The sequence below is a fragment of the Capricornis sumatraensis genome, chromosome 5 (genome assembly GCF_032405125.1).
Source record: "Capricornis sumatraensis isolate serow.1 chromosome 5, serow.2, whole genome shotgun sequence".
Classification (NCBI taxonomy): domain Eukaryota; kingdom Metazoa; phylum Chordata; class Mammalia; order Artiodactyla; family Bovidae; genus Capricornis; species Capricornis sumatraensis.
Genome location: NC_091073.1, coordinates 108,202,501 through 108,438,821, shown reverse-complemented (window position 1 = coordinate 108,438,821; position 236,321 = coordinate 108,202,501). Strand labels below are relative to the sequence as shown.

The following is a 236,321-nucleotide window of genomic DNA, read 5'->3' as shown; positions in this document are numbered from 1 at the left end:
TTTGCTGGTGATGGTAGAACCTGTATAAACCTTGTAAATAAATTATATGTGAATGTATATATAAATATATGCAACCCTTTACCCACAGGGCACATAATCAAAACATTTGAGGGGAAAAAACAAAACAAAAAAAAACAACACAAAATACTTGGGGGGATTCCCTGATGGTTTAGTGGTTAGGACTCGGTGCTGAGGGCATGGGTTCAATCCCTGGTCAGGAAACTTAAGATCTCGCATGGTATGTGCCACGCCGCCCCAAAATTTGGAAACCATGGGTCTACAGGGTTCTGTAACATTTTCTAACCTAAATATCAGAGTCTGAGCCACCAGGGAAGCTCAGGTTGGTCTCACCAGGAAGACCAACCTGATCCAGGAGTACAGAGGTTAAGAAGAGAAGAGAAAAACCCAGAAAACAAAATAACTAAGTTTATTCGTCCTTCTCCAGAGAATGTTTTCCCTGTAAGTTTCTCTGACCCCGCTTCCATGCCTGAGCTGTCAGGACCCTTCCTCCTTTCATTTCCCCAGCAATCCCAGACCTTTGGAAACAGATGCTTGAAACCAAACCAGGGTGAAACACAGTGGCAGGCCCTCCACAATCCCAGTTCTAGGACGTCCAAGCTGCCACAGGAGAGGCTGTTGGGAGCGGCCTCTTGTTCCGAGAGGAAGCCCCCACTGCTGCTGTCAGCGGGAGGTCGCTAGTCCTTTTAGAAGGAAGGGCTTCGCTGCCTCCAGGATGTCCAGTTTAGGGTCCAGTGAGCGGCCAAGCCCCTCCAGCACCATGATGGCAAACACGATTGAGGCAAAGTTGCTCTCAAGCTTTACCTGAAACAGAGAAACGGGTATTTCTGAAGCCCACGGATAGACGGAGAGTATCCTGCATTAACAGAGCAACATCCACTCCGGACATCGTGCGCCTGCCCAGATGATTTTTCTCATCTATGTGACATTCTTACAGATAAAGGACAGATATGGTATGGACCTAACAGAAACAGAAGATATTAACAAGTGGCAAGAATACACTTCAGGACCCAGAAATGTGTATTTTCTAAGAATACACTGTATGACCCAGATCTTCATGACCCAGAAAACCACAATGGTGTGATCACTCACCTACAGCCAGACATCCTGGAATGTGAAGCCAAGTGGACCTTAGGAAGCATCACTACAAACAAAGCTAGTGGAGGTGATGGAATTCCAGTTGAGCTATTTCAAATCCTAAAAGATAATGCTCTGAAAGTGCTGCACTCAATATGCCAGCAAATTTGGAAAACTCAGCAGTGGCCACAGGACTGGAAAAGGTCAGGTTTCATTCCAATCCCAAAGAAAGACAATGCCAAAGAATGTTCCCACTACCACACAACTGCACTTATCTCACATGCTAGCAAGGTCATGCTCAAAATTCTCCAAGCCAGGCTTCAACAGTACATGAACTGTGAATGTCCAGACATTCAAGCTGGATTTAGAAAAGGCAGAGGAACCAGAGATCAAATTGCCAACATCCGCTGGATCATCGAAAAAGTAAGAGTTCCAGAAAAACATCTACTTCTGCTTTATTGACTACGCCAGTCTTTGACTGTGTGGATCACAACAAACTGGAAAATTCTTCAAGAGACGGAAATACCAGACCACCTGACCTGCCTCCTGGGAAATCTGTATGCAGGTCAAGAAGCAATAGTTAGAACTGGACATGGAACAACAGACTGGTTCCAAATTGGGAAAGGAGTACATCGAGGCTAATTAACCTTGTACACCCTGCTTAATTAGCTGAATGAAGCACAAGCTCGAATCAAGATTGCCAGGAGAAATATCAATAATCTCAGATACACAGATGACACCACCCTTATGGCAGAAAGTGAAGAAGAACTAAAGAGCCTCTTGATGAAAGTGAAGAAGAGTGAAAAAGTTGGCTTAAAACTCAACATTTATAAAACTAGGATCACAGCATCCAGTCCCATCACTCCATGGCAAATAGATGGGGAAACAATGGAAACAGTGAAAGACTTTATTTTTCTGGGCTCCAAAATCACTGCAGATGGTGATTGCAGCCATGAAATTAAAAGACACTCGCTCCTTGGAAGAAAAGTTATGACCAACCCAGACGGCATATTCAAAAGTAGAGACATTACTTTGCCAACAAAGGTCTGTCTGGTCAAAGCTATAGTTTTTCCAGTGGTCATGTATGGATGTGGGAGTTGGACTATAAAGAAAGCTGAGCACTGAAGAATTGATGCTTTTGAACTGTGGTGTTGGAGAAGACTCTTGAGAGTTCCTTGAGAGTCCAACCAGTCCATCCTAAGGAAATCAGTCCTGAGTATTCATTGCAAGGACTGATGCTGAAGCTGAAACTTCAATACTTTGGCCACCTGATATGAAGAACTGACTCATTGGTAAAGACCCTGATGCTGGGAAAGATTAAAGGCAGGAGGAGAATGGGAGGACAGAGGATGAGATGGTTGAATGGCATCACTGACTCAATGGACATGAGTCTGAGTAAGCTCCAGGAATTGGTGTTGGACAGAGAAGCCTAGTGTGCTATAGTCCATGGGGTAGCAAAGAGTCAGATATGACTGAGTGACTGAACTGAACTGAACGTTCTTTTCCCTATCCAGTCATTTTCCCCACCATCTCATCTATTCACCCAACCCCCCACCCACTAGAAATAGTAAGAAAACATCTGGGGATGCAGTGTGTACAGCTCTTCTTTAAGGGAGGTGTGTGAGTGTGGATGACTTAAAAAATACTAAAGTGAAAAGTTCACAGGTACACTAGAAACTAGGCTTCCCTGGTGGCTCAGCAGTAAAGAACCTGCCTGCCAATACAGGAGACTTGGGTTTAATCCTTGAGTTGGGAAGATCCCCTGGAGAAGGGAATGGCTACACTCCAGTATTCTTGCCTAGAGAATTCCATGGACAGAGGAGCCTGGTGGGCTACAGTCTATGGGTCACACAGAGTCAGACACAACTTATCGACTAAACAACAAACACCACCAGAAACTATAAATCTAAATATGGGTCATTCTTTGAAATCCACAGTAGTCTTTTTGAGACCAAGCACATCTGGCTTTGCTCAAATACTGCAGGGTTTCTTCCCCTTTGGAGCCAGGTTAACAGTAATAATAGTTTACATGGATTACCCAGTTAATCCTCAAAAGTACTTCATTATGCCCATTCAGTGGATAAGGAAGCTAAGGCTCAGGGCGGCTGAGTGATTTGCTCAAGTCCTCTGGGTGAAGAGGAGTCTGTTGTTTGTTTTAGTCACTAAGTCATGTTCGACTCTTTTGGGATCCCATGGACTGTAGCCCGCCAGGCTCCTCTGTCCACGGGATTTCCCACGCAAGAATACTGGAGGAGGTAGCCATTCCCTTCTCCAGGGGATCTTCCCAAACTAGGGGTTGAACTTTTGTCTCCTGCATTGACAAGAGGCGTCTTAACCACTGAGCCACCAGGGAAGCCCGCATGAGGAAGAGTTGAGCCAGGATTTAAACCTAGAACAGGAATCTGCTTTCAGGTGGACAGGTCAGGAAACGGAAGGATAGCTCATGGGGAAATAACCTTTGATGAAAGTTAAAGGGTCTTTGTCTCAGTTAAGGCCCAAAAAGTTGTCTGAGGGGTCAGATGGGCAAATCAGAAGAAAGCAGCATGTTACATGTGCACACTCATGGGGGTGTAAAATTGTGTAGACTTTGGCATCCGGTCCCATCACTTCATGGGAAATAGATGGGGAAACAGTGTCAGACTTTATTTTGGGGGGCTCCAAAATCACTGCAGATGGTGATTGCAGCCGTGAAATTAAAAGACGCTTACTCCTTGGAAGAAAAGTTATGACCAACCGAGATAGTATATTGAAAAGCAGAGATATTACTTTGCCGACTAAGGTCCATCTAGTCAAGGCTATGGTTTTTCCCGTGGTCATGTATGGATGTGAGAGTTGGACTGTGAAGAAAGCTGAGCACCGAAGAATTGATGCTTTTGAACTGTGGTGTTGGAGAAGACTCTTGAGAGTCCCTTGGACTGCAAGGAGATCCAGCCAATCCATTCTGAAGGAGATCAGCCCTGGCATTTCTTTGGAAGGAATGATGCTAAAGCTGAAACTCCAGTACTTTGGCCACCTCATGCGAAGAGTTGACTCACTGGAAAGACTCTGATGCTGGGAGGGATTGGGGGCAGGAGAAGGGGATGACAGAGGATGAGATGGCTGGATGGCATCACTGACTCAATGGACGTGAATCTGAGTGAACTCCGGGAGTTGGTGATGGACAGGAAAGCCTGGCGTGCTGCGATTCATGGGGTCACAGAGTCGGACACGACTGAGCAACTGAACTGAACTGAACTGGAAAACAGTATGGCGCTTCCTTAAAAGCTAAAAATATATATATAATAATAATATGTATAAATCTATAAGAAAGTGAAGCCACTCAGACGTGTCCAACCCTTTGTGACCCTGTGGACTGTAGCCTACCAGGCTCCTCCATCCATGGGATTCTCCAAGCAAGAATACTGGACTGGACTGCCATTCCTTCTCCAGGGGATCTTCCCAACCCAGGGATGGAACCCAGGTCTCCCACATTGCAGACAGACACTTTACCCTCTGAGCCACCAGGGAAGCCCTGTATAAATCTATACTTCAATAAAAAAATTTTAAAAACTATATCATCTAGCAATCCCAATTCTGTATAAATGTCCAAAAGAATTTGAAACCAGGATCTCGAAGAAATATTTGCATACTGGTGTTCACTGCAGCATTGTTCTTAGTAGCCAAGAAGTACAAGTGGCCCAAATGTCCATCAGAGGATGAACAAATAAAGAAAATATGGTTAAGTACATACAATGGAATATTATTTAGTCTTTAAAAAGAAAATCCTGTCATCTGCTACAACATGCATGAACCTCAAGAACACTCCATTGAGTGAAATAAGCCAGTCACGGAAGGACAAACACCATATGATCCTTTTATAGGAAAAATCAAGAGTCATCAAAACTATGGACCTGGTGCTTGCCAGGGGCTCAGGGAAGAGAGACATGGAGTTTTTGTTCAGTAGGAATAGGATTTTATTAGAGATCTAGAGATCTATTATACAACTGTGTAGATGTGGTTGACACTTGGAGGCAGGCAGGGGTAAACTGTATATTAGTTTTTAACCATAATTTAAAATTTTTTAATTATTTTAAAATTAAGTACCTGGTGAAATATTTGAAGAGAATGGCTGTACTTGGCCCTCTCTCTGCTCTCTCATCCTGGGAATCACAATGACAACAGCAAACATCTAAAGCACTGGCAACCGTGTGTCCCACACAGTGTGTGAGGAAGGCTGTGTACCCATGGGAGCCCCAGGGCTAAAGAACAAAGTCACTGGAAGTGGGGCTCCCTGGTCAGGTGGCCTCGGGAGCCAGAGCGAGTTGCTTGGTGCCAGCCTCAAGGAATGCTGGGATTAAATCAGATACTAATAGATGTTATACAACTGAATTAGGAGGCTAAAGGGAGGTCAAAGCGCACTGATCACCATGTCATGGCCTCACCTGGCCCTCCTGGCAGCCTCTGGGGACTTGGAGAGGCTGCCCAGGTCAGAGGTGGTGGGCACCAAGCTGGCTATGAGCCTCAACCTCCCTGTCCTGAGCAAATGAACTCCCAGGAGTGTGTTTTCATTCCCAGTTCTCTCCAAGCCAGCCCCCAGCAATGATGAAAGCTTTCCCTAATCCTAACATGAGATTTAATTCATTTTAAAAATAGAACTTGTCAAAACTCTTAGAAAGCATAAAGTTTTTCCCCCAAAACCCCACCAATGTAGGGTTACAATGGGATCAAAGGAAAACCTTGCTGGACATCAGGGAGTAGAAACAGCCCTCTCAGCAGAGGGATCGGTGTGCAGAACATTTCTAAAAGTGATCTCCCATAAGAGAAAAACCTGCCACAACCCTGAGGCCACTTGCCTTCCCCACAGACCTCCCTCCTGCCTGACCAGAGCGCAAGCTCCCTGCCCAGGCCTCACCTTGTGAGTCATCAGCAACTTAAAGACATTCGAGAGAAGGCTGGAAACTTGAAGCTGGAAAACAGAACAAAGAGCCTGAGAGCTACTGGGAACCACTTCTCTCCCTTACCTGCCCCTCACCCACACCCACACCCACACCCACACCCACACCCACACACACACACACACACACACCCCAGTGATCGGAAATGGACTGCCTGACAAATCCCCAAAAGGACTACATTCACACAAGCCCAACTTCCATCTCATGACTGAGTTCAAAGACCACCGCCCCGCCAGGAGAACCAGCCTGGAGGCCTCTTCCCCAGCATGCCCGGCACATATAGAAATCACATTGGAATAAATAAGACAGGCAGCTGCCACTCCTCACTGCCCGGGGGCCACCTCTTTTTCTGACTCGATCCAGCTAGAGTAGACTTGGGAATGAACTTGGGAAGAAAAATCAGCTTTGTTAGAACTGTGTCCAGAATTCAAAGTGGGCTCCACTTCAGGTAAGGGCTACCCTGGTAGCTCAGATGGAAGATGTGGGCAGAGGAAAAGGTTTGTTCTTTATCTGCCTTAAAACTCAAGCCATGGGGTAGGAGGTGGGAGCGAGGTTCAAGAAGGAGGGGACATATGTATACCTATGGACAATTCATGTTATGTACGGCAAAAACCAACACAATATTGGATAAGCAATTATCCTTCAATTAAAAATAAATAAATTTAAAAAAGAAAAACTCAAGTCCCCTCAAGACCTCTCCCCATGACCTCTCCCTTAGACCTGCAGTTTGTGCTGTCCAAGGGCAAGTTTGGTAAACACCCCAGGACCCCCAGCCCTCCAGTGGCCTGCTCACCTTTTCCAGGGTGATGGTGTTCTTCCTGGCCTGGGTCACCAGCCGGGCCATCTCAGCCTTAAATCCCTCCACGTCCTCGCACTCGCTGGCCCGGGCGTGGTGCAGGATGAGCTCAGCCACCCTTTGGCCCTGGAAGATGGAAAAAACATGCTAGAATCAAGAGGGCCGAACCCTGGATTCTCTGCCCAAACGTCTTCAGATCCTAGTTCTTTCCACCCGTTTCTCTACCCTTCTGCTTTTGTGCCCCACCTCCCCATCCATTTTAAACTTTACCTCGCTCCCTTCCAATAATACCTGGTCATCAATCAAAGCCTTTTGCTGCTTCTCTCGGTCGGCGAGGCCCCACCTGTGCTCAGCACAATCAGAGGCCGGAGCTGCGTGGTCTCCTTTGTCTCTGAGGCCACACAGGCCCAGTGGCCGAGCCTGGGCCCTGCTGCTCACGCTCCTCACAGCACTGCTTGCCAACTAACCGGCCTGGCCTAGAGGCCTGCCTCCAGGACGGACTCCTCGAGGGTGGTCTTCCTGCCGCAGCAGAATTCCCCACGCACAGCCTGCTGGCTCCTCCTCCACCCAGGATGCTCCAAGGTCTTCCTAACACCCACCAAGCTCTTCCTCCTTGACTGTGACCTTCTTCCTTTGCCCAAACCTGTGCAGAGGAGCACCTCCCAGCCCCCACCCACCACTGCGCCTCGGTCTTTAACCTTGGCCCAGGGGACACTTTCAAACTGGCTCAGACTCAAGCCTCTGGTCTACCCACCACCACACCCCCTCCACCCCAGAAGCCTCCTAAGCAGGGGCGTCTCTCAATTTTGCCCTTTTTTCCCAGGTTTTGTTTTATTTTCCCGCATCAGGTCTTAGTTGCGGCACGTGGGACCTTTGGTTACAGCATGCAGACTCTTAGTCCCGGCATGTGGGACCTTTGGTTACAGCATGCAGACTCTTAGTCCCGGCATGTGGAATCTATTTCCCTGACCAGGAACTGAAGCCAGGCCCCCTGCACTGGGAGTGCGGACCACCAGGGAAGTCCATCCAGCTCCGTCTTTCCCGGGTCTTTCCTGCTGGAGAATTCACTGTCCCCCTTGATGTGGCACTTTAGGCTGACTCTCATAGAGGTTTTGCTGGGTCCCTTTTCCTAAATAATAATTCTCAACCACAGGAGCCCCTCAGAGGAGTGGGATGAGAAGTGAAAACCAGTCATCTCCTCCTGCCCTAGGTGTCTTCCCACACCTGGAGAGTAGGTTCCCTGAGCCGCTGCTTCTTTCCAGCCCCACCTTCTCAGAGCAGATAGCACACACTTGGGGCCGCTGTTAGTCAAGAAGCTAGCATTTCCAAAGCCCAAATGTATAGTGACTGAGGAAGGAACAGAAACCACCAGAACATCACTTGAGAAGGAGGCATTTCTTCCCATCATCCTAAACCATGAGCTGCCAGGAACAAGCCTGTTCTGTCTGCGGACCCTCAGTGGCTTCATCTGGGCTCCTCTTCCTCCTCCCTCTTTCCTCTCTCGGGAGCACCCTTGGCAAATGCCAGCATTAACAAGAATGACAAACCCTGAGGAGGCCGGTGGTTAAAAAAAAACTCGGCTCCAACCCCGCCCCTCCCCTCCCCTCCAGGGCCTGGCGGGCCTCACCTGGCCCATGGCCACGGCCATGAAGACAGCCCGGAAGTTCCTCAGGTCGGCGGCCTGCAGCTCGGCCACGATGCCGGCGTCCAGCAGCACCAGGCGCAGCGGGCAGCGGGCCGGCGACACAGCCACTGCCAGAGCCTCGCAGACGTCCAGCCGCTGCAGCCGCGCCTCTGGGCCCTGGGCGAGACCGTCGGCGCCCTGGACGAGGATGTTCCCGGGGTGAAGGTCCGCGTGGACGAAGTTGTCCACAAATATCTGTGGAGAGACCAGAGCTACTCCAGGCTGAGTCAGCCTCACCATCCCACCTCCACCAGGCCACACACAGAAAAGCTTCCAGGATGACAGCGAGTTCCCGGAGATCCAGGACAAGGCAGTGAGGCTCCCCACCGTGAGCTCACCATCTTCAGGAGCATGTTGATCCCCAGCTGCGCAATCTTCCTCTTCACGTCCAAGGGAATCCCTGCGTGCTGGTAGCTGGACACGGGCACACTCTCCTGTGAGGAAGACGGGGTGAGAACCGCTTCAGCCACACAGCCCGCGACTGCGCGGCTCCTCATCCTCCAGGGGACACACAGGTGCTGCCTTCCCTCTGACTGGGGAGCGACCCGAAGCATTTTTCCTTTCCTAGAACACCTGTGAATCCGTCACCCACAAGTGAGTTGTAATCGACATTTACGCTTCCCTTCTGTCTCAACAAGTCCCATAGTTTCCCCAGGGAGGAAACCCACTGACTGCCGCCCACAGGTAAGAGAGGCTGTGAGGTCAGGGTGAGCTTGTTTCTAGTCAAGAATCAGCCAACAGGGACACGAAGGAGCTCTGTGACCTCACTGGAAGAAAAAGAAAAGGAAGAGAGAAGAAAGGGGAGCTGCTCCATAGGCACTTGATACAGGTCGGTTATTTAATTGTCAAAGCAGCCTGTTGAGATAGATCCTGTAATCCTTAATTAACAAATTAAAGAACTAAAGCCCAGAGAGTTTAAGTAACTTGCTCAAAGTCACACAGCTAGTAACAGTGGGTCATTCAGGCCACTCCCCTGGGTCTCATTACCATCTTTACAAAGGAAGCTGGACCAGAAGACAGCTGAGGCCATGAGGCCCTTCCTCTGTGTGGAGGGCATTTTGCATTCAATGTATCATTGACTCCTACGAGGCAGGAGGGGTATCCTGCTGTTCTACAGGAGGTAACTGAAGCCACACAGCAAATACTGGGTTGGCCAAAAAAGTCATTCGGGTTTTTTGTAACAGCGTAGGGAAAAACCCGAATCAGATACAATTGGCAGAGCAGACTTCCAGCAAGTCTGAGGGCAGGGCCAGGCTCTTCCCGCCTTGCTGCCCTACCTCCCACCCTCAGGCGGCTCCAAACCCCTCTCAGACTCAAGCGTTCCTGTGCAGCAGAGACAACCTGGCTGTGAGTAAAGGGCAAACGGCTAGGGAAGCTCTCATTCTTACTTCGTATGTCTCCACCAGGACATCCTTGGTGACGAAGGGACGCAGAGGCGTGGGGAATTTGACGGAGTTCACATTCAGGAAGTTGCACTGGAAGAGTTCGAGATTCCGAGCCTCGTACCGCAGGTCGATCTACAGACAAGTGGAGAGAAGAGGTGAGGGAGGGGGTAGTCTGGGCCAGGGACAGCAACGCTGAACCCCCCAAGAGCTGGCAGAGCCGGAGACTCACCTGCCTGCCCCAGCTAACCTCCTGCAGAACTCCCAGGACACTTGAGGGTGAGGGCTGCCCCGGAAGTCCCGACCCCCTATCCCTCCCCACCACATGACTCCAAGCTGCAGACAGCAGAGACACTGGAGAACTTTCCAGAGTTCACATTCACCCCGCCCCCAGGAGTCCCTGCAGAGGATTCCTTCTCTCTCACCCTTCACACCCATGGGAGACCCTCTGCCATCAGCTCTGCGGCCCTCATGCTCAGAGCTGTTTTCCACCCCACTGTTCCTCCCAAGGTGACTCGAAACCAGTCACCTGAACCCCAACAGAGGTGTCTTAGTTGGGTTCCCTGTCCCCCACCTCCCTTCTCTATAATTCATCTGCTGGTGCCCCCTACCACCTGCAGGATGGAGCCTGCATTGGTTAGGATGACGTCCAAGGTGGGACATGGTCTGGGCCCAGCTTCTCCCTCCAGGTTCATCTCTTGTGATACAGCCTCCTTCTTTCACAGCCCCAAACTCCGGCTGCACCCAATCTGTAGACCAGGAATGTCCCAGCCCGCCTAACACTTCCCGTCTGAGTGCCTTCTGTACTCCACCTGACTCGAGTGTTCTTCCCCCATTGGGTCTAACTGCAGACACTCCTTTCAAGACTCCGCTCAAGTCTGGGGAGCCTGGACCCGCAGGGTGGAATAACCACTTCCTCTGCTGGGCCTCGGCTAAGCCCAGCTGAACCCATAAGAACTCCTATTTTAACTAGCACTTGTGCTACAAATATTTCACATCAGCCCTCCTCCTCCCAATATATACTTCTTGAGACCAATCAGGAGGGCACATTTGCCCAGCCAGGACTGGGTCCCACCATCACAGGAGATTCAGGGAACCCCACGTGTTTTCTTAGTTCACCAGATCTTAACAGAGTTTTTAATACTTGTTGTATGAATTTATAAATGAACATACATCCCCCTACATACACCCAGACTCTAAGCTTTCAAGCCAGGCAGCATTATGAGACCACCGAGAGCTACAGCTGGTAGGAAGAGTTGATTTTTGAGGCAAAATGGGGTGAGTTGTAGAGCTATAGAGGTCTGAACTTGAAGTGATGGGATCTCACAATGCATATCAGACTTCTTGAAGCAGAACTGAAGCTCAAGTGGTTGGTGGAACTGAAAGTATTAACACCAAGATGGTGGTGGAACAGCAGCTATTTTCCTGTTTTAATTTTCTTTTATTATCAAAAGAGACACCTCCATATCATAAAGCCAAGCTTTCTAAACATGAAAATACATCACTGGGGCTTAAAACCCTAAGTCAGATGACATAAATGAAGACTGGGCACATGGCCTCTGAAAGCCTGTCAATTTCTGTGCCAACCACCAGGAAACCAGCACAGATGGCTCCTTGGAGCCCTGAGTGACTCCACTGGGTCTACTGAGTCTGTTTCCTTAAACAGGTGTCCCAACGGCCCTGCACAGGGCCCTTGTCTACTCATTAAACCCCAGAAACAAAGGAAAACCAAGGCACAGTATGTGACTTCCCCCATTCTTCTCCTCCTGGAGTGCGGCCATTGACTGCAGCACAGACAATGCTATCTGTTCCACCAGACTCTTCATTTGCAGCCCAGGCTCTATGCAAGACCGCCTTCCCCAAGTTCCCTTGTAGTTACACTGGGCCTGACATGTAGCCTGGGAAGAAGTGAGGTTCATCATTTCCAGGCCTGGCCACAGAATCCTTTATGTGACCCTTCATGGTCTCTCTCCCCACTCCACACTGACCCTAGATGACTAATTTTGGAGGAAACTGGGTCCCTGAATGGAGTGGAACTCCCACCTGCTCCCTCAGTTTACCTGAATGGAACTTCCACAGAATAGCAAGAAATAACCTTGCTGCCTTAACTCACTGAGGTTTGGATATTCTTTGTTATATCAGCTAGCATCACCTATCCTGACTAATATTCTACATTAGCCATAGTGCCCTGGGAAAATGCTCATCCATTCAGCATTTACTAAGCAGCTACTAACAGCAAAAACTGTCATGTGCTATTTACGATTGAGAGAAGGCGAATTCACCTGTTGCACCATGAGCTTCTCAAATTCCTCCACGATCTCAGGCAAGCTGAGCCACTTGATTCCTGGCAAAAGTGCGAGGACCCGGCTGCCCATCTTCATCAGCAGCAGGTCCATCTGCACCTGAGCGAGCAGGCCAGGGTGCAACACCTGCCAAGAGAGGAACAGTGAGACAGAGGAGGGATCAATCAGGAGGGCACATTTGCCTAGCCAGGGCTGGGTCCCACCATCAAAAGAGGTCTAGGGGACTTTCCTGGCAATTCAGCAGTTAAGACTCCGTGCTTCCAATGCAAGGGGTGCAGGTTCAACCCCTGGTTGAGAAACGAAGGTCACATGTGCCTTGTGGTGCAGCCAACGTCCCCCCCACCACCACCCCCAGCAAAAAAAAAAAGGACAATCAGCTGGCTGAGGGGAAGCAGGTCCAACACCCATTCCTTTGTGCCTTCCTGAGGGGACAGGAGGGCTGCTCCCCTGAGCAGCACTCAGCTTTGCTGGGAAGAATAGGTTGGCCTCCCTTCCAGATACACTGAGCTTAGATCAGCAGCTCCCAAACATCAGCGAGCATAAAAGCCAACATAGGCTGCTTGGTAAAAGTGTGGAGCCCCAGGCTCCTCCAAGACCTACTGAATCAGACTGGCTGGGAGGCGGGGTGGAAATCTGCATTTTACTGAGTGTCCAGGTAACTGGGTCAGGTAGTCCCAAGCCTGCAAAATACTGCTCTAGAGTTACAGGACTCCAGAGGTGAGATGGAAAGAGCTCTGGGTTTCAAACACTCCAGTTCTGCAACTCATCTCCTGTATGAAACTGGACTGGCCACTCAACCTCTTCTCAGCCTCCTGTTCCATCATTTAAAACACGCAGATAACAGCCTCTACCTCCACCACAAATCCTTTTCAGAATAAAGTGGAATGTAAATAAACATGTAAGAAAAACTGGTACAGGGACTTCCTTGGTGATCCGGTGGCTAAGTCTCTGGGCTCCCAATGCAGGGGGCCCAGGTTCAACCCTTGGTGGGGGAAGGAGATCCCGCGTGCCACAGCTAAGAACCAGCACAGCCAAATAAATAAGCAAAATTTTTTTGAACCTGTTTAAAAAAAAGAATGCCCATCTCAGGTACCTCATACATATGAAATAAAGCATCTGACTTGATGGGCACATCTACTCCTTTAGTCTCCCACAGAGCAAAGGGAAACTTCAAGATACTTTGGACAAGTGTTTCCTAAACATGCCTGATATTGCGACTCATTTGCAGCAATTATAAAAGGCCAGGTCAGGCTCTCCCCTTGGAAATTATGATTCAGCCTGTTTCAGTGAGGCACCCGTGGGAGGGGTTTTCTGTGAGGGTGAGAGCACCAGGGTATTGGCTACTAGGATCCGCTAGTTCTCCTGGGGGTGTTCGGATCAGGGATGGAAAGGTGTGGAGAGGAGAGATGATGGAGCCGGGCAGGGGTAACTGGAAATGAACCGAGAAGGAAGCTGATGTTGTAAAAATGAATGCTGCCCTCTTGGACTTGCCACAGTAACACCTAACCTAGTCTGTCTCCCATTTATCCTGACCCCAGAGCCAAGCGGTCAGCTGGATGGATGATGGGTCCTCCCCCCGCAGAGACAGCCAACCCCACAGCCTCTTCATCTTCCTTTATAAGGCCATTCGCATCACTCTCCTTCAAGCCAATAAATCAAATAGCGTGTGTGTCACAGGTACTCAGATAATGGTCAAGCTGAAAGAAATCAACGGAAGGCACCGTGGGGTAATTTGCAAAGGGTTGTATCCTGACCTGGGTAGTTGGTGAGGTTTTAGAGATGGGAGGGCCTGGCTGCAAACATCAGAACACTTACTTTCACCGCCACGGGGACGAGGTGATCTGGCTCCTGTTCATGGGCGGTCCCTGAAGCCTGAGACAAGGATGCATTGGATCCAACCAGGTCCGCTTTAGGGAAGAGCAGCCTTTCTACAAACGACTGGTCGGCAAGACTCTCTTGAGGCCTCCCCGCCTTCTCCAGGCGTCCAGAGAGCTCACCCAGCCCCCCAGCTGCCCCAGTTTCCGAGGAGAGCTGCAGTCTGGAGGCCGTAGCCAGTCTCTGGATGCTGTCGTTCTCCAGGAAGGCAGGATTGGCTCGCGCTTTGTACACTTGGGCCACGCAGCCGGAACCCACTGGCTCCTGCTTCTCAAAGAAGAGGACCCTTTCCCAGTCCTCCCCAAAGGCCTGGCGCAGGAAGTGTTCGGTGTGAGTCCAAGGATGGGGCGACACCTGGACGTGCAGCCTGGAGAACTGGGCGCAGAACGCCTCTGAGAAGAGATCCCGCCGGGTGCTGGCCCATTGGCCCAGCTTGATGTAGGTGGGGCCCGAGGTCTCGGTGGCTTTCAGAAGCAGGTGGAGCCAGAGACTGGAGACACTGGGAGCCAGATAGGTGAGGGGATAGAGTAGGAGGAGGGGGAAGAATTTCACCAAGAGAGCCCCTGCTCTGAGCCAGATGCGCACGTGCAGGAGGAGCCAGCCCAGCCGCCCCTCCGTAGGGACTCTTTCTAGCGGCCCATTTTCAGCCAGGTCACTCCAACTGGTGGTCTGTAGACGTACGCTCTCCGGAGCCCCCTTGCCAATGTCCTCCTCACAGGTGGAGACGAGTTTGGGCAAAGTGCCAAGCAGAAGCCAACAGAGTCTAGCCTTGCGACTGCCCCCAGAGGGTCTCAGAAGGCCGAGTTCCTTTCTGAGAGCCAAACCTCTCAAGTGCGCCAAGCAGACCCTGAGAGAGAAGCGCCAGGGGGTCACCATCCTCTCCCAGAGGTCACGGCCTCGGCTGCCTGCCTCCACTTAAGGAGGGCCCATCTATGTTCCTTCTTTCCGCAAGGACGACATGAGTCCGGGCCTCCGCTGAGTATTCCGTTTAAGAGCCGGGCAGCAGCGAGATGAAGGGGGCGCGCAGACCTGGCCGCCCGTGTGCAGTCCCCAGGACAGGGACGTGACCTGCGCGAGGTGGCCGCGCGGGCGGAGACGGAGCCGGGCGACCGCAGGGTCACCGCGCACGCCCGCCGGCGCCAGAGTGCACCCGCCGAGGGCCAGGACGCAGCAGGGCTGCGCGGAGAGGGGCGCGAGGGGCACCGATCGGAGGGCCGCGGTGCGGAGAGCCTGATGGGGGTGAGGAAGAACCAGATAAGGCGAGGGGTGGAGAGCTGGGGCCGGGGGCGGGGGCAGCGCGAACGGTCGAGGACCAGGGCGGCGAGCGCGCGGTGGGGAGGAGTCGGGTGGGGGCTCCAGAGAGCCGAGGCCCCAAGGGCACTGGAGGTCTGGGCGCCAGGGGCGGGGAAGGGGAGCGGAGGGTCGCGGAGCGGAGTACCGGAGATCGGGACCCAGAGGGGCCGGGGGTCCGAGGACCGGGGATCCGGACCCGGGGGGGCCGGGGAGCAGGGATCCCGACGCCCAGGCCGCGCGACGCGCGTCTTCCGGGACCGCCCGCCCGCCGGCTCGGGAACCGCCCCTTTAAAGCGAACGCGACCCAGACTCCGGCAGAGATTCACCCGGCCCTCGGGTCCTGGGGTCCCACAAATAGAATTAACGCCAAAGGCGCCCTGCACACCCGGTCTCTCCACTGTGCCTCTGTCTCTCCAGTGACATTGTAGCTTTCCTTACAAAGAGCGTGGAAACGCGCGAATGCCGGGGATATTGATAGCCGGTTCCTGAACAAGGTCTGGTTTTCAACTGAGCGGGACCGGGAGGGTGGTGGGAGGAGCTGGGTGGGGGGTGTTGTCCTTGGACGGCGGGATTCCCAGGCTGCCCTGATTTGGGGAACGTGTTTGAACCCGGGGCTGTGGCTCCGGAAAGAGTGATCATTCATTCAACCAAGTCTATATTTCTTAAACTCCATCTAATATTTATCGAGGCTCAATAATATCTACCGTGCGAGGTCCTGGGAACATGGAAACACACATCCTGACCTTGCAGGCTCATCACTTTTGAGGAAGATCTCACCATGAAAGAAGGGAACAATGGGGACGATGCCCTGTGGGGCTCCTGGACACGAAGGTCTCTTTGTCCCCCATTTCTTGTAGGCAAGACTCCAGCCTCCATGACCTTCTCTGAGTCCCAAAGGGCAGAACAGTTGCTAATCAAGGGAGGAGCAGCCAGGAAACCACCTGAGGCACGATTAAAGGGTATTCAAGAATTAGGAGACCTAACCATCCAAGCCGCTGCACACCCTAACCTTGTCAGCAACCTCACCCTTTTGAAACTTTGCAGAAGAAGAATGCAAGACTGTTACCGTCTTGATCCTTCTCAGGTACCTTGCCAGACTATATAACCCCTCCCTCTTTACCAGGGAGGGGGGCACAGTTCTTGAGGCGCTAGCCTACTGTGTTCCCCCTTTGTCTGGCAAATGAATAAAACCGCTCTTTCCTTCTCCTCCATAACTCTGTCTCCATATTTCTGTTTGGCACTGGTGCACAGAGCCAAGCTTTGGGCAACAAGGAGAACCCCGCCAGGATGGCAGCTACTTGGGAGAAGAGGGGAGGGTGGTACGGGTGGGAGGGTGTTCAGCCGCAAAAAGAATTAAGCCCCCAAATAGGAAGGTGTTTGCTGTGAGGTTCTGAGGGAGTTTTGTTTAACTGTGAAGAACCAGAGAAGGCCAGATAGCTCTAGAAAGCAAAGAGGAGCAGAGCAGAGCTTGGAAATCAGTCAGGACAGCCAGGGAAGGCCAGTGGGCATCTGCTCTGCTGTTTGGGGCTTGGAGGCTGACTGCGCTAGGGTACCACAGTCACCTCTACATTCACGACCCTTTATCTCTACGTGGGTGACAGCCTTCCAGAGAAGTCTGCCAGGGACTCACAAGTGGAAAGACCCTGGAGACGTGGCCCATGCCTGCTGCTGGAAGTGTGACTGCCACTCACAGCCTAAGGATTGCGGGAAAACTTGGTGACTCCTGCACTGCAGGCTAACAATCCAACTCCCATTTCCCAAGATGTGCAGACCCTTTTGAAGTTCCCAAGACAGAAGTCATACCTAACTCCGCTGGTTTTAAGTATTGCCAGCCATTAACTATACCCTCCAAGCTTCAGAGTACAAAATGAAATGGGGCAAAGGCTAATAAGAGTTTCGCCAAGAGAATCCACTGGTCATAGCAAACACCTTCCAACAACACAAGAGACGACACTACACATGGACGTCGCCAGATGGTCAATACTGAAATCAGATTGATTATATTCTTTGCAGCTGAAGATGGAGAAGCTCTATACAGTCAGCAAAAACAAGACCAGGAGTTGACTGTGGCTCAGATCATGAACTCCTTATTGCAAAATTCAGACTTAAATTGAAGAAAGTAGGGAAAACCACTAGACCATTCAGGTATGACCTAAATCAAATCCCTTAGGATTACACACTGGAAGTGACAAATAGATTCAAGGGATTAGATCTGATAGACAGTGCCTGAGAAACTATGGATGGAAGTTCATAACATTATACAGGAGGTGGTGATCAAAACCATCCCCAAGAAAAAGAAATACAGAAAGGCAAAATGATTATCTGAGAAGGTCTTACAAATAGTTGAGAAAAGAAGAGAAGCAAAAGGCAAAGGGGAAAAGGAAAGATATATCCATCTGAATGCAGAGTTCCAAAGAATAGCAAGGAGAGGTAAAAAAGCCTTCTTTAGTGATCAATACAAAGAAATAGAGGAAAACAATAGAATGGGAAAGACTAGAGATCTCTTCAAGAAAACTAGAGGTACCAAAGGAACATTTCATGCAAAGATAGGCACAATAAAGGACAGAAACAGTATGGACCTAACAGAAGCAGTGGCTATTAAAAAGAGGTGGCAAGAATACACAGAAGAACTATACAAAAGATTTTAATGACCCAGATGACCATGATGGTGTGATCACTCACTTAGAGCCAAACATCCTGGAGTGAGAAGTCAAATGGGCCTTAGGAAGCATCACTACAAATAAAGTTAATGGAGATGATGGAATCGTAGCTGAACTACTGCAAATCCTAAAAGATGATGCTGTAAAAGTACTGTACTCAATATGCCAGAAAATTTGGAAAACTCAGCAGTGGCCACAGGACTGGAAAAGGTCAGGCTTCATTCCAATCCCAAAGAAAGGCAATGCCAAAGAATGTTCAAAGGACCCCACAATTACGTTCATTTCACATGCTAGCAAGGTCATGCTCAAAATCCTCCAAGCTAAGTAGGCTTCAACAATATGTGAATTGAGAACTTCCAGATGTTCAAGCTGGATTTAGAAAAGGCAGAGGAACCAGAGATCAAATTTCCTGCATCCATAGGATCATAGAAAAAGCAAGAGAATTCCAGAAAAACATCTACTTCTGCTTCATTGACTACGCTAGAGCTTTTGACTGTGTGGGTCACAACAAACTGTGGAAAATTTTGAAAGAGATGGGAATACCAGCCCACCTTACCTGCCTCCTGAGAAACTTGGATGCAGGTAAGGAAGCAACAGTTAGAACCAGATATGGAGGAGTGCATCAAGGCTGTATATTGTCACTCTGCTTATTTAATTTATATGCAGAGTACAGCATATGAAATGCCAGGGTGGATAAAGCATAAGCTGGAATCAAGATTGCTGGGAGAAATATCAATAACCTCAGATATGCAGATGACACAAGCTTAAGGCAGAAAGCGAAGAGGAACTAAAGAGCCTCGATGAAAGTGAAAGAGGAGAGTGGAAAAGTTGGCTTAAAACTCAACATTCAGAAAACTAAGATCATGGCATCTGGTCCCATTACTCCTTGGCAAATAGGTGGGGAAACAATGGAAACAGTGAGAGACTTTATTTTGAGGGGCTCCAAAATCACTGCAGATGGTGACTGCAGCCATGAAATTAAAAGATGCTTGCTCTTTGGAAGAAAAGCTATGACCAACCTAGACAACATATTAAAAACAGAGACATTATTTTGCCAGCAAAGGTCCGTCTAGTCAGAACTATGGTTTTCCTATTAGTCAAGTATGGATGTGAGAGTTGGACCAGAAGGAAGGCTGAGCACCAAAGAATTGATGCTTTTGAGCTGGAGAAGACTCTTGAGAGTCCCTTGGACTGCAAGGAGATCCAACCAGTCTATCCTAAAGGAAATCAGTCCTGAATAATTTGTTGGAATAACTGATGCTGAAGCTGAAACTCCAGCACTTTGGCCATCTGATACAAAGAACTGACTCATTGGAAAAGACCCTGATGCTGGGAAAGATAGAAGGCGGGAGGAGAAGGGGATAACAGACGACGAGATGGTTGGATGGCATCACCGACTCAATGGACATGAGTTTGAGCAAGCTCTGGGAGATGGTGATGGACAGGGAAGCTGGTGTGCTGTAGTCATGGGGTCACAAAGAATTGGACACAACTAAGTGACTGAACTGAATTGATCTGGGAGCTATGATCCCCAAAACAACTCATTATTGAAGATTCCTGTTATGGCAACCATACTGTCCTTGGGACTGTCTACCAGCAGAGGGCGTGGCACCGCAGAGCCTTCCTGGAGACGCTTCCCTGAGGCGGGTCCAGTCCTGCTCATCCCCATGGGCCCAGGTTCTCAGTTGAGTGTCTCAGTGTCACCATGGCCTAGCCAAGGCCACAGCCCTTTCTTCAGTTGACTCATTGCTTTTTACATTAAAAAATAACTTCAGATGGAAATTAGTTTGGCAGAAGGATAAATTAAAAAATTTTTATCTTCCCCCCAAAATAAAAGAGGTGACCTCAGATGGTCTGTCTGGGCCTCTGTTTGACTTCAGGCAAATTGGGCCGGGGACTCTGACTAAAACTATACAAATTCTTTAGACTTCCATCCATGTGGCAGTTAGCATCTTTTTTGTTTGATTATTTCTTTCTTTCTTGGCCTCTCCATGTAGCACATGGGACCTTAGTTCCCAGACCAGAGATAGAACACTGGAAGCATGGAGTCTTAATCAGTGGACCGCCAGGGAAGTCCGGCAATTGTTATCTTTACCAGTGGTTAAGAGCAAAATTCTGGAGCCACATAAGCCTGGTTTCAGTTCTGTGTAACCTGTATAACGTTAGGGACAAGTCACCTCGCCTTTTGGAGCCTCTATTCCTCGCTTGTCAGATGGAGGTATAAACAGATCCTGCCTCTCAGATTTTTGAAAGCCAAAGCTGTATGTGACGTGCGTAACACCAGGTGTCACTAAATGTTAGCAAGTATTGTTGTTTATATTATCTAGATAAACAGAAGTTGTTCTGTTTCACAGATATGGAGGCAACATCATGGAAGATCTGACTTGAGCCCCTTGTGGCATCCTAGAAATTCCCCTGAAGCGGAGGTTGCCTAACTTTAGCATCCCTCAGAACCCCCTGAGGGCCGGCCCCGTCCCCAGTGTCTGATCCTGTAGGTTGGCGTGGAGCCTGAGAATCTGCAGTTCTGAGTTCTGGTCTGCTGCCGCCTCTGGACCTGGGAACACAGTTGGAGAACCATCAGTCTTGTGGTGATGGAGCTGAGGTGGTAGTAGCTGGAGGCGGCAGCGGTGGTGATGGAAATACAGGTGCCGCATTTCAAGGAATTACAGTCACCCACACAGGCGCAGTTGAGGGGTCCCTGAGGCCCATGTGGATTTCAGCTGGGAGAGCAATGTTGTACACAGTAAGACATCATAGACCACAAAATCAAACAGTTACATCAGATATGAACCCTAAATCAAAAATTGAATGGGGAGGCTTTGAAAATCACAGATGTTGATTTGCAGTCAAACCGCTTCTCAATGGATAACTCTACGTAATGTTTCGTGATTAGTAACAGCAGGACTACTGTATTTAGAATGGCTAATGAATTAAGAGGCTGGATATACAAACAGACACTGGCTGGACCACATATGACAACAGAACACTGGTCTACAGCCTCTACAGCAATGGGCCCAGAATACTCAGAACTTAGTCAATGACGACTGCTGCTGCTGCTGAGTCGCTTCAGTCGTGTCCAACTCTGTGCGACCCCATAGATGGCAGCCCACCAGGCTCCCCCATCCCTGGGATTCTCCAGGCAAGAACACTGGAGGGGGTTGCCATTTCCTTCTCCAGTGCATGAAAGTGAAAAGTGAAAGTGAAGTCGCTCAATCGTGTCCGACTCTTTGAGACTCCATGGACTACAGCCTACCAGGCTCCTCTGTGCATGGGATTTTCCAGGCAAGAGTACTGGAGTGGGGTGACATTGCCTTCTCCAAGTTAATGACGGCAGTTTCTCTAATTTTTGCCCCCACTGCCAACTCAGAACCAATCATAGAAAGCCAAATAACCTCTCCAAACCCAGGCACACAAGATGCCCCGGCCTCCAGCCTCCCAAAACCGACAACCCTCAACTCAGGGCACCTGATGCCTTTTCTTTTCTCTCTCTAAACCTTTTCCACTAGCATTTGATTCTCCACTTGTACTGGAGTCTCTGCCAAATACAGTTGATTGTAATTGACTCTCTTGCTGTTTGAAAGTTCTGAATAAATAGCCTCTACTTGTTCTCATCTGGGTGGTCTTCATTTATTTCCATAGAAGCTTCACAGCGGTAAGCAGTAAACCCCTTAATAACCAACAGTTTCCAGCTCTTGGAAATAGTCCTGCTGGTATTAACTCTAGTATCACTAGGTGGCACCAATCGCTCGTGAAGTGCATCCAAAGCGTCTGCTGGCTTGCGGCACAGGCTGGAAAAGAATGGGAGGGGGACAGAGATGCACCTGGCTGTGGTGGTGATTTTCACTTGAGCCAACTGACTGATTGTAGCATCTCCCACGTCATGTTGTTCCTTAGCAGATGTGATGCAGTGCGAGTTTTTATTCAGGATCCTGGAGAGGGGTTGGGGATGGTGACCTGAGTGGCTCTAGGGTTTTTAACCTCTCCTCTTTGGGGCAGGATAATTCTTTGTTGTGCGTTAGCGGAGGGGCAGGAGAAGCTGTCCCAGGATGTTCAACAGCACCTCTGGCCTTGACCCACTCAATACCAGAAACTCTCTCCTTTCCCAACTGTGACAATAAAATGTCTTCGAAATTTGCCAGATGTCCCCTGGGGGAGTGAAGTTGTCCTAGGCAAGGACCACTGGGCTTAGTTTCTTGAGGACAGTTCTCTGCTGAGACCCTGTCAGCATCCTGCTCGCCCCACCACCACCACCCCCTCGCTGTCCCATCACACATGCTCACTTTCTTCAGAACAAATACGGGGGACGGACACCCCCTGTGCCTGCTGCAGCCCAGACTTCATCCCCACCTTGAGCAGGTCCTCACCAGTATGTCTGCAGTGGGGACGGGAGCCACCTCCACCAAAAACCCCTGGGGTGCCTGTAAAACTGCAGATGCCAGGGCCCCTTCCCAGTCTCCCTGCATGAGGATGCCTTTGGGAAAGAGTAGAATCTGCTTTTTTTCCCCTCCACAAGCATAAGGGGAGTATCAGGGAAAGAAAAAGTTTGAGACGCCACCGACTCCACCCTACCCATGGGTCCCGCTTGGTGCCCCCAGCCTGCAATGAGCTCCTAGGAGAGTTGGACTCTGGCATGAAAAAACTGGCTCTGGGCCACCCACATCCATCTACTCCCTAAGCCAGTAGAGGAGAAATATCAGAAATCATGCTACCACGCATAGCAGTGCGACCTTGAGCAAGGTGACTTCTGTTTGTGGGTCTCAGGTTCCTGGGGAGATGGGGGACTGGGGAGAAAAGGACACTCAGGGTGGAGGCCCCTCCATGTGCTGGTTTTCCATCACTTCCTCCCTCACGTCAGCCCCTCTGCCCCCTTCCCCATCTCTTGTCTTCTCTTTAGCTGAATTGGCTCCATTATTCTCAGGAGATTTCTCCTCCCCTGGTTCCCAACTTCTGGTTTCCTGGATGGTTCTGCAGTCCTCCTCTGATGCAAGTGCTGTCTCTTGGCTGATGCTGAGTGGTCCAGTGGTCTGGGCAGTTCCCCTCCCTCCACCTGAGGGGCTGTGAGACCCCTTCCAGCTCTGCCCGCATGCCCCGCCACGCTGCCTGCAGCTCTGCTCCTGGAACCTCATCCTCCTGGAGCCTCATCCTCCTGGAACCTCATCCTCCTGGAACCTCATCCTCCTGGAACCTCATCCTCCTGGAACCTCATCCTCCTGGAGCCTCATCCTCCTGGAACCTCATCCTCCTGGAACCTGTAACCTCATCATTTGCATGCTGGGCAGATGAGAACAGCAGCTCCTGACAGCAGAGGCAGGCAGGGGTTGTCTGGGGTCACACTGCTGGGCTCTGGCGCTCATTCATGGAAGCCCTGGGCAAGGTACCTGGCTCTTCTCGGCAGCGGCTTCATTGGTAAATGAGGCTGCTGTTAGAACCCACCTCCTAGGTGATCTGCGGGAAGACTCGGCGCTCCCTGGCACCCACCCAGTCACCCAGGACAGAGCCAGATGAGGATGAAAACAGGCAGCTGCTTTGTGCTCTTCCTGCCCACCTGAGAGGGTGGGGGCTGGGAGAGACCTGAGGGCCATCTGGCCCCATCTCCCCAGGAAACTGAGACCCACAAACAGAAGTCACCTTGCTCAAAGTCGCACTGCTATCTGTGGTAGTCAGAAGTCACCGGGCTTGGGGACTTGCCTGGCAGTCCAGTAGTTAACACTTCAACTTCCAATGCATGAAGTGTGGGTTAAATCCCTGGTCAGGGACCTAGGATCCAACATGCCTCATGTCAAAAAAAGAAAAAAGAAACAAAGAACAGAAGTAATATTGTAACAAATTCAATAAAGGCTTTAAAAGATGGTCCATATAAAAAAATTTTTTAAGTCTCCTGACTTGCCTTTTATTTTTTAAATTGAAGTATACTTGATTTACAACGTTGTGTCTCTGGCTTTGCTAGTGGTAAAGAATCCACCACCAATGCAGGAGACTTAAGAGGCTTGGGTTTGATCCCTGGGTGGGGAAGAGCCCCTGGAGTAGAAAATGGCAAACCACTGCAGCATTCTTGCCTGGAGAATCCCATGGACAGAGGAGCCTGGTGGGCTACAGTCCATGGGGGTCACAAAGAGCTGGACACAGCTGAAGCAACTTGGCACACAGGCAAAGAGTTGATTCACAATTTTGTATCTCTGGCTAGTATTTTGATTTTAATCTTATTTGACCTGAGACATACAGGGAGTGGATCAGATTTTAGGGCCTTCCAGAAATGTGTGCCCCCAAAGTGTGGCCTCCAAGAGGCAGCACAGTGACTTATCACCGTTTGGAGGTCTGAAGGCTGAGATCAGCGCCTGGGTGGGTGTTAGCAGGGAAGATGAGCTGGCAGGCTTTAACCCCAGGGGTATGCACCCAGATCCTAATGTCTTGTGACAAAAGTGTTTGAGGGGCATTCTCGACTCTCCCTCATGTCAGAGGAGATCATCTAGTTGGCCAGGAAATAGATGCGAAGCCTTGTGTCTTAAGTACGATCCAGAGTTGGTCCGACTACCCTACTGTGTTCTGGAATCACAGTGCCCAGGAAGACCAGGACCTGCTTAAACACAGAAATCTGCGCCTCTTTTTCAAAGAGTATCTCAATCGCCGCCATCCTCTTGTTCCTTTCCCGGAAGTCTCCTGGGTCTTCCAAAAGGAACAGAGAAGGGCAGAAGCACAGAGGGTACTGGGCATCACAAGTATGATCCTGGAGACTGCCTAATGGTGAGAGATGCAGGCCCTCTGTGGCTTGGTTCTCTGCTTTTTGTCAAAGACACATTCATCCTTGTAAAGTTAGGAACGCTTTAATTCTTTGTGGAAAAAAAAAATATGACCCTTCAAAGTAAGCTAGCGGCATAGGAATAAAACAGATGGTGCTTATGCAGAAATAACAGAGTATCATGATATTTGCCAATTTGGTGATTCTTTGAGGTTTCCAGGGGTATCCTGACAAATGTCCGCAGTTCCTCTGTGTGTGTGTGTGTGTGTGTATGTGTGTGTGTGTGTTAGCTGCTTCTGTCATGTTTGACTCTGTGCAACCCCATAGACTGTAGCTTGCCAGGCTCCTTTGTCCATGGTATTCTCCAAGCAAGAATACTGGAGCGGGTAGCCATTCCCTTATCCAGGGGATCTTCCTGACCCAGGGATGGAACCCAGGTCTCCTGCGTTGCAGGCAGATTACTGTCTGAGCCACCAGGGAGTGATAAACAAATGCCACTTACTCCACAGCGCCCCCTACAGGGTCCCCACAGCTTCCAATCTCCCAGCCCTAGTACAAGAAATAGAGAACAGGAGAGCATGAACCCCAGGGGCGGGGGCCCGGGGGCCGCCAAAGAGACAGGTCCCTCGAAGCCAGGGGGTGATATAGGAGGCCCAGGGTCCTCGGTCCAGGCTCCTCTCACCCCTTGCCCTGGGTGGCCTCCACTTCCCCAGCCCCATACTTCCCCTCCCATCCCATACCTCCTGGACGACGTGATTCCAGACTGGGAACAAACCAAGCCTGGTTCTGAGGTTTGGGTGGGATGCTTGACTTGGTTTTATTTCCTCAGAGGGAGGCAGCCAGGGGTTGTGGTGGGCAGGGCAGGAGCTCGCATCCAGCTGTCTCCAGGCTGGGCAGAAAGGGTCATGAATGCGATGAGAGCCCAGAACAGCAGGCGAGAGACAGCTTCCTGGGGAGGCAAGGAGTAGGATGCCTGCAGAAGAGGAAGCCCGGCTGCCACCCCAGATGGCTCTGCAGGCTCAGGCCGAGGGATAAGGAGAATCCTCACCAAGGGTGTGTCAAGGTGAGGCTGTGCACTTTGTCTGCCCCGAAGACAGCCTCCTTCCTTGCTAGACCTCACCCAAATGTCACAACGGCCCGGAACACAGATAAACGATTCCCCTCTCCATGCCAGCTCTCTAGATAAAATAAAAGAAAATTTAAAAAAACAACCAAACTTCTCATTTATCATCTACACTGTGCATGACTTTCAAGTACGCCACTGGCAGGCCACTGGGACTGAGAGAGAAGTTCATGTCTGGCAAGAAGTTGGGAAGGAATGGGTCACAGTGACCCACCAGACTTCTCTGGTGGTTCAGATGGTAAAGAGACCCAGGTTTGATCTCTGGGTCAGGAAGATCTCCTGCAGAAGGGAATGGCTACCCATTTCAATAGTCTTGCCTGGAGAATCCCATGGACAGAGAAGCCTGGTGGGCTACAGTCCATGGTGTCACAAAGAGTCGGACATGACTCAGTGACTTAAAAAACAACAAACCCAAGCAGGGTTATCTCTAGGGAGGGGTTTCAGAGATGCCTGTGGCTTCCAGAGTGGGACGAGGGTAAAATGCTTATCCAGACTCCCCCCTCCAGAGTGACTGACACTTGGGGATAGCCCCTGCTCTCAGGCAACCTGGTTTGACAAAAAGGCTGGGACCCGTGTGACCTCGAATAAGTCACATCACCTCTAAGAACTTGGTTTTCCACCCAGAAAATGGTAGGGATGATCTCTAATTACCCAGGAGTGTGGAATGGATCAGGTGCCCTGACAGGTGAAGTGCCTGGGACTGAAGAGATGTTGCTCAGGAAGTGTTTAGCATCTCAGAGGAAGTTAAGTGGATATTCAGCAATTTGGGGGAGAGCAGAGGTTCAAAGGCTGCTTCTCAGGTTCTCACCCAGTCTTATTCAGACTAGCCTCCCTCCCCAGGTCCCACAGTTCTCCTTCACTTGGCTTATACTGAGGGGATGTCGGCTTTGGGCTGATGGCCATGCCCGGGCTGAAGGCCCTGGACCTATAAGGGGTAGGGGGAGGCAGAAACTCAACTCAGGGGGGAAGAAACACGGCCTGCCGCCCTCCCTCCCTCCTTGACTCCTGAGTGCCACTATGCTCCTGAAAAGAAATGAGAGATTAGGAAAAGAATAACAAACAGGCATCCGGTCCCATCACTTCATGACAAACAGAAGGGGAAAAAGAGGAAGCAGTAGCAGATTTTATTTTCTTGGGCTCCAAAATCACTGCGGATGGTGACCGAAGCCATGAAATCAAAAATGCTCCTTGGAAGGAGATCTATGACAAACCTAGACAGCACATTAAAAAGCAGAGACATCACTTTGCTAACAAAGGCCCGAATAGTCAAAACTATAGTTTTACAGATGTGAGAGTTGGACCATAAAGAAAGCTGAGCACTAAAGAATTGAACTGTGGTGTTGGAGACAACTCTTGAGAGTCCCTGGGCCTGCAAGGAGATCCAGCCAGTCAATCATAAAGGAAATCAACCCTGAATATTCATTGGAAGGACTGATGTTGAAGCTCCAATACACTGGCCACTTGATGCGAAGAGCCGACTCACTGGCAAAGACCCTGCTGCTGGGAAAGATTGAGGAGAGCGGGAGGCAACACAGGATGAGATGGTTGGATGGCATCACCGACTCAATGGACGTGAGTTTGAGCAAAGTCCAGGAGACAATGTAGGACAGAGAAGCCTGGCGTGCTGCAGTCCATGAGGTCGCAAAAAATCGGACACCACTTAGCCGCAGAACCACCACCAAAAACAAACAGGAGCTGAGGGAGAGTGCCCCCCCATGGGCCAGGCCTGGTACTACAACCTTTACTTGAAGATCTGCTTTAATTCCCACAATACCCTGCGGTGGGTACACCTGCTATTTCCAGCGCGCAGTTGAAGAGGCTGCCAGTTAGAGAGGCCAAGCAGCCTGCTCCAGAGCCAAATTTGGCCGTCTGTCCCAGAGTCCGTACTCTTCAACAGGATGTTGAAGGAAGAGGAAGGCAGGGATAAGAGATGGTCTGTTGTAACTTGTGGCTGCTCTAGGTGGAGAAAGCAGGATTCAAGTTCAAGAAAAATGAACTCCATTCCCCCTCCTCCCATCAGTACCTTTCCAGACTGAAGCCAGGCACTACCTCCAGCTCCAAGCCTATTCTCCAATGTGGGGAAAATTTGAGGACAGTCAGGGCGACCAGGGAGAAGAGAGGACTGCTGAGAGGGTCTTCCAAGTTCTAAGGCACACCTCCCTGCCAATCCCTTGGAGGGCTACCCTGCCCCCTGGAGCTGGAGAGCCAGGACTGGAGAGGGACCAGGGGGAACATCAAACTGGGGAAAGCTCCAGGGAGCCAGCTGGGACGGGAGCACATAGGAAAGGAGGGCTATGGTGTCAGGGTCAACCATGGGATGGCCCAGGGATGCGAGCAGCCAGCCCTAAGGAGCCGCGGGGTTAGGGGCTGTGACAGGCAGGCAGGAAAGAAACTTGCAACACATAGGCCCCAACATGACTCATCAGAGTCTGACCTGATGAGCTAAGGCAGGGAAATTTTTCTAAAACAAGTTAGTGTCCAGAACTCAATGATGAAGGAGCAGACCAAGGAGTGGTGGCCTGCCATCAGGGGACACCATAAGGGGCTCCCTGGCCTCCTCTCTGATTGCCCCCCTTGAAATGTGACTGGCGGTTTGAAAGCCATAACCCTGAAGGTGACTGACCTGTTCTGTGCAGTGGTTTGGGGGAGCCCCCTGGGGGACCTCTCAGGTCAATTATTCTCCATTTGCTCTTTTCTCCACTTTGCCAGTTTGCCTCATGATATCCCAGGACTGCGGAGTCAAGAAGCCAAGTCTCTGATCTTTTTTTGTGAAGTGAAAACTTACTGAATGATGCTTTAGCAAACAAAACAATAAATGCTTACACTTAAAAAAAATACTGCTTACACTTTGCAAATTTGTATTGGGAAAGTTAACCGTGTTTAGGACTTCCTGGTAGTCCAGTGGTTAAGACTCCACATCTTCCACTGCAAGGGGCCTGGGTTCAATCCCTGGTCAAGGAAGTTCGGCATCAAGGAAGTTCCACATTCCATACAGGCGTGTTTAACGTGTTTAGTTGAAATGGGTATGGTATGGTGGAGTTTGGGGAGATTTAAGGAAGTCTACAAAAGCTTCAAAGATCTTGTAGAATGAGCAAACCTCTCAGCAAAGGAGGAGACAGCTTTTCCATCTTTGTAACTGTGATATCTGAATAAGCCCCTCAGACCTCAGGTCCTCTGTCTATAGGAACTGCCTGGGCGGTATGTAATGTTCCCCACTTTCTACAATCCTTTATTTTCTCTTTCCCCTCTCTCTTGCACACCTCTTTTCTGAATTCATAGGCTAAGCCTCTCTTTCCCTTCTCTTGCCTTGCTTAAGCTTTAGTCCCGCCTTTTAGGAACCCGTGGACTGAAGACAAGAATGACTTTCCTGGGAGATAGAGATGGGCGTGGAGCCTTCCCCCACACCCACAAGTCACACTGCCAGCTCCATCTCCCTTTCAGCAGGGAACTCCTGCTCATCAACTTTCCGCGGTCCTGGCACGGCCCGCAGCATCAACTGCCCACAGCATTTTCACGTGGACTTCTTTGGCAGTTCTAAATCAAAATCAAAAGATCAAGTTTTGTCCCCTGATCTTTTGTCCTCTGCGAGCGGTGGCAGCAGGCGCCATAAAGTCGCTTTTCCTCTAGGAAGCTTTTCCTGACACCCACCCCACCCCCACCCGCTACGCGCGCCGGGTTCGGAGTCTCGTGCCCCGCGCTCAGGGGCCCTGGGCTTTCTCGGTCAGCGTCTCGGTACAGACGGACTTGGAGCTGCAGAGCCAAGGGTGGCGGCTGACTCTGCCTCGGACGTCCCACCCCTAGTCCTGCGCCCGAACCCCAGTCGGCGCTCCCACCAACGCGTTACAACGACTGGAGTGAACTGAGAGCAGGGAGTGTCGCGGCCACTCCGCAGCATCTCCGTCTCAAGGGCTCAGCGCCCGGCTGAGTGCTGAGCGCGAATAAACCCCCGGCCGGGTGGAGACGCAGCCGGCCACTCGGTGGTCTCCAGCAAAGAAAGGGTTAAGCCGCCATCTCCTCCCCCCACCTCCCCACCCCCAAAAAAAAGGGCGAGGGGAAGAGTCCAGCAGAAGGTCCTGTTTACGGGAGCCGCTCTAGGGTCCGCGCTGCCCTGGGAGAGGCGTTGCCGTGGCAACGGGCCGGGCGCCCGCCAGCTGCGGGTGAGCTCACCGAGCGCCGGCGGGCGGGGGGCGGCCCGGCGCAGAGCCGCCGCCGCCAGAGGAAGGGGCCGCCCTCCACTCGCCCACGGCGGCCAGGCGGCGGGCACGCGAGCGCGAGGCGCGGGGAGAGGCCCGGCCGACAAGAGCGCGGGGGACTGCGGGCCATGGCGCCCCGGGCCCCCGCCGCGCGCCGCCCCCGCCCGCCCGAGCGCCCCCGAGCTGCGCCTCGGAGCCCGCGGAGCCGCGGCCAGCCAGGAGGTAGGGCCGGGCCGGGGGACGCTGGAGGGGACGCGTGGGGAAGGGGCGATCGAGGAGCGGACGCGCGGTGCAAGGGGTTTTGGCGGGGGGGCGGGAGAAAGACTACGGCCGGAGCTGCCTCGACCCGGAGCGGTGAAGTGGCTCTCTGCAGACCAAAGACGGGGTTTCCCGCGTGCGGACGTGGGGACAGAGGCGCTGCAGCCGGATCTGCGGGACTAGAGCAAAGTGTTGTCCGGACGTCCTTCCGGGAGCTCCCGAGGCCGTGGTCCCGCGCCCGGGGAACCAGCCGAAACCGGGCAGAGCCCCCGCCCTCCGCCGAGCTGAATCCCAGGGGCGTGAGTGTGTGTGTGTGTGTGTGTGTTTAGCAAGAACCGGGAAAAGCTGAGCAGCCAGACCTCTCGCCGCTCTCCACTGTGGTCAGACTTTTTGCAGTGTTGAGAAAGCAGAAAGGTGAAGATGATTGCATGATCTTATTTCTCCCGCTTTCCCCCTCAGGATGGGGTTGGCAGCAGATGGAATCCAGGGGGAGTCTCTTAACACAGGATAGAAGGATATTTAGAAGGATCATAGGGAACTGGATTCAAACCATAGCAGAGAGCCAGACCTCAGCGGAGGAATCCTGTCCTGGAGGGCATTGGGTGGGGAAACTGGACGTTGCCCTCCAGGGCCAGAGATTGGGGCAGGGGTAGGGCACTGTCTTTGTTTTTAACCAGCTGCTTCCCAATGGCTCAGTGGTAAGGAATCCGCCTGCCAATTCAGGAGACTCGGGTTCGATCCCTGGGTGGGGAAGATCCCCTGGAGAAGGAAATGGGAAACTATTGCAGTATTCTCGCCGTGGGCATCCCATGGACAGAGGAGCCTGGCGGGCCACGGTCCATGGGGTCACAGAGTCAGACAGGCCCCAGCAACTAAAACAGCAAGTTGGGGAAGGAGCCGGGGGACTTTTAGCTGGTGCTGAGATACACTTTAGGACTATGACTTCTCTAAGGTTCTAGATGTCCCAGTGCAATAATGGCCCCAGAGTTGTAATAGGCACTACAGTAATTCTGTTATTAAACTTACACCTGCGGTGGTTACTACATAAGAGAAAAGAACAATATCCTTTCTGCTTGCCAGTCATCAAGTATCAAACACACCAGAGGAGTGAAGCAGAAGCGTCTTTGGGGTGGGCTGCCTACAATGAGCAGAATTCTACAAGAAGTCAAGGGCAGAGAGTAACTTTTCTTAGGAAAGGCAGTGAAAAGGCTGGCCTTCTTTCAGTCCTTTCATTCTGGAAGATTAGAACTCTGCTTCCCTGGTGGCTCAGATGGTAAAGAATCTACCTGCAATATGGGTGACCCGGATTTATTCCCTGGGTCAGGAAGATCCCCGAGAAAAGGGAATGGCTACCCATTCCAGTATCCTTGCCTGGGGAATCCCATGGACAGAGAAGCCTGGTGGGCTACAGTCCATGGGGTCACAAAGAGTCGGACACGACTGAGCGACTAACACTTTCCCTTCTTTTCCCTTTCCCTGTGTTGTGTATTCATTCACTTAGCAACTCTAAGCGCTCGGCTAAGGGCATAAGGTATCTGCCTTCCTTCCAGGCGCTTACCATCCTAGCTGGGTAGTCAGACAAAAGACTAAATCCAGTTGGCATCTGGCCTCGCCGTGAGTGCTGTGTCCTCGGGGAACCCAGAGCAGGGACACCCACAGAGTAGGTAAGGCCAGGCTGAGCCCTGAAAACCTCTTCACCAACAAAGCAAAAGCAGAGAGGGTTGTTTCAGGCTGAGGGAACAGCCTGTGCAGTGTCACCAAGGGGGAGGGCGAGGAAGAGGCAAATGTGGGGAGAATTCATGGTTGTAATTCCCAGAGGGAAGAAGGATCTCCCTGAAGCAGGAGCCAGATCACTCTGTATTCTAGAAAGTTCACTCTGCTTACTGGCTGGAGGCTCAGAGAGGAGGAGACAGAGGCCTTGCAGCACCCAGGCTGCAGTTACTGACCCGCAGGGTGACGGCAGTGGTGACGTGGATGGAAAGAGCCAAGAGATAAAGAGGTGGGACCTGGTGGCAGACGTGGGGACATGGTCAGATGACTTAGACGAGAACTAAATGCAGAGACGCTCAGGAGAAAACAGAGCAAAGCAAAAGGAATGGAGATTTTGAATGGCCTGTATTTAGCAGATTACAACACTTGGACAATGAATTTGGCTCGGAATTCTCTGGCAGCTTAGAGACAAACAAAAATACTCTGGATTGCACAGTTTGGGATTTTGGACAAGAGAAAGCATACAAATTCATTTTCAGGACAAATTTTTTCCTGGAATTGAACTCAACTGGGAATTTGTCATGTGAAAGTTTGTGTAAAGACTAAAGAGTAACAGAGGAAAAGAAAAAACAACCTTCACTGTCAGTGTTACAAAAGATGGGAAGATAAATCTCCACATAACCATTTTCCTATACCATCTTCCTGTTATGACTTGAGGACATACTGCATTGTGGGCAGTGGCGACGTAGGGCAGTGCGGGCCCAGGGAATCCTATGGAGGAGCCGTGGGCTCTCCAGTGGAGGAAGAGATGATACTTACTCTGATGAATGTAGCGAGTACAGCATCCCAGTGCCCAGCTATGAAGGGGGAAGCAGGAAAATCCCGGTATAGCCCATAGGCAGGTGGGCTAAGATTGGTCTGGAGAAGGAACCTGGTAAGGCAGAGTGTTGGGAAGATTGGCATCGGAAATCCTGACCAAAGAGAAACAGTGAAAGGAGCATTTGAGGATCCCGTTCAGCTGGGTAAGTCCAGTTCCCCTAGTTGTCCAGGGCTTTGTGCCCTCCGACCTAATGTTAAGGCTGCTCCTAGGGGTGGGGGAAAGGGTGGGGCTCAAGACACCGGAGATCCACTCTGCTGAGGTCAGGGAGGGCAGGAAAACTGTTCACTGCAACATAAGGAATGTTGCAGAGGAACGGGGGTGTGAGCTGAGTAGTTCTGCACTCAGCCGCTCATCTGGCCAGGCCCTTCCTATTGGTTTCTGCAGAAGGGTGAATCTGCAGAATCTATGTCAATGCATTCTTAACGTGCCCGCCAAAGTTTAAAGCACTGCTTGCCCACTGTAGAAGTCTTAAATTGAGTAGATAATTTAACGACAGGGTAATGATAATCTACCCCATCTGCCCTCCCATCACAATTCTTAGCATTTTAAACTCAGGGTACACATTAGAATACACGTTTAAATGCTGAGGGGAGACATTTTTTAAACAACTGATGCCTAGGCCCCGCTCCAGACCAAGTCAATAAAAATTTCTAAGAACAGACCCTGGGTATCAGTATTTTTAAAAGGTCCCAGGTGATTTTAAGGTCCTTCCATGGTTGAGTGAGGTTGCTTTTAGCCATCACCTAGAGGGCTCATCACCAGAGGGGACTGAAATCACAGATTCTGAAAGCAAAGACCTTGTAGAATTTAAAATTTGGAAGCCTGTTGCTTACAATGAAATCAGCTGGCTAGTCAGCCTTCACCATCAAGATCTAAAGCCACCTTGAACAGATACAGGTAAGAAGGCTAGTATGTATATGTGTATAAAGTACTTTTTAACAAAAAGTCTAAAAGCATAATCACAGGCCTTCTACAGTTAGGTCTGCTTGGTCTAATACTATTGGATGCAGTGCCTCACCTTAGCCAAAACCGAAAAACCTTGGTACCTTTCTCTCTCTGCCTGGGACCCATATAGGTCTGTCTGTCTTGATTTCTGAGCCTCTAAGCTGTGGATTCTTTATACTTCCCTCCTGATATTCAAGTATATGTGTTCTCCGACCTCTGTCTTCTAGATTGGAGAGAAGCTGGGAGAAGTAGCTTGCCATTTAACATGCATAAAGTCTCAGTCAAAAGGAAAGAATCTCTAAGAGCTGAATTTCAGTAACTATCATAGGATAATAGGAGTAGTATTTTGAGGCTCAATGGCTTTCCCCAAAACCCTGAAGTATAGCTTGCAAGCAGTTGCTTCTTTGGCTGAGGGCAAAGTTGACTCAGCCTCCCCCACACTCTCTGGAACCTGCCCCCTTTATTTTGCTTCCTGGAGGTCCATGGACGGTCTGACAGTTACTCAAGAGTGACAGAGACCCCTGCTTGGGCCTGTGTCATGCCCAGTATCCTGGTCCTAGGCGTGGTCCCTTCTTCCTCCACCGGAACCAGACAGCTGCCACAGGCACCTGGGCTCTCTGAAACCCCTGCACTGGTCTCCCAGCTGAGGGACTCAGACACAGCGGCCCCTTTAATGATGGGAGGCGAGTCAGTGCTGGAACTGGAGTGAGTGAGTGACTCCGTTCTTTGACTCAGTTCTCTACATTTGGCCCCAAAAGCAGGGAAGCCAGAGTCAGTGCATCCTTGACCCTTGTGTTAAAATCATTGTCCGATTTGGGCAAAAATTAATCCCAGCTCAGTTTGCCTAGAAGTTAAGCCCTTTGCCAACGGGAGCCCAGAATTGGCTTCCCTTTGACACATTCATCCTTGGCCTGTGGTCAGCTGAAAGAGGGATGAGTCTGAGACCCCATTTTCCAACTGGCTGTACTACTAACAGTCAAGTTATGGTTCCTTCCCAACGCTCCCCACTCCCCGAGCCTTAGAGAAGGAAAGGGTGAGTCACCCTTGCAGGAAGCTTAGGGAAGAGGACCTGCATTGTATTGGGGAACCTGAGGATCCATGCTTTGCTTCAGCAGGACAGGAGGGCAGGACTATGGTAAGAGCTTGCATACCTTATCAGGAGGGCTGTCAGACCAGTTCAAGCAGAGTAGCAAACACATTTCCTTTTTTATTTTCTTTAAAAGTGTACTTTAAAACTTTCAGATTGAGGATTTCCCTGGGGGTCCAGTGGTTGTGACTCTGTGCTTCCAATGCAGGGACACGGGTTGGATCCCTGGTCAGGGAACTGAGATCCCACCTGCCGCATGGTGTGGCCAAAATTTTTTTTTTTTTTTAGAAGTAAAACTTTAAGATTACTTTTATATACACATGTATGTATTTATATGTAAACTATAAAAACTATCCTTATTATAAAATATTTAAGTGCTGGTCTCTCAGTCGTGTCCGACTCTTTGGGACACCATGGACTAAAGCCTGCGAGGGTCTTCTGTCCGTGGGATTTCCCAGGCAAGAATATTGAAGTGGGTTGCCATTTCCTTCTCCAGGGGATCTTCCCCACCCAGGGATTGAACGCAGGTCTCCTGCATTGCAGGTGGATCGTTTACCAGCTGAGCCATCAGGGAAGCCCCCAAGCAATACATAAAAAGGACAGCTGCTGTCCATGGGGTTGCAAAGAGCTGGACATGACTTAGCAACTGAACAACAACAAAAAGAACACAGTGAAAATTTTCCCCATCCTACTCCTTTCTCAGAGGTGATCACTATTTGGTATGTATATTAAATCCCCCTAGACTTCTTTTCTTTACATGTAATGTATTATGTTTGTTTGTTAGAAAAGTGGAATAACTAAACAGTATTATGTGAGAACAATTCCATGTGGGACATAACATAGTCCTTTCCTTCCTAAGAGCTACCTAGTCTTCTTTTGTATGAGTTGACTTTATTTCTTTAACACATTGTCTATTGATGAGTAATTAGTTGCTTCTGATTTTAGCTGCTGTAAATACTCTCCAGCACCTGTTCCAACATTTCTGTATATAAATTCCCAGAGGTGGAATTGCTAAATTAAAAGATTTCAAAGCCAAACGTATATTGAATATATCCATGCCCAGTGATGGATATTTTAATGAAATGAGATTCTTTTTTTTTTAATTTATTTATTTTTTAAGTGAAAGTTGTTTGGTTGTGTCCGACTCTTTGCGACCCCATGGACTATTCAGTCCATGGAATTCTCCAGGCCAGAATACAGGAGTGGATAGCCTTTCCTTTCTCCAGAGGATCTTCCCAACCCAGGGATCGAACCCAGGTCTCCTGCATTGCAGGTGGATTCTTTACCAGCTGAGCCACCAGGGAAGCCTAATTTATTTTTTAATTGAAGGATAATTGCTTTACAGAATTTTGTTTTCTATCAAACATCCACATGAATCAGCCATAGGTATACATGTATCCCCTCCCTCTTGAACCTCCCTCCCATCTCACCCCTCTAGGTTGATACAGAGCCCCTGTTTGAGTTTCCTGAGACATACAGCAAATTCCCATTGGCTATTTTACGTATGATAATGTAAGTTTCCATGTTACTCTCTCCATACATCTCACCCTCTTCTCCCGTCTCCCTATGTCCATAGGTCTGTTCTCTATGTCTGTTTCTCCATTGCTGCCCTGCAGATAAATTCTTTGGTACCATCTTTCTAGAGTCCATATATATATGTTAGTATATGATATTTATTTTTCTCTTTATGACTTACTTCACTCTATATAATAGGCTCTAGGTTCATCCGCCTCATTAAAAATGTCTCAAATGCATTCCTTTTTATGGCTGAGTAATATTCCATTGTATATATGTATAAAATGAGATTTTGATACTCAGTTTTTGAAAAAATTGTAAAATAGTATTACCTCTCTCACCCTTATTCCTCACTGAATTTACTATGAATTTCTATTTAAGTTAGATATTGTGTGGTACATTCATAGAGGCAATCCATTATTTTGAGTTTTGTCAAAATTTTCAAGGCAACATATTGAAACTAGAGTTTCTAAGAGTTTTTCCATGGCTTATAGCTCGTCATCCAACAAATTGTCCAATATTGTCTCTTGCTGTTGGTTTGTGTTCCGAAAATCTTGATCTCATATAACCGCGAGTTCACATAATTGTGTAGGCTGAAACCTAGAATGGGCAGAGTGGGTTACACATAAGAGCCAGCCCAGGGAAATAATTCTCTATCATGTTGTCGTCGTTCAGTCACTAAGTCATGTCGGATTCTTTGTGACCCCATGGACTGCAGCACACCAGGCTCCCTTGTCCTTCACTGTCTCCTGGAATTTGCTCAAATTCATGTCCACTGAGTCAGTGATGCCATCCAACCACCTCATCCTCTGCCACCTCCTTCTCCTCCTGTCCTCAATCTTTCCCAGCATCAGGGTCTTTACCAGTGGGTTGGCTCTTCACATCAGGTGGCCAAAGTATTGGAGCTTCAGGATCAGTCCTTCCAATGAATATTCAGGGTTGGTTTCCTTTAGGATTGACTGGTTTGATCTCCTGTAGTCCAGGGGACTCTCAAGAGTCTTCTCCAGCACCACAGTTTGAAAGCATCAGTTCTTTGGTGCTCAGCCTTCTTTATGGCCCAACTTTCGCATCCACACATGACTACTGGAAAAAACCATAGCTTTGACTATATGGACCTTTGTTGGCAAAGTGATGTCTCTGCTTTTTAATCCTGTTTGTCTATGTCATAAGGGTTGGACTTGATTTAGCCCTAAGTTCTTTGCAAATCCACTTTGTACAACAGATAGGGTAACTATATATACAAAGTGGGACACTTGGAAAGTAAAAAAGGAGCACTAAAGATAAATTGTTTGTTTGTTTTATTTAAACACACTTCATTTTTCCTTAAAGTACTTGTGAAAGTATTTACTTGAAAGGGAAAAGGACAGTATCAAATTTTAAATATAAAAATAATTCTTATAGTAGAATTGGTAATATCTAAGGATATGATCTACCACGTTGGCTGGATTGGTATATATTGTTTTCTACTTGTTTCTTGCTATTTTGCCATTAACAAACAAAAAAATAAATTGTTAATTGCTATACAGCCAGCCAGTCTGTCCTGGGAGCGTCCCTGCCAACTGCCAGCTGGCAAAGGGCTGGACATGCCAATCCATTCTTCCTGCAGGCCTAAGTGTACCGACCCAGGGACATGATTTTGTGTCATCCCTCTGCCCCCCAGCTTTTCTTAACTGCCCCCTAGAGTAGATACCTGAGTGCAGGGAAGGAGGAGGGGTCCGGTGGCTCACCCAGTGCTGCGTGTCAACTGCTTCCCACTATCCGAGTCAGAGAGGATGGGTACCACTGTCCCTACTTCCCACAGCTCACTGTGGAAGAAAATACAGTTGCCTTTTCCCAGCAGATTGGGACCATTAAAGCAAAACATTCTATAATTTTATGTGCGCTTCTCACGTCCCGGGGAAATACAGACTCAACCTCCCAGATGACCGAGCAGAGGTATTTGTGGGAAATTGTGCCACAAATCAGGATTAAAACTGGCCTTGCATGGTCAGGAGAGAAGTTCTGGGGGAGAAACCACAGAGCACTGATTTGGTTACTGGGCGGGAGCGCTGGGGCAGCCTGAGACGTAGAACCTGCTTCCCTGCAGATGGAGTGGGACCATCTCTCAGGCACAGACTTGGTCAGGGCGGCAGCTGGGAAGACACGGACCGCCAAAGCAGCCTGCCCGGGGCACTGGGCTTCTCCCAGCACAGTGTCTCTAGCTCGCTGCAGGTCCAGAGGGATTTCTCCACTCGCTGCTCTGAGCTGGAGGTGGGAGTCATTCAGATGTGAAATGAAGTGTGTGGTCAGCCAGCCCCACATACAAATCCCTGGCCGCCTGACATCCCTTTCCATCTGGTCCGTTTCATCGTCTGTGTCTGTGACAATCAATAAACACACACAGCTCCCAGGACATCAAACAGGGACCAGTGCTCTGTTTACCCACCAGTTGAACTGATGCATCTAACAGGATAGAAAAACATCAGAGAGGAGGGGCTCCTTGATGCTTCCCCAAGTGATGAGACTTGGCGATTCCGGCACTGCAGAGACAGAGTCAAGAGAGGTTCCTGTTCCAGGCTCTCCTTTCACCTGCACTCAGGGAATCCAAGATCCTTGACCTGGGACAGAGGGAAGAGTTACAGGGAAAAGAGTCAGAGTGCTTCTAGACACATACACAGCCTGGGTTCAGGCTGCCTGCTGACTGGAGAACAAGAGAGGAAGAAGGCTGCTTTCAGGATGAGGAGACACAGCACCTGCCTGAGCCCCCAGGGCAGGACCGCAAGCTCCTCCTCACGTCCCTGAGATCTGGCCTCCATCCCCGACTGTCTGCGGAGACTTCATCCCGTTACTGATTGTGAGGCCACTGTACAGCTAGTTCACTGTTCTCGGTTTCTGAGCTTCCTAACATGACTTCCTAACGTGACTTGCCTGACCCAGGTCATGGTCGATATAACATTGCTCTGGTGACATGTCTGCACCACTTGTCAAAAGGCTGAAATGCTTCTCTGAATAGTCACTTCTGGTGTCCCACCATTTTGGGACCCCCACGACCAGATCCAGCCATGAAAGGGTCAACATAAAGCCCTGGTGATTGGCTGGGGCCCAAGCCCCTTTTGTGAAGCATTTTGAATAATGCCTCCTCCCCTGAGACACCACACCATCTGGGTTATGCTAATTGTCTCTGGAGATGATCCGATCTCCTTTGCTGATTCCTTTTCTTCTCATTCAACAAACATTCATGCCGCACCCACAGAACACCAAGATCTGGTCCAAATAGACATTGTGGAGGAATAAAAAGAAGCCCAAGGCAGGTGTTGCGCCATCAGACCTCTCTGTCCAGTTGGAAGACCCAGATGAAGAAACATGGTAAAGAGCTCAGTCAAGAGAGAGTCCCCCCCACACCTCCGTTCCTCACTCTCTTCTTTGGCCTCACATCCCCCCGGGGAGAGCTTGTCCACGCTCACGGGTTCTTCGGCTGCATCCCCAGTTCTTCTCCACCCCCCGGCCCCCAGGCTTGTTCTCTCACCAGGCTCTAAGATCTCTACCTCTGGCTGCTTGATCTGTTTGTTCCTCTTGAGTATATCCATTCATATCTCCCATCATGTGCATGCTTGCTCACTCAGTTGTGTCTGACTCCGTGTGACCCTGTGGACTGCAGTCTTCTAGGCTGCCCTGTCCATGGGATTCTCCAGGCAAGAATACTGGAGTAGGTTGCCATTTCCTACTCTAGGGGATCTTCCCCACCCAGGGATTGAACCCGCATCTCCTGCATTGGCAGGCAGACTCTTGACCACTGAGCCACCTGGGAAGCCCCGTCTATCATGTATCCTGTTTATATCCTGTGGAAAGCAAACCATACCTCTGCTTTCTGATTCCAGAACGTCTCCAAGTCTATCTGCCAGTCCTTCCATCCTCCTCTCCGTGTTTCTGCATGTCCCAGAGCAGCCGTCCCACCATCAGTCTCATGTCCAGGGCGGGACATACTGTCCCCTTTCTTCATGCTCTTGCCTCACCTGAAAGACTCTCCCAACTAGGCCAAAGGGCCACCAGGTTCTACGTCTTCTCTGAAGCAGTCCGTGACCCCTCTGACTCTCATTGCCTGCCCACTTCTAAATTCCTCCAGTTATATTTCTTTCATAACATTTACCATGGTGGTTTGAATTTAGTCCCTAAACCCCTCTCACATTGTGGCTTTTGTTAAACATGTTGTCAGGCATCCCCTAGACATTTAAACTAATCTTTTGGTGTTGAAAGGTTGTAATCTTTCATTGCCATTGGTTAATTGGGTTTGCATCTTTTATCCCTAGCTCTAGGGCAGGGACCATTCCTACAGGTGTGTATTTCCCAGCAGCACCTCATGTGCTCAGCTCCTTGATTGATCTTGTGGATTAATTTCAAACCCATCCATGCTGGCTCAGATTAGTTAAATAAAAATTGCCCATATCTCAAAACTTAGCTAAATAAAACAGAGCACATTCCCCGGCATGACACAACTTCTGAGTACAAAACACCACACATAGATAGTAAACAAACAAAACTGGAGCCTCAGGTTACAGGGAGCCAGAAAACGAGGGACCGGAGCGGAGTCCAGGCGAGCAGGCCATGCTGATGGGGTGGGTTCCTCCTAACTTTCACTTCTGGCTTCGAGGCTGAGCCCTGGCTTTAATGAATAGGGAAGGGGGTCAGCTCCTTTTCCAATTTCAAAACCAGTTTTTGCAGATTACACTGTGACAGTAAAGGTATGTTTGAGAGGTTTTACAGGTTTACCACATTTGCAAACAATTGAGGCTGGTCTGCAGGCAACTCAGATGGTACAGAAACTGCCTGCAATGCAGGAGACCCGGGTTCAATTCCTAGGTTGTGGAAGATCCCTTGGAGAAGGGAATAGCTCCCCACTCCAGTATTCTTGCCTGGAGAATTCCATGGACAGAGGAGCCTGGTGAACTACAGTCCATGGGGTCTCGGAGAGTCAGACACAACTGAGTGACTAACACTTTCTGCAGCCCTGCAGATAAGTTTAGGAGGTTGTATTAGTATTGTCATTATTAATATCAATATCATAACAAAGTCCTATATTTTTACGTGTATTATTTGGCAGGATTAAGTTCCGTTCATAACAACAGAAGCTGTGTTGAGCTTCTCACAGGACACGCGCTGTGCCCACTGTTTTCCAGGTGCCATCTTGGGTAAGCCTTTCAAAGCAGGAGCTGTTCCTGTCACTTTATAGCAGAGAGAACCAAGGCTGAGCAAAATAACTGGCCCGAATCCCATGACTCTCAAGCAGCAGAGCTGGAGTTTGAATCTGGGGCTGTGTGCTTCCAAACCCTTCGCTTTTAACCCCCACAATACACCATCTTTCAAGCTCCTTCCCAAAACTGGGAGTGGGATGGGAGCGGTCCCAGCCCCCAGCTCCCTGGGCTCGAGGAGCCATGGTGCCGGCCCCAGCAAAGGGGATGGGAGATGACGTCTCCCTCCAAGATTGCTGCCTTTTGTCCAAATGTGCTGGCCAGGAGCCAGGCTGGAAACTCTCTGCTCATGGAAAGAAAGAGAACAGAAGCCAGCAAAAAGAGGGTGGGAAAGGGTCTGAGGGGGGAGGAAGGGAAGAGGAGGGCCGGAAGGCGCGAGGGAGAGGAGGTGGGGAGTGAGGCGTTTGGGGCAGCACAGCTGCAGCCGGGGAGGGCTGCCGGAAGGAGATAGAGCATGGCCTTCTGTGCATCCCCTCCAAGTGGCTACTTCTGGTGTGGTGTGAGCGGCCAGGTACCCAGGGGCCACGACGCAGGACAGATCCCACCAAGGGCCCTCCTCCCCACCTCAGTACCACTATTGATCAATGCATGAGTGATAGTTGCTCAGTCATGTCCAACTCTTTGCGGCCCCATGGACTGCATCCTGCCAGCCTCCTCTGTCCATGGAATTCTCCAGGCAAGAATACTGGAGTGGGTTGCCACGCCCTCCAGGAGATCTTCCCCACCCAGGGATCAAACCCAGGTCTCCCACATTGCAGGTGATTTCTGTACTGTCTGAGCCACCAGGGAAGCCCCAGTATCAGTGAGGCCAGATTAAAATAAACATGAAGAAACCCTTCAGAGGGAAAAATAAATCCCAAAATGGCAGCCCAAGGGCTCCCTCTGGAAATGGACAGGATGGCCAGGCAGTGCCCTGGGGCCAGGGTGTGCTGGGAGAGGAGGAGGGGTTGAATAAAACCCAATCAAAACAATTCCCTGAGTAGCTAGTCTGTATCCAGGAAGGGAAGGCCTGTAACCTGCCCCCAAAGCTCTTGACTTGGTATTAGGCACCTGGACTTGAATCTGACAACCTGGATTCATTTGGCATCCATGTGGCCTTGGGGAAAGTTCATCTCTCCAGGCCTTGCTTACCACATCTGTGAAGGCGAGGCAACTGTAGGGTAGGTGTGAGTAGTCGGTGAAACAATCTGTGTGGAATCTTGCCCAGAAAATAGTCAGTGTTCAATAAGTGTTGTAGTTCAGTCATTGTTGCAGTTTAATCTGAGGTGTCAAACATAACTACCTGAAATCCTAAATCAAACATATAAATAACAATTGGAGCCAACCATGAAAGAGATACCACATGGTTATGCACATTTATTAGGGTTACCAAGTGTAGATAAGTTAAAAAAAATCCAGAGAAATTCAGAGGACAGGGGGAAGAACTTCAGTTTGGGGTTTGGCCAGGGCTAACCCCCGAAAGAAGAAAAGAACGGTATGTAATTTGTAGACCCTGATTCCTCTGGAATAACTTCTCTATAGAAATGTGTGTGAGCTAAAGTCGCTTAGTCATGTCCGACTCTTTGTGACCTCATGGACTGTAGTCCACCAGGCTCTTCAACCATGGGATTCTTCAGGCAAGAATACTAGAATGGGTTGCCATGCCCTCCTCCAGGGGATCTTCCTGACCCAGGGACTGAACCCATGTCTCTTAAGTCTCCTGCATTGGCAGGCTGGTTCTTTACCAGTAGCACCACCTGGGATTTGGGGCTTCCCTTATAGCTCAGTCGGTAAAGAATCTGCCTGCAGTGCAGGATTCGGTTCCTGGGTTAGGAATATCCCCTGGAGAAGGAAATGGCACCCCACTCCAGGTTCGATTCCTGGGTTGGGAAGATCCCCTAGAGAAGGAACCCACTGTAGTATATTTGCCTGGAGAATCCCATGGATAGGAGCCTGGCAGGCTACAGTCCATGGAGTCACAAGAGTCGGATACAACTTAGCGACTAAACCACCACCACTACCTGGGAAGCCCCCTTATAGAAACATGAGTCTATACATTTCTCTGGGGAAGAGAAAGGAGCATGGAGGAGGTGAATGAGTCCCACATGGGAAGATAGGAGCCTTGAGTCCTGTTCTTGCCTCTGCCATCCCCCAGACAGGTGACTGAGGCTAGATGAGCCACAAAATCCTGGCCCACGTTGTGGTCATTTCCAGCCCTTCTTACCTGCTACCATCCTCTGTTCACATTAAGGAGCTTCTGCATCCAGGGGCTTTTCTAGCTGCATTATGTATCTTTATCCCCCCTTTCCTCTTTGAATTTCCACACTAGACTGAGGACTGTAAGAAGCACTGTCATTTGCAGGCTGGGTTCCCAGTGACTGATGGGGGTCACGAGGGGAGAGCTGCTGAGGCCAGGAGGAGGATGTGGAAGGCTGGGTCAACCAGTGCAGGCGTCATTCCCAACAGGGTCCTGGGAGAGGGGCTCAGCATTTCCTGAAGGGAAATGACTCCCATAAATAGACAGAGGGATGGGAAAAGGACTCGTCCGTCCCTTTCCTACTGTCAACTCAGCTCTTCTTCTGGTGTGCAGACAATGCAACCTCTCTAAATGTTTTTCATTCAGATGTGTCCCTGCCAGTGTGTGGGAGCGATGTGAGCTCTGCTTTCTTGTGTACTGTAGATCCAAAAGAACTGAAGAAGGCACACATTCCTTTATTTGTTCATTTACCCACAGTGACCTCTCATTGGTCCATTCCAATGTAAGGCCAGAGTTTTTTCAGTGAGGTTTTATTAGGAAGAAGGAAACTGTAGGCCTTCTGATACCATGTCCTATTTAAAACTTCATCCTAGAGTCCAGCAGATCCTCTTGTATCAATGCTTATAATATGTTGTTCAGGTCCTTAGAAAGATTAGTTCTCATGACATGGCCTTACTAAGGCTTTTATTCCATTATATTAATTATATTGTTATTGTTTTTAATTTGTTTAAAAGTTATTTTACCCATCTGATTTTAAAAAGATGAACTAAGGCTTCAGATGTTCCCAGTACCTTCAGTGATGCATGCCTCCAGGAAGAGGAAGGAACTTCTTGACTCTCCATAGTGTAACAGGAATGATAAGATCACAGCCAACTTCTGTGCCAGGCTGGAGGCAAACCTAATGGGGGTTTTGTTTCCTTGGTAGCTGCAGTTGGCTCAGCTTCAGCCATATGGGTGCATATTCATGTTTAAAACTCACATGCACACTAGCTTTCTTTTTTCGTTTTGGGAAAGTACTTGAACATAGTTTGAACATGACACTGTGTTGGGGGGATTCTTTTGGTTTCTTGAGCAAACAAGGGTATAAAGATATCTTGTGGAACCTGTGGGCAGGAATGCAGCTTGGCCCCAAGAGCGGATTGGACTGAGGGAACGCAGAGCCCTCTTTCTGCGGGTATCATGCTTCTCCTCAACAGCCCAGCTCCCTCTGCTCCTTGGTCTGCAGGGTGAAAATGGCTGCCTCACAGCGCCATGTTTCCGTCTTCTGGCCCCACATATTGACGTAACTCCCTGGCAGCGGAATCTGATTGGCCCGACTTTCAGTTAGGCCTCCTCTAGAGCCAATCAACTGTGGCTGGGGGTGGGATCATCATTCAAACATGGCTGCCCGGGTCCCTGCGGCCTCCGTGGAGGAGGGAAGGGGCGGTTTGCAGGAAAGGGGCTGCTTTGTGAGGTAGGCAAGCACCAGTGAGTGCTTGTGAGATCTACTACCCAGTTATATTTCTGTAACCCTAATGTGTTCATTTGTCTTAACCATTGTACTCATAAGAATCCTGGTTCCTCAGATTCACATGCTACTTTGCTGGAACTAGGGCTTGTGAAGGAGGTAATGGTGTACTAGAGTGAGGGTTTGGGGGCTACACACCTCTCTTAAAAATCCCAGGGATACTATTGCAGCTTCCTAATATGTACCTGGTACATGTTTGCCAGATGCTTAGTGTCTCTCTCCACCCTACCCACTCTTCCTCCCTTCCCCACTCCTCTTCCCTCCCTCCCTCCCTTCCTTCCTCCTGTCTCTCTTTTTAAAATAACAGTCTTATTGAAGAATAATTCACATACCATAAAATTAATCCATTTATAGTATATAATTTAATGATTTTTAGTATATTCACAGGTTGTGCAGCCATCGCCAATCAGTCTTAGAACATTTTTGTCACTTGGACAAAGAAACCCAATACCCCTTAGCCACCACTCCCCACCCTAGCTCCATCTGCCTCAGCCCTAAGCAACCACTGATTTGCTTTCTGTTTCTGTAGATACCTCTGTTCTGCTGCTGCTAAGTCACTTCAGTCGTGTGCGACTCTGTGCGACCCCATAGACGGCAGCCCACCAGGCTCCCCGATCCCTGGGATTCTCCAGGCAAGAACACTGGAGTGGGTTGCCATTGCCTTCTCTGACCTCTGTTCTAGATATCTTATATAAATGGACTTATACAATATGTGGCCTTTTGTGATTGGCTTCTATTCCTTTAGCTTAGTGTCTCCTTATCCATGTTGTTGTATATGTCAGTACTTCATTCCTTTGACGGATGGATATTATTTCATTGTGTGGGTGTACCACATTTTGTTTATTCATCCGTTGATAGCGCTTGGACTGTATCCAAGTGCATAGACTTCATGGCTATCAAAAATAATGTGCCCCGAATATTAATATACAAGGACATATGTGGATGTGTTTTTTCATTTATGTGTGTGTGTGAACCCCGGGAGTTGGTGATGAACAGGGAGGCGTGGCGTGCTGCGATTCATGGGGTCGCAAAGAGTCGGACACTACTGAGCGACTGAACTGAGTGCTACCTGGGAAGCCCTCATTTCTCTTGGGAGATGCGTTATTTCTGTGATTATGTTGGTTAAGTACTTAATGCAATGCCTGACAGATCACAGGACAAAACAGCATTCATTTCCTGACCCTGACCTTCCCAAAGGTTATGAATGAAAGCTATTTCCTGCTTGCCGCCCTTGAAAGAAGAGGGGTCAGGCCTTCAGGTTACTGTCCCCAAGGGTACTGGCACCACTGAGTAGCAGATTCTTGGATCAGACTTGTGAGAGATGTTGATGGGTGGTTCCGGTTGAAGGTACTAAGAGAGCAGATAACAAGGTTTGCAGGAGAAATATAAAATTTGGAGTAGAAAGATACAAATCATAAGATTCTCTGTTCTGCTACTTAAACACTGTGATCCTAGGCCAGTCACTGAAGCTTAATCTTCTCTTCAGAATAAGCCTAACAAGAATTACACCTGAAAATTGGGAGGAGGGCAGGGGCTTATATATGTTATAATGTGCATATGATGTGAAAATCAAGTGCTGTATGAATGTATGATAAACTCTAGGGGGGGGAAAGTCAGAATTTTGAAACTGCATTCAAATCATAGCGGGTTCAGAGGGCATTTGGAGATTTTGAGGGGTTAAGGCAGGCAGTGGTCAGATCCTTCAGGGGCTGCTGTCTACCCCTCAGGGCTGCAGCCCCTCTGTGGAACTAGCTCTTGCCTGCAGCTGGATTTCTGGCTCTGAGAAAGACCCGGGTCATCCTCAGTTTACCAGGACCGCAGGCACATCAGATCTGCATTGTGATCTTCCTTGAACACTTTGGGCTGGTCAGTTATTCCCTCATTTATGAGAAAGTCCATCTTTGCTCTAGTGATTTAAGATACCCCCTTGATCATATATTAAGTACCATGAGTACTTGGAGGACTTCCCTGTAGCTCAAATGGTAAAGAATCTGCTTGCGTTGCAGGAGACCAGGGTACTGTCCCTCAGTTGGGAAGATCCTCTGGAGGAGAGAATGGCAATCCACTCCAGTATTCTTGCCTGGAGAATTCCATGGACAGAGAAGCCTGGCGGGCTATGGTTCATGGGGTCGCGAAGAGTCGGACACGACTGAGTGACTAACACACACGCACGAGTACTTAGGTCTATGACTAGACTGTCTGTTCTATCAGTCTGTTTATTCTTCTGGCAGTACCATCCTGTTTTAATTGTAGAGGCTTTATAGTATGTGTGAATATCTGATAGGGCCAGTCACCTCTGCTCCTCAGTTTTTTTATTTTCCTATGTTTTCTTAGCTCTTCTTGCATATTTGGTAATCTGGTTTTAAAGAGTTCAGTGTCCTCCTGAAAGGTCCTGTTGGAAGGTCAGGAGTGAGTTGTGGTTGAGCTGTCTTTTGGACCTGGGTGTGTAAAACCAGTAAACTGGTTTTGTAAGATTCTGTTTTCTTTTAGATTCATAAGTATTGAAGGCTTCTGGTGGCTGGATAGCACTCATATTCCCTGAAGCTCCAAAAGAGCAATTCAGAACACTTCAATTGAAGGAGAATATTAAAACGGTGAATTTAGATAAAAGAGTATGTGAGTTTTCTGTACTGTTCTTGCAGCTGTTCTGTAAACTTGAAATGCTTTTGAAAAAAAAAAAATTAATGTCGTCCTGCTTCTGGTAACATTTGGTAAGCATTTTCAGAAACCTGTACAAGTTGTGTTCAGATTCTGCCTTAGTTCCTATCTCGATTGACTCCTGCGAGGAAATCTAGCAAATGAGTTAGGTGTCATTCCTTAAAGAATCAGTGCTGCTTTTCATTTAGTGGCTTGTCCTTCCTTAAACATTTAGCCATTTGAAGATTATGCAAACATCTGTGCTTTTCATCCATACACCCCAAAGGAAATTCAGCCCACCCTCTAAGCCCAGATACGCAAAGGAACCTGCTGTCACCTGTTTTGTTTATCATATCATGTTTTGTATTAGAGACATTTGTTTTTATCTTTTTTCTATCAGCTTTTTTTGAGATTTAATTGACATTTAACATTGTGTACTAGGGGCTTCCCTAGTAGCTCAGATGGTAAAGCATCCGCCTTCAATGCAGGAGACCTGGGTTCGATCCCTGGGTCAGGAAAATCCCCTGGAAAAGGAAATGGCAACCCTCTCCAGTATGCTTGCCTGGAGAATTCCATGGATAGAAGAGCCTGGTGGGCTGCAGTCCATGAGGTTGCAAAGAGTTGGACACAACTGAGCAACTAACACACACATTGTTTAAAGTATATGCTCGATGATTTGATATATGTGTATGTTGTGAATGATTGCCATATTCGATTAGTTAACACATCCATGACCTCACACGGGTAACTTTTTTTGTTTGTGTTGTGAAAACATTTAAGATCTACTCCTCTCTTAGTATCTTCCAAGTATGTAAAACAGTATTGTCATGTGAATGATATGACATTCACAGGATGAGGAGGGCACATTCTCAGAGGGCAAGAAAAATGATTTATTTCACATTTCCCCTAGTTTCACTTAGTTCCCTGTGGGAAGTAAACACTAATAATTGGAAGAATGAATTACATGAGTAATTTCTCTAGTAGCCATAGGTTCCCATATAATCTCTTTGAACCCACTGAAAGAATGGGAATAACTTGGAATAACTAGGAAGCGGTTATTGGAGACCAGGATCCAAGTCTTGGTGGTCACTAAGGGAAAGGAGGTAATGAGAATAAAGTACCACTTATCCTTCTGTTCAGGAGATACTGTGGCAAAGCCAAACAAGTAATGAAGTGATGGGCTCAGCTGAGACCCATGCCCTGCAGTTGTGGTTGTGGCTGAAAAGCAACTGTGTGGCCTGTTGGGAGCACCAGGGCAGACCAGACACCCGCAGATAACAGCAGAGTTTACATTTTTCCCCTGTTATTTACAGTAGTGATAATGTTGTTTAGTCACTAATGCAAGTCTGATTTTTGCGATCCCATTGACTGTAGCCCACCAGGCTCCTCTGTCCATGGGATTTCCCAGGCAAGAATACTGGCGTGGGTTGCCATTGACTTCTCCAGGACATCTTCCTAACCCAGGGATTGAACCCACATCTCCTGCATTGGCAGGCAGTTTCTTTACCACTGAGCTACCAGGGAAGCCAATAGTGACAATAATGCGTGTATGAGCTCAGCTACTCTGTCTTGTCTAGCTCTTTGCGACCCCATGGACTGTAGTCTGCCAGGCTCCTCTATCCGTTGAATTTTCCAGGCAAGAATGCTGGAGTGGGTTGCCATTTCTTCCTCCAGGGGATCTTCCTGACCCAGGGATCAAACCTGCAGCTCCTGAGATTCCTGCATTGCAGGTGGATTCATTACTTCTTGAGCCATCTGGGAACCCCCATGATAATGTATGTTTATTACCAAAACATTGGAAATATATATATATTTTTTAAATATAGATAAGCGAACAGAAAAAAAATTAATATTTAAAGTTTCTTCACTGATGACAGCTACTGTTAATCCTTTGTTATATTTCCTTCCAGTCATATTCTTACATGTGAGATTTTAAATAGGAATTGATTTCTTTTCCCCCCACCACCCCCTTTGAAAACATGTTTTATTCATATTGTATGCGAACTTTTGGATCTTGTTCCTTTTGGCTAACATCACAACATGAACATTTTTTCCATTTAGTAATAGTCTTTTTTTTCTTTAGCTTCTTAATTTTCTTTTTACAAATAACAGCTTTATTGAGATATAATTCACATATAGTTCAATTTACCCATTTAAACTGTACACTTTAATGGTTTTTAGTGTGTTCACAGAGTTATGCAACCATTATCACAATCAATTTTAGAATATTTTCATCACTCCAGAAAGAAACTCCAAAGTCATTAGCAGTCACTCCCCTTTTTTCTCACCCACCCACTTTGGGCCTAGGCAACCACTAATCTACTTTCTATTTCTATAGAATTATTGTAGTCTTAAGCACAATTTAATTTGCTTCATAATATTTTTCATTGCATATATTATAGTTTATCATTACATTGCTTGACACTTGAGTTATTTGTAGTTTTCAGTATTTTAAATAAAACAGTCATGAACATTTCTGTGTACATTTTTCCATATACAGGATTATTCTTTAGGTAGACTCCCAAAGTACAGAAATGTAGAATCACAGAACCATGAAAAGAGAAGCCCTCAAAAAACCCTTCAGTCTCCCTCCCAGCTCACTCAGAAAGTATTTACTAAATTCAGCATGGTGTAAAACGATAAAGCAATTGCTAATCTCAGAGAGCTTAACAGCACCCAGAATAATGAGCTAGAGTCTAACTCACATCTGGTTTAGATAATGTAATATGAGGCCATGGAGATACTGTCTAAGGAGCACCAGACTTGGGCTCAAAACATAGACTCATTCCTGGTTCTGTCACTTAAGAGCTGTTGTATGAACTTAAACAAATGACAGCTTCCCTCAGCTTGATTTCCTCCTCAGAAAAATGGTAGGAGCATTGACCTTGATTTCTGTAGAGGTTAGAAATAAGAGGTGGCTTCTGACCTAGCCAAACACAGAAGGAAAAACAAGTTTAATTGTTTGGGAGCTGAAAGAAGTTAGAACCTGACTGTTCCCAGTTTGGTGACCTGTAATACCTAAAAGCAAAAAGAAGTGTACTTTTTTGTTTTAAAAAAAACTACATACCTGAATCCATATTTTAAACCATATTTTGGCAGTATTAACATATTTTATAACCCTCATAATTCCTACTGTTATGATTTATGGCAAACTCACACTAACTTTTTCTAGACAGGTGACATGAGTAGTAATGAAGCCTTGATTCGGGAGGGCTGACGCTACTAAAATCTTATACGCACAGTAGTTTAGTGTTCATAGGCAAAATGGCCACATAATTGTACTTTTTTGCTTTTTATCCCCCACAAAATGGTGAAGCCAAAGACAACATATGGAAGTATTTCCACATTGCGAGTGAGTGAGGGGAAATGCATGATTTGCAAATATTGTCAAGTGAAAAATGTGTTTCCATCCTACTAAGGTGGCCAAATACATCTCTCTATGTAAGAATGTTCTGCAGATGTGAAAAACTCCTTCCCGGGTTTACTAAAAATGAGAACAGTAAACATCTTTTGCTATCTCTGGTCTCAAGAGCATCACAAAGTGTGGTCTGGTCTACAGGCTCAAGCCCATAAATTCCCATTGGTTTCATTTGTCACAAAACAGACAGGTGTGGGTCAAGAAAATACTGATCAAGTTGTTCAAAATAAACATTATTGTCAGTAACTGGGTATTCATACCCATAGAAAGTCTTAAATTATTCAGATCTTGCTCTTGATCTTGAGGCCACCCCTTAGAGTGAAAACAAGCTTTGTTGTTGACGCCTGCCTGTATAGGGAGGATCTATGAAAGAGCATCTTAGAGCATTTACACCTGGGCTCGAGGGACAGGAGCAACTTGCTGTATGCTGATAATGCCTCCATCAGATTTCAGAGATGCTCTGAAAAACAAGGGCAAACAGACACAGTGGAGTAAAAGGCTGCCTTACAAAGGAGAGGGCAAAGGAGAGTAGATCTGTTGCTGACTGACAGTGCCAGTGACTGGAAAATAAACTCCAAGGTTCAACTCTAAGCCTGTGAATTCCCCGGGAAACTTACAAATGCAGATTCCTAGGCCCTGTTCTAGCAGTCTGATTCACTCAGTCTGGGTGGGACCAGGACTCCTCACTTTTAGCAGCTGTCTCTGCTGATTAAGAAAATAATAGCCTCATGGAGATATAATTCACATACCATAAAATTCACCCCTTTAAAATACACAGTTGTGTTTTTAGCATATTAACTATTGCAACCATCACTATCTAATTTTAGAACATTTTCATCACTCTCCTCCCCCTGAAAATCCATACCTATTAGCAGTCATTACCCACTCCCCCCTCATACAGCCCCCGGCAGTACTAATCTACTTTCCATCTCGATGGATTTATCTGTTCTGCACACTTCACGTAGATGCAGTCATACAACATTTCTTTTGTGGCTGGCTTTTTCCCACTTAGTATGCTTTTAAGGTTCATCCATGTTGTAGCATGTAATAGTCCTTCATTTTTTTAATGGCTGAGTAATACTCCATTGGAGGAGGAAATGGCAACCCACTTCAGTATTTTTGCCTGGAAAATCCCATGGAGCCTAGTGGGCTATGGTCCATAGCGTCACAAAGGGTCAGACAGGACTGAAGCAACTGAGCAATACTCCATTGTATGGCTCAACCACATTTTGTTTATCCAGTCATCTGTTAAGTATAAGAAGATATGGTATATGTGTTCACTCATTCAACAAACATTCCTTGAATACCCTTACTTGATTTGGGGGAATCTTTGGGGCTCAAAGCAGAACTCCTAGAAACAGGAAGCCTTTGGTTCATAGGAAAGCCATTACTTGGCTTTACCTGGTGTGTGTGCTGAGGACCTGGTGTCTGGTCATGGTGTGAGGCACGGTTTAAGCATTTGGTCCAAGAATGCAGACTGTGATTTTCCCAAATAATGGTCCCTGGGTGTGGTTTTGAGGCAGCATGTAGGCTTTGGTTTCGGTTATTCCTCATCTATTTTAGAATCAATCCCCCATCTTCTTCCAAATGTGAAAAAAAAAATTGCTTTTTTTTTGTGAAAATACTCCCCCCAAAAGCTGTCATGTAAAGAACCAGAGCAGCCTGTTTTAATTTTAAAAATTATTTTTGTTTGTTTGAAGATAATGAAAATGCAGCATCAAGAGGCTCAGGAATGAGCTTCACTAAGCAGTTAGATGCAGCAAGAGTTGTATTATGTGATTGTGTGTGTGTGTTTTCCCTTCTCAACATATTTTCTGAAAGCAGACACCTTCTGGGTATGTTGGCTAATAAGAAAAATGCTCAGGGAGTTCCCTGGTGGCCCAGTGGTTAGGATTCTGGGCTTTCTCCTGTGGCCTGGGATCAATCTCTGGTCAGGGAATTGAGATCCCACAAACTGCTTGGTTAAAAAAAACAAAACAAAACACTCAGTTGAGAAAATAACTATTTTTGTTCTGCTGTAATTGTTATAGTTTCTTCTCAGTTCTCTTGCCTGCTCTTTATAAGCTGATAAAACTAAGTTATTAGGATCATTAAAGCCGAAGAGCTTGTTTTATTTGCGACAGAAATAAAAACCACTGAAAATTTAGTTTTATTAGCATGATAGCATTTATGATATAAACTGTATTTTTCACTCAGTATCTCAAGTCCATTTTATGACTCAAGTTATATATATATGTTTACCTATACTTTGGAACCGACATGCTAGCCTTACAACACTGAAGGCCTGGGAACATTGCAGTTATATGTATTTTATTCCTCACTTCACCTCCTCCACTACCCACATTTATTTTTTTCCTTTGAATATCCCTATACTGAATTTTCAGTTGAGATATAATTCACATGAAGTTCACCATTTAAAAGTACACAATTTAGGGACTTCTCTGGCGGTGCAGTGATTAGGACTCCGCACTTCCACTAGTGTGGGGGAAGGTTTGATCCCTGATTAGGGAACTAAGGTCTTACATGCTGCCTGGCGTAGCCAAAAAATTTAGAAGGTAAAAGTGCACAGTTTACTGATTTGTGATGTATTCATAGTGTTCTGCAGCTATCATTACTATCTCTTTGCAGATCCCTTCCATCAGCCCCAGAAGAAACCTTTACCTGTTAGCAATCATCCCAGTTCCCCCTTCCCTGCATGGATTTACCTATTCTGGTCTTTTCATATAAATAAAGTCATGCAATATTCCTTTTTTATCTGGCTTTTTTCACTTAGTGTGTTTTCAGGGTTCAGCCATGCTGTAGCATGTAGCATGTAATGACCCTTTATTCCTTTTAACACTGAATTGAATAACATACTGTGTGGCTAGACCACATTCTGTTTGTTTATCCATTCATCGGTTGATTGACATTTCCAGATTTCAATTTTTATTTAAATCACTGTTTTTATAAGATTTGGGGAGGGGACTTCCCTGGTGGTCCAGGGGCTAAGAGTCTGAGCTCCCACTTCAAGGGGTCTGGATTTGATCCCTGGTCAGGGAACTAGATCTCTCATGCCACAGCTAAAGACCAAAGATCCCACACAACTAAGACCCGGTGCAGCCAAAGAAATTAAATCTTTCCTCCCTTCGCCCCCACCCCATCTCCCTGTGACTTAAACATGTCCAGATTTTTTTTTATAGCAGTCACTGAACCAGTACTATCCAAACTTCTTTTCTTAAGTAACTTTGATAGCAAAATTTCTATTGGCCATATATTACTATCATCTCCCTGTTCCCAACATCAAAACCCCACCAGAGCTAAAAGGAAGAAGGTTATTACTGTTGGGTGATATCAACAATCAGTAGCAACCTATTTAATTTTAAAATATCACAAATGGATAATTAATTAATGCCCAGAACAAAATACGAGCAGTGCTTCATTGGAAGAGGCCAGGCCTCGGACCACGAGCAGCGGTCTTCCTGGGCTCCTGGTACTGAAGACGGTGCTGGCTCCAGCAGGTGGATTTCCCACCTGCCTTTGCTGCTCCTTCAGTGGCAGTGAACCAGGGAGAGCGGCAGGTGCAGGCCGGGCTCTAAAGGAGTTACCATCTGCCAGCTGGGGACTCCTCACTTCTTTTCACACAGGGCTGCTCCTCTCCCTACTCAGGCACCCTCGGGTTCTCCTGTAAGAACTGTTCTCAGGGAAAAGATGTGATAAGTCAACTGCCTCCTTCCTGTTTGTGGAAAAACACTTTATATCTCTTTGAAAATCTTGATCCTTTTGGGGGGAAATACTTGTTTTTAAATTAACTATCTCACAGTTAGTACTCCAAACCCCCTTCAAAAAAGTGTTTTCAGAGATCAGGCTGAAATTTTAAGCCTTAGTGGGTAAACTTAAAGGGGTTACAAAATAATATCTACTTTTTGATCTACTAACGTCAGTCTGGAGCAGTTAAAATTTTCTGTGGTCTTTTGAGAAATGGCAACCCACTCCAGTACTCTTGCCTGGAAAATCCCATGGACGGAGGAGCCTGGTAGGCTACAGTCCATAGAGTTGCAAAAGAGTCGGACATGACTGAGCGACTTCACATCACAGAAACATCTCACTATAATCTCTCTTTTTCTCTTGAAAAAGTAAAGGTAATTCAGAGAAGTAATTAGGAGTAACAGGCTGAGACATTTGAAGGGAGTCCCTAACAGATTAAAAGCTTAGCAGACTCTCCTACCACCTTTTAACTTCACCTGAGCCCGCCAATCAACTTGACATTGAGCCCAAAGAGAAACAGGAGTCAAGAACAGATTTAACAGTATTCCCTTTAACAAGGAGAGAAACAGGATTCAGTTATGGACTAGATTGATAAATATAATTAGCTGTAGATGTTGGCATTTTAAAAAATATCTTCTTCAATTTGTAAAACAATTTTAAAACTTCTGGAAATGTTCGTATGTACAAAACACATGAACCTTCATGTGCCCATCACCTAGCTTTAAAATTTTGTGTGACACTTTATTCTAATTAAGTTTATTGGTACTAATTAAGCTCATCTAGTGAATGGGAAGTTCTATATTTTTGTGGCGGTTGAATGAGAAAATGTATTACTAGTCATGCATTCATAATAGCTCCTGCAAACCAGCCTGTTTAGATCACAAGGCCGAATTACCTAGCAAGAAATAAAAGAAACTTTGGATTGTGTAAAAATCACCCGAGGCCTTTGATTTGCCATATTTATGGGTTTGTTGTTTGTTTGTTTTGGCTGTGCTGGGAGGCTTGTGGGATCTTACTAATAGTTCCTCCAACCGGGGATCAAACTCGGGCCTCAGCAATGAAAGCTCCAAGTCCTAACCACTGGACCACCAGGGAATTCCTTGATTTACCATATTTAAATACAGGTTCCAGGCCGGCCCCAGACAGTTGGTTTTGGTACATTGGATTGGTGCCCAGGAATCTACATGTCTGACAAGTTTCCCAGTTTGACTAGATCAGATCCTCAGTGGACCACACTTTGGAAAACAGTACCATCTTGCAATCCCAGACCTATAAAGTGATAGAGAAGTTTGTCTTGGTAATGTAAGTCGCAGAGTACTCCCACCTAGCAAATTAGGCTAGGCTTGTCACCTAATTAATGACCTTGAAACATCAGAAACAAAAGGCACGTGTCAAAGTTTTGCTCAAGCAGTGTTTTCCATTCTCCTATGAATTCAGAAATGTTGGTGAGCTGATTGCTGACTGTGCTCCGGGGTCCATGCCCTGCTCAGTTCCAGCCCCTTAAGCCCACTTGAACTTGCTTCTCAGACGAGGGTATCAGCTGTGCCTCTAGAGACTGTGGTTTTCAGACTGGAAGTTATTATTGCCTGATGGGAATCAAGTTCACTTAAGTCCCGTGTTTTTTAAGTGTGTCTCTGGATCTTTAACCTCAAAGTTCACCCATGGTTCTCTGTGCATTAGACACAGTGGGCTTTGTGCTTTTTGAAAAAGCTGTGGCTTCCTGGGAACTTCAGAAAAACCGTTCCCTTTGGGGAGAAGGGGAATTGTAGGGCTGATGGTGACCTGGCACAGTCCTGGTGCTCTCTCCCCGCGGGCAGATGCCACGCCTTACTCATCTGTGAATCCCCACGGCTTCAGACACAGGGCCTGGCACCTATTCCTAGTGCCACTGAGAGGGTGCCAGGCTGAAAGAAGAGGGTGGGCGGCAAGAGTTGTTAGCTCACCGGAACAAGGCTCCATTGCTGGGGGCTTGGTCTGTGTGGAGGCGGAGTGCCGACACGCAGAGGGCGGTGGGGAGTGGCTGTTACCCTGAGTCCAATGTGGCCTCTGCCAGGATCAGGACAGAAGAGCAGTGTCTGTCTGCCCAGCAGAGTGGAGAGGCTCCAGAAGCTTCACAGAGTGTCATGAGGGGGCAATGAGTTCCTTTCTGTCCCCCAAAGGCCTCTCAGGACTCTCCTTTACAACAGGAGGGGAGCCCTGGGGCCCGGCTTCTTTCAAGAACCGAGCTTGCTTTCAGCACTGACAGATCCCAAAATGCACAGTGCCACTCTCTGGGAAAGGGGGCAGCTGGGTTCCCTGCGGACCCAGGCCCCAGCTCCGTCCTCCTCCCCAAATACGTGGTTTCTCTTGCTGTTTTCTCGGCTCACCATTTCCTAACCTCCCTCTTTTTAATTTGTTGCCTATGTGCATTCTTCTTTTTCTCTCTCTCCCTCTAGACTTCCTCTCCTCATTCCTAAGAGTTATATGCATGTCTTAAAGCCTGCCCCTTTGGTTTCTTGGGGGAAGGGGATGCCTAGTCTGGGCCTTGGGGAGCCATGCTGTCACCTGGCAGGTAAATCATCCTGGGAGAGGGGATAGGAGTCTTGGAAATGTGAGAAGGAGCTGGGATCAGGATTCCTGGGAGGTTGAGTTAGGGCTTCCCTGATAGCTCAGTTGGTAAAGAATCCTCCTACAATGCAGGAGACCCTGGGTCGGGAAGATCCCCTGGGTCGGGAAGATCCCCTGGAGAAGGGCTAGGCTACCCACTCCAGTATTCTTGGGCTTCCCTTGTGGCTCAGCAGGTAAACAATGCGCCATACCGCAGGAGACCTGGGTCCGATGCCTGGGTTGGGAAGATCCCCTGGAGGAGAGAAAGCCTACCCACTCCAGTATTCTGGAGAACACCATGGACTGTATAGTCCATGAGGTCGCAAAGAGTTGGACACGACTGAGCAACTTTCACTTTCAGTGGAGTGAAATCTCCAGAGTCTGAGTATTCTCCAAACCTCTAGTCAAGGAGTCACCCTCTCTCCATCAAGTGGGGCCCCAGTCCCTCGTGGTCATGCTTTACAGAATTGCAGGGCAGATCCTGTTGGCATTTACCGACAGGTCTCATCTTCCTAGCCACGTCCACCTAAGCCATGCTCATTTGTCCAGAGTTCTGTAGGGACTTGCTATTGACGTAGTACATTTAATCAGTTACTTCAGTTCATTTGGATGTCAGACCCTGAAGTTTTATAAAACTGCTGCTTCTCAAAAAAACCCTGCTTCTTCTCCACAGAGACGGCTCCTTTGGTACCCATGTGGTCCTTAGCATGTTGCAGGTTCGAGATGTGCCTTGGGAAGCCTGGCTCTGCTAGGACCATCTCCTAGTTTTCATAGACCAGACAGATGACCTAGTGGCTGAGCATTTCCCGCTCCTGTATTCTGAGCCTCTGAAAGAGTGTCTCCACCGCAGGGCTCTAAAGCCAAAGACAGTATAGGTTTATACCCAGTGTCAGGGCAGCGGAAGAATAGAATAGCTCTGTGTAGGCATTGCCACTTGAGCAGGTGGTTTATTTCGTGTTTCAAATTAAGTAACAACTCTTTTCTTTGGGGTCTGACTGAAGCGACTTAGCAGCAGCAGCACATCGCTGGTTCTTACAGAGCCTTGAAAGAGTGTCAAGTTGTGCTGGTATTTGTTTTACTTTCTTAAGTTACACGTTTTCTAAAAATTTTTGGTTACTTTTATCTAAAAGACACACACACATGCTTGCACATATGAGAAGCGTTGGCATGGGGGCTGAATCTGGGTGGACCTCGGATTCTGTGCCTCTGACCCCACCCCTCTCTGCATCGGGAATTCTATACGGTGCAACCCTGTCACCCCCTACTCCAGGGTGGAAGCCGCCAGGGATAGTTTGGGGTGTGGGCTCTGGATTGCCTGCCATGCTCACTGAATGTGCCCCCCTGTTCCCCCAGGCAACTCAAAACTCCTCTTGGTGTTGACATGATGACTGTGCAGGCCAGCCAAGGGCAGCCACAGCTGGACTGAAAACCTGGGCTACGAATTGGCTGACAAGTAAGAACTTTTCTCCCCCATGACTGCAGAAATTGGCCCAGATTCTCAGTCTCCTTCCTTTTTCCACTGCCTTTCCCTCCTCACGAACCCCACCTCCCTGAGCTAAGGAAGCTTTCTGATCTAAGTCATTGTGATGAGCCCCCTCTCCTGTAAACCATCTCCATGCCCTGTGCTCAGTCAACAGCACAGAACCACAGTGGTCAAGGAAGGTCTGGCTGATGCCCAGGGTCCACTTTGGGCCTTATCCCCATGTATGCCTTCCAGTCCAGGGTTTATTTTTCTTTTTTAAAAACTTCATTTTCTTTATTTATTTTTAGCTTTTTATTGTATTGGGGTATAACCAGTGAATAATGTTGTGATAATTTCAGGTGAACAGCAAAGGGACTCAGCCATACATACACATGTATCCATTCTCCTCCAAACTCCCCCCACCCATCCAGGCTGCCACATAACACTGAGCAGAGTTCCCTGTGCTTGCACAGTAGGTCCTTGTTGGTTATCTGTTTTGTTCAGGTGTTTTAATTATTGTTGAGCCCTAAAGCTTTGCAGCTGCATCTGTCCACATAGCCTTTTTACCCATCTTATATTAGCAGGGTTGTTTTCTCCCCAGATGGAGCCCTTTCCTCCGGTACCCTGTCTCACATTCTGCAGGGGGCTTGGCAGTCACTGAGCTGTTCACAGATCACTGAGCTGTTCACAACTGTGCACCCCAGTCCAGAGCCCCTTCAAGGGTCACAGAATCCTGGAAACATGAACCAGAGAAGTTCTTGGGTCCAGCAAACATGTGCAGAAGGCACTCTGCCGTGGTTTCATCATCCTTCCCGTTGCTGCTTGAGCTTTGTAATTCCAGAGTAGTTTTCTAACAGACAAGCCTTTTTTCGTCTTCAGTTTTTAGATGGACCCTCAGTGATTGTAAAGTCACTCCAGATGTTTGGGATCTTAGACAATAACTATAACTATTACAATAACACTAGTTACCATTTATTGCTATCAAGACTTACAATGTATGCTGTACTATGGGTACTTTACATATATTAATGCATCCTTTCACTCATTTAACTTGCTATGTATTGAGCATAGCGAACAAAATAAATTTGGCCTCTGCACCAATAAAATTTCAGTATTCTCATTGTAAGGTGAAAAAAATGAAACCAAGGTCCAAACCCAGGTCCCTTTAACTCCAAAGTCCTATATTCATCTACTGTCAATATTATTTAATAGTACATATGATGTTAATGATTATATATTATATCATCAGTTCTCACTAAGCGTGAACTAACTTGAATTGTGTTTTTATGTGTCCTATCTCTTCATCTTGCCTCTAGACAGTAAGAGCAAGAAGTTAAATTTCTGACTTTGGAATTCTCAGTAGAATAACTAACTGATTCTAACTCTGATTCTGACTAAAATTTGAATTCATGCTAATGTCCTCAGTGGTGACAGAACTGTTAAAAAAGTGTTTCTTTTTTGTAAGCACTCTGTTATGAATGGTAATTGATTATTTAAATAAGGAAATCTGCTTTGATAGCCATATTTAACATATGAAAATTTGTTTGCAATTTCACAAGTTTCTGATTTATGCTAAGCAACCAAGAACAACAACATAATTTACATGTTAATATCTCAAGCCAGGAAGAAGTCTTTATATAAACAACCATTAGTCTCTGGACTAGAAAGCTAGATAGTAACAGGATGCGTGAAATTGCTAGTTACTCATCCCTCATGTGAACCTTAGCTGGAGTTTCCAAGAGCCTGTGTATTTTGAAAACATGCGCCATGAAGCCGGTCCATGCACGCTTGCTCTTCTTGGCACATTTAAGGTCACTGTGCTCAGTCATGACCTTTGCTGGTGGAAGAAATGCTTTGCATTTCAAAACACCGATACTCTCACGCTCATTGTTGTTGTTGAGTCACTAAATCATGTCTGACTTTTTGCAGTGCCGTAGACTGCAACACACCAGGTTTCTCTGTCCTTCACTATCTCCCAGAGCTTGCTCAAACTCATGCTCATTGAGTCGGTGATGCCATCCAGCCATCTCATCCTCTGTCACCCGCTTTTCCTCCTGCCTTCAATCGTTCCTAGCATCAGGGTCTTTTCCAATGAGTTGGCTCTTCACATCAGATGGCCAAAGTATTGGAGCTTCTGTTTTTCTTTCTAAATAATTTTTAACATCTTCATGGCACTAACTGATCTTCTAAAATCACATTTGGAGGCCTATATCCCCATACATTTGTGTTGAGTGAGACCTTTTTGCAGTGATGGAAATTGTTTTCTATTCCATCCAGTATAGTAACTGTTAACCACACGTGGCTACTGAGTTCTTGACATGTGGCTGCTGCAACTGAGGAACCAAAGCTTTGATTTAATTTGATTTTAGTTTAAATAGCCACATGTGGCTCGTGACTGCCATACCAGACAATGCAGTTCTAGGCCACGCAGGAAATCTGAATCTGTTCGTTTACTCGCTTATTCATGCAACAAGTATTATTGATCACCTGCTCTGCCGGGTGTTGTTAGGGGTGCTAGGGTTGAAGCGATAGACAAAACAAAACGATCCCTGTCCTCCCAGAGAAACCAGTCTAGTGGGGTTCACATTCTAGAGGAGGTTACAGTCAAATGCAGCCAATCATTGTGGCTTTACCCACTCAAATCAGGACAATTTATCAAGCCCAGAATTAGGGAAAACTTCATGACTTATGACATTTGTTTTAATTTTTAAATAATCATTCCAAAGGATTTTCTGTTGGTGTAATCTTCTATCTCATGAAACTTCTATTTTCATTGGGAAAAAGCTAACAATAATGATAACTGCCATTATTGTACACTCACACCATTCTAGATACTTAATATGAGCTAGCTTACTAAGTGTTTATAGCCACTTGGTAGGTATGTTTATTGTTATTCCCATTTCACAGATGAGGAAACTGAGGTTTAGAGAAGTTAAATAGCTCAGCCAAGGTCACACAACTGGTCAGTGGTTGAATTAGGATTTACACCCACATCTATTGAATGCCACAGTCCAATAGCTCCTTTCATTCCATTTTGCTGTCCACCCAGGAGAAAAGCATAAAGTGATTTTTTCAATGGTGGTTTCAATGTTTGTGGCTTGCAACTAGTATCTAACATTTATATCTGAAAGTGAAAGTGAAAGTCACTCAGTCATATCTGACTCTTTTTGACCCCATGGACTGACTATACAGACCATGGAATTCTTCAAGCCAGAATACTGGAGTGGGTAGCCTTTCCCTTCTCTAGGGGATCTTCCCAACCCAGGGATCGAACCCAGGTCTCCCACCCTGCAGGTGGATTCTTTACCAGCTGAGCCACAAGGGAAGCCCAACAATTTATATCTAAGTTTTAGCAAATTGCTATGATGTGTCAAGAACAATAACTGAGAACATCTCACTCTGTGTTTTTCTTGTTTAGGGTCAAAGTGGACGGTCCAAAGACTGGGGAAGACCCTCAAAGGCAGCCATTTAGTTTCTCCATCCCCTTCCTAGAGACTGATCAGGATCCAGCCTTCCGAAGAAGCCCCCTGGAGAGCCTCCATAACCTGATGCTGGAGCCAAGAGTGGACTGTTCTCAACAGAACATGTTCAGCTCAGATATGATCATCAGTGACTCAGCTTCAGATCTCAGCGCTAAAGGAACCAGCAGGGCCGGCAAGCGGCAGCTGGGCAGTGTTCAGGACCCATGCCCTCCCGCCCAAGGCAGGGCCCGGCACACGTCCCTCAGCATAAAGGACAAGATATCAGAATGGGAAGGGAAAAGGGAGTTGCCCACGCCTGCCCCTGGCAGGAAGGCAGATGGCCAGGAGGGTTACCTGATGTCCTGTGTGACGGAGAGGAGAAGCAGTGATGGTTCGAGGGCTCGGGTCACCGAGGCTCAGAATGGAACGAGGCTGGACATGGAAAGTAGAGAGGATGAGCGGAATAAAGTGAAGGTCAGAGCACAGGATGCTGAGCAGAGGCCGGACCTGAGCCAGTCAGCCCGGGAGTCGGCTCCCAGCTTGGGCAGAGGCCGGGAGCCCAGGCTTGGCAAACAGCGCTTTCAGAACGATAGCCTGTCTGTGCTGAAGCAGGTCAAGAAACTCGAGCAGGCTCTAAAGGATGGGTCTGCCGGGCTGGATCCCCAGTTACCAGGCACATGTTATTCCCCACACTGCCTGCCGGACAAGGCCGAGGAGGCACCCACCCTTCCTGAGCACCGCGGGGGTGGGGGCGGCTCAGAGTTCAGAGCCCACCGCTTGGACCTGGAATCCAGGGAGCCTGCCCTTGAGGCTGGCGAGGAAAGGAAAGGCTTGTGCAGGAGGCCCTGTGACCAGAGCCTGGAGAGTGTGTACAGAGGCTTGGAGGACCCCCCCACAAAACCCTTCATCAACCCCTTGCCCAAACCCCGGAGAACTTTCAAACACGATGGAGAAGGGGACAAGGATGGGAACCCAGGCACGAGCTTCCGGAAAGACAGAAGGAACCTGCCTCCTCTGCCCTCTCTACCTCCCCCGCCCCTGCCCTCCTCTCCCCCGCCCCCCTCGGTGAACAGAAGGCTGTGGAGCGGGAGACCGAAAGCCAGTGCTGACCACAGGTAGGTGACCCGTGACTTTATGCCCCACGGCAATTGTCTGTTCTCAGCCTGTTTACTAAACCATCGGATCTCGTAGTTAGTCGAGACCATCTGTAGCAAGATGGTTCACTGATTAAACCTGAAGACGTGGTAACTGATGTAGAAGTGTCTTGTGCTTGTTCCTTGTCCTGAAAAAAAGAGTATTCGCTTCGAAAGATCACCCTGTAGATGTGCCTGAGTGCTTGTAATTCAGACAGTAACCAGGGGTTAAATGAAAACGAGTGTTAACGCTGGCAGTCTACTAACTGATGCTCATTCTGTCTCTACCACCCCCACCTTGCACGTGGAGCTCCAAGTCTCTCCTCCCTCTTGCTTTCGTGGTTTTTCTTGGTTTGGACTCTAGAAACACACTGCCTGGCCTATCCTGGCCCTCTCACGGTCTGTCTAACTTGGAACAAGTTACTTAACATCTCGAGGCCTCAATTTTCTCATTTATATGTGTAGATGCTCACATGGTAAATATTTGGTAATATTAAAATACCTTTAGATAATAAAACCTGTGAATGCTTAAAGGTAAAATCTGTGCTTTGGAGACAATTTTTTTCCGTTCTGAAACCTGATCTCTAGTCTGTTTCTGTAATGTGCTAATTGGTTTGATACCTCCTAATCTGGAAACCCTTTACTGAGGAAAAACTCCTCCAAATAGTTGTCTGTCCCTGCTGTCACCACTGTTTCCCGCCTGGGTTTAGCCTGACTCCCTGCAGTAGGGCTTTTGCTACTAATCCTAGAACTTCTGTTGGCCAAGTCCACCTACGACCTCCGTCTTTGCTAAATCCAATTTGTCAGTTCTCTGTGCTTTTCTTGATTGACCTCACTTAGCCTCTGCGGACGGAGAAGGCAATGGCAGCCCACTTCAATACTCTGGCCTGGAAAATCCCACGGACAGAGGAGCCTGGTAGGCTGCAGTCCACGGGGTCACTAAGAGTTGGACACAACTGAGAGACTTCACTTTCACTTTTCACTTTCATGCGTTGGAGAAGGAAATGGCAACCCACTCCAGTGTTCTTGCCTGGAGAATCCCAGGGACGGTGAAGCCTGGTGGGCTGCCGTCTGTGGGGTCGCACAGAGTCGGACACGACTGAAGCGACTCAGCAGCAGCCTTTGTGGACCAGCTTGACTCACACCCCCTTGAAATCCTATGTTCACTGTAGGCTTCTAGACCACCTGCTTTCCTGATAGCCACACTTCACTGGCTGCTCCTCCTCTCCTTCTGCCTGTTGAGTAACATCCCCCCTCAACCCATCTGCACCCCATCCCAGGATCAGGTCCCCCCCTCCATCTACATGCAGTCCCTTAAACTGGTCTCCCCCACTCTCATGGGTTTGAATGTCAGTTACATGCTTATGATTCCCAAACGTATGTCTCCGGCCCTGACCCTCTGCTAGCTTTTGGTTTGTACAGTCATCTCCTGCTTGGGTCCCCATTTGGTTATCTAATAGCTTGGACTTCATATGTCTAAACCTAAATTCTCAATCCGGGCCACTACTAAAATGATCTTCTCCCCAGACAGATGCTCTCTGATTGAATGGTATCACCCTTCATTTTGCTTCTGCCCCAAACCCGAGGAGTCATTTATGATTTCTCCTCTTTCCGCACAGCGCCAATCAGGTTCATCAGCAAGTCCTTTGGTTCTAGTGGTAAAGCATTTTCTTCAGCCTGACCGCACCTCCTCCACTGCTGCCACCCTAGCCACGTTGTATCTGCCTACCCCTCACCCCAGTATTTTCCTTCCCAGCAGCCAGAGGAGGCTTTTGGAAACACAGATTCAATCATATCAGTTTCCTACTCAACACGGTCTGTCAGGAAGGATTCTTCGGGTGCCAAAAGTGTAATTTCTTATGTTCTCTTCTAGGGGGAGAAAAGGTTGGCTATTCTAGAATTTCTAGAAATACACACATATGTATTATATCCTTTCAAAAATGAAATCATGCTGTATACCAGCCATGTTTTACTGAAGATATCATTGAGATATTTCCATGTTGCCACTTTTTTCTTTTCACCTTCCTTTTTTAACTGCCATCTTTATTTACATCATGTGGCTAAACCATATTTTAGCTAACCATTTCCCTGCTGATTTACACTTTGGTTGTCTCCAGTTTACAAATAATGCTGTGATGAGCAGAATATAGCATCAGAGAAGACTCTAGAGCCAGAGAACTTACTAACTCCGCTACATCCTAGCTGTATGACTTTGGACAAGCTACTGAATTTGTCTGAGCCTCATTTTACTTATCTGTAAAATGGAGATAATTATAGTAACTACTTCATAGCTTTGTTGTGAAGATTGGACAAGTAGATATTTGTAAACATAAGTTAAAACCAAGTCTGGCATATAGTGAATGATTAATAAATATTAGCTGTAATTTTTTTCTGGCTGTATTCTGTTTAATTAATCAGGGTATGTATTTCTTTTCTAGGACCAAACAGTTGTAAATATTTTAACTTCATAATCTGTTTTACTACCTAGTGGAGCTTAACAAAAATTTCTTATTGTTGCTAATAATCAGTGGATTCTTTTGGACATTCTACGTATTCTATCATGTAATATACACACAAGTGATCATTTGGTCTCCTTGTTAATAATTATAAAGTTCTTATATCCTGATTATTCTCCTTATTCAAAAATGTCTTGAATATTCTTAGATGTATTTTTCTAAGTATTCTATATATCACTGTGAAATTTCACACATAGTAATATGTCAGCTTTTAATTGGGATTCCATCCATTTGCTAAGTATATGGTATTTTATCTTTTTGTTGCCATTGTTAATGGAATCTTTTTTTTTTTCTCATTATATGATCTTTGTATTTAAGAAAACTATTTGTATATATTACTCAGTACTTCCCTGGTGGCTCAGACGGTAAAGCGTCTGTCTACAATGCAGGAGACCCGGGTTCGATCCCTGGGTTGGGAAGATCCCCTGGAGAAGGAAATGGCAATCCACTCCAGTACTATTGCTTGGAAAATCCCAAGGACAGAGGAGCCTGGTAGGCTACAGTCCGTGGGGTCGCAAAGAGTTGGACACGACTGAGCGACTTCACTTTCATTTAAAAGAGCCTTTAAAGAAATTTCTTACTGTTTCTAATTATCAGTTGTTTCTCGTGGACTTTCCATGTATATAATAATATTGTTTGCAAAGAATTATCATTTTAAGTTTTCTTCTTTTTGATTCATATCTCCAAATTCTCTCTCATACTCAATTGCACTAGTACTTTCCTAACAGTGTGAAATAACGGTGCTGATAGCACTGGGCGGCCTTGCCACGCCCTGGCTTTAAGGGTAATTCTTCTGGTGTTCTGCCTTCAAGCACTCCTGCTGGATTTACATTTTCATTCTATCAAGGTAGTGTCCACTGGTAATCCTTTTTTTTTTTTTAGCTAAGAGTTTTAAAAATTAGGATTGGGTTTTGTCAAATTACTTTTCAGAAACTTTATATGATCATATGGTTCTTCTTCTTTGACCTATTAATGCTAATATTCTGTTTAAGATTTTTGTATAAGTATTCTGTAAACGGGACTAGTCTATACTTGGATTTTATTGTACTAACTTTACCAGCTTTGGTATTAGTGTCTTGTGATGTCTATAAAAGAATTTGAGGGCTTCCCAGGTGGCTCAGTGGTAAGGAATCCGCCTGCCAGTGCAGGAGACATAAGAGACCTGGACTTGATGCCTGGGTCAGGAAGACCCCCTGGAGGAGGGCACGGCAGCCCACTCCAGTATTCTTGCCTGGAGAATCCCATGGACAGGGGAGCCTGGTAGGCTACAGTCCATGCGGTCACAAAAAGTCGGACATAACTGAGCATCCAGGAGGAGAAGGATAAAAGAATTCATAGGCTTCCTTCTTTATGTGCTGAGAAAGTCTGACTCCACCTCTCATTCTAAATTCTTTCCCAAACCAGCGCCAACCTGAGAGCCCTGGGTGCTCTCGTGACTTTTCCGCCTCTGTCCCCCATGCTTCTCCAGAGAAGCCCTTCTGTGCCCTTTCTGGGCTATTCCTCCAAAGAGAGCCTCTTTCTCAGGGGCAGGTTCGTTCTGGGAAATTGGAGTCTTTGAACTGTGTCATCTGTGGGTAGACAGATCAACCTGGTGAACAGTTATTCCCATTATCTTTTCTCTCTTAGCTACCATCTGCTCTTTTCAGTCCTCTAGCATTTTCTCTAAAACCAGCTAAAGTTACTTTGTTTCAGTCCAAAGATGAAATTTTTTTTGGCCAATTTGGATATGGTTGCATCAGCTGTGTTTAAAGAACTTTTGGCTTTGGAGTTCTCGTTTTGTTTGAAATTGTACAATGGAGGTGATGAGGGCAAGATGTTCGCTTTCTACTCTTAAAAAACAAAATATGCTCTTTATTGTGGTCCTGTCGCTTAAAAAAAAAAAAAAAGAAAAGGCTTAACTCTGAATTTGGCAGACTTACTGTCCTCTCTGAGGCAGGAAAGCCAAGCCAAGTTGAAGAAAGAAATGATTAAGGATTTTGAGGTTATGAGGGTTTAGAATTACACGGCCAGGCTGTGCACTGCCGAGAATGTATCCAGCTTATTTTCATATGCCTATTAGTCCACCTCAGCAAGAGCCAAACCAATGGATTCCAATTCTGGGTTTGAGAAAATGTCTTTTTCTTTTTCTTTTCTTTCTCTCTTCCTATTTTTCCTTCTCTTTTTCCCCCCTCTTTTCTCTCCTTTCCCTCCTTCCCCTTCTTCTCTCTTCTTTCTTCATTTCTCCAAAGCCCCAGGAAATTAAATGCAAGGACTTACGCCTTCAATCCTAAAACGGAACACGAGAAACCCTCACATGTCAGGAAATTCCAAAGATAAGGTTCCTACAGCAGCATTAACTTGGTTATGTATGTTTTATGGCATACGTTTAATAACTTTGGCAGGAATGCCTTGAGGCTGACGTTTAACAAGAAAAGTTATTATTTTTTAAGTGTAAGCAGCATCCCGAATTCACATGTGTCTGTATCCCCAAAATGTTTTATTTTGAATTCAGATTTTTTTATTTTAGTTTAATTTGATCACATGGCAGTTTTTGGATCTTTTTGAAACCGAATAGCCATGATGACCAAAATTTCAACTTTTCAACCGATTATCTTGGCATCACATAGATTCAGCCTTTCCTTGGGGCTTTAGTGTAAGACTTTGAGAACTTTTTGAGGACATGAAACCTCGGTCATTAAATGGCTGCCAAATCATGTGGTACTGTTATCGATTCTATAATTTCCATCTTCTCTAGGACTGATGGGGACCCCCTTGGCAGTCCAGCTGGGCAGCCACCCTCAGCTATCACGGGTTTAGTCTCTCATGTACCAGCCACACTGTGGTTTGTCCCTGTCATTATGAGTCTGTCATGAGGCAACCTCCCATGCCTAAAAACAATATTTAAAAATCTTCAAAGAGGCAAATTGTTTGATTCATTTGAGATCTAGAGCAAAAGTTACTCTGAAAGCATCTGAGAAGCTTGACTTTGCAAATTCATTTAAAAATTTCAATAGCAGTTGCATTGGAAGACAAAAAGATGAGAGTAGAGAGAGTGGTCATTATTCTTCATTAGAACAGTAATTGTCATGTTTTATTTCTCTTGAGAAGGTGGAAATGATGGATATTAGACACAACAGTGGCTAAGGATAGTTTTTCTTTTTTTTTATGATTCAAGATAGTTTTATTACATCAAGCTACAGATTCCCAATCAAGAAAATATTGAAAATATATCATTTAGTGTTTCTCATCTGACTAGTCCCATCTCTTTAGCTATATCTTTTTAAAGGTGTCATATTTTTTATTCTGTAAGCTTAAAATACTTTTAACATATTTTTGCAGAAAATAGCATACAATTTGTGTTAATCTTTCAAAAGTAAACTTTTGCATTTATATAAAAAGCAAGAGACATAGAAGGTCTGTAATTTGAGCAAAGTTATATATCAAACCGATAACAAAGCTAAAATGAAAAGTAGTTCTCTTCGAAACTCCAGCATTTGTTAAGTATCAAAGTGAGGGCAATGAATCAACCTTTTCACTTCAGGAAGAAAGCTACAGTCCTGCATGCTCCACAGTCCGCAAGACAGTTTTTGCTTCTTTGTGAAGAGTTTAGGCATTCCATGATGACTGAAACATTCTAGGAAAACATTCTCCTATGAAACGGTTACATTTTTCTGTTTGACCCAGCTTCAATGTTACTTTGAAATGAATAACCATCTCTTTCAGAGAAAGGATCTCTGAAGAGCTTTTCTAGGTAATTTTGAGGACCATCATAACATAAACTGAGCTAGCTGTATTGTCCCCCTTCCTTTTTTAGGGGGATGTACTGAACGTGCATCAAAATGTGCAGGGTAATTCAGTTCGTACTCTCTTTTACAGTGCTTCCTTCTAGGGTTCATTATCCTTAGTATGTCATATATTAGCTTTGAATTTGATAAAGAAGGTCAAAGTAGATCATCTTTGTGCATAAGCTTTTTATTTTCCAAAATCCTCCCCATCCTAAAAGTATTAGGAAAATCTTCTAATATGGTGTACCCATCGAGGATGTCTGTATCTGAATATCATTTTTTTTGGTCAATATCCTTAAAGCAATATGAATTTGTACTGAACAATTCAATATCTAATAAGGGCCTGGTGGAGTAAAAGATGATTTTTTTTAACTCCAAAGAGGAGTAAAATTAGCTTAATATTTTATTTATTGGTTTGAGAATCCTTTGAAGAGGTAATAAGGAGACAGAAGGAGTGGTGCCCAGACTAACTTTGACAGTGTCATTCAGCTTATTCATTTTAGATCAACTACCAATAAATATCCAAGTCTTGCTCTTACAACGCTATTAAAATCTTCTCCAGACTTTAGCTGTTTGTGACACCAATGATTGCTTCCAACTTTTTTTTAGGTGAACAGTTTTACTGGTTGCGTATCAAAGGCAGATTGTTTCTCCTATAGCCACAGTAGGGTTGCCTGTGTGTGTGTGTGCTCAGTTGTGCCTGACCCTTTGCGACTCCACGAACTGCAGCCCGTGAGGCTCCTCCGCCCATGGTATTTCCCAGGCAAGAATACTAGGGTGGGTTGCCATTTCCTTCTCCATGGATAGTTTTTCTTCTTACATTTCTATTTTGGATCCAGGACAGAGATAAGCGGAAATCCAACATGTGTAGTCATAGCACGGGACGGAGGAGCTACCCAGTAACAGAGTGAGAGCTTAGAGCTGAAATCAGGTACTCTTGCTTAGCCCCCTACTCAGATCACCGGGTGACAGGCTGGCACCTGGGACCCTTTGCTACAATGCTTGCTGCAACGCTTGCACAGCTCAACCCAGAGCTGCAATGCTTGCTCCTCAACAACAAAATACTGCACTGTTGGGGGAAATTCTAAACAAAAGGTCCAAAGAGACCGAAAAATGCAACTACCACTTCTGAAGAACGGGGAGCAAAAGCAGGGGACTGTGCATGTCTTCGGCACACAGTATCACCTAAGGGATGGGCAAAACACGTAAGTCACCCCTCTGGCCCAACCCCTAGACACAGCCCTCCCCTCACATCGTATAAGGAACCGGCTCACCTCCCCCAGTGAGCAAGCAAGGGGACCTGCTGTTCGTTCTCGCTGGCTACTGCAGAGTTGCCTGAACAAAGTGTTGCCTGAATTGCTTGTCTGGTCCCTGATCAATTTCTGTTGGTGAAGGAGGCCAGGAACCCTGGTCAGTAGCAGTGGTATGAGTGCCCTCCCCAAGAAAAAGAGCTGTACCTGGTCACCGGGCATGGAAGAAAAGTGAAGTCGCTCAGTCGTGTCTGACTCTTTGCGACCCCATGGACTGGGGCCTGCCAGGCTCCTCCATCCATGGAATTTTCCAGGCTAGAGTACTGCAGTGGGTTGCCATTTCCTTCTCCAGGGGATCTTCCTGACCCAAGTATTGAACCCAGGTCTCCCCCATTGCAGGCAGACGCTTTACCATCTGAGCCACCGGGGATGCCCACTGGCATGGAGGGAAGCAGGGTCTGTGGCAGCTGGGGGCGGGGGTTGAGGGGTTCAGAGCACGGCATTCCTGGTTTCAAGCTCATGTTTTAGGTAGGTGCTGGGTCTCAGGCCATCCAAGCAGATTTAAATACAACCAAAAATAATTCTGGGGGCAAAATGTGTTCAAAAAATCAGCTCTCAGAATACAGATAAAAAATTTTTTACCCTCAAATAGGGATGAATTGTAAGCAGTAAAGGTAGCCATTAAAACCAACTTTAAAAATATTCACTCACTTATTGAGCCAACGAATATTTGCCATATACCTATGTATATACCTATGTAGGACTGGGGCTTCCCTGGTGGTTCAGATGGTAAAGCATCTGCTTGCAATGCAGGAGACCCGGCTTTGATCCCTGAGTCGGGAAGATCCCCTGGAGAAGGAAATGGCAATCCACTGCAGTACTCTTGCCTGGAAAATTCCATGGACAGAGGAGCCTGGCAGGCCCCAGTCCGTGAGGTCGCAAAGAGTCGGATACGACTGAGCGACTTCGCTTTCTTTCTTTCTTCTTTCTGTGCAGTGTTAGGTTATAGCAAGGAACACAGTAGGCTGAGACCCCGCCCTCATGAAACTTAACAAGCTAGTGATGGAGCTACACACTAGCTACACACCTAGTCTGTTATTCACCACCCTCGGCGCTGTGAGGAAGCAGACGGTGCTGTGGGAATGTTCAGCAGGGGCAACTAGCCTGTCGTGGAAACAAGGCTGGCTTGGGTACAAGGGCCTCAGGTCCCCAGGCACAGGGGTGGGCTGTGGGATTAGGGATACATTTTGAGTGAACAAACAAGCAAAGACCCTGGGGCAAGAAGGTCTTGAGCCCACTGGAGGACGTGAAAGGCAAGGGTTGGGCCAGAGGGATAGGAAGGGTGTGAGCTGAGACCCTGGGGCCTCGAGAGTCAGCTCTGAAAAAGCACTGTAGCCCAGGCAACGGTTGGGCCTGTTACTGAAGAGGAACGGGAAGCATTTGAAGGTTTTTAGGAAGGGGGGAGACACAGTCCGATTTGTGTTTTTTAAGAGCTTGCCCCTCCACTCCACAGCAGCGTGGAGACTGGCAGGGGCACCAGGGGACAGGGTGGGTAGTTGTTGGGGGTGGGAGGAAGATCACACACCTGGGGTCACCCTGCAGTGTAACTGCAGAGGGGACTGAAAGAAGCCGGTGGATCCCAGGGACACTGTGTAGGTAGAGCTCTGGTTAGTTGGCTCCACGTGGGCAGTAATGGAGAAAAACCTGCACGGGACGTCCAGGTTTAAGGCATAAGCGCTTGGATGGATGGTGACCGCCTTTGCAGTCCATGTTGAGCTTCCCCTGCGCCATCTGCCTGTTTGTTTTACTTTGGCTGCCCTGGGTTCTCACTGCTGTGTGGGCTTTCTTCTGGTTGCGGTACGTGGGCTCCCCACTGCAGTGGTTTCTCCTGTGGCAGAGCACTGGCCCCAGAGCACAGGCTCAGTAGCTGTGGCTCCTGGGCCCTAGAGCATGGGCTTAGCTGCCCTGAGGCATGCGGAATCTTCCTGAACCAACGAGCATGTTCCCTGCCTTGGCAGGCAGATTCTTAACCACTGAACTGTCAGGGAAGTACCCACTCGTCATATAAGTGGAGACATGGGATGAGCTCTCACGTTAGTATTTCATTTACAAAAATACGAAAAAATCACAAATGACGTCCAAAATGCCACTTGAAATTGCAGGGATTTGGGGTTTGTTAGTTTGGTTTTGGCCACATGACATTTCACGTAGGATCTTAGTTGCCCAACCAGGTATCAGACCCGTGTCCCCCACAGTGGAAGTGTGGAGTCCTAACCATTGGGCCACCAGGGAAGTCCCAGGGACTTCTTACCTTTGCGTCACCAGCTGTGAGTTCAATTCCACTCTTTAGGGAGGTGCTTGTGAAACATTCCCTGGTGGCTCAGACAGTAAAGCATCTGCCAGAAATGCGGGAGACCTGGGTTTGATCCCTGGGTTGGGAAGATCCCCTGGAAAAGGAAATGGCAACCCACTCCAGTACTCCTGCCTGGAAAATTCCATGGATGGAGGAACCCGGTGGGCATCACAAAGAGTCGGACACAACTGAGCGACTTCACTTTCTTTCTTTTCTTTCTTATGAAACGTGCAGCTGGATGTGGAACAAACATGGAAGTGTGTAAATGAGAAAGAAGCCAATCTAGGTGTGGTCACCATTAGCCTTTCAAAATCTCCTTTTAAAGTTAATACGTAAATCAAGGTATTAAAACCTTTTGCTGAGTTAAAAAAGTATTTTCATAGAAAGGACTCAGCTAAGTGATAGGATGATTAGTTTAATCAATGAGCCTCAGGACAACAGGGCTGCAGTCCCAAGGGGCATTTCCGCAGATGATAGAGATAGTGCTGAGGAGGAACCAGCCACCTAATACAGCTATGATGTTGGTGAAAATATGTCACCAACACAGGACAATAAGATTGGAATTTTCTTTTCCCACTGCCTCTGGAAGCTGGGCATGTAAAGATTTCTGGTTTCTTCTTGACCATGTATGGACAGTAGTTTCATGTTGCTTTGAAGTTTGTCTCTCAGGCTTCCTGTATAAGAATTAGCCACCTGAAAAGCAACATTTTAATACAGAAATGGAACTTCTTTTTAAGAAATCCTGTGATGAATTCTTTTGCATGGTAGAGTTTTGCACTGTGATTAATTGTCCTCTAGTCAGCTTTTTTTTTTTTAATGGGAAGTTTGTAACATTTTAAAAGTGGGCTTTTCAATACTATTTAGACTGGTGTTACCTTTTATGTGTTGGTAATCAAATGCAAAATACAGCTGATACCTTGTATTATCATCTTATTCTTGAAAATATGGAAAGATCATAAATAACATTCAAATTATAGCTTGAAATCCCAGAGTGTCTGACAGCAGCTACTTGGATTACAGGCTAATCCCATCCTAACAAACCCCAACAGATGATCCAGATTCTTGTCACATATGCTTGAAGTAAGGGAGCCATCCACTGGGACTTGGAGAGCCTTTAGCATACAGACATCTTTATTGTTAGGGCATTTATTATTAAAACATTTAAACTACTCAGATATTATTCCATAAATGCGTACGTGCTCAGTCACTCATTCATGTCCAATTCTTTGCAACTCCATGGACTGTAGCCCGCCAGGCTCTTCTGTCCATGGGGTTCTCCAGGCAAGAATACTGGAGTGGGTTGCCATGGTCTCCTCCAGGGAATCTTCCCAACCCAGGAATCAAACCAGCATCTCTTGTGTCTCCTGCATTGGCAGGTGGATTCTTGACCGCTGTGTCACCTGGGAAGCCCCCTGTTTCACAAATATTTTATAATAATTTTATTATTTTAAGGTTTGACCTACACAAATATTGCTTCATCGATACCTCAAATGAGATGCGAGGTGTTTAACAGCAGACAATGATAGAGCTCTCTACAGGGCAAAGCAAGGCCCAGCTGCAGCCCCTTTCTGCAGTCAAAGAAAAGACCTAGCTTAGGCAGGGTCATGCTGGAATCCCAGGCAGTCAAGGCTTTACCTGTGGCAGTGACCACCACCCTGTTCCTCTGCTGCTGGGAGTAGAGCTTCCTGCCGCTGTGGCAGAAACCACTCAGCTCCCAGGGAAGTGCCCCACCCTGTGTGCCCTGTGAGGGCTCATAGCATCTCTTCATCATATAGTTTAGTTGCATTACGGAAAATAGAGGGAGATAGAGGGCTTACCTGGGCAGGGCTCAGTAATGCATAATATCATTTTATATAGGAATTAATTTGGAAATTAATGGTTAGGACTCCGAGCTCTCCCTGCCTAGGGCCCAGGTTTAGTCCCTGGTTGGGGAACTGTGATCCCACAAGTCGTGAGGCCAATAAATAAACAAATACATTTTTAAAATTAGTTCAGATTCCACACAAAAACCTTTGGAAACTCCACCTGTTTTAATTTGGGGCCCGTGACTGCAGCTCTCCTCCTGCCTTGCCTTACTCCAACCAGATTTCCTGGGTTCTCCTGCTGTAACTGGGAACAGTTTACCTTAGGTCTCTGGACGTGTTTTTCGTGCATAACATGTGTGTAATAACAGTAATCTGTCACAGGGTTGTGGTAAAGTTTGAATGTGCTGATCCAAGATAGACACTCGGTCAGCTCTCAGTAAGTATTGAATGAATGATTCTGAACAGCGTGCCTTTTCCCTACTACGTAGTGTACGTGCTGAGGACTCTAGCTGATGTAAAATTTGGTTGGCCCAGCAGGGGAAACCCAGGAGTTCTGGCCCCTCTTAGCCAGTTACTTGACCGTGCTCTGGGCCACACCTCCAGCCCCAGTCCACCTGCTGGCTATTGCCAGCCTGGGCTAACAGCACCCGGACTAGGAAGTGTTCAGGGTGGGTTCACAGCACAGCCCATTCCCATCTTAGAGAAACAGCTCAGACCTGCTTCCCCTCCCCCAGCCCCTTCTAGCAGAGCTCTGAAGCTCAGTCCTTCCTCTCCTCTTTGGACACCTCAAGGGGAAAAAGAAGGGGCTCATGGGTCGGTATCCCCTCCTTTGGGGCATAACCTTCTGTTCCTAAGCCCCAGAACCCCAGATGACAGTTTGAGCCTCCCAGCCTGACTTAAGGCCATAGAAATCCAGCCTAGAAGCCCGTCTTTGTGTTCCTAAGTGCCGAGTTCAAGTATTAAGGAATGAGGGTGGGATGGAGATAAGGGGTGATGAATTCGGATGTGCAGATTTCCAGTGGTTAGGAGTGCACTTTCACTGCTGGGGCCTGAGTTCAGTCCCTGGTCAGGGAGCTCAGATCCTGCAAGCCGCACAGCCAACCAATCAATCAATAGTATAGATCCTAAAGAGGAGAAGCCTTGGGAAACTCTTACACCTAGAAAGAGGAAGAGGCAGAGAGCTGCCAGTGCAGGCCAGGAAGAGTGGTCTGACAGGGCGTGTGGAGTTAGGGCCGCCTTGCATCCGCCTCCTCAGGTCCTCCAGAGGTGTGCCCCATCCTTTGCTGAACAATGCAAACAACACTTTTGTCAAATATAGTAAGAAAGGATTATAAGAGGTATGAAATGAAAAAAATCTCATCAGTATACAAGCCTCAGTTTGTTTGTTTGTTTGTTTTGTAAGTCCATTCTTCAGATTGCTTGAAAAGTTTATAAACACTTACTGTCAATCTCTGTACTTAGCTTAGCAAGGACTGGTAAGAGCTGGCACCCCAGCACTGCCCCATGGGTTGCACTTTGAGCGCTGCTGCCTTTCACTGTAGAGACCAAGTGGTGTCATGCAATGAAAGGAGCAGAGTGGTTAGGTTTTACCAGAAACTCACTCATGACCTTTAGGAGGGATTTCAGAAAAAGGATGCATACGGACAGGTTGAGAGAGTAAAGGAAAGAAAAACCAGTGAACCGTGGTAAACTAAGAGAATAACCCCTGCTTCTCCTCTCCCCCCAGTTAAAAGTATTGGCAAGGAAGGAAGGTGGGAAATAGCAGAACTGCAAGGGCCATTGCTTCAAAGGAAGGCTTTTTAAGATAGAGGAACCCCATGCATGTTTGGGCTTCCCAGGTGGCACAGTGGTAAAGAATCCACAGACTCGGGTTCAATCCCTGGGTCGGGAAGATCCCCTGGAAAAGGAAATGGCAACCCACTCCAGTATTCTTGCCTGGAAAGTTCCAATGACAGAAGAGCCTGGCAGGCTGCAGTCCACGGGATTGCAAAGAGTCAGACACAACAGAGCGACTGAGCGTCACATGCGTGTTTAAAGAAAGAGAAAGAAGCTAGTGGAAAAGGAAACATTTTAAATGCAAGAAATCCCCAAAGCTTGGCAAGCAGGCAGATAGCCTCTGCCTGCTTCTGCCCTTCTGTTGCACGGCACTCTCCACCCTGTTCCTGCAGTCCAGTGAGCTAACTGTCTGTCTTGTCTGCCATTCCCTGAAATGCACTGAGGTCTCTGTAACCTCAGGACTTTCTCACACGCCCATCCCTCTTTTGGGGACACTCTTTCCCCGACTAAGTTCTTTTTATTCTTTAAATCTCAGCTTCAGTGAGTGACTTTCTCATTGAGACCTCCCCTAATGCATCCCCCAACCTGAACTGAAGCTTCCTCCATATCCTCCCAACCTGTACTTTTCTGTCATTGAACTTGTGTGTGAGCTGGTTGGACATCTGTGTTCCTCCTTAGAATGTAAGCTCTTTGAGGCAAGGACTCTGACTGTTTTAGTCCTTCATTATCAAACCCTGAGCGCGGTGCCTCCCTCAGTAAATACAGCACTGGCTGCATAAATAATTAGTAGCACCACAACAATAATAAAAATAGCTGGTATGCTCAGTCACTCAGTTGGGTTCGACTCTTTGCAACCCTGAGGACTGCAGCCCTCCAGGCTCTTCTGACACTGGAACTTTCCAGGCAAGAATACTGGAGTGGGTTGCTAATTCCTACTGCAGGTATAATAATAGGTAACATTTTAGGTCTTAATTTTTTTGTTGGACTAGTTGATTTACAATGTTGTATTAGTTTCTGCTGTATAGCAAAGTGAATCAGCCATGCATATGAATATATCCACTTTCTTCTAGACTCCACTCCCATATGGATCATTACACAGCACTGAGTAGAGTTTCCTGAACAGTCTGTTCTTAATTAGTTACCTTGTTTGTATATAGTAGTGTGGATATGTCAATCCCAATCTCCCAATTTATCCCCCCTCCCATGATAACTAACATTTGTTGCATGCTTATTAGGTGCCAAGGATTTTATAAACATTCTCTTTTCTATTTTTTGGACAGTCCTATCTACTGTCCTAATTACTATCTACAAATCAGGACACTAAGTTTCAGCTCAGGTAGTTTATCCAAGAAGGAAAGACTTGTGAATGAAGGATTCAGGATCTGTGTCTAGATTTATTCAGTCCTAGTGGATGTAGGATGAGGGAAGGGTGGTCATAAGCCAGGCCCCAGACAGAGAGCCAGCCATGTTTCTACAGATCTCAGAGTTCGGTGGGGTGCCTCAGCTGACCTTTGGGTGTCTGACCTTTGGGTGTCTGATTATAACCACTTAGGTGAAAGAAAGAGGGGGTGGGACCCAGGCTTCTCCTCTGCTCTGAACTGGCCCTCACTGCTCCTTTCTGGTTATTAATGTGTGTTCTGTAGAACATTTGAAAATCCAGAAAAGCAAAATGAAGAGAGGCCATCCCTCAGTCCTGAGATAGCAGCTCTATGTTTCACTTCCTTTCTTTTTTATCTCCTCCTTACATATGTTTACTTACAAAGTGGGGTTTGTACTTAAATGTATACTCTACAATCTTTAGTTGGCATAATAGCATAAACATTCTCACAAGTAAAAGCCACATCTCACATTTGAAGATTTTCACACTGTCTTACAAGAAACAGAGTTGATTTTGGCATTCGAAATTTTTACAAGAAAAAAAAAAAAAACTTTTATGGCATATATTGTCTGAACCAGCCTAATCTGATTTAAGTTCTTGGGGTTTTTTTCTTCCCACCTTGTACAACCCAGGAAGTCCTATGAGTTTGAAGACTTACTGCAGTCTTCCTCTGAGAACAGCAGGGTAGACTGGTACGCACAGACTAAGCTGGGGCTCACACGCACTTTATCGGAGGAGAACGTCTATGAAGACATTCTAGGTAAGAGGCCGAAATGTCTGCGTGAGTCTGCCTGTGAGAAGGAGCGGGAGGGAGGTGGGGCTGGCTGCTTGAAACACACACACGCTGGAAGACAAACATGTACTCAAATGAGAGAGCCAGGTAGGCGGGTGGACGAGTGACCCAGGATGAAATACGTGAGAGAACATGAGAGGAAGCGCTGGCGATGAATGGCCAGGGAGGCAGCGTGGCAACGGTGGAAAACACACGGGACCTGGAGCCTCAATATCTATGCCTGAATCTTGACTCTGCTACTTGTTAGCTGTGTGACATTAGGCCGGCCACTTAGCGTCTCTGAACTTCGTTTCTCTCATCTCTGTGCTAAGGAAGATGATAGATACTTAACAGGGTTGTTAGAGGACTGGAGAAGATGGTAGGTAAAATCTGGCTTGTGACAGACTCTTGATGAATTGTAGTGATTACTGAATGAAGGAAAACTGAAGACTACCGTACTCTTTCCAAAACTGTAGGAATGTGGCAGTAACGCCATCAAACTTCAGACTGAAATGTATTTGAAAAGTAACTTTGGCCTTGCTCCCAAGAATTCTCTGATTCAAAAACAGGACTCAGATTCACAGGGCTTGTGTGCATTTAGATTTGGTGAGTTAAAATCTTCAGGGAGGATCACAGTTTCAGTGAGATGTACACTCAGACTATGTCTGCATATGTTGGGGTGGTGGGTGGCGGGGAAGAAACGAGCTGGTGAGAGGGAAAAACCCATCTGTGTGCCTAGGCAAGGGGCAGATCAGGCAGACACACACGTTCCTGCATGCACACAGTCGTCAGCACTGGAATAAACTCCTAGGTGGGAAGAAACGTGAGACTTGAAGAAGCGCGATACTAAGCCGCTAATACTAATACTATTTGAATTACTGCGTCCAAGCAGCCAGAGACAGGTTCCTGCCAATGCAGTAGATGTCCCAGGTCCAAAATGGATATGAGATCTGGACTCCTCTTAGTGTGTGCCTGGCAGGGTAGCTTTCAGTTACAAGGAGCAGAAAACCCAGCTGAAACAACAAAGGGAGTTGGTTGTGTCACGAGACCAGAACTGGCTTCTCTTCCTTCTTATCTTTCAGGTTAGCTCCCTTCTCAGCAGGTGTCCCACGATCTCCATGATGGCTGCCATCAGTTCCCCAGGGTCCCTGCCTGCAGCAAAAAAGGAAAGCCTGTCTCCTGCAAGTCCCAGCAAACACCCCGAGGTTCACTCTCACTAGACTGTGTTAGGTCCCTGTTCACCTTCAGAGTCCAGGAATGCCATGCAACAGTGGGCTTAGGCCTGGAATATGAGCCCTTCCAGGAGTGGTCCCTGAGGCCAGATTGGCTTAAGCTCTGAGACCAGGAGTGAAGCTCACACATCTGAGAATGGGGAGACAGAGACTTACCCCAGTGAAAACCGAGATCCGTTACCAAGAGGAAGGCTGAATGCATAACAAGACAACACACATCCCCACAAGGAGAGACCAAGGTGTTCCCTAGAGATCTGATAAGGAGAGCTTCCTTGGTGTTCCCAGTTTCTGATCTGTTCATTGCCTTTGACTGCAGATCCGCCCATGAAGGAAAACCCTTATGAGGACGTTGAGTTACATGGTCGCTGCCTCGGGAAGAAGTGTGTCTTGAACTTTCCAGGTTCTCCCACCTCTTCCATCCCTGACACACCTGCCAAGGTATGAGCCCCCAGAGAAACGGTGCAGGGAGGGGGTCCCCAGCACCGTGGCCTTGAGCCAGCTGGGGTTCTGGGTTACACGGGAATGCCAGGCATCCACACTGCAGGCTCCTGGATTTGCTCGTCAGCGGCCTGCCTCTGCTTCCTGCGTCTGGTTCTCCTGGAACCCTCTGCTCAGCAAGGCTTCCTAAGGTAGCGTTGTGGCGTCCGGCTCAGAATTCTCCCCAGCTGTAAATAAGATAGTACATCCACATTACACAGCTGTGAAGAAGAATGTTCTGACATAAACTCATATGTTTGTGAATGTGCAAGAATGTCTCTGTAACGGTCGCTAAGAATGAGTTAGCAGGCACCTCTGCAGAGTTGTCTGGGTGTCTAGAGGTCAGGAAAGAACACTGACATTTTCTCAGAATATCTTTTTGAACCTTTTGCAGTTTTGTACTATGTACATACAGATAATATTACTGTATTCTCATACATGATAATTTCAACACATTGCCTAGGAACTGAATTCATATTCTTCTTTTTTAACACATGTAGTTTTATTCATAATGATCCAAACTGGAAACAACTCCAATGTCCTTCAGTGGGTGAATGGTTATATATAGTACAGCACATTTATATGATAGAATATTATTCAGCATTAAAAAGGAATAAGCTATTGATGTATACCAACCTGGATAAATCTCCAGAGGTTTATGGCAAGTGAACAAAGCCACTCTCATAGGTTTACATACTACATGATTTCATTTATATACTTTTGAAATGACAAAATTAAAGAAACAGAGAACACGTTAGTATGAATTCATATTCTTTAACATAACATTACACATTCTTCATAATGGATCCCTGGGCACCCATTTCCCGCAGTTCCTACATATAAAATCTTCTCTCCGGCCAAAGCCTGCTAACTGCCTCTAATGTCATAGCCCCAGGAGCAGCAGATGTTTTCTCTGAAGAGCCAGGGAATGAATACATGGTCTCTGTTTTGACTGCTCAGCGCTGCCATTGTGGTGAGGAGCAGCCACAGAGTATATATGAACAGTCAGTGAGGCTGTGTTTCAATAAAGCTTTATTTACAGACACTGAAATTTGATTCTATATAGTTTTCACATGTCACTTAATATATATATGAATATATATATTTAGTCATTTAAAATATATATATACATATTTAGTCATTTAAAAGTGAAACTGTTCTTGGCTCATGGCCTGTACAGAAACAGGTGGTGGCCCAGATGCGGTCCACATGCTGTGCTCTGCCCAGCCCTGCGCTAGGTCATTTCTGCCTCTGCCCTTGGCTCTTGCCTGGACCTCTCCCAGTCCAGTAAGGCCCAGCTCAGTCATGCCTCCTTCAGAAAACCTCCAGGCCATCTTAGTCCCTGGGACTTGCTCCCCTCTGCTCTCCTGTAACACTCAATGGGCTAAGCATTCATTTTACACTAATTTGTATATTCCGTCTTATGACATCTCTTATTTTGATGGTTTGAAGTCTGACTTAAGTCATGTTGCTATTTAGTCACCAAGTCGTGTCGAGCTCTTTGCCACCCCATAGATGACAGCGTGCCAGGCTTCCCTGTCCTTCACTATCTCCTGGGGTTTGCTCAAATTCATGTCCATTGAGTCAGTGATGCTATCTAACCATCTATTGAGTCATGTAATATGTCTTAAAAATATCTCCTCAACTAGACTGTAGGCTCCTCGAGGTCAGAAAGTATGTATTTGGTTTCTTTGTGTTTCCCGTAAGTAGTTGTTATACAGTGGTTTAGTTGTTGAAGAAATTAAATGGAGACCGAATCCAGGCTACAAGTATCAGTTTAAATACCATCAAAAGGATCTGTTTCCAGCCTAAGAAAAGAAGCCAACTTCCTCTCTAGGCTCTGCTTGAGGTCAGCATTGGCTGGCGGGCGGAGGGTATACACATAAGGCCTGATAGTCACAAAGGGAATCTTCCTCAAGAGAGTGGAAGGTCGAACCTTTCATGAAGGCTGGATCTTACTGGCCCAAATCAATTGCTACAGTACTTGCCAAAACCGATTAACTGCTGTCTTCTCCTCCTATGGAAAAGAGCGTGATCATGAATAATCCGTGACAGCCAATAACTGACCAATAGTTTCTACTTGCCTTTGAAATGTGTTGTTTGTGTTTTCACTGGAATTTGGATGTGCTCAGCATTTAGGGAATCCTTCATTTCCCTCAGTGAATGAGTCTGGCTTAGAGGAAGGCTGTCTGTAGACTTTTTGATGATGGCCATTCTGACCGGTGTGAGGTCAGACCGGTGTGAGGCCTCACTGTGGTTTTGGTTTCCGTTTCTCTAATGATTAGGGATGTTGAACATCTTTTCATGTGCCTCTTGGCTATCTGTCTTTCTTCCTTGGAGAAAGAAAGCACTTATAAACAATAAGTGCTGGAGAGGGTGTGGAGAAAAGTGAACCCTCTTACACTGTTGATAGGAATGTAGATTGATACAACCACTATGGAAAACAGTATGAAGTTTCTGTAGAAAGCTAAAAATAGAGCTACCATATGATTCAGCAATCCCACTCCTGGGAATATATCCAGAGAAAACCATAATTTGAAAAGATGCATGCCCCAGTGGTCATTGTAGCACCATTTACAACAGCTAGGTCATGAGGTCCATCAGCAGAGGAATAGAAAAGGAAGATGCAGTGCATGTGCACAGTGGAATGTTACTCAGTCATAAAGAGGACAGAATGATGCCATTTGCAGTAGACATAGATGGACCTAGACATGGTCGTGCTGAGTGAAGTGAATCAGACACAGAAAGACAAATGTCCTATAATATTGCTTATAACTGAAATCCAGAAAAAAGGTACAAATGAACTTATTTATAAAACAGGGATAGAGTCATAGATGTGAAAAATGAACCTGTGGTTACCAGTGGGGAAAGGTGGGGGATAGATTGGGAGGTTGAGTTTGACATATACACACTACTGTGCATAGAACGGTTACTAATAAGGACCTACGTATAGCGCAGGGAACTCTGCTTAATAGTCTGCAATGACCTAGATGGGGAAAGAGTCTAAAAAAGAGTGGATATGTGGATATGTATAACTGAATCATCTTGCTGCACAGCAGAAACTAATACAACAGTGTAAATCCACTATACTCCAATAAAACTCTTTTAAAAAGGAAAAAGAAGGCTGTCACACCCAGTCTGACCCGTTCGTATCTTACTCAGTTCTACTTCAGAACAATGGAAAACATCTACCCAAAGCAAATCTGCCTGCAAAACTGGGGTGATCCTCCCTAGAATCAGAAAATAAAGGCTTAGTAGCCCTTTTCTCTTTTTTTTTTCCCAAATGTTTATTTATTTTGGCTGTGCTGCATCTTAGTTGCAGCTCTCAGGATGTTTGTTGCAGCAATGCGGGCTTGTTAGTTGCAGCATGCATGCAGGATCGAATTCCCCAATCAGGGATCGAACCCAGGCCCCCTGCATTGGGAGGGTGAAGTCTTATCCACTGGACCACCAGGGAAGTCCCTTAGCAGCTCTTTTCTTCCCCTTCCTGCCAAGCTAGAGAAAACCTTGGTCCTCTGTCCCTAAAGTAGTGCAACAGAGGACTTCCCTGGTGGTACAATAGATTGGAATCTGCCTGACAGTGCAGGGGACACAAGTTCAATCCCTGGTCTGGAAAGAATCTACGTAGCAGGGATAAACTAAGCCTGTGCACCACAGCTACTGAGTCTGTACTCTAGACCCAGAGAGTTGCAACTACTGAGCCACAACTAGAGAAAGCCTGCATGCAGCAACCCAGACCCAGTGCAACCAAAAATAAAATAATTAAATTTCAATAATTTTTAATAATTAATTTTTTTAAAGCAGTGAAACACAGTAGGTAACCCTGTCAATGAGACTTGAAGTCCAGAGGCGCTATCCTGCAGAAAGATAACCTGGTTGCCCAGTGCACATCTGATTGCCACTCATATTTGCAGGCCGTTGCGGCCTTTGCGAGTCATCAGGAAGACCGTGCGTCATGCGCAGTCCTCTGCCTTCCCACATCTGGGTGTCTGGTTTGTGTCCCCGTCCTCGGGCACAGCCGCAGACCTCTCCACCACCTCCATTAGCGCACCAGTATTCATGGAGTGTCTGCCACATCTGGGCTGCATCTGGGACTTAGAACTTACTGAAGCAATCTTTCCATGACAACCTCCTCTGCCAGCCACAGAAGGGTCCTAAGACATCTTGGAGGGGTCGGTTATTTAACTAGATTGTGCCTCTTTCTAGTAGAAAGGTGAGGAGTGACTGGACAGGTTTTCCTCAGACACTAGAGACATGCAGCTGGGGGCCGATGCTGATGCTTACAAACACACGAGGCAAGCTCCTGAGAAGGGGCTGTTTTCTTTTCTTGTTATTCCCACACGTAGAACAGCACAGCGAATATGATAGAAACTATTTTTTGTAATAAAGGAAACCTAATGTTCTTTCTTATGTATTGACACTTAAGGGGGAAAAAATCACTGGTTGACCTGGGTAGCTCACCCACATCGTCTTCCACCAACAAACCATCTGTCACCTCGTGTGGCTATGTAGGGGCAGTGTCTGGTCAAATGTGCAGGTCTTGGAGCCTGACTGCCTCTGTTCAAACTCACGTAGACCGCTTGCTAGTTGTGTGACTGTGGGCAAATGATCTTATCGCTGTATATCCGTATGTCACTGGTAAAAGTCGGGAATAATAATACACTCCTCTGAGATGGTGAAGGACCGGGAAGCCTGGCGTGCTGCACTCCATGGGGTCACAAAGAGTCAGACATGACTGAGCGACTGAACAACTGAGGGGTCTTGTGAAGGTTAATCAAATTAATTCTTGTATACCACTTAGACTAGTGCCTGGAGCATAACTATTATTTATGTATGTTTGCTTAAGCTATAGAATTAGGCTTTCAATATGTGTCCTTTTAAAAAATTACCTCGTTTTCTAAAAGCAGAACATTCTCATTGTAAAATTCGTTTTAAATACCAAGAAGTGTAAATTAAAAAATCATCTGTAATTGGGAATTTGTATTTTTTCTTTATACTCACCTGTATTTTTTTTTCTAAAACAGATGGTTATTATGTATATATGTGTGTGTATGTGTGTGTGTTTTAAAAGCCTTTTAACAGTTGCATGTAATCCCAACACCCAGAGAAGACCACTGTTGACACTTTGGTTTACTTCTTTCCAGACCGTGTCACAGTGTGTGTGTGTGTGCATGTGTGTGTACATAAAAAAAAGATTTGGGGTGATATCATATATACAGTTCTTTTGTATATACTTTTTTGCTGCTCTGTTACATTTATCATGAATATTTCCCCATGCCATTAATTTCTTTTAAAAACTGATTTGTATTGCCTGCAAGATATGCCATTGTTTTAATGTAATGCCACAGTGGTACGTTAGTGTAATGTCCCCAGTGGTCAGAACACGCGTGCCTGCCTCTGTATTCCTATGGGTGTATAGTCTGAGTGTTATGTGAATGTGTGTACCTGTGGGCACAGGAGAACAACTGTATGTGTGTGTGAATGGCATCCCAGTGCTCCCTGGGGGAGTCCTCTGCAAGGGAGCGGAGGAGTGAGGTTGAGATAGGTAAAGACGAGGTGGGATATTTTATATCAAGGACCTTCTGAGTTCCCTGCTGTTGGCCTCCTGGGGCAGTAGGACAGGGACATGCGAGGACTGGAAGGGGTTAAGCCACCAGCCACATTCAGACAGGAAGGGTGAATGAACCCTGGCTGAGTCCAGGTCAGCTCCGTCTTCGAGGCTCAAGGCACGTAGCTTCCTCGCCACCCCCTCTTCCCTAAGGGGGATCGGGGGGAAGGGATAAATTAGGAGACTGAAATTGATACCATACACATTACTATATGTAAAATAGATAACTAATTAATAAGGATTCACTTTGCTGTACAGCAGAAACTTAACACAACGGTATAAATCAACTGTACTCCAATAAAGATTTCAAGAAGAAAAAATATTTCTTCAATGGCATTTTCATTTTTTTTTCCTGATGAGTGAAGCTAAGAATCTTTTATATGTATCTGAAAATTATTATATTTCCTTTTCTGTAAACCTCCAGTCCTTATCTTTTGCCTGTTTTTCTTTTGAATTGTTAGTCTTCTCATTAACTTGTAGCATGTATTAGAAAAAAATGAGTTCTATAAATCGCAGATTTTTTTATTGTTTTTTTGTTGGCCTTTTGACCTTAGAACAGCTCATTTTTAAAAATCAGATATTGAGGCTCAGAGAAGTGAAATTCCTTGTATTAGAAGGAATTTCCCTTGCCAGTGACAGGGATAAAGCTAAACATAAGTCTTGTAACTTCTAGTACATGGTGTCAGAAAGCCTCATTTGGAAAGGTATGGCATAGAGCCAGGTGAGTTTCCACTTGTCTAAAAAGAGAGAGTGGATTAGACTTGCATCCTTTATCATCCTCATTTTCCATAATTGGATGATAAGTGTTTAGGCCCTTAACAGCATAGACGACCTCAGTGTACCCTTGGGGACTTAGACGAGCTTCTCCTCTTGACCTTCTTGGTCTCCGTCACTGGCAGCACCGCTTATCTCTCAGGGGTCTCTTTGTATTTATTTGCTCTTCTTCCTTCCTCTCCCCTCACAGCAGTCCTTGTCCAAACCTGCCTTTTTTCGGCAAAATTCAGAAAGGAGGAACTTCAAACTGCTGGACACAAGGAAGTTGAGTCGGGATGGAACTGGGTCCCCTTCCAAAATCAGCCCTCCCTCCACCCCCAGCAGCCCCGATGACACTTTCTTTAACCTCGGGGACCTGCAGAATGGCAGGAAGAAGAGAAAGATACCCAAGGTAAGGCTTGCAACAAGCTTCGTGTTCAGGAGTGCACCCCACATACACACTTCCCTGCAAAGGAAGGCCACAGAGGAATCTGGGCAGAGATCAAATCACTGGGCCCTCCCACCTGCTTCACCACAGGCCAGGTAGACATGGCGAAGCCAGCAGCTGAGCTAGCTGGGCCTTGGTCACAGTAATTGGGGTCCTGTGGGGCTTACCAGGTGGCGCTAATGGTAAAGAGCCTGCCTGCAATGCAGGAGACACAGAAGGACACACATGGTTCAATCCCTGGGTGAGGAAGATCCCCCTGGAGAAGGAAATGGCTACCCACTCTAGTATTCTTGCCTGAAAAATTCCATGGACAGAGGAGCCCGTCAGGCTACAATCCATGGGAATCTCGAAGAGGCGGACATGGCTGAGCATGCACACACACAGCCTTCCTCTTAGCCATGCCTTTCTCTGCTTAACGACTCTCATGATCCCAAACTGTGTTTCCATTGCCCAGCCTCAAAAAGGCCACATCTCCCTCCTTCGTGGCCTGAAAAAGCAGAGCCCCATCCGTAGTACTCTGACTCAGACTCCATCACCTCCCACTGCAGAGGGGCACCACATGGAGCCTGTGCTCTGAGGGAGCTCTTGTCAGAAATGCATCTTTACTGGGACTTCCCTGATGGTCCAGTGGTTAAGGCTCTGTGCTCCCCCTGCACGGGGCGCAGGTTCAATCCCTGGTTGGGGAACTAAGATCCCACGTGCCCTGTGGCATGGCCAAAAAAAAAAAATTAAACAATGGAGGGCTTATGTGAACAAGGTTCTCCTCTCTAAAACATACATATATTAAAATATATATATATATCTTTTCTGGCTCTTTTCAGTTCTGAAGGCAAAACAGGCCCAGTGGCTTGGGTGCGCATGAACTGTGGCTGCTCTTTCTTACATTGGTGTTATATTTCCTTTTGCTCAGTGCAGCCCCTGCAATGCCTGTCATTCTATGCTGGACACTTTGGTACCAACTTCCTACAGGAGCTTTTTTAAAATATATTTTAAAAATTTTTGTTTTTTGGCGGTTGTGGGTCTTTGTTGCTGTACATGGGCTTTCTCTAGTGGTGAATGGGGGCCACTCTTCACTGCGGTATGCTGGCTTCTCATTGCAGTGACCTCCCCCATTGCGGAGCATGGACTCCAGGCACACGGGCTGCAGTGGTTGCAGCTCTTGTGCTCAGTAGTTATGGTGCATGGGCTTAGTTGCTCCAAAGCCTGCGGGATCTTCCCAGACCAGGGGGATTGAACCGGTGTCCTCTGCATTGCAAGGCAGAGTCCCAACCGCTGGACCACTAGTGAAGCCCCCACTACAGGAACTTTTAGAGAAGGAATTCTTCATTTCAGAGTCTGCAGATGGACTTCAGGGGATCATGAAATGCATTAAATCATGTAAAGCTACATGGATGAGTTTGAGGGGATACAAGGAAGGGAGGTGGGTTGTCTATAGGTTTCATCCGATTTTTCAAAGTGACCCATTGACCTAAAAGTCAAAGGACATTTTCACCAGCTGCTCCCTCCTGACTCAGTTAGGTTCATCAGTATTTTGAGCCATAATACCACCTCCATCCCTTTCATTCTTTTTCAAGTGAAATTAAGTCACCTTGATAATCAAGAGTGCATCCTGAAGGCTAAGGGCAGTCAGAGTCAGGTGACCTAACACCTGCAGCCTGGCGGTTGGGAGAGGGCAGCGAGGGCCCGGGGCAGGACTCGGGGCTCTCTCTCCTCCCGTCTCCTGGCTCTGCCTTGCCCCACCCAGGGTGCAGCGCACATTGCACGCTGATCATCGGTGTCTGCTGGATGGGTTCCCACTAGCATGTGGGTCCCAGTCTCCTTCACCTCTGGCAGAGTCGCTCTCTGTCTCCTTTCGACTGTCTCCGAGTCCCTGCCCTGTGCTGTCATTGTGGCTGCTCGTGGGGACCCCGAAGTGTGGGGTCTTGAATCACCCTTACTGCGCCTCTTCTCGTTCTAGCAAGGCTCACACATCTCTGTAATGTCAAAACCCTGCTATTGTGGAATAATTGCACAAATGGCCAGTAACATCTATACAACCTCACCATTATTTTAGCAAATTAAACAGGAACAATCAAATGAATCAGCTTTAGGTTAAAAGAGCTTTGATACAACTCTTAAGTTTGACTGTGGGATCTGTTAATAAGTACTTAACCTGTGTCTTCTACCACCTTCATATTATTTTATTATTTAGAAAAGATTTTTTGATTAAGGAGAGGAAAATATGTGTGCATATATTATATGAAAGTAGAGAGGTAGAAAGAAAAGTAGAATTATTTCTGCCACTTTCTATGTGTTTAATTTACAAGCAGCAGTTTGTTACCTCTTAGTATATTGCCTGAAATTAAAGTGAGTTTCCACCCACTTAAATAGTGCCCAGGCACTTATTCCGATAGGCTTTGACAGATATAATCAAATCTGGAAAAAAATCAACTTTGACAGATACAGTCAAATCCAGAGAAAAATCACCGTGTTTTAGCTGTCACTTTCACAACAACGGCAAAATCCTATTAAAACTTTAATCATAAAGATGAAGTACACAGTTCTTCAAAGGAATGCTTATTTTTTTTAAATTTTTTGACTGCACCACAAGGCACGTGGGATCTTTGTTCCCCAACAAGGGATCGAACCCATACCCTTTGGATTGGAAGCATAGAATCTTAACCACTGGACCACCAGGGAAGTCCCAAGGAATGTCTAAAAAGAAAACAAATGACTAATTATCGTTTATTCTAAGTTTCATGAATCCTCAGTTCTGTCACTTGCTACTTAATCTTAATCTAGACTTACCCCCACTCTTGAGTATGAAGCTTCTTTCTAGATGCTCTGAATCCTTTTCTTGAAGTCAAAGTTTCTTTTTTAGGCACATTCATGACTTCCAGATTTTGACCCTTAAAGCATTTGCTGTCCAAAACCCTGGCTGTTGTGTTTTGATCTAGCAAGAAGGACTTCATGGTCTACTCACAACTGATGAGACAGTGGGTTGGTTGGCACTCCTTCAGCTGCCTCTGCTGAACCGTGTAACACAGAATCCCTTCTGGAAGCGTGGATGCTCCCCTTGGTTTCTCCCACCTTGGCCGTAAGAGGAATGAAGGTCCCGGTGGAGGAGGGGAGAGAAAGAGACAGTCCTTCCCTGTTTGCTCCTAGCAACCCTGTACCTTCATTAGAGCAGCAGCTGAAACCGAGCAGCTGTTTACTCAGCAGTGTGATGTCCTCAGGATTCATGAATCACAACGCTGTCCTTTCTAATGAAAAGCTGAGCTCCCCGCTCAGCGCACATGGCAGGTTTGTGTGGAGCCCTGTTTCTTTGGCAGCCACCATAGCAGAATTAAGTACCACATGACTCTCTGAAACACACCATCTTCTAAATGAGCTTATAGTTAAAAATATTTTTTCCAACTTAAAAATGGCTTCTAAAGAGGCCAGTACTTCTAGTACAAAACACTTTACTTTTTTTTCAGAACACTCAAAAAAAAAAATCATCTCCTGTTAAAGTTCAATTATGTGACAGCCAGAGAAATGGGGTTAGTGTTGTATTCTACCAGTCAGATCATGCTTGAAAAGAAGAGACGGCCACTTCAGGGGGGTGTGCTCTCAAGGAGATGGCGGCCTAGTGAGAGCAAACAGAAAGAGCCACCACATGGCAGGAGTTTGGGGGTGAAGGCAGAGGCCTCGTTCAGGTGGGAGCCAGAGGGCACAGGTGTCCGGAGATGCAGCAGGGCCATGTCAGGAGCGCTCTGCAGAGCTGGGGGCGTGGACCCCAGACCCACCACGAAGAGACCTTGAGGATAAGCCCCCCACGTCCTGCCAGGCCCATGCTTGTAGAGGAGCCAGCGAGCTCCTTTAGGGAATAGATCAGAAGAGCGGAGGCTAGAGATGGGCATTGGCAACTGTGCCCACCTGGTCCCATCACCCAGTTTACCATGGCATATCCCTCCTGTTCTTCCCAACGTACAAAAGAATTTCAAGCTTTCCAAGGTAGCTTACAGCCAGCTCGCCTTTAACATCAGTAGTTGGCTCGCCTCGATTATGCATGGGTAGACCTCCCTTTTTCCCAACCAGGTAAAACCCAGAAAGCTTCTGCTCTTGGAAGTTACAGGTGATACTGTAAAGCCGGACAGGAAGTGACACGGGGGCCTCCATCACCCGGCTCTGCTATAGTCGGCCTGGCGGTTGTGCCGCTTAGGAAGGTATCTGCTGAGCAGCTCAGCTCCTGAGCACCAGGGTGGTCCTGAGAGGCCTCCACCAGTCTGCAAGAAGGGCAGTGTGCTGGGGGCCAGCCTGGCTCCCTGCTGACCCGAGCTTGGACTCAGGAGCCACAGCAACCCTGCTCCCTTCCTGCTTGCTGCTCAGACGCACTTTGGCATGGTTCCCATGAAAGGGGCCTGCCTGGGAACAGCTTTTTCTCCTGTCTCTTCCTTTTCTTGTTTTGTTTTGGGGGCAGAGGCTCCTTCCCAAACCACACTGAGATGGCACTGTCAGAAGGGGCACACACGAGTGAAATGGCTCCCTCTGTGTCTCTGCGGGATGCATTAGATTCAGACAACACCACCCCCCCACCAGAGAGGCTGGCTGTGCTCCTGACGGGTCGGGCTTCTATCTGGCTGAGAAGAATGACTAAAAGACGACAGCGGGCCAGTAGGACGTGTCTCCCCCACCTCCTGCCCCCAGCCCTGGCCCGCCAGGGTCCTCAAAGAGAATGGGCAGCGAGGGCATCCCAGCCCCTCTCAGGGAGGAGACTGCTCACACCAGCTTCCCTTCTCCCCATGTGTGGCAGCTGGTATTGCGAATCAATGCCATCTATGAAGCCCGGAGAGGAAAGAAACGCGTGAAGAGGCTGTCCCAGTCCACAGAGAGCAACTCAGGAAAAGGTAGGGGCCCTGTTACTGTCCCTCCTCCCCCAAGAATCTGAAAACAGAATCTCCCTTCCCCTCTCCTTGTCCATCCATCATGTCAGCCCAGGGCTGCATGCTCTGACCTCAGCAGGGGAGCCACCTTCTTTGTTTAATTTGCATGGAAGGGACCAATATCTTTGACTGGATTTGCTAGAGGTACCACCTGAAGTACAGCCAAGTTAATCTGGAAACACATGCAGTTGGACAAAGACATAGTTTGTTCATGACCTTTAAACAGAAAAAAAAAATGAAAACAGCCCCTCTGAACTAGAGCTCTCGGATTTGTGCTACCACATGAAAAAGTTTCCTGCATTAGAAAGACCCATGTTTGCTTTTTTTTTTTTTTTTGGTCTAGTGACAGATGAGAACAGCGAGTCTGACAGTGACACCGAGGAGAAGCTGAAAGGTGAGAAGAGCCGTTGTTGTGCAGGGTGTGTGTTGGTAACGGGGAAGGTGCGAAGGTGGCGCTTCCTGCTGAGCGTGAGGGGACACAGCGTCCTTGCAGGAGCTTGCTGGGCAAGGCGTGGATGTCTGAACCTGGCCCGGGTGGGCCTGTCTGGCTCCTGAGCCTCTGGCTACACTCTAGAGACTCAGGGTAGCTACCGCGGCGGTGACTCCCTGTCCCCGCACCCATGCATTATGGGTGTTCTTCACACCTGTGAAAGGTACAGCGTGCTGGCCTGCGACTCCAGAGACCTGGGGCCCTTGCCCTACTCCTGTAAAAGGGCTCTGTGATCTGGAGGAAATGATCGAGATCCAGGGCCTCTACTTCCTCATCTGTTAGATGAAGTCGCTGAAATTACTGGTCCCTGTGGACCTAAACCTGGTGATCCTAGTCTAGGTCTCAGTGAGGTTTGCACAACTTTTCAGAACCCCAGGGGCAAGCCAGGGAACGCTGTAGTCCAGGGCTGCTCAGCGAGGTGATGGCAACCCACCCGTCGGCTCAGTGGCCCTGCCTCTTCAGCCTCTGACACCCACCTGGCTCCCTGACCCATCTCGGGAGTGAGGCCGACCGTCTGCAGCGCACAGAGCGGTCGCAGGAGAGAAGGCAGATGGGAGTTCTAGACCAGGCAGGTCTCTGCCACTTGAGCCACACGGGATGTTTACAAAGCTCCCAGCTCCAAAAGCTCTGGGGTCTGGATTTTGTCACAGCCCTCAAGAGGAAAGGTAAAGAAAGTGACTGAAGGGAGCAGTCCCCACCCCATCTGACACAGGAACCCAAGGGTCACTCAAGCCGCTGCCCCAAGTCCAGGCAGCAAATCCATGGCGGAATGGAGGCCCCACATTCCAGGCCTCTGCACCCAATTAGCCTGGCGGCGGGTTGCTTCTCCTAGAACTTTGGCAAGAATCCCCAGTAAAGAGCTTTGTACTAGTTTGTTAAGTGTGGAGATGCTTTTGTAGGATTAGAAAAAGTACTTTGAGCTGGGAATTCCATAATGCGTCACAGCTCTGTGCAGTTCGACATTGGGAGTGAGTCATTTTCAGGCGGTTCTCCACTCTCTGTCTCTCTCTGCTCCCTCTCCAGCCCACAGCCAGCGCCTGGTCAACGTGAAGTCACGGCTGAAGCAGGCTCCGAGATACACGTCCCTGGACCGGGAGCTGGTCGAGTACCAGGAGAGGCAACTTTTTGAGTACTTCGTGGTCGTGTCCCTGCACAAGAAGCAAGCTGGGGCTGCGTATGTGCCTGAACTCACCCAGCAGTTCCCACTGAAGGTACAGGATGGGCCAGGCTCCGCAGCCTGCCATGAACTGCAGCATTCTTGGGAAGATCTTACTGGGACCCATGGTTCAGGGAGGTGCAGGAGCCCAAGGAACATTCAGTGTCCAGAATTTCAAAAATGGGTCCTAATTAAAGTATATTGATAAAAAAAAAAACGCTGCTGGAGAATTTGGGAGATTTGAGGGGTGTGAGATGCATGACTCAGTTCAGTTCAGTTCAGTTGCTCAGTTGTGTCCAACTCTTTTCAAGCCCTTGGACTGCAGCACACCAGGCCTCCCTGTCCATCGCCAACTCCCAGAGTTCACTCAAACTCATGTCCATTGAGTCGGTGATGCCATCCAATCATCTCATCCTCTGTTGTCCCCTTCTCTTCCTGCCTTCAATGCATGACTCAAGCAGGGACAGACTTGCTTCCTGTGGTCACTATGCTGACGGTACCATTCTATCCACTCTCCCCATCTCCTTATCTGGCCACATCTCTCCCCAGCCCACCCTAGAAGCCTCTTCCCCATCAACTGCACAAGGAGTGTCACGTTTGTATCCATGCTGCACACGCCCGTGTGCCCTGTGTGCCTCTGTTTTTGTGTGCACATGCAAGAATCCTGTTCTGTTCTCACATGGGTCAGTCCTCTGTGGATTTCGCTTTACCATATATTAACGAGAAAGTCGCTCAGTTGTGTCCAACTCTTTGTCACCCCATGAACTGTAGCCCACCAGGCTCCTCTGTCCATGGGATTCTCCAGGCAAGAATACTGGAGTGGATAGCCACTCTCTTTTCTGAGGGACCTTTCCAACCCAGGGATTGAACCTGGGTCTCTTGCATTGCAGGCAGATTCTTTACTGTCTGAGCCAGCAGGGAAGCCATCCTATATTATTAATCATGGCTCCTAAAATGAAACGGCGCTCAATAAAGCCTAAAGTGGCATGGCCTATCATAGATAAATGACCCACAGGCTTTGGCATCAGTGATAGAGAGCTTTCATCACTTTCTAATGCAGCTCAGCGAGGATTTACTGAGACCCTATTACATTCCAGCTGGTTTCTGCTTGGCCCCAGGGGATTACCAAGATGAGCAGAAGTGTTTCCTGTCCTCGGGGAGCTTACCCTCTGACAGGAGGGCATGAGAGACTCCAGAGACTCAGGAGGTAAAGTGTGCCAGTCTCTGTCCAGTGCACACAGTGGTGCTCAGAGATGGAAAGAGGGGAGGGCGCTCATGTCCTGGTCCCCTCAGAGCCTCCCTTGGCTGCCAGCACCCAAGCAGAACCCCGGCACCTGCCAAGACCTGGGGCCCAGCTGTCCCTCTCCTCCTCCTCCACCACCCTTCCTTCCGTCCTGCCCACTGGAGACCAGCAGAGCGGTCGCTTCCTCGGCTTGGAGTTTAGGACGGAAATGTGTGTAAGGGAGATAAGCCATAGGCGCCAGCCTTCCACACGGGCACTGACTCATTTCCTCCATCTCCTTCAGGGGTGCTCCCTGAAAACCTCAGTGCTGTGTATGCCCACGTTTAGTTGGGGACCTCACAGAGCAAGCACCAAGGCACGAGGGACGGGCCTGTTATTTTATTTACTTCCCTCAGGGCCTAGCACAGTGTTATACATACGGTGATGCTTAGTGTTCCAGGAATAAAGTCAGTGTCCCTTGAATTAATTAATGAACCACCCTAACTATCAAATGCCTGAGTTTCCAACATGGACTCTCCAGCCTCCTGCTGTTGCTGCTGCTGCTAAGTCACCTCAGTCGTGTCCAACTCTGTGTGACTCCATAAACGGCAGCCTACCAAGCTCCCCCGTCCCTGGGATTCTCCAGGCAAGAACACTGAAGTGGGCTGCCATTTCCTTCTCCAATGCATGAAAGTGAAAAGTGAAAGTGAAGTTGCTCAGTCGTATCCAACTCTTAGCGACCCCATGGACTGCAGCCCACCAGGCTCCTCCATCCGTGGGATTTTCCAGCCTCCTAGACATCACATTAAAACTTTTGAGTGGAAAGTTGTCTAAGTCACTGTGGAAAGGGAGACTAATACAGAAATGTTTAGAGAAAAAGTCATCTCCACTCCCGCAGAGGTCCTTGTTGTTGGCATATCGTTGTCTTTCTCCAGTCTTTTCTCAGAGTAGAATTTTCTTACAAAACTGAGGTCAGACATTGTGTAATTTCCGTATCGTGTTTTGTAAACCTATCATTATTTACAAACATATTTCATACAAATTCTAAAACATCATTTTTGAAATTCCATAATACCACATTATGTGGGTATACCCTGATCTATTTAGCAGCTCTCTTTCTGTTGGAAATGCATCTTGCTGCCAGCTTTTCTTTAGGTGTTTATCTTTAATGTTCTGGTGATCATTCTTTGTAGACATTTTTGCATGCCAGGCTACTATATATATCTCCTTGCCTTCACCTGCTCCCTCTGTCAGAAGCCCGTTTTTCTTCTTCTTTCTCCTCATTTTTAACTTTTTTTCTTGAGTTTCATCCCCCACTCCTACAGACACATTGATCAAGGTTTCAAATCCATATTTGTGCACTAGCAATCCTGCCTGCCATACTCCATTAAAATGCTTGACACCTCACAGTTCTCTTTCATGACGCCTCACAGAGATCAGGCTGTTTCCCAGCCATCTGCGATTGATCGTATTTGTAAGAGAGCTCTCTGTGTGTCTCTTCCTGTAAATGTGCTCCTGTGTGTGTCCGAGCACGTATGTGCACATGAGTTGATAACTTGTATGTTGATGACAGTGTGTATATGCATACATGTGTATATATATATTTGTGGGTGTCGTGCATGTGGTCTGAGGGCAGGTGTGTTCAGGTGGTGACTGGGCCGTATTGAAAGCACTGGAACTCACTCTCCTACAAGGCTTGCTCTTCAGTTCTCTAATTAATGCTGTTTCCACTATGGGAAAATGTCATTGTTCCTTCCTTTTGTATTATTTGTTGTTTGGGGTCCATCACTCTGTGGTGATTAATGATCCCCCCCACAACAACTACACCCAGCTGGTATTCTTTGCAAGACTGTCCGAGGGTAATCAAAACCTATTGCTTTGGCAACAGTCTGAGCTAGTAAATTGTCAACTCAAAGACTGTTCCAGTACCATTTGGAATCTTCTGAGTCATAGATGAAAGAGAGAACCATTGTACAGTAAAGAAAGAGTGACTGTTTATTCTGAAGAAGAAAGACTGAAGAACAATTAATGACTGGCTCCAAGTCTACCTATGGTGACTGTGTTTCATTCATCGATAGTTGTCTCAAGCATTAATATTATATTAGTAGCAGCTTTAGTTAAATTTGATCTGGCCGAATAAGGATCATACTAGAAGTGGGTTTTCAAGTTGAAAGCCATCAGCCCAATGTCCTATTCCTTTGGATGCTGTCTTCAGAGACCTCTTCTCTCTGATGTTTCATGGCCTTGGGAAGGCTTGCAGATCCTCTGTGAAGGAGTACCATTGGCCAACAGACCTCAGAAACCGCAAGACTGGTTTAAGGTGGTGCTATGCTAAGTCACTTCATTCGTGTCCGATTCTTTGCAACCCTATGGACTGTAGCGTGTCAAGCTCCTCTGTCCATGGGATTCTCTAGGCAAGAATACTGGATTGGGTTGCCATTTCCTTCTCCAGGGGATCTTCCTTACCCAGTTGTCTTACCTGAGTCTCTTAAAAAGTCTCCTGCCTTATCAAGCGGGTTCTTTACCACTAGGGCCACCTGGGAAGCCCTGGTTTAAGGTGAAGGCTAATGGAAAGGTATGAGAAACAAAATAAGAAATTGCGGACAACAGTATAATATACTGTTGTATACTTAAGACTTTAAGTTAGATGTTACAGTTTCCTAATTTTACAAATTCACACTCCACTCAGTTCAAGTAGCTGATATTTTAGATGACTGAAGGCAATGTTATCATGGTTTATTTTTTCTTTAACTGTTTGTAAGGGAAATGTAACAAGTGTAAACCTATCAACAACAACACAACAAAAAGCCAATAATTCCTCCCTGCACTGTAGAAGTACCAGTTTATAAGCAAACTATGCTAATTATAAACTTTTTTTGTGTGTATCCCAAACTTTATACCTAGAGTGCCTTTTTTCAGTTGAGGCAAAAAGAAAACACGTGGCATAAAACTCAGCATCCCAGCATCTCCAGGTGTACAGTGTGGTTAACTACAGGTGCATTGCTGCCCAGCAGACTCCCCAGAATGGAGTGCTTTTTGAAGCAGATACCCATTCAGACACAGAACAAGCAGAGTCACGGTTTAAATATGATCTCTAAAGTCAGACTTCATCCATTCGCTCCATTTTGAAGTGAGATGGTATTCTTCCAGTCTGTGATGTGTCAGTTAAATCAGAGAGCAAGAAGACAGAAATTAAGATCATTTTTATTCTTTCCTGGATTCCATTCTAGCTGTGTGATCATGGACAAATCACTTAACTTCTCCGGGCTTATTTTCTTCTAAGAATGTCAGCCTCGTGTCTAGTTTTCCTTTAATTCTGATATTCAAAGACTTCCTGAAATGAATTAAATTTCACTGTATAACGTAATTTACCTGGATGGATTCACTAAGAAGGGCTGTAAAACATCTCTGCTGAAATTAAAGAGGGCCAGCTTTGCCTAGGTCCAGACATCAGATGACTAGATTTGCGGCTCTGGCTTGCAGATTTGTGAGTCTCGGATTCGGAAGCCGTTGCTATGACAGCTCTTCCTTATTGATTAAAATGCTTATATTGCAGAATGTTAGGCATAGAGAACATTTCTGTAAAGCACACTATTTTTTTCTCCTTGCTCCCCACATAAGACTATAGTTGAAACTGCCCTGAGGGAAAAAATAACCTAAGCCTGAGCTGCAAGCCCTCCTCAGCGTGGAGGTTAAGGCGACAGTTATGACTTCAGGGCCATGGGGGCTGTGCGCCTGTCGAGCGTCTGTCTTGCTCACACCGGGGCTTATTCTTCAACATCCTCTCGCCCTCCTCCCTGCAGTTGGAAAGGTCATTCAAGTTCATGAGAGAAGCTGAGGACCAGCTGAAGGCTATCCCCCAGTTCTGTTTCCCCGACGCCAAGGACTGGACTCCGGTCCAGCAGTTTACCAGGTATGTGCTGGCGTCTCCCCGCTCTCCCCCAGCCCCGCCAAGACTGAAGTGAGAGCTAGAGAGAGGTCGTCCATGGCAGACCCTGTACGTAAGTCAGTCCTACTGGTAAGTGAGTCTGACAGATTCGAGTGTATAAATTTCCCCCACGGGTGTTTGTAAAGCATGACTGAAGACAAGACTCATTTTGCCAAATGTGCAGGTTCCCAGACCTCCCACTCCATCTTGGAATGTGTTTCATAAGCTGACGTGATGGGCAATAAGGTAATTCGTAGTCTAAGAAAACCTTGTCCAGTGCGGTGAAAATACTTCTTCAGCAACACATCCAGCCGTTACTCAGATTGTGATCAAGTTTACATTTCTGCTTTAACCCATATTGTTGGGTGGAAGTATTTTTTTGTCAGAGGTCGCAACAACTGACCAAACTCAGGAGGCTACAAATCCTAAGTGTTCGAGGGACACTGAGTACCTCGAAGTTGGCCCAGCAGTCTTTAAGGACGGTCACAGCCTCAGTGCCCAGGAGAGCTGCCCCATGGGCAGCTCCAAGAAGGGCACCACCATTGCCTGCTGCTACCCAGCTCCTCCCCAACACCCCCCAGTCTTGAGTCACTCCCAGGCTCACCCCAGGAGAGGACCAATGACCACTGTGTCTGTTCGATGGGATGGCCCAGGTGATAGGATTATGTGAGGGCTGAGGGTGGAAAGAAAAGTCCTCACTTCCTCTCAGGACACAGCGACACTTGAGATCCCCGTGTCCCTGACAGAGACTCTGGAGCCACAGCCCAGAGATGGACGGGCGGGACAGGGAGCCACGCTTTCCAACAGCCTCCTCCCGAATGTCCTCTGGTGGCTCAGCACAGTGCTTTTGTTCTGTTTTGTAACACGCTTCCTCTTCTTTTTCCAGTTGCTTTAGATGTGAGGTTAGGTTGTCTATTCTATGTTTTTCTTGTTTCTTGGGGTAGGATGGTATTGCTATAAACGTCCCTCTTAGAACTGCTTTTGCTGCATCCCATAGGTGTTGAGTTGTAGTGTTTTCATGGTCATTTGTTTCTGGAAATTTTTTGACTTCCCTTTTGATTTCTTCAGTAACCTGTTGGTTATTTAGAAACGTGTTGTGTTATCTCCATGTGTTTGTGTTTCCTACAGTTTTTTTCTTGTAATTGATACCTAGTCTCATAGTGGTCAGAGAGTAACGCACTTCCTTTCATTTTCCCAACCACAGTGAAACGTTCTCGTTTGTCTTAACTGGAGAAGATGGGAGCAGAAGGTTTGGTTACTGCCGAAGACTGCTGGTCAGTATCCCCTGCTCTCCAGCAGCGAGAGCTCCGTGTGGAGCCCCCACTGGCTTCCTAGGACCTCATTCGCCACAGGCCTCATTCGCCACAGGCCACAGACAAGAGGTGTAGCGAGTTCATCAGGGCCGTTAAACACGGGGAGGGGTGTTTGGGGGTCCACATGAGCCTCACTGTGGATGGAAACACTGTCTGCCTCCCTTGGAAAGACAATACTTTCTCCACTGTTTTCCCTGCCAAATAAATGACCATCCCCCCTTAAGGCAGGTGTCCTTTCTAATAAAGTGTGCTCAACAGACTCTGAGGGCTTAAAGAGAGCTTTCATAATAGTGGTAAGGGCCCAAGAAGGATGGCTTTTTGGTTCATGACACAAATAATTTAAGTGTCTCCTTCAGAACATTAACCTTTAAAAGTCAGAAACTTACTTCAGTGAGATGATTATGCCAAAACATTTTAGAACTTGTCTTTTTGAGGCCCGTGTTTGGGAGTACCTTCAGTAGCGGCAAATCATTTTCCACTGAGAGCATATTTTAGTGTTATTATGCATAGGCTAATATAGTCAAGAATAATGTGTGGCACATAGTGGCTGCTCAGTAAATATTTGTTGAATTAGTGAATAAAAAAAGTATGGATAATAATCGAAAAAGTTAAGTGGGATAATAAATTCTGTTGCTATAATTACTTTGGAGTGTAAGTATTGAGATTGCTTTCCTTTTTTGTTTTGAAAATTAATAGTTTCCAAAAAGGATTTTTAGAAAAGATTTCTCATTTGGAGTTATAATAATTATAAGGAATAAATAAGTTATTTGAGAAAAACCACAGTGATATGAGTAATGTGAGTAAACAAGTTAAGTGATATGAGTAAACAAGTTAAGATTCCTCATTTTATGGTTCTGTGGGCCACACTGAGCTCCTACTGTGCACAAAACTCTTGATTTGGTCCCTTTGGGAGAATTTTAACACATGTCTATGCAGCCAGAAGTGGTTCCACCTGTAAGACGGGGTATTGGTAACTGCTTACCTTATTGATTTTCAAAAACCCTGGTGTGTGGAAACAGTCGGCACCATGTTAAAAACATCTGGGGTCTTTCCTCCCCTGAGACTGGTCACGCTCATAATCTCCTTGTGTTTCACTCCCAAAAGCCTGGCGGCAAAGGAAAGCGTCTCCCTGAAGTTTACTGCATCGTGAGCCGTCTGGGATGCTTCAGCCTCTTTTCAAAGGTGAGGACTTGGGCCCCAGAGAAGGGAGGGAGCGCGTGGGAGTTGCAGGGCCCAGGAGGACTCAGGAGATGCCCCACCTCCCAGGACTTTTTATCTTCTTATTCCCCAACCTGTTTTCCTTGCCACTTCTTCCTCCTCCCTTCCCTGAGCCTCACTGAGATAATCACTGGGACAGGAAATGAATGGATGAAGGTTGTGGCCCAGAAAGTGAGGGAGGGGAAAAGGACAAATTAATTGCAGTTGAGGATGGAGGGCAAAGGCTGTCCCCAGAATGTTCCAAGTGTTTTACTTCCCCTCTCAGAAGCATTATCTTTTGCCACATTGTGTGTTGTGTATGTGTGTTATGTGTATCTGTTGTGTGTGTGTGAGATTTGTTATTGTAAGACTACTCTAAGTCTGTCAAAGTGAAAGTGAAAGTCGCTCAGTCGTGTCCGACTCTTTGTGACCCCATGGACTATACAGTCCATGGAATTCTCCAGGCCAGAATACTGGAGTGGGCAGCCTTTCCCTTCTCCAGGGTATCTTCCCAACCCGGGGATCAAACCCAGGTCTCCCACATTGCAGGCAGATTCTTTACCAGCTGAGCCATAAGGAAAGCCCAGGAATACTAGATTGGGAAGCCTATCCACTTCTCCAATGGACCTAGGAATCGAACTGGGGTCTCCTGCATTGCAGGGGGATTCTTTACCAACTGAGCTATCAGGGAAGCCCTCTCAAAATCTTAGTATAACTTGGTCCTTCTTTTTGGAAAATGAAGCAATATATCAGGACGTAGGAATTGCCATGGTGAATTGGCTCAGCCACCCCAGTATTCTGGATTGGCATAACTACTATGCTGTCTGATGCCAATCTCAAAAATTAGGTATAACTCAACATTTGTTTCTTCTGTTAACGAGACATAAATATTTATACATGTATTTTGAGTCCTTAAGCGTGTATTTCAGTCCAGGTTTTCTTTTGGAGAATTGAAGTCCTGCATCTGCTGTCTGTGGATGAAAGCCCCACTCCCTCAGCATTCTGAAACAAAATTCCCGCTCCTGCCCACCCCATCCTGAGCTCAGAGGAAGCCTGAATTAGACGGATGCAGTGTGAGCTCTGGCTGTAGTAGAGCTTGTACTTGTACACAAGTCTGAAGTAATTAATGGTACCAGCGTCACCTGAGTCATGGCCTTCGCACCATGTGAGGAGGTAGTCATTGTACATTACAGTCAGGCACTCACAAGCTCTGGCTCAGATTTGCATTGCTGCTCTTGCCAGTCTTCATCATGGGTTTGTTTCAACACGGAGAGGAGGCTGTAGGTCAGAGACCCTATTGTGAGAACGCTTATGAATCTAGGCGTAAACGGCTCCTGCGAGGTAGGCCAGCCTCCAGCAGCAGCTCTGACGTTCACATAAGCTGCATTGCTATGTCATGGGCAGGAGATGCAGAGCAAGCGAACATCCTAACATACTCGTGTGATGCACAGTCCTGCATTTTCATGTCAGTTTTGTGACTGTGAATTTTTTAAGAATATAGTATGAAGACTTGCCAAAGATCACACAGCAAATATTCAGCATAGAACCATAGACAGAGCATTGGCTAACTAATTCCAAGACCTCAGGCTATTTCTAGGTGAGTAGCAAGGACCATTATGGCAAATTGTCCTTCAGTACAGACAGAAGGATAATGGATAAGAACAGCTTTCAGAATCTCTGAAGAAAGCATAAGTATCGTTGCAATGATGCTGTGTTAACAAACCACAGTGGCTTAAGGCAGCTACCATTGACTCCCACAGAGGGGCAGGGCTCTGGGGTTCTGCTCTGCTGGACTCCATGGCTCACTCACTCTTGTGCTTCCAGTAGGCTGGGGGTTGGCTGATCCAGGCTGGCTGGGCTGTGCTTCAGGCTGCAAGTCTGGATGCGGGTCTGTCACCCCCCTGAGACAGGAAGCTGTCCCACGCATGCACAGGGAGGCAAGCAGAAACACGTAAGGCAAGTTTCTGCTTGCTTCCCAAGCCCTGGGCTTAGCACTGGCACATGGTCACTTCCGCCTCATCCTGCCTGCCCAGTGGTCCTCAACTTCTTTTCGTTACTGTTCTATGAGCAGCCTTTTTAGATATGGTTTTTCCTCAATTGCCTCTGCTCCCCATGAAATTTTTGACTTTTTGTCATATTGTTTTCTTTTTACTGTGCTAAAACATACATAACATTAAACTTATCATCTAGTCATTTTTAAGTGTACAGTTGATTGGCATTATATTTATTCACTTTGTTGTGCCACCGTCTCCACCATCCATCTCCAGAACTCTTTCATCTCCCCAGACTAAAATTCGGTGCCCGTTAAACACTAACCCTCTGTCCTCTCCTCCCCCAGCCCCTGGCAACCACCACTCTCCTCTACTTTCTGCCTCTTTTATGAGTTTGACTCAAGGATCTCATGTTAGTGGAATCATATAATCTGTGTCCCTTTTGTGTCTGGCTTATTTCACTTAGCAGCGTTTTCAAAATTCATCCATGTTGTAGCATGTATTAGTATTTTATTCCATCATATTGAATAATATTCCATTATATAGGTAACACATTTTGCTTATTATTCATAAGTTAATGGATGTTTAGATTGTTTCCTTTTTTGGCTACTATGAATAATGCTGCTTTGAACATTCATGTTTTCGTGTGAACATGTTTTCATTTCCGTTGGTTAACTACCTAGGAGTGGATTTGCTGGGTCATATATGTTTAATTTCTTGAGAAGCCGCCAGACTATTTTCAAAAGAAAAACTTCACTAGTGTACATTTCCACCTGCAGTGTATGAGGGTTCCGATTTTTCCACTTCCTCACCAACACCTGTTACCTGTTTTTTTATTACAGTTGTCCTAATGGCTGTCAAGTGGCATCTCATTGGTTTTGGTTTGTGTTGTCCTGATGGCCTCCCCCCAGAGAAAATTCGGTTCTACGGATATGTTACATATCTGTTTATGTACTTTGGGCCCTTAGAAGGGCACAAACTCTCACAATACCTAAGTTTTTTCACCAACCCCCAACCAATTTTTACGCCCTTGAGGGGCGCTGTTCTTCCCATTGAGAACAGATATCATAATCAATGTCACAGGGGATTGCAAACTGACAAACAGGACAGTTTTCAAAGTCAAGGGGGCCAGGAGCTATACTTCACCCTTTAAGTGGGAGAAATTGTAGAGCCACATGGAAAACGAGTGGCTGCAGAGAGGGTGAATCCGGGTCTTAACGCACAAGGTGAAAGAGACTGTAGGTTTGGCCTGATGAGGACACCCTGGCTTCCCCACGGTTCTTCAGCCTTGGTGGCAGGCCCCCTTCATCTGAAAGAGAGCTCCACCTCGCAGGCTGAATTTTCTGTCCCTTGCAGATCTTGGATGAGGTGGAAAAACGACGAGGCATCTCTCCTGCCCTGGTCCAGCCTCTCATGAGGAGCGTTATGGAAGCCCCCTTTCCAGCCCTGGGCAAAACCATTGTGGTCAAGAACTTCTTGCCCGGATCAGGAACTGAGGTACGCCGTCAGAGTCCTCTCCTGTCCCAGGGGGCATAGCCCTGAGAGTGATCAGGTCCTGGTGATCCCACTGGCTGGCTTTCAGGGGCCTGTCACATTCAGTGGTGGCCTCTTGCTCCGCAAGCTGGCCCAGATCATCCGTCTGTGAGAGAGTCATAAATTCCAGCCTAAGTCCAATCCATCCGTTGGTTGCTGGATGAGAAAACTGTGCCAGGGCAGTGAACATCTTCAGCTTCTCTTAATAGCCCACCACCTTCATAAATCGTATTTGAACCTTTTTAGGGTTTTGATCTGTATCACCGCTACCACTTAATATGCAAAGCAGATTCTTTTCGGGGGAAAACAAGCTCAGGTGCTACTTTTTATGCATCCCAGACTTTGAAACATGTCCCTTCCCTTGGCTGGGTGAGATATGATACCAGAGCTTGTTTTCATCTTCCCTTCCTTGTATGTGACCTGTTCAGCCTTGAGTCTCCAGTTCTAAAGGCCCTTGGAAAAGCAGGTCTCCTCTGGGGACAGGGGCAGGATGAGGATGTCTGTGATATTCTGGAACCGCTCAACTTCCCAGCACAGAGAGCAGTGGCCTCCCTGCTGCTGGAGAATCCTAAACCACCCCATACGGATGCAGGTAACTTGGCCATGGGGATGTTAACCTTAGCGAGCCCCACCGTCCGTGCAGCACCAGGCCGGTGCCATGCTGAGAGCAGAAGCCAGGTTCTGCTCACCATGAAGAGCACGCACATGAGTAGTGACCTGAGGTGAACTCAGGAACATGTCAGCAAGTACAGAGTGAGGAGATAAGTGCACACTATGCATACAGGCTGAAAGAGCCATCCCTGGGCAGGGGTTGGAAGGGGGTTGAGTTCATCAAGAATCGCCTTGTAGAGGAGAGGAGCCTTGAAAGAAGTGCTTGGAACTGCTGGTCCTTCTTTGTGAGCCTGGGAGTCCCTTGTGAGATCAGACGTTCTGCTGTGGGACTCCAAGGGACTGGCCCTCAAAACTCCCTGTGGGGGCTCACACGTGTCATCAATGGGGTGGGAGGGGGCGGGCTCCAGCCATCATGGCCCGAGGGGCTCTGGTTCCGTGTCCTGTCTCCCCACCTCCACGCAAACTACCCTCACACGCAGCGGTGAGACCAAGTCCCTACCAAACGCACCTCCTTTCCCAATCTCCTGCCGTCTTTCTTTCCCCAGTCCTTTTGGTTTTGCTGTTTTTCTCTCCCACCTCCCCTGGCAGTGGGCCTCCCTGCTGAGGACCACAGGGCCCCAGGCCTGCCCGGTGCATGAGAGGCCTAGCTGACCAGGCGGCCCCCTCATGCCATTCCTGTTCCCGGCAGGTGATTGAACTGTGCCGTCCGCTGGACTCCCGGCTCGAACACGTGGACTTTGAGTCTCTGTTTTCCTCTCTCAGCGTCCGACACCTGCTCTGCGTTTTTGCCTCCCTGCTCTTGGAAAGGAGGGTCATCTTCATCGCAGACAAGCTCAGGTATCAAACCTTGGCAACTTCTGCTGAAGTGTTTACACAACGGTCAGTCTCACACCGTCTCTAGTGTTTGCGTGACGGTCAGTCTCGCACGGGGTGGAACCTGTAGCGGGGCATCGCCTGGAGTTCAGAGGCAGCTCCTCTGCAGAAGGAGTGAGAATCAGCGGGCAGCTGAGGCTGGAGGCTTGTGAGGCCCCCGAGTTGTATGAAGTGAGCTGAGCCTGCACTTCTGCACTCTGCTCATCTGGTACTTGGCCTGCTGTTCTCTCATTCTGCTAGGCGCTGGGCACCCTACCATGTGCTGGGGAACGGGGAAAAGACAGACCTGTGCTTCAGGAGGCCTCGGTCCGGGGTGGGGATGGAGAAGTAAAGAGACCACCGTGCTGTAAAGGCTGACTAGAGGCAGAGCGTTCTCATTCGTAGACAAGACGAGTTCCCTGCATCTTAAGGCCAAGAGCAAGTAGAAAGCGTGTTCCAGGCAAAAGGAGCTGTTGGTACAACAGCAAGGAGAGGGGAGGCCAAGAGTTCCTTCAGGAACTGCAGGGCAGCTCAGCGTAGTGGAACAGAGAGTTGAGCCAGGAGCCAGCAGAGGGCTGCAGGACCGGGCGGGAGGCACAGAGCCAGAGGCGTGCCTTGTCTAGGGCTAACAGAATCCACACACATAGACTCGCTGCCCAGCAGGGTGCACCCACATCCTAGGGTGATTGGCAAAGCCCAGGTCACAGATCAAAGAAGATCCTGAAGAAGATGCAGATAGAGCTTGGGGTTAATTCTGAACTTTAAAAAAGAAAAAAAAAAAGAATTCCTGGCATTTTCATCATTTCAAAATACTTAATCAGAGCCTTCCTCACTTTGGAACTGAGGACGCAGAGGCACAAGTGGTGGCCGCTGCTCCAGGGAGGGCTGAGACGTGGGTCCTGGCTCGAGATGAGCCGGCCAAGCGGGAGAGGCCAGCTGAGAGTCCATCTGGAAAGAAGCCGTGCCAAAAACATGTAAAAATCGGTTTGGAGAGGAAATAATGACTCTCGACTCTAGAAAACAAAAGGGAAGAAGAAGAAAAGGGAAAGAAGAGTGCAAAGGACAAAGCGTGTGAATGTGGGGTCCGTCCAGAGGCGTGGTGGGAGATGGAATCCAGCCCTGTCTCCACCACAGCCCATCTGGTCACCTTGCTCACGCTCGGGCATTGGACCGCAGCCACCGGGCTCCTCCCAGGCTGCTCCCGGCCTGCCTGAGAGTTAGCTATTCACATTTAATGTCACAGTTATTGTACTCTCTGTGCACTCTTGTCAGCACGCCCTGCCTCTAGCCTGCAGCTGGTGCTGTGGGCAGCTCTCCAAGATCCCTGGGCACTGGGGGATTCGGACCAGAGAGTTCTCAAGGTGGGGGCCTGCAAGCCTGAGGATGAGGAATAACCCTTCCATGACCAGGATCAGATTTCACCAGTACTGTAGTGACTGTAATCTCTGGAAGCCCCACCATCCCCCACTCTCCACCGTTTTTTTTTAGTTGTCGGATTCTCAGGCTTTCCTTGGGAGGAGGGGAAAGTGATGGATCTCCGAAAGACCCAGGTCAGGAGTGGAAGGCCCTCCAGGGAGTGGAGATGGGGCAAATAGTCCCGAGGGGCGCTTGCTTCTGGTTTAAAGATGTCAGGCTCAGGAAGGGTCCAGCCTGCCCAAATATCTGAGAAGATGGACGCGACTCAAGAGGAGCAGGGGACCAGGCCCGTGGCCCCCGGCTCTAACCCAGGCTTTCTTCAGCGGGGAAGGAGAAGGGATAATATCATCTATTTTTCTCACCAAGGGACAATGAAAGGAGAAGGTGGGAACAGAAAGGGAAGGAGCCGCATCAAAGACAGAGGCATCCCTGCAGGGCAGCAGCGGGCATATGTCAGAGGCTTTGGGCGCCGAGACTCCCAGAAGGGCTTAGGACAGAGACCTCTGGGGAAGGACTTGACTACCCAGCCGTGGCTGCAGGACGCTGTTCTTGCCATAAGGCTGTTACTGCCCACTGGCTGTTTTCTTTAGCAGCAGCTGCCAGCCATGGGGCACTGAGGAGGTAGGATTTTTGTCAGGTAGGGGGACAGGGACGTGGATAACTTGGGTGCCCTCTTTGGGTCCAGAGCCAGTGTGCACGTGTGCTCGCATGTGTGTATGAAATACTGAAATTACACTGCAGACAGACATTCAGGCTGGCACGTCCAGCTCTCATCCCATGGGAGGGGCCTTCCCAGACAGCGGGGAGGCCTGAACGAACTCAGCTGCTGGCCCTGGGTCTCCTCATTTAGGAAACAAGGGCTCCTTGGTGCCCAGCCACTCAGAGCTCTGAATTGCTAGGGCTCCGATGTCTCATTGTCCCCAGAAGTAGCCCGTGATTGTCTCGTTACAAATGGCTTCAAGTGTTCTCTCTCTTGCTCAATAAATTTGCTTTTCAGCTAACACTAGTTAAGTGCAGATCTAAAGAATAGGAAAAGAGAGAAAGAAAGGCCCTGAGAGTCCTGAGGCAGAAAGCACAGTGTGCGTAAGCCTGATGAGAACAGCAACAGCTGAGCCCCGAGGTGGGGAACCGGCAGGCTGCCCTGGGCTGGCTCCTCCATTCTCTCAGCCTCTCGAGAACTCCATCAGTTTAGTCCTGTTAGCGGGAGACTAAGAAGCACACTGGTGTTCTTTGGAGGGAATGATGCTGAAGCTGAAGCTCCAGTACTTTGGACACCTCGCGTGAAGAGTTGACTCATTGGAAAAGACCCTGATGCTGGGAGGGATTGGGGGCAGGAGGAGAAGGGGATGACCGAGGCTGAGATGGCTGGATGGCATCACCGACTCGATGGACGTGAGTCTGAGTGAACTCCGGGAGTTGGTGATGGACAGGGAGGCCTGGCGTGCTGCGATTCGTGGGGTCGCAAAGAGTCGGACACGACTGAGTGACTGATCTGAACTGAACTGGACTGAAGAAGCACATGGAAGTGAAGTCACTTTGCTCAAGGAAGGGGTCAGTGGGAGAGCTGGGATCAGACAGGGCTAGCTGGCTCCAGAGAAGATGAGGAGGCAAGCAGGCCGCCATGGTCTGGGTGGAATAGAGGGGTATCTGTGAGGCTGTCTGTCTACACAGATACATAGGGACAGTCTTTAAAAACGCGCCATCACAACGTGCTTGACAGTCCAGCCAGAACTGTCTCCGGAGGAAGCTCAGACATCTGTGCTTCCCTCTCCTGGGCCCATCCACCCCACCCACCCTTCCAGCCAGGACCCCCGTGAGGCAGGTGGCTGAGCAAACCTCCAGAGTCTCTCCCAGCTCTGACCTTCTCTGAGTCCATGGGCTGGGGTGCCCCAGGTGTCTGCCACACCCCTTGGTGTCTGCTCACCCAGCAATCTTGGTCCCGGACCTGCTAAAGTACCCTTCCCCCATTCCTGACCCAGGAGTCATCCGTCTCAGGCATCCTGTGCTTTCCAGTGTCCCAGGGGACAGCCACCTCCTCTGCCCAGCTGTGTGATTCCCATGGGACCCCCTCCAGCTCAGATGCTCTGGGATCCCACCCTCGCATGGCCCACTCCTCTCCCAGGAGGTCTGGTTCAGTAGGAACCGTCTGGATAGCATTTTCCTGAGACTGATACTAAATGTAGGCACTTCAGGATGGTGAGGTGCTGAGGTAACTAACTATGAGTGCCCTTCTAACACCCCTCTTAACCTTACTGGGTTGAAGATAAATAAATACACCCCGTGTTACGGATCCACTCTCCCAGGACTCCCAGGCCTCTGCTCTAGCCTGTGCCCAGAAGCCAGGGCACCATCTGTACCTCCTCTTGCAGCTTTAAGTGCTTTCTTCTGAGGGGGACTCAGCGCAGCCCCCTCTTTGGGGGTCTCTCTGACCCTCAGACTTGCCCCCTCCCCTAACAGAGAGCCCACACAGGAAGTCTGGCTCACCTGTGAAATAGGGACCTAGCTAATGATCAGAGCACAGAAACGCCTCCAGAGAACACGGTGCGCGTGAAGTTACTGAGTGAGAAAGCCAGAACTCATCTTCTCTTCTCCAGCCTGCTCCACCTAAGGGGTTCCTCTGGGAGGAATCAGCTACCACCTACTTCTGATTTATGGGAAAATAGCTCTAGGGAACTGAAGCATTCTTCAGCTGCTTCTGCTGCTGCTAAGCCGCTTCAGTCATGTCCGACTGTGCGACCCCATAGACGGCAGCCCACCAGGCTCCGCCATCCCTAGGATTCTCCAGGCAAGAGCGCTGGAGTGGGTTGCCATTTCCTTCTCAAAGGCATGAAAGTGAAAAGGGAAAGTGAAGTCGCTCAGTTGTGTCCAACTCTTCAGCTAGGCCATGACAAACCAGTGGCTGGCTGCAAGTCGTCTGACCTGGAAAAGCCTCTGAAGAAAGCCTTCACCCTAAGTTCAGCCCGTGCTTTCATCCTCATCAGCGGGCACCACTCGCTCTCTATGGGCTGTGCATGCCCTGATTTCTAGCCCTGCTCAGCTGGAAGTAGAAGTAGGCTGCCCCAGGTTCCCATCTGTAGCCCCCCATCTCCTCAAGGGCACGGAGCAGGGCATGAGAACAGGGCACGCCGCAGGCCCAGTGAGTGGCCCCCTGACTTCCCGGGGTGAACCTTAGCCTGCCGGAGGCCTGTGACCACTGCCACCAGCACCCTCCCCCACCACACAGTTCACTTCCCCATCGTTGCAAGTGCGTCTGCCCACTGCAAGAGGAAATAGCTGGGAGTTGTGGCAAATATTGTATGAGTTATAAACGGGTTTTAAGTGGAGCCAAAAATCTATCAAATTTAGAACAACATTCTTGCTCCGTTTCATCTTTACGGTGGACGTTGAGTGTTTCTTAAGGCTCTGTCAAGCCAAAGTTTAGCAGATGGGAAAGAAAGAATGTTGTTGTGATCGCTTGTTCTGTTGTCATAACAACCTAAATAAATATTTCCCTATACCCCTTTCTTCATTTCCCTGATGATAAACATTTTGTTTTTTCGTTTATTAATTTCAGTTCCCAAGGTTTTGGCCAAATCTACACACTAGGCTGAATAAGAGAGTCAGAACTGCACATAAACAATTTGTGTAAAAGTTTTAGGCAGAATGACGGTATTTTAATATTCGAGAAACTTACTTATCTTTCCGAGGTGCATTCACACCAGAAGCTAAACGGCAGACTTCTAGCTGATGACAAGTGGAATTCGGTGGTCAAATCTGGACAAATAGTAGAGCTTGAATCTTGGCCTTGACGTGGGGTGACTGCACAAAGGAGTCCGTGTGTAGCTGTGCAGCTTCATCTTGCTGTGTGTTCCTTTCATTCATTTTCACTCCGTTTCTGTAGGTTTAAATGGGGCCCCGTGTCCTGTCTCAATCAGTTGCACCATAGTGTTTCAGAAAAAGGTTGGGTTTGTGGCACACCCTCTCCAGGCAAGTGAGCTTGCCAAGGGCTACTTGAGAGGGTGTGTAGCTGCCATCTTGGTGGTCCGACATCTAGAGGACTACTTCAGAGGTCCTCAAGAAGCTAACAGGGAGATACCTATGTTTAGTTCAGCAGAGTGCTATGAAAATGCCATCAGACTGATTACACATTAAGTATTAACTACCTTTTTTCTCTTTTTGCCCATGAACACCAAGATAACTTTAAAGTGAGGTTTAGACAATAGCATAGCCACAAATTGTCTTTGACTCCAAACCCATCACCAACAGAATCTCGGATATAGCATACTCCAGCTCTCTTCTGGAGTCAAGTCCCTCCAGGCTGTGCTGGCTCTCAGTGTAGTCCTTTCGGGGGCTTACTGTGGCAACTTAAAAACTCTCTAACATTGTATCCCCTAATTCCTTGGAATGAGATGTTGCCATTGCTTTTCTGTCCTGTCTCCCTCAGTGAGCTCTAGAATTACCCTCCAGGCCTGGGTTTTTTTTCACTGTCAGTTATTTTCAGCTCCTGGCTCCTACTTCCAGTTCTGGCTTTCTCTCTCTCTCTCATAGTTTGTAGTTGGCAGACTTTAAATCTGGAACGCCCACTTTCCTTATGTTACAGATGAGGAAGCTGAGGCCTGGAGAAGAGCTTTACCTGAGATCACACAGAGCGTAGCAAACCCAGTTTTGTTGAGGTCCAGCTTGGGTTCTTTTTTAACTCAGTGACACATTTCTACAGGGTCTGAAAGTACAGTAATGGAAGCATGGCAGCCACCTCCTGCTAGGTTTCAGCAGGCACCAGACCACATCAGAGTCACCGCTGGCTCTGGTTCCTGGGAATCACGCACAAAGGGAGAGACACTTTGCCTGGAATCCTAAAGGATGCTGATGGACTCATCCTGCAAACTCCTGGGGTCTCTCCAACTCTGGAAACTCATCCTTCACTTTTCTGGTAGCATCTTAGAGAAAGCTCTGTGCTTGACTCTTTCTGGTTGCTAGGTGAATTGGGAGGCTGCTGAGCATAGTAATAACTAACTGCAAATTGGGCTAGGACCCTGGTGCTGGGAAAGATTGAGGGCATGAGGAGAAGGGGACAACAGAGGATGAGATGGTTGGATGGCATCACTGACTCAATGGATGTGAGCTTGAGCAAACTCCGGAGATGGTGAAGGACAGGAAACCCTCGCCTGCTGCAGTCCATGGAATCAGAAAGAGTCAGACACTACTGAGCGATTAAACAACAACACATAGGGCACACGGGCTTTGTAGCAGCCAGAACTGAAGCGTCTTCTCCAGGAGAATCTGAGTGCTCACAAGTGTATCCTGGTATCTCTGGACTAATGCTTCAACCCTCAGGAACCACCACCAAGTAGCAAAGCTTTCTGGGACCTGACCCTTCTCCCCTGTGCCCATCTTTTAACCTTGTGGCCCAGCCAACCTCCCACTGGGGCATCTCCTCCCTCCCTCGCTTTTGTGCAAATTGATCACAGCTGTGGGGGGGCCAGCATTCCTTTGCTCCACCCCCACTGTAATGCGAGCCAGCTGCCAGGGCTCCCTCCTAGAACTTCCTTCAAAAACACTGCCTCTCCTCCAACCAGCAGATGCTCAGTAAGCCTCCACATTAAGTGGCAACCGAGCCTGAACAGTCATCCTTAGCATCCCTAGAACTGTAGACTGTACTCTGCATGTTCCTAGGAAACCACCAGTCCCAGCAGTGCCCACCCCCATGGAAGCTCCTCTAGCCTTTATGGGTCGGGGAATAAAATCGCAACAAACTACACTCAGAATAATCCCTTCTTCTCTCTTCTACCATTTTATTTTTTTTTAAGATTCAGTTATTTTTTGGGTGTGGTGGGTCTTTGTGGTTATACGGAGGTTTTCTCCAGTTGCGGCAAGCGGAGGCTGCTCTCTCGCTGTGGTGTGCCGGCCTTTCGTTGCAGTGGCTTCTCCTGCTGCGGAGCACGGGCTTCAGTAGTTGCGGCTCTCGGCTCCAGAGCACAGGCTCGGTAGTTGTGGGTGGCGCACAGGCTTAGTTGCTCTGTGGCATGAAGGATCTTCCCAGACCGGGGATCAAACTGGTGTCCTTTGCATTGCAAGGTGGATTCTTAACCACTGGACCACCAGGGAAGCCCCTCTTCTACCATTTATTTGGAAGGAACAGCTGCCACTTGATGTATTATTTGCAGAATCTGACCTTTCCTTCTAGTGTTTCAAGAGGCAGAATTTTGTTTTAGAATATTGGAGGGAGCTGGAGAACAAGAGGGAGGCAACACTGCCAGCACCGCCCGCCTCTCGGGTGGCTCCTGACCCCCTGTGCTCCACAGGTGCCAGCTAGCAAGGTGGCAGTGGAAACCAGGTGGGAAACATTGGGACCCAGCTGCAACAGCGATCAGACTGTTTAAAAAGCAAACAAACAAAAAACACTTGTTAGCAGAATCAACAATGGTAGTACCAACCTACATGGCCAACAGGTGACACAGTTGAGCTGTCATTTGTCCCCATTGAGACTGAGTATGCGACTTCGCGACTAAACAACAGCAGCGGACTGAGTACCAGTATCCCTCAGCTCCCTGCATTCCAGTTAAATGAGTGCATTTCTCCTTTCCATGACATCTCTTTACCTGCCCTGTGTATCTAGTGCTGGGATGGCTTATCATTGTGTTCTCTACGTGTTCCGACTACCTTCCCCACCCAGCTGGTTCACACTCACTGCAGCTGAGCCACACCCCCTCCCCCCACCCCCCCCACCCCCGCCCCGGCCGAGCTGAGACGCCCCCCTGGGCTTCAGCCAGAGACACAAAGTACAGCAGCAGTGGAGAGAAGGAGTGACTCCCTGCAGACCTGCTCCCTCCAGGGCTGAGGCCAAAAGAAGGCAAAGGGCAGGAGGCCGTTTCTCTGACTTGGTAAAAAAAAGAAAGAAAGTTACACAGATTTCTTTTTCTTTTTAAAAAATTTTTAATTGGACTTTGAAAAAAACTTTTTATTTGGGGTTTTTTGGTCATGCCACATGGCATGCGGAATGTTAGTTCCCCAACCAGGGATCGAAGCCATATCCCCTGCATTGGGAGCTCAAAGCCTTAACCACTGGACCTTTGGGGAAGTCTCCAGACTTGTTTTTCTATTGCAGTAATCAAGAAAAACCCAAAGGCTCCTGGCTATGCCTTTTCGTGCCTCCATTCATCAGTCTGTTTCTCTCTACCTTCCCCCATCTGCAGGGCTCCTCCCTCCCCACCCTGTCCTCACCCTGAATGCGGAAGCTACCCCTCTTTTAACCTGGGGTTCATTGTTGTTCAGTTGCTCAGGAGCACCTGCCTTTTTGTGACCCTGTGGACTGCAGCACGCCAGGCTTCCCTGTCCATCACCATCTCCCGGAGTTCTAAAATCACTTCCAGGTCTAAAATTCTGTGCTTCTGTAACTTCCCCAGAGTCAGAAATGCTTAAACCACACCTGTGAAATGTAAATACACTCTTAAACAGGAGTGCTGCATTTTTATTCTCCTTCAGTGACTTGACTAAAGTGCTAACTTGCTTCAGTCCTGTCCTATTCTTTGTGATCCTGTGGACTGTGGCCGGTCAGGCTCCTCTGTCCATGAGATTGTACAGGCAAGCATAATGGAATGGGTTGCCAGTCTCTTCTCCAGGGGATCTTCCCGCCTCAGGGAATGAACCCAAGTTTCTTACGTCTCTTGCATTGGTAGGCAGGTTCTTCACCACTAGTGCCACTTGGGGAGCCCATGACTAAAAAAGTGAGAATTTCAGAAATTTGCTGAAGGGACCGTGGATGACAGAGTCCACGACCTACACCACTGCATGATCCATTCTTTCTCCAAGTGATATTTGGGAGCTTAATAACAAATGTGCTATAAAAAGAGGTGGATTTCATACACAAGGCTTCCTTCAGGAAATTCCTTCTTAGGGTCTCTTTTAAAGAACTCCCACTAGCCACTTGGAAGTGAAAGCCAACATCCCAGTAAAAGGTGTAACATATCAAAATTCCAGCTCAACCATCACTTTCTACCCACTCCCCACTGCACCTCACCCCCAGCTCTCTAGTCAAAATCATTGGCTTCCAAGCCTTTTTACTACAGTCCACAATTAGAAATACATTTTATATTCAGACCTAATATACACCCCACATAATACATACATATAGTTACTTACAGTTGGGGAAAAATGCATCATACTCTTATTTTCTATTACATTCTTTTTGTTGTAGTTGTTTTTGATGCTGATCACAACCCACTGAAATTATTTCAGGACCCCCAATAGGGTGCAAATTATAGTCTGCAAAACCTTTCTCTACACACGACTATTCTTGTTTATATTATGATGTCCTTCTAGTTTTCTAAGTCATGACCCATAGTACTTGAGCAGATCAGCTTTGTAGACTGGCCACACACAAATACAGCTTAGTCCTAAAAATTCAAAGTTTTAGAACAAAGTAAATTCAGCACATTCAGTGATCTATAAATCAAGGAAGTTAAACGTAAATGATCAGCAATTCACTAAAAGTATCAACATTCTTGACTTATCTGGTAGAAAGTGATGCCTTAAGAAATAAAGCTCCTATGCTTTTCAAGACAATTTTTTTAAAGTCTTTACATTTATTGAATCCAGAGAGAAAACAATGATTTATAGAATGGGAAAAAAAAAGTGTGTGTCATGTCTGAATGCCTTAGGATTTAATTTAGCATAATGGATAGGGTTTACTTACAGGTTTAAAGACTACATTTGCTAATATTTTTATAGTATAACCTAATATTTCAGTTGTGGAAAGAGGCCGTTAATAGTTATTAAAGAGTAAATGGTGACAATAATAGTTACAACCTCAGAGTGCTATTGAGAGGTGTCTGTTGTTGTTCAGTTGCTAAATGGCATTCAAGAAGATCTTTTAAAAGGCAGAAGTCATTTCACTGCACACTGCTGGCTGAATTATTAATGTTGCTCTCTTGGTATAAGTCTGAACTTTAGTCTGTCTCACCCTTACTCGCTAAGAAAGAAGGCATTATAGTGATAACAAACAAAATGTTGGGGTAGCATCTTTCTCATTTTGAGGGTGATCATTTGAAAGAAAACATAAGTCCAAGTATCAGTGAAATATGTGGCTGCTCCACTGCTGAGAGGTATCTCATGACTCCAGTGAGTATCAGGAGATTGATTATTTGCTAAGAGAGAGAACAGGACGATCAGGAGACATACCCTTAGTGGCTCAGCTGGTAAAGAATCCGCCTGTGATGCGGGAGACCTGGGTTCGATCCCTGGGTTGGGTAGATCCCCTGGAGAAGGGAACGGCTACCGGCTCCAGTATTCTGGCCTGGAGAATTCCACAGACTGTAGAGTCCATGGGTTTGCCAAGAGTCAGACGACTGAACGACTTTCACTTTCATTTATTAGGTTAGGAGCCCCCAGATGGAAGCAGGATCAAAAGGAGGGCTAGTGCATATGTTAAAGATGTCTCAGGAGGAGCTAGATTCAGAGGAATCTACATGATTTGGGGAGGGTTGCTTTTTTATTGCAGTAAAATATACATAACCATAAATGTTACCATTTTAATAATCTTTAAGTGTTTAATTCAGCGACATTCAACACATTCACAGTGCTTGCAGCCATCACTACTCTCCATTTCCAGAGCTTTTTCATCATCTCAACTGTAATTCTGTCCTGTTTAAGCAACAATGTGCCCCTTTCCCTTCCTCCAGCCCCTGCTAACTTCCCTTCTACTCTGTCTCAACGCATTTGCTGATTCTAACTCCCTCGTGTAACTGGAATCATACAGTACGTGTCTCGTTCTGCCTGGCTGAGTTCACTTGCTAGCTAGTATCTTTTAGTCCACTTCTTTTCTTCTTAAGTAAACCAGAGCTAAGTGACTTTCTTTTTGATGGGCTCAAGAAAGTTTTATGGCAACGAGATGATGGGTGTGCGGCATCACGGGAACGCAGTAAAGGCGCATTCATCCATCCAGAACTCAGCTTCCTTGCAGCTTGACGTGAAGAGAGCACAGCTGAGAAGCAGGGCGAACATTGAGAAGGTGTCCTAACAGATGCGGTGCTGGTTGCCGGGAACCGAAGATGACCTGGTATACTCTTGGGCGAATCCACTGGGTCCTCACTTTGGTTTGCTCTTGCATTAGACACTTCTAACAAGCTTCTAGAGTTTCCAACCCCATAGCATTTTAGAAACAGCGTATCAGGATGAGAGGAGAGGGGGACCGCTGGGAGCAGGCTCACTTAGTGATAAGGAGCGATTTCGAGGAAGAGAAAGTCTGCTCTCAGCATCTCGGAAGCTGCAGCTCCACAGAAATGGTGTAAAAGCGATGCTCCCGGGTAATCCACCGGTTCATTCCACAAACCGAGCGCAAACGCAGGCACGGAGCAAAGCCTTGTGGATCCCACACAATTGTCAGGCCCGGCCTTCGCCAGTACAAGGCTACACTGTGATCATCCTGCTTTAAGAGGGACCGAGTCTGTCTCTCAACGTTGTTATTTTTCTGTGTTTTGAATTCTGGGCAAGCAGTATATGAATTTCGCTTTTACACAACCGAGCCATTTGGAGCCGACGGCTGCACCTGAACACTGAAGGACTACCCTGTCTCCCCCGACCACACCTAGGAGTTCACACTTGGCAGAGAGAACGTGGGTTCCAATCCAAAGCCTCTTCACTAAGGAGCACCCATGGGAAAGGAGGCTTTCGCTGTCTGGGGGTTTTCTGCAGCTGGGGGAGGGGAGAGGGCTGGCGTGTGAACCCTTCTCTCTGGCGTCTTCGTGGAGGTGGCCCACCCTCCTGAAGCGGCCCTTCCTCCTCTCTCTCCCGCCGCAGCACCCTGTCCACGTGCTGCCACGCGATGGTGGCGGCCATCTACCCCTTCGCCTGGCAGCACACCTACATCCCTGTGCTGCCGCCCGCCATGATCGACATCGTGTGCTCGCCAACGCCCTTCCTCATTGGGCTGCTCACCAGCTCGCTGCCGCTGCTCAGGGAGCTGCCGCTGGAGGAGGTAAGCTCCCTGTCGGGGCAAGGGTAGGGGGAAGGGGCTGCCTGCGGCTCTGCCAGCAGGCAGGGTCAGGGGAGCAGCGGGACCCCACGGCTTTATGAGTCAGCACCCTCCTGACAAGTCACCTTCAGCAGAACCTCTTGACTGCAGACTCAGTTTCCCCTCTAAATGAACCTACAGCCGTGGACACCCATTGAGAAGGGCTGCAGTCAACTATTTGTTGCTGTTGTTGAGTCGTGTCCCACTCTTTGCGACCCCACGGACCACTGTCCTTGGGATTTCCCAGGCAAGAATACTGGAGTGGGCTGCCATTTCCTTCTCCAGGGGATCTTCCCAATCCATGGATAGAAAGCTGTGTCTCCTGCATGCGCAGGTGGATTCTTTACCTCTGAGCCACCAGGGAAGCCCAACCAACGATTTACTCGATTTTAATACACCTAGTCAGTAAAGAGCCATCTGCCCTATCCTTCCCCTGTCCACCCTTCTGTCATGGGAAGAAAGCACACGAAGAGCTCATGGTAACTGGAAATCATCTTTAGGCCAATAACAAAGTCTTGAGAAGGACTGTGTTCCTATAAGTAGGTCGTTTTTTGTATCAGTTAAAAAGGCAATAAGCTAAATGTGTTCAGTGATTGAGTTCTGGATCCAAATGAGAAAAGCCCTGCTTAGCATCTCTGTGATTATTGAGTCCCAGCCCCTTCCTCTAAATGGTTTCTGTCTCCAGTACTGAGAGCTTCCAGCAGTCAGAGCAGAACCGTGGGGACTAAGTGATGCTGCACAGAACAGCCAGGCCTGAACCCTCCCGGCGGCCCGAAATGCAGCTCCTCTAATTGCCCAGGTGGTCCTGCAGTCCTGTTCAAGATTAACCAGCAGGCTCAGGTCTTTGAGTGTGTGTTTGTGAACTGCAGAGGGTTTTCCTGGGTGCCCTGTGAGCCTGCAGATGGCTCAGTTCCACCCCGCAGGAGAGGGTGTGAGAAGGAAGGACAGCCCCTCTCAGCTCCCGGCCCCTGTGCTAGAGCCCATGGTTCCTGCTGTTGTGGAAACGGCGGGCACGCAGGCCCCCTGCTCGTCCTCCATCATAGCCAGCGGTGCACACTGTGTGATCCCGTGAGTGGCCGCCTCCCTAAGTTTTGTGCCCCAGGCCCTTCACTTACCCCTCCCTAGTTGTGGCCCCGGGTCTCAGCCTCACTCTGAGGAAGGAGGACCAAAGTGCTTTACCTGAAAGCCTTGACTCATGGAAGCCCAGCACCTACAGCTTGGCTTTCTGTCCCGTTGGGTCGTCCTCTGGGTCTCTCCCCTTTTATCCCATTAAGAGAAATGACAAGACTAAGTGGGTAACTGGGAGGTAGGGGGAGGCCTGGCAGAGGTGGCACAATCCAGTGGAATGGGAACAAGCTGGGGCTCTAGCCGCTCTCTGTCTCAGTGACCCACATGCTAAAAAACAGTCGGAGCGGCTCTGCCTTAGCCAGTCCAGAAGCAGGGCAGGAAGTCCAGCCTTTGGCCCACACGTATCCTAGCCTGCGGTTACAGTGTTGAAAGCATGCATGTCTGGAAAGCTTTTTCCCCGCCTCCCCCTTCATCATCTGTGGCTTCAGTGGCAATGTCAGGAAACCACAATTGGCCCACTCCACCCCCACCCAGCTGCCTCTCTGGGTGCCAAGAAGGAAGAAGGCTAACAGTCCATCTCTAAATTCTGGAAGCCCTCCCTGCTAACAGTAACAGTCCCTTTTCCTCACCTCATAGGTCCTAGTGGTCGACCTCGTCAACAATCGGTTCCTCAGACAGGTGAGTAAGAAGCAACCCAGCTTCCAGCCACTGCTTGCTCTGTTTGCACCTCTTTGATGTTTAGAGCTCACCTTTCCAGCTCTGTGGTGGGCCTGGAATCGCAAAGCAGGCCAGCAGGCTGGGGCAGTCCCCGGCCAGGGCTTGAGTGAGGACAGGACAGAAGGCAGGGGCCAAAGAAGAGGGGTTTGGTTTACAAAGGGTTGATTCCCATGGGCTTTGTCACAAAATGGTTTGCTGACAGAATCTTTGTATAGGTTATAACTGTAGACACTTAACGTTTTCCAACATGCCTTTAAATATTTGACAACAAACTTCATGATATAATATGAAGTGGAAAAATCAGGGTAAAAATCATGTACATTACTTTGCTGATTATTTTTTTTAAAAGGATAGAAATGAGGGGAAAAAATACATATATATAGAAAGAGAGAAAGGAAAACTCACCAAAACATCAATTCTGGTTGTCTTAGAGTGGGAGACTGAAAAGGAGACAGATTATGAGCAATTTTAGATTGTTTTAATATTTTCATACATTTTCTATAATGGTTATACTTTCATTATCAGAGAATGAGGGTTGGGTGCAGTTCCGTCCCTGGTGGGGGAGCCCACATGCTCCGAGGCACGGCCAAATAAATAAACTTGGAGTGGCCACTGAAAAGATATGCATGATAATGCTGTTCTTTATCATTGGTTCCATCTGCTTTCACTTTCCAAGGGCCCTCTGGGTAGGCCCTTCCCCACGGCCCTCCTGCTCTGAGACCCAGATCAGAAAGCCAGATTTCAGTCATACTGGTCATCTGCCCTGACCAGAGCCCCCTGATAAGAATTAGCCACCTTGTGGGGTGGAGCACTGGGAAACATTTATTGAGTGGCCACTTAGGTGCAGGGAACTTTCACAAGTTAATTGTGTTGCATTTAATTCCTCCAGCCTTCCTGAGCTTTTATTGACATAGAACATATTTAAATTTAAGACATACAACATGATGATTTGACATAGGTATACATTGAGAAATTAGAACCACAAGACAATTAGTTAACCCCTCCATCCCCTCACATAATTGCCTGTGTATGGGGGGATAACACTTAAGATTTACTCTCGTAGCAACTTTTAAGTATACTTTACCTATAGTCACCAAACTAGACATTAGATTCCTCAGAATCTACTCGTTTTACAGCTGGAAATTTGTGCCCTTTGAGCAACATTTGCCCTTTTCCTCACCCCTCGCCCCTGGTAACCACCTCTCTACTCTCTTTTTATGAGTTCAGTTTTTTAATTAATTTTTTGAGTTCAGTATTTTAGATTCCACATATAAGTGAGAACATACAGTGTTTATTTTTTGCTGTCTGGTCTACCTCACTTAGCATTATGTCTTCAAGGTCTACCAGAGTAGTCACAAAGGCAGTGTGTCTTTTTTATGGCTGAGTAATATTCCATCATGCGTGTATATGTGTGTGTGTGTGTGTGTGTACATGCATTCTCCCATTTAGGAGGCTGCCTGTTTGTTTTGGTGATTGATCGTTTTACTGTGCAGAAGCTTTTCAGTGTGGACTCTGACTTGTTAATTCTTGCTTCTGTGGCTTGTGCTTTTGGTGTCATATCCCCAAAAATCGTTGCCAAGATCAGTGTCAAATAGCTTTTCACCTGTATTTTCTTCCAGCAGTTTTACAGTTTCTGGTCTTACATTTAAGTCTGTAATCCATTTTTTTTTTAATCCACATAATCTGGGGGAGAGGTACAGGATAGGGGTTCAATTTCATCCCTTCGTATATGTATGTCTAGTTTTTCCAGTACCATTTAGGTAAGCAGCCACCCTTTTCCCACTGAATATTCAGCTCCCTTGTCAGATATTAGTTGAGCGTATATGAATGGGTTTATTTCTGGCCTCTCGATTCTGTTCTGTTTATCTTGTTGGTCAGCCTCTCAGTCATGTCCAGCTCTTTGCAACCCCATGGCCTATAGCACGCCAGGCTTCCCTGTCCTCCCCTGTTTGTCTGTGTTTCTGTTTTTATGCCAGTTGATGCTGGGAAAGATTGAAGGCAGAAGGAGGAAAGGACAACAGAGGATAAGATGGTTAGACAGCATTACCAATTCAATGGACGTGAGTTTGAGCAAGCTCCAGGAGAGGGCAGGGGAGGACAGGGAAGCCTGGCGTGATGCAGTCCATGGCGTTGCAAAGAGTTGGACAGGACTGAGCAACTGAACAGCGATAACACCCATACTGTCTTGATTACTGTAGCTCCATCATGAAGTTTGAAATCAGGAATTAGGATGCGTCCAGCTTTCCTAAGATTGTTTTGGCTAGTCAGTCTTTTATGGTTCCATACACATTTTAGGATTTTTTTTTTCTATTTCTGTGAAAAACATCATTAGAATGTTCATAGGAATTTGCATGCAATCTATAGATGGCTTTGAGTAGCACAGACATTTTAATTATTTATCCTTTCAATCCATGAACATAGAGTATCTTTCCATTTATTTTATATCTTCTTCAGTGTCATTCATCGCCATCTTATTTGTTGCATTTAATTTTCACAGTGAGGTAACCCGTTTTACCAAGCAGGGAAGCTGAGGCTCCTGTAGCTTAAGAGTGGAATCAAGACTCAAGCCTCTGGTGTGCAGTTGTGTTCTTTCCACTAAACCAGGAACCGTGCTGGGCCTGCCCTGCAGAATCTGCTGTCCTTCTGGCCGGGGTGCAGCCACCGTCCCGGGAAATGCTGGGACAATGACTCCCATTTTTTCTGCTTTACAGATGGATGATGAGGACTCCATTCTGCCCCGGAAGCTTCAGGTAGCCCTAGAACACATTCTGGAGCAGAGGAATGACCTGGCTAGTGAGCAGGATGATGGGCCCCCAGATGGCAAGCGAGGTAAATGCTCAGCCACCTCCCAGACTACACCCCCGCCTCCATCCTTGGAGTCAGGGATCAGTGAACTATGGGCATGTCCACTTGACATGGGGTTAAGTCGGAAAATGGGCAGCGAGGTGTGCAAGGAGAGAGGCTGGCACTCATCCCCTTCAGCAGCGAGTTATAGGAAAAACCTTTCCCACCCCACCCCCAGTTTAGCTCTAAAAAATCTGTTTAAAGGTAGGGAAGAAATGACAGGCTCACTGTGGGGAACGTCTTTCATGGATCATCACAGTCGGCCTTCCAGGGACCTGGAATAGCATTCTTGTCTTTTCTGACTGGTTCGTCCCAGAGGCTCTGCCTCCGCCCTCAGCGGTCCTGGTCCTCCCCTGCTCTGCTCAGGCCCTGAGTCCAGCCCCTTGAACGAGGTGGTGTCTGAAGCCTTTGTCCGCTTCTTCGTGGAGATTGTGGGCCACTACTCGCTGTTCCTGACGGCGGGCGAGCGCGAGGAGAGGACCCTGCAGCTGCAGCGAGAGGCCTTCCGCAAAGCCGTCTCCTCCAAGAGCCTCCGCCGGTTCCTGGAAGTCTTCATGGAGACCCAGACGTTCCGGGGCTTCATCCAGGAGCGGGAGCTGCGCCGGCAGGATGCCAAAGGTCGGGAGTGTCGCTTTCCCTCTGCTCCCCACGCCCAGAACCCCGCTTCTGGTTCCCGTGCGAGTTCTCCTCTGTCCTCGTCTCCCCAGCTTGACCAGACTCTCACGGACACCCTTTCCCTCCTCTCTCGGTGGCGTCTCTCCTCCGTCTCCTTTTGTCCCTTCTGCCCTCCTTCCTCACCTTCTCCCCTCGGCCCTGGGGCTGGACAGAGGAGGAGAAACTGGCCCTCACCCTCCGCTCCATGTGCCGCCACCGACGCCCAGCGAGCTGGCCGCAGGGAAGGAGGACAGCAGAGACCCTGCTCCCCGGCCTGGGGAGCCCGAGGGCCCTCTGTCCACACACCCCCACCCCCACCCCCGTCCTCTGCTCCTCAGGTTCTCCTTGTCTCCCTCAGTGTCCCTGTCCCTGGGTTCCATCACGCCTCTAGAGATCAGGATCGGGAAGTGTGTGGAAGAGTGTGAAACCATTCCTGTCTCTTTCTTCCATGCTCTTTAAGTCCTTTAGGGAATCTGAAGGCTAGAAATATCAGGAAAGGCTGCCCCAGGTGGGACCTAGGCCAGAGGACCGGAGAGACAGATAGATGATTAACCCTGAGGAGAGGCCACCCAGTGACAAGGGTCGGGGGTGCGGGAGCAGCTGGCCCAGGCCTAGGTGTCCTCTGGTGCCGCGATCGCAGACCCTGAGCTAAGGCAGCAAAGCTCCACATCCCCAGAGCTCTGTGCAGTGCAGAAAGGGGGGCTGTCATACTTCAGATGATTCTGATGAGGGTATCTGGAGAGACAAGAGAAGGTGGGTTAGAGCCTAGGAGGAGGCACACGACTCCTGATGAAAGAATTCACTAGAAGGCCTCCTGAGTACACCCACGGATCACTGTTTGATAGAAGATCAGGGGGAGATGAAGACAGTAGCCTGAGGCTCCAGCCCTGGGTGAGAACCGAAGGTCCCTGCGCCCGATGAGGTGACCCACCCGCCCCGCCCTCCTGAGTCCCTAGACAGGAGCCAGGCTCCCAGGAGGCAGGCCACTTGGCCAGGGGCCCTCTTATGGGAGATCTCAAGGAGACGGGAAGGGCCAGGACTGTCTGGTTCTTCTCTGAAACCTCGGGCCTGACACAGTGCAGGTGCTTGGAAGGTGATCGTCGAGGAAAAACAGGACTTCACGTACGAGCTAGCTTTACAGCTTTCCAAAGACAGCTACTGCACGAGGCTGGGCAATTATAAGGTCAGGAAACAAACCCCTTTTAAATCTTACAATTCAGAGCATGTTTATAGAGCAGCTCCGTCTCAGCTTCTCTTGTCTGCAGCAGTAAGGAAACAAACACGTGTAGAAGCACCGAGAGAAGGAGCTAAACTGGTTAGGGTTTCTCTTGTCAACAGGTCTATTTGAGGTCCGAGCCCAGGAGTACCTGGAAACACTCCCCAGCGGAGAACACAGCGGTGTCAACAAGTTCCTGAAGGGACTAGGTGAGGCCCAGGGGTCTGGGTTCCCGGCAGCAGCCCCCGGGGCCACGGGGTCTTGGCCAGTTCCTGCCACTGGGGCCAGGGCTCATGACGCTGACCTCTGAGGCCTGCGCCCACTGGGCCCAGTTGGCATCTTACCCCCCTCCTGTCCTGCCCTGTCTCCGGAGCGGAAGCTAAGGACACACAGCCCTCTCCCTGCCCTCCTGGGCCCTGACTGCGTTGCTGTTCTTTCACTCTTACCTCCCACAGCTTCAGTCTTTTGGGGAGTGGGGCTTAGAAATATGATGAATGGAACCAGAGAAGGGGGCCTGGAGGTAGAGACCTGGGCCAGTCTCCAGATGACCCTGAATAGTGGAAATGTAAAAATTTCAGTAAGGACTGCAGTTTAACCAGCCAAAAAAGGCCCTTGCTAGGAAATGGAGGAGGAGAAGAAAGCAAAAAGCATGAGAGAGGGAGGGAGCAGGCCCCAGTGAGGAAGAGCTGCGGTGAGGCCAGCCCCCGCAGGGCCTGCAGGGGTCCTGCTTAGAGCCTCACCCCGGGGGGCTGGTGCCTGGGAAGGGACCACCGACCTCCGGCAAGGCTGGGCCTGCGTTTGTCCCCCCTCAGGGCTCCCAGGGAGGTGTGACAGTCCGTGCTTCCTGTGTCATCATTTCAGAAGCAACTGATAGTCTGCAGCTCTGACAGTCTTCCCTTCAAAAGATCCCTGTTCACAGGGGAGGCGCATGAGGAGTGCAGGGGACACGCAGGCAGGGGAATCCCCCCCAACTTCTCCTGGGCCCTGGGGTGAAGCTCGGGGGCGGTGTGGGAGCCCCAGCTGTCCACACCACAGCTGGTGTGAAAAGGGCAGGATTTTAACTCGGCTCCTCTGTCTGCCTGGTGCAATGTTCTTGTTTTCTTTTTTTAGGCAATAAAATGAAGTTTCTCCACAAGAAATAGCCCTCAACCCAGAATCCAGGGAAAATTTCCTCCCAGTGCAACCACATGTCTTAAAAACAGTCCTGGCGGTCTTCCTGAGAAGCCGGTCCTTGGTTGTCCCAGGTGCTGGGATGAAGGCCTGGATGGTTTCCGCCCACCCCTGGGGTGTCCTCAGGGACAGGACCCCAGAGCTGCGGGCAGGCAGCTTCTTCAGAACAGCACTGGACATGGGACCTGGGACCAGGCACGTTCAAAGGAATTGTTTGGGGTTGTTGGATTCGGGGCGTTTGTTTATTTTTTTTTTTAATCTTAGATATTAAAAAAAGAAGAAGAAGAGAAGTGTTTGGGTTTTCTTTTTATTACGCCAAGGCTAAGACAGCTGTCGTGTCCTGTGTCATGAACCTTTCCCGGGTTCATCCTGCCTGGCAGCTCACGCTGGAGCCAAGGGGAGGAGACTGGGAAGGAGCTGCCCCCAGGGACTTGGAACCAAGATGCTCCCCGGGGCAGAACTGGGGACAGATTGGGGGGTCAAGGGAGAGACACCGTGGCAACACCCGCGGGCACTGCAGACCCCACGCCGCGGGTGTCAGGGCGGGAGTCCTCTCTGGGAAAGGATCGCAGGGAGTGGAGTGTGGTCTGTGCTGGAAAGGAGGACGGGACAGCAGCAGGATCTGGTTTCCTGGGATGAATGGCTCTTTCAGCCCGGCCGGTGACGCCACCTGCTGGCCGAGCCCGCTTGTCGTCACGTCGCCGACGCCTCTGGTCCCAAACGGTCCTGATTCTCCTGGACGGCCTCTTTTCCCTCAGAGGCCGCATTGCGCGCCCCTGCCCGGGATTCCATCACTTTTACAGGTATACGCAAAAAGAGGCTCTCTCTTCGTAAGATGTTAATAAAATATTCTTAGGGCCCTAAAGTTTACGATGCTGCTCACCTTAAAGTCCGCAACCCACGGCCATTCCTATTTTGCTGCAGGAGATTTTCCCATCTCGTGTAGGGCCCAGAACAGCACATGTAAAGTCGTACACGCCACACATGTAGGATGAATGGAGGGGCTTCTGTTGTCATCAAGAAGCAGCATCAACGTTGGGTACATACATGATTCGAATGAACTTACAAAAGGGAAAGAGACTCACAGACTTAGAGACCGAACCTATGGTTGCTGCGAGAGGTGGGGGAGAGGTTGGGGGGAAGGGACAGTTAGGGAGGTGGAGACAGACGTGTACACACTGCTATATTTAAAGTGGATAGAAGCAACTGACAAACAACTAATCTCAAAAATATACAAGCAACTTATGCAGCTCAATTCCAGAAAAATAAATGACCCAATCAAAAAATGGGCCAAAGAACTAAATAGACATTTCTCCAAAGAAGACATACGGATGGCTAACAAACACATGAAAAGATGCTCAACATCACTCATTATCAGAGAAATGCAAATCAAAACCACAATGAGGTACCACTTCACACCAGTCAGAATGGCTGCGATCCAAAAATCTGCAAGCAATAAATGCTGGAGAGGGTGTGGAGAAAAGGGAACCCTCCTACACTGTTGGTGGGAATGCAAACTAGTACAGCCACTATGGAGAACAGTGTGGAGATTCCTTAAAAAATTGCAAATAGAACTACCTTATGACCCAGCAATCCCACTGCTGGGTATACACACCGAGGAAACCAGAATTGAAAGAGACACATGTACCCCAATGTTCATCGCAGCACTGTTTATAATAGCCAGGACATGGAAGCAACCTAGATGTCCATCAGCAGATGAATGGATAAGAAAGCTGTGGTACATGTACACAATGGAGTATTACTCAGCCATTAAAAAGAATTCATTTGAATCAGTTCTGATGAGATGGATGAAACTGGAGCCGATTATACAGAGTGAAGTAAGCCAGAAAGAAAAACACCAATACAGTATACTAACACATATATATGGAATTTAGAAAGATGGCAATGACGACCCTGTATGCAAGACAGGAAAAAAGACACAGCTGTGTATAACGGACTTTTGGACTCAGAGAGAGAGGGAGAGGGCGGGATGATTTGGGAGAATGGCATTCTATCATGTATACTATCATGTAAGAATTGAATCGCCAGTCTATGTCTGACGCAGGATACAGCATGCTTGGGGCTGGTGCATGGGGATCACCCACAGAGATGTTATGGGGAGGGAGGTGGGAGGGGGTTTCATGTTTGGGAACACATGTAAGAATTAAAGATTTTAAAATTCAATAAAAAAATAAAATAAAATAAAATAAAATAAAGTGGATAACCAAGAAGGCCATACTGTACGGCACAGAGAACGCTGCTCAGTGTTATGTGGCAGCCTGGATGGGAGGGGAGTTTGGGGGAGAATGGCTGCGTGTTTATGCATGGCTGAGTCCTTTCACTGTTCACCTGAAGCTATCACGTCTTTGTTAATCGGCTATACCCCAACACAAAATAAAAAGTGAGAAAAAAAGGAGCATCAAAACTTTTTACAGCGAGGGGAGGAAGCAGGAGGCGTGGGAGAAGGCTGCACTCCGGAGGGGCGCCATCCTGCCCCAGTGGGAAGAGAGCCTTGGGCGACACAGGCATGCTCTCAAAGCAGGCCTCGGCCCGCCCCCCGGGCAACCGACTGCCTAGTAACCCACCAGGTGGGTTCCCTCTGGGTGGCACCAGGAACCCTACAAAAACACACAAAAGGAATGTTGCTCTGACCCTGGCAATGACCCTGGGGCCTGGGCTGCCCGGCAGAGGTTCTTGACCTTTAAGGAGATGGGAGCAAAGAGTCTTCCGAGAAAAGGACGAGAGGAAAATGAGGAGAGGTCAACCTTTCACCCCGTACTAGGGGTTCTTAACTAAAGTCATGGTCCACCAAATTGTATCCAAGATTTGGTGTGTCCATTTGTTTTGGGGGCAAGAATCCATAGTTTACATCAGATCTGAGAGGGTCCAAGGCCCCCCAAAAGGATAGGAACATAACAATTACCTAGGTGTATAGATATGTATGGTTGGGGGTTGGGGAAGACTGAAAGAGAATTTCTGGGTGTGGGGACTCAGGAATTTGTAACAAGCGCCTCAGATTAGTTTAACACCAATATTCTGCCTAAAGATGATCACTTCCTTAATATTTTGGAATATACTTTCTTTTCTAACTTATTTCATATTATATTGTTTACTCAACACCTCTCAGTGAATAAATATACATGTTTGTCAACATTTCCAATGGCTATGTAATATTCTGTTTTGCAGATATGATAAACGTTATGTTACCAACCCTCTCATGCATGCAAGATATTTCCAATTTTTAATATAAAGAGCATTGAGAAAAGCACCTTTGTAAAAGTTTCTTAGTACATATGCCTTGCTTTCAATTTTAAAGATTATTTCTTTACTTATTTTGGGCTGTGCTGGGTCTTTGTTGCTGTGCAGACTTTTCTCTAGTTGCGGCGAGCAAGGACTACTTTCTAGCTATGGTGCGCGGGCTTCTTGTTGCAGTGGTTTCTCTTGTCGCAGAGCATGGACTCTGGAGCACAGGCTCAGTAGCTGTGGTACACAGGTTTAGTTGCTCCGTGGCCTGTGGGATCTTCCGGACCAGGGATCAAACCCTGTCTGTGTCTCCTGCATTGGTAGGTGGATTCTTTACCACTGAGCCACCAGGGAAGCCCCTATTGTCATTTTTGCTTAAAGTAAATATATCTACAGAAAAGGGCTCAGATCATGAATACACAGCCTGGCAAACTTTCACAAAGGACCACATCCATGTACCGAGTCCAGGAGCAGAACGTCACTGGATGCAGCTCACCTTACCAACATACCTCCCACCCTACTCTGCATAAGTTTAAACTAAATCAGCTAAGGAAGTGCCTTCATTTTGCAAAGTGGTAATTGAGGATGGGGAGCATCAGAAACCAGAGAAAAAAATAGGATTGTGATTCCCTGCTCACAGTCTAGGGCAGACCTTGGATGGAAAATGCTATTTGAGTTTAGAAACCAAGTGTGACCAAGAAGCATGGGTGTGTTAGAACATGGCCACTCCACCTTTTCGTCTTACCTCACACCAACAGTCTGTCCAAGAACCAAGTCCTCTGATTCCATTTTAAAAATTAAGAAAAAAACCTCATACATTTTCCAAGAAGAATGCGTATTTAGAAGCATTCCATTATCGTGTTTCAATTCAGGGTCAATCACATGGTCATGAAAACCACCTGGAGCAGGACTTCTGGGTGGGTTTCCTTGCTGTAGCCTATCCAGGACACTAGTGGGCAAGGGAAGGGATGCGTGGGAGCAGGGGTGGCTGGCATGTCTTGGTAACTGGCCGGAGATAGGGAATCTGAAAGGGAAGGCAGCTGTCACCACTGCCGAGACAAGGGAGAGTGAGTTCTTAGAAATTTTCACACAAACCTTTTCTCACGCAGACCAAGAACAATGAGAAGATCTGTTATTTGTTATTTCTTTTTGCCCATTACTACGTTCAGTTCAGGCTTCCCAGGTACCACTAGTGGTAAAGAACCCAACCTGCCAATGCAGGAGACGCAGGTCGATCCCAGGGTTGGGAAGATCCCCTGGAGGAGGGCATGGCAACCCACTCCAGTGTTCTTGTCTGGAGAATCCCATGGACAGAGGAGCCTGGTGGGCTACAGTCCATGGGGTCACACAGAGTTGGACACGACTGAAGCGACTTTGCATGCATGCATGCATGCATGCATGCACACATGTTCAGTTCATCATGTGTGTTATTTGATCACTTGAATGTAAGCGTCATGAGGGAAGGGCCTGTGTCCATCACATTCAATGCTGAATTCCCAGAGCCTAAAATCAGTGCCTGGCACAGAGTCATCTCTCAGTAAATGTTTGCTCACCAAAGCAACAATTCGCGCAGTAGTACTAAGGCGGGACTGTACTGACTCTGTCGCAGGCAGCAAGCTCAGCAGAGATGCATGGGTACCCCTCCAAGTCAAAGGAGTACTTCATCAGGAGACATCAGCCAGCTCCTGACTGTAACAGCCACTTCCGGTAGCTCAGATATCTTGTTTTCAGCACAAGCACCAAGCTCCTAGGAGACCACATTAATAATCAGAAGGTTGCTTGGTGAGTAGGAAAGCAGAGCAAAGGCGTTGGAAAGTCTTCAGGGATATCTCCCGTGGAGGGGAGGAGAGCCCAGCAGACTTCCCTGTCTCACAGAGGGTCTGTTCCCCTGGACATTTCCTCTGCCCCTACCCCTGCCCTCCATTTTTTTTCTTTGTTTTATTTTACTGGGGGGAAATTCACATAACACAGAAGTCCATTCATCACTCGATGGATACTTGGGTTTTTTCCACCTTTTGGCTATTGTGAATAGTTCTGCAACAAACATGTGTTCATGTATTTGTTTGGGCTTCCCAGGTGGTGCTAGTGGTAAAGAAGCTGCCTGCCAATGCAGGAGATGTAAGAGACACAGTTTCAATCCCCGGGTCAGGAAACCCCCTGGAGGAGGGCTTGGCAACCCACTCCAGTATTTGGGCCTGGAGAATTCCACAGAGGAGCCTGGCGGGCTACAGGGTCGCAGAGTCGGACACAACTGAAACAACTTAATGCACACGCACACGTGTATTTGTTTGAATAGTGGACTGAGTTGTTCGTGCTCAATTGTGTCTGACTGTGTAACCCCATGGGCTGCAGCCCTCCAGGCTGCCCTGTCCATGGGATTCTTCAGGCAAGAACACTGGAGTGGATTGTCATTTCCTCTTCCAGGGGATCTTCCTGACCCAGGATGGAATTCACATCAACTGTGTCTTCTGCCCTGGCAGGCAGATTCTTTACCACGGAGCCACCTGGGAAACCCATTGGTTTGAGTACCTGTTTTCAATTTCTTTAAGTATATACCTACGAATGGAATCGCCAAGTCATAGGTTAATATCTACATTTAAATTTTTGAAGCACCATCAAAGTGTTTTCCACAGAGGTTACAGGATTTTATACTCCTGCCCACAAGGTATGAGGGGTGCCCGCTTTTCCTGTTCCCTCCCTTTCTTCAGACAGATTCCAGCTTTCTTAACTCTATCCATCACCTTCCAGCTATACCTCTCAGAGGGGACCCCATGTTTCTCAGGGGTGATTGGGATCACCTGCATCAGATCCACCTGGGATATTAAGTACAGATTCCTGGAATCCACCTTGACTTATCTGGGACTAAAGCCCTAGAGCCCTTGATTGGCTGCAAGTTTCCCAAATATCTTCAAGTACTTCCAGGTCTCTGTCTTAGATGATTCACTTCTTTAGGTGACCCAGCTCCTCCCTTATATGTAAATTATCCTGTAAGTTTCACTGACAGAGAGTAATCTTAGGGCCAAGTTTTGAAATTAAGACTTTTGCACGCATGGCCCAAGTTCAGTATTACATAAGAGCTGAAATGCTTTAAAGAACAAAAATATTGATGAAAGCTTACAACAGTCCACAAACCTGGTAAATTCAGGTTGTGTTTTTTTTCTGGGTGGGGTGCAGTGGTTAAGAATCCACTTGTCAATGCAGGAGACCCAGGTTCAATCTCTGGGTCGTGAAGATCCCCTAGAGAAGGAAATGGCAACCCACTCCAGTATTCTTGCCTGGAGAACCCCAAGGACAGAGGAGTCTGATGGGCTGCAGTCCATGGGGCCGCAAAGAGTTGGACACGACAGCATGCACATTAATCACCTTGCCTAGGCTTAAAAGCAAACCCACTGTGGTACAGGTTAGACCCCCGAAAAACTCCTGAGGCGAGATGGCTGCAGGAGTGAACTCAGAGGAGGGCAAGGCAGGCAGAAGCTGGAGCCTCAGCTCAGAGTTCAGGGGGGTTGACATGAACTGAGAGTTCAGACTTGGCTGCTTGGGACGGGCTGGAACAGGCAGAGGAGGAAGGGGAGATTCCTGGCCGAGCAAAGGTTAGTAAGGAGAGCAATAGGCAGGTAAGAAGGGCCGCTTAACTGCTGGCGCCTGTCAAGGCCAATTAACTTCCCTCCCTGGCTTGTCCAGCAGCCACGCCTCACCCCCACCCAGCTGTTGCACTGGGCTGTGCTGCCAGCCTGTAACTTCTTCCAGGCTACAGTGAGCAGAGGCCTGCTGCCAACCTCCCTGACACCGGGCCAGGGAGCCGTCTCACCTTTGATCAACGCTGGGCTCCCTACCTGCCCCTCCGACTCTCCTTGCCCTCAGCCTTCACCCCTCCTCGCCTGACCATAATTCTGGAGCCCACAGTTCAGTAGTCCTGCCACCAAACCTCACCACAGGTTGTCCTTCCCACCACGGAGCTAATTCCCTGACCTGCACGGGCGGAATGTGGGCCGAGTTGTTTTTCTGGCAGATTCAGGCGGACCCAGGCGGACCCACCCTTTGCTCTCGTGGCCCCTGGACAGGTGTGAAACGGCTTCTTATCCGAAGGGGCTCTGGGTGGCAGCGGACCTGACAAGCCAGGGGGCAGCTGACGTGAGTCCGGAGAAGGGCAGGGCCTGGCCAGCTGACAGCTGCCCTGGGCTACCGGAGCCCCAGTGGCTCCCAGGCTGAGGACGCTTTTCTCCCCTCTCTGCCCTGGTTTATCTAGCCTGGGAAAGCTCTGGGTGGGAACTGAGGTGGCACACAGCCCTGCCAAGGCCAAGCCAGGGTCAGCCAAGCTAGGGTGACTCACAGGGTCAGGGGTCGGTGCCTTCCCAGCAGCGTGGGGTCCGTGGGCTCCGCATCCTTGGTTCTGTCCACCAAATGGCCCCGCAAGGCTGGTCAAGCCTCACTTTGTGTGGAGGTGGAGCTGTGGAAGCACAGGGCTGTCGAAAGCCCCCTCTCTCGAGATGCGGACATTTGCCTTCTGGGGGTATGGGGAGGGTACGGGCCCTGCCATACTGAGGGGGACTGACTCTGTCGTGCATGTCAAAATGTTGCTCTTTAAAAACAGAAAGCAGGTGATTGCACAACGATGTGAATGCACTTAACGCTGCTGAACTGTAAACTTAAAAATGATTAAAAACTATCAGATTTTATGTCATGTGCCTGCTGTCTTAGAAAAACAATAGAAAAGCCCATAGCAATAACCTTGCAATGCATTTATATTCAGTGCAATTAAATTAACCTCAATGGTAAAGAATCCACCTGCTAATGCAGAAGACCTGGGTTCAGTCCCTGAGTTGGGAAGGTCTCCTGGAGAAGGACATGGCAACCCATTCCAGTATTCTTGCTTGGGAAATCCCATGGACAGAGGAGCCTGGTGGGCTACAGTCCATGGGGTCGCAAACAGTCAAACATGACTGAGCTGCTAAACAGCAACAAATATGTTATCCAAGGGCTTCCCAGGCGTTGCCGTGGTAAAGAATCCACCTGCAATGCAGGAGATGCAAGAAACGCAGGTTTGATCCCTGGGTCGGGAAGATCCCCTGGAGAAGGAAAGAGCAACCCACTCCAGTATTCTTGCCTGGGAAATTCCATGGACAAAAGAGCCTGGCCAGCTACAGTCCATAGAACTGCAAAGAGTCAGACATGACCGAGCACACGCATGTATCATCCACACAGTATTTCCACAGGATAAGCACCGACTTCTTCCTCTATGCAGTTGTTTCCTTTCACCCTCCAGAGACTGATCCTGGGAACACTTTCTAAGTCTACATGGGAAAGAAATACTGTTGTTGTTAATGTTTAGTCACTAAGCTGTGTCTGACTGTTTTGCGACCCCATGAACTGTAGCTCACCAGTCTCCTCTGTCCGTGGGATTCTCCAGGCAAGAATACTGGACTGGGTTGCCATTTCCTTCTCCAGGGGATCTTCCTGACCCAGAGATGGAACCTGTGTCTCCTGCCTGGCAGGCAGATAGATTCTTTACCACTGAGCTACCTGGGAAGCCCAGGACAGTAATATATGTTCTTCTTAAAACTTTGAGTTCTTACCATCGCAGGACTGATCCAGGAGATAGTGAAGGAGCCCTTTAATGCCTTCCTCAGAAGTGTGGGGATGACAAATGGAGGCTGAGGACAAAGCCAAGTGCATGTGGTCTGCATGGCGCAGCAGAATTTTGCTAACCCTTGATCTTCCCTCCTTCCTCTGCTTTCTAGAAGGCAGTCCCTCCTCCTCCTTCCTTTCTCAGCCTTAGAGCTCCACCTTCCCTCGGCCCAGAGATAAGCTCTCTCAGAGAATCAGGCTGTGGTGATAACATCTGCACAAGGCATGTTCAACCGCTGACTCTTAAGCTATAACCCCACAGGTGTGGATTCCAGAGCTGAGACCAGTGCTGGGGGAGGGGGGAAGATGTCATTGGTGCAGGGGGGAGGGGTCTGTCCTGAATGTCACCACCACCACCCCCCACCCCGGGGAAATTGCCATTGCACCGTGGTTTCCATCATGCCTGCCTCACCAAGCAGCTTCCCAGCACCCACACCTGCCAAAGTCTGAGGCCACACAGTTTGCCTGGGTGCCCCGTACAGACGCCGATGACCTTCAGGGCAGCCCTGAAACCTCCTCACTTGAAGTCGAGTGTGGGAGAGGGTCTGAGCCCTCCCGAAGCCCTGCTTCTCATTTGCAGCATCACCCAAGCTGCTGCCCACAGCAGGTGAAGAGAGGGGCAAGCTCTTGAAGTGATGAGAGAATGTTCTGGAATTAAACAGTGGTGATGGTTACGCAACTAATAGAGTCGCAGCAACTTTGCGACTATATTACAAACCACCGGATTGTACCCTTACTTTTATTATTTATTTATTGTTAGGTTGCAGCTTGCAGCTTGAAGGGTCTTAGTTCCCCGAGCAAGGATGGAACATGTGTCCCCTGCATTCAAAGTGCAAAGTCTTAACCACTGGACCGCCAGGGAAGTCCCCGGAGGGTACACTTTAATCATTAAAAAGATTCATTTTTGTTTCATTTAAAATAAATAAGACCAAAAAAAAAAGCGAACTTTGTAGTATGTGAACTATATTTCAATTAAAGTAAAAGACGACACCAGCCACTGGGGGACAGAGGAGAGTAAGCTTGGTGTATGGGTAAGCTGAGCCTGCAGCCACCCCAGGTTACAGGACCCAAGGGGCTACAGAAATTAGAAACAGCGCCGCTCACACCGCACCATCAGGAGAGAGAACCCCTCCTCCACCGTCTTAGTGTTCGGCTCTGGTAGTGGGTGGCTTCTATCACAGCAACTCCTGTGACCAGTAACATAATTACCGCAGAGTCTTACTAACAATTCCCCCATACGCTGCTCATTAGGCTTGTTTTCAGGATTCCCTGACGGGCCAATGGCTAGGACTCGGCACTTCCACTGCAGAGGACCTAGGTTCAACCCCTGGTAGCGGAACTAAGAACACACAAGCCACAAGCTGGGCAGAGCAGCCAAAAAAATATTTACAAAGAGAAAGAGAAGCGTATTTTCACTACAGCAGCTAATAGCATCATCTCCTCTGACCCTTCGCCCCCTGCTTTACTTCGTGTTCTGCACACCAAACTCCCAGCAGTATCTCCCAGAGGGATCCTCCTCCCAGAGACTCATCAACTGGCTGGATCCAGACTTCAAATAGTTCACTGAATCTTGGCCCTGAAATAAAACCTGAAACAGCTCGAACATTCTGTCCTGGACCACACCCCACACTTCCACAGGCCCTCACTGTTTTATATTTTTTATTGGAGCATAATTGCTTTACAGCACTGTGTTAGTTTCTGCTGCACAGTGGAAATCAGCCATAAGTGTATCTGTATCGCCTCCCTCCCACATCCCTATCCCACCCCTTCAGGTTGTCACAGAACACTAGGGTGGGCTCCGGGCTACCCAGCGGCTTCCCACTAGCTACCTATTTTACACATGATAATGTATGCATGAACCCACTCCAGTATTCTTGCCTGGAGAATCCCCATGGACAGAGGTGTCTGGTGGTCTACAGTCCACGGGGTTGCAAAGAATCTGCTAAGCACAGGAAAAACGCAGTGTATACATGTCGATCCTCATCTCCCAGTTCGTCCCATCCTCCCCTTCCCCACCTGTGTCCACAGCCCCGTCCTCTGCATCTGTCTCTATTCCTGCCCTGCAAATATGTTCATCCGTACCATTTTCCTAGATGCCACATATATGCATTAACATATGATATGGCATCTGTCTTTCTCTGTCTGACTTACTTCATTTATGATCATCTTTAAATCCATGTATGTTGGAATTCCATGCATGGAATTTCGGTCCTCTGAGCAGATCTGGAGGTCTCCTGTTGAAGAAGCTAACCCATTCCTTCCAAATACAGGCTTCCAAACACAGGCCGTTTGGCTGCCTCTACTTCCCCGAAGATTACATTCGTTTGTGGCTGAGGGGACTTCCCAGGTGGTGCTAGTGGTAAAGAACCTGCCTGCCAAAGAAAGAGATGTAAGAGACTTTGTAATAGTTTGATCCCTGGGTTGGGAAGATGCCCTGAAGGAGCGCGTGACAACCCACTTCAGTATTCTTGTCTGGGAAATCCTATGGACAGAGGAGCCTGGCAGGCCACAAACCATGGGGTCGCAAAGGGTCAGACACAACTGAGCAACTGAGTGCATGTCCACATAACCAGTAAAGGATTCAGTTCAGTTCAGTCCAGTCGCTCAGTCGTGTCCGACTCTTTGCGACCCCATGAATCGTAGGACGCCAGGCCTCCCTGTCCATCACCAACTCCCAGAGTTCACTCAGACTCAGGTCCATCGAGTCAGAGATGCCATCCAGCCATCTCATCCTCTGTCGTCCCCTTCTCCTCCTGCCCCCAATCCCTCCCAGCATAAGAGTCTTTTCCAATGAGTCAACTCTTCACATGAGGTGGCCAAAGTACTGGAGCTTCAGCTTCAGCATCATTCCCTCCAAGGAAATCCCAGGGCTGATCTCCTTCAGAATGGACTGGTTGGATCTCCTTGCAGTCCAAGGGACTCTCAAAAGTCTTCTCCAACATCACAGTTCAAAAGCACCAATTCTTCTAGGACCTAAAATATATAAATAGCCCCTAGAAATCAATAAGAAAAGGCAAACAATCTAGCAGAAAAACAGGCAAAAGAAAAAGAAAAGCATAAATAGGCAAAAGAAGGGGAAACACAAATGTTCTATAAACAGATGAAAGTGTTTTCAAATACAATATTAATCAGGAAAATACACATTCAAACCGCTACATGTTACCATTGCCAACCTCACAGATGATCAAAAGTTCAAGTCAGACAATTTTTTTAATTGAAACGTAACTCACTTCACATACTGTACCATTTGCCCTTTTCAAGTACAGATTTTGGTGGTTTTTAGCACAAAGTTGTACAACTATCAGCACTGTTTAACTCCAGAACACTTTGATCACTGGAGAAAGATTACATCTTTTTTAAACTGCTGAGGGCAGCAGCTTGGGCCATAGCCTGGAGTAAGAACAGGGACCTGGGAGCATTCAGTTTCTCTGGGATATACGGTTTAAAATGTAAGAATGTGGAGCAGCAGGATATGACAGGACTAAATAGTATCGACCCTGAAAAACTGACATTACCAAGTAATGGATTACCAATGACCCAGTAATTCCACTCCCGAGCACTATTGTTGTTTAGTCACTAAGTAGTGTCTAACTCTTTGCAACCACAAGGACAGTAGCCCACCAGGCTCCCCTTGTCCATGGGATTTCCAGACAAGAATACTGGAATGGGTTGCCATTTCCTTCTCCAGGGTATCTTGCAGACCCAGGACTGAACCCGTGACTCCCGCATTGGCAGGCAGATTCTTTACCACTGAGCCAGCCGGGAAGCCCACCCCTAAGCATACACCCAACAAAACACATGCACGTGTGCATCAAAAGACACGCACGGGAATATTCAGAGCAGCAGCATTTGTAATAGACAAAAACTGGAGGCAATGAAATGTTCACCAGCTGTAAAATGGGCTGGCCCTGCAATGGGACACTATGCTACAGAGAAAGTGAAAGTCGCCCAGCCGTGTCCAGCTCTTTGCAACCCCATGGACTATACGGTCCCTGGGATTCTCCAGGCCGGAAGACAGGAGCAGGCAGCCTTTCTCTTCTCCAGAAGATCTTCCCAATCCAGGGATCGAACCCAGGTCTCCCACATTGCAGGCAGACACTTTATCGTCTGAGCTACCAGGGAAGCCCTCAAATGCAACAGTGAAAAACCCATAAACTATGCCATGTGCATCAATATAGAGTAATCTCACAAGTACAAGATAAAGCAGCAAGAAACAGAGGATATGAGTTAGATTCCACTTAAATAGAATTTTAAAACAGGCAAACCTAGTAATGTGCTATTTAGGAATCCATGTGTAGGTAAAAACAAATGTAAAGAAAACCAAAGGAAACATTAACACAAGATTCAGGAGAATGAGTTGCTTAGGATCAGGATGTGTTACAGAAGAGGCACACAGGATGGAGAGGGATAAACTGGAGCCTGGAATTGACACGTACATGCTACTAAATGTAAAATAGGTAGCTAGGAGCTTCCCTAGAGGTCCAGTGGCTACGATTCAATGCTCCCAATGTAGGGGACGTCCAGTTCAATCCCTGGTAAGAGAACTAGATCCTGCATGCCATGGCTAAGATCCAGCACAGCCGGGCTTCCTTGGGGGCTCAGTGGTAGAGAATCCACTTGCCAGTGCAGGAGACGTGGGTTCGATCCCCAGTCCAGGAAGATCCCACATCCATGTGGCAACTAAGCCTGTGCACCACAACTGCTGATGCCCAAACGCTCTAGAGCCTGCACTCCAAAACAAGAGGCGCCATGGCAATGAGAAGCTCATGAGCTGCAATTAGAGATCAGCCCTACTTTCTGCAACTAGAGAAAAGTCCACAGAGCAGCTAACACCCAGCACAGCCAAATAAATAAATGTTATTTTTAAAAAGAGAGAGAGATCCAGCACTAAATAAATATTTTTTTTAAGATAGCTTCAAAAATATAGGAAGTCTCCTCAATACTCTGTAATGGCCTATACTGAAAAGAATGTTTAAAAGAAGGAATAGACGTCTATGTATAAATGATTCACTTTGCTGTAGATCTGAATTTAACACAACATTGTAAACTAACTATTAATACACTCCAATATAAATTAATTTAAAAAATAACAGGCTTCCCTGGCGGTTCAGTGGTAAAGAGTCCGCCTGCCAATGCAGGAGACATGGGTTCGATCCCTGGCCCCGGAAGATCCCGCATGCCTCAGAGGAGCTAAGCCAGTGCACCTGAAAGAAAAGGGAAAACCTGCAGCACACAGGACTGGACTTTTCAAACCTGATAATATTTCTACTTCTTGATATGGGTGTCTGGGTGTATGTTCTGTTGGAGGAAAAACTTTCTCTACACTCTTACGGCCTGTGAATTAAACTTGCAAAAGGCAGATTGACAGGATAAAAGGCACTCAAGTTTTGTTGATATTTATGTGCATGGAAGTTCACAAAAAGTAAGTGAAAATCAGAGAAATGGTGAGACTCAGGGGTTCATATGCCATTGTAACAAAGGAAACAAGGTTTGGGCTTCACGGGACGATAAACTGTAGAGAAATGACTAGGAAACGCATGCGGGAAACTGATGACAGATGGGGTTCTGTTATAAGATCTGGTTGTGCACACTCATGTCCATGCTGACCTTCCATCTCCGGAATGAGAGTTGCACTCTCTTCCTAGAAAGTTCACAAAGGAAATGTATGCCCTGCTTTTAGGAGGAGAGGGGGCAGAAGGGCAGAGAACCCAGCCCTCATCTATTCATTCTCAACTGCCTTCAATTCAAAATGGACAGGTGGCGCTAGCAGTAAAGAATCCACCTGCCAACGCAGGAGAGTCAAGAGACGCAGATTCTACCCAGGAGTCAGGAAGGCTGCCTGGAGGAGGAAATGGCAACCCCCTCCAGTACTTTTGCCTGGAAAATCCCATGGGCAGAGGAGCCTGGCGGGCTATAGTCCATGGGGCCGCAAAGAGTCGGACATGACTGAGCACACAGCATGCATAGACATTTGTGCGCTAGTTTGGGACAGGGGTCGGGGAAATAGATGGAATTCTCACTGGCAGACTGAGTGTCTTAGCCTCACCTGGGGAAGGAAAGAGATTACTTTCAGCCACCGTTCCAGATCCTGGCCTGTCCCCTGGGGAGGCCCTGGCACCCAAGGGACAGTGAGGTTTGGAAGGAGGGAGGCAGAGACCATCTTCCCCCAGCTCTGCCTTCAGGTGACTGTGGAACGGGGGGGACAGCTCCTCACCTCCTGCCCCTCCGTCTCACCACCTGTAAAGTAGGTGAAGAGGTCCCTTCTGACTCCAGACTTGACTGTCTGCTGCAACGCCTGCAGCCGCAACCCAGAAAAGTGGCCTGGAAGCCCGGTCAAGGCAGGACCCCAGGGTTTTCAGCTAATGGGGCCATTGAGAAGACGCAAGAGGGAGGGCGACCTGCAGACCATGGCAGGACAAGACGGGGCATGAGGAGGAGGAAACACGAGTGTCTCCCAGGCAGTGAACAGGCAGTGAGTGCTGGCATCTCCCAGGCAGTGAACAGCTGAGCTGATCTGGAAGTCAGGGCATGCCTCAGCCATTCTTAGCAGCTATTTATAGCTCCTGCACCTCCGTGTTTCATAGCTGCCTGAGGTGTACCGGCTGCATCCTCTCTGCAGTGAAGTCTGTCTTCTGGGTGAGCACACCGGGCTCCTGTGCAGGTCTGACTTACACAGGCCTTTGCATAGAACAGGCATGCAACTGTGTGTGCTGTCTGTTCCAAATACTCCTAAACCCATTCATAGTTTTTAATTTCTAAATGTATTAAATTACACAAAACAGGGCCTTTCCTGGTGATTCAGTGGTAAAGAATCCTCCTGCCAATGCAGGAGACGTGGGTTCGATCCCTGGGCCGGAAAGATCACACATGCCACAGAGTAGCTAAGCCCATGCGCCACAACTACTGAGCCCAGGAGTCGCAAGTACTGAGCCCACCTGCCGCAACTACTGAAGCCCGAGTGCCCTAGGGCCCTGGCTCTGCAACAAGCCACTGCGATGAGAAGCCTCTGCTTTCTTCAACTAGAGAAAAGCCAGCAGAACAACGAAGACTCAGCACACTCAAAAGTAATAAACAAAAATAACATTTTAAAAATACTTAAAATTGCACAGAATATAAAACCAGCATCTTAGCCATTTCTGAGCAGAGAGCTCCCAGTGGTGGACATATTCACACTGCTATGGAGCCATGACCATCCTTCATCCCCTGAACCTGCTCACCATCCTCAACTGAAAACTGGTACCCATTCTCCCAGTTCCCCTTTCCTCCCTTCCCCCGGCCCTACAGCCTCTAGTCTCCACTCTGTCTGTATGAATCTGAGTAGTCTAGGTAGCTCATTTACATGGAATCATGCGGTATTTGTCCTATGTGACTGGTTCATTTCACTTAGCATAATGTCAATGTACACTCATGTTGGAGATTTGTCAGAATTTCATCCTATTTTAAAGCTGAATCAGGGACTTCCTGCGGTCCAGTGGTTAAGAGTCTGCCTTGCAATGCAGGAGATGCGAGTTCGATCCCTGGTTGGGAAACTAAGATCCCACATGCCGAGAAGCTACTGAACCTGAAAGCCACAACTAGAGAGGCCAAGTGCTGCAGCTAAGACCCAATGTCATCAAATAAGTAAATAAATATTTTTAAGAAATTAAAAAATAAAGCTGAATCATATTCGCTCCATTGTATTAGTTCCCAGACCAGGAATGGAACTGGTGCCCCCAGCAGTTGAAGTGCAGAGTCCTAACCAATGGACTGCCAGGAAATATAAAACACATTCTGTTTTATCCATCCGTCAACTGACACTAGGGTCACACCACACATTTTTGCAATTCAAATGCAGTCTTGGAACCAGAATCCCCTCTACCAGAGTATAATCAAAAGGAATCAGACAGCTTTCTATTTAAAGACTTCAGCCTTTCATTGATTTAGGGGAGGATCTGATAAGCAGTAGAGAAGAAAATGGTAACCCACTCCAGTATTCTTGCCTGGAGAATCCCATGGAAGGAGGAGCCTGGTAGGCTACAGTCCATGGGGTTGCAAAGAGTCGGACACGACTGAGCGACTTCACTTCACTGATGAGCAGTAGAGAAGAAAATGGCAACCCACTTCAGTATTCCTGCCTGGAAAATCCCATGGCCAGAAAAGCCTGGTGGGCTTTAGACCATGGGGTTGCAAAAGAGTCAGACACAACTAAACCGCAGTAACTGATCACCCAGCAAGAAGATTTTATGACAAATGGCATTTTTGCGGGGAGCGGGGCGGGGGCGAGGGGGTCTCAGGCTCACAGGATTATTGTCCCTGAAACCCCAGGATTGAGAATTCTGAAGGGGAGATACAGGCTGTGGTCAGAGAATGGGCTCTAAAGAGCAGTGGCTGGAGGCACAGCAATTATGGGGGCTGAAAAGGCCTGGGTATAAACAGTAGAGAAAGTGGTCCATTGGCTAAGACTCCAAGCTCCCAATGCAAGGTCCTGAGTTCCATCCCTGGTCAGAGAACTAAATCCCTAATGCCACAACTAAGAGTTCACATGCCACAGCTAAAGACCCCACACGCCACAGCTAAAGACCCCACATGCCACAAATAAGATCCCACGTAGCCAAATAAAATAAATAAATATTAAAACAAACAAACATACAAAAGATATCTAGGATTTTTTTCAAGTAGGAGAGATAGATATTAATATTATTGAAGAGTAGTTGATTCACAGTATTATGTTAGTTTCAGGTATACAGCAAAGTGACTCAGTTATACATACATGTATCTATTTTTTTTTCAGACTCTTTTCCCTTAAAGGTTATTACAAAATATTCAGTATAGTCCCCTGTGTTATATAGAAGGTCTTTGTCAGTTATCTACTTTATATATAGTAGGGATTTTTTTTTTTTTTTAAGGTAGGAGATAACCCCTGAGGGTGAATGCATGGAAAACTGGAGTCAGCATGGTCCCCGAGGATTTTAAAGAGACCCAGCCTTCTGGTCTGGCCTGGGGAAGAGAAACTGCAGGGCAAGTCCAGAGTCCCTGATGAATGGTCAAGCCCTGTTTCCTTCAGTAACAGGGTTAATCTGTGTTCTGGGACAGCTTGTATGGAGAAAACTTGCCTAGGACTCGGAACCATTCAATTAACAGGGTAGGTACCCACTGTGAATGTTAACAGCTGCAGGACTCAGAGGTCCATTTCCCCCACTGTTAGACTGTGATCTGTCCACCAGCGCCAGGCTCCGGGATGGGGGGCTCCCCACTACCTGCAGGACCATGTCCAACCCTTCCATGTCCTCCCCACCTCCCCACAAGCTGGCTGCAGCCTCCAAAAGTGAATGCAGAGCTCCCCGCAGCTTCCTCCTCCACCAGCTCATCCCTGAGCTCTGCGCCTGTGTGTTTGCCATCTGACTCAGCTCACTCAAAACTCAGCCCAGGCAGCACCCGCCACTGCCTACTCTGCTCTCAGCAGTGTGGCATCAAGGCTGCCCCTCCGACTCCTGAAGCACCTTGCAGATGCCTCTGGGGCTGCATGTTCCCAGTAAAGCATCCTGCCTTGGGGTCTGTTCTAAACTCCTTGAAAACAGGTGCTGTTTCTTTTGGCCTTTGTTTCTCCCATTCGTTCACTCATTCATTCACTCATTAGACACATATTCATGAATGGCAATAATGTGCCTCACACCGCTCTAGTTTGAATGAATGCATGCCCTGGGTTTGCGCCTTGTTAACTCTCATTCATTCATTCATTCTACACATACTGAGTGATAGATACTGGAGGTACAACAGTAAACAAATATAAATACAGTCACGCTCTCAAGAGATTTTGGGGGTAAGATCGATATTCGAATAATTGCATACAAACACACGTACTGTTGCCATCATAATGGGTGTTATGAAGGACGGGGAATTGGAGGGTGAGAGTGGATCAGAGGGGTTGGACTTGGTCAGGAGTTTACAGAACATTTCCCCAAGAAAGTGATACTTGAGCTGAGGTTGGGGAGAGGAGGGACTAACATTCCAGAAACAGGGAACAGCATGTGCAAAGCCTCATGTCATACATTGGTTAGAAATGGAATATCTGACAGCCAGTGGCTTAAATCATTTTATTTTTTCCCACAACAGGAAATATGGAGTTGGTGTCTGCTGGCACTGGGCCAGCTGCTACAGTCTGTGTTTTAGGCTTTTCTGCTCTCTGTTCCACCATCTTCTGTATGTTACTTCTTGTGCTCCAGCTGGGTCTCTTGTCGGTCTAGCTCTAAACATCAGGATGGTTTTCAAAGTCGGGAGGCAGAGAAGACCAAACAAAAGGCTGTCACTTCTCCAGAAAACCCAGGACATCTTTGCAACAGGCCTGCTCACATCCTTCCCCTCACAGCTCATTGGCCAGAGCTGGTCATATGACTGGGCTTCCCAGGTGGCTCAGTGGTAAAAAATCTGCCTGCCAATGCAGGAAACGCAGGAGATGTGGGTTTGATCCCTGGGTCAGGAAAATCCACCCTAGAGGAGGAAATGATAACCCACTCCAGTGTTCTTACCTGGGAAATCCCATGGACAGAGGAACTGGTGGGCTACAGCCCATGGAGTCACAGAGTCAGACACAACTGAGCAACTAAGCTCGCATGAGCAATCATATGGCCATCAGTTACTGCAAGGGATGCTGGGAAAGTTAGTATTGCACTTCAGTGGTGGGCATGAGCAGGAGAGAGAAGGGTGGGAATGGCTTGGTACAGCTTTTGCACATGGTACAGGGTGGGAGGAAGCAAGGCAAGTTCTAGAAACTGACGAAAGGGACTTTTGTAGAGACGGTGGAGCTGGAGGGGTGGATAGGGGCCTGCATTAGTTTGCTAGGGCTGCCATAACAAAGTACCACAGACTAGGCAACTTAAACAATGTAAATTTATCATCTCACTGTTGTTGTTATTCAGTTGCTAAGTCGTGTCCAACTCTGCAACCCCATGGACTGCAGCATGCCAGGCTTCCCTGTCCTTCACTGTCTCCTGGAACTTGCTCAAACTCATGTCCATTGAGTCAGTGATGACATCCATCCATCTCATCCTCTGTCGTCCCTTTCACCTGCCTTCTATCTTTCCCAGTATTAGGGGAAGCACACTGACAGAAACTGCCCACCCTGGCCAGACACCACAGTAACCATTTGCATGAGTTGTTTTATGACGGGAGGTCCTAGTAAGGAACTCTGAACTAATAAGCCACCACCAACAGGAAGAGTTCAGGGAAGATCAAAAGAAGACACCATGCGTCCAACCACCTCCCAGAATCCTTGCTAGCATCCATCCTGGCTGAACAAGATGTGCACCACCAGGAAGGACTCCGAGTCAGAATGATTGGCTAAAGACAACCAGAAACTAATCCCATCACCAGAAAATCCAAGAGTCAGCCATGTGGCAGGCCAGTTCTCCTGGGTTCCCTTACCCTAATGTGCTCTGCCCAGGAGCCTTTACTAATAAAACCTCTTGCTTTGGCAGCACATGTGTCTCTTCGGACAATCCATTTCTGAGTGTTAGACAAAAGCCCACTTTCAGGCCCTGAAAGGGGTTCCCTTTCTTGCAATACCGGCATCAGGGTCTTTTCCAATGAGCCAGCTCTTCGCATCAGGTGGCCAAAGTATTGGAGCTTCAGCATCAGTCCTTCCAATGAACGCTCAGGACTGATCTCCTTTAGGATGGACTGATTGGATCTCCTTGCTGTCCAGCCTCACAGTTTGGGAGGCTGCCAGTCCCAGGGTTGCTTTCTTCTGAGGCCTCTCTTCCTGACTTGCAGATGGACCCTGTCTTTTCCTTGTCTTTCCTTTTTGTGTCTGGGTCCTAAGTGCCTCTTCTTCAAAGGACACCAGTCATGTTAGATGAGCCGCTGCTCCACAACAAGAGAGGCCACCACAGTGAGAAGCCTGTGCGCTGTACCTGGAGAGCAGCCCCGCACCCTCACCTCAAGAGCAGCAACAAAGACCTAGAGTAGCCAGAAAGAAATGAAAACAAAAAGGCCAGGATTTAGGCGTGGGGGCGGGTAGTAGGAGGTGGGGTGATGGGGGCTGTGGGAAGAGAGGAGAAGAGGAAGTCATCTGTAGCCCTGGGCCTTGCTGGTGGTCCTGTGGGGGAACCAGTGCCCAGGAGGCTGCCTGGTGCTGTGAGAGGGGCTGTAGACACCGAGCTGACATGGGGTCTATGAGCTAAAGGCTCCCCTGCAGGCTAAGGGGCAGGCCATTTGCTTCTCTGCTTCAAGGGTGAGTCCTGGGAGCTCAGATTCCAGTCCTGGGAAATGTGAGTCACTCAGTCATGTCCGACTCTATGTGATCCCATGGACTGCTGCCCACCAGGCTCCTCTGTCTTTGGAATTCTCCAGGCCAGAATACTGGAGTGGGTTGCCATTTCCTTCTCCAGCAGTCCTGGGAGGACATAGAAATGCAAGTATTCTCTGCTCAGCTCTCTAATCAAAGAGCACTGGTTTTACCTGTCAATCATATGTGCCCTTTTCTCTTTTGAACAACAGATGCAAGATGCCACGAGATATACATTAGAAAACGTAGGGATCCTCTCTGGATATAAAGGTGACTTTAAGCTGAAGACATCTGAAACTCAGCAGATGCAGAAAAAAACCTTTCCCCAGCTTTCCTTATCTGACTAAAAGCAGCAATTTCTAGGCAATGAGGATACCGTAAATCCACTTAATGACCCTTAAGAAGACAGAAATACTGTGCATGTCCATGTAGACAAGCATTACCACAAACCTTCTCATCTCTCACCTGTTCTCCTAAAAACCCACTGGGCTTCTCAAGATATCTATTGGGCTTTTCCCATAAAAGCCTTCTCTCACCCTCCCTACTAAGTTATGTATATAGACTTTTAACCATTGAAGGCACCAACTACTCTTATGCATATGAAACAAACTCTTTTTTTCCTTTTATCAGTTTAATTAACATGTCCTAGTTAAGGAACCTAAGAGAGTAGAGAAAGTTTCTTTCCCCGCTGGAATAACCACCAAATTCAGAATGCATTGGTCTAATCCTTCAGATAAAAGCTCCCTGATAAGTGTGAAGCCAAAATATAAACAGAAAGCTAGACAGATGCTCTGTACCTGTGATTAAGGGGTCTGTGTTGTCCCTACCCGCTACACACAACATCCATCTGTCTCTTCCCCCTTCAAGTAGCCACCCCAGGGTGACCCCTGCTTCAGTTCAGTTTCACTGGGTTTGATAACTTCCGCCTGGCTGGTAGATTCTCACGCAAAGGATGAGAGGAGGATGAAAGGATGTCAGGAGGAATCTGCTCCTGGGGACTCTGCCCCTCTGTCCCCATTGCTCCCTACCCAGCTACCCTGTCTCTGCCACATTCAGCCTGACTCAGTGGGCTCCAGCCATACTGGGATCGGGCGTTCCTAGACTGTACCATGCATGGTGCCATCTGGGGGCTTCTACACTCACCCTTTCTGTCTCAGACCCTCTTCCTTTAGATTTTAAATTGGCTTGTTCTTTTGAATTTGCTAGGTCTCTGTTCAAATATCAGTCTTAGAAAAGACTTCCCTGATAAACTCATCTAAATGAATGAATAAGTGAATACATTCACCAATGCCCATTTAGGCTGTAACTGGAAAAGCCTTTTTCTCAAAAAGATCAGTCAGTCAGTCAATTCAGTCGCTCAGTCGGGTCTGACTCTTTACTACCCAATGGACTGCAGCTTAGCTTCCCTCTTCATCACCGACTCCTGGAGCTTACTCTAACTCATGTACATGAAGGCGGTGATGCCATCCAACCATCTCATCCTCTGTCGTCCCCTTTTCCTCCAGCCTTCAAACTTTCCCAGCATCAGGGTCTTTCCCAATGAGTCAGTTCTTCGCATCAGGTGCCCAAAGTATCGGAGCTTCAGTTTCAGTATCAGTCCTTTCAATGAATATTCAGGACTGGTCTCCTTTAGGATGGACTAGTTGGATCTTCTTGCAGTCCAAGGGACTCTCAAGAGTCTTCTCCAACACCATAGTTCAAAGGTATCAATTCTTTGGCTGATACTGAAACTGAAGACTCAGCTTTCTTTATAGTCCAACTCTCACATCCATACATGACCACTGGAAAAACTGTAGCTTTGACTAGATGGACATTTGTTGGCAAAGTAATGTCTCTGCTAGGTTGGTCATAGCTTTTCTTCCAAGGAGGAAGTGTCTTTTCATTTCATGACTGCAGTCACCATCTGCAGTAATTTTGGAACCCAAAAAACAAAGTCTCTCACTGTTTCCATTGTTTCCCCATCTATTTACCAAGAAGTGATGGGACCAGATGCCATGATCTTAGTTTTCTGAATGATGAATTTCAATTCAACTCTTTCATTCTCCTCTTTCACTTTCATCAAGAGGCTCTTTGGTCCTTTGCTTTCTGCCATAGGGTGGTGTCATCTGCATGTCTGAGGTTATTGATATTTCTCCCAGCAATTTTGATTCCAGCTTGTGCTTCATCCAGCCCAGCATTTCACATGATGTACTCTGCCAATCTCAAAGAAAGGCAATGCCAAAGAATGCTCAAACTACTGCACAGTTGCACTCATCTCACATGCTAGTAGAGTAATGCTCAAAATTCTCCAAGCCAGGCTTCAGTGATACATGAACCGTGAACTTCCAGATGTTCAAGCTGGTTTTAGAAAAGGCAGAGGAAGCAGAGATCAAATTGCCAACATCCACTGGATCATGGAAAAAGCAAGAGTTCCAGAAAAACATCTATTTCTGCTTTATTGACTATGCCAAAGCCTTTGACTGTGTGGATCACAATAAACTGTGGAAAATTCTGAAAGAGATGGGAATACCTCTTGAGAAACCTATATGCAGGTCAGGAAGCAACAGTTAGAACTGGACATGGAACAACAGACTGGTTCCAAATAGGAAAAAGAGTATGTGAAAGCTGTATATTGTCACTCTGCTTATTTAACTTATATGCAGAGTACATCATGAGAAATGCTGGACTGGAAGAAGCACAAGCTGGAATCAAGATTGCCGGGAGAAATATCAATAACCGCAGATATGCAGATGACACCACCCTTATGACAGAAAGTGAAGAGGAACTAAAAAGCCTCTTGATGAAAGTGAAAGAGGAGAGTGAAAAAGCTGGCTTAAAGCTCAACATTCAGAAAACAAAGATCATAGCCTCTGGTCCCATCATTTCATGGGAAATAGATGGGTAAACAGTGGAAACAGTATCAGACTTTATTTTTTTGGGCTCCAAAATCACTGCAGATGGTGACTGCCGCCATGAAATTAAAAGATGCTTACTTCTTGGAAGAAAAGTTATGACCAACCTAGATAGCATATTGAAAAGCAGAGACATCAGTTTGCCAACAAAGGTCCGTCTGGCTACGGTTGACTGGCTACGGTTTTCCCAGTGGTCGTGTATGGATGTGAGAGTTGGACTGTGAAGAAAGCTGAGCACCGAAGAATTGATGCTTTTGAACTGTGGTGTTGGAGAAGACTCTTGAGAGTCCCTTGGACTGCAAGGAAATCCAACCAGTCCATTCTAAAGGAGATCAGTCCTGGGTGTTCTTTGGAAGAACTGATGCTAAAGCTGAAATTCCAATACTTTGGCCACCTCATGAGAAGAGTTGACTCATTGAAAAAGACTCTGATGCTGAGAGGGATTTGGGACAGGAGGAGAAGGGGATGACAGAGAATGAGATGGCTGGATGGCATCACTGACTCGATGGACGTGAGTTTGAGTGAACTTCGGGAGTTGGTGATGGACAGGGAGGCCTGGCGCGCTGCAGTTCATGAGGTTGCAAAGAGTCGGACACGACTGAGCGACTGAATTGATCTGCATATAAGTTAAATAAGCAGGGTGACAATATACAGCCTTGATATACTCTTCTCCCGATTTGGAACCAGTCTGTAGTCTTGTTGCAGGAAGAGGGACCCCTTCCAGGGCCCGAAACTGGGCTCTTGTCTAACACTTGGAAATGAATTGTCCGAGGAGACGCATGTGCTGACAAAACAAGAGATTTTATTGGGAAAGGGCACCCGGTTGGAGAGCAGTAGAGTAAGAGAACCCAGGAGAACAGCTCTGCCGCATGGCTCGCAGTCTCGGGCTTTATGGTGATGGGATTAGTTTCCGGGTGGTCTTTGGCTAATCATTCTAATTCAGAGTCATTCCTGGTAGCGCACGCATCACTCAGCCAAGATGGATGCTAGCGAGAGGGATTCTGGGAAGTGAACGGACACGCGGTGTCTCCTTTCGACCTTTCCGAACTCTTCCAGTTGGTGGTGGCTTGTTAGTTCCATATTCCTTATCAGGATCTCCTGTCATAAAATAACTCATGCAAATGGTTACTATAGTGCCTGGCCAGGGTGGGTGGTTTCAATCAGTGTGCTTCCCCTAACAGTTTCATATCTAGTTCTAACTATTGCTTCTTGACCTGCATACAGATTTCTCAGGAGGCAGGTGAGGTGGTCTGGTATTCCCCCCAAATTTCCACTGTTTGTTGTGATCCACACAGTCAAAGGCTTTGGCATAGTTAATAGAGCAGAAGCAAACGTTTTTCTGGAACTCTCTTGCTTTTTCTATAATCTAGTGGATGTTGGCAATTTGATCTCTGGTTCCTCTTCCTTTTCTAAATCCAGCTTGGGATTTAAGGAATTTGGTTTAGGTCATACCTGAATGGTCTAGTGGTTTTCCCTACTTTCTTCAATTTAAGTCTGAATTTGGCAGTAAGGAATTCATGATCTGAGCCACAGTCAGCTCCTGGTTTTATTTTTGCTGATTGTATAGAGCTTCTCCATCTTGGGCTGAAAAGAATATAATCAATCTGATTTTGGTATTGACCATCTGGTGATGTCCATGTGTAGAGTATTCTCGGCATGTGCACAGGTCTACATGTGCACACATCACGGTGGAGAGTTCTGACAAAACGTGGTCCAATGGTAAACCACTTCAGTATTCTTGCCTCGAGAACCCCATGAACAGTATGAAAAGGCAAAATACAGGACACTCAAAGATGAACTCCACAGGTCGGTAGGTGCCCAGTATGATACTGGAGATCAGTGGAGAAATAGCTCTAGAAAGAATGAAGAGTTGGAGCCAAAGCAAAAACAACACCCAGTTGTGGATGTGACTGGTGATGGAAGTAAATTCCAAGGCTGCAAATGAACCTGGAATATTGCATAGGAACCTGAATGTTAGGTCCATGAATCAAGGCAAATTGGAAATGGTCAAACAGGAGATGGCAAGAGTGAACATGGACATTTTAGGAACCAGTGAACTAAAATGGACTGGAATGGGTGAATTTAACTTAAAGAGATAAACAAACACATTTCTGTTATTTTATTCCCTAGCCTTATTTTAGCCAAATAAGTCTAGGAAATTTTTTTAAATGGAAGTATATTTGATTTACAATACATTTACACGTACAGACACCTATATATTCTTTTGACTAAAAAATATAGTCACAACCTGTAAGCAGAGAGTTAGTTTATGTGAAGCCCAGGAGATAGCATCTCAGTTGTTTTGAGAAAACTGCTCCAAGGAGGAAGGAGTGGAAGTCAGGCCATATACGAGTTTGCAACAAAGGGAGCAGGGCTGTCTGAACAACAAAGGTCAGGTATCAAGGAATTTAGCATTCTTTGTATGGGAAGATGCAAGCCTCAGGGCTCACTGAATTCATTCCTTTCATATGCACTTCAGCTATCTGAGGCCAATCCTGTTTTCTTTTTCACCTTGCTGCCTGCATTCCCCCAGCTCCTCAGCAATCAACTCGGGGGTAGCAGTGCCCAATGGGTTGCAGTTTTGGGAGCCCTCATTCACATTTGGAGGCCAGAAATCCCTGATGGCTGTGACATCTTGTTTTTATTATTTATTTTCTTATTTATTAATATGGCAGGAGATATTTTCATTTCACAGTTCTCTAGGTCTCTGTTCAAATATCAGTCTTAGAAAAGACTTTCTGATGACCTTATCTAAATGGATGAATAAGTGAAGACATTCACCAATGCTCATTTAGGCTGTACCTGGAAGAGGCTTTTTCTCAAAAAGATAAACAAATGAACAAATTTCTGTTATTTTATTCCTTATCCTTATTTTAGCCAAATAAGGCTAGGAAAAAAAATTTTTTAATGGAAGTATAGTTAATTTACAATATTGTGTGAGTTTCAGGTGTACAGAAGAGTGATTTAAATACATACACACACACATATTCTTTTTCAGATTCTTTCCCTTATAGATTATTATGTAATAGTGACTATAGTTCCCTGTGCTATGCATATAGCAGACCCTTGTGCACTATCTATTTTTATACATAGCAGTTTGTATCTGTTAAACCCAGCCTCAGTTCAGTTCAGCTCAGTTACTCAGCCCTGTCTGACTCTCTGTGACCCCATCGACTGCAGCACGCCAGGCTTCCCTGTCCATCACCAGCTCTCAGAGCTTGCTCAAACTCATGTCTATGGAGTCGGTGATGCCATCCAACCATTTCATCCTCTGTTGTCCCCTTCTCCTCCCTTCGATCTTTCCCAGCAGCAGGGTCTTCTCCAATGAGTCAGTTCTTCCCATCAGATGCCCAAAGTATTGGAGCTTCAGCTTTGGCATCAGTCCTTCCAATGAATATTCAGGGTTGATTTCCATTAGGATTGACTGGTTTGATCTCTGTGCTGTCCAAAGGACTCTCAAGAACCTTCTTCAACACCACACTTCGAAAACATCAGTTCTTTGGCGCAAGGGAATACCAGCCTAGGGAATTCTTAAATTCATTCTCAGCACCCATTTCTTAGTCTGGACTCAATAATTCTTTCAAAACAGATAATCCCTGTGGAGATTAGGCTGCCCTCTCCAGCCTCTTCTTCCTAGAAAGCTTGGGCAAAAGAGAGTAAGATTTATTTAAATAGCTAAAACACACTTTCACACAAATCCTGGAAAATAAAGCAGATAAGAGTTTTCTAACTTCATGTATTTTCAATGTTTACTATGAGCCCTTTTTTCAAATCCTTTTTTTCAAACTGATCTTTTACCACTCCCACTCTTTTTTGGACTTTGGAGATTACTTGCTGATTTCCAGCTCATATTGCTAGCAAACAGAAGGCAAGAATGGACCCTGGAAACATTATTAGCGTTTTTGCCCTTCCGTTAGAGAATGCCCTCAAGCTGCAAAAACTACTAGGTCCCCAGGAAGGCTTGGGGGGAAGGGGAAGAGCTGAGACACCTGAGGGGGCGTAGCTCCTGTCCTTTTGAGTGAGGGAAGGGAGCTTTGAGCTTAGGGTAAGCCTGCAGGAATCTAAATTTGCATTCATTATCAGTCCATTGGTTTATCTATTATCTTTATTTACTAGACAAATATTTTGGGTCAGGGCTTCCCTTGTGGCTCAGCTGGTAAAGAATCTGCCTGCAGTATGGGAGACCTGGGTTCAATCCTTGGATTGGGAAGATCTTCTGGAGAAGGGAAAGGTTACCCACTCCAGTCTTCTGGCCTGGAAAATTCCATGGACTGTATAGTCCATGGGGTCGCAAAGAGTCAGACACGACTGAGCGACTTTCACTTCATTTCATTTCACTTGACTAAAAGCCGAGAAGAGCTCCAAGCATTATCTGCAGTTTGGTGGAGGAGGGGAGCAAAATGTTTAATGGTAAGAATAAAAGTAACAGGACTTTTCAAATTAGGCGATAAAATTCTTAAGTTTATATGTAAAAGATAATGTGAGAACATTCCTTCAGGGGAAAAAATACTATGGCCCTAAAGTGAAGTCGCTCAGTCGTGTACGAATCTTTGCGACCCCGTGGACTGTAGCCCACCAGGCTCCTCCGTCCATGGGATTCTCCAGGCAAGAATGCTGGAGTGGCTTGCCATTTCCTTCTCCAGGGGATCTTCCCGATCCAGGGATCGAACCCAGGTCTCCCGCATTGCAGGCAGACACTTTAACCTCTGAGCCACCAGGGAAGCCCAATATGGCCCTAACAGATATTATATACCTTCAATAACATGGGGCACTGGAGTTCAAATAAAGAGAACAAAAGTTCACACAGATTTGTGAATTTAATATGCCATAAAGATGGCATCTCAAGTCAGTGAAGTAAAGGTAAACTCTTCAATAAACGGTGTTGAGACAAGTGGGGAACCATCTGGGAAAAATTAAAGCTGTCACACCTAACCCCTTGAAACTGGACAAATTACAAAAGGATCATGAATTTAAATATAGCAAACCCTTGGGTAGCTGGGGCCTTAGGCAGCTCTCTGTAACTGCTCCTGCTGCCAGCTCCTCCTGGGGCCACACCCCATCTCTGCCCCCACACAGTTCTGCAGAGCAGTAAGATTCACATCCCTAACTCTTCTCCAGTCCTGGCTTTTCTTTCCTTCTGGCTCTAAGGTGCTCTGTGTCTGTCTCTTTGTCTCTGTGTGTATTTGGGGCCAAGAGCAATCGGCGAAATAAATTTAAAAATAAATAAATAAATAAATAAATATAGCAAACTCGACCGTAAAATTACTAGGGAAAAAAAATAAAACACGGTGACTACTTCAGTAATCTTGGGGAGCGGAGGACTTTTATAACTATGATACAAAATCCAGAAATCACGGAGTTAAACTGCATTAAAAAAAAAAAATCCACATGGCAAAACTCAGAAGGAAAATCAATACCAACAACAAACTGAGGGACAGGATTTGCAGTTCATGAAAAAGAAAATGCTAATTTCCTTAATTTCACTTACAAATGATCTAGTTGGAAAAATAGGTAAACGATGTGAAGAGATAGAAAAGGAAATAAAATATCTCCAAAACCTACGAGGATTAGGAGGAATGGAAGTTGGAATTGTAAATCAATTGCACTTCAATTTTTAAAAAGAAAGAAGACCTCTCTGCTGGTCCAGTGCTTTGGAAAACGGGCGGGGAGGGAGAGGGGGTGGGAGAATGATAGCTTATGGTGAATGGTGTCGGATTCCTGATCTCCAAAGATTTAGCTTTGGGACTAGGGACCAGGCTCGATCACTCAAGAGCTTTTGTACAGCAGAATTTTATTGAAGTGAGAAAGGGACAGAAATAGCTTCTGGCACAGACATCAGAAGAGGGACTGAGAGTGCCCCCCCATGCTAGTCTTAGCAAGCTGTTCTGTGTCTGTCAGAAAGCTATTGCTCAGATAACAGAGACACCTCAAGGCTGAGGGAATTTCACCAGACCCCTCTCCCACAATATGCATTTTTGAGATAGGATGGCAGGAGGTGTGTCATCCTCCAGCCATAAAACAATTGATATGAATACGGGTTTGTTAAGCTATTATCAGCCCATGGTTTGAGAAAAGGAGAAAAGTTAGTCTTAGGTGGAACCATTTTGAAGAAAGGCATATTCCAAAACAAATACATAATTTCATTAACGTAGCTTAAGAAAAACCATTCCATGAGAAAAATGCATTGGTTAGCTCAAGGTTTGAGAAAAGTTAAGCTCAGGTGGAACCAGGTGTTGTCAGAGCAACACAGAATTTTAAGAGACACTTGCAGCCTATTCCATTTGGAGACCCATGGCCTTCCTGCCTGTTTCCCTTTCAGGAATGGGGTGTGTGTGGGGGGGGTGTCTGTGGACTCCTGAGCTTGAAAGCCTTTTTTGTCCCATTTCCTGTAAGCAAGACTCCAGCCTTCATGCCATTTCCTAAATTCCAAACAGTGGATTCAAACAGTTGCTAATCAAGGCAAGAGCAGCCATGAAACCACCTCAGTTGAGTTCAGTGGCTCAGTTGTGTCCGACTCTTTGCTACCCAATGGACTGCAGCACGCCAGGCTTCCTTGTCCATCACCAACTCCTGGAGCTTACTCAAACTCATGTCCATGGAGGCGGTGATGCCATCCAACCACCTCATCCTCTGTCATCCCCTTCTCCTCCAGCCTTCAATCTTTCCCAGCATCAGGGTCTTTTCCAATGAGTCAGTTCTTCGAATCAGGTGGCCAAAATATTGGAGCTCCAGCTTCAACATCAGTCCTTCCAATGAATATTCAAGACTGATTTCCTTTGGATTGCCTGGTTGGATCTCCTTGCAGACCAAGGGACTCTCAAGAGTCTTCTCCAACACCACACTTCAAAAGCATCAATTCTTCGGCACTCAGCTTTCTTTATAGTCCAACTCTCACATCCATACATGACTACTGGAAAAACCATAGCTTTGACTAGATGGACCTTTGTTGGCAAAGTAATGTCTCTGCTTTTTAATATGCTGTCTAGGTTGTTCATAGCTTTTCTTCCAAGAAGCAAGCGTCTTTTAATTTCATGGTTGCAGTCACCATCTGCAGTGATTTTGGAGCCCCCCAAAATAAAGTCTCTCACTGTTTCCATTGTTTCCCCATCTATTTGCCAAGACGTGATGGGAATGGATGCCACGAACTTAATTTTCTGAATGTTGAGTTTTAAGCCAGCTTTTTCACTCTCCTCTTTCACTTTCATCAAGAGGCTCTTTAGTTCTTTGCTTTCTGCCATAAAGGTGGTGTCATCTGCATATCTGAGGTTATTGATATTTCTCCCAGAAATCTTGATTCCAGCTTGTGCTTCATCCAGCCTAGCAATTTGCACGATGTACTCTGCATATAAGTTAAATAAGCAGGGTGACAAGATGCAGCCTTGACATACTCCTTTCCCAATGTGGAACCAGTCTGTTGTTCCATGTAAAGTTCTAACTGTTGCTTCTTGACCTGCATATAGATTTTTTAGGAGGCAGGTCAAGTGCTCTGGTATGCCCATCTCTTTCAGAATTTTCCACAGTTTATTGTGATCCACACAGTCAAAGGTTTTGGCATAGTCAATAAAGCAAAAGTAGATGTTTTTCTGGAACTCTCTTGCCTTTTCTATGATCCAACAGATGTTGGCAATTTAATCTCTGGTTCCTCTGTCTTTTCTAAATCCAGTTTGAACATCTGGAAGTTCACAGTTCACGTATTGCTGAAGCCTAGCTTGGAGAATTTTGAGCATTACTTTGCTAGCATGTGAGATGAGTGCAATTGTGTGGTAGTTTGAACAATCTTTGGCATTGTCTTTCTTTGGGATTAAAATGAAATGACCTTTTCCAGTCCTGTGGCCACTGCTGAGTTTTCCAAATTTGCTGGCATATGGAGTGCAGCACTTTCACAGCATCATCTTTCAGGATTTGAAATAGCTCAACTGGGATTCTGTCACCTCCATAGCTTTGTTCATAGTGATGCTTCCTGAGGCCCGCTTGACTTTGCATTCTAGGATGTCTGGCTCTAGTCCAGTGATCACACCATCATGGTTATCTGGGTCATGAAGATCTTTTTGTACAGTTCTTCTGTATATTCTTGTCATCTGTTCTTAATATCTTCTGCTTCTGTTAGGTCCATACCATTTCTGTCCTTTATTGCGCCATTTTTGCATGAGATGTTCCCTTGGTATCTCTAATTTTCCTGAAGAGATTTCTGGTCTTTCCCATTCTATTGTTTACCTCTATTTCTTTGCACTGATTACTGAGGAAGGCTTTATCTCTCCTTGCTATTCTTTGGAACTCTGCAGTTAAATAGGTATATCTTTCCTTTTCTCCTTTGCCTTTCACTTCTCTTCTTTTCTCAGCTATTTCTAAGGCCTTCTCAGGCAACCATTTTGCCTTTTCGCATTTCTTTTTCTTGGGTATGGTCTTGATCACTGCCTCCTATACCATGTTACAACCTCCATCCATAGTTCTTTAGGCACTCTGTCTATCAGATCTAATCCCTTGAATCTGTTTGTCTCTTCTGCATAATCGTAAAGGATTTGTTTTAGGTCATACCTGAGTGGTCTAGTGGTTTTCCCTACTTTTTTCAATTTAAGTTTGAATTTTGCAATAAGGAGTTCATGATCTGAGCCACAGTCAGGTCCTGATGGTCTTGTTTTTGCTGACTGTATAGAGCGTCTCCAACTTTGGCTGCAAAGAATATAATCAATCTGATTTTGGTGTTGACCATCTGGTGATGTGCATGCATAGAATCTTCTCTTGTGTTGTTGGAAGAGGGCGTTTGCTATGACCAGTTCATTCTTTTGGCAAAACTCTACTAGCCTTTGCCCTGCTTCATTTTGTACTCCAAGGCTAAATTTGCCATTACTCTAGGTACCCCTGACTTCTTACTTTTGCATTCCAGTCCCCTATAATGAAAAGGACATCTTTTTTGGGTGCTAGTTCTAGAAGGTCTTGTAGGTCTTCAACTTCAGCTTTTTCAGCATTACTGTTTGAAACCACCTATGCAAGAGTAAAGGAACCAGAGAAGCTCATCAGGATTAGAGGACTCTGCCCACACCCTAACCTTGTCAGCAACCCCACCCTTGAAATTGTTGTCCAAGGCTCTGTAATCCCATGGAATGCAGCATGCCCGCTCCTCTGTCCTCTACTATCTCCTGAGGTTTGCTCAAATTCACATCCATTAAGTATGTTATGCTATCTACCCTTAAAGTATTGTTATAAAACTCCTTGTCAGGGACTTCCCTCGTGGTCTAGCGGTTAGGACTCTGCACTTTCATTGTAGGGGGTGCACGTTCTCTCCCTAGTCAGGGAATTAGGATCTCAAATGGCATAGCCAAAAAATGAAAATAAAATTAACGATAAGAAAAAAAAAGACTCCCCATGAAATCATCTAGCATTGGAACACACAGTTTGTTGAGGCAGGAACCTGCTGTGTACCCCTTTGCTTGGCAAAACAATACTATCCTTTTATACTTCACGCGGTAGCCCATGAGGCTACTCTGTCCATGGGATTCTCCAGGCAAGAATACTGTAGTGGGTTGCCATTTCCTTCTCCAGGGGATCTTCCCAACCCAGAGACTGACCCTGTGTCTCCTGCATTGCTGGCAGATTTTTTTTACTGTCTAAGCCACAAGGGACGCCCTTGTAGTACATACTTCACCCAAGTTCAGTTCAGTTCAGTCGCTCAGTCGTGTCCGACTCTTTGCAAGCCCATGAATCCCAGCATGCCACACCTCCCTGTCCATCACCAACTCTCAGAGTTCACTCAGACTCACGTCCATCGAGTCCGTGATGCCATCCAGCCATCTCATCCTCGGTTGTCCCCTTCTCCTCCTGCCCCCAATCCCTCCCAGCATCAGTCTTTTCCAATGAGTCAACTCTTCGCGTGAGGTGTCCAAAGTACTGGAGTTTCAGCTTTAGCATCATTCCTTCCAAAGAAATCCCAGGGCTGATCTCCTTCAGAATGGACTGGTTGGATCTCCTTGCAGTCCAAGGGACTCTCGGAGTCTTCTCCAACACCACAGTTCAAAAGCATCAATTCTTCGGCGCTCAGTCTTCTTCACAGTCCAACTCTCACATCCATACATGACCACAGGAAAAACCATAGCCTTGACTAGACGAACTTTAGTCAGCAAAGTAATGTCTCTGCTTTTCAATATACTATCTAGATTGGTCATAACTTTTCTTCCAAGGAGTAAGCATCTTTTAATTTCATGGCGGCAGTCACCATCTGCAGTGATTTTGGAGCCCCCACAAAATAAAGTCTGACACTCTTTCCACTGTTTCCCCATCTATTTCCCATGAAGTGATGGGACCGGATGCCATGATCTTCATTTTCTGAATGTTGAGCTTTAAGCCAACTTTTTCACTCTCCTCTTTCACTTTCGTCAAGAGGCTTTTTAGTTCCTCTTCACTTTCTGCCATAAGGGTGGTGTCATCTGCATATCTGAGGTGATTGATATTTCTCCCGGCAATCTTGACTCCAGCTTGTGCTTCTTCCAGTCCAGAGTTTCTCATGATATACTCTGCATAGAAGTTAAATAAGCAGGGTGACAATATACAGCCTTGACGTCCTCCTTTTCCTATTTGGAACCAGTCTGTTGTTCCATGTCCAGTTCTAACTGTTGCTTCCTGACCTGCATATAGGTTTCTCAAGAGGTATTCCCATCTCTTTCAGAATTTTCCACAGTTTATTGTGATCCACACAGTCAAAGGCTTTGGCATAGTCCATAAAGCAGAAATAGATGTTTTTCTGGAACTCTTGCTTTTTCCATGATCCAGTGGATGTTGGCAGTTTGATCTTTGCTTCCTCTGCCTTTTCTAAAACCAGCTTGAACATCAGGTTCACATATTGCTGAAGCCTGGCTTGGAGAATTTTAAGTGTTAGTTTACTAGCATGTGAGATGAGTGCAATTGTGCAGTAGTTTAAGCATTCTTTGGCATTGCCTTTCTTTGGGATTGGAATGAAAACTGACCTTTTCCTGTCCTGTGGCCACTGCTGAGTTTTCCACATTTGCTGGCATGTTGAGTGCACACTTTCGCAGCATCATCTTTCAGGATTTGAAACAGCTCCACTGGAATTCCATCACCTCCACCTGCTTTGTTCATAGTGATTCTTTCTAAGGCCCACTTGGCTTCACATTCCAGGATGTCTGGCTCTAGATGAGTGATCACACCATCATGATTATCTGGGTCGTGAAGATCTTTTTTGTACAGTTCTTCTGTGTATTCTTGCCACCCCTTCTTGATATCTTCTGCTTCTGTTAGGTCCGTATCATTTCTGTCCTTTATCGAGTGCATCTTTGCATGAAATGTTCCCTTGGTATCTCTAATTTTCTTGAAGAGATCTCTAGTGTTTCCCATTCTGTTGTTTTCCTCTATTTCTTTGCATTGATCACTGAAGAAGGCTTTCTTATCTCTTCTTGCTATTCTTTGGAACTCTGCATTCAGATGCTTATATCTTTCCTTTTCTCCTTTGCCTTTCACCTCTCTTCTTTTCACAGCTATTTGTAAGGCCAAACCTCTGTCTAAAACTCTGTCTCCAAAATTTAATCCAGCACCAGTGCAGAGAGGCAGTTTTCAGCACCATTAGGACTTTGTATTTTCACTGCCAAAGGCAAGAGTTCAATCCCTGGTCAGGGACTAAAATCACGCAAGTTGCCTGACACAGAGGAAAAAAACAAACACACACAAAAAGTTTGAAAAAAAAAGAAAGAAATAGGAAAAAAAAAATAGAGAAATAACAATTAAAACTGCACTTAAAAAAAAAAAAAACTACACTGAAATGTTATTTCCCCACCTGATTGCTAATATCCCAAACTTTGATAGCTATTTTGGCTTGAGAGGGTTTTTGCGGGCAGGGTCCTTATACATTCTCGGTGGTTCTGCATATTGGAAGCTGCTTTCGTCAAATCTGTGACTGTCACTGACCCCCATTCTCTTTGACTCAGCAATGCCAGTTCTAGGAATTTATCCTACAGACATAATGTCACATGTGCAAAATATCATAGATAAAATTAATTGAAGCACTAAAAGATTGTTAACAATTTATAGCCAAGGAGCAGAATGAGGGGTGAGGGGGTTAACTGGATGGAACATTCTAAGAGGAAAGGAGGGTTGGGATTCTGGTTAAAGTGACATAACAGGATTCCTAGTGAAGGCAGGCCAGGGCGTGAGCTATCACCTGAGATAGTGAAAGAAAGTGAAAGGGAACTCACTCAGTCATGTCAGACTCTTTGCGACCCCATGGACTGTAGCCTACTAGGCTCCTCTGTCCATGGGATTTTCCAGGCAAGAATACTGGAGTGGGTTGCCATTTCCTTCTCCAGGAGACCTTCTTGACCCGGGGATTGAACCCGGGTCACCAGCATTGTAGGCAGACGCTTTACCATCTTAGCCACCACCTGATCAGATGTGGAGGGGGATCAAATATAGAATATGGAGGATTCTGGCTAAACCAATTTAAGACAATTCTTGCTAAAACTGTGGACAAAGAAAAATTGAAGCCTCATAGAAAAGTTTAGGGGTCCTGAGCAGAATGTGGTCAAGGAGAGAATCGTTGTCATGTCCTTTTCTACTTTTAAAAATATTTAGTCACATGACTGTATCACTGTAGTTTTTTTTTTTTTTTTTTCTTCCACGCTACACAAGGCATGCGCGATCTTAGTTTCCCCAGTAGGGACTGAACCTATGCCCTTTGCAGTGGAAGCATGGAGTCTTAACCACTGGACTGCCAGGGAAGTCCCATACAAGAAAACTTTTTTATATAAACCAAAAAGTAACAAAGCATTTAATACAAAATAATTCACAGACTGTGGGAGGGGATACTTAGACTGAAAAAAGCAGGAAACCATTGACCTATGTGAAGATATAAAGTGTTTTTACAGGAACCAAATCATTATTCCAATTCCCTTTGGAAAGAAAATAATAGGAAGATTGATATTGGTGTTTATGGTGTAGATTTTCCACATTAAGATTCTCAAAGTTTGTGCAACATAGTATCAGGTAGATCTGCTCACAGCAATAGAGTCCTCTTGGCTTGGCAGGATGTCAGCCGTATCTCTTATACTTTCTTAAATTTTGTAGCACTCAGCAAACACCAATAAGAGGGATTGTTTCTGCTTCCCACTCTGTAGTCTTCCCTTTTAAATTAAAAATTTCCTCTGGGGGGAGGGCCAAAGAGCACCAGTAGGGGAAGGAACACTAGCCCCACAGCTAAAATTCCCAAGATTCAAGCTCTCCTCTGTCTCTCACAGCCTGTGGGATCCTACACAGTATCTCTGTGTGTCTCTCCAACTTCATCTTCTCATATTTAAAGGGGCAACATTATCTGTGCTTGTCCAACTTCAAAGACTTATTGTGAAACAAAACAGACAAGGTGGGCGAAAGGCCTTTGAAAAGCTCCAAGTATTGTTCTGATGTAGGGCTGCCAGATAAAATACAGGATTCCAAGTTGCAATGGAAATTCAGACAAACAGCAAATGCTTTATGTATATATCCCATGCAATATTTGGAATTATACTTACACTGAAACTCAATTTGTTATTTATCTGAAGTTTAAATTTAACTGAGCATCCTGTATTTTTATTTGCTAAATCTGGCAACCCTTTTTGCTATCATATAACAGCATCAATGAAAACAATAGAAAATACCTACCTAGCGGTTACTACATCCAGGACTGTTCCTTGAGCCATATATATCTGTATTTAAACTCACTAAATACTTACAAGGAAGGTGTACTACTAGACTTACTTCACCTGCCTTAATTAAGGCAGGAATTTGCCCAGTGTCACATGGCTACTATGTTCAAGCGCTAAAACTTGCTCATGATTCCTATATAACCTGTTTGGGTAGCACTGGCTCAGCAGACTCACTGATAAATGTTTTGTGTTTGAAGAAATACATGGATTGCCCTTGTGCTAAAATGTTCTCCCAGAGAAAGAGATGACTGTTTTGTTTCCCTATAAGGCAAAACATCATTATTCCCATTGGTATAGATGGTGAAACAAGGCATGGTAACTTTTCTAACATCAGAGAATTCTTTCACCCATAGCCCAAACATTTTATTGAGCAACTACTATGTGCTGCACACAGTTCTAGAGACTTGTGATATAGCAGAACAAAATAGGCAAAGATCTCTGGATTTACAGAGCTTATATTCTAGCTAGGAGAAACAGACCAAAAAAAACCAAACCAAAAAAAAGCAAATTCTACAGTAATTAGAAGGTGAAAACTATGCAATAAAAAATAGAGCAAAGACTTCCCTGGCAGTGTAGTAGTTAAGAATCTGCAATTGCACTGTAGGGGCACAGGTTCAATTCCTGGTGGGGGAACTAAGATCCCTCAGGCAGTGCAGTATGTGCCCCCCGCCCTCCCCAAGAAAAATGTTACTTAACAGGTGAACGCTAACAGATAAAAACTACCAGGAACACACCTGTAGTCCAACAAAGAGGTTGACTTGCTGCAGCAGGGGAGACCACATAGGGGAGGAAGGTGGGCATCTTGGAAAAGGGAGTCGGGAGGGGCTTCTCACAGGATTGAAGCTCTTTTTGGATAACAGCACAAGAAGATGGAGGACCAGCTCTGGGCTGGGTGCTGTTGTGAGGTGCAGCAGTTTAGGAACTGGGTATCTTATAAATCTTTGCATGCTCAGGTAACAGGGAAGAGCCAAGCGTGACTCCATGTTGAATCTGAGTCTTTGACTTAAACCTTGATTGTCATTGCTCTTGTTATAATCATAAATTATAGCCTGCCTCAGGGAACCCTGCCCTCTGCTGAAAGTTAAACTAAATTGGCTTTGTTCCACTCACTGGGAGACAATCTGACCATGCCCACCTGTCAATGGCTGCAAGAAAAAAGTGATTAACACAACCCCTCCTATTTTGCAAGATAAAGCTACTTTATTTCCTCATCTCCCATCTCTCCCTGTTCTATAAAGGAAACTGGCATCCTGGCCCCCATAGGATGGTGTTTCAGGGACCTAGTCTGCTATCACGGTGGTACACAGGTGATACTTTCCTATTCCTGGCCTCCACACCTCATCTCTCAGTTTATTGGCCTGTCATCAGCAAGCAGATTGAGCTTGGACTTGGTAATGGAGGGAGAAATGAAGCAGGGCTGGGCAAGTCATTAGTAAAAATGCTGCATTTTCTCAAAAGGGGATTGTCAGTCATTTTGCAGCCATGCTGTGGCCTTGAGGGAAACATTGTTTTTTGTTGGCTTTGCCACTGTCTTTGTTTGTGTCTGTTGGGTACATTGTGGTCTGATAATCAGTGGGATGGATTTTCACTTTCTCAAAGTAAAGAGATTATGTAAAAAAGCAAATTTAAGGGCTTATGAAAACCGGTCAGGATTTAGTATGCAGCATCTGAGTGGACCGGGGGCATTAACAGGGAGGTAAGAGTAAATACTTTTTAATTTTCCTAGTTTTAGAAATAACTCTTTGAAGCTGGGATATTTCAGACAGCTTTTATTGTTCAATATCTATTAAAATTGTAGTGTGAAGCACACTGTTAAGGGTTCTACCTGATTTCACAACCATCTTCAGAGATGTTGTGCTTCAGAGAGGTGTGCTTAGTGGCTCAGCCGTGTCCGACTCTTTGCGACTCTATGGACTGTGGCCCGTCACACTCCTGTCCATTTGGATTCTCTCAGCAAGAATAGTGGAGAGGTTTGCCATGCCCTCCTTCAGGGGATCTTCCCAACCCAGGGACCGAAGCCAGGTTTTCTCCATTGCAGGAGGATTTTTTACCATCTGAGCCACCAGGGAAGACTCTCTGGGGAGTAGGTCCTGTTATCGTTTTTTAATTATTTTTTATTTTACAGAGGAGAGGAGGAACACTAAGAGGTAAGTTAACTGACTCAAAACTACGTAGTTAGGAATGAAAGATGGCCAGAGGTTAAGGGAGACAAGGACTGCACAGCCGCTGCTTAGCCACCTTGCTCTTCTCTTGGGTTGAGAGATCACACCGCTAACGGGAAGAACAGGAGAGAACATTTGTTAAAAGTGTTTAGTCTGGCCAGGCACTAAAAGCTCAGTGAATTGCCACACTTGTAAAGCCTACTAGGACAAGGAAACTGAGGCTAGAGAGAATGGGTATCCGGGCCAAGTTCGTACAGTTATGCTAGAGACAAGAAAGTCTGGATTCAAACCCAGGACCCCCCAACCCCAATCCCAGTTGCACCTCTCCACTGCACCAGCCTCTGCTGGGAAGGACTCCTTGAGCTGAGTGCCCTTGAAATAAGGACTTTGGTTCCCTAGGCGTGGAACCTGGGGGCAGTAGGTGGGGCGGGGGTGGGCGCTCACCTGGGGGAGCCCGCCCTCGCCCCGCCCCTCCAGGGCGGAGCCGACCCGTCCACCAATCAGAGGGCGCTGGGGGCGGGCCGGGGTTTGCTCCGGCCCCGGCCCCGCAGTTCGACCGGCGAGAGCGCTCGTCGACGCGACGCCGGGGCCGAGGCGAGCGAGCGGGCGCCTCAGTGTCCTTCCCCTCCCCACCCGTCGCCTGGCCGCATTCTCCTCGCCGCGGCCGGACCGGAATTATGTGATCCCGGAAGTTCCGGCGCCATTGCTGTGTGGGATAAACAGTAATGGCGGAGGCTGCAGCTCCCGGAACAACAGCCACACCATCAGGAGCAGGAGCGGCAGCGGCGGCGGCGGCAGCGGCCTCCCCCACCCCTATCCCCGCAGTCACCTCGCTGTCCCCGGGGGCGGGGGGCGGGGGAGGCGGCAGCGACGGCGGCGGCGGCGGCGGCGGCGGCGGCGGCTGGACTAAGCAGGTCACCTGCAGGTGAGACGCAGAGCGGCCGGCGCCGGGCGCGGGGAGGGGACCGAGACCGCGGAGGAAGGGGGCGGGCGGCCGGGCGGCCGGGCGGCCGGGCGGGGGCGGGGGCGGGCAGAGGTGGGAGCCGAGCCGGCGTTGCGGTCCCCGCGGTCGCCGCGCTGCGTCAACCCCCGCCGGCGGCCGAGGCCCGGGCGCGCGGCCCCGCTGCGGAGCCGCCGCACTGCCCGCCGCCTGCCCGCACCGGGCCGAGCGGCGCGGCGCGCGCGGGGAGAGAGGTGGGCTGACTCCTCCTCCCTTTTATTGTCGCCGATCCCCCCACCCCAACCCCCGGCCTGCGAGCTCGCCGGTTCCAAAAGGGGGTTTGGCGGTGTGGCCCGGAGCCCGCCTCCCCGCAGTCCTGCCGGGCCGATGAGCGCCGCCGCGGGCCCGCGGGCGAGAAGAGGGGCCCGGCCGCCGGCCCCGCAGCCGTGTCATCCGTTTGTAACGTCTTCCCGGGTCTCTCGGGCCCCGCCCGGAGCGGGGAGCTTTTGTGATTTCTACTCTTGTGTGTTACCGGGCTGCGCGGTTCTGAGCTTTGTCTCCGAACCGAGTGCCGGCCCGGGGGGTCTTCTCCTCCGCCGTAGGTGTTACGAACTGGCATTCCCGTTCCCCCCCGGCTAGAAGGTGTCTTGTTTTCAAGTCCACGCGTCTTAAGGGAGTCCGGGAGCTCGTCGCTCCGCAGGATTTTGTTTTGGGTTTGGGATGTCAGATGAACATATTTGAAAAAATAAGTGATTAGTAGAGGACGGTTATGCGGACGTGTGGCTGTGCGTCTAAGATAAGGGCATTTAATTGGATGTCGTACTTGAGTTTTTTTCTTAAGTGATCAGTAAGCGACTAGAAGCTTTTGTTTTTCTGTCGGTTGAAAAAATCAGTTGAAACGCCGTTATTCACCTAGGTGGGGTAGTTTATATCCAGATATCAATACTTTAAAATATTTTTAATATACAGAACTCACTGTCCTGGTATTAACAGGGGTGAAGCGTTCTCAGTGCTTAATATGATAAATGTAAGACATGAATGGTAAGCTTAATTATTTTCAATAACGGGATAGAGAAAGCATAAAAGCTGTTTTAGGTAGCTTTTTTCAGTTATCTGTAGATCTGAGAATACTTGTGCAGTATCCCAAAGAATGAGAATTTAAAAATTTCTATTCATGGAACCAGATCTTTGAGTCTGTTATTTGTTTTCTCTGCAGTGCTGCAATTGATTTATATGTGCTAGCTGAATCTTTTAAAATAAACTAGTGTAACCTTTATATTCTTGAATTTTCTAGCCTTTTACCCTGCAGTTCCAATCTGTCTGCATGCACTGTGAATAATCGATATGTGGATTCTTTAAGAACTCCATGCAGTGCCTGAATTTTATCAATACACGCCGACTCTAATCTCAGTTGTTGTTTGGCTTTGAATACCCATCACTAGCTTGACATTACTTTATGTTACTTGTCTCATATTATCCTGTTGTGTCTGTGTGAGCTCAACTCGTGTCTGCAGAGAATGCATTGTCACTTCTGCGCTTTACTTCCCTCTCTGTTAGAAACTTTTCCCTGATCTACTTCCCCTTTTCTAGTTCCTTATCAGTGTCATTAGAATTCAAAACAGCTCACTAGACTAATCAACTCCTCTTTGCCTACCTTTAGATCTTTGAGTTTCTGGAATATTCTAGATCACTCCAGGACCAGCGTGAGTTTCTTGCACATGAACCCTAATAGATTAATATATTTGTCAGATACAGGGTTAGTTAGACACGCTATTGTTGTTTTTCATATAAAGCAAGCTATAACTTTTACTTGAGACTGTTATCCAGTAAAAAAAAGTACAGACTAATTGATTAGTCTTGGGTTTTAATACTTGACATTACTTTCAGTTTGTTTTAAGTACTAACATGATCTATTAAAAATATTTCTGCTTTGTCTAGGGGAATACCAGATATATATTCATTCATTTATTGTAAACTTTGAGCTTTTTGAGAACAGGGTCCCTATATTATCATTTTATCTATAGGGCTTTATTCAGTGTCTGGTATGTATATCTTTCTGGGACTAACCTCATTCAGTTACTCTATAAATAAGTATTTGTGCTTACAATGGTAGACACAGAGCTAGATGTTGAAGGAAAGGCAGGAATGCACTGTATTATAAATATTTGCTTTGTGTTTGATAGTAAACTGTCCTTTGAAGAGAATTCAAGGTAGTGCTGTGTTCTAGTTTGAGCCTCTTTTCCCCTTGTATCTAGGAATTTGACTAGGGCTATTTTCTTCAAGGGTATAATTCTTAGAAGTTGTTTGGATGTTGGAAATTTGTTTTTAATTGCTCAGAATCCTCTGTATTTTCTTGTTGGTTAGTCTTTTCTAAATATTTCTCTTAAAAATTCTATCTCATTGTGTGAATTTCACAGCTTAAAAACCTAGATATAGTTTTCCCAAAGAACTGTGTTATGCTGCCCCCACCAGGCTGTTCTGATAAATTTTATTAGAGGAATTCTGTAAAATAGAAATGCTATTGCTTCTAGTTTTCCTGAATGTGGGGGATTGAAACAATGAAATTGTAACTTGCAAGTTGTAATTTTGAATTTAGACACTGCTAAATATTATGTGTACAGGTCCTTTAGAAGATAAAAGGCAGAATAAACTCTGGTTCTTAAACACCAGGAATTTACAGTCTGGTTTGAGAAATAGGGAAGCCCAGGGTACATGTACTTGTCAAGAATTAAGTAACAAAGTAAGAAATGTCACAGCAGATTAAGTGATTAACTGCCAACTTACTTAATATTCTGTAATTTCTATTAACAATCCCAGATGCCTACCTATAAGTACTTTGAGGGTCTTGTTTGGTTCTCTTGTACCCACATAAGCTGTTGAGGTTTCTTGTATGTATCTTGGTAAAAGTGCTTAGGTTTCCAAGAGGTACAGCAGTCAGGGATTCTAGTCAGTTGTATTTGTCTTTATTGTTGGACAATGTCTGGTTGGCATCATGGAATCTTCAAGGCGGAAGGAAGCTTAGAAATCCTGTGGCCCAGCCTTTAACAACAAAGGCAAACTCAGCCTGGAGAATGTCATCAAGATGTATTTGGGTGATGGCTTTTGGCGGTGGCATTTAAAAAAGAAAAGTCTTGTGTCTTGATTGGTTTTGTAATGGGAGAAATTCTTGGAAGAGTTGACATTTTTTCCTCTTTCTGTTTTAACTTACACTATCATGTCATAATCTCTTAGACTTAGAGATGGGTTGGCAAGGAGGGATATCACTGTGAAGACTGAGAAGAAAAAAGGCATGAAAAACAAACCAGAAACCCAGATGGTATGTACCACATGCCCCTGTAGAATAATGCTCAGTGTTTGGCAGTAACTAGTTAGGGCTTGTATTCTAGAGTTTCCGTTGATGTCACGGTATCAGGTGATTTTGTGTCTGCTTGAGTTCCTTTGGTGCTGCTAGTTCTGGATCTCAGGAGCTTATGCCATTGCTGAATAGTTCTAGTTCTCTGTCCTTACATTGAATCAGATTTATGATGTAACTTCCCACATATGTTTACTTTGCCAGGAATAGTGCCGGAGGTTACTCCTTTGTCTTCTCCTGGCTAAATTACTCCAGTTGCTTCAAATCTTACGGCATGACATCCAGGTCATCTTTCCCTGTTGGTTGCCGCAGTCTTTCTTAACTGATTGGTTAAGTGTGTACCTTGGAAACAAATGTTGTTGGGGTGATTGCCTGCCGGGACAGAGGAGAGATGTGGAGATGAACATGAATACCAGCAAAGACGTTATACAATTGCTACTTACTGAACACGTGCTCATTTTTAAATTTAGTTTTAAGTTTTAAATCTCAGGGGAAACTAAGGTTTGTGTAGGTGGTGCTCAGACAGCTTCAAAGCTTGCAGAAAGCTGCCCTATAGTTGTGCAAAAGTTCAGACCTTGTTAGATTGTTAAGCCTGAAAACGGTTGAAATTAGGTTAATTACAATTAGAATTTGACTTCCTGCTACTGTAGTCTTACATTTTGTTTTGGACTGAAACCCTTGGGTACTTCAGGATCTTGCTAATTACAGCTCTTCCTATCAAGATGTTACATTTTTTTTTCTTTCTGCCTTTACATAGAACGTATATATTTGCCAGTAATCTGAATAGAACCTTTCACCTTTCAGTTGGAAGCAGCCTTCTTCAAGGCTGCTTTAAGTAAATATGACTGAATCTCTTTTCTATACGTCATTCAATCCAGTGGACAAGTGGGGTACTTCCTGCTATTCCACCTCCCATCTATAGATAACCTAGGAATTAGGCACTTTCCCTTACTCTGTACCAGCTGTGTTGTCTGACTCTTCTCCGACTCGTGTGATCCCTGGACTGTAGCCTACAAGGCTCCTCTGTCATTTGATTTTCCCGACAGAGATTGGAGTGGGTTGCCATTGTCTGCTCCAGGCAGGGTATCTTCCTGATCCACGGTGTCTCTTTCGTTGGCAAGTGGATTCTTTACCACTCGCTACTGAGCCACATGGAAAGTGCACATCAGCTGCACATAAATGTGTTATGACTTGCCAAAATTAAATCTTCATAACTCTGTTCAAGAGAAAGAGACCAAGTCAGTGAGATGATGAGAGGGAGGATGGGGGTGGGGTGGGTTCTACTTATCAGAGTTACCTGCAGAAAATAAGACCCTCATCACTTCCCTGATCGCTTTGTTACTTCAGATTTCTGCTTGGCCCAGGCCCCATTTTCAATTTAGTAGGTCTAAGGGAAGGTGTCCAAAGTTGCATTTCTAGCTGAAGCTCCAGTACTTTGGCCACCTGATGTGAAGAGCCGAGTCATTGGAAAAGACCTCCATGCCGGGAAAGATGGAAGGCAAAAGAAGGGGATGGCAGAGGACGAGATGTTTAGATGGCATCACCGACTCAATGGATGTGAATTTGAGCAAACTGAGGGAGATAGTGGAAGACAGGGGAGCCTGGTGTGCTGCAGTTCACAGGGTCGCAAAGAGCTGGACACGACTTAGTGACAGAACAACAACAAAGCAAATTCCCAAGTCTTCTTGGAAACTGAGTCAAACTCAGCTTTTGGAAATTTCTAGTTAGCTACACATGTTCCCCTGTAAGGCAGAGGAACAAGAGTCTGCTGAATGAAGGACAGAAAGTGATTTCCCTTTGCCCATACGTTTGCAACAAATGTTACTTGTGTTCTCACATGTGGCTTTTAAAGAATTTAAATGGTTTCTCAGAGAACTGAAATATACAGTAGTCTGATCTGTTCCAGTTTACATTGTTTCTTTTTTTTTTTTTACAGATAAAGCTGCAAATAAAAATTATGACTAAAGTTAGTGGAAAACAAGCTATCTATAGGACTGTAAATTGAGAGCAGTGGTCCGACAACCTGTAGAGACAAGATTAAGGATGACCTCAAAGTTTAAATCTAAATTGGTGCCTCTGTCTACAGGCAGCCTTCCTGTGCTACCATTATAGATAATTTTATGATCATATGGTCTCGTTCAACTTTCTTTGTGTTCACTTCTCATGTTTGTGTACAAAGAATATAAAAGAATGCATTACTAGCATAGAGGTAGTACTCATGGGCTTCCCTGGTGGCTCAGGTTAAAGCGTCTGCCTGCAATGCGGGAGACCTGGGTTTGATCCCTGGATCGGGAAAATCCCCTGGAGAAGGAAATGGCAACCCACTCTAGTATTCTTGCCTGGAGAATCCCATGGACGGAGGAGCCTGGTAGGCTACAGTCCACGGGGTCGCAAAGAGTCGGACACGACTGAGCGACTTCACTTCACTCACTTCACTTTATAGAGGTAGTACTCGTGTGTTAGTGGTAGAATATATTGGCCATGGGGACTTGCCAGTGGATAAGACTCCATGCTTCCAATGCAGGGGGCCCAGGTTCAATCCCTGGTTGGTGAACTAAGATAAGACCTCTCATGCCAGATCTAAGCCTGCACACTGTACCAAAGACCCAGTGCAATAATAATAATAAAACAAAAAAGACTGTATCAGTCATGAATTGAGTACTGGCTTGTAATCCAACTTGTGGTTCTTTGTCTCATAGGTATTTCCTGCATGGGGTTTGTAAGGAAGGAGATAACTGTCGCTACTCACACGACCTCTCTGACAGTCCATATGGTGTAGTGTGCAAGTATTTTCAGCGAGGGTACTGTATTTATGGAGACCGCTGCAGGTAAGAGTTTGTTTCCAATTTAGTTTTGTTCGGGGTGGATGGAGAGGTTGGGAGAAAAAACTGAGAGTAAAACATGAAATTCCAACAACTTTGTAAATAATCGATTTACAGTAGTACTGCTCTGTGGCTTGTAGGGTCTCAGTTCTCAGACCAGGGATTGAGTGTGGGCCGTGACAGTGAAAGCGCTAAGTCCTAACCACAGGACTGTCAGGGAATTCCCTGAATAGTACTTTAAAAAGTGGCCCTCCTGGTGGCTCAGAGGTTAAAGCGTCTGCCTGCAATGCGGGAGACCTGGGTTCGATTCCTGGGTCAGGGAGATCCCCTGGAGAAGGAAATGGCAACCCACTCCAGTATTCTTGCCTGGAGAATTCCATGGACGGAGGAGCCTGGTGGGCTACAGTCCATGGGGTCACAAAGAATCAGACACAGCTGAGCAACTTCACTTCACTTAGGAATGTTAGCACATTCTGATAGATCTCTCATCTCTCCGATAGATCTCTCACTTGGAAAGAATGTATTGTTACATTTACAAAATGCATTTGTAATATAGTCCTAAGTTTAAGTAGTGCCTGAGGAGCATGTTGGGCAAACCTAGGGATAAGGTGTGGTGAAGGCGTGTTTGTTAATGGTATTTCCTCTTCAAGACCAAGAATAAGGTGCATGTTTGACCAGTTGGGACTGGTTTCATTCTCTGTTAGACTGAATTATGGAGAGAAAATGGGATCATAGGCATTTGGGTAGTATTAGGTTACTGCTTCAGAGGGCTTGTCATTCCAACTAAACTTCCCTAAACCACCTGAGCTTGCAAGACTAAATTATAAGCTGACATTATGGAAAATGCTTTAGCAGTGTCTGGCTTCCTAGAATGGTGGAGAAGTAAGAGAAGTCAGCTATTAAGTACTCTATCCTTCATTGAATTGGTACCATAGTCTTATCAAATTGTGATTCAGCAGCAGTTGAGTTCTGCTAGCCATTGGGTAGAGCTAGTTTACAAAATACCTAGGAGTATCAGTTTTCTGTTGATGTTAAAGAAATTACCCTGAAACTTAGCAGCTTGGAAACAGTAAATATTTATTATCTCATGGTTGCTAGGGTCTGGAATCTGGGAGTAGCTTAGCTAGGTGAGTGGTCCTAGCTCAGGCTCTCAAGAGATTTCAGCTGGGCTGCCAGCATCTGCCATCCTCTGCAAGTCTTGAATGGAGGCTGGACCACTTTGAAGATGGTTCACTCATATATCTTTGTTCCTCTCCTGGTGGACATTTCCCTTGGGCTGCTTTAGTGTCTTCACATTAACTTGTGCCCAGAGTAAGTGATTCAAGAGAGACATCAGGGACGAAGCAACAGTGCCTTTTTATGACCTAGTCTCAGAAGTTGCAGGCTGTCACTTCCACTATATTCTGTTTATTACAAGTGAGTCACTGTACAAGGGGAAGGAAATTGGGCTATACCTGTTGAAGGGAGGACCATCACTAGAAAAGATATTTTGACAATGTCATATCCAGTTTTAGCAGAAAAGAATTGTGTCAGCTAATGGGGTTCAAATGCTTAGAGTTCAGAAGACTAAGAAATTATTGATGAGCAGGATATATTGATGTTAGGTTACCTCACGTCTTTTTTACTAGGAAATCTAGTTAAGAGGAGAGAAAAAGGAAAAGATTCTTTCCATGTGGTCCGTCATTTTGCCCTCTGCTAAATTTTTGCAGTTTTGCTGGAGAGGAATAAAATGATACAATGACACTCCCCTCCCCCCCAAAAAAAACTAAAACTAAATAACCCAGATATGTCTTTTGTAACTAGGCAGTCAGTTCAGAGACCTTATCACCTATAGAGAGAGAGGAATTGAACATGGGTGAGAGTGGAGATGGACTCTGAGGTGCTGAGCAGAGAGAGAGGGTTATAGACTGGATGAGCATGGCTGGTAACAGATGAACCTCTTCTTTCAGAAGACGTACCCCTCTGATTGGACCGTACAGCTGAAATGTTTGGGAAATAAGGTTAAACTGGAGAAATCCGAGCTAAATCCTAGACTCCCTTGTGTTAAATCAGCTTATTTTTCAGGGACCTCTGCCAGCCCCAACAGCATTCTGGATTCTCCTTGGGACAACAGTATAGAAGCCCGTCTTCTGCATAACCCTGTATTTAGAGTGGACTTCCTCGTGGGAGACAATTGTAGTTTTCTTTTTAGTGAGGGTATACAGCTCTCTTTTAGGGAGAATGATCCTGATTTGAGCTGGCTTTAGAGCTCTTAGGACAAAGTAAAAGGAATTAGAGAAACCTATATCTTGATAGTCTGCCTGAGAGGAAAGTTTGGTGACAGTTGTTTGGCTGATACAAGTGATTATTAAGAGCTTGATTATCGAGTAGCTAAGGAAGGAGTCTTACGGGCTTCTTCCAAGACTGTTTCCTTGTTAAAAATTGACTTGGGGGATTAAGCCTACTTTTCACTCTTACTATGTAGGGTTTTTTTTTTTTTTGAGAAACATAACATTTTAATAGATGAAATAAACACTCTAGTACATGCAAGGTAAAAACTTGATATTGGAAGTGGGGGAAATATCTCTTATGTAGGGATATTGTTATACAACCTGACCAATGTCCAGGGATTTGAAATAATTTAACTCCTCATAAAGGCAGTAGTTTATAAATGAAAGATGATACCCTAGTTCCAGCAGTTCAGAAGTGTTGCTGTATTCGTTTTGCGTGACGGGGCCCTGTTACTTAGGGAGGCCAGTTCTTTGTTGCCCAGGACTGTTGTCCAAGATCTAGCATCCCTGTTCAGTCTCAGTCGTGTCTGACTCTGGGAGCCCGTGAGCTGCAGCACACCAGGCCTCCCTGTCCTTTGCCATCTTCTGGAGCTTGCTCAATTTCATGTCCATAGAGTTAGTGATGCTGTCTAACCATCTCATCCTCTGCCACCCCCTTCTCCTTTTGCCTTCCATCTTTCCCTGCATCAGGGTCTTTTCCACTGAGTTGGCTGTTCACATCAGGTGGCCAAAGTCTTGGACTTCAGCATCAGTCCTTCCAATCACGGTTGATTTCCTTTAGCTTCCTTAGTAAGTTCCACAGAACTCCGAGTCATTGTTCCTAAACACCCACTTGGGAAACAGACTGGATTGCCTTCTTTGACAACTATGGTTATGGTAGATCTTGTTTCATTTGGAGGGTTTTTTGTTTGTTTTGACTGCACAGCATGCGAGATCTTAGGTCCCCTACCAAGGATTGAACCCTTGCTCCCTGCAGTGGAAGCGTGGAGTCCTAACCATTGGACTGCCAGGGAATTCCCCTTTGGAGGCATTTTCACTGTAGACCTACTGAATCCTACACATTAAAAGCTTAAAAGGCAGATATCAAACCTCACAAGGGTGGGTGGTGGGTGTTGCATGCCAACAAGATGAAAAAGTGTTGTTCTTTTGTGTAGAAGAAAAATTAAACTTCCTTCACTGGAAACTGTATCAGAGTACTCGTTGAAAGATATGAAAGGAAAACACAATATTGGTTTCAGTGTTGTCTCAGCATTAATCCCCCATTCAACACTTTGGCTGAAAAGGATCAGCAATTCTGTGATAATTCATTAAAGAATTAATTTAATAGTTTTAACAAAACCACTATCATGACTGGGAATCCAGTAGATATGATTAGCCAGGGCTGGCAGACTTTCAGTATGGGGCCGGAGAATTAATATTTTTAGCTAGGCAGCCCATATGGTCTCTTGTGGCACAAAAACAACCCTAGATAATACATAAGCTAATAGTGTGGCTAGGTTCCAATGAAACTTTTATTTTGGGACACTGAAATTTAATTTCATGTCATGAAATGATCTTTTTTTTCAACATTTAAAAATGCCAAAACCATTCCTAGCTCCAGTTGGGTTTGACCTGAGGCCAGTAGTTGGCCAGTTCCTATTCTAAGAAGAGATCTCTGCTTCACTGAACCATTAGCTTTTAGCAAATTCCTTTCAGAATAGGAGTCTTGCTTTTTCTTTCTTAATTTATTAGTTCTTTCTTGTGCTTTATCTTTCATGGTGCTTACTTACAAATTTTTACTTCAGAAGTATATTTTATACAGATCTATTCTGCACTGTTTACAAATGTGAACCTTCTTGCTAATATTCTATGCTATCAAAAATATTATACCATGTTGATTCCTTGATAAACTTAACTTAAAACCAAAATGCACTCCTTTCAAAAAACTTTATAGTGGGACTTGCTAGTGGTTCAGTGTCCAAGACTTTGCACTCCCAATGCAGGGAGCACCTGGGTCTATCCCTGGTTAGGGAACTAGTTCCCACATGCTGCAGCTAAGACCCAGCTCAGCCAAATAAATATTTAAAAAAAACCAACTTTGTCATATTTGCAATTTGATAGATGATGATGAGCATTCTAATTGTTTTTTAAGTAGCTATTTGAGTCATTTACTCTGAAATTCTTCAAACGAGTATGGCAAGGGAGAAAGAACAGAAACTAAAATATAGGCATTGAAACTAGTTCTTAGACCCTTTCACATCTTGACATTTAGTTTTACCTAATCCTTTAAATGCTTTTGAACTGTGGTGTTGGAGAAGACTCTTGAGAGTCCCTTGGACTGCAAGGAGATCCAACCAGTCCATTCTGAAGGAGATCAGCCCTGGGATTTCTTTGGAAGGAATGATGCTAAAGCTGAAGCTCCAGTACTTTGGCCACCTCATGCGAAGAGCTGACTCATTGGAAAAGACTCTGATGCTGGGAGGGATTGGGGGCAGGAGAAGGGGACGACGGAGGATGAGATGGCTGGATGGCATCACGGACTCGATGGACGTGAGTCTGAGTGATCTCTGGGAGTTGGTGATGGACAGGGAGGCCTGGTGTGCTGCGATTCATGGGGTCGCAAAGAGTCGGACACGACTGAGCGACTGAACTAAACTGAACTGAATCCTTTAAAACTTCCTCAAAGCCCTGAAGGCTGTCTTCATTGGTGAAGCTGGCATCTTAATTCCAAAACCTGGGTTCTTTTCTAAGTTAAAGGCTATGAAAGGAATTAAAATGTGAGGACTGGGGACTAGATTCCTAAGGTTCCCTAAAGCTCTAAAACCTCAGAGCAATGCTGTTCAGTAGAACTTTGTATGATAGCATGAATGCTTTCTATCTGCTGCCCAAAAAAGAACTGCTAGCTACGTGTGACCACTGAACACTTGAAAACTTGAAAATGTAGCTAGTCCAAGGACCAAGGAACTGAGTCTTGAATGTAAGTGTAAATAATTATATGCAGCTAATGGCTGCTCTGTTTTACAGGGCAGCTTTGGAGTCACATTAGAGCTAGAACACTGCTTAACATGTCATCTCTAATATGTTTTTGATGATGAAGTGAGACTGTCCAAGTGAAAAACCATATTCATGATCTTTAGCTTGCATAATTCCAGCCTTGAATAAATGCACTGGGTTTTTGTGTCTGATACCAGGATACTCACAGTAGGTTACCTAATGCTTAAGAGTTGAAATAGGAGGGTTTGAGATAACGTAATGATAAAAACCAGCTCAGCAAATGTTTGCCATGTTAAAGAGCAGTCTTTAGTTAGAATGTTTTATCTTTTAGATGTAAACACAGACACTTGTAACACAGGTGACCCATGGTTAGTATTGCCAGTGAGTTAATTTCGAGAACCGCTAGATACATACTATACTTTATAACAGCTTATGGATTGGGTTAGCCAAAAAGTTGGTTCAGGTTTTTCTGTAAGATGTTATGGAAAAACCGAGATGAACTTGGCCAACCCAGTAGTACGTTCATCATTAATTTCTTGTGTCTGAGTGAATTTCACAGCCTAAAATATTCCAAGAATTGTGAGGATTTTCTCAGGCAGCAAGGTGCTTCTTGAGGGAAATTAGTTTTTTTCTGTATTTGGAGATGAGGTTCAATAATAATTTTTCAGGTGACAAGGAATCAGGAAACGCACAGGGTAAGAGTTCAGAAAAGTAGGTGAGTGGGTGCATATAGGAGAAAAGGAAACACACATTGTATGTTTTATAAATACTGTTTCTAATATTGGAAGCATTTTAGTTTATGTATTGGTAAAATGGCCCACGTTTTTACTTGTTGGATTTGAGTGTCAGCCTTTCTTTGCTTAATCAGTCAGTTTTGGCTGCATAGTCTTTTTTTAGCAGAGCTGCCATGGTAACCATAAATTGTCAATTCCTGAAACTCTTAATGAGAGTAGAATTTGAGGGGTAATAGATGGTCTACAGCAGGGGTGGGCGAACTATGGTTTGTAGGAGAGTACTGTGACTGGGTCCTGTTTTTGCAAAGTTTTATTGGAACACAGTCCCGCACAGCTGTTTATAGATAATGCCATGGCGGCTTTGGAACTACAGTTACAGACTTAGAGTTGTGACATTGGTGGGTTGACCTGCAAAGCCCTGACTCTGTATGGCCTTGCTACTCAAACTGGTCCCTGGACCAGTGGCATTGGCATCGTGTGGGGACTTGTCAGAGACATGCAAAATTAGGGGCCATACTCCAGACTCAGAAATTAGGTTTCTGCCTTTTAACGATTTCCCACATGATTCACAGGCACAGTAATTTGAAAAGAACCCAAGGACAGGATTGGGAATGTATATTCCCTCTAGAGGCTTCTGGTTAGACAGTGATGGCTGACTTGGTAAATTTTCTTTTCTTTTTAAGATATGAACATAGCAAGCCTCTGAAACAGGAAGAAGCAGCTGCTACAGATCTAACTGCAAAGTCATCCCTTGCTGCTTCCTCGTGTCTCTCATCGGTTGGACCGACTGTTGATATGAATATGGGCGAAGCCGAGTCAAGAAATTCAAACTTTCCAACTGTAGGAGCCGGTTCAGAAGACTGGGTGAATGCCATCGAGTTTGTTCCGGGGCAGCCCTACTGTGGCCGGAGTGAGTATCTTTGAAGAAAAAAAAAAGATAGAAGGCTGGAGAGTGTTTTATCAATTAGCTGAATTTTCACAACTTTCCTGCTTCCAATTTTCATATTTAGCCTAGTCTTAATATTCTTAAATTTGGTCACGTTAAAAGAAAAAAAAAAAAACAAAAACAGATGGAGCAAAAGAAACTTCTTGACTTTGAATAGTAACGAATATAGAATGTGCTGAAAAATGGACTTTTATCTCCTTTAATCAGTATAGTTGAAATACATTCAAAAACTTTTTTTTTAAGTTTTTTTTTTTATTTTAAACAAGGCTAATCTTAAAAATATTAGTAGCAAAAGACATTCATTTCTTTCAAGAGTGGGGGATTAGTTTCAATCGACTATTTTGGAGTTTCTCTTAAGTTCTTTTTATCTTCTTTAGCGAGACTAGTTCATGTATCTGCCTTAACCGTTTTGGACCTTTACCACCCTCTTAAACATTTTGCAGCTGCCCCTTCCTCCGCTGAAGCCCCCCTGCAGGGCTCAGTGACCAAGGAAGACGCGGAGAAGGAGCAAAGTGCAGTGGAGACCAAGAAGCAGCTCTGCCCGTATGCTGCAGTGGGGGAGTGCCGCTACGGGGAGAACTGCGCGTATCTGCACGGAGACGCATGTGACATGTGCGGGTTGCAGGTCCTCCATCCCGTGGATGCCGCCCAGAGGTCACAGCATATAAAAGTAAGTCGGAAGGAAGCATGCACTCTAACAGGTGTGACAACTGTCTTTGCCCTTTCACAGCATTGTCAGCTCATGTCAAAGAGACATTGGGTGAATCAAATGGTTCTCTTTAAGTAGGAGAGTTTCCCTTCCTGGCATTCTTGACTGTTTTATCAGGAATTAGGCTTTTAGAACCTCAGATTATGGGCTTTTTTTTTCTCCTCCCTTTTCTTTCCTTGTTTTTTTAGAACAATAGCTTTTCTGAAATTCAAGTTCCATACAGCCTACTCTTCTAAAATGCATATTTCACTGGTTTTTAATGCAGTTGCATAGTTGTTTAACCATGATCACTATTCTCTAATTTAGGACATTTTCATTCTCCCCAGAAAAGAGACTTAATACTCATTAACTCCTTTAGTCTCTATTCTACCCTTCCTCCAGCTCCTGGCAACAACTCATTTACTTTCTGTCTCCATGGATTTTCTTGTTTGTTTTGGGGATTTCCTATGAATGGAATCATATGTGGCCCTTTGTGACTGGCTAGAACAGTAGCAATGTTTTCAGGATTTGTTCATGTTTTAGTGTGTATCAGTTAATCCTTTTCTTGGCTGCGTAATAATCCTCTGGATGGCTGTGTGGCATTTTGTTTTTCCATTTGGGTTGTTTCACCTTTTGCCCATTAAGAATAATCCCCTGAACACTCATGTATAAAGTTTTGTGGACATACATTTTAATTACCTTAAAATAAGGTTGCTAGGTCATATGGTAACTCTGTGCTTGATATTTTGAGCAACTTTTTCCCAGTGACTGTACCATTTTACATTTTCATTAGTAGTGTATGACAGTTTCAGACTATGGTTTTAAGCCCATTTGTATCTGTGAGTATACTGTATTGCAAACCTGATTAGAGGAAGTTTTGCTTCTAATCATAATCATGTCTGTTTAATAAAAATAAATTTGGTTGTGAGGGTGGGGGTGAACCATGGTATAATAACTAGCATGTTTTTTATAGAATAAAATATGTGTAGTATAATGTGTCAATTATACCTCATTTAAAATAAAAAGTATGTGATGTCCACACAGAAATGGGTACGTGAGTGTTCATGGCATTATTCATAATGGCTCCAAAGTGGAAACAACCAAACTGTCCGTCATCTGATAAATGAAAAAACTAACTGGTCTCTCCATACGATGGAATGTTGCCCAGCAATAAAAAGAAACGAAAGTCATATATTCTACAACATAGATAACCTTGAAAATGTAGTCAAGTGAGCAAAACCAGTCACAAACGACCACATACTTTTTTATGAAATGCCCTGAATAAGCATATCCACAGATTTGTCGTTGCCTAGAACTGAGGGTGTTGAGGGGAAATGACTACTGTGGATTTGGAGTTTCTCTGGGGTAATGAAAATGTCTGGAGACAGACTGAGGTGATGTTTGTATAATTCTGCATGTACTGAAAACCATTTCATCGTACACTTTGAGTGAATGCATTATATGGTATGAAATTATATATCTCAATATTGTTTTATTTTGGATGTGAAACTTACATGCCTGGTACATAATTGTCACCTAATAAATGTTCGTTTCCTTCATTCTTATTTTCTGACAGGTGGCAAATTAGAGTTAATCCTAATTACATTTTCCATCTAGAAACGAGTACACTAACAAACAGTATGAAAAACAGCCTGTAATGTGGGTAACTGCAAGGGTTGAGTTGCAGGATAGAGAAAAGTAGGTAATCTTTAGTTCTTGAAATTGAGTCCTTAGAGTTTGACTTGACAGTATTGTGAAGTCCCTCGATGTCTGCACACCTGTACCGCCTGGTTAAACAAAGCCGTTTCTGATGTCAATATTGGGAACAGTTCTCTTTCCAGTTGGCTGTTTGACTCTGAACAGGCATTCCTTGCGGTCTGTCATGATTCCATGCCCTGACTGCTCCTCTCTGTCCACTCTCTAGTCCTGCATCGAGGCCCACGAGAAGGACATGGAGCTCTCGTTCGCGGTGCAGCGCAGCAAGGACATGGTGTGTGGCATCTGCATGGAGGTGGTCTACGAGAAAGCCAACCCCAGCGAGCGCCGCTTCGGGATCCTCTCCAACTGCAACCACACCTACTGTCTCAAGTGTATTCGCAAGTGGAGGAGTGCTAAGCAATTTGAGAGCAAGATCATAAAGTGAGACTCCTCCCCAATCTTCGTTTGTGCTTTCTATTTTGGGGAAGAATTTAGTATCTTGTGCCAACTTTCAGCCAGATGGACCGCATTTAAATGCATGCATTTTATCTCGAAACTGGGGTATTCTTCTAATTGGGAGTTCTTCTTTGTATTTCAGCTAGCTTCTAGATTAGTTGGTATATCTACTTTTATTTGAACGAGGAAAACCCTATGTATCAGTTAGTAGAATCTTCGTGCTTTTTTCTGAGGAGATTGTGTTTAATGGATTAGCCAGTTTAGGCTCAGAGAAGAAGCGTATCTAGCTCTAAATGTATGTTTCCTGGCATTTTACATTTTCCACTTTCCTATTCATCCATTAAGCTAGCCAATAATCCACCATCCTTTAAAAATTGTTCTCATAACTGAACAAAAAGTACATAATCTAAACAGAGCAAAGTTACAAGAAATAAATTTATTTAAACGAAAGAAAAAGGAGTCTGTGTGAAATGTCTTCTTTTTGTTGTTGTTTTTTTTTTTAACCTAAAGTTATTTTTTTAAATGAACTGGCTAGCCATTGAGTTGAACTTACAAAAAAAGGAAATGGTCAGTGGTGTGGGACCCTTGCAGGAAGTGCCCATCTGCCTCTCAGTTCAGTCTTTGAGGCTGGAGGTGACACACCGGGGTGTGTCCTTGAAGGAGAGTGGGCCTGCAAAGGGGAATTTGCACTGCAGCCTGTTCATTGTTTCCCAGGTCCTGCCCAGAATGCCGGATCACATCTAACTTTGTCATTCCAAGTGAGTACTGGGTGGAGGAGAAAGAAGAGAAGCAGAAACTCATTCAGAAATACAAGGAGGCAATGAGGTATGAGCACTGCAGCCTTTTCTCAAGCTAAGATCCCAACGTGTCGCTTGGGCTCACTTTGAAAAGAAACAGTGCTGCATTATACACTCCTACCTCCTTCCTACCCTTTCTTTTACTTCCCAGTACGGTGTGTCACCCCTGATGACGTTTACCCGGTGTGTATCCTGCTGTAACACAGTCGCTGGGGTGCACGCCCAGGGGCTGTGTTATAATGAAGCCTGCACTGCTGGTGTGGCTAGCGCCCCAGGAATGGGGTCTGCCTTATCCCGAGTCTGTGTCACGGTTGTCCTACTGTAGTCTTGTGTGTGGGCCTTCTCGAAGGTTCTTTCTCTGCTGGATCTGCGATTCTAGGGCTGTTAAATGGCTCGACTTGAACAGTTTCTGGTTCCAGTCTGTTTTCATGCGATAGCACACACGTTTAAGAACACACCTCGGGGAGGGCTGTTAACAGACGTACCGGTTCTATTCTCTCCCCATTTTAAAGAAACCCCGGATGATAGTCGAATACAGACCTGAAATCCACCGTGAGTAAGGGTTGCGCTATTTTCCTTTCCAGCAACAAGGCATGCAGGTATTTTGATGAAGGCCGTGGGAGCTGCCCATTTGGAGGGAACTGTTTTTACAAGCATGCGTACCCTGATGGCCGTAGAGAGGAGCCACAGAGACAGAAAGTGGGAACATCAAGCAGATGCCGGGTAACTCTCACTGTTCTTTCAAAGGAGGGGAAATACCGCACGCTGAGCCTGAGACCCGCACAGATAGGGGCAGGGGACGGTGAAGGCCCAGGTCTAGGAGCCAGAGCCTAGAGGATTAAAGGAGACCAACCTCAGCAAACCGGGAGGGCTGTGAGAGGAAAAGCTAGAACGCTTAAGGCTCTAGACCAAACGGTGTGCCGAGTAGCCAGCGGGGAGGCGTTGGTCAGAGTCGAAACCCTAAATCAGAAGTCTTGGTTCATCATGCCCTCTGTGCTGGACGTTTTGCCTTAGAAACCGCAGCCTAGAAGACGCTGCCCGCAGTGCCACCCCTATCACGGCCTTGTTTTTTACAGGCCCAACGAAGGAACCACTTCTGGGAGCTCATCGAGGAACGAGAGAACAGCAACCCTTTTGACGACGAAGAGGAGGTTGTCACCTTTGAGCTGGGCGAGATGTTGCTTATGCTCTTGGCTGCAGGTGGGGACGACGACCTGACAGACTCTGAAGACGAGTGGGACTTGTTTCACGATGAGCTGGAAGATTTTTATGACTTGGATCTATAGCAGCTCGGCGGGGTGCGTGCACTGGTCTGCCGAGCCTCAGGCGGCAGCGGGCCTCGGGGGTGGCGGCCGCGCCCGGGCCGCTCTCCTCGGCAGGCCTTTCAGCTCCAGGTGCTGTCGTAATCATTTTTACCCAGGGCCTGTCTTCTCAACCCCTCACCTTTTCCCCAAGGAGTATGTTGTTTTCTCTGTTTGAAAAAGTTACAAAAATAAATCTGAAAGTTAGTTTTTTTGTAACATGAATTCAACTGTCAGACAGTTAGTGTAGGTTTGTTGCGTCACGATTTTCCACCAGATCCACACAGTTCGAGGGGAGCGTACCTGGATTTCCAGGACTCACTTCGGAGGACCCCGGGTTCAGAGTATCAGCACTGGCCCCTGCTTTGGGGGTCCAGGCAGTGGGGTGATGGGTGAAGGATCTGAACTGTAGCAAGTAGCCTCCTTCTGCTCTAGACTTGGGAGGTGGGTACTTGGTTTCTGGTGAAATCTGCATATCTGTGTTTTTCCGTCTGGTCTCTGTCCTGTCACCCCTGCCCTGTGCACTCGTCCTGTGGTTTTGGTCTCTTTGTTTCATTGCACACAAGTAATAATACTACTGGGTAACCAGAACCAGGTGTGAATGTATTTGAGATTTTTACCGTCTTTAGTGTGACAGAAAAACTGTGAAAGAACACATATAAGATGGGAGTGGAAGAAAATAATGCAGAGTTGGAAGCTGACTCCCCAAGGCCGAGGGACTTGGGATATGAGTGTGAGTGCGTGACAAGCTTCCCATCCCTGCATAGACGCAGTATTCGTAGCCTTAGCGAAAAAACTCAGTTTAGTGGTTTCAGCCTCGTGTGGCAAATAGATCTTAAAGGACAAAGCAGTTTATTGGTAGCTGTTAATAGAGCAGTGCTAGCTCTGTCTGTATAAATAGAGAAATGGGCTTAGCCACAGAAGTGCAAACTATCTGGTTATGCCATGTATTAACACAACCTAGGGCTTGGGTCTGGAGTTGTGTTTAATGTTGTATGATCTCCTAGACTTCTCAGTCGAGGCACTTTGACAAACTTTTGTCCTCATTTGAGGTGTTTTCTGTCAGGTTTTTGTGTTCCTTTTTTGTGGGTATTTGCCTCATTCCATCCCCAAGTTTTGCAGCTAGACAGTGAGGTTCAAAACTACGTTCTAAGGCGTTTCCTGTAATGGAGTCATTGGTTGACAGTATAGTAAGTCAGGCTTTTCCACTAAAAGGGGAAACAGAGGGTGGTAATCCAGAAGATAAGATAATGTTAAATTGTTAGAAGAATTCCTTGATCTGAAATTTTAGCTTTGCGTTTTGTTGCTCTTTCCTGAAAATAACTTGGAGGTGCCCCGGATGTGTCCATCTACTGCTCTGATGCCTCGGATATCACTCGTTCTTTTCACTTAAAAAAAAGATAAAAACAGTAATTGTTGCAGAGGTCTCTGTATTTTGCAGCTGCCCTTTTGTAAGACGCACTTTTCCCAAATAAAACAATTTTTAAAACCCATGGTTTGGCTTCCTGTTGTGTGTGATGGGCCATTCTGAAGCGTGCAGATGTCAAGGGTGCTACTTGTTTCTTGCATTGCCTCTTGCATCAGTTCAACCACGAGTCAGATTTCTGTGGACAGTTTCATTGAGAAAAGTTGACATCTCTCCTAAAGTATCTAGCCAGTGAGAAATGTTGGCGAGATAGAGGACAACCTTACGGTGGGCTTGCAATGTGTGAGTGCGAGTGTTTTGTATTGTAGAATTTGCAAGACTAACCCTTGGCCTCCTTTGTTGACCAAAGGCACTGTCTGTTTCTGCTGCCATCCTCTGGTAGTTGAACTTGCTTCAGATCTACAAATAATGGTGTTTTTGTTCCTAATTCTATTAATAATTTTTCTTTTTTTGCCATATCTTGCCACTCTCGGGATCCTAGTTCCTTAACCAGGGATTGAACCTGGACCTTCAGCAGTGAAAGTGTGTAGTCCTAACCACGGGACTGCCAGGGGATTCCCTATATGAATTTTTTTATTAATAAAAACCCTTCCACCACTCCCATGGAAGACCTTAAGTAACCTTTTACAGTGCTTATTTGTAAAATCGTTTAATATCTATAATTAAGAGTAAATAATTGTATTGCCTATATTAATAATCCATGCAATTTGAAAATGTTTCCCCGTCTAGGAATTGTGTGATGGCAACTTAACTGTAGTCTTGATCATAGCTGGAGATCCACTGAAGAGTCTGTTTCTGTAAGCTCCCTTCTGGTGGATCTTCAGCTGAAGCTGCTCCCTTCACAAAGTACTCAAAGTTCGTACTGATGAGGCCTTGCTGGGGACCACACATACTCCCAGAGGGATGCTAAAGAGCCTCGGAGGTGAGGTGGAAGTGGTGGGGGTCTGGTGGGGGGAAGAGAGAGACTTAAACCTCCGGTTTTTGGTGTCCAAAAAGTAGGAAAAGGCTTATCAGTAGCTGCCTTGTTGGCATGTTGGTCCATGTGGGGAGAATGGCTTGGGCATGACCCAGGTGGTGGTAATAGCTGGAGTTCAGGTGGGTTGATGTCTGAAACAGCTTTTCTTTGTGTCTTTGTGGAAAAGAGGGTGGAAATTTATGTATAAGCCAGCTCTTAATTCATGTTGCTTCCCTGTCCCTGCCTGCTGTGTGCTTGTTAAAAGGTTGGGAGAAATACGGCTGAAGGTGTGGGGGAGGGAAGAGGGATGCCATCGACAAAGGTATTTGTAGGTGGCCTTGGTTGCGCTCTTGGAATCAAGTTTGCTTTCTGGGTGCGTGGTACGGTTGCAAAGAGCGTCTAACTTTCGTGGGCTGGGGAAGTGCAAACGGAAGGGACACAATGTCATCTCCAGGCGAAACGTTTAAGATCCAGCCCATGGTTTTCCTCATTCTCCGATTTTCTAAGGTGATGGATAATATTCCAAGGAAGTGGTAGTTCAGTCAGTCAAACATAATAAATTTGATCTTTTGAAACTGATACACAGGTGTACAGATATTAGTAGGAAATAAATTGTTACAAACCTGTTTTTTTGCCTACTCTTTGATAAATATTACTAATGAAAACATGGTATCTTTTAGAATAATGAGATTTTGTACTGACTTTTGTTGTTCAGTCGCTAACTTGTATCTGACCCTTTGCAACCCCATGGACTGCAGCATACCAGGCTTCCCTATTTCTCCCTCACCAACTATAGTGAGTGTTTTCTTTTGGCCATGCCAGGCAGCATGAGCGGGATCTTAGTTCCCCAACCAGGGATAAGACCCGTCCCTGCCGGATTGGGAGTATGGAGTGCAGAGTGGTAACCACTGGACCAGCAGGGAAGTCAGAAGCCCTTTAGTTAAATTGTTGCAAATTGGGTAGCTAGATGCTAAGTTTTTAAGTAATTGTCAAACACCTTTTCTGAGGGTTGTATAGGCTCCTGTTCAGTTCAGTCGCTCAGTCGTGTCCGACTCTTTGCGACCCCATGAATCGCAGCATACCAGGCCTCCCTGTCTATCACCATCTCCCGGAGTTCACTCAGACTCGCGTCCATCAAGTCCGTGATGCCATCCAGCCATCTCATCCTCTGTCGTCCCCTTCTTCTCCTGCTCCTAATCCCTCCCAGAATGTAGGAAAGGGATTTAACCTCTAAGTGGGAAAAGAATCTTCAAAATTTAGCAACCCAGTGCTTATTCTTGTATCAGATGACAGGAAGAGATCCATTGCTATGATCTTACTTCACTAGAACTAACCAGGTCTCCATGACAGAACGTTGTGCTCAGTTGTGGCCGACTCTGTGACCTCATGGACGGTAGCCTGCCGGGCTCCTCTGTTCGTGGGATTCTCCAGGCAAGAGTACTGGAGTGGGTTGCCATTGCCTTCTCCAGGGGTTCTTCCCGACCCAGGGGTAGAACCCGCCTGTCTTGCATCTCCTGCATTGGTAGGCAGTTTCTTTCCTACTGTGCCACCTACAGCTCCCTTACCAGTGCGTAGAAGACATACACCCTATAGTACCTGAACAAACAAGTATTTTTAGGTTCAAGTGATATGCTTTACTTTCTTTTTAATTGAAAACTTGTTCCCCTCAACAAATACTTAGACACTGACTTACAGAAAGCTTGTACCCACTCTGTCTTTGCCAACAGTGATCATAATCTAAAATGAAAATGATGAATTTCTAAGAAAAATATGTGTTTAAAGGAAGACTGAGGATATATTTGCCCTCTTATAAAGGGCTTGTTGTGTTTTTACTTCGATGCATGCAGGTGCACTTAACTCACTTTCTTCCCATCTCTATTTGCAAACTTTGGGGCACCCCTGATAGCCCAGTGGTTAAGACCCTGCACTTCCAAAGCAAGTTTTGATTGCTGGTTGGGGGATTAAGATCCCACATGGCATGCGGTGCAGCCAAGAAAATATAATAATAAATCATTTCCAGGCTTCTTTGCAGTTAAGTCAGTGCCATGTGACTCACTTGGACCATGTGCTGCAAGCCTCCTCCATCCCTCCTGTTGTGGAGATGGTGGAAGCCGTGTGCTGAATTGACTGTTACAGGATGGTACAGTTTGGAGAGATTCTGGGGTCCCCAAGTGACTGAAGAAGACAGCCCCTCCACCCTAAATCAGGTTTTGCATGAATCAGAGATTCATTGAGATCTGCAAGCCTGTTGTTTGTTTTTTTTTTTGCCGATTCTGTGCTTGTAGTGCTTTTCTTCATGGAACCTAGATTATTTGTGGGACTGTTTCTTATAGTTATGACAAGTACTATCAAGGTGTAAAGTGAGCTTTCATCTGAGCTGAGATCTGAAAGATCTGAAGGGGAGAAAGTCACCTCCCTTCTGACCAAAGACATGTGCCAAAGCCGTGAGGCCGGCAGAGGCAGACATGACACCCTCTGTGGCCTGCAGGATATGCCCATCTTAGCTGATACTGTCTTTCTTTTTAGAAAAGTATGTCAATACAAATGTGTGTAACATTTATAGGGATGATACTGGTTGCCCTGATAATATCAAGATGATCTTCCTAAGTTAGTACTTTTAGTAAGGTGTGACACATCCAGCTGGTCCTCTTCTTAGCCTGACTAGAGCTTAGCCGTCCCCCCTAAAGTCACTGCATCCCCAGAATCCTGTCCTACAGAGACCTCAACTATCACTCTTCTAAAGCCACTTGCTCGGTACTGGGCCACCTGGGCCATAATTTGAAGTCCATATCACCTGGCCGTAACACTGTCTTCAAAAGGAGAACTTGGATGATGCTTTATGAAAAGCTTTCTTTTATGATTTAAATAATTTGTTTTTTGATTGTGCTTGGTCTTACCTGCTGCATAGGGTTTCCCTGGTGGCTCAAATGGTAAAGAGTCTGCCTGCAGTACAGGAGACCTGAGTTCGATCCCTGAATCAGGAAGATTCCCTGGATCAGGAAGATCCCCTGGAGAAGGAAATGCAACCCACTCCAGTATTCTGGCCTGGAAAATTCCATGGACAGAGAGCCTTGCAAGCTATACTTCTTGGGGTCTCAAACAGTTGGACACGAATGAACGACTTCACTTTCTTCTTACTTGCTGTGTAGGCTTTTTTTTTTTTTCCCTTTATTTTTGGCAAAATAGGGGCTACTCTCTAATTGTGGCTTTGGGCTTCTCATTGGAGTGGCTTGTAGAGCAGGCCCTAGGCACAGGCTCAATAGCTGTGGCACACGGGCTTAGTTACTGCACAGCACGTGGGATCTTCCCAGATCAGGGATTGAACCCGTGTCTCCTGCATTAGCAAGCAGATTCTTTACCACTGAGCCACCAGGGAAGCCCCTAAAGTTTTTTTCTTAATGGAGCCTAATAAGTCTGTAAAGCAGTAAAGGCCAGTATTTGTCTAATTTTGCAAGTGAGAACAGCAGTTTCAGGAAGGACTCCTTAATGGTTTTCGACTCCACCTTTGCGTCTTTACATGGATCTGCCACTGTTTGCTTCCTGTCTAGATGTAGCTCAAGTTTTCTGGGTGTCTTGAATAGCAGATTTACATTCTTCCTCACCACCATCTCTTTCGTCAGCCTTTCTGACTTGAATATCTGTTTTCTCTTGACACTGTGGAGGCCTGAAGCCTCAAAGTTTAGGGGGAATGATTTTTTGTTGTTATTTCTAGCTATGAAATAACACCAGGAGATGGAAATATAAGAAATTTAGTTTCTTGTAGAGGATACGCTTTGTTTAAAGTCTGTGGGCTTCAGAGATGGCCAAAACACAACTCTTCCCCCTAACTTACAGTCTAGTTTAAGTGTCTGAGACTCAGTGTGTTGAAGTGGCTGGCTTGCTAATCATACCGTATGAACCAAGGAGTGGCAGAGACCTGGGACCTCCCTTCCAAAGCGGTGCTGTTCACTGCGAGTGATGGATTCATGGATTAGGAGAACAGTTCATGGGCCACAAGCAGCATTTAAGCAGATGAATGGTATATTTATATCAGTGCATCTCATGTGATAAGGTCATGTTTTACCAGCTAGAAATGTAAACTGTTTCTTAATAGCAGTGATAGTCAAAGTTCTTTAAACACTGCTGTCCTATCCTACAGTCTTAGGCACTCTGGAAGTCATTGGAACAGAGACATAGAAGTCTACGCACTGCAGCTTGAGACAGTGCTGTTACACATATTGGTTTGTAACACAGTTGCGAAGAAAGAAAGGCAAAGATGGGCACCAAAATGAAGGGAGGCTGCTCTTTGCCTTTCTTTGCCTATTCACTGGCTGGTTACCAAAGAGAAAGTGGAGAGCTGGGCCCCATCTGCCTTGGCTGAAAGCAGACACCCATGTCAAACACCATGTGTTGAGGGGGACTTCATTGGTGGTCTGGTGGATAAGACTCTGAGCTTCCAATGCAGAGGGTGTGTGAGTTCAATCTCTGTTTCGGGAACTAAGATCCCACATGCCTCGTGGCCAAAAACTCATAAAATAGAAGCAATATTGTAACATTCAATAAAGACTTTAAAAATGGTCCACATCCAAAAAAAAATCTTAAACTGGCAGGAAAACAAAGACCTTAGTCCTGCAACCAGAGAGAATGAATTCCGCCAACAACCAGTGGGTTTGGAAGAAGCACCTGAGACTTGCAAGAGACCTGACACCTTGCTCAGCCCCGTGAGACCGAGCAGAGAATCCACCTCGGCTGTGACCACACTTCACAGAAACTATGCAATAATAAATGTGTTTTAAACCGCTAAGTTTGCAGCAATGTGTCATTCAGTAATAATACACTAATACATCAAGAAATAGCTCTTCAGTTTATATCTTTCTAATACCATGGGTAGTTTTCTTCCTGTGTATCTCCTTTTTTGTGTGTATTAGAATATGCTTTCTTTTTAACCTTTTATTTACCCTGTTGGTGAACATTTTTTACCACATTAAACAACTTTAACCCATCTTTTTTTCTTTTTAATTAGAAGGGAATGGCAACCCACTCCAGTATCCTCGCCTGGGAAATCCCATGGATAGAGGAGTCCATGGGGTTGCAGAGTCGCACACGACTGAGTGGATAGTTGATTTACACTGTTGTGTTAGTTGCAGGTGTACAGCAGAGTGAGTCAGTTATACGTGTGTCCACTCATTCCCGTGTAGGTCATTAGAGAGCATCGAGTAGAGTTCCCTGTGCTATTCCGTGGGTCCTTATTATCTACTCCAGATGTGTTTTGTGGCTAACTCATGTCTGACTCTCTTAAAATCCAATGGACTGTAGCACAGCACGCTCAACTATCCATGGGGTTTCCCAGGCAAAGTACTGGCATGGGTGCCATTTCCTTCTCCAGGGGATGTTCCCCCCCCCCAGGGATTGAACTCCCATCTCCTGTGTCCCCTGCATTGCAGGTGGATTCTTTACCACTGAGCCACCAGGGAATCCCATACATAGTTCAGTTCAGTTCAGTCGCTCAGTCGTGTCCGACTCTTGGCGATCCCATGAATCGCAGCACGCCAGGCCTCCCTGTCCATCACCAACTCCCGGAGTTCACTCAGACTCATGTCCATTGAGTCGGTGATGCCATCCAGCCATCTCATCCTCTGTTGTCCCCTTCTCCTGCCCTCAATCTTTCCCAGCATCAGAGTCTTTTCCAGTGAGTCAGCTCTTCCCATCAGGTGGCCAAAGTATTGGAGTTTCAGCTTCAACATCAGTCCTTCAAATGAACACTCAGGACTGATTTCCTTTAGGATAGACTGGTTTGATCTCCTTGCAGTCCAAGGGACTCTCAAGAGTCTTCTCCAACACTACAGTTCAAAAGCATCAATTCTTTGGTACTCAGCTTTCTTAATAGTGTAACTCTCACATCCATACATGACCACTGGAAAAACCATAGCCTTGGCTAGACGGACCTTTGTTGACCAAGTAATGTCTCTGCTTTTTAATATGCTGTCTAGGTTGGTCATAACTTTCCTTCCAAGTAGTAAGAATCTTTTAATTTCATGGCTGCAATCACCATCTGCAGTGATTTTGGAGCCCAGAAAAATAAAGTCAGCCACTGTTTCCATTGCTTCCCCATCTATTTGCCATGAAGTGATGGGACTGGATGCCATGATCACTTAGTTTTCTGAATGTTGAGCTTTAAGCTAACGTTTTCACTCTCCTTTTTCACTTTTCATCAAGAGGCTTTTTAGTTCCTCTTCACTTTCTGCCATAAGGGTGGTGTCAGTCAGCAAAAATAAGACCGGGAGCTGACTGTGGCTCAGATCACATATAGTCGTTACTACGTTTTTAAAAGCTGTGCAGAATTCATGTAACAATCCTGTATTTTTTTTTTAAGCTTCATTTTGGCTCTGCTGGACCTCACTGCTGTGCAGGTGTTTCTCTAGTTGTAGACGGCAGTGGCTATTCTCCAGTTGCAATGCTAGGCTTCTCCTGTGGAGCACAGACTCTAGGGGGCTTGGCTTCAAGAGTTGTAGCTCGTGTAGCTTGTAGTTGCCGTTCCTGGGCTCTAAGAGCACAGGCTTGATAGTTGTGTTCCGTGGGCTGAGTTGCTCTGTGGCACGTGGGATCCTCCCAGACCAGAGATTGAACCCGTGTCTCTTGTGTTGGCAGGCAGATTCTTTACCACTGAACCACCAGGGAAGCCCCAATTCTGTATTGTTTTAGATTATTTTCAGGTTTTCACTATGATTAGCAGTTTGGGTTCACACAGTCCACGAATAATTCCTGAGTCTAACTACCTAGAAGTAGTCTTCCCAATATTTAAAAAACCTTTGCTTGTCTCCAGCTACCAACGAATTCTTCCATTCTCAGTGTGAGAGCTCTCGAACAAGGGGTAGCTACCATTTACTGAATGCATGGGGTGTCAGGCCCTGTGCTTAATTACCACTGCAGTTCTCATTTACCCCTCCGAGCAATCTGAAGTGAATGGTGTCTCTGGTTTACAATGGTGGAAACTGAAACTCGCGTTACATCATTTGCGTGTGGTTTCACAGTTGATAAGCGGTGGAGCAGGCTTCAGACGTCACGCCTTCTGATTAGAGGCTAGACTCACGGAGACTGCTGCATGTAGCAGAATTGCCTCATCATTTTCCCAAAAGGGCATTGCCAAGGGCCATCAGCGAGGGTCCTGCCAAATTCAGGAATTGCAGGCACCTTTGTCTTTGGCTTTTTGCAGCAATAGGTGAAATAGATCACTGTTCTCCCCAGTCTTTAATGTTATTTTACACCTGTGTCTTTCAAATGGCAAAAAGACTAATTGTCTTTAAAAAAAAAATTCCAGGGGCTTCCCTGGTGGTCCATTGGTTAAGAATCCTCCTGCCAATGCAGGAGGCAGATTCGATCCCCAGTCAGGGAACTAAGATCCCACGTGCTGTGGAACAACTAAGCCCTTGCACTCTAGAGCCCATGCTCCACAACTAGAGAAGCCCATGCTCCTCGAGAAAGACCCAGCACAGCCAAGAAAAAAAATTCTGGTTCATCGTGATCCAGAGCTTCTGTGAAAGGCAAATACATTGTTAGGAAAATTAGATGAAAAACATCCTTCAAAGTACTATTCCAAAGTTGTTGTTAAATTGATTTCAACAGACCTAAAATTGGATGTTGTGGCAATTCCAGATTGATTCGTGTCTGACTGTTAGTGACCTCATGGACCATAACGCACCAGGTTCCTCTGTCCATGGGATTCTCCAGGCAAGCACACTGCAGTGGGTTGCTGTGCCCTCCTCCAGGGGATCTTCTCAACCCAGGGATCTAACCCACGTCTCTTCTGTGTCCTGCGTTCGGCATGTAGGCTCTTTATGCCAGCGCCACCAGGGAAGCCCACCAAATTGTTCAGTCACTAAATCACGTTGTGACCCCATGGACCGCAGCATGCCGAGCGTCTGTGTCCTTCACTATCTCCTGGAGTTTGCTCAAACTCATGTCCATTGAGTCCATATTGCCATCCAGCCATCTCATCCTCTGTTGCATCCTTCTCCTGCTCCCTTCTATCTTTCCCATCATCAGGGTCTTTTCTAATGCGTCAGTTCTCCACATCAGATAGCCAAAGTATTGGAGATTCAGCATCAGTCCTTCCAATGAATATTCAGGGTTGATTTCTTTTAGGATCGACTGGTTTGATCTCCTTGCTGTCCAAGGGACTGATACAAAGATTTCTAAGGCTCTGGTTTCTGTACTTCTTGGCCTGGGACCAGGCATATTGTGCAGTCCCTTGCTTAGCAGCACTGGTTGACACCATCTAGTTCTCGTTTCTTCAGACTTCGTGCGTCCTTTCTCTTCCTCCTAATTATGGGCATTCCTTGAGGCATTTAGGAATTCCTTTGGCATTTCCACTTCTGCTTATATCTCTGTGGTCACCAGCCACTAAGGCTTTGGGTGCTGAAGCTTGGAGAGCTGGTAGGAGCAACAGATGGGTTCTAGTCGGTGATACAACTGTTGGTCTGTGGACTGATGTGTGGGAATCTCCTTATGCTTTGAAGACACTTCTAACAAGTACAAATTATGGATCCTGGTCCAGACTTACAGAAGCAGGGCTGCAGGGCTGGGACCTGGTATGTTCAGCAGGTGCAGTGGCCCATCCCATGCCAGGACATAAATGCATTCTCTAGTCCAGCCTTCTCTTCTTCCAGTTGAGAATACCAAAGCCCCCACAGAGGAAGTGACTTAAAAGTGAAAAGAAAGTGAAAGTAACTCAATTGAGTCCAACTCTGCGACCACCATGGACTATATAGTCTTTGGAATTCTCTAGGCCAGAGTACTGGAGTGGGTAGCCTTTCCCTTCTCCCAATCCAGGGATTGAATCCAGGCCTCCCGCATTGCAGGTGGATTCTTTACCAGCTGAGCCACCAGGGGAGCCCAAGAATATTGGAGTGTGTAGCTTATCTCTTTTCCAGCAGATCTTCCTGACCCAGGAATCAAACTGGGGTCTCCTACATTGCAATTCAGTTCAGTCACTCAGTCATGTCTGACTCTTTATGACCCCATGGACTGTAGCATGCCAGGCCTCCCTGTCCACCACCAACTTTCTGAGCATGCTCAAATTCATGTCCATTGAGTCAGTGATGCCATCCAACCATCTTATCCTTTGTTGTCCCCTTCTCCTCGTGCCCTCAATCTTTCCCAGCATCAGGGTCTTTACCAATGAGTCAGTTCTTCTCATCAGGTGGCCAAAGTATTGTAGTTTCAGCTTCAGCATCAGTCCTTCCAATGAATATTCAGGACTGATTTCCTTTGAGATTGACTGAGTTGATCTCCTTGTAGTCCAAGCAACTCTCAAGAGTCTTCTCCAACACCACAGTTCAAAACCCACACCACATTACAGGTGGATTCTTTACCAACTGAGCTGTCAGGGAAGCACGGAATTGACTTGTCAGGTTCATATTGTAAATAGCCAGCAAAGGACTTAAATCTCTTGAGGGGCTACGTGAGTAATAGCTACATCTCTGCCCATGTCAAAATGCTATAGAAAGTCAATGTACACAATCATGTTGAGAGAGTCACTTTTTGTGGGCTCTCAGCTTTTCTGTAACGTAAGTTTTTCTTCAGTGTGCAGCAGAAGAAAAAATTACTAAAAGTGTTACACTGGAAAAAAATATGAACTTTTCTAAAGCCAGTGTTACTTACCTCTTTTCCTTTTCCCAAGTGACAAATCCCTTTCTTAGTTTTTCCTCAGTAATATATAATCTTGGTAATTCCCTTAGGTATTTAAAAATGTTTCAGTGTTTTTGTATGATATACAATGATTAAAGTTAAAAAGCAATACTAATGGCTGATAAATTATTAAAGGTTATAAAATTTATTTAAAATGCAATTATTTTCTCCTTTGGCCCTTTTGAGCTCATTTTAAGATTCTTTTTTACAGCTTTAGTGAGATGTAATTCATATACCACACAATTCACTTATTTAAGTACACAGTTCAATGGGTTTTGTTATAATACATTTTTTTAAATTGTGGTAAAATAATAAATATCAAAAATGTTAAGGGTATAATTCAGTGGCATTAATTGCATTTATAATGTTGATCTATCACCTATCATCAACAATGAAATTCATAGTTCAGATATACTAATTTTTTTCCCACTAAAATGATGTTCACTCAGTTATTTTTATTTACATTAAAGCATTGCTGAATTTTAAAATAACCTATGTTTTGTTTTGGAGCTATCTAGACAATAAAATACTGACAGACAACTGCCACACACATTCAAGCTTTTATATGGAGAATGCCTATATTCTTTGAAAAAATAACTGATTTGGTATTTCTATAAATGTTAATTTTATTTCTGTAATTGGAATTTCATTTCTAGATTGGATGAGGTTTCAGGCTGCTATTTGTAATCGACTTTCTAAAAATTAACACAATTATTACACATTATTAAACTTATGTGTGGGTAATTTTTATTCCCAAATGAATAAAAAACTCATTGAGTATAATTATCACTCTGTGATCTCTTTTAAAAGTTAGTCTTTTCAAGTTCTAGAGACATCTTGATATACTATGTAAGAATAAGTAAATGAAAGTTGCAATGATAGTAAAAGCAACTTCTGTTCAGGTGAAGAGCAATCTTTGAATGACTTTGCAGAATTGTCACCTATTCTGTGCTACTTCTTAACTTGCACTTTAATTTCAGCATTCCTGGAGCTTCCAGTTTTTGGCAGTTATTTTGGGGTATAAATTAAACAATGTATGATTCAGAAGAAACTGTATGATGTCAAGAACATTTTACAGCTTCCCTTCTGCTAATGGTAAACCAACTAGGGAGTCGTTTGTGAATTGTGAGATTTACACATGTTCATTCAATAATTGATCACAAGCTCTTGAACAGATTATACTGATATTGTTGAAAATGAAAGAAATTCAGCAGGCACTGTTATTGCCTTTGGTGATATGAATCCCTGGAACCTCTTGTCAGTCTCAGGGAGGTTTGCAAAACACCTGTGGGAGCCCCGAGGTGTGCTGCTGGGCGCTTCCTCCTCTCAGTCTAAGCCTTGGGCTGTGATGGCTCGACATCAGGCTGGCAGAAGCCACCCTGGTTGGCCCTGGATCACAACCACGTCGCCTTACATAGGAGGGAACTCGAGTTTCTACATCATCCCTGTTCAAAAGGCAGAGCGCTCAGCCTGGGGCAGGCAGATTTCAGGCACAGCTCCTCCATAACTCCCCCGAAGTTAGATAGGACTCACCCAGTGCCCCCAGCCTGCTACCCTTTCCCCAGCCTGCCCCTTCCTCACTGCCTTTTCTTCCCTTCAGCTTCTCGTGTAGAGAGAGCTGCACAAGTGTTCTTTGAAGGATATGAAAACCTACGTATGAGAGTTTATCTCCCAGTGAGTGTAGTTGTGTGTTGGGGTGTGTGTGTGTGTGTAGAGGGTGATGAGGGGTTAATGTGATAGAGCCCAAATCCAATACTGATCATTGTCTGAGAAAGCATATAGCGTAACTGTTGTGTGGGCTCCGGCGCCAGATGATTTGGGTTTGAATCCTGGCTCTGCCACTTACTAGCTGTGTGACTTTAATCTCTCTATGTCTCATGACCTCGTTTTTAAGATAAGAGTTACAAATAATACCTACTTCAAAAGATAGCTGATAGGATACACTGAGTTATGGCTTCCTTGGCAGCTCAGTGGTAAAGAATCTGACTGCCAAGCAGGAGATGTGGGTTCGATCCCTGGATTGGGAAGACCCCCGGAGAAGGAAATGGCAACCCACTCCAGTATTCTTGTCTAGGAAATCCCATGGACAGAGGAGACTGGCAGGCTAGAGTCCATGGGGTTTTAAAAGAACCGGACATGACTTAGAGAGTAAACAACAAAGTATAAATAAAATCCCTGGGGACTTTCCTGGCAGTCCAGAGATTAGGACTCTGTGCTTCCACTGCAGTGGGTTCAGGGTTCCATCCCTGGTTGGGGAACTAAGATCCTCCAAGCCGAGCTGCCAAAAAAAAAAAAACAAAAAGTTTCGTACAGTGTCAGGCATATAGTAATTGCATAGTAATGTGTTTGCCATTATTATTACCATAGTAGTACTGTTACTATTAGTAGACCTTTTTAGTAATAGAGTGGGGAAGAGATTTAGGAATAATCTATGAACAATAAATTTTTAAAATTTTATTTACATTGGTTTTTGAAAATTTTTGGCCATGCCCTGCAGCATGTGGAATCTTAGTTCCCCCACCAGGAATCGAACCTGTGCCCCCTGCAGTAGAAGCATGAAGCCTTAACCACTGGTCTGTCAGGGAAGTTGCAACAGTGAATTTTTAAAAAAATATTTATTTGACTGCACGGGTTCTTAGTTGTGGCAGGTGGGATCTAATTCCCAGATCAGGAATCAAACCTGGGCCCCTACATTGGGAGCCCAGAGTATTAGACACTGGACCACCAGGGAAGTCCCCCAACAATGAACTATTAACTGAAAAAATGTACTTACACAAGGAAATGTACTTGACACTGGCAGATGAAATAGAGGCATTCATAATCTTTTTATTCTTTCAAAATGTCCCTTTGGAACTTAATTTCATATTGTTAACAACCATACAGTTTTGCAGATGTGAGAAAATCACCAGCAGTCAGTCAACACAGAGCCTTCTTCCACCATAGCTCTAAAGCAGAACTCACCTGGGTGAGCTTCTAGTGCCCTGCGAGCCTGTGCTGAGCTTCAGAAAAGCCTAAACCTCTTTCCAAAGAAAGGCAATGCCAAAGAATGTTCAAACTACCGCACAATTGCACTCATCTCACACAGCTAGCAATGTACTGCTCAGTCCTCCAAGCCAGGCTTCAACACTACATGAACGGTGAACTTTCAGATGTTCAAGCTGGATTCAGAAAAGGCAGAGGAACCAGAGATCAAATTGTCAACATCCGCTGGATCATCAAAAATGCAAGAGTTCCAGAAAAACATCTGCTTTATTGACTACGCCAAAGCCTTAGACTGGATCACAACAAACTGTGGAAAATTCTTCAAGAGGTGGGAATACCAGACCAGGAGATGTGCCTCCTGAGAAATCTGCATGTAGGTCAAGAAGCAACAGTTAGAACTGGACATGGAACAACAGACTGGTTCCATGGGAAAGGAGTACATCAAGTCTGTATATTGTCACCCTGCTTATTTAACTTATATGCAGAGTACATCATGCGAAATGCTGGGCTGTATGAAGCACAAGCTGGAATCAAGATTGCTGGGAAAAATATCAATAACCTCAGATATGCAGATGACACCACCCTTATGGCAGAAAGTGAAGAAAAAGCTAAAGAGCCTCTTGATGAAAATGAAAGAGGAGAGTGAAAAAGTTGGCTTAAAACTCAACATTCAGAAGATCATGGCATCTGGTCCCATCACCTCTTGGCAAATAGATGGGGAAACAATGGAAACAGTGGCAGACTTTACTTTTTGGGGCTCTAAAAATCACTGCAGATGGTGACTACAGCCATGAAATTAAAAGACGCTTGCTCCTTGGAAGAAAATCTATGACCAACCTAGACAACATATTAAAAAGCAGAGACATTACTTCGCCAACAGAGGTCCATCTACTCAAAGCTATGGTTTTTCCAGTAGTCCTGTACGGATGAGAGAGTTGGACTGTAAAGAAAGCTGGGCACCAAAGATTTGATGCTTTTGAACTGTGGTGTTGGAGAAGACTCTTGAGAGTCCCTTGGGCTGCAAGGAGATCCAACCAGTTAATCCTAAAGGAAATCAGTCCTGAGTATTCATTGGAAGGACTGATGCTGAAGCTGGAGCTCCAATACTTTGGCCACCTGATTCGAAGAACTGACTCATTGGAAAAGACCCTGATGCTGGGAAACACTGAAGATGGGAGGAGAAGGGGATGACAGAGGATGAGATGGTTGGATGGCATCACCCACTCAATGAGTTTGAGTAAGCTCCGGGAGTTGGTGATGGACAAGAAAGCCTGGCGTGCTGCAGTCCATGGGGTCTCAGAGAGTTGGCATGACTGAGCAACCGAACTGAACTGAAGTTTTCAAAGCAGACCTATGTGTGCCCTCAGCCAGGAAAGCTGCTCCACTTCCAACCCTTCTGTCCCAGCACCATCATTTCAACAGAGCCCACACTGGCTAATTACAGGTTGCTAGTGTTCAGATGAACTTGTTCTCACATATATAAATCTGTTGGTAGGAGTATTTAATTCCAGATAACCTGCAGAATGCATCATCCTAGAAGCTGAGGAGGTTTTCGAGTGTTGGTCAAGACTGATATACAGATAAATGAAGGAGGATTGGTGTGAACCCTTCGCCTCATGGCTCAGCCTCTTTCTTCTCTGCCTACTTTCCCTTGATCCACTCAGTTTTCCTTCTCCTTCTTGACTGCCTGCTCACTGTCTCTTCTGAAAACTGCTCAGGGGTTTGGTATAGGTATATTGCTGATCTGCCTTGTGAACTCCTGCTTCACATAACCCTTTCTTTTCTTTTTAACATTTATTTTTGGCTGCAGTGGGTCTTTGTTGCTGTGTACAGGCTTCCTCTAGTTGTGATGTGCGGGCTTCTCATCGTGGTGGGTTTTCTGGTTGCGGAGCATGGTCGTGTGGCCGCAGTAGTTGTGACGCACAGGTTTAGTTACCCTGAACCATGTGGAATCCTGCCATAACCAGAGATCAAACCCGTATCCCCTACATTGACAGGCAGGTTCTTAACCACCAGACCGCCAGGGAAGTCCAGCCCTTTCTTTAGAAGGAGAGTATGTATGTTAAAAAGGTTAATCTGCTTTGATGCATTTGTTCCTTCTGGCTTGCAGTAGATTTCCTTCCTGTTTCCAAAAGGTAGGTTGTTTCATTTCCACAATGAATATGTATTGATGTGAACTAAGACGTAATTAATTCTCTGTTGCCTCACTGCCACCCTCACCTACCCTCTGTATAGTAGCAGTTCTCAAGATTTAGTGTGGGGAGAATCACCTGGCAAGCTTGGTGAAGTGTGGGTTTCTGAAAAGATTCTGATTCAGTGGGTCAGCCTTGGGTGTCAGGAATCAGAGATAAACATCCCCTGGCCACTCTCAAAGGTGTGGTTGGGGAACCCCACACTTAGAGAAGTGTTGCTCTGTTATACAGTCTGATGGCTAGATGGTGTGAGCTGCACATGTCATTTAAGATTTCTAGTTGTCACATTAAAAAAAGGAGAAACAGCTGAAATGTTAATATATATTTTATTTAACCTAGAAAATCTAAACTATCATTTTAACATATAATTAATATAAAATTTATTAGGAAGATGGTTTACATTTTTTTTTGTACTGTCTTCAAAATCTGGTATATGGGGTGAGAAGTAGGAGAGAGGTTCAAGAGGGAGGGGACATATACCTATGGCCGATTTATGTTGATGTATGGCAGAAACCAACACAATATTGTAAAGCAATTATCCTCCAATTAAAAATAAATTAACTAGAAATTTAGAAAAATCTGGTATATATTTTACATTCAGCTCATCTCAAATTCAAATTCACCACATTTTAAGTGTTTAGTCGTCATATGTGGCTAGTAGCTGTTTGTTTAGAGCTAGTCTAAGCCTATGGATAGTGATGATGCTAAGGCCTGAAATGCCTGGGAACCCTCACCTGCATCCTGGATGAGCCCCCATAGACATTTCCCCTTTTAGAGCTAGTTTTGTGGCTGGACCAGCCCTTGTAGTTCTTATTAGGATTGCAAGACACCCTCAGCAACAACCCTTGGGGAGCTCTGAAAAATAGAGGTTTATGACTTACAGGTTCCACATGGCTTGCCCCAGCTACAGAGTGAGGTTAGTATTGGTTTGATACATGTCTTTGAGACAATTTAATTTCAACTCAGAACTAATTTTTGATCCCGCAGATAACTGGGTGTTTTAGAAAGAAATATGCATCTCCCATATCCTAGGAGTTTGGTCTAATCAGCCCAACTAGGATAAAGTGAAATCCAATTCTCTCTCCGTCACATGGCTCCTGACCATTTGGCAAGACAGTATTTATGGTCTTCAGCTCAAAAGCTTTGCTCCCCAAACTAAGACTTGAAGTGTGAATGTCAGGAAGCAAAAGTTAACAACATCTGGTCATCTTGGCAGGCTTTTTCTCCATCTTCCTGTGCCCACACTGTTTTAAACCACTCTAGAATGTTCCAAACATCCTCTCGATAATCCTCTCTTCTTCTTTCCTTCACTGCTCACTTCTCCAAACAAGAGGCAAAGTTCAGTAGAAAATAGCTGGAGGGTTGGGGAGACAGAAAAGGGAAAGATGCACAAAAAGGGAAAAAAAGAACAAATCTTGTCCTGCCACCCCTGGGCCTCGCGTCCTAGGAAAAAGTCAAGAGAAACAGGGGTGTCCTCTGTTGTCAGAATCAGTGTTCCCTCCTCTGGTGTGAACTGAGGCAAAAGGGCGCCCCCCTGACCCCCACCCCAGGCAGGAAGGAGTAGAACCAGAGGCAAGTCCGTTTGCTCCGCAGACTCGAGGCCAGCAGCTGCCCTTGGTTTCAGAGGTGGCCTCTGCTGGGTGCGACCTTCCTGGGGAACCTACTCAGCAGGTACACTGATTCTTCTCCCTTGGAGCTGGGGCCATAAGGACTGGAGTGGACTCCAGCGGGAGGCTGCCCGGGGCACCGCCCCCGTACAAGGGCAGGCTGTGGCGGGCCATCAGCTCCCTGGCCATCAGCACGAAGACCTCGTCGATATTCTTGGACTCCTTGGCAGATGTTTCCAGAACAGCTAGGAGACCGTATTTCTCAGCCAGGATGCAGGCATCCTCAAAGAGAACGTGGCGTTTTTCCCACAGGTCACACTTGTTCCCTGGGAGTGAGAGAGAAGCAGATATTCCAGGGAGTAACTTACTCTGGTTTTTTAAAAGGTGGAATTTAAAAAGAACATTTTAGTTTAGCAGATGCCAAAGAAAGATAGGAGACAGAACATCTACCTAACCTACGAAAGGAAGAAAGTGAAAGTCAAGTCGCTCAAAGTGAAAGTGAAGTCGCTCAGTCGTGTCCCACTCTTTGTGACACCATGGACTGTGGCCTACCAGGTTCCTCCGTCCATGGGATTTTCCAGGCAAGAGTACTGAAAGGGGTTGCCATTTCCTTCTTCAGGATCTTCCTGACCCAGGAATCGAAACCCGATCTCCTGCGTTTCAGGCAGGCGCTTTACCCTCTGACCCACCAGTGCTCCTAAACCCTTACACTGAGGGAGTAAGAAGAGTTAAGAAGTTAGAGAAACAGAGCAGATGCGAAGGAGAAAAAGATGAGAAGCAGCGGTCTTCAGCGGGAGAGCAGGGCGTTTTATGAACGGTGTTCAGGAATTCGCGATGAGGTAGAAGGCCGAGGGTTTTAAACGGAGACTGAGGAGCTGGCCTCCCTGTGAACGGCTGGAGCTGAAGGAACACGACAGCTAACGCACAACCGTCTCTTTGACTTTTGTACAGTGGTGACGTGGCCTCGAGGGGCTGGGGTAAACTTTTGGGAGAGAAAGACTCCTTTGTGTGAAGAACCGTGGAGATGGAATGGAAACTGTGGTGGAAGGGCAGGGACAACTCTGTGAGGGAATGACACCTCTGACTATCCCAGATTAAGGCGAGGAGGCCACTGACAGAAAACAACAGCAAGACCCCTCGTGTCAGCCCTCGCGGTTGGACGCGTCACAAACCGGAACACCGGGGACACTTTCAGATGATCTCTGGGGGCGTTTCTGGCACCAGTGAAGAAGTGAGGGCAGAGACGGTTGTTACAACAGACACACGAGGGAGTAAATGACCAAGAAACAGTTGTGAGATTCCCGGAAATCCCCCCATGTCTTGGCATCTGTTCGCCTCCTCTGCCCCACCTGTTTCTGCAGAGAAGGGAGGAGGGGTGAAGGGCGGGACCATAGGGGCGGGGCCATGGGGTCAGGAGGGTGGGGCCTAAGGGGCGGGGCCAGCAAGGGAGCCGAGGGAGGTGCAAGAAGGGGACGGGCCCAGGCTGAGTGGCTTTGCAGGGCAGATTTCGAGGTTCTTCTGCTCCAAGATAGCCCGGGAAGCCTGCGAATTTAAAGGATCCAGCCCACCTCCTTGGGGAAATCTCCAGTGAGATTAGAACTGCGCTGTTCCCCTCGGTGAGATGCATGGGATTCGCACCTAAGCTTCCTTCCCTGGGAGCTGCCATTGGTGGGGTTTCCTCCCCTGCCTGCTCAGCTCTGTCACTGGGCGGGGGCGGGGTGGGGGGAGCGCCTCGGAGCCTCTCATTCAGCAGGGCAGGACAGTTTCCCTGCGTTGAGGTCTCAGCACTGTGCTAAGTGCTTTATGTGTTCCTTTATTTAATCCTTTCAATTCAACCATACCTTTGAAGCAGGTGCTAGCTTTATAGATGAGGAAGTCAAAATTCAGAGAAAGGGATGAACCCAAGTTCAGACAGGCAGGACAGAGAGGGAGATTGGAACCCAAATCTGTTTGACTGCAAAGTTCAGGCGCTAGAGTGGATGAGACACTGCTTCAGCCAGAGCTTCAGGGCGCCCTGGGTGACTGTTAGCCTGACCAACTGCTGGAAAGTGTTTGGAAAGGAACTGACCCCATGGAAGCTCTGGTTCAAACCCTGCCTCACCTGTCAGTAAGTACCTTGACCCAGTTACTTAGCACCATATTCAATCTCCATAGCCTCGATTTCCTGAGGATGGTGGTCTCTGCTTCTTCAGATGGTTGTGAGGGTTAAATGAAGGGACTTAGCGGATTCAGAGTGGAGTTTAGTAAATGTCACCTGTCATTACCTCTTCCTATCAACCCTCCTGGTTCTCACGCCTCAGGAGCATCTATCATGAAAGGTGTCAGAAACCTTGCCCAGTGTCCTCCCTGGTGCTTTGAAGAAGTGGTTATTGAGGAAGAAATCTAGGCCTTTTGGAGGGGGTGGAAAGGATCAGTGTTAATTTGTATAAACACAGAAGAAGTGCCTTTAGAAGTGTCCAGTAGATCAGAAGTCAAATCAAAAAAGTTTCTGGTCCCAAAGGGGACCTTTGGCTGAGAAGTGAAAAGAAGAGACACTCTTCCCCAAAGAGACAAGTGGTCCTCTGTGTGGAGGCTACCTGGCCTCACTAATCTCTCTTTCCTGGTTTCAGGCATGTGGGGAAAGACACCATCCATCTGAAAAAAGGAGGGGACTAAATTTGAGGCATGTTTTCTTTGGCTGGCTGTGGATTGGGGGCTTTTGATCTGATGCAGCAGAAGGGATAAGCCCTGTTGAGGCTCTTGGAGTGACTTCGATTAAGTTACAAGAAGCAGAATGAGTTACAAAGCAGCATTCTCCTCAAGGCTGTGCTTACAACAGGGGCTAGTTGTTCTGTCAGTCAGTCGTGTCAGACTCTCTGCGACCCCATGGACCACAGCACACCAGGCTCCCCTGTCCTTCACTATCTCCCAGAGTTTACTCAAACTCACATCCATTGAGTCGATGATGCCATCCAACCATCTCATCCTCTGTCATCCCCTTCTCCTCCTGCCCTCAATCTTTCCCAGCATCAGGGTCTTTTCAAATGAGTCAGCTCTTCACATCAGGTGGCCAAAGCTAGACTATGACTTAAAGCAGCAAAGACAGGGGAAGAGTGGTTCTAGAATAACAAGTCCTCTCTGGAGTCTGGATGATAATAATAAATGGACTGAGTGTGCCAATGATGTGTCCCATCAGCAGAGGTCCCCCTGACCAGAGGCTGGCCAGCAACCTGGGGCCAGAAGTAATGGGACAATGGGGTTTCCTTTCTGAGGAATGCGAGCTAGAGGGTATGAGAAAATGAGGGATTTTGTGACAGGAGCAGGCTGGGGATGATGCCTGGAGGAATCCAAGAGGGAGGGCTCAGGGTGAGAGAGAGTGGCCAGCCCACACCACCCCACATGTAAGAAGCAGCTCTTAGATGCACAGTAGTGGAGTAGGCTTCCCAGGTGGCTCAGTGGTAAAGAATCCCCCTGCCAAGACATGGGTTCGATCCCTGGGTCGGGAAGATCCCTTGGAGTAGGAAATGGCAACCCGCTCCAGTATTCTTGCCTGAAGAATTCCATGGACAGAGGAGCCTGATGGCCTGCAGTCCATGGGGTTGCAGAGAGTTGGATGCAAGTGAGCACAGACAGTGGAGGAGCCTGGTTCATCGATCCCAGCCTGAGAGGAGGGTCCCCAGCTTCCTGCTTGTGGAGGCTGGCGTGGCTGCACTGTGGCCCCTCCTCTTGGTGAGTTTGGTTGCTGACTTTTCCTAGGTCCCAGGGACTTGTACCCTCACCATAAGCCCCCCCTCAGTTATTTAAGGAACACTGATGAGCTTGTTCCCTCAAACATACTTCTAGAAGCAAATCCCACTCTTTATGACACACTTACTATGTGCCAGGCACCGTCAAGCAATGCATACACTTTTCCTCACTAAATCTTTACAACCCCAGTGAATATTGATCAAATGTTATAGATGAGGAAACTAAGGTTCAGAGGGTAACTTAGCATAGAGCTGCTGCTGCTGCTAAGTCGCTTCAGTCATGTCCGACTTTGTGCGACTCCATAGACGGCAGCCCACCAGGCTCTGCTGTCCCTGGGATTCTCCAGGCAAGAACACTGGAGTGAGTTGCCATTTCCTTCTCCAAACACAGAGCTAGGATATGCTTATCAATGGGTAGCTCTTTCTTAGTCCCACAGCAGCTGTCTAGACCTATGCTCTGCAGACTTTAATTTGCACAAGAATCTCTCTAGGATCGATTCATCCAGTAGATCTGGGGTGAGGCCTGAGATGGGGGATTTCTAACAAACCCCAAAGTGACGCGGATGCTATGGATTTTTAGGAAAGTGGAAATACACTCTGTGATATCTTCATGATGAATACTTGTCATCATACACTTGTCCAAATCCATAGAAAGCACAACACCAAGAAGGATTCATAACTTAAACTATGGACTTTAGATGATTGTGATGTGTCCATGTAGGGTCATTCTTTGTAACAAATGTACCACATTGTTAGGGGACGTTGATATGGGAGGGGCTGTGCATGTGTGGGGACTTCCCTGGTAGCTCAGCTGGTAAAGAATCCTCCTGCAATGCAGGAGACCCCTGTTCAATTCCTGGGTCGAGAAGATCCCTTGGAGAAGGAATAGGCTACCCATTCATGGGGCTTCCCTGGTGGCTCTGAAGGTAAAGAATCTGCCTGCACTGCAGGAGACCTGGGTTCAGTCCCTGGGTTGGGAAGATCCCCTGGAGGAGAGCATGGGAATCTTATTCTTACCTGGAGAATCCGCATGGACAGAAGAGCCCGGTGGACTACAGTCTGTGGGGTCACAGAGAGTCAAGAGTCGGACACGACTAAGTGACTAGCACAGCACATGCATGTGTGGGTACAGGGGATATATGGGAAACCTCTGTATCTTCCTCTCAGTTTTGCTAAGAATTTTAAACTGTTCTGATAAAGATAAGTCTTAATACAACAAACAAAAACCCAGTGATGATGATGTTGCTGGTCTGCAGGCCACACTTTGAGTAGTGAAAACTAAACCAGGTTGCCAAAATGAACCAGCCACCTGGCAGACAGTAGTGTCCTCAGGAGGGGTGATGCGCTGCTTGCAAAGCTAATACTGTAGGGAACTGACAGTATGTTGTGCTCAGTCATGTCTGACTTGTTGCAACCCCATGGACTGTAGCCCACCAGGCTCCCCTGTCCGTGGGATTTCCCAGGCGAGAATACTGGAGTAGGTTGCCATTTCCTACACCAGGGGATCTTCTTGACTTAGGGATCGAACTCACATGTCTTGCATCTCCTGCACTGGTAGGCAGATTCTTCACCACTGCACCACCTGGGAAATTTCCCATTTGTGAATATACAATGGGACTGCACCTATTTCAAGCTGTGAGTTCACTTAGTGTAGTTGAAGTTGATGTTAATTTTGATGTTAACTTGTTATTAAGATTTGTTTAGGATCTTCACAGGTGTGAGAAGTCATTCAAGCGTGTTGTCAGTCATAGTCATCTGAGTGGCTCCCTTGGGGATTAAGAGCCATCTGAAGCTGTGAAACTCACACTACAGAGTATTGGCTGTGTAGTCTGCAAATATGTGTGTTGAATCAGCCAGGGTGCACCTTCATCTATATGTCTCGGGTTTTTGCAATGAGAAACTCTAGGGTGGGGTCTTGGAGTATGTATTCTTTTTTTTTTTAGGCCTCGCAGTGCAACATGTGGCATCTAGTTCGTTCCCCACCCAGGGATTCAATGAGTGCACCCTGCATTGAGAGTGCAGAGTCTCAACCACTGGACCACCAAGGAATCTGTATTCTTAACAAATTCACGCCACCCCCACTATCATGCTCAAGCGAACCTGATTGGAATTTCTGGCCCAGATGTTTTTTGAGGTCCTAGCCTCCACGTGTGCTTTTATGACTTCCTGTTCCACTGTCATTGTAAACCCAGAAAAAGCTGAGCATGGGGCGTAAAGGAAAGAGAAATGCCTTGAAATCCACATACCAATCAGCATGATGACCAAGTTCGCTGCTCCGTATTTCTCTATCTCGTGAATCCAGTGAGGAACAGATTCAAACGTGGACCGCCGGGTGAGGTCGTAGGCAATGATGGCCGCGTGGGCACTGCGGTAGTAGCTCTGGGTGATGGTCCGGAAACGTTCCTGGCCGGCGGTGTCCCACACCTGCATCTGCAGAAGGTCGGGCAAGGGGGTCTGCATGAGGAATTCCCATGTCTGATGCTCACCTAAGTTTTTTCCTGGGTCTCACTTCTAGAGATCCAGACTCACGAGGTCTGGGGTGGGGCCCAAGAGTCTGCTTTTTTCAGAGGCTCCCCAGTGTCATCTGGATGTGCTTTCAGGTTGGGAGTCATCACCTAAGGGACCCTCCAGCCTGAGAAGTGGATCCAGGGTCCTAGGATGTGGTGTTCTTTGCCTTTCCAGCACACTCATCTGCTTGTCTAGATTTTGGGGTTTATTTTTTGACCTTGGTAAAGGTGAGGGCATTGGCTAAACTGCTTTGATTTTGAAGGACCACTCAGTCATCCATGTTTAGAAGTGTGCCCATAATTATTGTTTAGTCGTGTACAGCTCTGTGACCCCATGGACTGTAGCCCGACAGCTCCTCTGTCTATGGGATTTCCCAGGCAAGAATACTGGAGTGGATTGCCATTGCCTCCTCTAGAGAATCTTCCTGACCCAAGGATCAAACCCAAGTTTCTTGCATCTCCTGCATTGGCAGGCAGATTCAGTCTCAACCACTGAGCCACCAGGGAAGCCCTTGTCCTCATAATACTACCTTCCAAATTAACAACCCAGGCAGTGGCACCAATTTATATTCCCTCCAATAGTGTTTGAGGGTACTTATTTTTTCTTTTAGCTTTTAAAATTTTTTAAAAATTTCATTTATTGATTTATCTTTGGCCATGTTGGGTCTTCACTGCTGTGCGGGTTTCCTCTAGTTGTGACGAGTGGAGGCTGCTCTCTAGTTGCCATGTGTGGGTCTCTCCTTGAGATGGCTCCTCTCATTCTGAAGCACGGGCTCCAGGGCACTTGGGCTTCAGTGGTTGTGGCTGACTGGCTCTAGAGCGCAGGCTCAGTAATTGTGGCACACAGGCTTTGTTGCTCTGGGGCATATGGGATCCTCCGGGACCAGGGGTCGAACCCATGTCTCCTGCATTGGCAGGCAGATTCTTTTTGCCAGCAGGGGAGCCCTGGTACCTGTTTTGTTTTTCATACTGTCACATTATTTATAAAGTTTATTTTTTAAAGAAAGTTTTCAAAGATACACAAAACTAGAGAGAATAAAGCATTGAACCCTCACATAACCAAATAATTATCAAGATTTTGCCACTCTTGCTTCATGGAGCCCTTGATTTATTTGAAATATTATTTTGAAGAGAATCCCAGACTTTGTGTCATTTCATGCCTACTTACATGCTTCCTTAATAAATGGACATTGTCTTTCCTAACCATAACACCATTATCACTGCTAATAAACTTTTCAATAACTCTTTAGTATGATCTAATATTCAGACCATATTAAGTTTTCCTAACTGGTTCCAAAATATCTTTCTACTATTGTGTTTAATAAGGATCCCAAGCAAAACCTATTTATTACATCATCACCAACACTTTTTGATCCTTTTTAATCAAATGGGTAAAAGGTATCTCACTGTTAATTTCATTGCTTTAATTATAAGTGACAGTGGGTACCTTTACTTCTTTGCATAAATGTATGAGCCAGTTTGCATAAAAATTATGATGTAGTAGTTTTGTCAAATCTGTGAATTGCCTACTTATTGTGTTTGGTTGTTGGTCTTTTCGTTGATGTTTATCAGAGCTCTGCTGCGTGGCATGCAGGATCCTAGTTCCATGACCAGGGGCTGAGCCCATGCCCCTACAGTGGAAGCATGGAGTCCTAACCACTGGGCTGCCAGGGAATTCCCTCATCAGAGCTCTTTTCATGTCAAAAATTAGCCTTCTGTGAGTTCCATATTTGCAAATGTTTCTTTCCAGTCTGTCATTCAGCTTTTGACTTTGTTTATGGTATTTTTGAGTGTGCGGAAATTTGACCTTTATATGATTATACAGAAGAGTATAAATTTGACCTTTAGATATAAGAGTTAGATGGAGCAATATTTTCCTTTATGGCTTGTGGGTTCTTGTCTTAATTTTAAGCCTGATTTTCCCCTTCCTCAGTGAGAAAAATAAATACTCCTATGTGTTTCTTTTCCTGGTATTTTTATGATTTCATATTTTATATTTACATATTTTATTCCTCAGGCCTGTGTTTCTGGGTTAGGGTCTGTGGGTGAAAGAGGCGGTCCCACCCCTGTGCCCCTCTGACCTTCACTTTCTTGCCGTCAATCTCCAGGGCATGCACAGTGAAGTCCACCCCGATCGTGTTCTGCTGCGCCTCCGTGTAGACCCCGGACTTGAAATGCTGCACGACACACGTCTTGCCCACGTTGGAATCCCCGATGAGGATAATCTTGAACAAATAGTCAAAGTTCTCGTCCACTGCCCTGGCTGAGCCGGAGAATTGCATGGCTCTTGCCACCTAGGATCAAAGAAGAAAAGGAGGAATTCAGCCTATCTTTAGTGAACAGCTACTGGCGGCCAGGAGCTATTCTTGGCACTCAGGATTCAGGACGGCACAAGACAGAGGAAGGTCACTGCTTTCCTAGCACAGACATCCTTGTGGGAGGAGAAGAACGTTAATTACTGGTCAGGTAAGAGGGAGCTGCCCCCACAAACCCCACCTGTCCTAGGTGAGTTGGTGCTACTTTAGGAGTGACCTTGGAATGAAGGGGTTCTACGGTCTGGGCCCACTCTCAGATGGTAGCATTGACTGGGACTTCCCTGGTGGTCCAGTGGTTAAGACTCTGCGCTTTCAGTGCTTCCACTGCAGGGGGCGAGGGTTTGATCCCTGGTCTGGGAACTAAGATCCCACACACCCTGTGGCCTGGCTCGGCAGGTGGGTTCTACCTGCCATTTATCAGGTGGATTGACTGGTTCCTAAAGGAAATCGACTCAATATTCATTGGAAAGACCGATGCTGAAGCTGAAGCTCCAATACTTTGGCCACCTGATGTGAAGAGCCGACTCACTAGAAAAAACCCTGATGCTGGGAAAGATTGAGGGAAGGAGGAGAAGAGGGTAACAGAGGATGAGATGGCTGGATGGCATCATCCACTCGATGGACATGAGTTTGAGCAAACTCTGGGAGACAGTGAAGGACACTGCAGACCCATGCTGCAGTCCACAGGGTCGCAAAGAGTTGGGCAGGACTGAGCAACTGAACAACATCAGTTGCGGAAGGCGGGCTCAGCCTGTCTCCATGTCACACGGGAGGAAGACAAACCACTGGAAGTCTGAATGTCCAGGCAACTAGCAACAAACACCAAGGACGCTTAACAGAGAAGTCAGTTTCAGAAAGGCTTTTCTTGTCTGGGAAATTATGACTTTGAGAATACCCAAAATGAAAACTGTGGGGAATTTCCTGGCGGTCCAGTGGTCAGGACTTTGCACTTTCACTGCCCAGGCCTTGGGTTCCATGCTTGTGCTGGAAACCAGAATCCCAGAAGCTGTGCAGCGTAGCCAAACAAAACGAAAGGAACAAACAAACGAAAAAACCCGGTGGTTCGAATGTTTGTGCTGTATTCTGCCACAGGCTGGAAAAAAAGTTCCGTATGACAGTGTCTCTCTAACTGACTATCAGAATTACCTGGGAAGGTAATCAAATAATTAAATATACAGGGACCTCCCTGTGGCTCAGTGGTAGAGAATCCGCCTGCCAATGCAGGAGACACAGGTTTGATCCCTGGTCCTGGAGGATCCCACATACCTCGAGCAACTAAGCTCATGTGCCATAACTACTGAAGCCCGTGTGTCTGGAGCCTGTGCTCTGCAAGAAGAGAAGCCACCGCAGTGAAAACCCCGAGCACTGCGACTAGAGAATAGCCCCTGCTTACTGCAACTGAAGAAGGCCTGCACGCAGCAATGAAGATCCAGCACAGCCAAAAATAAGTAAATAATAAAAGAGTTAAAAATATATGTATATATATTCCGGAGCCCATCTCAGATCTGCTAAATAGATGTAAAAACATGCACACACTCCCAGGTGATTTTGATAAGCAGGCAGGTTTGGGAAGCATCAACCAGCACAGTCAACCACCTGAAACTTTATTCTTGCCCTCAGCATCTCTGCTTAAACATCCATCTACACTTCAACATCTCAGATCACAAGGAGCTCACTACCTCCTGACAAAAATCAATTTTGTGTGCACAGCTCTTATGTGGGGTTGAAATCTATGTCCTTGAGGTTTCTGACCGTGGACCCTCATGCTACGCCAGGATTCGTACCCCACTCGACAGCCCAGCAGACATTTGGAGCAGCAAGCAGGTCCCCTTGAAGCAGATATCCCAGACCCTTTGACTGTTCTTCAGTTGTGTTGCGTCTCCTCATCAAATGTCTCATAAAAATACATGAAAGCTTATCCTGTTTGATAACTAAATTTGATGTGCTGCAAATTTAGTTATGACACCCTTCTTCATTTCTCCAAGTTTTATTTTCTGGTCTTCTCAAAAGTCATAGAACGTGACAAGTCTGTATCATCACACAAATTAAATCTATACTTAAAAACTCTAAGCTTTAAATGAATGAAGGAGGTTCCCTGAAGCTACTATGGCCACATGATCCAGCAAAAAAGAGAAACAGCCAAACCACTTTTCCCCCCTCTGGCTTTTCAAATGAAGAAAGCCATTCTACTTCCGGTGTCTAACCACTGTCAAGTGAGCTGAAATCTTACTTCTCCCCCGACCCCGGCCACCTCCCCCAGTAAGTCCTCAGGCTTTCTGCAAAAGCCCCCTTCACACGCCCTGCAAGGAGAAAAGAGCCATGTCCACCTGCCGTAAAACCCTCCATCCTGCAGCCTCCACCTGTTGCTCACCAGTTGCTCACGCCTGCCAGCAGGTGTTTGCTCTTTCTCCTGGTTTTCCTTTTGGCCCTCCGTGCCCCTTCTTCCTCCTGCCTCGAGGTGTGGTGGGAACTGTAGTTCTGTCCCCAGGTGTCAGGTTTAGTGGCTCGAGAAACCGAAAGGAAAGTGTAAACCTTCCCTCCTCACCCCCTCCCCCGCCACCCGGAGGAGCTGCCACTGGGTACAAAGGCGGGGTGAGGTCCTGGCCACACCCGCCACGCTAAGTCAACTTTCCTCTGAGCGTGGAGCATCCCATGTCATCCATCACAGCCCGAATGAAAAGGACTAGCCAGCTGTATCAGCCAACACCTACCGAGCCGCCCTGTTCCTTTTTTCTGCTCGCCTTCTCTTGGGCGGCCCCAATCCCCATTTTTTCCTGGTGTCCCCTGTTTGCCTGGGTGGGGCTGGCTAGTTGAAGGACAACAAATTAAAGGGGACTACAGACCTGGGTTTTGAGTCATTTAATTGTTTTGTGGGCTTGAATAACCTTTGCTGAGGAGTCACTGAGCGAAAGGAGGTGATCCAAAGAGAAGACTGAAAAACCAAATTGGGAAGATCCCCTGGAAAAGGAAATGGCAACCCACTCCAGTATTCTTGCTTGGAAAATCCCATGGACAGAGGAGCCAGGCAGGCTACAGTCCATAGGTCGCAAGAGTTGGACACGACTTAGCGCTATCTTTTCTTTCTTTCAAAGCTGGAAAAAATGTTTCCTTCCCCCCTCAAAATCTACCCCAAAACAAAGGTTAATTTCTAGGAAGACCTGGCATCCGCCAGTCCCTGATGGTGGCCATGGAAGCACCAAGCTGGGCTGAATTTTCCTTTTTGATTCTCCCCCCACAGAGTCTGGAAGAGTCTCTGCTTCTCCCAGCCTGGGGACTAGCTCGGCTCCACTACGTAGAATGTGCCGAGTAGGCAGTTAAGCCGCAAGCACCACATGCAAAACAGAACATCTGGATTGATAAAATACGAAACTGGCATAGTGTTTTCAAACTGTGGGCTGAGACTCATTATGAGTCATGAAGTCAATTTCAGTGGGTTGTAACCAGCATTTTTACCAAAGAGATGAAGAAAACAATTCAGAATGCATTCCTATTTTCCTGAACTGTTTGTGTCAGTTGTGAACAGGGAGCTGTGTGCCGGGGGTGATGTATGAGGTACTTCTTACTGCGTGTAGAGGCCTGGCACTGAAAGAGAGGACAGTTTATTCACTACACAGCAACATTTCTTTAGAGAAACTGTAAATGATGATTTATCTTATCCAAAATTCCATTTACATATCACTTGCAGGAACCTCTCTTTTTTTAAATTTAAACAAAAATGTTTGATTAGAGTATAATTGCTTTACAATGTTGTGTTAGTTTCTGCTGAACAACAACAACGTGAATCAGTTATAGGTATTCTTATATCCCCAGGAGGGCTTCCCAGGTAGCACAGTGGTAAAGAATCCTCCTGCCAACGCAGGAGACACAGCAGACTCGGATTTGATCCCTGGATTGGGAAGATCCCCTGGAGGAGGAAATGGCAACACACCCCAGTGTCCTTGCCTGAAAAAATCCCATGGACAGAGGAGCCTAGAAGGCTATGGTCCATGGGGTCACAAAGAGTCAGACACAACTGATCGAGTGAACACACACGTATCCCCAGGAACCTCTCAGGGAGGATAAACCCAATGTTGGCAGGTAAAGCAAGAAAACAAACAACAAAAAACACTGCCAAATACTGCTGCTGCAGATGGTGTTTTGAAAGCTATGGTCATGTATATGAGGCTTGAAAATGAGATATAAGTCAAGATCCGTGACAAATGTATGGGCAGGGACAGGAAATAGAACCTGTGAGATGTGTCAATGAGGTTAGGTATACAAATGTTTTCTTCGTCTCGTATTGATTACTAATAAGGGAAAACAACAACAACCAAAACCAGCTGACTCAGACTTCCCACTTGGGAGGGTGTCTAGAAGCAGAAATCAAATGGTAAAATGCCTGGATGGTTATGGACGTAGGAGAAATGCTGCTTTTCCCTACCCCAACCCTGTTCACCAACGTTGATTATAAGTGCAAAGAGCTGAGCTTGGGCTACGGGGGAGATGCATTCTTGACATGGGTGGTGGTGACACAGGTTATATACCTATTTTATACACACACACACATATATGCATATGTGTAAGTTGCTTCAGTTGTGTCCAACTCTTTGTGATCCTTTGGACTGTAGTCCAACAGAATCCTCTGTCCATGGGGATTCTCCAGGCCAGAATACTGGAGTGGGGGACTTCCCTGGTAGTCCAGTGGTTAAGACTCCGTGCTCCAAATGCAGGGGATCCAAGTTTGATCCCTGGTCAGGGAACTAGATCCCACATGCCACAACTAAGACCTAGTGCAGCCAAATAAATAAATAAATACATTTTTAAAAAGGGTTTCCGTATCTATATATAAAAAAAAGAATACTGGAGTGGATTGCTGTGCCCTCTTCCAGGGAACCTTCCCAACCCAGGGATCAAACCCACATCTCTTGCATCTCCTGCATTGGCAGGTGGGTTCTTTACGATTAGTGCCAAAAGAGGAGAGTGAAAAAGTTGGCTTAAAGCTCAACATTCAGAAAACGAAGATCATGGCATCCGGTCCCATCACTTCATGGGAAATAGATGGGGAAACAGTAGAAACAGTGTCAGACTTTATTTTTTTGGGCTCCAAAATCACTGCAGATGGTGACTGCAGCCATGAAATTAAAAGACGCTTACTCTTGGAAGAAAAGTTATGAGCAACCTATATAGTATATTCAAAAGCAGAGACATTACTTTGCCAACTAAGGTCCGTCTAGTCAAGGCTATGGTTTTTCCAGTAGTCATGTATGGATGTGAGAGTTGGACTGTGAAGAAGGCAGAGCACCGAAGAAATGATGGTTTTGAACTGTGGTGTTGGAGAAGACTCTTGAGAGTCCCTTGGACTGTAAGGAGATCCAACCAGTCCATTCTGAAGGAGATCAACCCTGGGATTTCTTTGGAAGCAATGATGCTAAAGCTGAAACTCCAGTACTTTGGCCACCTCATGTGAAGAGTTGACTCACTGGAAAAGACTTTGATGCTGGGAGGGATTGGGGGCAGGAGGAGAAGGGGACGACAGAGGATGAGATGGCTGGATGGCATCACTGACTTGATGGACGCAAGTCTGAGTGAACTCCGGGAGTTGGTGATGGACAGGGAGGCCTGGTGTGCTGCGATTCATGGGGTTGCAAAGAGTCGGACACGACTGAGCGACTGAACTGAACTGAACTGAAGCCCCATATATGTGTACACACACATATATTTCACGAGGTATACATTTTACCATTTTAACTATTTTTAAGTGTGTTGTCCAGTGGTATTAAATATAGTCACATTGTTATGCAGCCATTACCACCATCCATTTCCAGAACGTTTTCATCATGTCCAACTGAAACTCTATATCCATTAAACAACTCCTTACTCCCTCCCCCCAGCCCTTGGTAACCACTATTCTACTTTTTGTCTCAGTGGATGTGATTACCCTAGGTACCTCACACACGTGGAATAACACAGTATCAGTCCTTTTGTATGTGGCTTGTTTCACTTAGCATAATGTTCCCAGGGCTCATCCACGTTGTAACATGTGTCACAGTTTCTTTCCTTGTTTTTACAGTAAATGTGAAACGTCTGGTGGATTTATTGTTGCTCACCATGGTATCACATTTCTCTAGCCACACCCTCTGGTGACTGTGGAGAAAACTACCCTTGCGTTGTGTAAGTTCAGTTCAGTCACTCAGTCGTGTCCGACTCTTTGGGACTCCATGAATTTGAGCACGCCAGGCCTCCCTGTCCATCACCAACTCCTGGAGTTCACTCAGACTCACATCCATCGAGTTGGTGATGCCATCCAGCCATCTCATCCTCTGTCATCCCCTTTTCCTCCTGCCCCCAATCCCTCCCAGCATCAGAGTCTTTTCCAATGAGTCAACTCTTCGCATGAGGTGGCCAAGGTATTCTGTAAAGGCAGTTACAAATGAAAAATAAGAGACAATTCTCCTTGTGGAAAATAAGGAAAGAGGACCTCCTTTTTCTTTCAAAATTTCTTTCTCTGTTCTTTTCAAATATATGTGAAAATGAAAGTCACTCAGTCCTGTCTGACTCTTTGTGACCCCATGGACTGTAGCCTGCCAGCCTCCTCTGTCAATGGAATTCTCCAGGCCAGAATACTGGAGTGGGTTGCTGTTCCCTTCTCCAGGGGATCTTCCCAACCCAGCGACTGAACCCAGGTCAGTCAAATATATGTACATCTGTATAATGGCTCAACAATCTCTGCCAGCCTCACAACTCTGGAAAGTTTCCTCAAGGACCTGGGAGCCATCTTTTGAAATATGAACATCCAGGGAGATATCACCCCTAAATCCCAGTTCTTGTGGGAGGAACTAAGTTCCTAAGTTTTCCATGGGAGCCTTGCTCCAGTTTCCAAAACCATATCCTGTCCTAAATTTGTTTCTTCTCTGGATAAGCCAGTACAGATGGTCTTCCCAATGACTGTGATGAAGTTGGAAGAACTATGTGTGACATAAGGTCCTGTTGAGTCCTCTTGAAACCGTGTAACTCAGATTGGGACTCGAACCCATGTTTTTTTAACTCAAAAAACTAAAATCATGGCATCCAGTCCCATCACTTCATGACAAATAGATGGGAAAGTGGAGACAATGGCAGATTTTATTTTCTTGGGTTCCAAAATCACTATGGATGGTGACTGCAGTCATGAAACTAAAAGATGCTTGCTCCTTGAAAGAAAAGTTATGACAAGCCTAAACAGTGTATTAAAAAGCAGAGACATCACTTTGCTGACAAAGGTCCATCTAAAGTTATGGTTTTTCTAGAAGTCATGTATGAATGTAAGAGTTAGACCATAAAGAAGGCTGGATGGTGAAGAATCGATGCTTTTGAATTGTGAGTCCCTTGAACAGCAAGTAGTCATGTATGGATGTGAGAGTTGGACCATAAAGAAAGCTGAGTGCCAAAGAATTGATGCTTTTGAACTGTGGTGTTGGAGAAGACTCTTGAGAGTCCCTTGGACTGCAAGGAGATCAAACGAGGAAACCAACCTGACTATTCATTGGAAGGACTGATGCAGGAGCTGAAGCTCCAATACTTTAGCCACCTGATGTGAAGAACTGACTCACTGGAAAAGACCCTGATGCTGGGAAAGATTGAAGGCAGGAGGAGAAGGGGATGACAGAGGATGAGATGGTTGGATGGCATCACCGACTGGATGGACATGAGTTTGAGTAACCTCCAGGAGTTGGTGATGGACAGGAAAACCTGGCATGCTGCAGTCTATGGGCTTGCAAAGAGTTGGACATGACTGAGTGAATGACTGAACTGGAGAGCCAGGAGATCAAGCCAGTCAATCCTAAAGGAAATCAACCCTGAATATTCACTGGAAGGACTGATGCTGAAGCTGAAGCGCCAATACTTTGGCCACCTGATGTGAAGAGCCGACTCACTGGAAAAGTCCCTGATGCTGGGAAAGTTGAGGGCAGGAGGGTGACAGAAAATGAGATGATTGAATGGCATTACTGACTCTGGACATGAGTTAAGCGTGACATGTTGCAGTTTATGGGGTTGTGAAGAGTCAGATATGACAGCAACTGAACAACAGCAGCAACAACAACACATACCTGGTCTCAGGACTTAATAAAGGTCAGGTTCTTGATGTCTCATTGCAGAAAGAATTTAGTGAGAGACAAAGTAATAGGTAAGAAGAGGATTTATTTAGAGAGAGACACTCCACAGAGTGTGGGTCATTTTAGAAGGTGAGAGGCCCTGAAATGTTGTGTGGTTAGTTTTTAACGGGCTGGGTAATTTCAAAGAATAATGAGTGGGAGGATTATTCCAGCTGCTTCAGGGGAATGGGCAGGGATATCCATGAATTGGACTACTACTCACCTTTTGGTCTTTAAAGTTGAACTTAGAACTGTCATGGTGACTGTGGATGTCATCATTTAGTGTGCTGATGTGTTACTGAGGCTCAAAGTCTGTTGCTGTTGTTTAGTCACTAAGTCGTGTCCATGTCCGCCTTTTTGCAGCCTCATGGATTTCAGTTCGCCAGGCTCCCTGTCTTCACGGTCTCCTGGAGTTTGCTCAAACTCAGGGCGCCTGTGTGTGTGTGTGTTATTTAGCATGCTGATGTGTTACAATGAGCATATACTGAGGCACAAGGTCTGATGGAACCCAACTCCTCTGCTATCTTGTACCTATTTGGTTCTAATCAGTTCATGTAGTGTCCTTGGGCTGTGTCACTCTTTTGAAGGGTGTGCCCTGCCCCCTTCCCTCCTGTTTCACTCTCACTTGAGGGCTAGTGATTATCTGAGAGCTTGTATGGTGAGGGTAGAGTCTGCTTGGCTATGTAAGGGAGGGTTCCTTTCTACCTTTGTAACCTCTTAGCATCGCAGAAGTCACATCTGTGCATCACAGTCTGATTCAAAGTTAATTCAATAATAAAATTTTTCTTAATCTGCTATCTTTGTGGAGTGGTTTTCTGAGTTGGAAGATTTGGGGGAAAAAAAAAAATTCCCTCGCTGTTGAAAGAGAGCCCAGGAGGGCAGAACACCCTTGTTTGATGTTGTGTGTTACAAGGCCTTTAATTTTTGCTTGAGTCTCAGTCCTGACTATTCATTGGAAGGACTGATGCTGGAGCTGAAGCTCCAATACTTTGGCCACCTGATGTGAAGAACTGACTCATTGGAAAAAACCCTGATGCTGGGAAACACTGATTGTGGGAGGAGAAGGGAACGACAGAGGATAAGGTGGTAGGACGGCTTCACCGACTCAAAGAACATGTGTTTGAGCAAACTCCAGGAGTTGGTGATGGACAGGGAGGCCTGGCATGCTGCAGTCCGTGGGGTCGCAAAGCTTCTGACAGGACTGAGCGACTGATTGACTGCCAGGATCTTAACATTTTCATTTATTGTTTGAGTGACTGGGGATGCAATGTACAACAGTGAATGACACCAACAGACTAGTAGCCCTGTCTTTATCAGCAACTGCATTTAAAAAATATTTATTTAAAAAATCTAAATCATACACTGTCATGGTAGGTCAGTGGCACAGAGTGTGAGTCTCAAAACAAAACACAGAATAAAGTTTTTTTGAAAAAAGATGATCTATACATCATTTCTTAGCAGATTGTAACTTCTCTCTCCGTCCCTGCCTCTTTTTCTAAGAGTCCTGGCCTATGACCGTCCGTCCCCCTCCCCGGTCCCGCCCCGCCACTCACACCCGCCTAGTTCACCCAGGTCTTGCACGGCGGCCGGAAGTTAACTTTCTCCGCTCCTCTCTCCATTCCCTCCCGTGCGGCCCGCAGGTAAAGAGGCGCGGTGGGACTACAACTCCCAACATGCCGCGGGCACCCGCGCGTCACGTGAGCGCCCGGAAACCCTGGCCGCGGCGGCCCGGGTGAGGTGGCGGCGGGAGTGGCTGGGTTGCGGGCGAGGCTGAGCGAGCCGGGCGAGCTGAGCGGCCGGCAGGGAACGTGACGACTACTGCGGGTCTCGGGCGAGCGGCGGTGCGTAGGGTCCAGAAGGGCGGGAACCTGGCTTGGGGCAGGGGTGGGGGCGCCGCAGGCGAGGGCCGGTGCGGGGGGCTTCAGGGGGCCGGGGCGGATAGGCAGACGGGGCCCGCCGGTGGGTGTGGCGCGGCAGGCCAGGCCGGCCGCCGCTCGTTCCCTCCACGCTGGGCCTGGCTTCTCGGCGCCCAGGGGCTCCGGAACCTGGCGAGGCCGGCGAGGACCGCTGCGGAGCGGGGCGGGAGGATTGGAGGGCCTCCGGGGAGAGCCTGGCCCGCAGCCAGCGCGGCGGTGCTCGTGCAAGTAAAGGGCTCCTCGTCTATATCAGGTGAAAGGATCGCTCACAGGTAGGGCGAGGAGGCTTTTGGAAAGGATGTATGGAGGCCAGAGAAGGAGCAGAGTCTTAGTGGAATAACTGGATTTTGCTTTTTGGCAACAACCGTGGTCTCAGTCAGGAATTTGATCTGGTTGCTTTTTAGTCATTAACTCGATATTCTTCTTTGCCGAATGTGGTCTGTTTGGTCTCACTTTTGACGGGATTTTGGGAATGTGCCTGCAGGGCTTTTGGTGTTTCCAGAAATTAGGTGATCGCCTGATAATTTACAGAAATGAATATAGGGGGTTCGTGGGGTCAGCAAAATCTAACTCTTAATGGCCATAAGCAGAGGAGCAGCTAAGCCCATGTGCCACAACTACTGAAGCCCAAGCGTCTAGAGCCTGTGTACGGCAAAAAGTGAAGCCATTACAAGGAGAAGCCTGTGCACCTCAAGTAGAGAGTGGCCGCTGATGGCTGCAACTAGGGAGTGGGCCGTCCCCGCTCCCCGCCGCTCCCCTCCCACCCCCCATCACGGCAGCTAGAGAAAGCCTGCACGGAGCAAGGAAGACCCAGAGCAATCAAAAATCATAATTAATAATAAAAAAAAGGACTAAGAGAAGGCTGTCATCTGGACTTCAGATGGCCCACATAAACAGCATGAAAGTTCCAGCTAGAACAGCTTTCTTCAGTGTTTCGATGCCTGAATTATTATTTTTTTCCATTGTTGAATGTTTGCTGTATGGCAGGCAGTATACTTAGAACTCTTTTTAAATGATCTCATGTAAATCCTTCATGAGGAAATTGAGACTCAAAGGTGTGAAGTCGAGGGTCTTGGATTCTAACTGGAACTTCATGCTATTGTGTGGGCCATGACAGCCTTCTCTTAATCTTTTTTAATTATTAGTTTATTATTTTTGATTGTGCCGGGTCTTCCTTGCTGCCTGCAGGCTTTCTCTGGTTGCCCTGATGGGGGGAGGCGGGGCTCCCCTCTAGTTGTAGTGGTCAGGGGCCACTCTCTGTTTGCGGTGTACAGGCTTCTCCTTGTAATGGCTTCACTTTTTGCCAAGCACAGGCTCTAGGTGCTTGGGCGTCAGTATCTGTGACACATGGGCTTAGTTACTCCTCTGCATATGGAATCTTGCTGGACTGGGGATCAAACCCATGTCCCCTGCATTGGCAGGTGTATTCTTATCCGCTGTTCCACCAGGGAAGTCCTGTTAATCTTTGATTTCAGTCTCTGCATCAGAAAATAACCACAAAAGGATACTTTTAGAAGCTCAAAATCAGTGTGAGGAATTGTTACTGACTCCAGTACTCTTGCCTGGAAAATCTCATGGACGGAGGAGCCTGGTGGGCTGCAGTCCGTGGAGTCGCTAAGAGTCAGACACGACTGAGCAACTTCCCTTACACTTTTCACATTTGTGCATTGGAAAAGAACATGGCAAACCACTCCAGTGTTCTTGCCTGGAGAATCCAGGAAAACGGAGGAGCCTGGTGGGCTGCCGTCTATGGGGTCACACAGAGTCGGACATGACTGAAGCGACTCAGCAGCAGCAGCGGCGGCAGTGTGTATTAGTCATTGTCTCAGGCTCTGATTTGTCTTGTTCATCAGTGATAAGGAAATGTCACAGCAATGACCTTTGACTTGACTGTAAGTCCTTTGTCTTGGAGAGGGAAAGATTTCTATCTTGAAAACTATTGTCTTTGGAATATGTTCAGAATAGGTAGGAAGAATGTGGTTTGGGGAATGCTAGAATGAGCTGAGAGAATTTTCTAGAAAAGTGATAAGTATTTTACATCTGTGAGTGAGTAAAAGTTGCTCAGTCGTGTTTGACTCTTTGTGAACCAATAGACTATACAGTCCATGGAATTCTCTAGGCCAGAATACTGGAGTGGGTAGCCTTTCCCTTCTCCAGGGGATCTTCCCAACCCAGGGATTGAACCCAGGTGTCCTGCGTTGCAGGCAGATTCTTTACCAGCTGAGCCCCAAGGGAAGCCCAAGAATATTGGAGTGGGAAGCCGGTTCCTTCTATTTTTTTTTTTCTTGTTGCATTCATGCACAATTTTAATTCAATTCTTGGAACACCCAAGTAGGTGAGTCAGTGACAATGTTAACAGCGGATCTTCCCAACCCAGGAATCGAACTGAGTCTCCTGCATTGCAGGCGGATTCTTCACCAACTACATCTGTGGTAAGGAACACTTTGAGAAGAGAGAAAAATTACAGGAAGGCGTGTGTGTGTGCACGCTAGATGTAAAATAGTGAAACCTTGCAGGAGGCTGTTGCATTAGACTTGATGGAAGAGATGGGTGGTTGATTTTGGTAGCAGCATGGGGATGGATAGAAGAGGATGGATTGGGGATGAACTTTGGAGGTGAAAAGGATGGATTTAGCAATGGGTAGGATGCAGAAGCTGAGAGGTAGGGAGAAATGAGGGCTTTGTGCTGGTTGCCTTGGTGTTACCTTCTTCTGAGGACAGTGCTGGTGAGGGACAGGTTTAGAGGGAGACAGTGGAGAATTGTGTTGTAGCTCCAAGGAAGGCCAAGTGGTCAGTTGGCTGTCGTGTTGGAGCCCTGGAGGGTCCAGGTTAGAGCTGGTGCTCTCGGAGTCGTTGGCAGAAAGCCATGGTACCAGATGACGGGGAGACAGAGGTTGGAAGTTAAGAGAGAGCCGTGTAAATGGTTATCTTAAGAGGCTGAGAAAGCAGGTCATTAGGGAAGTGAAGACTTGCTGGGCAGTGTTGCATGCCCTTTGAGGTTTGTGGTTTTGAGTCTGAAAAGCAAAACCAGCCTGCTCGTGTGATTTTTCTCTGGCAAAACTCCACCACTTAGGCGCAGAGGAGGAGGCCAGAGGCAAGCAAGGAAAAAAGGCTCATAAGGCAGATAGGCCTAGATTCTAAGTTGGGAAAGAAGAGGAGGAGGGTCATGGATGAAAACAACTTGGGGAGGTGACTGAGTTGGGAGCTTGCCGAGGCAAAATGACTGTTCGAGTGGAGAGTTTGAAGTAAGCAGTTTTCTGGAAGTAAGAAAAGTTGGATGTTTGAAATCCAGTTTGGGAGGTGAAAGGGCAGACATGGCTCAGACAGTAAAGAATCTGCCTGCGCTGTGGGAGACCCAGGTTCGATCCCTGGGTCAGGAAGATCCTCTGGAGAAGGAAATGGCAACCCACTCCAGCTTTCTTGCCTGGAGAATATGGGATGTGCTTAGCACTGACTGGTTGATGCACTTACTGTTGACTGGAAACTGGCTGGGTTTTGACCACGGAGTGGGTTTTTCTTGTGCAATAGAAGAAAAGATGGGTGGGAAAGAGGCCAGGGGACTGTGGGGTTATCCCCTTGGGTGTTGACAAGAGACAGAACGGGGGACAGTGAGAGAGCAGGGGACAAGAGCTGGGACGGGCAGTGGGCAGCAAGGCCCAGGAGCTTCAGAGAAGCTGGCCTTTCGCCAGGAGGAAAAGTGGTTGTGAGAAGTAAGATTGCTTCTCCTTGAAAGACCCCAGGGGAAGTGGTGTTATCTAGGGGCAGGCAGGAGTCCACCAGGATAAGTAAGAAAGGCAGGAACTTGCAAAACAGGGTCCTGATATACAGAACTTGATTAACCACTTTTGTCCATTTCCAGAGAGCATTTCCTTCCCGCAGTGGGGTGGGGTGGCTGGGCGAGGTTGAGTCTGATGAGATGGAGGTAACAAGTGATCACCTTTTCTGCCTTTTTTTCTGCCTTTCCTCTTTGCAATCTGTTTCCCCCCAAGAAAACTTTAATTCTTAGTATATTTGAGTTGGAATGGATTCTAAGTATGTGTGGAATGTGAAATTTGTGGAATGTCTTATTTTCCAAGGCAGTGTTCATAAGGGGGAGATTGCCAGCTCTGCCTGGACGTGTCACAAGTGAAGCCATCTTTCATTCAGCCTGGATCACACGATATGGAGTATTCCATTCTGGGAAGTACCTTGTGTGGAAGATCCTGTGGGTCTCCAGAAAGCTTCCTGACAAATCAAATGAGTTAGTGATCTCGATCTTTCTTTGAGAAGTATTATAGAACAGGGCTTGATGGTTCTTTCTTTTTTTTTTTAAAGTCTTTATTGAATTCATTACAATACTGCTTCTGTTTTATGTTTTGGTTTTTTGGCCCAGGAGGCATGTGGGGTCTTAGCTCCCTGACCAGGGATCAAACCAGCATCCCCTGCGTTGGGAAGCGAAGTCTTAACCACTGGACCACCGGAGAAGTCCCCTGATGGTTCTTTCTGATGGCAAGGACCTACCTTCTTATATGTTTAATTTTTTTAAAGATCATTCTTATTCTCCCATGACATTTGTATATGCAGTATTCATGGATAAAGAAAATACTAAATGACCAGCTTCTAGTAATTTAGAAACACTTAAAATGAATTTTGGTTTTATTGATTATAACAACACTTACATACACTTGAAAAATGTTAGATTTGTTCAGTCTATACTAAGAGCCAGAAAGAAAATATTGTAAAAATAGAATGTGCTTGACGGACTCAGACTTGGTAAAAAAAACTGTGCTTCCCAAGGGCCCCAGAGCTCACAGATGATCAGATATCACTTCTGTGATGTAGGGCTTATAAGTACAAGGTATTATTAATGATTGTAATTACCTAGGACCAGGTGTTGTAGTAATATTCATTTTAAATGGCTTTCTGCCAACATCAGGTGAATATTTAAAACTCTTTCCCGTTGTAATTATGAAGCATTTTCTCTCCCGTCACTGTAGCTAAGGAAAAAGTGGTTTGTTTAGGAACTAAATCTAGGTAGTCTCAAACATCTTAGTAGTCATTTAAGACCATTGGGCTTCCCAGGTGGCTCAGTACGGAAAGAATCCGCCTGCAATGCAGGAGCCTACTTGAAATGCAGGAGACCTGGGTTTGATCCCTGGGTTGGAAAGATCCCTGGAGAAGGAAATGGCAACCCACACCAGGATTCTTTCCAGATGGTAGTCATTTAAAACCATTATTGTTGCTTACAGCCCTGAAATCCTCAACCATTATTGCCGAAGCAAGGTAATCGAGGTCTGTTGGAGCATATATTTTTGGAATTATTATCTTACCTGATTAATTATAGAATTTTGTAACCCACGCCCTTTTCTGAAGTATTCAGTCCAGCGTTTTGAGTTGTGAATGTGTTCAGTTCAAAGAAGTAGGATTTGTTAAGAATAGTTAGAGCTTGGAGTTGTTTCACTTGGGCGTCACATTCAATTTGGCAGATGGAGGTAAATTTAGCAGTAACACTAGTAGCTCTTGGGTTTGTCACTTCCTGGAATTATAGACAGAAAGTTCACTTACATTTTTGTGAGTGGAAATTTATAGCCTTACTCGGCTCATAATTTTAACATTTTTCAAGGAGAATGAGTATATGAAATTAGCTACATCTTCCAGTTATGGGATTAACCATGGGCAAATCAGTGACCAAAATAATTCTCTTAATACCTTGCATATGTTGTTTATTGTGGTCTCATAACTCTCAGAAGAGACAGGCCGTTTTATAAATGACATATCTGTGAATCAGAGAGACTGACTAGTCCCAAGGCTCACAGCCAGTTGGTGAATCAGCTATCGTGTTTATATAATTTTAACCACCTCAGCTTTGTACTTTTTAATTGCAAAGTTTCAAGAATGGCCTTTCAACTGGGTCTCTTCAGCATTTAAGGTTTTCAGTTCACCTGCCAAGCAGTAGTATAAATTATAGTAGAGAAGAAGATTATAAATAACAGGTACAGGGAACACAGCCTTGGGCAAAGTCCTGTGATAAATTGACTTTAGTGTTGGGAGCTCTTGAGTTTATCTCCTACCTTGACTGTTTATAATACAAGATATTTATATGTTTAAAACACAAGATATTTTGTTAATTTTATTTTTTCCTACTGTGAAGATAAGGCATAGAACTTTTCCAGCCCTGTGGATGTTTTCCACAGTAAGATACACGTTTATTGTAGAACTTTTAGGGAAGTATATAGAAAACTGAAACTACCTATATTCCTGCTACCCAGAAAGAGCTATATATTCCTTATTTACTTGTAAATATTATGTAAACCTAGAGTTTGGTTCGGAGAAGGCAATGGCATCCCACTCCAGCACTCTTGCCTGGAAAATCCCATGGACGCAGGAGCCTGGTAGGCTGCAGTCCATGGGGTCGCGAAGAGTCAGACACGACTGGGCGACTTCACTTTCACTTTGATGCATTGGAGAAGGAAATGGCAACCGACTGCAGTGTTCTTGCCTGGAAAATCCCAGGGACGGCAGAGCCTGGTGGGTTGCCATCTGTGGGGTCGCAGAGTTGGACACGACTGAAGCGACTTAGCAGCAGCAGCAGCAGAGTTCGGTTGATTACATTTATATGTCATATGCTGCTTTTTTCACCTGACATTTTCTCATGTTATGAAGAAGTCTTAATTGCCTTCCAGTGCAGGGGATGTAGGTTCAATCCTTGGTTGGGATCAACTCAGCCTACTGGCCCCAACTAGAGAGAGCTTGCGAGTCACAGTGAAGACCCAACACAGCCAAAAAAAAAAGGTCTTAATCATCATGTCAAATGATGAAATGATAAAATATTCAGCCAGATGTAATTCAGCCACTGTCATTTGTTTAATTGTTCCCATCTTATTACATGCTTAGGTTGTTTCTGCAGACTCATAACTGGAGACATTAAGTTTAGATGCTTACTTTATGCTTTATTATTGTTGGACATCAGAGCATGGATGAGACTTTCTGAGAGGGGAGAGGAGAGGTGAGAGGAAATAGTGGGAAGAGGTGGCAGAGTGGCCCTGTTTCTTTCCCCTGTTCCTTTATGACTGACACAGATTTTGTTTCTTCACATAAGAAGAAATGACTTTTTGTGAAGACTTGCTTTTGTATAGAGTTGAATGTATCTTGTATTTCTTCAGGAATAGATCCCTGACAGTTGAATTATTTTTTTTTTTTGTCAGCAGCTCTCGATGAATACGGCCAGATCAACTTCCTGTAAAATGTGTTAGTTTTCACTTCTGTCAGCAGTGTATGAAAGTTTAGGATCTTCAGATCTTGAGCTACATTGAACAGTCTTTTTAACTGTGCAAACTTTTTTTTATTACCATGATTGGCATTTCTTATGTTCTAATGAGATTAGAACTTTTGTTTGATAAGTTTAATAGCTGTTTCATTTCTTCTGAGTTGTCTATTCATTTCCTTTGCTCATTTTCGGGTCTGAATTAGTTATTTTCCTGTCAGTCTGTGTGAGAGTTCATTCTGTTAGGACGTAATCTTTTTTCCAGGATTTCTTTTTAAAAGACTGGCTAACAGCTATAAAACATAATCATCAATCTGGTTTTCTGGTGTCAACTAATCCATGTGATTTTTTTCCCCCCCCAAGGCCTGATTATATAATGTTAAGTCTAAGTAATTCCGTTTTTGGATAATATGCCTATTATGAATAATGTTAATTCTGTGTTTTGTCTTTCCAGAAAGAAGAAATGATGTAAACCATTCACTCTCCAGACTTTAAGGTCACAGTGAGAAGGAAGGTCAGGAGGAACATGGCCTGGCCAAATATTTTCCAAAGAGGAGCTCTGCTCTCCCGGTTCAGCCATCATCACATGGTCGTGTTCCTGCTCACCTTCTTCAGGTAAGTGGGCCTCTGAAGCTCTGCTCTTGTTGTTGTTCTTGTTTTCCTTTTGAAGGAGCTGTTTATTGCGTGGCAAGATTGGCCTGACTAATGGTCTGCTGTTCTTTGTGAGCTCTAGTATTGTGGATCTCCATTCTCGCCTGTGTTTGGCAATGTTTGAGGACATTTTTAGTTGTCACACTAGGGGAATGGGTGCTGCTTGTATCTAGTAGGTAGAGACCAGGGATGCTACTAAACATCTTACTGTGCCTGGGACAGCCCCCCACGGTAGAGAACTTGGGGAGCCCAAAATGTCAGTACGGCTTCTCTGGGGGCTCAGACGGTGAAGAATCTGTGTGCGATGCAGGAGCTGCAGATTTGATCCCTGGGTTGGGAAGATCCCCTGGAGAAGGGAATGGCTACCCACTTCAGTATTCTTTCCTGGAGAATCCCATGGACAGAGGAGCCTGGCAGGCTACAATCCATGGGGTCGCAAACAGTCGGACATAACTGAGCAACTAACACAAAATGTCAGTACCGCTATGATTGAAAAACCTTGATCTGATATAAAGTCCTTTAATTGTTAAAACCAGGAGCTTGAAAGCAAAGGATGTGCATTTCCAGGGAGGGCTGTGTGCCTCATTGAGCAGTAGAGATGGTCGCAGATCTCTGTGAGGAACTTTGGTTACTCTTATGAGAACCTGCCCAGTCAGCATGCCGAAGAATCGATCGTGTCTGACTCAAGGGCCCTTGGTAGCTCTCGGTAGTGGTCTGTTGATGACGTCAGCCAGACTTTTTGGTGTTGGGGGCACAGTATTCACAAATTCTGTGACTCAGTATTTTGATTATTTCTTCTGAATAGATTTTATTTATTATTAATGTTTATTGAAGGCACCACACATGATAAGTTTTTTTTCAAGGCAGAAACTAGGAAGATGGTTTTCTAATTATATAAGAGTTGGTAGGTAATTTTAGATACTTGCTTTACAGGAAATCCACTTGTGAGGGGTTGAGGAAAAGACAGGCCTCAAGGAAAAAGCTATTGAATGGTTAGTGTAGGGAGTGGCCAGAGGTTGCTAAAGACTTGACCTTATGGAGCTGCAGTCATGATTTTAAGGCGTTGGGATCTGTCACATCTCCATCTTCTGGGTCCAGGGACCTGCTACAAGCGAACATGGGGGTTTATATGGAAGAAGACAAGTTAATTGCTTCTTTGCTTAGTGGAAGCTGTTTCCATGGATAGTTCTTATAAAGCAGTACTCTTTCTTTTTTAAAAGAGAAGAATTCTAAAATGGGATAAAACATGCAATACATCTGTGATTTTATCGAATGTATTTTCTTTTTTATGCATTCAGCTATATTTCCTCTTTCTTTTGTAGTTACTCATTGCTTCATGCGTCAAGAAAAACATTTAGCAATGTCAAAGTCAGTATCTCTAAACAGTGGACCCCAAGTGCTTTTAACAAGTCAACTGAATTACTGCCTGTGGAGGTAAGCAGAAGAAAGAGCTGGGATGAATGAAGGGAACCTTGGCCTTAAATTAAGTTCTGTTTTATTTCATTCATCCTTTGGATAACTTACTCTTTCCTGTGGTATAAAATCCAAACTGTTCTGCCTGCTTTCTTAGCTTGCTCTGATTTAGGTCTGTTTTACCATTTCAACCAACTTATTTCTCACTGTTTTGAAATCACACAATTCTGTTTTTCTTATTGTTTAGTGGCTAAGTCACGCCTGACTCTTTGTGACCCCCATAGACTGCAGCACACCCGGCTCCTCTGTTCTCCACTGTCTCCTGGAGTTTTTGCTCAAATTCCTGTCCATTGAGTCAGTGATGCCATCTAACCATCTCATCCTCTGCCACCCCCTTCTTTTGCCTTCAGTCTTTCCCAGCATCAGGGTCTTTTCCATGAGGCGGTTCTTTGCATCAGGTGGTCAGTGTTGGAGTTTCACCTTCAGCATAAGTCCTTCCAATGAATATTCAGGGTTGATTTCCTTTAGGATTGACTGGTTTGATCTCCTTGCTGTCCAAGGGACTCTCAGGAATCTTCTCCAGCATCACAATTCAAAAACATCAATTCTTTGGTGCTTAGCCTTCTTTATGGTCCAACTCTCACATCCGTTCATGACTACTGGAAAAACCATAGCTTTAACTCTACAGACCTTTGTTGGCAAAGTGATGTCTCTACTTTTTAATACACTGTCTAGGTTTGTCATAGCTTTCTTTCCAAGGAGGAAGCATCATGGCTGCAGTCACCATCCTAGTGATTTTGAAGCCTAAGAAAATAAAATCTATCACTACTTCCAGTTGAAGTGAAGTGAAGTGAAAGTCACTCAGTCATGTCTGACTCTTTGCGACCCCATGGACTACACAGTCCATGGAATTCTCCAGGCCAGAATACTGGCATGGGTAGCCTTTCCCATCTCCAGGGGATCTTCCTGACCCAGGGATCGAACCCAGGTCTCCCTGTGTTACAGGCAGATTCTTTACCAGCTGAGCCACAAGGGAAGCCCAAGAATACTGGAGTGGGTAGCCTCTCCCTTCTCCAGGGAATCTTTCTGACCCAGGGATCGAACCCAGGTCTCCTACATTGCAGGCGGATTCTTTTCCAATTGAGCTATGAGGGAAGCCCACTTTCTCCCTTTCTGCCCTTCTGTTTGCCATCAAGTGATGGGACTGGATGCTAGGATATTAGTTTTTTGAACGTTGAATTTTAAGCCAGCTTTGAAACTCTCCTCTTTCACCCATATCAAGCAGCTCTTTAGTTCCTCTTCACTTTCTGCCATTAGAGTGGTATCATCTGCTTATCTGAGGTTGTTGATATTTTTTCCGGCAATTTTGATTATAGCTTGTGATTCATCCAACCCAGCATTGTACATGATGTACTCTGCACGTAAGTTAAATAAGCAGAGTGACAATATACAGCCTTGACATACCCTTTCCCCGTTTTGAACCAGTCCGTTGTTGTATGTCCAGTTCTAACTGTTGCTTCTTGACTTGCATACAGGTTTCTCAGGAGGCAAGTGAGGTGGTTTGGTATTCCTATCTCTTTAAGAATTTCCCACAGTTTGTTGTGATCCACACAGTCAAAGGCTTTAGCGTAGTCAGTGAAGCAGTAGTAGATGTTTTTCTTGGAATTCCCTTGCTTTCTCCATGATCTAGTTGCTACTGCTGCTGCTGAGTCGCTTCAGTCATGTCCGACCCTGTGCGACCCCATAGACGTCAGCCCACCAGGCTCCCCCGTCCCTGGGATTCTCCAGGCACGAACACTGGAGTGGGTTGCCATTTCCTTCTCCAATGCATGAAGGTAAAAAGTGAAAGGGAAGTCACTCAGTCATGTCTGACTCTTCATGACCCCATGGACTGTAGCCCACCAGGCTCCTCCGTCCATGGGATTTTCCAGGCAAGAGTACTGGAGTGGTGTTATTGCTTTCTCCTCCATGATCTAGCAGATGTTGGCAATTGGATCTCTGGTTCCTCTGCCCTTTCTGAATCAATTTGTACATCTAGAAGTTCTCAGTTTATGTATTGCTGAAACCTAGCTTGAAGGATTTTTGAGCATAACCTTGCTTACAGGTGAAGTGAGTGCAGTTATGCAGTAGTTTGAGCATTCTTTGACATTACCTTTTTTGAGGATTGGAATTAAAGCTGACCTTACCAGTTCTATGGCCACTGCTGAGCTTTCCAAATTTGCTGGCATATTGAGTGCAGCACTTTAACAGCATCATCTTTTAGGATTTGAAATAGCCCAGCTGTAATTCCATCACCTCCACTAGCTTTGTTCGTAGTGATGCTTCCTAAGGCCCGCTTGACTTCACTTTCCAGGAGATCTGGCTCTAGGTGACTGACCACACAATCATGGTTATCTGGGTCATGAAGACCTTTCTTGTATAGTTCTGTATATTCTTGCTCCTTCTTAATCTCTTGATTCTATTAGGTCCTTACTGTTTCTGTCCTTTCTCATGCCCATCCTTGCATGAAATGCTCCCTTAATGTCTCCAATTTTCTTGAAGAGATCTCTAGTCTTTCCCATTTTATTGCTTTCCTGTATTTCTTTGCATTGTTCATTGAATGAGGCTTTCTTATCTCTGCTTGGTATTCTCTGGAACTCTGCATTCAGTTGGGTATATCTTTGCCTTTCTCCCTTGCCTTTCACTTCTCTTCTTTCCTCAGCTATTTGTAAAGCCTCAGATAACCATTTGCCTACTTCCATTTTTTTCCCTTTGGGATGGCTCTGATCACTGCCTCCTGTACAGTGTTATGAACCTCTGTCCGTAGTTCTTCAGGCACTCTGTCTACCAGACCTAATCCCTTGAATCTGTTCATCACCTCCACTGTATAATCAATCATATGAGATTTGATTTAGGTCATACCTGAATACGTAGTGGTTTTCCTTACTTTCTTTAATTTAAGCCTGAATTTTGCAATAAGGAACTCTAGTTCTGAGCCACAGTCAGCTCCAGGTCTTGTTTCTGCCGACCATGTAGAACTTCTCCTTCTTAGGCTGCAAAGAACGTAATCAATCTGATTTTGATACTGACCATCCATTTGGTGATGTCTACGTGTGGAGTTGTCTCTAAGGTTGTTGTGAAAGGGTATTTGCTGTGATTGTTGTGTTCTCTTGACAAAACTCTGTTAGCCTTGGCCTGGTTCATTTTTGTACTCCAAGACCAAAGTTACCTGTTATTCCGGATGCCTCTTGATTTCCTACTTTTGCATTCCAATCTCCTGTGATGAAAAGGACATCTTTTTTTCTTTTTTTGGTGTTAGTTCTAGAAGGTGTTGTAGGTCTTCACAGAACCGGTTAACTTTAGCTTCTTTGGTGTCAGTGGTTGGGACATAGACTTGGATTACTGTGATGATGTTGAATGGTTTGCCTTGGAAAATGAACCAAGATCATTGTGTCATTTTTGAGGTTGCACCCAAGTACTGAGTTTTGAACTCTTTTATTGACTATGACTTT

The 236,321-nt window shown here is 46.4% G+C and overlaps 5 protein-coding genes across 10 annotated transcripts in view; 3 read left to right on the top strand and 2 right to left on the bottom strand.

Moving 5' to 3' along the window:
• Window positions 1–474: 474 nt before the first annotated feature.
• On the bottom strand, window positions 475–14,945 carry ADCK2 (aarF domain containing kinase 2). Its single transcript, XM_068973164.1, has 8 exons — window positions 14,010–14,945; window positions 12,174–12,320; window positions 9,898–10,026; window positions 8,848–8,943; window positions 8,453–8,704; window positions 6,823–6,951; window positions 5,987–6,040; window positions 475–822 (listed from the first exon to the last, which is right to left on the bottom strand). Exons 1-8 carry the CDS (start codon window positions 14,943–14,945, stop codon window positions 682–684), a joined length of 1,884 nt encoding a protein of 627 aa, XP_068829265.1. The 3' UTR covers window positions 475–681.
• A 15,314-nt stretch (window positions 14,946–30,259) lies between these two features.
• On the top strand, window positions 30,260–127,502 carry DENND2A (DENN domain containing 2A). 2 transcript variants are annotated; one of them, XM_068972305.1, is made up of 20 exons: window positions 30,260–30,296; window positions 59,176–59,275; window positions 62,703–63,860; window positions 79,353–79,480; window positions 81,041–81,162; window positions 87,774–87,974; window positions 92,785–92,878; window positions 93,258–93,308; window positions 94,428–94,615; window positions 99,586–99,695; window positions 100,915–100,984; window positions 102,128–102,205; window positions 105,568–105,708; window positions 107,045–107,193; window positions 119,398–119,575; window positions 121,316–121,357; window positions 124,108–124,225; window positions 124,607–124,858; window positions 126,233–126,319; window positions 127,221–127,502. In XM_068972305.1, the coding sequence occupies exons 3-20, from the start codon at window positions 62,833–62,835 to the stop codon at window positions 127,250–127,252; spliced, it is 3,069 nt and encodes a 1,022-aa protein (XP_068828406.1). In that variant the 5' UTR covers window positions 30,260–30,296; window positions 59,176–59,275; window positions 62,703–62,832; the 3' UTR covers window positions 127,253–127,502. The 2 variants fall into 2 exon arrangements, with proteins under 2 accessions (XP_068828406.1, XP_068828407.1); XM_068972306.1 differs by lacking the exons at window positions 30,260–30,296; window positions 121,316–121,357; window positions 124,108–124,225; ... (1 more) ...; window positions 126,233–126,319; window positions 127,221–127,502 and adding an exon at window positions 120,297–120,451 and having other exon boundaries at window positions 59,165–59,275.
• A 40,368-nt stretch (window positions 127,503–167,870) lies between these two features.
• Window positions 167,871–187,598, top strand: MKRN1 (makorin ring finger protein 1). The gene is made up of 8 exons (XM_068972649.1): window positions 167,871–168,070; window positions 174,137–174,265; window positions 180,920–181,146; window positions 181,626–181,852; window positions 183,795–184,009; window positions 184,739–184,849; window positions 185,406–185,544; window positions 185,898–187,598. The coding sequence occupies exons 1-8, from the start codon at window positions 167,871–167,873 to the stop codon at window positions 186,105–186,107; spliced, it is 1,458 nt and encodes a 485-aa protein (XP_068828750.1). The 3' UTR covers window positions 186,108–187,598.
• Window positions 187,599–205,007: 17,409 nt separating this feature from the next.
• Window positions 205,008–213,464, bottom strand: RAB19 (RAB19, member RAS oncogene family). The gene is made up of 3 exons (XM_068973448.1): window positions 213,264–213,464; window positions 210,922–211,105; window positions 205,008–205,276 (listed from the first exon to the last, which is right to left on the bottom strand). The coding sequence occupies exons 1-3, from the start codon at window positions 213,462–213,464 to the stop codon at window positions 205,008–205,010; spliced, it is 654 nt and encodes a 217-aa protein (XP_068829549.1).
• Window positions 213,465–231,292: 17,828 nt separating this feature from the next.
• The window catches only part of SLC37A3 (solute carrier family 37 member 3), a 41,145-nt gene continuing 36,116 nt past the window's right edge, over window positions 231,293–236,321 (top strand). For all 5 annotated transcript variants that reach the window (XM_068972790.1, XM_068972791.1, XM_068972792.1 and 2 more), the window contains exons 1-2: window positions 231,293–231,381; window positions 232,740–232,851. In XM_068972790.1, coding sequence (XP_068828891.1) covers window positions 231,293–231,381; window positions 232,740–232,851 — 201 coding nt within the window. The remainder of the gene's footprint in view (window positions 231,382–232,739; window positions 232,852–236,321) is intronic.

Coding starts and splice junctions, on each gene's coding strand:
- ADCK2 (XM_068973164.1), bottom strand. CDS start 14,945: ATGGTGACCCCCTGGCGCTTCTCTCTCAGGGTCTGCTTGGCGCACTTG. Junction 10,027..12,173: donor AGAAGCTCATGGTGCAACAG/GTGAATTCGCCT, acceptor ACTTGTCTGTAG/ATCGACCTGCGGTACGAGGC. Junction 8,705..8,847: donor TCAACATGCTCCTGAAGATG/GTGAGCTCACGG, acceptor GTCTCTCCACAG/ATATTTGTGGACAACTTCGT.
- MKRN1 (XM_068972649.1), top strand. CDS start 167,871: ATGGCGGAGGCTGCAGCTCCCGGAACAACAGCCACACCATCAGGAGCA. Junction 174,266..180,919: donor ATTTATGGAGACCGCTGCAG/GTAAGAGTTTGT, acceptor TTTCTTTTTAAG/ATATGAACATAGCAAGCCTC. Junction 184,850..185,405: donor AAATACAAGGAGGCAATGAG/GTATGAGCACTG, acceptor TTTCCTTTCCAG/CAACAAGGCATGCAGGTATT.
- RAB19 (XM_068973448.1), bottom strand. CDS start 213,464: ATGCAATTCTCCGGCTCAGCCAGGGCAGTGGACGAGAACTTTGACTAT. Junction 211,106..213,263: donor TTGACGGCAAGAAAGTGAAG/GTCAGAGGGGCA, acceptor GACCTTCTGCAG/ATGCAGGTGTGGGACACCGC. Junction 205,277..210,921: donor CTTGGTCATCATGCTGATTG/GTATGTGGATTT, acceptor TCTCACTCCCAG/GGAACAAGTGTGACCTGTGG.
- DENND2A (XM_068972305.1), top strand. CDS start 62,833: ATGCTGGAGCCAAGAGTGGACTGTTCTCAACAGAACATGTTCAGCTCA. Junction 119,576..121,315: donor GGGAGCTGCCGCTGGAGGAG/GTAAGCTCCCTG, acceptor CTCACCTCATAG/GTCCTAGTGGTCGACCTCGT. Junction 124,859..126,232: donor GCGCCGGCAGGATGCCAAAG/GTCGGGAGTGTC, acceptor TCTTGTCAACAG/GTCTATTTGAGGTCCGAGCC.